At 36.9% G+C, this 241257-nt stretch overlaps 2 protein-coding genes across 11 annotated transcripts; one reads left to right on the plus strand and one right to left on the minus strand.

Annotated features, from left to right (window-relative positions):
* Window positions 1–249: 249 nt before the first annotated feature.
* Window positions 250–9466, plus strand: CBR4 (carbonyl reductase 4). Of its 3 annotated transcripts, XM_032686443.1 has the most exons (7): window positions 255–400; window positions 1213–1231; window positions 3104–3250; window positions 3797–3917; window positions 4403–4539; window positions 5253–5387; window positions 6723–7288. In XM_032686443.1, exons 3-7 carry the CDS (start codon window positions 3109–3111, stop codon window positions 6899–6901), a joined length of 714 nt encoding a protein of 237 aa, XP_032542334.1. In that variant the 5' UTR covers window positions 255–400; window positions 1213–1231; window positions 3104–3108; the 3' UTR covers window positions 6902–7288. The 3 variants fall into 3 exon arrangements, with proteins under 3 accessions (XP_032542335.1, XP_032542334.1, XP_032542333.1); XM_032686444.1 differs by lacking the exon at window positions 1213–1231 and having other exon boundaries at window positions 250–400; window positions 3109–3250; window positions 3800–3917; XM_032686442.1 differs by lacking the exon at window positions 1213–1231 and having other exon boundaries at window positions 258–400; window positions 3109–3250; window positions 6723–9466.
* Window positions 9467–17084: 7618 nt separating this feature from the next.
* On the minus strand, window positions 17085–219339 carry PALLD (palladin, cytoskeletal associated protein). Of its 8 annotated transcripts, none has more exons than XM_032685472.1 (22): window positions 219212–219339; window positions 211748–212785; window positions 148483–148661; window positions 146113–146179; window positions 145448–145553; window positions 144457–144531; window positions 141681–141822; window positions 140062–140085; window positions 132221–132340; window positions 131110–131443; window positions 54404–55099; window positions 41988–42123; window positions 39703–39804; window positions 39078–39128; window positions 37437–37658; window positions 32220–32369; window positions 28188–28282; window positions 23133–23265; window positions 21959–22166; window positions 21078–21243; window positions 20214–20347; window positions 17085–19233 (listed from the first exon to the last, which is right to left on the minus strand). In XM_032685472.1, the coding sequence occupies exons 2-22, from the start codon at window positions 212740–212742 to the stop codon at window positions 19061–19063; spliced, it is 4308 nt and encodes a 1435-aa protein (XP_032541363.1). In that variant the 5' UTR covers window positions 212743–212785; window positions 219212–219339; the 3' UTR covers window positions 17085–19060. The 8 variants fall into 8 exon arrangements, with proteins under 8 accessions (XP_032541363.1, XP_032541364.1, XP_032541366.1 ...); XM_032685473.1 differs by lacking the exon at window positions 219212–219339 and adding an exon at window positions 217155–217290; XM_032685475.1 differs by lacking the exon at window positions 132221–132340.
* Between the last annotated feature and the right edge of the window lie 21918 nt (window positions 219340–241257).

The raw sequence follows: 241257 nt of genomic DNA on the forward strand, positions 1-241257 counted from the left end.
ATATCCACATGTAAAATGGAGTTTAAAACCGGCAAGTGTAAGATGAAAGCAAAAGGGCTTATCCGTGTGCGAGCGCAGGGGAGAAAGGAGGTGCGTGCAGGGCTGACACCAACCCTGCAGCTGCGGGGGCGGCCCCGCCGGGGCGAGTGTCCCTCCCGCCGCAGAGCCGGGGGACCTGCGGCGCTCCCGAGGGCACGGCCCCGGCCCCCTCGGCCCCCTCGGCCCCCTCGGCGGCCTCTGCTCCCGCCAGGACCGGCGGCGGCGGCCAAAGTCAGCTCTGGGTGACGTCAGGCCGCCATCCCGTGACGCCTGCGCTCGGCTCGGAGCTGGACCGGCCTCCTTGGAGAGGAAAGGACCCTCCCTAAGGGAAGCGAGCCACCACCTGCCCAGCAGCCGGGAGGTAACTGAAGCACACACGGAACACGCTCCCGTCCCTCTCCTGTGGCCGCTCGGGGCGGGCGACACGGAGCGGCCGCGCTGCCAGCGTGGCACCCCCGCCGCGCGTCCCGACGGCCCCCGCGGGATCCCAGCGCCGCTTCCCGCTGCCCGTGCCGCGGGCTCCACCTGCAGCCCGACGGCCGGGCTGGGAGCAGGAGCCGAGCTCGAACGCGCCGCCGGCACGGAGGGAGGGAAGGAAGGAAGGAGGAAGAGAGGGAGGGCGACGCCGGGGCGAGCGCGGGGCTGGGCTGGGCTGGGCTGGGCTGGGCTGGGTTGGGTTGGGCTTAGCTGAACTGAGCTGGGCTGTCTGCGGGCACTCGCCCTCTTTTAAAGGTGCCTCCCGTGCGCTCGGCAGCCGTGGGGCGGTGGCGCCATCGGAGTTCTGGGGTCACGCGATAAAGAGTTGGTTGTGAAAGAAGGGCAGGGCCGTAGAGGGCAAAGGCGCTGCAGGCGCCCGTGTGTGCCTGGTGCTCCTGGTTTTCCCTTCTGTTACCTGTCCGGGGAACAGTGGGTAATTACTCCCGCAGCAGCTTTTTTTTCCCAAGTCACTACTCCAAGGAAACTGTATGGCTTTAGTGTGCTAAAACACAAGTTGTACATTAGTGGGTTGGAGGTAGGCTTTATGCCCCCTATATGAATGCCTGCTAATGCACAAGGTGCTTTCCCTGTTCTCAGAACAGTAGAGTTGTTGACAGAATCAGTAACAATTTTTCTGTTCTCAAAGAGGCCAAGAAGGGCAGAGCGATACATTTTTTAAAAATTCTCTTCCCACAGGCGGATCTTTTGGGTCCTGCGTAGCTAAGCATTTTCAGAATTATTTGGAAAATACATGTAGGTCTGAAAGCATTTATAAACAGTGTAAGATGATTCACCTACAACGCTTAGAGGTGGAGGAGTTTCACAGGATGACTTCCTGAGAGCTCTCCTCATCCATATCGTTCCACATTTCAAATAAAAATAGATCAGATATGCTCAGTACGAGTAAGAACAAAATGTAAAGGAGGAAATCCTAGCACAATGTTGCTGCAACAAGTAGGCAAGAACTTCCAAGAGTCATTCCGGTAATTCTGTAAAAGAAGAGATCAGTCATGCTGGAAAAGGCAGACGGAGACTTTGTTTCTAACCAGAAAAATCTGTCAACACAATATGGGGTGGTTGGTTGTGCCCTTAGTCTGCTAAGAGAGTGAGAGCTGTAGTTACTGGGGTGTAAGACCTCTTGATTCATAGCTTGCTGTTTAGCTACCTAATGAAGACTGCCCAAAACAACAGTCATTCTGGCAAGGCAGTGGTGCCCATTTTTGTCAGGAAGGAATTGTCTTCATGGAGGGCACTGTTTGTACATGTTCTGTCAAACGGGCCACTACCTGAGATGCAAGTATTTAAGCCTCTTCCTGCTCCATGTAGCTGATTTCAACTTGCCATTGAAAAGTGATGCATGGGTTGGTTTCAAGCACTTGTGCATACTTTGTACCTGTGTGTCCTTTGAAAAGGATGGACCATCTGCTCTTTCAGGTACTGTCACAGAAGACCAAAATCATCATGCCATTGTCTGAGTTGATGGTAGCCTTGTGTGCTTAGTTCTGTGTGCTGTTCTGGTTATCACACATCCAAAAGAGTTCAATAGACCTCAGTAAACCAAGGTCTAAGAGCTTGAATAGTCTTTAGTAAGCTACCAAATGGCTTCCATATGTTTAAGAGAAACCAAACAGACCTGAAGGAGGATACAGGTGGCAGGTGAAACAGTAAAGGGAAGATATGAGGAGAAGTGCATGGTATTATCTAATCAGAAAGCAAATTAAGAACAAAAGGAAGTACTTTCCCATAAATAATGAAACTCATTGCCTCAGGATGTTATGGAGACAAAGTATAATTGGGTTCAAAAAGGATTTATTCAAATGTATGGAAAAAAAGATTCATTACTTGGATTTTGCCTCTGGCTCCTTAGGAAATCCCAAAACAGCTGATTGGTTTCTAGAGCTTGCAGAATAAAAGATAATTCTACAGAAGTAGTTTCTTCTTATACTCCTTCCTAAATATCAAAGCTAGCTACTTCAGAATCACTTCACATTTTAAAACCTTTTTTTCCTTTCAAAAGCAGAAAGGAAAAAACCCAAGGATATTGATAAAATGTAGTGTTATGTAGTGTGACAGTATTAAACTGGTGTAAATACATTAGTTTCAAATCATGCTCAGTAATGTTTGCACTGGCGCTGTCCAACACAGACACTTTGGATGGAGTGAGACCGTGAGGCTAAATGACTTTAGCACAAAAACAGTGATTACAAGAACAATATAATTACAACTAGTACATCAGCTTCAAATAAGCAGACGAACAATACTTATCATCTTTAGATACATAAATCACATCTTTCACTGGTTGAATAGAAGTTATCATAACTCTAGTATTGGAATGCTAGATTACATGCATAACTTTTTTACTAGTTCAGAAATAATTAAGAATTAACTCATTTTTAGAAGTGGTGCCTAATTTAGTTCAAATGTTTATTTTTTGGTGAATAAAAAATAACAAATCACTAATTCTATAACCTACTATTACAAAATGCTACAAACTGGTAAAGGCTGTGATGTTGACAAGAACAGTGGATATTCTCTTGCCATATTGGACATGAAGTTCATGGTTTATTTGCAGTTTGTGAATTATTTTTGAAGATGGGCAAGGTTTGCGCCATTTTTGGAGGATCCCGAGGAATAGGCAAAGCTGTTGCAGAACTCCTGGCACAGAAGGGCTGCCGCCTGGCGATCATTGCTAGAAATCTGGAAGTAGCCCAAACCACTGCACGTGATCTTGGTGGTATGTATGCTGCTTGCAGTTATCTCTTCACTGTCTTGTGCTTAGGTAACTTGTAGAAGTAGTAAGTCCATAAAGAAACCTCATTGTTTAACCAGACGAAAATGAAAATAAAGGCTGAGAAATTTAAAAGAAATGCTATGTCGGTACAATTTTGTTTTTACAATATTTGCTGAGAAAGTAAGTATGTTACCTATTCTGTCCACAAAATACAAATTTTAAGATGAAAGGAATTGTTTGGGCCACAACAGAGAGGTCGTATGAATTGAGTCGTCTTGGCTCCTGAACAAGCCAGAACCGAGATGTGTCTGCTCATGCCGAGCTTCTGATTTTAAAAGGCAAAAAATATAAACCAAGGAATTGTCACATGACTAATCAATACAATACTTGAAAATTGTCTTTATTTAATTCTCTGGAGATTAAATGGGTTCCTTAAATTATAACTAGTTCAACATCTGTTTTGAGATTGAGTTGATAAATTCTGAAGAAGGTTTATGAATGATATACCAGCTTTTACTGTTATTACAGTGTGCCTTTATTTCAATACAGCAGGACATCTGGCGCTTAGCTGTGATGTATCCAGCGAACAAGAAGTCCAAAAGACTTTTGAGGAGATGCAGAGGAATTTAGGTCCTATTAACTACTTGGTTAATGCAGCTGGGATCAACAGGTTAGTTATTCGTTATGAGATGATATGTAATTCTAGATAAAGGCATCTCACTGTAAGGTGCTGTGAGCCCTTGCATTCAGTAAGAGTGTTGTTAATGAGTACATCTGAAAATAATATTAAGTGCTCAGCAGTATTTTGTTCCTGATGGCACTAAAATGCTAACAGATCACAGAATCACAGAATCTTCTGAGTTGGGACAGCTTTCACTGTAGTTTCTGCATTCTGAGTTTGAGTACCCTCTCTTCTTTCTTCCACTTCCCCCCCAAAATGCTCCAAAACCATGCTGCAAAAGAGGCCTTGTTGCCAGAAGCATGGCCAAATTTTTTTCTTGCGATGTGTTGTGCTTGCAGTGTCTTCCCTTTGAATGCTAGAATGTAGAGAACCATATCCAGCCCCATTAACATTCTGTTCACCAGTCATGTTTTAATATGAATAAGCGTGACCAATGGGGTTGTTCAGTGAGTTCTTTTGGGTTTGTTTGTCAGGGATGGTTTGTTACTGAGAACTAAGACTGAAGATATGATAGCCCAGATTCACACTAACCTTTTGGGAACAATGTTGACGTGCAAAGCTGCTGTAAAAGTCATGATTCAACAACAGGGAGGTGCTATTGTCAATATAGGTAAGTTGTTTGTGTAAGCCAATGGAATTCTGTTTACTAGTCTTCTGGAAAGGTTTAGCAGGAGTAACATGTTACATTACTTGTTACAATTTACTTATTTTTGTTTTCTTTGTGTTTAGACATTAATATTTAGCATTTCTTTATGAAAACTCATTCTTTTTTGTAGTCTCAGCAACCTCTAAATATAAAACCAGCTTGTTTCAGTAATAAACACCTCAGAGTTTAGATTTTGTTGAAAAAAGAATTTCGCTGTTCTTTATCAGTTCTTTCACTATCTAGATCTACCAGATGATAGTTATTAACTAAGGATTGATAGATACAGTCAGTTTCTTTTCCTTATCTCTCCTCTCTCCTCCCCTCCCCTCTTCCCTCACCTTCCCCTTACTCTTCTATTTCTCTTTCTTTTCATTCTTTTCTCTTTCTTATTAATCAGTGAATTAAATCTGTGTAAGGATAGTGTTTTTACAAAACCCTACATTTTACTCTCCTGGTGCCATCTGGTCAACATAGATATATGAATTGCACAAAAATCACAGATAATTTGGGGATTTGCTTATGCCAGCAGTAGGCTGTAAAGTGCATACAGTAATATATATTTGACTCCTTTTCTTGTAATCTCATTTTTCATTCCAAATTTAAAACTAAAATGGTAAAGTTAGTACAAGGTTTCAAGTTATCCATTTAAGCTTCTCTTTGATGTTTCTTTATTTTAGGAAGTATTGTAGGACTTAAAGGCAACTCTGGTCAAAGTGTGTATAGTGCTACCAAAGCAGGATTAGTTGGATTTTCATGCTCTCTTGCTAAAGAAGTAGCAAAAAAGCAAATTCGAGTCAACGTTGTTGCTCCAGGTGAGTTTTTAAGAAATTCCTACATTCTTGACTGCCACAATTCATCAACACTGTGGGTTGATCAACACTCTGAAAGTAACTTAAGACAAATTGTTATTACTTTCTTCAATTTTGTAAGTTAAGTGTTTTTAATATCTTCTTTTTTTCTTTGGTTTAAAGTGTAATACGTTCTTTTAGAAAACCTTCAGTCTTTTTAATGGAACACTGAGAAATTTGGAAGAGTGAATCTACCTGTTCATCTCTCCATTGTTACATAATAAATGTCTTTCCTTTGTTCCTCCTTCAAAACTTGCTGTCCTTGCAGATGTAAGGTTTAGAGCTAATTATAAACAGACAGCTACCCCTATCTCCTGCTAGAGGATGCTTATTTGTTGTTAGAGAAACATGACAGACCAAGAGAAGCTGTCATAAAAGCATCCCTGTCTCCCTGTAGTAAAAGGAGGGAGTCTGAGAAGTCTGTTCTGTGAGGACAAGGCTGTGGTTTCCTAAGATGATCCAGCTCAAGCAAACCACCACCCTTAAGGAAAAATCCCTTCTGTATTTTCTGACTTCTTCCACTCATAACTATGTACATTGCTGCTCACTTTGTGGTGCCTCTGATGCTTTTCAGACTTCTACATGAGCCATTTCAGATTGTGAACTAGGCAGGAAAAATTCTTCAGTGAGTTGAGCAGCTCATTGAAGGGTCCGAAGCCATCATAAGGGGCAGAGTTTTACAGTAGAAAGCAAAAGGGAGACTTTCCCTGCTTGGTGGCAGCTAGAAAGCAGGTAAGATCAGCTCTTTTGGAAGCTGCAGCTTATATGACGAGTTGTGCAGCAGTGGGAAAACCGAATCTCAGATAACGGAAAATTGAAAAAAAAGATGTCAAGAAACAGTCTTCAAATGAGTGGTATGATAGAAATTATGCAAGTGCTGTCATAAGTTCTAAAATATAATGAAAACACTTGCAAGCTGAGAGGGTTTCTTGCCAGAGATTTTGTGCTTGTTTTAATGGAGAACATTTTGGTGAAAAGAGTGTGGTTTGTCTTTCAGAAAAGCGATACTAAATATGGTTTTAGGACCCAAATTTAGTTACCTTTTTTTTTTTATGGATTTCTGTAGATCTCTGCATTTGGATTATTGCGTCAGTGCTTCCAAAACTGGAAGATATTTTATTGGTTAGATAAAAAATTGATCTTGGCCATAAAATGGTGTGGACTGCTTTTGGAGACTTTGAAGAATGGTAGCTGGTGATGAATTCTGGTAATAGATTTCACTTTGTAGGATTCAATGGAAAATATACTAGATAAATATAGTCAAAAGTGAGGTAACTCTTCAAATATCTTCTCTCTTAGGCTTTATTCACACAGAGATGACTGCTCATTTGGAAGAAGATCAGTTAAAGAAAGCAATTCTCCTTGGAAGATTTGGAGAGCCTCATGAAGTTGCACAAGCTGTTGTCTTTCTTCTAGAATCCCCATATGTTACAGGGAGTGTTCTAGTTGTAGATGGAGGCTTGCAGCTTATGACTTAAGTACTACTTTGAATAAATGCCTACTTTAATGTCGTGATGGTAATATATAAATATATACCAATTAAAGGGAGAGGGTTGGAAATTGTTTGAAGATTGATGTATGTAATTGACTTCATCTTATCTAGTCAGAGGAGAAATTCAGCAGGAGAGAAGTGCAATGTGTACATTTAGCTACCTGGAAGAGTCCATTTGGTATTATGAAGTCTGTGTATGAAACAATTTGAAAAAGATCTGCTTTTGATATGGTGATAACTTTAATAACATACTGATATGTTTTTAAAGTCTTTTTTTATAAAGTCTTGTTATCTAATTTGGGATAGAGTGGAGCTTTTATTGGAATTATCATGTTACACAGAGGTTAATAAAGTGCAGAAGTATGTTTATTGGATGGCAGGTATGATTACATCAAGTTTTTCATGTAGGGCAAAGATTGCAAACTGCATAGTCTTGCATTCTTATCAGTTAGTCCCTACAAAGTAGCGAGGGGTTTCCTTCAGGCTTTGTTTGTTTGTAGCTAACACTACAAAGCTGGGAGCCTCTAGGTCTTCAGCATACCTGAATTGCCTTTAGGAGATTTAATTATATGCAGTGTGTTTTTGTGAAGACGAAACCTACTCAGTTCCATTCTTGGATGTATGTGCAGCATTCATTTAATACAGTAGCACTTGTGTGTACACATTGAAGGACTGTTGATTGGTCATTGGAGTTGCTAATCCTGTGATACTCTGAGTTTGAGCTGCACAGACCTTTTTGCATAAAAGACTTTTCAATGACTCAGTAGGTGTTTAGGAAACACGATCACTTCCAGAGCATGAAGTCAGTACTTTGCTCTGTATCTTGAACACTCAGTTCAGCTGTTAAGTCAATGCTCCTTAATATGTATATATAGTCAATAAAATCACCATTTATTTTATTCAAAACAACTTCTGAAGCAGAGTAATTATTCAGCTTTAAATGATCCTGAGTGTTCCTGTCTTGCTGAAAACTTACCAGATGTTTGACCTTGGGCTTTTCTGTTGAGATCAAGTAATTTTTGATAATGGATGTTTTTATTATCTCTGAAGAAAACTATGACTGTGGTTTAGGACCTTCACTTCTTAGCTCCAGTGTTCATTGCATCATGATCCAGATGTAGATTCAACTTTTGAAATTACTTCCCTTCTTGGCAAAAACTAAAGTACAGAAAAAAGAGATCTCGTTGATGATAACTTTGAGTCTTTAAAGTTGGAGATTTTCTTCATTTGTGCAGCTGAGAAATTTTGTTTTTGTGCCAGAAAACAGTGCATGTTCAAGCTTCTTGCAGGTAGGTATTGAGAAATAAAACAAGAGATGGTTGTGTGTTCAGGAAGTTTTACAGTTAGTTGTTGTGAGGATAGAATACGCTTTCTGCCCAGAATATTTTATTACGAGGAGACAGTTTTCACTTAAGAAGGCTTTCTGCCTAAAAGGTAACTCTCAAAGGCAGCTTCAATGCTTTCCCCCCTGCCACCCCTCATAGTGAGAGAAGTTCTCAACCGCTCTCTCTGATATGTGAGAGGAGAGAGAGAGCCCTAACAGACATGCACAGAGGCCTTTGGAAGGCAGGGGAGAGACAGAGAGGATAAAGAGGTCCTGAGAGGGCCTTTGTTAAAAAGTGGCCCTTGCATCTAAAATAAACGGTTTTTTAATCCTTCCACTGCCTTGGCATTTTTGGAAAGAATACCTACTTATGCTTTACCTTACAGTTGTGTGCTCACTCTGGAATATATAACATCACTAAAAGTAATCCTTTCAGGAGTCCTTCCTGTTATCCCTTTGTAGAGGTGGTGTTATCTGCTGTGAAAAGTTATGTGTTGTATGTGTCTTTGCCCCAACAATATAATTGCTAATCAGGTTTCTCTTTGATAGAAGGAATTGGCCAGAGAATTTTTTCCAAGGGCACTGAAGGTGAGGAAGGACAGCTGTTCCTTTTTTACTAGTCAAGTAGTAATATGTCAGTGACTTGGCTGCTGCCCATACCTGTTCTTGGTATTTTATAGATGAAGCCTGTGTGACATATCTTGACCAAAAGCCAAACTTAAGAGACTAGAAATAATTCCCTATTAGTGAGTTCTGACCCTTTTTTCTGCTGGGTAAGATAGCTGTTAAATAAGTTATTAGCAATGACATTTTTAGTTTACATTAGTGATTAAAACCTGGAATAACACTGTCAGAAGAATCTCAGCATGTCACTAAGTAATTTTTTTTAAATGTAGCTGTGCATACTATGTTTTTATTATTGTGGTTGCCATAGGACCAGACTGAAGTGTTGGTAGCCTTAGATCATATTTTTGAAAGATTTTTTTTCCCTTTTCTTCTAACTGATAAATTAGAACTGAAAACAGTAATCCTGGTTCTGTTTAGCCTGATGTGATGTCTCAGATGGTGGAAGTAGGGAATGTGTAGGGTAGGTAGTAGGTCGGGTGTATGTCTCCTTAGAAGACTCTTGTACCACCAGCAATTTGTGATTGATTTGTTTGAACTGACCATTTGGTAGCTCTGGTTGAGGCCTGCAGACATTAAAACAACCCTCTTGTGCACTCTCTATGTTGCTTTTGAATTTGTGGACTTCTGTCTTATCCTGCCTGCCTCAGTTGTTTCTATTTCATACTGAAGAGTCATATTTCTTTTAATTGCTTGTTGCTGGTAAGCTCTTTTGTACCTTACTGTCTTTTTTGAGCTTTGCTTTACTTTTTCAGTTTCTCAGGGGGGGAGCAACAGGTAGAACTGCCCGCAGTATTCACTGTGGATTTTTTCTTAAAAAAAAGTGTTTCATGTTTTGTTTTATCTTGCTTCCAAAAATAATGCCTAATTGTTTTACTTTTTTCTGACCTTTGCACTTATGTTTTCAGAACAATAACTCAATCCTGAATAATTAATGAACAACTTGGGAGTCCATTTCCATATGTGTGTATATATATGTATGTGTCTGATTTTTTGTATTTTTCCCAGCATGAATTGTTCTCAGATATTCACGAGTTTAGTCTGTTGGTTTTAACACCTATTTCCTCAATGAAATGGTTCTGCACTTTTTTGATTCCTTAATCCCTTTGTTACTTTGTTAGTGGAATACACTGTGGGCTTCAGAAACAGCTGTCTCAGAACCCTTAGGAATAGGTTGTACTTTGCCTGCCCCGACTGTGTACTTGTGGTGTTCTTTTGGCAGTCTGTGTCCTTAGGAAAGAACAACTGCTGATTCATACCCTTTCTTTTCTATCTATAAACAATGTACTGATATGACAACTTCTTTAATAGTTTTTGGCAAGGGCATGTGTCAGATGCCTTTTAGAATTTCAAACATGCAGTATTATTAGATCTCCATACTCTCATCTAAGTCTTTAGGAGAACTCTAAAATGTTTATCAAACATGGCTTTCCTTTGCAAACGCAACTATGGGGGTTTTTTTTTGGTTTTTGATTTTTTTTCATTTAAGAATAAAGTAATTTACAGATTCCCACTACTCCACATTTCTGCAGATTCTCTTCCTACAAGTGTTTTTTCAGGCATGCATTGAAACTTTACCATCTAACTTTGGGAGCATTTTAAAGAAGGCTGCAGTCCAGGTCTGGTCTTTAACTTCCAGACTATGTTTTATTCCAGACTTTTTCTCCTGTCCCATCCCATATCACTGGTCCCTACGTGACCTTTCACCCCCTTCATGAATTTCTTGAGAGACCATCAAGGCATGGTACTTTTGAGGGTGGATACTTTTACAGCTCTCATTTACTTCATCATGCGGTCCTGTTATACAGCAACCCCCTTTCTGACTCACCCATAGTTGTTGCTTTGGGTTTTTAACTCAGGTGGGTTCCTGCTTCAGAGAGGATATCCTTGCTAAAAGAAGGTTGTGTATTGCATTATTTACTAATTTATGTGACCTGCCTTGTCACTGCCAAGTTAGGAAACCAAACCTGTTCTGTTGCCTTGGTGTTCAATTCAGTTTAAATATTACAGGTAGTGTGATTTGCATGTTCTAGTATTTAGTTGAAGCGCATCGTAGACCTAGAAAGTTAATTGTTTTGTATGTCTTCTCTGCATTTTTCCAATGTTTGGGAAGATGATGGACTACTTTTGTCCATCTTTTCTCCTAGGTAGGTCACTGGAGCCTTACTTTTGCTTATCTCTAAAGAGATGTGTTTGTAACTTATAACTTGTTGTAGGGAACTCACTGTCTAACACAATCTTTTCTTGCCCTTGAGGCACGTGTCACAATTGATGGGCTTGATGGGGCTCTGAGCAACCTGATCTGGTGGGAGGTGTCCCTGCCCATTGCAGGTGGATTGGAACTAGGTGATCTTTAGGATTCCTTCCAACCCAAAACATCTGTGATTCTATATGATTGTTCTCAGTAAAAGTTTCTAGCAGGACACAAAAAATGTTCAGGAGTGGGTTGGGATTTTTTTTGGTTTTGGTTTTTGTTTGGTTTGGTTTTGGTTTTTTTTTTTGGTTTGTTTTTGGTTTTTGTTTATTTGTTTGTTTTTGTTTTTTAAATACTGCAGCTGTAAGGAAGATCTGTTGGGGGGAACAGCTTTTTCAGACTTTATGGTAACAGAAGTATGTTGGCTGTGTTAGTGTGCACTAAGTTAGTGTTGTATCCCATGAAGAGATTTCATCGTGGCCTCCTGAGGGCACTCTATCCTAAGGCATTACGGTATTGGTAATGACTTGGTAGGTAAATCTGTATGAATATAGGGAAATGTGGTTGCCTGTGTAAATGCAAACTGGATGGCTGGCATTGCTGTTACTAGTTTTGTAAAATCCAGTTCCCTATACCCTGAGCTGTTTGGGGATTTAAGGCATTATTTTTAAAGATGGAAATGATTTCAATATTGAGATCAGAGAAATCTGGATAGAAAGTGGATACCTAAATACCAGCATTCAAAATCTCTTTGTTACATTATTATCCATGGTTAAAACATACATTGCAATTATTATTTATTGCTGTGAGACAAATTTTCCTACTTTGATGTGTTGCATAGTATGAGAGGTTGCACTGCATGGCACTGGAATGTATGTTTTCTGTTGCAATTATGTAACCTTTTTTTTCCTGGAAGCATAATGTAGTTCATTTAAGTAAAGCTAATGAAAACTACTCTTCAAGACCAGGTGCACCCACCTAATTCAGTTAATCAGTGTTTGAAAAGACGGGACAAATGTAGTGGTGGAGAGAAGTCATCGCGTGTGCTTAATGCCTGAAGAAGTAAGAACTCTGCTGAAGCCCCAAATTACATTTGATTTTCATGCACATGTTCAATTTCAAATCACGTGCTGAAGGCTCTTTTGCTGTCGATATGTCTGTTAAGTTAGTAACAAATACTACCTGTACCTTGACAGACATCTTTAGATCAGCATGACTAGTATTTTATGTTTTCATTTTTCATATTAATCTCTGTTAAGATCTGGGATTTTTTTTTTTTTTTTTGTTATATTGTATATAACCAAATTGCCAATTTGGTTATAATGATGTCAAACACCTCGAGGCACTGTCGAAGCAAAAGCCACCAATGGTATCATTACACACACATTGGGGCAGTGTCAGTGGGAATGTGGGGGCAGATGTCACTGAGCAAATGGAGTTGTGTGGATGTTACCATTCCCCAGGCTGTTGGCTGATGGTACTGAAGTGCCCTTGCATGCGTAGCGTGCTGATAGGTTTGAAATTGCTGCGTGATTTTGAACAGTTTGTTTAGGAATAACTGCAAGCTGATTATATGGTATTGCTAAAATGTGTTACTGAAGCAGTTTGATGTTTTGTGAATTCTAATTTGCAGATCTCCCATCTCTGTATTTCTAGTGCTAAATGCACTAGAAGTACATGTTGCAGCTATGTGTTGGAGGCTGCACTGTAAACAGATTCTCACCTGTATGTTGATGACTTTTTAAAAGCTCTAAGTTGCAATGTTTTGATTCTGCTGCTCTCAATCTGCTCTCTTATCCTATTTTTTCAGATGGCTGGCAGATTTCTAGTGAAAACTTCCTGCAACTTCAGAGAAAAGAAGCAATATAGTAGTGTTATGTGTTTTGTATAGATGCCATTTAGTGTGCATGTATGATTTTTGATGGTGAGATGTGTCTGCCAGCAGTCGACTGGAACTGCATCCATTCTCTGCAGGCTCTTATATCTCTGTTGTTGGAAGTCTTATATAGAACTGACAGCACCTGTAATTTTATAGTTCACCATAATTTTCAGGGCTCCAGCACGGAGATGATGCTGAGCTTTCTGCTGTGCATTGAATCCGTATTCAATCAAGCTGTCAGTATTAGATGTGGGACGTTAATTTACTATGTTTTACTAAGTTTTCTGTACAATCTTTATTTCTATTAGCACCATGGTGTCTTTCTTCCTAATGCTGTATTATCTGGCTTCTAGTAAAGCTTACCATGTGCCTGTATCTTTCATTGATTTATTAAGGTGGTTTCTTTCCACTTTGGGGAGAACCAAACATACTAATTAATATGCAAGGTGGGTTTTGTTTATAGGAAATTATTTATTCTGACGTGTTCAGCTGAAGCTGTTCATGAAGAGCTGCTTGCATTGCCAAAGTAATAAACTTAGTTTTGCCTCTAAAAAAGGACAGCTTATTTTAGCTCCCCTTACTGTGTTATCCTTTGTAATTAGGAACTGTATTTCTGCTGTAGTAACTGCTGATTAATGCTCTGCTATGTCAACTTCCTGACTTCCACATTCAGCTTCCTGATGGTTCAATCCCGAATTCTGGCTTCACTGTGCCAGAAGCAGTCAGAACAAATCTGAACATGGAAGTGAGGGCAGTGCAGACACACTCATCATCAGCTTCCCCCCCCACCCCCACCCCCAGCTTCAGGTGTTGTGTTCTTTTTGCCTCACCTTAGGCTTTGATGCCAGTTGTCCTCAGCAGAGACAAAACACTAATGTCTTAATCCTCGAAACTGGTGATTGTAAACACTGTGATGCTCCATCTCTTCTTTTAGGTTATATAGAGTGACCTGAAATGAATTTTTTTTAAAAATGAAAGTTACTAACAGTAACTGTTCCTTTTTATGTAACCCTTTTTACATGTTGCAAGAAAGCACTAATTACAAATGAAAACTTGTTCTGCTTTTATTAAGTTGGCTGTTTAATGGATTTGCTGCTCAGAAAAAGCTTTAAATTAATTTAAAATTTTGCTCATTCTTCTGTTGAGATTTTAAACTGTACTATGCTTTTCCTATACAGGACTGTGAGGGAAACACCTAACAGTCTATTTTAGGTTTTGAAATCTACGTTGTGTGATTGCACTTTGTGTCCTAGTGGAAAGTGGATCTGGAACTTTACAAACTGAAATTGTTGCAAGTTGCTGCTGTTCCATACTTGAAATGGCATCATTTACATATAGTTCAAGATCTTTGGATTTACTAATAGTTGTGCTGATAGAAGAATTATGTTTGATTTTTGTTTTCATTTACTGTACATTACTAAACACAAATTAGTAAATTACCTGAGACTGTACAGACTGTACAGTTGAAGTTAATACACAATTTAAGAAAACTAAGACTTTTATTGGAGATGAACAGTATAAAATGTTTAGTAAATCTGATTCCAACATATTGTTCTTTGAGACAGGCCCTTTCCTACAAGTGGCTCAGGCAGTTTGTAAGACAAGTGCTGCAGGTAAAAGCCATCTCCAAAATCCACTAGTCTTTAATATGCAATAGACTACAGGTGTGCTGCCTGTTGTATGGGAAATCTTATGAGGTATTTTCAGTACTTTTTGTGGTAGCTCAGAAAGGTCCTGTGCTTGGCAGTGTGGTTTTGTACAGACAGCCAAGAGTTGTCCAAAACAAAAAAGCTTGACAATATGATTCCCTGAAATTGTGTTGTTAAACACGTAGGGAAGAGTCCTACCATAGTGCATTCAGCATGATGAGATTTGTAGAACTCCTTCTGTAAATGATGTCAGCATTCTGTGTAGTGGCCATGTGGTGTTATTTTTTTCTGCTTTCTTGTTCTTCAGCTCTTTCTGGACCATTTATGCTGCTACACAACTAGAAAGTTACATAATTTGGCCCTTCCCCAAGGCTACCTGTTGCACTTCAATTGTTTTATAAAGCAAAAAATTTCTCCTTCATGGTGGTGTTGAACTGAAGTTCATTCATCTCCATTCCCTGTACAGCTGCTGAAATCACTGCTGTACAGGTACTGCTGCTTCTAGCCTGGCTTTTTTGCTCTAAGCCTGAGTTGATTATGTTCCAAACACATTTTTATTAGAGATGCAATGCAGTACAAGATTATTTTATGTCTTATTTACACTTCTGTAAAAGGATGCAAACTGTGGCTTAATTCTGAATTAGAGTTGCAAGCTTTAAGGCAAGTCAAAGAATTCTGTTTGCTGTCTGGAATACATTGTAAATTCCTTGGGGCAGGAGCTTTGTTTCTGTCTGCCTGATGTGTCTTACGTGCTCATAGTTCTGTTCAAAGAGAATATCTGTGCAGAGGGAAGGCTGTTTCTTTTAGTCAGTTCAGGAGAATTAGATAAATATCAGCAAATTCTAGCCCTTGCATGTACATCTGCATTGTGAGGCAGAGAATTAGCCAATGTGCATAATCCAAGCAGGCATTTGTAGTCCATGGATTATTTAATCTATACTACACGGTGTGGGTTTGGCAGCTGGGTCGTCCAGCCAGAGCATGCAGCTGATCCCCTCAGTATCATGGCATGTGAGCTCATGAAAGTACTTACATATGAAATCTGTTTGGGCTACTTGCAGAGGTAAGGATGTAGTTGACCATATGTGGGAAATCAAGGCATTTATTAGCACACAACCTAAGTGAATTAAAATAGACTTTGAAAGTGGTGATATAGAAAGAAAGAATTATTTATAAGCTGGGGTTTCAAGTTGGACTGGTTTTGATCCCCAACTGCCAGTTGGCTGTGGTGAAAAAAAACTGTGTACGTTAACTAATTGTTGCTGTTGCCCTAAAGCTGCAGCATAAAGACACTGTGTGTTAAGGTACACCACCCAGCTGGAAAAACCTTCACACGTGGAATTTTGCATCTCACTGTTGCTACTCTTGATAGAGGTTTCTGTCATCACCCTGAAGATTGTGGCATTGAGTCTTTGACTGCTATGAATATGCTTGAACTGATCAGCTTCCTAAGTAATGTGAAGTCTGCCCATAACTAAACTGGAAGTCAAGGCTCTTTTTTTTTTAGTCCTATAAAATGACAAAAGTACACTCTCAGGTCATCCTATCTATCTTTGGAATATGTGGAAGAAGATTAAACTTCTGAAAGTCACTTTGATGCTTCCAAGAATTTTAGCTTTTTGGCTTGAAAAGTATTTCGTTTGCTTGTGCCACACTTCTATCTCTGAATTTGTAAAGCCAAACAGTCCCAGTAACTAAGTAACAGCACAGCTGAATGTTTTCATAAAAACAACGTTGCTGCTTAGAGATGTGATTTACTACTTAAGTGTCTGTCTGTACATATATACAGAGGCAAAAAGTGATGATGACCTCATCTTATACAAGCTCACAAAAGCAGTCTTAGTTTTATAGTCTCCCAGCCAAAGACAATGTACTGTAAGCAGACAGAACTCCACTGACTTCAGTTGCAGCATCATCATTAATATCAGTACTCACTTAATTGCTGACATAATCCTGTTTGTAATGATCAGTGCTTGAAATGTAAATCTAAAAGAAAAAAATGGATTATCTTGCATCTTTCCTGATATCTTAACAGAGAGGAAAGAAGGAGAAACTAGTTAATAGTCAGGATTTTACAAGTAAATATGTTTTTTTTTTTTTTAATTTTGATATTGCCTTGTTAGCAGGCTGTTCTTAAATGGATTTAATGGCATTCAGACCATGCCCTTTACTTAAATCAGTTGCAAGTGATGATATATTGCAATTACTACACATACAAAACAGACCTGCATATTTTCTAGCCTATTAAAAAAAAGCATCTTCCAGTACTTCTCTCTGGCAAAAGTTTCTAGAATGTATGAGTCATGTTCCTCTGTTCTGTTCAAACAAGATTCCAGGTCACAAGCATAATAATCTGATAAATTCTAGTAATTTTTAGATGCTGCATGAGCTCTCATTTCGCCTCATACATTTCATGTATTCATAATATTTAAAATCTACAAATCTTACACTTGCATGCTCATACTGAAACAGTTATTAGTCTTTACCAGAAGGAAAAAATTCTATTTGTGTAATATTTATTGATGTTAAACCCACATTATATCAGCACAACAATCCAAAGTAATGATTATACATTTTTTTATAAATACAAATAAAAGGTGGCAAAATAATGCTAGTGAAGCTAAACAAAAAAGTAAATTAGCATGTCACAGTTGAGGAAAATTTGGCAAAAGATATGACATACTTCTAGAATAGAATCAAATTATTCTCAGCTGACAAACTATGACGTTAATCTAGATTAACGATCCCCATTACTGGTCATATCCTGCACCAAAATAGTACTACCTTGTGTTTATTAGTCACTAAAAAACAAAACAAACTTTGTGTGCTTACAAAGCAATACACGTATAGCAGTAATGCAATATATGGTGTACACAATTACAAAATTAAAAAAAAAAAAAAAAAACAACAAACCAAACAAATCCCTAAGGACTTCTGAATAAATGAACTGAGATAGAAGATTTCAATACTTTTATTATAAATAATGAAAGATACCATATATGTGCTTCATATAAGGAATACAGTGTTTTCCTTTCCTAGCAAAGTATTGTAGCTCGTACCATCAAAACACTCATTTTTCTTGTCAGGCCTAGTAATTCTTCCATCCCTCCCTCTCCTTCAACTGAGATTCATTCTAATTTAAAACTACCTAGTCAGGTGTGACTTAAATGGGGCTCCACACTGATGTGGATTTGCCTTGCATTCTGAAAGTAGCCTTCAGACTTTTCACCTATGGTGTACAGACTCTACCCCTTAAAAGAGCTGTCATTTGCCTGCAGTCAAGAGAAGGAAAAAATAAAATCTACCAGAGATACATGCTATGTTCAGAAGAAAAAACAAAAAGGAGCACATTTCATGTAGTTTTTGTCTATCTTCATTTTCTACTTCCTCAGATCTGCAAGCCTATCACCTCTGATGTATACGTCACTTAAATTTGTATTGCAGTTTCAACCCATTTTTCACTTACTGTACATTTCTAAAATCCTCATACATAGTACACAAGATTTAAACAGTTGAACATCCCATACATACACTCCCTAGTTTTCAGCTCACCTTAGAATTCAGATTCTTGAATGGGAGTATTAGGAGGTTACAGACTACCTTCAGGAAATCCACAGTTTCAACCTCTTGCCCAGTGCCCCTCCCACCCCTTGCAGTAACCCACTGCAGTGGTTCCTACAGTCAGCATTTTTTTTCCCATCTAGTTACCAATATGTGTAATCTGAAGTAGACTGTTAGTACATGTCAGCTCTTCTTTGTTATTGTGCAGAAGTTAAATTACTTCTGCTTAGACTGCCTTTGCTGTACGTTTGTAAGTAAGCCCCCTCCTAGATAGCAAAAAGGAAAAACACAAACAAATTGTAAATTAGGATGTTGATGTCCATACTAACAGCATTGAAGGCAAGATATTTTTTTCACTGTTGAATAGAAAGCAGTTTGCAGAGATACAGCATTTGCTTACATTTCTCTTCCTTGTCCCTTCCTGTTTTATTCTTGTAATATTGCACTTGTTCATTATACCTGTCAGAACATGTTGCCATTTTAGAACTGTCAATAATCAGACATTCTGATTTTCTTTGTGATCTAACGGCCTTGAAGAAAACATCTTTCACCATTAAGATTGTGGTAGCATCTACTTACTGCTTATGAAGCATGTAATGAAAAATAGTGTTCTCTTCTGAAAAATCTGTCTCTCTGATGTATTTTGGCATCTATGAAAAGGGTTATGAAGCAATGTTGGTTAAGGAACCGGTGAATGTGATTTGTTGTGCAATGTGTACATTCCTATTAATAATCTATCTATTCTTCTAATTTGGTATAATGAATAAGGAATATATGGTTATTGTGTTTGTTGTTTATCTTTTGTACTTGAAGGTGTCTGCCCTTGCATAAAGTGACATAGGAGTATCATTGGTCATGGCAATGGCTTTCAGTGTTTCTGCTTTGAAAGAAAATGATGGAAGTGGCAGTTGAATCTACAGATCATCACTCTCTACGAGGCCAGGTTGCATTGTCAGGTGTACTGGATTTGCTTCCGGCTGGAAAGCTGCTTTGATGTCTAGTCCTTGGTCACAAAGTGCAGCGTATCGGCTGGCTGAGGGCCGCACCTTCTTTGGCTTGGTTGTCTGAGGTGGTTGTTGCCACTGAGCTGTAGATTAAAAGGAAAGACAAAATGTTAGCTCTCTTGAGCTGTGCATCAAAGCATGCCAGATGCTCAATTAACCCTTTGTAAAGGGTTACTAACTTTGTAAAGAAGTTACTAACTTCTGAGCAGCAGAAAACCATTATATCAAAGGTAAGTTTGTTTAATTTTTTGGCATTGGTTTTTTTTTTCCCAGCATCTAGTTTCACCTTCAAATGTGGTAAGCAAAAAACAACGGAGTCTGTGTTTGTTACTTTTTGGCATTGTTTTGTACCTTTCCTAGTGCCACTGAGAAGGGTGACAGCAAGGAGGTTGTTTCCGGGCACTCATATTACAGTAACAGGCTTGTTCTAAGGTTATTTGTTGTATTTAAAAGGAAATGATCTGGCTGCCCTTGCCAACCCTTGTATACTGAAGAACACTGAGCCAAGTCTGTATTTCACCACCCCAGAAATCATCCTTTATCATTCCAGTGTCCCCCCTTCCGTCTTCCCTACCCCGCCTTAATTCTTGTTATGAGAAGACTGGTAAGAGATACTGCTTTAAGAAAACATTCACTATGTGAGGGAACAAACTGAGTAATTAAGCAGAAAGCTGTAAAAACGTCTACTACACTTCTGGTAGCTGTCACAGGTATATTACAGACTAATGTACAAAAGAATACAAAAGGTTAGGGAGGTGCTAGCAGAGCAGTAGTAATAATGATCCACAGAAATAATGTAATCATGCCGTTATCTGTTGTTAATTAACTATATTTAATGTACTAAGCAAAACCAGAAAGCATGCACTTGTTTTAGGTATCTGAAAGATGGTGAAATGTACTTTGACAGAGCATTTGTTGTCTTGAAGTGGATGTTTACTATTGAGGAGAAACTATAAACAAAAGAAAGAGAGACCAATGTAAACCATTCTGTGAACAAACTAAAACTTATAGAACTGTTGCTTTTCGGGGGATTTATATGATCATGAAAATTGAAGTCACTTACTATAAACATCCAGCCTGGCAGTGCAAGACACAATCCCAGCCTCATTCTTAGCTGAAACAGTGTACCAGCCAGCATCCTCCTTTGTAGCTCCCTGAATAAGCAGGCAAATGTAGCCGTAGTTATCTTGGTGCATGCTAATCAAAACAAAAGTAGAAAATTACTATTTAAATTGCCAGACAGTGTAGACTATTTTAAAATGTCATTATAAACTGATCCAATCTTAGTTACAGATTAATTATAGTCCACTTTTAATTAGTATGGAAATTAGCATGTAGAAAATAAAACCTTGAGTATGCTTAACAATTTGGCAGTTTAATATTCTGAATTGAAAACAGAGAAGAAAAAAATGCATGAAGTAACTTCTCTTTTACAATTACAGATTAAGACATCTGGAGTAGCAGGGACACCAGATCTTACCCGAATTTTTTGAGGAAATGATAAAGGAACTTGAGGAACATCTTAGAATTTAAAATACTGAATCTTAGTTTCTTAACTATACAGCAGAGTTATGAATCAAAGTTTCTGCTGAAAAGCAGATAGCATTCCTTAAGAGCCTTGATTTTTCACTAGCAAATTTCTGTTAAGTCTTGGTTCTGGAAGAGAAAAACTAGCTCGCCACTTGCTTGAAGTGCAAAGGTAGTTGTATGTCTAATGATGGAAAACAAGTAACATTTTACTTCTGGTTCAGCTGCCACGTTGGCTGCAAGTTTGAGTAAATGTTATAAATTATTACAATCACTAGTTAATACTTATGAGATACTGTTCATAGGAAGCATTCTTCTGACCTTTTCAGTTTTTATTTGTGTTACAGGATATATCATCATTGAAATTACACAGGGGGAGATTATTCTAAGACAGTCTAACCTCACTCGGTCAGTGTTGTATGTGAGTGATTCGTTCTCTTTCTTCCAAAATATCTGAGGAGATGGCTCCCCCGAGATTCGGCACTCCAGTCGCACCGGGAATCCCTCAGTCACACCTGTGTTTTGTAGCTTTTCTATAAACACAGGTGCTTTTTGTACTTCCTTAGCTGTGAAAATAAAGATTGCAGTTATGTTGACACTAGTCTGTGAAAACATAGCCCTTCTTTCAGCAGCATGCTTGAAACAATAATGAAAGACCTCAGTGGCAGGAAACATAAGTGTTGTCTTCATTAACCACAAAGTTCAGTTGTAGTTCCTCTGAAGAAAACAGTCACATCCATATTTTAGTAGGGGAAAAGTGCGTGCTAAAAGAGCTGATTCTTCCCCAGAAAAATTGAAATGTAGAGCATGAAGACTAGATAAACTGGCTGCGCTATGCTTGGTAAAAAGTGCTCCTTGATATTCCATAAAAGTGTGGACTTCTAATTGTAGAAGGAACTGTTCTACCAGAAGTCTAGAGTGGCATTAGTCTGATATGTTGTGAAATGCACAGGTCATATCCTGCTGGCTGCTCAGCAGTAAGCGCACGTCTAGATTGTCATTAAGAAAAATATTCATGGAAATCGTCTGGTTTGTGGCCTCAGCTGTGCCTCAGGCCAGCAGCCCTTCTTTCTTAACTATGTGCACAGATATTACATGCCAGTCAACTTATGCCACAACATAGCAAATATCTCACCTACAAATATACCATAGTTCTGTTACTGCCAGGTTTCCTTTTCTTACCCCCTACCACTCAATCACATCCTTTGATGTCACTTATGTTTTCTTTATTGATGTCATCCTGGCAGTGCTCAGCCTGAAAGCTTAGCATGAAGATGTTACCTGCAACAATGAGCTCCAGGCTGAATGTATTTTCACCAGCTCGATTGCTGGCAATGCATGTGTAGATTCCAGCATCTCTGGATGTGACTGGTTCTATGATCAAGGAGTGCACACCATTCTCACGCACTAACATTTTGTGAGAACTATCAGGGCGAATTGGTCGTCCATTAAGTTGCCAGCTTAAGTCTGGAGTCGGTAATCCACTAACCTTGAGTATAAAGAAAATAATGGGAAATCATTTTAGCCACATGAAACACTGGAGGAGACCTGACTTGTTACTTCAGAGAAGTTTGGTGGTGTTTGCTACCACAGGTGTACCAAAAGTTTTAGAGATCTAGTTCTGTCCTGATTTACATGTTGAGTCAATTGTATTCATTTACTTACTTTCTGGCCAACTCCCTGAATTCCATGATGTCTTATGGGCATGACTGAGAAAAGATCAGTGTTTAGATAGGCTAGAAGCTAAATAATAATACACTGCAAAACAAAAGGCAAGGTGACACCTTTTGTCTTTTTTTATTGTTTGCTCTTCAGGTGGAATGAGAAGATACTCCTTTCTAGATTAACTTCTTGTTGGAAAACTTGCAGACAAAAAGATGTTAGCTGACTAATTACTGAACTCTTAAGTTCCATTCCACTTAGGTGTAACCTAGTGACAGCACTGCTTGCACTAGTTAATACTAGTCCGTGTCAACAAGTCTTGTACTTTTGAAAGCTGTGCCACTTGCTGTGGGGACTGTTCAAGAACAAATAGCTTCTCCCAAATAGGTCAGCATAAAGTAAACAGAAGTCACCCAAGCCTGCATTATTTTTGTCCAGCAAAGTCATTAATCAGGATTATATTGTTTGAAACTTTAACAGGGTTTCAAAACTCAAGGAGTAAAAGGACTTAAAATGGAGAGGCACACTGTCTTTGTAGCATGTGGTGCTTCCCTCCACACCCCAGCATAGCTGAATTCTATAAATCAGTTTACTGTGTGCCAGAAGCACTGTCATTGGAGGGGAGGCAAACTTTTATTGCCCACTTAATCACTCAAAAGCAGGGAGATTAATTAACCTACTGACAGGCACTGAAACTGGCAATAGGCAAAATAGCTTCAAAAAGAAACCAATGTGGTTTTTGAGTCAGCTAATGTTATCAGAAGGTTGCTGCTACCCTTTGTGTGACACTTGCCTTGCAGTCCATCCTGCATAGTTTTCCTTCTTGAACAGTCAGGTCTCCAGGAGCCTGCAGAAAATGAGGCCGGAAGAATCGTTCCTGAATTGGTTCATTTTCATCACCACTGTCCCTTGATCGAGATCGTGGTCTTAAAATAACATGAAACAAAGTTAAATTATTTTTTTGTTTGCTAAATCAGAAAAACCATAGTCACTTATAAGACTGCTTTGAATTTTAAACTATTTCTTTGACCTATACCGTAATCACTCCGTATCTACACACATGCACTGGTAGCATTTGCTCCAGACTGAATTAATTATGACACTGTACTTATTAATTACTTTCATTTAATTCACATGTTGTGGCAAAATATGACCTATAAAATAATCTTGTACAGAATAATTTCTTGTAATATTAATTAATTTTATACATGAGAGTATTTTTGTTTACAGTTAGTCTTTAAATCACTGACATACAAATAAAATAAGTTGGCAGGTCTTGGCATGTAGCTTCAGTTCCACATTTCTAATGTCCTGTGTATTTAGTCCCCTCACTGTTGCTGATTAGACCAGAAAGTACATATACTGTTCATTAATTGTGGTTCCCTTTCAGAAAATAACAGCAGCTAAAAGCTAACTCATCGCAGTTGAGAAAAGACTTTTCACATCAGACTTCTCTTGTTCTGCACTAGTGAAGACTTTACAGAAAATTGTGTGTATTGAATTGCTGTGGATATTTATTCCTCATTTAACACTTTTTTTGAGATACTCGAACATTTTCCAAGCCACCAAATATTGGTATCAAAACAATGAGGATTTCAGTTGTGAGCAATAGGAAGAAAAACTTTGGTTTTTCCACGATATCATTTAATCCATTTTCAGCATTGGCTATTCTTGTCTGTTAATTTAATCTACCAAATCTTTTTCTAATTGGTTCCTCACTTAACTGCATTTTTTTTCCATTGAAATTAGCATTATTGCATTTTGTGTGATTTTGTAATCAAAGAAACTTGAAACAAAATTTTAGATCCCTTTTTGTCCTTGCTGATCAGCTCCATTGAGTTCCATTCTGGAGCCAGCTGCTGCTTACAGTAACATCCCGTGTCAGTGAAGGGGAACTATTCAAATGTCCTCCAAGATCACTCTTAGCAATGGCATATTACAGTAAAATTCTCTTTTCTGAATCCCATGTTCTGTTAATTTTTGCCAGTGTTTCTCTTTTGGCTGATGTCTGCAGTGTACATGCTTCAGTATAGGTGCCTATACTGCATATTCTACTGCCCGGGGGCATTTCTTTAGGTTAAAATAATTCACAACAAAAAAAACCTTAAAACCTTCAATGGTCACATTTGGATATGACCTACTGTACTACTGTATAGAAGATAAACATTCCAGCTGCACACTGTGCTCCACTGAGGTTGTGGTTAATTATGGTTGCTTGAATTTGATTTATTTTGTTCTGCTCTGTTGTTGCACTTTTCTCTGCTTTTGCTCTGTTTGAATTGTGGCCAGTCATCACCTTTGCTACAGTATTATTTGTCATTAATAGATAAATGTTGATTTCTTAATCATTCCAGTTTTCCCACAGCTATAAGTAAAGGCAAACAAAGGGCCAGGGTAGTTGTGTAGATACCTAGTCCGTAATGCTTAATCATGTAGGACTGGATACTGAAATGGGAAACACAGACTGACATCTCTGCACACACTAAAATAAAAGCTTATATAGCTCTTCAGATGCCTAAATCCAGGTCTGAAGCACCTCATAGTTTTTGCCACTTGAACATGTCTAAAGCTACTTCAGTAGCTCCAGCATTGCAGCTCATAAGCAACATGAGCTTTAGTTGGTGAGTTCCTAACCAATTTTGCAGACATACATGCCTAATGTGCATGTAGAGGGGATGGAAGGTGGAGGGTTCTGCAAGACCAACTACAAATGATGGTATCTAGTCAAGTGAGTGCTGCACAGTGCAAGCAACTTGTGCAAAATCTGCTTCCACAGTAATCACATGCAGCCTGTTTAGAGACTGTTGGTAAGATGCCAGCGAAGTACAAGTAACTAGTGCTTTGTGAGTTCTTGTGAGGCTGAGCCAAACAGGTTAACTGGCACCTCTGGAGTGTGAGAGCCACCATCTTATTGCTGCAGCTGCATGAAAAGGCAGCAGTGGTCAAAACTGGGGGAAGAAGAGGAGGGGCAGAAATTTATGCCAAATAAAATGGAAAACAAAAATGTTAAGAATTTGTGACCATAGATGTTGCATTTCTTTTAACCTCTTTGTAAGTTTACCCCAAAATGGACTACTTTTTGAGCCTTTACCTTGAGAGGTGAAACTAATATTATTTTAATTCTAAAACATTTTGTAGTTTTAAAGAAATAATGAGTAGAGCCAAGTGCTTCAGATGTCTAGGAATGACAAATGGCAATAGACTGGAATACCCTTGGATTCATTGCGGGCTCTTTAGAGTTGTGATGAGGGCATCACATTTCATGGATTAGTTTCAGGAGAACTGACATGATGTACTGAGTGTGTGCAGGGGAGATTCCATGGGTTGGTATGGCACAGTGCACTAGGAATTTCAGTGAGCAAGAAGCTGGAGAAGACTTCATGACTGACCATACAGTAATGATCACTACTTTGGAAAGAAAGAAGATTAAGTAACAATTAATCCCCTAACTGAGAGCAGGGAGATAGGAATGTTTAGTTTTAAAATCTTCCTTAAATCTCATGCATTTTAAGATTTGCAATTTGCAATTCTGATTTATTTGCAATTCTGATTGCCATGCTTAGGTGACACAAAGTTGAGCACCATGTCATCTAAGGGATTGAGTCCAAGCTTTGTACACGTCAGAAGATTCAAAAGTGCCCTCCCCGACACTCCAAGTAATACTTAGAAGGTGATGTTTGTCAGCTAAGCAAATTTTAGAAAAACACATTAAGAGTGAAAAAAACCCTCAGAGTTCTGCCAGAACACATTCTGTAAGAGATTAAATATACTCCAGGAAAAAGACTGTCAATAGTGTAACAGGTCATAAAGTTCATTAAGCTAATAATTACGCTTATAATAAAAAAAAAAAAAGTTTTGTTGCTCTGAAGCAGAAAAGCAAATATAAATAATACTGTAATGCTACAGGAATGTTACTTATCAAAAGGCTATGGCAATAGATGTGACAAATATCACAGTGTATGGGGGAGCACAGTATTTTGGTATATCACATTAGAAAAGCCAGTGATGGGAGTCTGTCTTAGGAAGGTTTTACATGCTCCCATTTCATCAGTCTCTGATGAACTGGGTGGTGGGAGTAGTGAGAACTGTCATTAAACAGAAATAGTGTTGTGCTGAATGCTTACAGAAACAGCTCTTCAGAGCAAAGATAAGGGGATGAGCCCTTCACATATGCTAATTTTACAGGAAATAAGAATCCTCGGTAATTGCCCTAATTTTAATTAAACTGCTGTATGGAAATCCCTTATTTATAATTTATTACTCTACTGGACACCCAAACACCCAACCCAAAGCCATAGTGGTTTGTTGAGTGCTTGTCTCCATTAGAAAATAAAATACCAACCATAAGCAGCCTCGGACTTTGATTGCATTTGAAGAGATTGAAAAGAAGCTCTTCCGTTATTACCTGAGGTTTTTGTCCATCACAGAGAGAGACACATAAACACATTTTGTCCTTCAGGAAGCTGCAGGAGTGGCAGCTGCTTGCTACTCTTGCACCTACCTAGATTCCTGTCACCCATCCCTGTTTTTAAAGATCTTTCCCCTTTCTCGCCCTGTGTGCGCTAAATTGAAACTTAGTTGAAACCTGATTCTTCACAGCAGCTTTTCCCTTCAGAGATTAACAGAGATTTTTCATTTTTACCCATTATTTGCAGGTGCCAAGTGCCTTAGTGACTATCTGGCTATGCCACATGGACCCAGCCTTTTCTGCACTCTTCTTACAATGCAGAGATATGCCCCTTCAGGAGCACTCTGAACTTTGGACTTAATAGACCTAAAGGTGACACATTGGAGAGGGAGTTGGTAGGCTGGCTCAGTGAAATGCTGGGAAATGCTTTCAGGGCTGCAGGAAGCCCAGTTTGTTCCATGCAGGAATAAGATAGACCAGATCTTTTAAACAACTAACCTCACTTTCTAATACTTTCTAGTTGTCAGAGGGAGGAAGAGAGCCTGTTTCGCATACAGCAGTTCTACAGTACATACTAGTACCACTAGTAACAGTTAAAGAAATCCTTTCCTTGTTGACTGAGTAATTACATGTACTCTGTATATTACAGTTGGGCAATATTGAGATTCTATGGCTGCTGTGACCATTAAGCAAAGCACATGCCTCATTACAGCAGAACGAGAACCAGAGCCCTTATACTCCCTTGAAAGCAGTTCTGTTTGGGTAACCAAAATGAATCTTTTTGTATCGTCTAAAGCTGTCTAAGCTGTGCTAAAGAGCCTCATAAATGCTTTGGAAATGAAAAAAAAAAATATTTGAAGGGAAAATTCCCTTATATGGTCCAAAAACATAAACCAAAGCTTCATATGAGAATAATTGTAAACTCACCAAAGATAAGTTTAATACTTTATTTCTGACTCATAATTCCTTATAAGAACCTGAACTGAAATATTAAAGAAGGAAATACTGAAATATTTCTAATGTAAATCTGATAAACCTCTTTGGCATGCAATTATTTCTGCTGTTCCTTTAAATGAATACTTATTAGAAGTTGCAGAAGGATGCAGGTTCCTGGTAGAATCCTAACCAGGTGAAAAGTTTTTCAAAAGCCTGAGTGACAAGGTCCTTCCCTTACTGATAGTGTAATTTGGAATATGGAGCAACTAGTCAACACCACAAAGAAAGGAGGAGAAGACAGGTAAAATTAAAGATACTTAAAAGTCATGTCTTTTCAGAGGTTGCTTATACTTCTGAGTGTGCAAGCTCTGCAGCAATTTTCAGACAGCAGTGGTCACATTTCTGAATGCCCTACTTTAATTTACCTGCTTACTTCACATTCTTTATCTTACCACAGTTATTTTACAAACCCCATATTATTAAAAGAAAAAAAAAATCAAATACCTTCTTATATGAGGCTGACCTGAAGGTGACCAAGGACTGCGGCCTCTTTGATTTACAGCTTGAACCATCAGCCTGCCCGTACAACTTACTCTGCCCTGTTATGATGATGGAGAGAAGAAATGTTAAAAGACTTGAAACATGTAATATAAATGTTCAGCCTGATCTGTTTTTTTTTTTTCTCCACTTGTTTTATCAGTTTCCATTCTAACACAGAGCAGACTGGAATGATTGTGACTATAATACAGTCATAGTTAAAAAGTTCTACCTGGAACTTTTTCTTTAAAAAAAGATTGTTAGTGCCACTGTCAATTAAGTTTTTAAAACAGTATACTGACTAAGTTATTGATGTGGGTGAGAGGTTTCTCTGTGTATGGCAAATGGATGGAATGACAAGACAACTAGTTCAAGATCTTGAAAATGGCACATGGTGGGTGTTGGCAATTAACAACAGAGCTGCTACCTCCATAGTGGATTGCTCTGGTGGGCCCACAGCTAAAAAAAACCCCATTAATGTAAAAGGCAAAAGAATTTGGCAAGTACTTAACAGGTCCTCTCTGAAGAGCCCTGATTTGGGGAATCCAAGGAAGAAGCATACAGTTTTGCTGATGGACGTTTGCCATAGTTCAGTTGCCTAAGGGTATTTTCAGTGAATGATAAATAAAACATGGGCTCTAGTGTATTTGGTCCTCTTTTTTCTTTTTATTTTACAAGACAGGTTGTCCACCACAAGCACTAGTCATAACAGATTTCGGATAGGCCTGCTTGAAGCCAGAACTGCCAACATTCAGGGCTCTCTGGAATTCACCCTGTAATGGATAAAAGCCTCTGACTGTCCCAGTAAATAACAGCTCTGCCCCCTGGGCTGGTAGCAGTAAGGCAACATCCACATCAGCTTTGCAGTGTATTTCAGGTCTAAGCTGCGAGCTCCACACTCAAGTCCGTCGGCATAAAAGTGACAAATATTTTTATCACAGTAATTGAGGGTTGCAAATAGCTGTTCTTTAACAACTGACCAAAGCCTATAAAAAGCCAATATTGTTGGGCTCACAAGCAGCTTTCAATTAGCAATGACTTTTGTGTTACTTCTGGACTGTTAGAAATTAAGTCTGTGTCCCGTTTCTATTCCCATGACCCACTTAGTCTGCAAGAAAAATCCTTGCATTAAAATAAACCATTGTGCATGACCCACAGCAATTCCTTAAATAAAAGCTTCCCCCCCCCCCCCCTTGTGTTACAAGACCATTAAAGACATCTGGAACAAATGCATTTTTATTTTGGGCACCACTGCATATTAATATTTTTTCTGGCGGGTGATGAATACACATATTTTGGGATAATTTCTGCATATCTCAATACATGATGGCATCACAAAGGAAACACAAAGGGCAGTAAGGAATTTGAATGGGAAAGATTAAGCAGGAAGCCAAAGATTTGGAAAAGTCATGGGATGAAAGAGAGGGAAGCAATGAGTGGGAAGTAATCAATGAGAAGATGTCCTAGAAACTACAGGAACTCCAGCCTGAGGACTGTGGATGCATAGTGCAAAGAAGAGGAGAGAGTGAGACAAAAAGAAGGAAGGTGAAAATAAGGACTTCACTTGAACCCATACAGCTCACAGAAAGAGCTCAGTTAAGGGACGTGAGCCATAAATAAAGACCTAAATCAGACAATGTTTTGTGTTTGTCTAGGCCCAGGGTCCATTTGCTCTGGATTAAGTTCTATGGCAAATTTTACACCAAACCCCAGTGGTGTGTCAGAACCTTAATTCCAGGTCCCTGTGTTTTACATTGTGGGCAGCAGGGCCTGCCCTGTTAACTACCACAGGCCACTGCCAGGGTCTGTCAGCAAGTCATTTTACATACGTAAATCCTGTTATATCAGTCCAGTCATGAGATGGCACAAACTGGCAGAGCTTTAATGAACTGAATCCTTTGCTTTAATAAAACCAGTTTCTATAAGCTTTTTCCTTTGTAGTTTGGTGATTCCAATAACAAGGACCAAAACACAGCAACAGCCTAGCAAATATCTACCAGTCCATCAGAGTCATGGTGTGGGCTCCCTTATATTTATGTATTTCACTTTCTCAAGGAAAAGTTGCCAAATTTGCCTAAGTTTGTGATAGCTTTGAGATGTGGACAACTTTCCATTATAATTGAGAACACTATGCCAAAATTATTTCCACTCAGGATGACTTAAAAGAATTGGAATTCAGATCTTTGAGTGTGAAAGGCTAGTACATTAACTCACAGCCCTTCCTTGCCTCCATTGTACTGTTAAATGCATAGTAAAAGCAAGCAAATAGTAGGAGAGATAAGTATGTTTGCTTAGGAATTACACTGTAAAAAAAAAAAAAAAGAATAGAATGGGCTTGGTGAAACACAGATGTTTTGTTTAGGGGAGCCAGAGGAGGATGCTTCTGGTTCTTCTCCAAAGAGGGGAAAAAAGCACAAGCATAGAATTTTACTGTGTTACAAAACTGCTTTTTCAATCCCCAAGCTAGGACCCACACAAATCCACCTCATTGTAGTACATCTAAAAACCCACTAAGAAAGTAGTGCCATCAATGACCAGAACTGGAAACCTAAGTCAGTTGTGTCATTTAATGAGCATTATCCAGAATAACAAATGCTCAAAAGTAGGCTGTAAATATTCAGGGACAGAGTACAGTGCCCAAACACAAAGGCAGTTTGTTCACCAAGTTCTCCAAGACTTTGGATCACACAGTAAACAGGGAAACTTTATGCCTGCACTAACACAACACTTACAGGAAGGTGAACAGGAATCACTTCTCACCTTGAGCATATATACATTTTTAAACCTGCTGTGAATTTCCACAATTTAAATAGTGCCAAGTATTGTAACAATGGTCATCCAGGTGTAAAAGCTCCCAGTTTGAACAATTTCATGGCCTTATGCGATTTCATTATTTTTTCCTTTACTTATATATGTAGAAATAATATTTAAACTACCTAAATTTAAGCACTGCAGTTAGTAGAAAGAATCTAGCCAAAAACTGCTATTTGTGTGTTGTCTCTATGTACAACCCCATACATTCATAAGCCCACTGCAGTATGAGCAGGACTGACAAGCTGAAGAGCGAGGCAAAAATGGCAACATCATGCTAAGTAACCTAGCAACACACATAACAGAGCACAACACTCCTGCTTAGATTAAACTCTGTCTCAGTGCTCCAGTTTGTTATTCTACAGTGTGATTCTGCTTGCAGGCCTAGTCTTGGCAAGATATTTGGCACTACAGAAGAAAATAATTCGTTACATCCCAAAAGTTTTGTTACTGCTTTGGTTTCTCACATGCAAATCTTTCCCCTCAATTTGCTGTGGTGCAGGAAAAGTGAATTGAAAAAGTTATTTCAATAGGATGTGTGACCTGTAAGTTTAACTATATCCAATGCACTAGCGGGTTTTTGCTATATACGTCCACTCTTGTACTGGGTCTAGGAAGAACAAATGACATTGTAAACCCAGTAACAGTCTGTGTTTCAGAAAAACAATATTTAAGATCAACACAGCTACGTAACAGTGCTAGATTTTTTTGCCTTACAGAATTTCAATCTGCTTAATGTAAACATGTTGAAATGTGATATACTTGCACTCATTTCAGAAAGTTGGCCTCAGTCAGTGAGTTGGGTCACAAAAGAAAAATTAAACTGCAGGATTGTGTTACATCTGCTAGTAAAGTGGATTTTTTTTTCCCCTTTATGTATATGTGCTATCCATGCTCAGTTAGGATACTGAGATGTTATCAGCTGAAACAACTAGTGGAAGAGTAATTAAAAAACAACACTCCTCCCCCCTGAAACCTCAAACCATAGGAAAAAAACTGCTGCTGAGTTGCTAATCTCTTGGAGATAGAAAGGTCCCACCCTACTGATGCAAGATGAAAACAGAAATCTAACTTGCATACTTACAGTGACTTCACCATTTAATTAAATCATGCATATGTAAGATGAGCTAGTTTTCTGAAGATTTATGTCCAGAAGGATATTTGCTCTGGAGCCAAACCTTCATTTACCTGTGGGTTAGCAGCCATAATAGTGTAATTCCCATCATCATCCAGGGTGGAGGCTGCAGTATGCAGTGAGCAAGTTCCATCAGGTTCTCTTTGAATTCGGTAGTGATCACTTCGTTTAGAAATTTGCTTCCCATCTTTAAACCAATAAATCTGCAGGAAAAAACAAGGCACAGCTGGTAAGAGGTGGGGTGCTCATTGTCATCATTTCTCAATTAATAGCACTAACGAATCTTAACTGCTGAAAAACTCTCTGGTAAGTATTAAAAGAAAACCATTTTGAGCAACTAGTAAAAGTGCAGAGCCACACTCCATCAGCCACTTTCACTAACAATTACAGATTAGCAATTTTTCAAAGAGAAAGAAGGCAGGGTGAACATTTACTGATGAAATTTACGGGTGCATAAGGGGTGTACCCGTCCCAAGGGCAGAACAGCAGCTGAATACTTCAAGAACTGAAAATAAATGTCATTACAAAGAAAAGTTCTATTTCAGAGAAGATTGGTAATTTTAAACTTATTTCACTTAAATCTGAAGAAGTTGCAGAAAGAACTTAAGAATGCTATTTCTCTCTTTTCAGAAAATAAAAACATAGACCAAGGTAATTATAGGCTTAATTAATTCAATGGTAAATAAAATAGAAGCAATGATCTCACTGTTGAAGCACCCGTTTTGTCTCATACCCGTTACGCTGACTGGACTGGACCAAAATGCCAGAGAGGATTCAGCCGCTCACGCCTGCAGCGAGCAGCTCAGTGTGGGAATGGGCCAGCTCAGTATAATGACATGATTGAAACAGTGTCACCCCGATGTGACAGGCATCTACAGAGATGGACAGCTTTGCAAAGTAATAGGAAATACTTCAAAGCAAGTGAGCACATAAATAGCCTTTAATCACTGTACGCCAACACCAGCATAGTTCCAAGCTGTACAGAACAGTTACATTATCTATCAAACAGAGGTATTTTCCATTACTTTTGATACATAATTTTATTCTCTGGCTGACCCAAGGTCTACTTTCAGTGAGCCAAAAAAATGATGTATGCAGAATAACACAGTAATCCATGAATTACACAAAAAAAATGTTTTAATGCCTCAAACTTGAAGCAAAAAATAAAATATTTTGACCTAGCTTTCAGAATTTTTCTTTTGCTGTATTATAAAAATAATGCAAAATCACAAACTGAAATCTGCTGGAGTCCAAAGTAAAATGTTGTGTATGCATGAACACACACAAAGGAATATCTGAAAAATCTTATACTAGGCAGGCTGTAGTCAGCTGCCCAAACCCATATTTAAGTAGAACATTATTCACTTGTCTTTTCTGAAATGTGTACTATGCCATAACATCAGCTGGTGTTCAGCATTTTGGACACTTGTGCAGATACCTGCACCATTTTTACAAGGTCAGCTCATATAAAGTACAACAACTGTCCTGGTCCTGTGACTGCTGGGACTATTTAGCAGTAGGAAAACACACACATTTCCTCAGTCGCATTCTTGAAGTAGGAATTTAGGTCTTAAGAGTGAGGAAAGGGTGCTGACTTTCTAGTAAAAACAAAGTGACAAAGCAAAGCACGATTCCATTCCTGATAGAGTTTAATATGCTGGGTTCTTTTTTTTTTTTATATGTGCCAATATTTCAAAGCTTGAAATTCACTCACTTGGGGGGAAAGTTAAGGATATACTCTTAAATTTCACAAAGAGACAATGGAGGATTTTTTGGAGGAAATGAGTTGAAATTTCCCTTACAATTTATTACTGTGTATGATTTTTATATTAACAAGCATTATGTGTAACTCAAAATTATTTCATTTCCTCAATAGCTGGTTATACTTGTTTCCCATTTTGTCTGTCAGCAGCCTTGCAGAGACTCTGTGGTACTAACAAAAGATTTAGTCATGTCTTCTCATCTGCTGACAGAGCACTTACTGGAGATGCAAAAGATATTTGATCACTTATATACACATGCTAATGGGTGCTAAAGCAATATAGCTGCAAAAAATGAGTTTTAACTTGCATGCTTTATGTGTGTCATAATGTTGCTTGGAAATGTACTGCATTAAGCAGTAATTATTTAATAACAATGCACTTAGCAGAAATATCAGGAGGCATGCCAGAAATTATTACATGGAAATACATGCAAATATTAGCTGAACCAGTTATCCAAACATCCAACATGTATATATTGCCCAATACCTATTTCAACTAAGTTTAAAAGCATTGGCATCCCTTATGAGCAGTAAATTCTTAATATTACCTTTATCTGACATGAAGTTAATAAATAAAACACTACCACTGCAGGAGACAGTGGCCCTTGCAGTGAAGTATTTTCTTTCTAGGATACCTTTTCATAAATGTACCATTAAACTATTGAAGCACTGAACACTGCATCTGGATTGCTTTTAGTCGCACCAGATTTTCAGAAACCAATGTGTAATGACTAGAAATACAATGGAATACACAGCACAAGAAGGGTTTTGATCCTAGGCAGCACAGGCATTTTTAATCACCAAGAATTATATTCAGCCACGTGAAGAGCGAGCAGTATGAGATTTATGTAACAGATTAGCTCAGTTGGTCAGAGCATGGTGCAAATAATGCCAAAGTTGTGGGTTCGATCCCCATATGGGCCATTCACCTAAGAGCTGGACTCAATGATCCTTGTGGGTCCCTTCCAACTCCACAGAATATTCTGTGATATAACACATTCTGTGATAACCTCTTGTATGGCATTGTCCTAATTCTGAAGAGAAATATTCCTTAAAAAGAAGTATTCCACAGTCTCTCCTGTAGCACCACAGGTTTCTCATTTTAATGAAAAAATAGTTTTACATTACACCAAAGGTTATAACCAAAAGTAGACTCAGATTTAAAAAGTCATATTTATGAAGACAGAATTTGCACATCAGTGTTCAATTTACATGGCATGTTCAGGGGAAAAAATAATCAAGCCAATAACCCTGCTTAGAAAAATCCCTTGTAATGAATGCCAGATTTTAGAAACACTACAGTTCTTCCCAAAGCCATTCCTTGGCAGACCTGACAGAATACTTAAAAGGGAGGAGCTTCAAGTTAGTAAATTATTTCCAGCTTTTCATTTGCCAAAGTAAAGAATTTATTCAGGGGCAACACTTCCAGCTTCAACAAATGACAGCAGAAGGGCAGCCCTCAGCCATCGAGCATTTCAAAATTGCTGTCTTGGCATACTGCAGCAGATGAGGGGAAGATACAGCTTTGACATTTGCAAAGCCCAGCTAACAAGTAGCCATGCAACAGGACTGAAATTGGTTCCATCCCAAGCAACTTAACAAATTGCACAAAGCATCTGCAAGTGACTGGAATAAAGGACCATAGTTCCAGGTGCAAGAGCAATCACTTCTTAATGTACATGCTTTGACGCTGAAGGAAAACAGAATGTTGTATCTGAATCACGGTGCATTCGCATCAGATGCTCCTCTATAATGCCGTGCTTTAGGGGAAGCACTAAGAATGTGGTTTCTTGGCTGTGCAATCCCTATTGCCCAAGTGAGGGAAAGGAGACATCCTCTTTCATCTGTCTTAAATCAGACAGAGAAACTACACCTTAATTGGAAACTGTGAAAATTAGGGAATGGCAAAGTTGACTAAGGATGACTCATAATAGGTCATCTAGCAACTTAGTCATAAGCCTCAGGCAAAAAGAGTACCTCTGCACACACTGCACCTCTATCATCAACAGACCCATTTGTCTTCCACCCTTGTTCAGCACAACAGATTCTCAGCTATGGTCAGCTCAGAAGTAATGCTGGACATCAAGAGTTTGGTTTCAGTCAGACTGGGCTAATCTTCCCAGTGTGTGTCTTCAGTTTGAAGTAGGAGTGCTTTTTTGATATAAGTATAGTGATCAATCCCACTTACTTTGCAGTGGTTCACATCATATTGTGGTCTTGGAGCACAGAACTGGATTCCTTTCAGATGACACTGAGCCAGAAAATGCGCTCCAAGAACACATCTAATGTGCTGCATCTGCTTCAGTCTGTGGGATGAGATTAGAGCCTGAAGTAAAACCTCCTGAAATGTGTTCAAGGATGAATATATCATTCTTCAGATTTGCTTCTTCTGGTCTGCAGTACTTGTTAATGTAGATGTAGCCCTAGTTCTCTGTTGTTCTTTCTCTGCTACCTGATAATGTCCTTTTTTTTTTTTTTAACACTTTGTACAGTATCATACATGTATATCATTGGGCATGTAAAGTCATTTGCATTTATTTCTGTTCAAAATCCTACATACCCATAAAACTTATACTAGATGAGAGATTTAGATGTGGCTTCTGCTGTGAGGATCTTGCGTAATAGATAAGAGATCTTTGATCTTGTCTAGGAAAGATAAGAGCTCCTATCCACACGAGGTCACTGTAAGAGCTGCAAGGACCTCACGGGGAAGGCACTGTCTTTGGCAAGGAAGTTGAAGAAGCTGCTGTTGTTTGCCTGTTGCATGAGTCAGTTGATTGCCAAGCAATTGTTAAAATGGTTATATGCAACCTACACAAGAAAGGCATTCTTCCAGACTACTGACATCATGGTACTTTTACATTTGCTACAAAGAACTGCTTCCCAAGCCCAACCCTCCCTCAGAAGCTGATCACTAAAACCTCACCATCATGTCTCATCTTGCTGTTGGGATATATGAGAACTTGTGGTATTTTATTATGCCTTCCTCTAAATTCCAATAAAATTTAGTCCTGTTAGCGTGTGTAGATGCAGAAGAATGCAGAGATACCATGCTGGCTCCTAACTAGAACCAACATATTTTTGCATTAACATGTTACCGTGCCTGAGCTAATTACATATGCGAGCGAGATGAATGCTTTTGGGACTACCATGCCAGCTCACAGGAGGCTTTCTAGCATTGCACTGAATTTTTTGATACAGATGTATCCTGGAGGTAACTCTGAAAATGACAGGAGAATTGCTTCCAGGTAAAATAATTGCGAGGAAGCCTCAGGAGGGAGTAACTGAGAGCAGAAGCCTCACAGTAGGATTTTTGACTAGTGTAAATCTAAATAACTCCAGTGATGCCAAAAGAGATGTGCCAGTTTATGCCAGATAGACTTTCTTGTCAAGTGTGAATGTCTCCTGTTTCTATAAGATACAACCCATAAGGTCCAGAGCCTGATGGTAAAGTACCAACAGAGAACTCTCCAGAGCATTTCTAGAAATGTTTACCCTCTTTTCTTACCTTCGGCTTTGGATTTCCTGCCACTTTGCACATAAATGTTACTGGCATTCCCTCAAAAATTTTGTAGTGCTTCAGCTTTATCTCAAAATATGGTGACATACTGTTATCGATAGGTTCATCTCCATGTTGCACTTCATCATCTGATTCTTCCACAGGAGATCTCTCCAGCCTATATTCAATTTCACTGATCAATCTTTGCTCAAAGCTGGAGACTTTATACTCCTGTCAAACAAGAAAGGTAGATATTAGTGCCCAGCTTCAACACAATGCTCAGCAAGATGTGTTCCTAATGTTTGGGGGTTTTATTTTACTGGTCTTTAACAATCCATTAAGTTTCTACATATAAAAGGAAACTGTAACTTGTTGAAGAAAAATACTATAATCCATGCCTCCAATAACTTCCCTATGAAACAATCAAGACATCTGGTATGAGGCAAAAACTGTATTTCATGTTGTCTTAAGGTCTAATTTATAAGGGGAAGGAAAGTCATTGGTTGCTTTTTTTCCATTTTTAAAAAAATCCTATAAGAATAAAAGTATTCTGAAGCAGTTCATAAAGACAAAAGAAACAAACTAATATTTCCTTGAGGGTACAGACAGATTTAGGGTGGGTTTTGTTTCCAGATGGTCAGAAGACCATATGGTTCACATCTGCTATTTGCATAGAACTGTACTGAAGTCTGAACCAGAAGGCTAAAATTACATTGTTTACAATTGCCTGTAAAAATGAGGAAAAAAATAAGAGAAAATGGCAAAACTGGCAGTCCATGATAGTTGCCTCCCTTTACTCCTTTTGCCATGGTCCTGTTGGCCAAAAATATCACTTCTTACTTAAAACCAAAATCTCCCATAGAAGTATCGAAGATATAGAAAGAAGAGCAGAAAGTTTCATCCGGTGTAAAACACTACCACTGGTTTGAATTTGCTATTCAGATATCAGGGAAAGTTACTGTGATATACACTGTTATTTACTTTCTTGAACTGTCTACTTTGCAATACTGAAGTTCTGCTTGGAATCTTAATGATAACAGTGATAATGCCAGAATATAAAAAAGCTCAGAAGCAGGGAAAAACCCCAAATTACTAGTCAATGCTCCTCTCAGTCAGCAGAAATTTAGACACTTTCAAATCACCTTTGGCCTTATTGTATTTAAGACAGAATACACATCTCATGCAATGTTCTTTCACATACCCATCCTCTGTTGCTGCCTCTGGTCTGAGAATGAATGATGTGTAGTATTTCTACTGATCAGTTCCAAAACTAATCATAACCCTCAATAATGGTAAAAAACAGAAGAACAGAGAAATACCTTTTTAAACCAAGGGTATTTTAAAAATTTCTTTGTTCCCTGAAAGTGTACCATAAAAGTAAACCATGAAGTACATACCACAGTTAGTATCAGTGTATGTTAATGTAACAGCAGAAAGATACCAGAGCACATGATGATTGTTGTTAAACTGCCTGCACTCACACAGTTAGGCTTCTAGAACAACTTGAACATCCTGAAGGGAGTGCAGCCCAAATCACCACAATTATTCATGTTGGGTGACCTCTTGTTATTAACCAAGAAGAGTAGAAGGGAAAGGGCAAAGACAACAGAGAGAAATAAAATCAATAGACAAAAAGACAGAAATGTTAACCTTTTGAATATCCACAGGACTCACTACAGATGCACCAACAGAGCGAGCTTCCTGCAAGGGTAGAAAAAAAGATCAAGAGGCAGAAAGAAGACCGAGAGATAACCATGAGAGTTTCTCAGAGTTTTTATCAGGAGAATGTACTTTATGTGGCACTGTAAGCAAATGAATGCTACACAGTTCTGAATAGCAACTCTGGCATCTGAACAATGGAGAACGTGTACCTGGCCTTTCAAGCAGACTTTCTGTTGTGGTTTTGGTCTGCATCCAAAAAGTGCATATTACACAAATAAAGAGAAGATGGTTTCAAGATAGTAGATGTATTTTTGTCTTGAGAGATTTAAAGGTCAGGATAGAATAGGATAAACGGAAGGGTTTAAAGGAGAAAGCAGACATTTGAGAAGTCTCAACCTTATGGAAAAACTGAGCAATAGACATGTGATCCTCCAGTTTACTTCACTAATATATAACTTCTCTATATATGACTTCTCTAATCAATAACCATCCTATCTTGTGTATATTTACTGTCTTATTAAAGTTGGACTTTATTTTAGTGACAATCATAGCCTGTAAAAAAGAAAAATTGAAAGGAATTTTTTTTCTATGAAATTGTAGAGTTGTGTGGCACCTGTATAGCAGGATCTTCTTCTGGTTCCTGTATATTGAAGACAGTTGCAGCACTGTCTGCTCCCAGCAATCGACGAGCCATTTTTTCCTCATATGTTAATCTCTGAACAAAAAAATAAAAAGGAGACGAGGGGGAGGGAAAAGAAGAAAGAAAAGATAAGAACTACAAAGCAGTACACAGTAATGTTACTTAAAGTAATGTTAATAAAAGAGAGCAGCAATGTTTCTAACAGAAATTTTCTACCACAGTTTGCAATGCATTTTTTTTGCATTACAAGAGGCTCTTTTGGCTTAAATGATTCTTGCCCTGACTCTGCCATTTGTTTCCATCCTTGTGCCAGGAACTTGGGCAGGAATGAACAATAGGAGCTGCTTAAATCAGCAGGGTCATCAAAAGAAAGCATGTCAAATCATCCCAAATCTTACTCCTAGTCGTTCTGCTTGGTTTTTACATTAGAACCACAAGGCAGAAAACTCTGCCAAAAATGATAAGGAGATTCTACTCAAATATTTTGTCAAAAATATAACAGCTTTAGAGAAAAATGTATTCTTTAAGGTTTTTTTAATTTCTATTTCTTCTTATTCTTTTATAACTTATAAAGACAATTTACACTCAGAAGGTAAAGTGAGTTAAAAGAAAACCTTAATATATAATTCAATTATTTCTTTATTAGCTTTCTTTCTACATTAAATACCACATTTCAGACACTTAGACACTTTCTTACAAACAACATTGCAAAAAATGCCAGTTTATGAAAGAGAAACTCATTTCATGGTGAAACACCTCATTTAAAGAGAAAAATGAATGAAGAATGGAAATTGTAAAATATTACATCTGCTTAATGTTTGCAATTTTTAAAAAGCTCATTTAATTTAATTTTTTTAATATGTCATATTGTAGCTAAACCAGCAGGCTGAAACTCATGAAAACTAGGTAGCAATGTTGGCTTGTTTACAAGTGTCTAAGAAAATCATGAACTTTTCTTTACTTAAATTTCTTCTGCAATCACTCTGAGTGCCCACAGCCATGATTACGCCTACAGAATTCACCCAAGACAGGAATCTGCGAGGCAAAAGCCTCAAGGCCAGCACAAAACCAGTTTACTTAGTTCAAGATCCCACATCATCTGATCAGAGTTGGTCTATTTTTTTTTTACCTTGGGCCATGTGGGCATTCTCAGGACATTCCATTCATTTACCCAGGCCAAACATCTCTCTCACTTTCCAAAACAGGCATTTGGCATTTGGCAGTCATACTCGGCCCACCTCCTTTGAAAAAACAGGAACTAATACACTATGACAGTGATTCTGCTTAACTGCTACAGAAAACTGCCAAACCCCATGCAATCAATGGAGAAAGGTAAGTACAGAAGCACAAGTCACCTATGAACATTCCCCCTGCTTCACTCCATTGACCTTATTAAGAACTGGAATCCAGCAATTGCTGACTAGATAGTCTGACTAGATAGGCTGTCTTGAACTACACCACCATAGTTCACATCTCAGAGTTGGTAGCAAACTTAGCAAACTACTGTGCATGGTCCTAAGAAACTTAAAGCACACTTCCTTTCAGTGGCACAAAGGCATCCCAAGGCATTCAGATGCTTTTGAAAACATTTCATTGATAAAAGAGGGGTGATAGTCTACATTTTTAATATTACTTTCCTCTTAAAAGAAATTCCCGCTTCAAAGACCATGTCTTAATAGCTGTAAAAAATTCTTAGGAAAGTTGCTTCTCATCAACTCTGAGTAGTAAGTTATTTCTTACTCTATTGGTCAAAAGAAGCCCTGCAACTGCAGAATCTAATGATACCTGATTTCTGCTGGGTTGTTTTTCATGATGAACTGCCTTGTTCTCCTCTGATGTCCAGTTACCACCTATTCCTTCCACTCATTGTCTAATGGCTGGGCACAAGGTATAATGAGCCTGGACTGAACACGAGCTATGCATGTTCATCTGCTCAGTGATGAACAGCCAAAAGCAAATGGCCTTTGAGGCTCAAAAAGTCCTTGAGATACATACTGTGCAGGCTTCTCATGCAAATTCACCATTTTTGAGACCTCTGTTGCTTTGTTAAGACCAGACAAAGTTGTCAAACAGGAGAAGGAATGATAGACCAAAATGTACACTATCATTCCTTATGGAAATGCAGTTTTGGAAATTCAATTAAAAATAATAAATACATAAAAATAAATCTACAACTATTATATTATATGCAGCATATCTGAGAAACTACTCATGATGCCCACTCCCATTCCCCAGGGTATTTTTTGGGGTTTTTTTACCGGCTGTCCGTTGTTCAAAAGGTCTTCTTTGAATCGAAGTTTTCTCTCCAGATCCTGAATGACAGCATCTTTTGACCCTTGAATCTCTTCATCTGATGCTATCCTAGCAGTTCTGCCTGTTTTCTTGGGAAATCCCCTGCAAAACAGTACAAAAAAATTCATGAGCTTTCCTGAAATCATTGGTATTTCATAATTTATCTGAAAACACTGCTATTAGTGAAAAAGCAACATTGTGTCTTTGAAATTAGAGCTCTGACATCTTTCTTACTATGCTGTCCCTACTAAATCTCGTCACTGATTAAATGGTTAGTTTACAAAGTTAAAACTATGCTTTATTTGTGCCTTGGTTAAAATATGGCTCAGGATTGCTTGGCTGTGGCTGTAAACACCATACACACAGATGATACTCATGAGCAGTGGAGCTAAAATGAAGTGAGAGGATGGACACATGAAAGAGAAAGCATGACTAGATAAGTGGGGCTGGAAGATAAACTAGGTTCCTATGAAGTACCAGATGAATAAAGATCAGAAAGATATTAGACAAGGTATTTAATTATTAATTTCTTATATTATTTACTAATTCCTTGTTACAACTTTGCAATACACCATGCATGACTTCATGTTTATTCTCCGTATCTCTGTGAACAAATACTTGTAAGGCAGCATGTAAATGTTGTTTCTGAAAGAAGAGCCTTTCACAGAGTGTAGGTTATGCTGGAAAAAGAAAAATCATCCCTGTAAAGCAGTTTGCAGCAGTAAGGTTTCCCAATGGAATAGCAACCATTTAGCAGTTTGCATACACAGGGCTAAGCACTCCCCTTACCAGCCTACAAGTTATGATTACACTTTCGGGAACTGTCACTCCCATTTTCTGAAATGGTACAGGAAATTTTATTTTTCAAGACTGCGCTAATATTTAACACTTCTCAGTAATGTCATGAGGGCTTTATTGCTGGAAATGCCCAACAAGGGTGGTTTCTACTGAAGACCAGTTCTTAACACAGTTGTGAAGAAATCAACATTGCTATTGTATTTGAAACTTGTAGCACATCCCATTTCTCCAGTGAAGCCACACATCGTTTAAAACACTGATCCTGGTTCAATATTAGTTTATGGGGGGTTTTTTACCTTCATTGAGTAAACAGGGCTCAGCCCATTACATGGGAATGCCTTATGTAAAATATGGAATGGTGTCAAATAAATTGACAAACACACAAAAGCCAGAGATGGAAAAAATCAGACTAGCATGTAGTTGGTAAATTTATTTCCAGTACACATCTTAATAATTTAATTGCTGGTATCAAAATGTTAAAGAATCATATAGAGATAAATTTTCTTGAGTATTGTTCAGTACTATATTTCTATAACACAGTTACAGAAACTTCATTCTTCAGCAAGTGCTTTCAATGGTAATTTTTATCATTAGCAAAAATGAAACAATACACATATGCTGTTAAAAGCCAAAAAGGAATTAAGTGGATAGATGAGAAGACAATAATTGGAAACGTTTCTGTCTAAATTCCTAAAACATTCATACTCTGTTACTGTAAGTAAAATGTGAAAACGGTGAAGTTCTGTAAAAAGAACTGCATTTTCACATAAAATGACAGCAGAAGAGCAGACATTTGCCTAATATCACAGAGACAGAACAACATCGCTCACCCTAGAAATACTGATCTGCTAGCTGGAGATCACCAAGTAAAACAATTTGCTCAGCTTTTGGCTGGGGATCTTCTCAGTCACAAATAACAAAGAAAGCCTCCTCCACTCTGTTTTGGGGAAGAGATCAGGAAAACTATCCCATCTACAGGGAGACAAGAGAGTGCTAAGAGGAAGGCAAAAAAATCTCTTCAAGAAATTTGGAACAGTAAATGTAAAAGAAGATAAGGAAGAAAAATGGATAGGAGAAGGTGGGAAGAGGGGATCAGAAGCTAATAACCTTCAAGAAGACTGGACCATCTGCTAGAAGGCTAGTAGGCTAGTGGAAAGGTGGCATCTGTTTCTTCCCTTGCAGTCTTTCCCTTCACCTTCCAGCCTTTAACCCACCTAGCCAGCACTGCCATGGAACCAAATTACATTACTTTTCAGAAAAGGAACACACCAAAACCCAAACACCAACAAGAACAACACCACCACCACCACCAAAAACAAACTTCAAGGCAGCAAATTTCAAATTTGGCTTCACCCTTGGCTTTACCCTATGCCAGCTTTTAATGGAGGCATTCATCCTTCCTTGAAAATTCCAAGTGATATATTAAGAAATATCTTTCGTTTCACATTCTCAAAAATTTCATATTTGAATGATAAAGAGTTTTAGCAGAAGAGGATCTGCTTATGCTTGGGACTCAATACAGTGCAAAGGTGAAATGTAGAGTTTACCCAAATAAGTCACAACAGTGTATAAAAAGAGGGACGAGCTAAGTGCTTTGGAGTGGATTTTAAGTAACAAGTGAAAGCATTTTCTAAAGCATTATTGTTTATCTCTGAAAACAAAAACCCCTAAGCAAATACACCCATTTTTTAAAGGGGAAGGAGCACCAAGAGAATTGCAAGTTAGTAAGTTCAGCATTCACACTAAATGCAAGAAAACAATATTACAGTCCATTCCTAAACAATGTAGGATAATAAGGAAATGAAAATTTAATCATATCAAACCTCATGTTTATCTCTTTGTCAGGCTGAAGGGCATGCAGATAAGCAAAAAGAAGTAGCTTTGATACACTACAGTTTATGGCTACTGAGTTAGCCTTCAGGAGCTGCAGTAAATTCCCTAGTGAATCAAGGAAACAGAGTCCAGATGAAGTTTCTATTAAATAGCTGTATAACTGTCTGAAAAAGCTATTCTGAGAGAACAATGATTTATTTTTCTATCAAACTGGAAGAATATAGTCCAATGAGGTCTTTCAAAGGTCTCTGTATACTAAGTTCATTACTTAGGGTTTCAACCTTAACAATGGAAAAGTGAAATAGAAAAACGTGTTTCTTAAATTCGCTGATGACACTGAACTTGCGTGGTTGCAATTCATTTGTAGGTAACAACTGTCATTTACAATAATCTTCATAATTTGTCTAAAGGTTTCATCTACTGATGAAACTCAGGAAAATGCTCAAAGCATGATAGTAATGCAAATGGAAAATTAATACGAACATATTAAGCATCTCTTGAGAATCTATAAGATTAAAACTTGGAAAATTATTTCAAAAGGGAAATAAATATAATTCCAGGACATGTCAGCATAAGACATGAAATTTATCTCTTTTCCTTTATTCCTTGCTGTTAGACACTGAATCCAGTATTACCACTGCGCTTCGAGAAAAAATACAGCAAACTGGAAAACTTTAGAACAAAAAAAACATCTAAAAGCATAGCTTTCGTGACAAGCTATGTCACACACACACAAACATTCTTGTTTGTTTAGTTGGGAAATTAGGAAAATGAAGATAGGCAAATCAAACATAAAACATCAGAAATCAGACAATAGCTGACATCAGAAAATAGCTGGTATTTAATGATTCTCCATGTCCATTGAGGATACTAATTGACAATAACTTGAACAAGCTTAGACAAAACTATGTAGAACTCTCCTTTCTCTACCATACAACAGTGACAGTTAAACCCTGAAACATATCATGTAGGGAAGCTAAGGAATTTTGTTTAAGAACAAGGTATGCAAATATGTCAGCAATGGCCTGTGGATCCCTGGTAACTTTGAACAGGAGAGGCAGACTCCCTAACAACTTTCCAGTTCTCTAGTTAAGTGTCAGAACATCCTGAGCTTTTCACAGTCAGTATGGAAGAGTCATCCAAAACCTGGTCAAGGTAACTTGCCTTAAAAATAGATTATCTCCTCTTTATTTACATTTACAAATAAGTATCTTAACAAGGAAGTAGCTGCTTTAAAAATTTAACTATAAAAATGAACACCAATCAAAATTTCTTCAAATGCCTTTAGAAAGCTTCTCTCTTTCCCTTTTGGCACTATTTAAACTGGAACAAAAAAAACCCCAAGAGGTGCATAAGGAAATGTGGATCTTCCTGCAGACCCTTTATTTCAACCCCGTTTTCAGAATCTCTTTCTCTAAATATATACACTTCAAAAATTGTACATATATATATACATATATACATACCCCCACAGCAAGTTAGCTCTTAAGACATATGTTCTTGGGATGAATTCCAAAATGAATAGAAGGCAATGGCAACAAATAGAAGGACTTTGGTAAATCTGTGCTCCAAATCACAGATCCTTTTAGCCTGAGAGATGGTTTGCATGTCAAGAAAGCCTGGCAGCAAACTTTCTTCAGCTGCTTTTGCAAATATTTTTCACCATCCTTACATGCCCTTATCTGGATGCATTTAGCTCCTAAGATTTGTGTCCTTAGTGATGCACGAGCTTTCTTTCTGTCTTCTCCAAGGGATAACATCAAGCAAGAAAATCTGCCAATTGATTTATGTTATCTGTATATTCATTCTTTGCCCAGTGCAATTTGCAGATATATTGTGAATATTAAGCTAGCAGGAGATAGGTAGAGAAGGCATATTTCAGAATGTTGACAGTATTAGTCTGAAGCACACAACCACCACCACAAATGTGCAGAGAAACTAACAGCCTTGAGAATTAGGCTGCAATTCACATGGATTTTAAGCACCTCTGAAATATCCGTCACTTAAGGCAGTGAGGGGGCCTGAATACAGGCGTAGACAAAAGCACAAATGTCTGAACTCTTTTGGTTTGAAAGGGTGCAATGAAATTGCCAAAACTGTCATCTTAATTCACACAGAGATTTTTGACAGCAAGGTTTTTTGCAACCTCGGTTTGGCTCTCTTTAGTTTTGAATACTTGCCCTGACATTTGTTTAGAAGGAAGGCCAAACCAGCAGTACTTTTCATGTTTTAATTACACACAGCACATGCTGGATGCGATTCCCTCTTTTCCTATGTACCTTTTACAGTGTAAACAAGGGCAACAGGCTGGTTGTTGTTATCCTTCCAAGAGCAAATTCCTGTTTGCAGCCAATGTGGCTCAGTTTCACAGAAATCCAAATCAATTCTCTGGTACTGAGGTAATGAACACTAACTTGATTTTTCCTTTAAAAATAAAGTCTTCCAAAAATACAGCTAATTCCTGCCCATTTCACACATTTTTTTTACTTACTGTAAGAGCAAAGTTACTACAAGCACTGTAACAGGTCACAAACCTTAAAGCTGCAGCTGTACAGTAAAATCATTTAGTCTGATCTTGTCACAGCAAGACCATGAAGACCAGGAGCTTCAGCTTTGTCCAGTAAAGTGACGTTAAATGTATCTGAATTAGGGGGAATGTCTGAGGCACAGACCTGACTAAGGATGACTTGCAGTAAATGGAACAAATGTACAAAAGTTCAGTTATTTCCGCCAGCCAAGGTTCTGAAACTGTAGTTGAAAGAAATAAACAAATCATGCTTCAGTATTGGATGGGGTCAAGGTTGACATGAATAATATATATATTTCTGAACAAGTTTGATCCTGTTTAATGATTAGATAACAAAGATTACTACTCTCCTACAAACTGCATGACTACCACTAAGGTTTTTTTTTCCTCTAAAGCTTATGTTTAAAAACACATTTTTACTCATTAAAATAAGAATTACCACTTCTTCATTCCCTGTTCAGTTCCTTTCCCCAGGCAAGTTTTCCCTCTGCTGCAGGCTGCACTGGTTACCATAGATATATAAACGCCATTTGCTTTTCAAAAGATGTACATGTACTTTGATATCAAGTTAAAGAAATAATACTTATTTTATAACCCATAATCTTATCTGAAATTCTGGTTGTTACCAGCAGTATGCTAGAACTGATGGTTAAGAAGAAATTACTAAAGCACTGGCTGCTCCTGAGTGTAGAAAAGGCTGGCACAGTCCTCATAGTCCTGAAATCTAGAGAAGAACTTCCAGAAATATGTGAAGAAAAAGCTACATATTGGGATCCAGTTTTTGAGAAAATGTGTTTTAGGATTTTTGTTATGTTATTATACTGTGTTATTGTATTATTCCCTTTCATTGTACCCCCATTTTCCCTTATTTTCCCTAAGCTTTCAAACCCTGCATTTCTATTGGCCAGTTAGCGCTGCATTGCAGTACCAACCTTATATGGCCATTTCTTCCTTATATAGATATACTCCTCCTCTTGTTCTCCCTATATGGTCCTAGTTTGCATACTCCACCCTTGCTGTCCTCAGTTACTCCCCTTGTTCCAGCAAGTTCTGCTCCTGCTCTATAAAAGGCAGGAGCCGTGTCAATAAAGTGTTCCACTTTGCACCTAACATTGAAGTGTCGGAACCCTCATTCCTATCGGACCATCGAGGACACTGAGAGCCTGTTTCCTGCAGCTACACTGGACTGAGAAAAGATAATACATTCAAAGTATTAACCTTTTCTCCAGTTGATGTAATGCAACTGATTAAAGTCTCCGCATCTATCAAGAACTGTACCTGGCTTTCATATTCATAGATGTTTTTGTGGCATTTAGGTCTGTTTAAAATAAAGAAGTCTTGAAATTGAGTCCTCTGAAAAGAGAAATCTGCAGACCAAAACAAAGCAGCAAAGCAATGCTGTAAACACCCTCTCTTTTCAACAGGGAAGTATGTGTACTAATTCTCTTATTAAAGTTCACTGTCATCTTACAATATTCTTAGTATCTGCAAATACAATTTAGAAAAAAGGAACTGGATAAAAACATCTTGAAAATTAAGACTTACAGATGCAATGATTGTCAGGATACTGTTATTTTGGCTAATGTCTGTGTGTCTGCATGTTACATCCTTGATCTCTAGTTTTGCGCAACTTCAGCTCATTAGGTCTGGGGCACAACCTGGATTTCAAAGTTCAAATGGAATAAACATGCATTCATCACATTTCAGAAAAGTTGACATGGGTATGTATTTTATGGTAATCAGGTGCATACATCTAATAAAAAGGTGTTATACTGTACAAAACCAAAGCCCCCAATATGAGCTGTTTCTTAGCACAATCAACAAGAATTGGTCTAATATCACAGATAAACCCCTCAGGTGTTGGTGTAACAGCCCGTAGTATCCAAGCCATGGGAAAAGAAAATTTTCAAGAAAATTTAAACAAAAATGGTTTAACGGACAGGAGCAATAGCTTAAGAAAACTGGGGGTTAAGAATGAATGCAAACCCTATTATTCTCTGGAATTTTTCCAGTTACAGCAATACTTGTCTTCAGATATGTTTTCCGGAGATCCAGGAATAACTCCAGATATGACTGAATAGATAGCAAAGAGAGTTGAAGTGAACTCCTCAGAAGCAAGGAAACACCATGACCTTTCGCCTCAGTTGGATGTCAGTATTCTTAATCAAGGTACTTCCTCCTACGTATCACTATTTTCACATCAATAATGCTGCAGATAACCTCAATTTTTACAGCCATTACAGGCAACTGGAAAAGTCCAGTCTACACAGGACAGCAATACAGTTTACTCTAAAATAAAAGCTGGCATTTGTGCTGGAAGAATGTTGAAAGCTGTAAGATAAAAAGATGGAAAGTGTATTTTTTCCTCAGAGTGGTCACCATCATTGCTACTTGACTAAAGGAATATAATGGTTACTAGTATTTTTTCAATTCCATTTGAGACAGAATGCAATGGACAAGTCACAGTACATAGCTGCAAGAACAGACCAGTAGCTCTGATTCAAAGTGGAAAAAAGGGCAAATCTCTTTCTGATGTTGCTGTTCTCATGATTCCCACAGGATCTCCTTTAAGATTTGGATTTAAGGTTCTAAAGATCATTGAGACAGCAGTTAAATTTATTGTGTAGAATGATAAAAGCATCTTATTTACTTACATTTTACAAGATACTTTAGAAATCTTGTGTTCAAACAATGCTTTCTTTTCCATTTTCCATTCCTTTTCCAGAAAGTAGTAAATCTATATTCACGTTCTTTCACCAATTCTGCACAGTCAGATTTTTTTTCCTGTTTGTAACTAAGGCAATATTACTGAAGATATCTACTTTAAGAAAAGGGCTGCTTTAAGAAAAAGTGTCTACTTTAAGGAACATCCTTAATTTTTAATGTTGTTTTCAAAAGGATATATGTATAGCTGGCAATACATGTTTTTTATACTTAGAAAGAGATTCCATTTCTCTAGATTAGATAACTCTACACATTTTTGTAGCAGGTTTTATACTTTTATTATTTAAATATTCACTAAATAGAATCATAGAATCAGCTGGGTTGGAAAGGACCTCTGAGATCATCAAGTCCAACCCCTGATCCAACACCACCATTGTTACTAGACCATGGCACTAAGTGCCACATCCAGTCTCATCTTAAAAACCTCCAGGGATGGAGAACCCACCATCTCCCTGGGCAGCCCATTCCAATGCCTGATTACCCTTTCTGTAAAGAATTTCTTCTTAATATCTAACCTAAAGCTCCCCTGGCACAGCTTAAGATCATGCCCTCTTGTCCTACTGCTGGTTGCCCGGGAGAAGAGACCAACCCCCACCTGGCTACAACCTCCTTTTAGGGAGTTGTAGAGACTGATGAGGTCTCCCCTGAGCCTTCTCTTCTCCAGCTCCCTCAACCTCTCCTTATAGGACTTGTGCTCCAGTCCCTTCACCAGCCTTGTTGCTCTTCTCTGGACCTGCTCCAGCACCTCAATATCCTTCCTGAACTGAGGGGCCCAGAACTGGACGCAGTACTCGAGGTGTGACCTCACCAGTGCTGGGTACAGGGGAATAGTCACCAATCCTTCTCATGGGATTATTTTTGCTCTCAAAAATGCTCACGTAAACCTACAGTGTATGTGCTTACCTAGAATTTTTAAGTATGCTTATTTCTATTCTTTCACATGTAATTTGTTGGGGTTTTTTCTATGAACAGTAAAGACCAGATTCTAGCTTCTACAGACTTAACTGTAAATGAAACCCCCTCAATCCCATGTTTCTGTCACATTAACTCTACTCCCTAAAAGTCTTTTTTAACCAAAAACTAACCTGAGTCAGTTTTCTTTAGTCAAAGGAAAGAACTGAGATTTTTAAGAACAGTATCCAACAAACTTACTTCAGACAAGTTTTACCTCAGAAATAACTGACAAGTGCTCATAATTCCCTTAAGTTCTTAATTAGCTATGCAGTTCTACCAGTACTTTTCTTTTGTTTAATAATACTATGCTCTGACTAGATACAGAATCTACCAACTTTACTCCATTAATGAAAAAAAGGTTATTCCCAAAGCAAGCTTGTTCAGCTAAGACCACCATAGTCACAGCTTGAAAATGCCAGTCACTACAAAGTGTCTAGAACTTACTGGAAAATAGAGATATAATTTATTCAATGGAAACATTCACTATAAAATTGTTTCAAATAAATGCTTAAAATATTTAAAGGCGAATTAGTAGGTACTAATGACAGAGAGCTGCTTTGTATTGTTTCAGATGTCCAATAAAATGTAGTAAATTCACAAGCAGTTATTCTAATAACACAAACAAGGCTGTAAGACCATGTGCTGTTGAAAAAAACACATAAAAACCCCATCCCAAACAAATAAATAAGCCCCAGTGCAATGTTTCCAAATCTATCCAAATCTAACAGGAAAGAATATTTATTCATTGGGTCAAATTGTTTTAGCAAATGCTGTCACTTCCACAGAGTTTCAGGGTCCAAACCCAAGGAAAATGTCAACACTCAGCTGAACTATTAGCATGGTGTTTACTGTTTGTGGGTTCACAGACAGAGTACAGATATTGAAGAGAGAGTTAGAAATGTTTTCTTAGAATCATAGAATGTCCTGAGTTGGAAGGAATCTACTAGGATTGATGCCTACCAAGTACTCATTCTGAGGAGCAGCTCTGTAGCTGTACCAAGATTTAGTAATGAAAAAAGTGTAGTATAGTAGTATAGTATGGCCAGTCTTCGTGAACGAAGATTTGGGAAAGGTCTTTACCCTTCGAGCCTGCGAAATGGATTTTTTAGGTGAGACACAGTGTGCGCTGTGCTGAGCCCACCCTGTAATCCTAAGGTTCATCTGCTGGGGCCGAGCGAGCTTGGACAGTGGCAGTGAGGTCCTCAGGATGTAGGTCTGTTTAGAGTGACCTTCTCTTAGATGGATGGCCTTACAGGGCTGAACAAGCTCCATCTGCCCGGGGGAGTTTCCCTGACCGGGAAAAAAAGCATTGAAGTTAAATGACGTGAGTAGGATTTCAGATGCTGAGAAAAACTTTGAATACTCCGATATATTCCTTGCACCCAGTCTGTACAGCACACTGTCAGGAAACACTATCACCATCTCAATCAACAGATCTTGGAGATCATGGTATGCTTGTTGAGACAGCAGGCTGAAGTTATAGAATACTGCGAGAGGCTCAGAAACTACATCTGAGAAAGATAAACATGCTAAAGAGGATTTGTAAGGATGGAGCAAAAGACAAGGGAAAAGAAACAAAAAGTGACACTGGCCGAAAAAAGAACTGAGACTATAGCACAAAGCAGAAGAGACCTAAAGCTGTGGGGGAAATGGATTTCTCAGAAGTGGTATGAGAATGATGGGAAACAATGATTTACTCAGCAAGACACACCAGACATTAGTAACCTGCAGAGTAACATGAAAAAGCAGAAGCCAGGGAAAAATTGGCATCAAAGATACACAACAATAGATTATGGCTTCTTTTGCATCACACAGTACATCTTTTACCATGTTTTAGTGTTATAATTCAGATGTCAAATGCCCACTATGTGTATATATATACACATATGTATATATACATATACATGAATTATACACACATACATACAGTATAGTTAACACGATCCAGCTCCCATCTGGACTATATTTCCTGAGGGAATGCAAACCAAACAGCCAACTACCTCATCCTCAGCTCAGATCCTGAGGCTGCTGCCTTGTCGGGGTGGGGGAGGGGGGAATGTGGATAGACACACCATCATGTGCACACTCAGACTGGCTGCTGTGCCTGGGGAAGTGACGGGCATGAGAAAGGGGGAAGCATCCTTACAGGGTTGTCTCTCTGAACAATAGAGCTAATGTTTCAAGTGAGAACATGTATGCATAAGTGCAGCATAACAGGGAAAGAGGGACACAGCAGAGGCTCAAGCTACTACTGTCAACCTCACAGAACATAGAAGGGAACTCAAAACAGAATCCAGTCCTTGTCACAACTGTATAGCTAGACTAGAGCCTTTCCTGGAAAATCGGGCAGGCTTTTGTGGGCTGTGCTTACTGATCAAGCTGCCAGTAAATAAATCGTGCAACTTTTAGTGGTCAGTATCAAAAGAGAAACTCAGCCAGAGCAAAGGACACAAAAAGACAGAAAATCGCAACTATTATGAGTGCACGGGCAAACTGTACTATTTATTAATTTTTCTCCTAAATCTGTTTTATGGCCAGACTCCATAATGAGCTGTAGAACTCAAGAACTCAAGATAAAGAAATGCTTTTTAAAGCATATACATAATTTATTAATTTGATATCTCTCTGCTTTCTTCCTTCTCTTCCTTTTAATATCTTGGACTGAAATAACAGAAGTTCCCACTGCAACAGTATGTAGCTGAGCAGGTCACCTAGATACCGTAGATATGTTTAGACAAACTTCTAGACAAAGTTATAAATAAGCCTTGGATACAGCTATTCTCATTTTTGTTCTTCAGCATGTCTCTTTGTTCTCTAAGGATGGAATGAGAGTCTAGTGCCAGAGGAAAGACAAACTGATCTATGATGGGAGCTGACATGCTCCAAAATACTATTTTGGCCTTTAGAGAAGACAAAAGGGGAAAATAAGTATGCAGAGCTGTTAGGGGAAGGGATTCTGTTTGTTTTTATGCACTGCTTTTCTAAATCCCCTCCTAAACATTTTCCCAAACTTCCTCAGAACAAAATCCCTAGCCAAAAGCTAAACAAAGCTATGACCACTTTGTTATCAGTTTTATACTTTAATACCTTATACTTTCAGTATCACAAAACTATTGGGACTTCTGAAAGATACTCTCTTTACTTGATATTTCTGTACCTGCAGATGAAATAGGAACATAAACTGCAAATAGCATTGCATATGTGAAGAACTGGGTCATGAGAAGGCTTTTCTAGGATCTCCTTCCACTGCCCTGGACATGCAGAGCCTTTTGCCGCTGCTTTCATATTTTCTACAACTCCAATTTAAAGTTTTAGTTTCTCATCTTCTGTGTTCCTACTGTAGGGCTCTTTCAGAATCTCATTTCTGTAAGGGTTAAAAATCTACTTCACATCTCTAGCACAGAGGCATTTTTAATTTGTTCACTCATCTCTCCCTCTCAGATAGCAGCTAACAGCCAAGGACCCTAGAAAAATATAAATTAAGCAAGCGCAATAATCTTCATTACAATCTCAGTAAAGTCAAAGAGCTCATCAGTTGATACTTACGGAGGCGTCACTCCTTTTGGGAGGCCTAATGCGTTGACAGAAATGGGTGGCGGCTGGGATGGCAGCATGGAGCTGAGAAAAGCTGCTGGAGACTGGCCGGAATTAGGAAATCTAGGAGTTGGAGACAGGCTGTGGGAAGGTGAAGAAAGTGAAGGAAGAGGAGGGGGTGGAGGAGGTGGAAGTGGAAAGGAATCACACACCGGATATGTTGCGGTTGGACTAAAGACAGGTGGAGGGGGGGGTGGGGGGGATGGAGAAGAAGGAGACCAGGGATACTCCCCTTCTGGAGCAAACTGCTGAGAGAAGGGAGGAACAGGCACTCTGCCAAACTGTTTCTGAGAAGCAGTTGGAGACATAGGAGAAGGAAGACTGGATGTAGATGATCCTGAAGATGGAGTCACATAACCCGAAGCAGGGCTGATGTTCTGAGCAGCAATAAACTGCTTAGGCCGAGCATAGTTAAAAGAGCCAGAAGACTGCATGGTAGGGGAAGTATGAGAGTTAAGAATACTCATTGGCACAGGAGAGGTGACAAACTGGCTGAGCTCAAGCTCCTGGAAGGAGGGGGGAGGAGGAAAGGAAGGAGAAGAGGGAGAGTGCTGATGATGATCAGGTTGCTGTTGGTGACGATACCACTGGCCACTTTCTTGCTCCAGACGAATTTGGTTCTGTAGCTGCTGTATTTTTTGGGGGCCCCTGTGGGAAGGAAAAATAGACAAAAAGATGATCAGACATGTGTGCTGGTTGGGGAGGAGATAGAAGATCCGCTGATCCATGGTCAGGGAAAATCAAAAGAGTGAAAGTTCAAAGTGTTTACATATGTTGAATAGCCCTATTTCTTCAGAGCTAAAATATTGCTACAAAAGTCCATTTTTTATCCTCAAGATGGAGGAAAAAGTGTGTGAATAATAGTATTTAACAGAACCTTCAATTCTTCAAAAAGGTAAATTATACGACAATTTGAAGACACTTATGATATTTTAAAGAATCAATCCAGATTATAGAATTAAAGGTAAAAATACTGAAATTCTTAACAAGGTTTCTTTTTGTTTCTTGAATATTTCATTCAATGGCCCTGTTTCAATAACAAGACTGAAATATTTCCCCAGTGACAACTTCAGCCATGATTTCTGCTGTAACCTCTGTGAGCCGATCAGACAGACCTAATTAGGGGCATACTTTTAATGAAGTACTTGGAGACAAGAGGCCAGCTTCTGTGTTAGAACTATCTATGTATCTGTAAATGAGCAAAAACTTCTGAGAAAGACCTGTGACCTAAGGAAGTGATAAACTGAGTGTCTCCATGTCTTTAGTCCTACTTTTTTCCCAGGCTTTATTTTCAGCTGTAGGTCCTGAGATGTATCTTAGTAGATACTCAACACAGTTCTGATGAATTGCTAATTGCAGTACTATCAGCTCAAATGGAAATAAGAATTTCATTAAGAAATGCACATATTTACTAGAAGAAGAATAGAGATTAAAAAAACTAATATGCTGGAGCACTTAAAACTGTCAAGTAAAAATAAAAAAGAAAAAGAAAAAAGCAAAATGTTGAGCAGTGAAGCAAACCAGATCATGCACTGCTTTTTTGTTGTTTTGTTTTGTTGTTGGTTTTTTTTGTCCATGATACAGTTGTTTGAATGACATTAAGCTCAAAATTAACTGTGTGGTCTATCATCTGAAAATACATCAGATGGACTTGCTTAAAAATTGTCATCTTCTAGCTGGAAATCATGACTTTATCTCAATACTCCACATGTCTACAAAATTTCAGCATATGCACATATAACTTTTCTGTGTATTTAATATATAAATATTTTATTATATACAAGTGTGTCATTGTTTTTGTATAATTTAGGTCATTTAAGCAGAAATTTTAGAAGCAGTCTTAATGCAAGGCATATGAATGTATGACTGGCACAACAATATACTTTTGTTGGTAGCAACAAAATTAGAAATGGTAATAACATCATATTTTCCACTTGAAGATTAATTTTGATATTCCAACCATCTACATTTCCCAGTAAATGTTTTCTGACAATAATTCTGCTTATGATCTCATGCCAAGGGAGTTTGCTTAGATAAGAAAAAGGGGAGAAAGATTGTTTAGGGTAGAAAACTGAAAAATCAGTTATTTACATTTAACAGTTGCCTTTTTTGTTGTTGTAAAGATGGCTCAATTCTAGCAACACCTCACCAACAATATATATTTCAGCAGTTAAAAGGAGATGACATTTTTCTTTTTGATTAGATCAGGAACAAGAACATCTACATATTGTGGTTCACTTGTAGATCTTATAGTTCATTTTTTAATGCTGATAATAGAGACCCTAAATCCTTATCAGTTCACCTTTTCACTCCACAGGACACAGGCTAAAACTTCTTCTTTTTTTTGCTAAATTACATAAAAGTCTCCTTTCTCTAAATAGGTTAAAACAACATAATTTTAGTTTCCATCATTATTCAAATTTCATTGTTGATGACAGAAGCACTTCAGGTCAAAACTCTGCCTGGACAGAGAAAGTCCTGTAAGATTACTACTTTTATCTTCTACTTAAGATATTTTCTGTATCTTTAGTCTAAATATCTGAAAACCTACTGTCTAATACCTCTAAAATTACTTACAAATAATACTTATCTTATTTTCCATCATAATCACTCTCAATTTTTTTCTTATTTATTACAGAGAGACTAAGGTAAAAAAAAAAGAAAAAAGGGGGGATTTAGCATTGTAAATGGTGTGTTGAATATAGAAGAAACTTAGCTGTCTCCAGCACTCCTGTGTTTATCCAACATGTGCTGAAAGCAAGTCAGAGTGTCATGTCTTGAGACCTTTTTATTTTCATTTGCCAAATCACATGGCGATGCACCCGGCCAACAGCATAACGCAAATGCCCATCTATGGCCCTGTCAATGGTACTACTACAGCCCTGCCACTGCACTGCTGCTGCACCCAGCCAGGCAGCAGTAGAGACCAGAGTCAGGGTGTGTCTATGAAAGGTTGGCAGGCAAACGTGAGGTTGCTCTGCTCTCACACTAAGCTTGACTTGAGACCACAGGAGTATACATGCCTGTAAATCAGGGTTTATTAGCCCAGTACAGTAGTAATTCCAGTTGAATAGCTTTTGATCAGCTTAGGGTCCAGACAAAGCAAGGGCACCTCTTCTTGAAAAATAACATGGAAGCATAATCATTATCACATCAGTTCATGTGGCAAAAACCCACAAAGACCTTCTTAGAGCAAAGTTTCATGCCAGTTGTAAAAGTGCACAGTCCTTGTCTGCAAAGGAATGTTCTCTACCTCAGAGCTATTCTTTTAACATCAGACACTGCCCTATACTTAGCATTTTCTTGAGCAGATGTATCCTATGGATGTGCCATTACGAAGAAGAAAAAAGTAGGAAAGAATATCAATTCACAAGTGAATTGGAATGACAATGACAGCAGTGGAAGCTCTACACAAGTAGGTCGCTGAAAGATAACCTGCTGCAACAAAGATATTGAGAGCCCAGCAGGCAAAATTATGCAGGGGAATCAGCTCGCTATGTTGCTCTCATCAGTAGAGGACAAAGAAGAGAATTAAAAAGAGTTCAGTTTTTTTATGAGATTACAAGAAAAACTAGTTTGATTGTAATTACATCCTCTTTCCAATTAGCTGAAATATGTTTTGTAATCCCAGTATTTTAAAGAGCACACATGTTCCAGGGAAGACATTAAGATTTTTTAAACAATAGAGAATAAACTTTTTTCTCATGTGGAGTTTTTTGTTTTGCCAAATAATTAATCATAACAATATAAGAATGAACGTTTAAAAGTAATTTTTTAGAAAATGTAATTAATAAATGGTAAAGGTAATTTAAAAAAAAAATCATAACTAGGGTAAAGTGAATATTGAGAAATTTCAGGAGCCAAAGAACACTTCAAATAGTACATAAATATTTTCAAAAGTTCTGCTTCAATATTTGATTTTTTTTTTCCAATACCAGATATTCTTAACCAAGATATTTATATACATTTTCAGATGTTCTAATAGGTATGCTAAAGTAGTTAAAAAATGCAAACAGTAAAGCAGTAATATTTTAATGAAAGCAGACATTAGTTACTACAGAAGTGAGGTTTCTGGCACACAGTGAGGTTTCTGGCCTGTGAGAACAGCTTCAGGCACAGGTTTGGTTCTGGGTACTCGGAACCTGCTCAGTAAGGTGGTGACTTTCAGAGCTAAATGCTAGCAAGAAACATTTGAAAACAGATGTTGAAAGGGAAGACTAGAGGCATGAGACATTTGGTTACATAGTGGACAACTATGTGTGCCAATACATACAGCATAGTTTAATTGTTACTCAAGAATTCATATACTAAGGTACGCACTTGGTTTAAATTATAACAGGCCGTTTTATCTTTTTATCCCATTTTCATAATGCTTTTTCATCCTGATACCTTCTTTGTATCACATTGTTTTGAAAAATGATAGAGCAGTCTGTGACTTCAAAGAGTAAATTGGTAACAATCACCATCAAGAACTGTAACTCCAAGTGCCTGGACACAGTGGAATGGAGGAGGGCACATAGGTAGATGGTTGTACATCTCACAAAGTCTCAATAGGAAATGGCTACTGGGTTGCAGGGGACAGTACAGCAGATGGCGATTTGGGGGATGCAATTAATCCTTCATATTTAAGTTCTCTTCTAGGCTCACTCACATGGTCCCAGTATTAGGATATGTACCAGCTTTACTTCTATCTTACATCTCTGGGTTTGTGAAGAGCGTAAAAAATTATTTAGAGGAACAATGTCCCTCTTCTGGAAAGCACCCTACTACTTGCAGTTTAATCATCAACTTTGTGTACCTTTTAAACACCAAAGTCCATATACAAGTCCTTCTATCCTGGCTACCTCTCTTGAGATGGAAAGTTCTCCAAAGGTAGGGAAATGCTATTCAAACCTTGAAAGAATCTTGGTACAGAGAATGAACCCTATTGAGATAGTGTCTACCACAAAGTATGTAAGTACATTGAAATTTAGTTAGTGTTTTACAACACAATGTACAAAGTAAATTGAAATAAACAACTCCAAGTAAAGAACCAAGATTAAGTGGTTTTTTCTGTGTTATAACTTTTGGAAATTCCTGATTTTGTCCCTCATGATCTTAAAAAAAGAAAAGGAGCAAATGGAAAGCAGTCAAAGAAAAGTAATTTTTGTCTGAAAGACTCATATTTATCTCAGCTATGGAAGAATAATGAGCTCACTTCTGTCTCAAGTTATTCCTGGGCAAAAGCAGACTGGTCTCTTCACAATACCAGTGACCTGTCCTTTGAGAAACAGATGGTGCAGTTTTACAGCAGTATACAAAATATAGCTCTGAAATGAAAATAGGGGAATATTTTAAATAAAAAATAATCAGAATTAAGCAGAACTTTAAAAGCTTGAGCTAGTTTTCTAAATTGAGATTGTATTTTTATTTTGGGGTAACAACTACTTGTCTCCACGAAATCTACCTTCCTATAAAGATCTAGCTTCTAACTCAGTGCTACTGCTTTGAGTAGCTACTGCAGAATCATGCCAGAGCTCTACCAAAAAGGAAATAGTCACCATCACGCGGTATTAAAAGGCAAGGGCTGTTCTCACTGACTTTCATGTCAGCAAGTATCTATGTAGAGATGTATTTTTTTGTATGTGTACATTTAGGTATATTTATACCTATACTTAATCTTATAGTATACTTATAATCTAAGTATAGATATATTTACACCTATACTTAGATTTATATGATAAAATCAAGGATGAAATTTTTTCAAAATTTATTAATTTATTAAAATTTGAATGTATCACATATATCTCTTTAGCTGCTTGGCAGCCCAACTGGGTAGATGGTAGGTAGAGAAGGAATGGAGAACCAGAAGTGGTGGGAGCTTCGGAGCTGCTGAACTTTCATCACTGGATAAGATTCACAGTGCTTCTGCATCTGTGGCTCCTAGGCAGCTGGCACGGCAGACTTACCAGGTAGCTGTTAAGGTAGCTCTTAAAGACACTATTTAATTTGCTTTCTACAACCAAAAGATTTTTATTTTACTGATGTACATGGTACTGTTGAAAATTAGTAATTTTCTAAAGTACTTCTGACAGTTACTATTTATGAAATTAAATGTACGTGCCAACTTATCGAAAATCTGACAGTAATCACCAGTACCTGGAATTCTACTCTTGACAAAATTCCTAATATAATGTAGGGTTTTCCACCAGGCTTAGCAATGACTGAGAGTTGTTAAAATGAAAAAAACCCCAACCCTAACTTTATCTAACAGTGAATTAATTAGCAGCTGTACAGAAAATAAATACTCAGAATACAAAAGTAATTCCAACTAAACTGTCCACTGAAGGAACACTTGTATATTTTTAGAAATATTGAAAATCTACAAATATGTCAAGGCAAGAAGGTGAAGTAGAGCGAGAACAGTTGCCTTTTTAACAAAAACTGCAAAGTATTCAACACACAGACAGCCTTCAGGCTGTATCTATACAAATACGTTTACTTAAGCATTAGATTTCCTGTTGCTGAACAATCCCTTATATTGTGAGGGAAAAAATGTGTTTTAAATGCTGTAAGGGTTCAGATTTATGTAAGACTGGAATTATCAGTTAAAATAAAAACGGGGGGGAAGGGAGATATGGAGGGGACAGAATGGAGGGAATGACAACGACAACACACAAAACCCAGCATCAGTTGGGGTTCTACCCCAAAAATATTCATAGGTATATTTTGTCTATACTAACAGATTACAGGGGGGATGTAGATTGTCGCTACAATTTAAACCTCATGCTGAATAAGTGGAGAGCTATAACTAAGAACAATCTCCACCAGCTGCAACATTTTAACATTTTTATTACTTTCCCTTCGAAGCGTAACAATTTGAAAATGCAGATTCACAAGAAATAACATTTCCCATATTTCAGGTTAACAAACAGGAGCATTTATAATCGGTTTCACTGTAACCTAATGCACTCTCAGGAAAAGCAGTATGGTGCAAGAGCTAAGACAGGGACTGTGTTATGAGCACACTGTGAAACTAAGCTTAACTTTTCATCTGAGAAACTTCATACACACTGCATGCAAAACCATCTGCATTGTTTGTGAACTCTCTTATAAGGAAGTCCTGCTGTAATTTGGCTGTTAAAAACTTTTCTATCTATCCTAAAAAGTGGCACTTGTAGCTGTGCCCATTTTCCACTATGGTTTGACTATCTGTCAAAGGCATCAAGGTAATTTCTGCACTAAGGAAACAAACAGTAGAGATAGTGCCAGTATTCAGCAAACACAAGCAGTTCTTTTGAAGACAGGAACCATTTTTCACCCCTCAATACCACTGCAGGGACATTTTTCAAAACATGTACCAGTGAGATAACACATTTAGCACACATTTAGCTTGGGTACAGAAAGAGAGGAAATTGTGCTGTTATGCACATTCATTGTTCCCAAAAGTCATAAAGATACAACACAGCTTTAGTAAAAAGGCCAAACTTCATATCTCTGGTAGGGTTAGATCATAAGAATTAGTCTGGTAGTCAAAAATCTGTCTGGGTTGGTAATTCAATAGTGTTGCATAACTAGTGCACAGTGATAGATATAACAGTTAAAAAATTACACAGGTAACAAGTCTTGCTGATACAAGAAGCAAAAAACACTATGTTATTAAGAAGTAAACTGTAACAAGGCATTAATAACAACACAGCTTTCAATTTGCAGCTGAATTGGCCCGAAGTGTAGGAAACCATTACTCAGAACGCAGGAATGAACTAGCCTGCAAAGGGAAAAATAGGTCTTCTGCCTCTGCTCATGCTATACCATGTGGAAGATTATGTTCTGTGCTGATTGGTATATATTCAAAGAAAATATGGAAAGAAAAAAATATATATCAAAGCATGAAAAACTGTACTGGCCTAAAACCAGAAGTGAAGAAAAAATTGTAGTATAATACAGTTTCTCAGGTCTGCCACTGGAACAACACATGCACAGTTGTCTTTTTTATTTACATATGTGCTTTAAATTTAATGTATTTGATTAATACAATGTTCACATTTCATCTACCACTGACCAACAAAGTTAGGAGATTTGCTTACTTTTATGCCTACTCATCAACTACTACAGTGGACCTTCGTGCTTTCAATATTAACATTCCAGTATCTGTCAGGTGTCTGTTCTTTGGGTTACACATAAAGATGACTGCTTTGTACTATTGAGATAGATACTTTTGTAAGGAAGAATGGACATCATATTAAAAAAAAAATAGAGTAGCTACTGGATGCCCTGACATTAAAGGGAGTAGATAATTGCTCTCAATGTGTTTTTAGAAAAATTAAAATTTCAACTATGTTTTAAAAATATTCTAAGAAATGAAGGTAGCTTTAGAGACTAAATTCTATATCCTTTTACCAGTTATTCTGTATTCACAAATACTTCTGACAATTGACCAGGTCACTGGCCCATGTAATTCTGGGATATTACCAGTTGACACATCAGTAGTCTGTTACTGAAACTCCCTGGAGGTATTCTATTCTTAAACTACCATATGAAAAGGAACCACAGAAAAGTAAATAAATACATAATTTTCATAGGAAATACCTATATACTTCTGAGATTCTCCTACTACAACAATATGACAGATTTATTTTAGTTGTCAGCCTCATCCGAATACCATAAAGGTTTAGTGTTATACCATTCTTGCTGAAGTCCTTCTGTACACACAAAAATAACCCCCCCAACAACATACACTAACTTTTACGGAAGAAGGAGAAGCACCAGGAGGCAAGAGCAACTGTTAAAGACAGTAATAATATTTCAGCCAGGTTCTCAGGAGCTGAAAATAACATTTCAGCATTGCTCACTACTTTTGTGACATTTATTCAACCAAGGTAATCCTAACACAATTATATCTTAGGCTTGATCTAGCGCAGGATGATATATTCCTGTCATGCAGTCCAGGTTGGTAATCATAATGAAAGTTATGGCAGTGTGGCAGATGTACCTTATGTCAGCTATTGCATTTAGAAGACCTAAAAGAACTTTTTATAGACTTGGCTGTAACAGGAGACATAACTTTATCTGTGTATGTAGACTGATAATATCTTTTTTTAAAATTGTATTTTTTTCTTATCAGCAACTCACATGAATTTCAGTGATAGCTCCCTAATGAATACTTTTGTGACATATTTTGTATCAAGATGGAGATCTCTATTCATCTTGCTGGGCGAATTCTGAAAATAAAATAATTTATAGGGCAGACATAGTTCAGAAGTGTGAGTTTGGGGGTTAGATTTGTTTGTTTGTTTGTTTGTTTGTTTGTTTTTAAAGGGCTTCTTCCCCAAAATATAAGAGTCAAGAAAAATGATGGCACTCAAAATGTTGCTAAAGCATCCTCAGATATGAAGAGCTACTGCTTATTACAAGGGCATGATAAACATAAATATAATGAAGATGACTTAGGCAAACCCTATTGACCAAGTAGACCTGCAGCCTTACTCCATGACTATATTCTGCACTGCACTGTAATTTCCCCATTGCTTGGTTAAAACAAGAAAAAATTAAAACCTATCAGCAGAATTACTAAGCAAACACAAAATCTATCAGATTTTGTGTTCTACTCAGATGTCACTGCAGTCAAAACACCTTTTTAAATAGTCAGAGTATATTATGCTCCTAAACAGATTGAACAGACCTCACCAGAACAAATGACATTCCCTGTCATCACAAAGAGAAACACTATATACTGAAATTACACAAGTTTGCATGCAGACATAGAACCTGAATTAGCTTCTTGTGATGGCAACACATAGTTTTAAATAGAATTCCCTTGGTAAATAGATGTAGTGATTTAACAAGAAGAATTTAATTATTTTTAAAACTGTTAGCTAAATGTACAGTACATTGTTCTGGAAAGCTTATATGGAACACCTTATGTATAAATGGCAGAGCAAATAATTTCTTTCGTACTTTTGAGTGAAAATACACTCTATAAAGATGATTCACTTCAGGTAATATTTGTTTTACTATATCAAGCAACCCTGAGTATGGAAGACTTATATAACAAGGACTTCTTCCCTGATAAAAGATGAACCTTAAGTGATATATAATCACATAAAAAAGAAGGAATCATACAGTGTAATGAGCAAATGCTGTACCAGTGAGTCTGAATAGTTCATCCTTTCTGTAAAACTCTTTTGAATCTTGCTTAGCTCTCAATGAAAGTGGTAAGCCTTCTTTCCCAGAGAAAACAAGAGGAAGGACCATATTTCATTTTTCCCAAATAAAATAGTGACCAACATGGTGACTGGACAAAAAAAGGAACCTCAGAGATTGGCACTTCTTCTAAGAGACAGTAAGGACAAAACAGTGTTTGGGCTTTAGCTTGGATCAGAAACGTACTTTTGAAGCAAATTTCCAACTGTTTCCCACTTGCTTGTTCTCCAGTTTGCATCCATGACAAGCCTCTCAAGAACATGAACTGTCAGGTGAAATGAACTAACAAACTTGAGCGACCAAGGGCCTTCAACCCATGGGAACAGACTAGAGCAAGTCCAAAGTGAAAAATCAAAACATCAAAGTCAGTGACCCCGAAATGTATAGTGTACATCATGTTTTTTCACTCTACTGAGCCGCCCTTGTTTTTCTGTACCACTTGCTAATGTAGGCAATACACACAGAGTAGATGTATAAACTACCATGAGGGGTCTAGCTAAATCATACAATCTAGAGGCTTTTAAAAAGAAGTGTGCATACCACAGGAGGTTCTGGTTTTATATTTTGTGGGTCAACTTCTGGTAAGTCAAACACATCTCTTTCTAAACAAATATGCTGGAAATTAATTTTTTTGATTTATAGGATTTTCTTTATAGGATTTCTTCACACTTTCAAAGTAAAATATACAGATGTGTAATATATATTAAAAATAGGGTATGTTGTGTATTATTCAACATTTACATATTTAGAGACAATGTATTTACCTATCTATGTCAACAATTGTACTATTTCTATGTTGTAGTACAGTTTTTACTATTTGACTGCTTGCAGCTGACCTCCAGAAATCAGTTAATCCCACTCCACCCATCTGCCCAGCAGTAAAAACCTCCCAGACAAAACAAACGTGTCTTTTTTGCCTTCAGTTTGATCACGGAGTTGTTTGTGAAAAGCTAGTTACAAAGGAAAATGTATGTCTCAAGATTTAAACCCATTTTTTCTGACAATTGTGAAGGAAGATTCTCTTTTTATGGACTCATTATTTTGATGATTCATGCACCTTCTCAGCCCAGAGCTGACTCTTGGAGAAAGAATATTAGAAACAGCACTTGTCTGACTTAAGGGTCCCAAGTTATATTTTCCCATATTTATTAAGATTAGATTTATGTTAAAATGAACATTCCAGAATGGATGTCAAGAAGACTGGTTTACCTATTCCTAGAGTAAAGTCAATTTTGTTTATCTTGACCAACAGCAGTTTGTTTTGTTCTTATTGTTCCTATTAAAAAAGGTTTTTACATTGAATTGTTAGTAGTGTACACTTTATCCCTGCCTGCATTCCCTGCCCATGGCAGGATGGCTGGAACTGGATGTTCTTAAGGGCCCTTCCAATCCAAACTGTTATGTAATTCTATATATAATTTCTTTTCTTAACATAACTAGAGTACTTAGATTACATCTGGAAACTACTGGTAAATCACTGTTAGTAAATTGCAATTGAAAAAAAAAATAATCCATACTTTGTTTCCATTATTGGAAGTGCTACTAAGACGAAAAATAGCAATACACATCTTTCACACTGAAACCAACAGTAACTGTTTATAAAACCTTCTCTTCAAGCATCACAACAGCTTGGACTGCAAGGTATCCTCTACCTCACAAATAGCTGGGATAGAAAAAAGAAAATTCAGGCTGTACTTTAATAAACAAGCAATAGTTCCATATCAAAAACGTAATTTTTGACTTGTAGATTACTTCAAAGACAGAGGGATATTGACATTACCAAAATTGGTAGCACTAGAGTCAGCATCAGTGCCTATCATACAGTTCTTCCTGCATGAACCATGAATTTCCACATGATCCTATGCACTGTTCCTCTCAGCAATACTATAATGCTAGTATGTCTTTAATTTTTCTTCTCACTGACCTCCCTCTTTTTAACTACTTTCTCCTCATCTCCCCCTTCCCTTGGGCTATCACCAGCTCTTTAGCACTCCTTGTGTGCTTCAGAAGACCTACCTAGGGTGTATGGATACCAAAATTCATTACTTTATTTTCTACCTCATTTAATATGCTAGCTTCTCTAGAAAAGCTTACTTAGTTCTCTGGAAAACACTAGCCTAAAATACCCTCCTCTACTACAGTTTTCTACAGTGAACACAAGCATAATTATTCTAGGTGTTAGAACCTGCATGACCCTTGTGTCTCTGGATCAGGTTACTTAAACTACTCTGTAGTCACAGTTAAAATTTACACAGTACATTGATCCTTTTTCTTATCTGAAAGATCCTCCTATTCCTATTCTGCTTTAGGGAGAAATATCAAACACAGCACTGAGCAAAAGTTTGCACAATAACAAAAGCATTTGGATGATTTGAGATCAGCTAATTTATTAGACTATTCATACAAAATATGATAATAATTTACTGCAGAAAAATGAATAATTAAATGAAAGTTAAAAAGTTAGAGACACCAGAGAGCTTTTAAAAAATTTTGTCATAAGGGTACAAAATAAGGCAAAGACATTTAGGTTCTCCAGCTGGTTGTGCCATACATCAGGGAAAGTGAGAACCCAGATTTGCAGAAAGACTTTGCTGCTTAGTATTTTTGTTTGGAGGAAGATAAATTCATTTCCCTACAGTCATTCTCTTTCTCATGCCAAGACTCTAAAGAGCCCATGCACTTAGACTTACCACATTAATTACATTCTCATACCCTAAAGGCAATGTTGTCTGAAGCTGTCCATTTTTCAGTCATTTCATAAACCTTCAGAGACTGCAGTTTTCCAAATGAATTTCAAGACTTCAATATTAAAGTTACTTAAATAATCAGTTTAAAAAATGGGGAAACAAATTTTGCTAAGCAAGAATTGATAGTGCAGAATTCTTGTTGTACCCTGTCCAGGCAATACTTCACAGATTAGTTATGTCTGATCTTCTACACTAGGGAGAACATTTGCCCTTAAGAGCCTAATACTAGAAATGGCATCTCATGATCCAAGGCTCTTTGGGTTCTTTTTAAATTCATCTAATGTTTTAAACCTGATATTTGACATTATGAGGAATCTGTAAGGCAAAAGGCCCAGCTTCACATACTTCATAATTGCAGGAAATGTTTTGTGACCCTTAGTTGACTCAAAATTTTTTCTCATGATTTTTCTCAGCATGATCTACTTCCCTAATGAATCACTCATAATGAATGAGAAAAGATCTGCAGACTTGGAAATAGCAACAGAATCTCGCAAGCATTTTCAAATCTTCTATAATACATAAACATAGCTTTATATTTCCAAAAGAAGCTCCAGATGTATAAAACAGTAATACTTAATTTGTGATAGGACTAAAAGATCATTTGCCTTTTTCTTCTGGCCTTACAGCACTTCAGTTTGATGTCATGTTGCTCTAATTCTTCTAGCCAAAAGGAGATACATAGGAAAATACTCTCATCATCTCCTCTTTGGCATCTCACTTACATTACTAGTAGTACAGCCCCCTAGAGAGCCAGTGAAACCTCCAGAGTGCAGTTCAGAATGTGTAAATTAGATGCTAAATGTCAGAAAGTATGAAGACTCTCTTAAAGAAGTGTCTTTAGAAGTCATCCAAATAAACCACAGGCTTCAAAATGAAGACAGGCTACTCAGATTTGAGCAGAAAATATATAAAATGTTCAACGCATCCTCAGTAATGCAGATAAAAATGACACTACCCAAAATTCTTTCCCCCACCCACAACTTGGTAGCTCATGAGACAACTGAAGAACTCATAATACATCACATGGTTTCACAGTCATGCTAGAGTTAGCATTTAATTTATTAATTTTAAAATACCAGGTTTTTTTCTCATATGCATTATGCAGCTGGCTAGTATGACAGCTCTTATTTATCAGCAGTTAACAAATGTACTCAGCTACTCCTGATGCGGAATATTCTTTTAGGTGGAATTAGTATCAGGGAGGATCCATAGTTCCAATACTACCACACCCAGCTAGTGTCACTATGTAGGAGTAGAATTAATAGAAAAGGTCAAATTGTTTAACAGCATTATGAAGTAACATTGTTAGAGTCAGGAAGAAATCTTGTGATTATTTATCAACACCATCAGCTGTAGAACAAAGAGTTGAACATAAGCCAGGCAAAAAAATTCTACTCATTGAAAAGGAGACTCATTTACTCTTTTAAAAAGTAGTCCTAAAAAATTCAGAGAAGGCAATCAAAAAAGATATGCCAGAGTGATTTTAAACATCACCAAAAAAAAGCACACAGTATCCCACTGTATTATGTATGAAGATGAATGTAAATATTTCAGACCAGAAGATCAAACCAGAGCAGGTATGGCAAGATTGGCTTTAGTCACATGTTATATGTGAGGACATCTGCACTGCTTAGACTGAAAAGACTCAGACTAATGTAATTAACTTCCTTGTACTTTATGTTCCTTACACAATCAGAAAAATAGTTCAATTAAAATGTTAAACAATGCTTTTCAGCACAGAAATACATATCTTGCAAGTATAAATGTTAAAAGATACCCTAGAGTCTTTCTATGCACCAGAAACAAATCTAGCATTTACTTTTCCTAAGTTCAACCTGTTTTATTTCAATAAGATGTACCTAAATCTTCTTATAATTATTTCCATTGCATATAAACATAATATCCTGGTATTAGTAAATTAACTTGGCTAAATATAGCAAGGAGCACTTGTGTTTTATGGGGCATTTTCTTTGGTATGCAGCTAATATAAATAAAATGAGCAGAGAGAAGTTGGCAGTGTTCCACTGACATTACATCACTTTTCCTTAATAGGAAACCTCTCTGCAACTTAACATCTTGCTTTAAACACTCAGAAGTGTCCACAAAGTCTTCAGTGAGGATCATCATATAAGGCCAGCAGTTAGCTGCAAAGAACTGGATCTCCCAGTACAACACTGAAAAGAGAACCTCTAGTGAAAACCACCTTTAAAATTGTCATCAACTACAGAACGAGGGAGTTGCATAGTCTCTGAGAAAAGATATGTGTAAAATGTACATGATTCTAGTAAAAAGGAGAGGATAAAGTTTTAATTCCTGTAATGTTAGTTCTGTAGACTTGGGAGTTCCTCTAGAAACCCTAGAAAGCAACAAATTAGGAGAGGTCTAATCCAGCATATATAAACAGGAGAGAGACACAAGCATTTACCAGTTTCATTTACTGCTTACTCTTTGTGTTCCTGAAAAAGACAAAGCCTCTATTTTGTAGTACCATCATTATGGTCCCTTGTGTTGAGCATGACATTATTTTGAAGAAATTAGTTAATTATTGTAAAATATTATATGCTATTCATTTACTAAGAGACAGATGTTGCCACCATATCAGTTGAGCTTTTCACAAAAAATGCTAGGACTCCTTGACTGTACACGATAAAAGTAAATTATATGTGCAGCAAAACCCAGTGGACCTACAAGGTTTGTCTGAGAAAAAAACAGTCCTTGCACTCAGTTTTTCACATCTATTACTGAGATTGCTAGCCTTTATTGTGTTGTATATTGAGAGACAAAAAGCAATCACATAGTACATGAAGAATAAAAGAATCCAGAGAAATTTATGTTCATCCTGTAATTAATGTAAACATAAATTCTAGTTATTGTATTTCTAGTGCACAATTGCTAAGCAATAATCCAATTCCTGCTTCAAGTTTGCATGCCGTATTTGCTGGCATGGAATTTTATTGAGAACATAATTTATTTAGGCACCGTCACACAGACACACACAAACACAAAAATGTATTTACCACAGTACAAAAAGTCAGGGTAGGTCATTTTGTCCTCTGCTTTTTCCAGAAAAGTTTGAGAGAAGTTCACTGAATGGTTCCTACTGCTTTTAGTTGCAGCTGTGCAGCATACGCTCTTTAAAAATTTACAGTAAATGTTGCCATGTTTACATTAGTGACTCCCAGTAAAGAAAATGTTAATCAAGTAAAGGTATGCAGAAAATAAATGTAATCTGGAGTACACTGAATGTCACTATGAATGCTCTCATTTAGGAACCATGTGGTCTTATGATACCATGGATACTCTGTCCCCCTTACTCACTAAGACAATCCTAAATACTTCTGTGTGCCCTACTCTGTTCTTTCACATCCAGTTGTGATGACACAACAGGTTAGGACTCTTACGGCAGAAAGGGTAAGTGAATTAAAAGTTGAAAATAACACTAAAACTGGGTGGATTTGTGGTTTTGTTTGTTAGTTGGGGGTTTTGTGGCTTTGTTTTAGGGGTTGGGGTTCTTTGTTTGTTTGGCTTTTTAAAATCTTCAATCTGTTCACTGCTTCAGATTAAAGAGCAGCCAACCAAAGGGTTCTGCTGGTGCAAAAGAAGGGTGGTGCTTGTCCAGAAACAAGCATCTGAAAGCTGGACCTCCTCTAGCTCACACTGATGGTGAAGAAATCCCTTCCAAGGCAGGATTTGTGAAGCCATGTCTTTAGTTGGTAACTGTGAAGGATAACTTCACTGTTGTATGTCCACTTTACTTTGGCAGTGACCAGATAAGATCTTCAAGTTTCAATTCACATACACATTTTCAATTCAACCACCCTAAAGTTAATGAAGTCTTTATTGGAAATATTTGTTCTACATCAACACAGTCTTACCAAGTATACAATACAGGCCTAAAAACGAAGACTTGTAGCTTAAGACTTGATTGCCTGGATGACAAAAGTATAAATAACAATATTCACTTGACCAGTTTCAACCTTGTGTATTTTTGTTGAGGCATGAATTGGCTACTTACTCCATAATTAGGTTTGCTTTTTCCTATAACAATATGAAGTTGTTAGCATCAGCCAGTGCTCATTTTCTAAAATATCATTTTAATAGTTGTTTCAATTAATGCCTAGTTTTCAAAAAATGTCAGGGAAAGCAGAGGAATGAAGTTAAACTCAAACCACAATCCAAAATAATATGGCAGCCATATTTATCTAACATTAATTGAATCTTATTACAATAAAACTTCACCAAAACCTGCTAACTGATTTTGGTGAAGTTTTATTGTAATAAGCACAGTTCCTTCTAAATAAGTTATTATAACTCTTTTAAGTTTCAACTACTGTACGCTGTTGCTCTGTCATTTTGGAATCAGAGAAAACATCTGCTGTAATAGAAAAAATTCAACTGCAGGTCTCTCACTCATCTATCCTACCACTCTTATTATGCAAGTTAGCCTACTATATATAGCAGCCACAAGCAGAACTGATATGCTAGCTGGGCATGTACATGTTGAATCTATCATCTTTTTGTTTTATCATGGAAAAAAAGAAGCTGCAACAGCTTTCCCAATTTCCCAACTGTGTAAATGAAAGCAGGAATTCAAATCAGCAGCTTGTGTGCTCAGGCACACAGACATACCATTAAAATCAGTAGGAGCAACAGTAATTAGTAGCTCTGAAAATCAGGCAACTTTCATATGAATTTAACTTCATTCAAACAAATTTGAAATTTTTTACTTAAAAATTCATTAATGTGTTGAAATACTCAGTTTAAAAAATTTTAGTTTGTGCTTTGGGAGTAATTTTCTTTAAGGTGAATTAAGTATCTCCGTAATTTGCCACTTAAATGGAACAGAAATGCTTGGAGATGCAAAGGTTTCATACCCAGGTCCCAAGTTAAGTCCAATCAGTAGTAACAGAAATGGAAAGCACTGATCAGCATTTAGTAGTGTGATTGAAGTGAGTCAATCTTCCTGTTCTTCCCAGAAAACTTGTTACAAAGTCTAAATATGCTACCTTTCATGACAACCTTTAATAGAAGATTCAAGCAGTAAAAATGCAGAAATCTTTCTTTTGTGCCTGGAAGATGTCCCTATATATAAAGGACCATGGGAATTTTTTGTGGATATTAACTCAGTGTCCCCTGGTGTCACACTGCAGTCTTTTCCAAGTTTTAATTAAATACTCAGGTCACAGGGAAGGTTTATCATGGCATAAAAATCCAAGAATTTTAAACAACAGTGATGAATGAAATAATCTGCTTCAAAAAATTGAAATAGAAAAACCTTCCTGTTAAGTGTTATGACAGAGTTTCTCAGGAGTTCAGGGTAACCTTTTTGTTGAATGATCATGGTAAAGACCATATGTAACTTCTACAGGTTGTAAATCATTGGAAGATGCTGCCTAAAGAAGTGGTGAAGTCACCATGCCTGGAAGTGTTCAAAACATGTGTGAATATGGCACCTTAGTCCATGGTGAACACGGGGGTGACGTTGGGTTAATGGGTTGGACTCGATGATCTTAAACGTCTTTTCCAGCCTGAATGATTCTGTGGTTCTCTGTAATCTTGAGAAAGCTCATACAATGAAGTCTCAGAAAAAACTCTGCCACCATCAGTTGAATAACAGTTTAAAATATCTAAAAATATATAAATTAGAAGGTATCTCCTTCAATACTGGCTAAGTATTACTTAGTTAACTTTGGCTTAACAAACAATTATACTAATTTTCTGCAGTACAGTTTAGAAATGTTGCTTTTCCCTCTGTTTTGGGCTAGGAAACTGAAACTAGAGCTGAAGGAAACAGTTGAGCTGGTGGAAGTATACCAGAAAAGACACTCCTACTGTAGTAGGTACTCCAGATTACTTAGATGCACACACTTATTATGGAACAGAAAGAGTAAAGTTTAATGAAGTACAACTAATTAAACTCGACGCTTCCTAAAGGCTTTTATAACTTTGTGTATTCCCAGCCATAGCCTGACTTGGCATAGCCTGAATATGATGCGCAACAATATTATTTCTGATTGCTTACTTATCCTTCAGTTTTTAGGCCAGTGTGTAAATTCATAAACAATAGTAAATGTAATCCTGATTTTACTGGGCAACAAAAAATCTAAACATGCCTCAGATAAATCTCAAGAATTAGCATCTCAATGAGAATTTAATTAGAAAGACAATTACTCAAAAGCACTGGACAATATCTACTATTACAATGGCAGAACTATTAATATTTTCTGGAAAAAGGCACTGAAATGGTTCCATTAAACCAAAAGCATGATAGTTTAGTTTAAACATATGTCCTTGTCCGCAAAACATGGCAATCTGCACTTCAATGTACACTGCAATGAAAGACCTGATAACAGATAGCAAGAAAATTAGGCACAGACAGCAGTTGTCACAGGACAAACAGTTAATTAAGACCTGAATGGATACACCCAAGAGCATCCAAGGAAAACTCTGAAATATTAAACTGCTTCTCAATTAGGGAAATACATTTTTCATATGTCTCCCATCTTCCAAAAAACTATTTCACCACCTCTTTTCTGTCCTTCATGCAACATGTTGCCATTACTTAAATTTTTCTACAGACTTCAACTGTGGTCAGTGATTTTAGCAAACTCTAAAATTTCCAAAATGAAGGACAATTAATTGAGAAACTAATCATATTAGTAACTTCCTTCCTTTTTAAGTGACTCTTGACAAAGACATTTTCAATTTCATGCAAAACGGAACAATCTATAACAGAACTTTTGAGGAATCTGAAGCAATTAAGTAGAGGAAGCATTTGAGAATAATCTCAACAACCAACCACAGAGATTAACATCAGTAACTTGGGAAGTTTGACAGCAAATTTCTGTGATTCTGTCTCTATCACAAAGACCATCAATGATGACAGAGACAATTTGTCTAACTCAGAAGCACATTATGTATTATTTAATTATAAATTTGTGAAGATTTTAAGCTCTCAGACAAGCAGTTTCTGTCCTGTATCGGAAGGCGCTGGCACTTCCATTAATTAAAAAGGTACTATTCACATGATTTAAAAATCTCCCCCAAACATCCCAGTTTCCCTCTCACTAGTCAATCCTCTATTACTCTGCATAACCAACTTTGCTCTATCAGTACTGGAGATTCTGGCAGGCATAATAAACCTTTTTGGAAAAGAGAGAGATTATTTAGTAAAAATATTAGGCATCTCAGAGCTCTGTATATTCATACAAATTCACTCAACTCCCACAGCTTTCATCTACTACAGATCAGCTTCCTGCTTAAAAGCATTCCAATTCTATTCTGCTCCACTCTTTATCAATGAGCATGTTCCTTCAAATATTAGCATTGCAAACAGTTGCACTAATTCAGTACTCTTACAAGAATTCACTCGGTAAACAGGGCCTGTCTCTTGCATTTGCAGACAGTAATGCTTAAAGAACAAACATCTATCTTCTTAATCCAAAAAAGGACATAATGTGAGTGCTGTGTTTTAGCTGCAAACCGACAATGAGTCTCAATGGTCAGTGGAGCGCTTTTGTAATTCCTTATAATTAACTGTCCCTAGGTCACTCCTCTTTTCTGGTTACACTGTACCACAAAAAAAGTCCAAAGTGTATACCCAGCCAGAATGTTAACTTTACGAAGTTACAAAACAGTTTCAAAAACTGTTCAAAGTGAGGATGCAATACCCTTGTCGGGCAGCTTGAAGGAGGAGCAAACTGCAGCCAGAAGAGGATAAAACCAAAAGTATTTTATTGCCTTTTAATAAAACAACATGCTAAATTTAGCATTAAAGATGTCAATACATTTTCTGAAGCAAACATTTCACCACACAAAGAGCCTTGCCCACAGATAATAATCAGATCCTTGTAAGAAGTGCAGGAATGGCTTACTTAATCTCAAGACCTGTATGGCAAAAGAACCTGAAACTAACTTTTAACATTTGTGCTCACATGTTAATACCCTGATTTATTACTGCAGTCTGTAACAAACAGAACATCCACAACTTCTGTGTGTGTTTCTGAGGTCTAAATTTCTTGATACTTCTTGCAGAACCTGCAGAATCCCTGTGAAGAAAACTTCCAGTGAGAAATCACAGACCAGTTGGATACACTGAAGCTTAGACAGACAATCACAAAATGCCTGCTCCTTTTAAATGTCAGCTTGTGATCCAGAAAGCGCTGCTTCTTTCTTTAAGAGATTCCTCAGAATTGAAACCAAGTCCTCGATCTTGGGCTAACTGTGATGTATGTGGTCAGTGCTGAGCTTCACCATTTCTGGGAAGGGTTCCACCATGCACTGGTCCTACCACGTGACATGCATCTGACATCAAGACTAGATTGGTGCAAGGGCTGCAGAGAAGGCTGATGTGTTGCTTGCAGCTGGTTCATAATGGCAGCCATATAATTGGTAGGAGAACAAGGGAAACATGGCAGAGATCCTGATTTCTGAGCCTTCTGCTCCTTCTTCTGGGTATTTCATGTGATTCAGATAAATGTCATTATTTATATTAATTGTCTCTTTATACCTAACCATCAAAAAGACCACTAAATTAAGGGGTGGGGGACATGGGAACCTAGAGTTTTAGAATCAGTGCATAATTTTTATTTCTAGAATCTCAGAAACACTTAAAGTTGCTGTGGTTTGTTGGCCAGAGAAATAGATGAGCACAAATGTTCCTGAAATAAAACTGATAGTAAATTTTTTTCTTTTCTTCTAAAACAAACAAACAAAAACCCCCAACCAGACAAAAAGGCTGAGGTATTTTAATGCAAAGCAGAAAATTGAATCAATAATTTTCCAGAAATTCCAGATGAACCACTTAAGAAAATGTTAAACATTTAATAACTAAAAATCTCTAGCAGAAACTCCAAAAATCACTGAAGATAAAAGAATGGAAACCACATGTAACATCCTGGAGACTCATAAGACAATGTAATACACTTTCAATGTAGTTTGAACTTCCGTAGTCTCACCTTATAAATTGGATTTCATATGCTTGCAGAAACTGATAGACGAGGTGTCTCTATTTTTTAGTTACATAGAGTTCTCTAGATTTCTATATAGATAGGAAAACTATGAAGACGTGTGGGAAACCAAGACTATTTCCTAGAGCATAGCCAAGAAATATGGCAATCTATTTACTGACTGAAAAAATAGCCTACGAATGTTATATGTAAAAAAATAAACATACAATTCAGCAAGGACATTGAACCTGTGCACGTGAGAATTATCATGAATATATGAAAATTATCAGGTAGCTTTAGAAACAGAAAAAGAAAAGAATTTGGCCATGTTAGACCAGGAAGTATGTCTGTTGTGGAAAAGTCTCTGATCACTGACAATAATCTATAGTTTATAGAGAAAAAATACAAAGTCTGGTGGTTTGTCATCTGAGCAATACTGATGAACACTTCTGAAGCCCACACAGTCTTTTCACGAAAATGTCTGAAAGACATTTGTAGATATGCACCAACCTCTCTGTATGTATGGATATCAATAACCCCTTTAAATATTCTTTATGTAATTCTGGTTTAGGCACCTCAGATTTGCACAGAAATAAATGGCATCATCTAGCAACAGACTTACCATCAGTAATGCAATACCAAGTAACTCATGCCTTCATTTAATTCCCTAGAAGCTTTGAAAGGAAACACAGATCACACACAGACTGCATGAAAGTACCCCATCCATAAAATATTATGACCACCTCTGGGATTTTCATATCCTCACTTGTACTAAAAATTTCACTAGATCTTTGGTCAAAACAAAATACAATCATAAATCAAGTTGCCCTCTTGAAGCCTTCAAACACTGAAAAGAAAGGCTTTATATTTCAGAGCCAAAATAAGTATAGTGAGGTGGGCTGGAAGAAATGCAGCACCACTGGGTTTCTGCGCAAGGAAACTCTCCTTTCATTTGTGCAAAACTTTTTATGTTGCCTTGGTGAATCTCCTTGCTAGCCAAAGTTGGCTATTGGAAGGGTTTTGCACTCGAATAGCTGCTTTAAACAAATGATCCTCATGTGTCAGATACAGATTTTTACTTTATGCTGTGTAAGGACACACACACATGTATATTCACACACGATTAGATTCATATGCACACAGAAACATACTTGCATTATCTCCTCTCATAAAAAATTGTGATTCAGCCTATTCAGAAGAATTCAGATTCAGCCATAGAGTAAAAAAATTTAAAATACTTCAAAATCCAGCTACAGAAAGGACATAATGATGCTTTGTTAAGGAGAAGTCTTCCAAGTTGTGATTAAGGTGCAAAAATGGGTAGGAGCAAGACCAGCTCAAAGATTGGCCTAAAACCAGCAGGTTGGCTCTCCTGAGAAAAGTTGCTGTAGCATATGTGAGTCTTGATTTAAACCAGATTTCTGTATTCAGTGTGTCTGGAGAACTAGGATCATACTTTTGAAATGAACCTGTAGCAGAAAAAGTACAAAAAATCTAAATATTCCATACTCTTTTTCTATCGACTAGAATCCAGACAGGACCTCCTAATGAAGTTTCTCCAGCCCATTAGATACCGCATGCATGCATTTCTTGCTCTCTGAAGTGTATTTGTCACAGGAGAGAAATTAATTTTAAATTGCAATTTAAAAATTAAATCCAGCTGACTGAATCTTCGTCTAAATTCCATGCTTTTATAGAATCATAGAATCATCAATATTGGAAGAAACCCCTAAGAACATCAAGTCCAACCATCAATGCAGCACTACCACTGTAACCCCTAAACCACTAAACCATATCACCCAGCACCAGATCCAAATGCCTCCAGGGATGGGGACTCCATCACTTCCCTGGGCAACCTATTCCAATGCCTGACCACCCTAACGGTGAAAAATGTTTTCTAATATCTAACCTGAATCTCTCCTGTCTCAGCTTATGGCCATTTCCTCTTGTCCTCTCACTGCAGGCACAGTAGAAGAGACCTGCTTCCACCTCACAACAACCTCCTTTCAAGTAGTTGCAGAGAGAGATGAGGTCCCCCTGAGCCTCCCCTTCTCAAGACTAAACAAACTCAGCTCTCTCAGCCATTCCCCAGAAGACATGTTCTCTAGGCCTTTATGAGCCTCATTGCCCTCGGTTGGACACGGTCCAGCACCTCCATGCCCTTTTTAAAGTGAGTGACCGAAAACTGAACGCAGTACTCAAGGTGTGACCTCACCAGTGCCGAGCACAGGGGAATGATCACTTCCCTGGTCCTGTTGCTACACCATTCTTGATAAGGCCAAGATGCCATTGGCCTTCTTGGCCACCCGTTTTAGAACAAAATTTAGTCATTTTCTTGTAGATGCAAAGATTGTAACAAACTCACTTGAGATCGTAAAAGCAAAGAGGTAAATACTAATATTGTAAATGTAATACCCTCTGTTTTCCTGTTATTTACACACACACCTCAGGTACTGTGTTGTTTTAATGGATACAGCAACACACAAGATGAGTATCAGTGAATTTGATGAGGTTATTTGATTGTTATAAAAGTTAACATCACTAAACCAGTTTTTTTGTGTGTTACTCTATTTTTACATTTTAGTCTGGAAAAAAATGTAATCATATTGCCAATGAAAACCAAAAAAATCTTTTCCTGTACATTTCTGCTGGCTGACACATTGTGTCTGCAAATAATAGTCTTTTTCTAAAGAGCCTTTACTTTACACAACACCTAAAGGACAAATAAGATGTGCCATCTTAGGAACATTTACCAAAACTTGGATACTTCGGCAATGCAGTATTGCAGCTCCTGATGCACAGACTCAACTTTTCAACTAAATAACTCTTCCATATTTTTAAGGCTGAGGTATGAACTCAACGCCATATTGCCACTTTCTGCTTGAAATATACTATAGTGAACTGTGATAAAAGATTTATTTCTCAAAGAGAATAATTAGAAGAATTTATTTTTTTCTTATCCTACATTATAGACCAGCACATATAATGTACACCATCTTCTGAAATTGGTAACAAAATCCTGAGCGCATTTCAAGGAGGAATTTCAAGGAGAACACATTTTGGTGATGTGAACGAATACAATTTCCCAGGCTCAGAAGAATGTCCTGGGAAGGACTTCCAGGAATTCTGAATGACTGTTACTAAAGGACGGTATAAGATAATCTAAGGTAATCAAAGATTTCTTACTCAAATTATTACTGGAGAGATTTGCACACTATGAAAACTAGTGCAAGCAGATTCAGTTTTTTCTTGGCTCACCTCATGCAAGTGTATAAGCCAGAAAAAGTCCATTGAGAAATTGAGCCCACTGCATTTCTTTATTTATATAAAATCTGTTTATCTTAAACTCCTTCCCTTTGTGGAAGGGGGAAGCACTGGGGAGTGCCACAGACAATACACTAACTACAATCACTTTCTGCTTCAATAAAGGAAATACAAACTTCCCGCCTTGGCAAGGGCTAGAATGTCTCAAGCAGGTGGGAAAAGGATCACATTAAGTGTCTAGACAACAGTGCGGAGGAAAAATATTTCTTAATTTTCTATTTATGTGCTAATCCAGAAAGTAGACTTCACATGTAAAAAGAACTGCCTGAATTTATGATTCTTATTCTATGATAATTATATTTTTAATTATATGAATACCCAAATGTTAAATGCTCTTTAATGCTCCGGGAAGTTCCGACACTTGTGGTCACAAGACTCTTCTTCAATTTCTGCAGAGTAAGAGGTTAAAATGTGTCTTCTGGGCATACTATAACTTGGTTAGTAATTGCTCTGTATGTGTTCTTCCTAATTCTTCCAAATGAATGTATTATCACTATGAAATCATTGCTCAGTATTGCTATTACTGAGTGGGAGCTTCACTCTAAAGGGAACTTTATTACTTAAGCTAGCACTGAAATGCTATCTGTTAAGAAAGCGGGAATATTTACAAGATGGAAGACGATTCATGAATAAAAAAGTTCCGTAGGCATATTTTAATTAAATAATATTCCTGGGATGAAAAATTTCTAGCCAATTATTATGTTCTCAAGAATATATGGGACTATAATCAATTAATATATTCTATATAACCCAGACATTTTTATCAGGAAAACAAAATCTTAGGGCCACCAACTCTTCACAGGTCAGTAAGGGTCCGATATGTCCCCAAATACTCGAAGTCTCCTTTCTTGGAGAGTAAACAGCAAATGAAGAGACACATGACAATAGCAGAATATATTTCATATGGAAATCATGCAACTCAATGGTACATATGCTTATTTTCTTCTTTCAGACAGTTTCTTCGCACTGCACCCTATGCACTTCCCTTATCTACACATTTTCATCCTAGAAACTCAACTTTTTAAAACCCAAGGTCTTTATCTTCATATTTTTCACATTTAGTGTCTATAAATATTCATAATCTACAAGGAAATTATGCTATACAGACAGAGGAAATCTGCATACATGACATCTCACTGACTGACGGTCTACTCTGTTCCCAGGATCCACATTAATGCTGGCATGAGTAAAATTGCAAAGCAGCTAATTTAAGCAGAACTGGATGAGAAATTAAGTTGCTGTTTGAGGAATACAATAATTTCCCATCAAACACACAATTGTACAAGTAAGATCAGTTTACTCTGCCCAGTTGAGAACAAGGTAAGCTCAATAAGGTAAGTCTCTCATGGATCATTCTGAAACAGAGTAGTAGAAAGAAATTCTGTAGAGGAGAGAAAGAAGAAATTCCTCGTGTAAGTGGGCTGACCAACATTCCCATAGATCAATTCCACCCAGACCACTCCCTTGATCTTACAATGCCTAAAGCCCAACAGCTGAACATTACTCATCAGATTTACCACTGTGTCCTTACAAAAAAGGAGGCATGCTGTTCTAACACAGCTTACACAGCTATTAGAAATGGCTGCTGCAGTCACACAGACCACAAAGTGGATGACAAAATGCAATCACGCTCTTGTTTGTGGAGCAGACTATTGTGCCCTTCACGCCATCATATAAGCTCAAAAAATTCTTCAGTGCCAAGCAGAGAAAAGCGAGTTGCTTTCTGCTACCTGGAACCATAGTTCTCAATAGTTACTTTGCAATAATTGTAATTACACAAATAAGTAATTACTTTAGAATAATACTTTGCAAAGTTTTATATGCTGCAATCATCACACATCACAAAGAGAAAACAGTTGACTCAGGCCAGTAAAAAATAATAGGCCCACAATAATAGGTGCATGAGTGTCCAGCAAGGTGAACTTGGCCAGGACAATATGTGAATAACTGTTCTGCTCTTACAAAAAAAAAAAAAAAAGAAGGGAGAGAAATTTAAGAACATTTTAAAGATAATAGAGAATTTTCTAGGATTTCATTAAATATAAGAACATAATAACATGTATTTTACAGCAATGCTCTTTAATTGTTAGTTAAAACACACTTCAATTTTCAGAACAGTTTTTGACTGACAAAAAAAATGTGTTGACTCTCATAAAGCTACAAGAAAAGTTATGTGTCATATATCTGCCAACTGCTAACAAACCTTTACCACATATACACCATTCCACTTTTAGGAAAACTTCTCTGTCAGATTGCAATATATGATAACTTGGTAAATTCTGACTTTGTGATTATCAGGTTTCTACTATCTCAAAGATGAAAGAAATGTTTTTATTCAAATGAGACACTCCTAATTCCAATAAAATCCTATCTGCATATTCCTAAGTGTTTTAAAAGTTGCTAGAACATCTGTATACCTCCTACCCCATCTTTCCAGTTTTTTTATTCCAACTCTTATCCCTTTGCCCTTACCTTTTCCCACAGGTTTTCTCCTCCTGGTCAGGAAAATTAGTACCAGAATATTATTTCACAGGCAGTTCTTTCAGTTTTGTTCCCCAAAGGATGAATCTCTCTCAGAATCCTGTTCTCACAAGTATTTGCACCTTTTTCATAGTGAAGTGGTTTAGATACAATCAAATAACGTGTTGAGAGCCATTTAACTTTTTCTGGGTTTTGGTTTGGTTTGGTTTGTTTCGTTTTTTTTTTTTTTTCCATCCTCTTGTTATCGATTCTGTATCTTAATCCTTCTATGTCTGGTATGTATTGTGAATCACAGACTAGCCCTGGATGTCTGGAAACTGTTGGACTGCCTTAAAGAACATCATCATAACTTTTCCCACCCCAGACCTCCAATGAATTTCTGTGCACCCAGACTTGTGAGCGAACATAAAAGTTTCTGCACAATATGTAATATATCTTACAAAGTTAATTTCAGAAATATAAGGTTTGTTCCCAGGAATCATGATTTCAGTTCAATACAGCCACAGAGTACCATGGAAAAACAGTCTTTTGACCTCAAAGCCTAATGAAACATTGACTGTGTCCACTCCTATTTTTAGATGTATGCTCTGCAGTGCCATATTCCTTAATATAAAGCTGACCCAAATGTTCCAACAGCAGACGTTGGTTTCTCTTTGATAGCCAATGCATATCTTGGCTTTCCAAGTTTCTGTAAACACATCATTATAAGGAAGGCCACTCTTACTTTTCCCAGCCTTCTTTCCAATTATGTGCCTGCTGCCAGGAAACTTTCCTTTTTTTTTTTTTTTTTTCTTCAGTACTAAAATTTAAACAAATATTTCCTGAAGACTTGGAAACGAAAAAAAAAAAAATCCAAAACTGTTACTGTTATAAGTTACAAAGTTACTAACACCAAATTCCTTTCAACACTCAGTGATAAACTTTAGACAAAAAGAAGTGTATCTAGAGGAGTACATCAGTGCTAGATCACCAAATATGTCTTCCTTATAGACATGCAGAAAAGAAAACCCCAAACCACAGTAAAACCTCCCAAAACTCCCAAACAAACAATATTTTGTTTGGTTTTGGTTTAATTTTGCTAAGTAGTTTTAGAAAAGTTCAAGTCTCCTGCCCAATACCAACTCTCTTCATCCAGGACTATCACTGGGCTCCTACAGAAGTCTCCTACAAAGAAGGCTGCGAAAGCACTAATATTTAACTGCTCTGTTGTATTTACAAAGGACTGATTTAGCAAGTCTTGAGCTACAGAGATGCACAGAGCCGCTGGCGCCACAACAGCATCCTTTCGGCAAATAAAGTGCATCAGCCAAACTCGAATGCGACTACAGACGATGTGGCAAACTAAAAGGGCAAGAAAGTCGTGCAAAAAAGAAATACTCGAAAGAAAGGCGGTCTGCCCGGTCCGATTACAGCATGATTTAATTTTTCCTGACTTCTTGCCTCCCATCACCGCTTTTGCCGTGCGTTCACCTCATCTGAAGAAGACGCGTCACGTACGAACTCGTGAAAGTCTCCTGCCATCTTACCTCGGCAAGGCTGAGCGGGCAGTTATCACATACCCGAGCGCAAGTTTCCAGGGAGCGGGCAGCGGCGGCGGGCTTGGGGCGGAGCGGAGCGGCGCCCGCAGGTACCCGGCGCTATATAGGGCGGGCCCGGCGGCGCGGCCACCGCGCCGTGACTCATTGAGGAGCCGCCGCCGGCGCGTCCCACTCGGCAGCTTCACGTTAAGAGTCCCGCGCCGCCCCGGGCTCCCCGATGTGTGCGGGAGGCGTTACCAGGCTGCCGGGAACGGCAGCGAGACGTGTGTTTCCCGCTGCGAGTCGCCATCGGGATCATTTCGCACCATTGCCGCAGCTTCAGACTTATTTACTCTCCCCTCGGAGTTGCAAGAACTGGGACTTTGTGATACGGTTTTTTGCCAAAAAAGTCTCGGGTCCCAGGCTGGAAGTTCACTTTTTTCCCCCTCCAGGAACCCGACACCCGTAGCGCGCAGAAAAGCTTGAGAAATTTTTACTAGAGCAGAAGCAGGCACTGCAGCTGCCTAGAGCGTAGAGAAAACATCCTAGGCTCTTCCATATTGCCATAGAGCTACACAAAAGTGTTGCCACGAGAATTTACATCACCTTATCTGGGCAGGAAAAGTTTCCATGATTTCCACATGATTTTTGCCTGTACGACAGAGCGGGTGGGATTGCTACACGTTTAACGTAGAACTGCAGAAGTGATGTCTCAAGTTATCCTTTTAAGCCTTTTAATGCTTTTCAGCATTTTAAAATAACACTTGTGCCACTAGTCATCACTACCAAGTCCTCAGGTTTTCAGATTAAACTGAATTTAAAACTCTTTTCAGAACAAAGCGTATTGTGCAATTGCACTGTAGTCATCTGTTTTAAAAATAGTCTCCTGCATCTTCTTCACTTGCCAAAGAATAACATCAGAGATCAGAAAACACTTTCTATATGATACAAAACTCTTGCTGCTTTGTGGTCTAATTATGCAAAACTTTTCAGAGTGTCAAACACTTACTCTAAATACATTAATTACTACTACATATTGCATTAAAGGCATCAGTTTTTTTAGCCCCCCCAAGGAGAGAAAGAGTGCTCGATTTCTGTTGCTGGTTCATACCCTTCCTACTATAATCCACTTGGTCTGGGTCCAGTGCTTTTTTACAGATTACATGCCAACATCAGTTTTATAAGTAACATCTACTTAAACATCTGCTCAAAACAAGATGGATAATCACAAAAGATACATCTATAACATACCTATTCACAATTCCATGCTTAGGCCCCAGAAGTGATCAGTGGTATCATTTGTGTTTTCTACATCATGAACAGCAAATAAGTGTAAGAACATGCTGCCTTTTATCTCACCGTCCAACATCCTGGACAATGATTAAAAGATTTAGGGCAGACAAAAGCAAGGGTGGTCCTCTTTCTTCTTTGACCTCCAGTTTCCAATCAGTGTGTATTACAGTTCAGCTCTGGATGCCTGGAATCTGCTGGGTTTACATAGGAACATCACCATACCTATATTCTTCCAGCTGGTATGAACCTCCAAGATGAGCAAGACTTGTACCTGAGAAAATTCATTCTATGGTGGATGATGGAGAACAAGGTGTCACTGAAAATTTTTCTGCTTACTCAATCCCCTTCACCCCTTTTCACCATGCAGTCCTCTTTAGTATTCAGAACTTGACCCACATCACTCAGTCACTCCAGAATGCAACAGGGAGAACAGAGGAATGCTGCCAACTAGAGAGGGGAAAATAAAGCATCTCCCCATTGCAAGAACAGAGAGTGACATGCCAGATCCTGGCAGCTAGAAGACTAGCACTACACCAGCACTCTGTTTCCAAATGTGGTATGTGACTATGGGGAAGAAGCATGGTAGCTCATACACAGTATTAAGACAGTATAAAGATAAAAAGAGTATCACTCGTGGGTGATCAGGTCTCTCTATGATTTTGGGTAGGTTATGCCTATGGTTTTGGGTAGGTATGCTTGTCGAGAACAGTATTTTATCTAATAAGCAGAACACAGTTCAGCCAGCAGTAGCTGCAGATAATGTAACACACAAGAAAGAGCAGACTGATGTACAGTAGGAAAAGTCAAAGATAGAAAAACAGTACCTGGAATTCACATCTCTTGGCTGTACCTTCTCCTTTGTATTTGATTACACCAGATTGAGATAATACCACATTAAAGACATGCATTGAGGAGTTCTCTGACATTTTCCTCTGTCACAGCTCTTACATATTTTGCACATAGCATTTTATGTCTATGCATGTATGTGTGTTCAGTTCATGGGGATGGAAGATGAAAGCACAGACAGCTTGTGCACATCATCTTAGTTAAGACGCTTCCCTGTGACTCTACAAGCATAATTGTGCATGGAAAGTGAAAATGAAGATGAGCTTACTGGGAACCAAACACTGAGGCACAATGTGAGATAAAGACCCAAAGAGAAAAGAAAAAAACCCACATACTTAACTTAGAACCTAATATGATCTATAATTCTTATTGTAAACAATTTTGCCTATCATTCCAGCCCCAGGAACATTTGTTTCTGGTTTAAGGAGTTTCCAACTATGTGTACAGCATGACTGGCAAACAGAAATGAGTGAAACTAATTGACACATAAAAAGACAATTGCATACAATTCCAATTAAGTCCAAATATGTAAATGAAATATTTAAAAGGTAATTATAATTATAACAAACAGCTTTTGGAAAAATGCAGTAAAAGACCCCAACAAATCATTTCTGTGGACCAGTGGAGATAATGGTAAATGTCATCAGTAGAGCAGACAACCACCAAAGTGCTGGAATTTTTTTTTGCTAGCATTCATTCTAACTTTGAGAATCTTCACAAATTAAGATTTACTTTCCATACCACCCTGCAAATAAAATTAAATTAGTATTGTTTAAAGTACAAACCCAGATGCCTTCAGGAAAGAAAAGCTGAAAATACAGAGAGAAAACCTTACACAAAGTAATTATTTGCTCAGCAATCTGAGTGAGAACAAATGAAGATAAAACAACTCAATGGACTTTATGAGAGAGCCTGTCCAGTTCTTAAACTACTAGAGAATAATTTGTATCATTTAAGTGCAATCTTTTTTCCTGCATTGTATCTTCAGTGAAGAAAGTACATTTTAATAACTTGTACATACGTTGTCATTCACAACAACTAATTTCCAGGTGGTACTATACTACAAATAACTACATACTTCTATTTCCTTCCTTCTAGTTGCCTTCTTGTGTTTTCTTCATTAGGATATTCAAAAATTTAATATCCTAGCTGGTGACTTAACAAGGACATTTAAAGCTACACTGGAGTGTGCAATTCTGATCATACTAGTTAAGACGAGATCTTTCAAATTTTTTTAAAATCAAACGAGGACATTTTTAAAAAGAAAAAAAAACAACAATGACCAAAATCTAAAAAATTCTGAGGTCTAGAAAGAAGTTACGATTGAGATCCAAATGGTGTTTCCTACTTGGGGAGACGCATAACATGAGATTCTTTTGGTTTTAAAAACTGGACATTAATTCAAGGATATAGGCATGCCTTTAAAGCAACCAAATAGTATTCAGCTAGCCACAATGGAGCTGTGCATAATATTACAGTAGAAAAATCATTAAGCTCAGATGGAAATGTCAGTAACATAGACCCTGAAGAACTGATTAGAAGAGGGAATTGAAAGAGCTTACAAACTTCCAAACTGATTCATACGCAGCTGACTGAATTCAGTGATTTATGGAGCCCAATTCAGCAATTTCCCTCTTTTTCTTACATAAGGGAAATGCATCTTGTTTATACTAGCTGTTCAAAATAAGCTTTGACATGGCAACCATTGTGGATTTTCAAATTACATGCCCTCCCATACTGTACTTTACAACAATTAAAGCTTCAAATGGGGATTACTAAGCCAGAAACAGGACACTGATTTTCTTGGAATGCATGAGAGTTTAAGATTTCTTTAGAAGACCAGAATGGATTTCCTAAAAGCAAAAGTGTCTAACTATACCTCTGAAATGGCAATTGCCAAATATGTACCAGTCCAATGCATCGAGTACTATTTCAAAACTCTATTGAATCTGGTATTACAAGTATCCTGTTCTACCTAACTTGGCTGGTGTTGGCAAACACTGAGGTCGTAACAGTAAACTGCTTTGTTTGGTATTATTTTCTGCTGGTGAAATTCACAATGTCTGAACTGGAAGTACCAAGCTGTTTGTAGCTTTTGTTTTTCTTAGCAGTTCTGGAAAATAAAAGATCACGTTTGTTGCAAGAAAGACTATTTGAGCAAACATTTCCCATCACTTTCAATTCTGTCAATGCATACCATTAAAGTTATGTGTTTCACAAAAAGGAAAAAACAGCTAGAGCCAATACTTGACAGCAAATCATACTGCAAAGTCTCTGATCTATGAAAACGTGATTTAACAACAACAAAGGGTCTTTTTCCAAACTTCTAGTAATACCTAGATGAAAACAAAAATTAGAAGTTTCTATTGCCGAGAAATTTTGATGACAGCAATTACCATTTTAATGGAAATACATGTATATGTGCATCTGTTTGTGTATATACATGGTGATGAAGCAACTCATGCTTAAGTCTTCTTTGTTATACCACTATTTCACCTTTTGAACTAAAATAGCAAAGGTCTTCAGGGTAAAAAAAATCTCTTAAATGATATTGATTAGACTTACTGTGTAACCCCTATGACAGCATGCAGAAAAACCATCAGTCTTCAATGTAGGCACTTTCTAACAAGGAACTGGCACAGTGACAGTTGAACAACAAACATATAGAGAAGTCAGGTATCCCAATCACTTCCCAAAGTACCCAGATACTTCATACCCACATACTTGGGCTGTTCTGCCTCTAAGTAATCCGTGAAATTTCCTGGCCTGCACAACTACTGGTACAGCAATGTGTAAGAGCTCTGGAAATTAAATATAACAAAATATAACCTGGAAAACGATTCACTCCTTAGTAAAACTGACATAGCACTCTTCAGCTGTGATACTGAAAATGACATTTACAAGCATTACTATGGATTTATGACAGGTCTACGTACAAATTTGGATACTAAAATTGGTAGAAGGCTTATATAAAGTCACAGATGGTTATGTCACAGAATGTCACCCGTAAGTCCTTCCCAGTTCTGAACTCAAATCTCAACACTACATTCTCTTCTTTAATACTCCTGATATGGTAATAGTGAATGTGTTGTATCTTTCAATTAGCTACACTTCAGTAACTTACAGCTGCTATAATTGTGAGGCCTGTCAGGAGAGATAAAGAAGCTTTTTCTTCTGAGTCAGGCTTCCCTGCAATATTTTAAGTGTTTTTCAGTAGCTGTTCATGACCTGCTCTTGTCACAATTTCAAGATCAAGGCATAACTTACTTCTTTTCATTACGATGCCAAGCTCATAGTGCATGTAATTGTTTGCTATAAAGACTGAATTTAGGAGACGTTCTGTTGCTTAAGTTTTGAAACCAGAGCAAATCAGGCCAGTATGTTAAAAGTTACTGCTGAAATTTGTGCCCTCAACTATTTAGTTTTCTCCTAGCTTTCACACAGTCAGTAGAGATCATAGCTGCTCCTTTATCTTCTGAATGTTTCTCTTGTGTTGACTCTTTCTGCTCCAAGTGAGTCTGAAGTGAAAAACTGAATGATGTTCTCTGTCTTTTCCCACCAGGAATAAGACCTTTTAACTTCAGTCAGTATAAGTAAAAAAACAAAGTCCCAAGACACTGTGGATTGCGATCACAGGGTATGAATTCTACATCTATGTTTAAAACAGTATCTTATTTGTATTTCTAATATCCCATAATGTTTATCCATATTTCATATTTTTATGAAATGCTTTTTTATCTGAATTGTCAGCATACTTTGGGGTTTTTTTTAGAACTTATTTTCTTTCTTTTCTCTTTTTCTCTACTACTGCTCTCAACTGCACACACACTTCTGCCACTCAGGGATGCATGTGTACCCTTTCTAGATGAATTTCTAAGTTTTCATTAGAACACTACAGTAGACAAAAACTCATAATGTCTTTTTGTAATGCCTGAAATTATCTGCAATGGGATTCTTTCCCCCTGGCAGAGGATGACTCATTTATCTTCAGTCTGCTAGCCAAGGGGCCTGCCAAAGACCCCTCCTTTATAAACAAAAAACTATAGAGAGCTTTCAGAAATATGAGAAAATATGACAAACACAGCTTGAGTTCTTCAGCTTTGCTGGCAGAAGATCACAGAAGGATATGGAGAAGTCCGCGAGCCTCTATCCCCTGAATTTGCCACTCCGCTGGTAACAGCAGAGAGCAGCTCCCTGCACACACAGACCTCTTCCCCGGCTTCCCCGTCATCTACCCCCCTGCTCCTATTCTGAAATTCTCCAGCTCCAATTTCCTTATTTGGTCGCCGGGACTGTTCTTTGTCTGGCTGAGCCCCCCGGGCCGCGCCGCCCCCGGCTCAGCCCGGCCCGGCCCGGCTCCAGCGGCCACCCCGCCCGGGCCCCGGGCGAGCAGCGCCAGCCGCGGCCATGCCCATGTAAGGAGCAGCTTCCCCGGGCTCCGCCAGCCGGGCGGGGCAGGCAGGGCTCTCCCGCCCTCGGGCAGCCGCGCTGTCTCCGGGGCAGCAGCGGGGTCCCGCCCAGGACCGCCAACACAGCGCTCCGGCCGCTCCGCCGCCCCGCGGCAGCAGCAGCAGCCTCGCCGCCCGCCGCACGGCCTCGCCGGGCAACCCGGGCAGCACCGCTGCTCGAGCCGCCGGGGCAGCGTGTGCGAACCACTGGCAGCAAGACAAAGGGAAACGAAGCTATGAAGTTCCAGTGTAAAAACTCACAGATTCCTGTCATATTTTCTATTGTTCTTTAGGACATGCCACAGCGCGTCCTTTGGGAATTTCACTGGTGCTTTCCGCAGAGAAAAAGGAATCCCTCAAGAGTGCTACCTGCTTTTTAAAAAGTGACTGTTCTGTTATTCTATATGATGAAAGCAAGCGAGACTAGTTCTACTCCCAAAATATCCTGAAACTTTTTAAAGTAGCATTTATAAAGAGCAGCTTACCTGGCGGAAGTCAATGAAAGTTGCTACTCTTGCTATGTTACTACTGTTGCCTGACAGTTAGTTTTAGTAGCACATTAGGTACTTATTGAGAAAGAACTTACACTCTTACTGTACACGTATAAGTAAGAATCACAGCAAGGAAAACCCCTTAGAAAGAAATCCAAAAAGCCAAACCAGCCCTGCTGGTCACTGTATTTTTTTGTTCACATCTTTTAGTCTTTTTGGAGTGGATTCACATAATAGACATTTTTTAAAACAAATACCAAGGAATCCTGCAGGAAGTGACTTTTTTGTTTAAATTTAAATGAGAAAACGTCAATTCGGGAGAATATACACTGAATATGTCCACAGTGACAGCTGAAACTAAATTATACATGGAGATGTCTCTATCTGACTAAGGAGTTTATTGATCTGTAACTCCTTGAAAGGAATACTGCTAATGAATTAATGATTTTAAATTAGTAAATGTATTGTGAGATAGTCCTTTTTTACACAGCATGGCAAGGAACAGAATTTTGAAAAAATTAAAGAAGAAGGTATAGCTAAACTTCAAATTTTCTAATTCTGTTTGGGAGTCTGGAAGCATTCCTGTATTTCTCAGTATGGTTCCTTAGTATTACGTTATGAAAACAAGTCTTTAAGTAATGTTAAAAGTCCTTCCATTATTGCAAGCTCCCATGGATGTTTGGGTGAAACAGAAAACAAGAAGTAGTTTAGAACAAAGAGAGCAATGCTTTAAGTCACTGATGTACAGGGCAATAGTGATGGCTCTAGGGCACAGGTGCATGAAAAAAAATTAGGGAGAGTACAAAGATGCATTTATAACCACCTTCCGATAAGACTCCTTCAGCTGCACCCAAGCCAGTTGTGTTTTCAGCTCAATAGAAAATGGCTGGTATTTTTATATTTCATTCTTATGCTCAACAGAGGCTTGAGCAAATTTGTTTACTTGTGAGAAACTTTCAAACTAGAAAAAATTAAGGAAACAGCTTAATGAAATAGCAGGAGAATAATTATGTTGACCACATCACATTTACATTACATATATATCCAGCATGCTAAAATTTACTTCAGAAAAAAACAAACAAACCAAACAACTTAAGCAAAATAAGAAGCATATAGGAACAATATAGTAGCATTTATGTTCAGAAAGATCTCCTGGTTTCAAGTTACCTTTTTCAAGATTAATATAATCATAACCGACAAAGAAAATGCTAAAATTGAAATCCAAAAATACAGAAATGCATTAAGAATAAATTAAACGAAGATCACAAGGACATACAATTGTCAAATTGTCATTTAAAACAAAAAGCGCTATCTCATAGAGCTCATCCTCTCTACTGCTAAGGGCCACAGCAGTATCAGTTTATTTCAGAACTACTCCATCATCTCCAGCAGGTGTTCAGGCTACTGACAAATAACTCACTGCTGATTCTGCAAGCCATTTACTGTCTAGGCCCTGTCACCTGACATCACTTCATCCGAATGGAACAAATGACACCATGAGAGAGATGTTCAGAATAGGAGGACATATCCTTCGACCTTTGAGGTGTTGTTCTACATTTACTCTTCTGCTGTTGTGCCATTATTGCCCTTCGGCAAATAAGAGCATGTCTCTGCTGCATGAGGAACTGGTGTTGCTCTCAAGAAAGCTACCTAAAAACTTAGATAAATGAATACAAAAGCTTAGGTTTCTACCTTTGCCGAAAGGGTGATCTCCCAGAGATCTGGAAGTTACTACTCAACTGATTTTCAATGATAGTTCCAGTCCTCTGTCTGTCTGGTCAAACAGGTTTCAAAGTCCAGGTTTTCTCTCTCTAAATACTCCAGATAGCGAAATTGTTGCCATTGACCCCAGCGGCAAAGTTTCATCAGGAAGAGCATACCTGTTTCCCATGCCATCTTCTCATTTCCGTACCTGCCAATTTGCGCTTCCTTTGCCTCCCCTAGTGAACACACTCAATCCAGCTCAACCTGATAAAACATATCTGTTGCACATAAAGACCCTGAATGCCTTTTTTACTTTTTCCTTGTTTGGAGGCAGGGGTTTTTAGCTTGGTTTGGTTTTTGAAACATAAGTGATCTGGAACTAAAGGAATGCAACATGAACAGTGCCAGACTCAGCACAGTTCTGTGTGGAATTCAACTCTATCTTCTACTCCTTTGAAAACTGGTAATTTACTTCTCTTTCTGGTTACTTTCTTTTAAACATTTACTTTTATTTGGGCAAGAAGACATATTTTGTCCAGCCTTTAAGCCTTGATTACTTAGTTTCTTCAGAAGCCCGTCAAAATGGACTTTGTTAGAAACCTTTGGAAATCCATTGGACTGTATCAACTGGACTTCACTCATCCACATGGTTCTTGTCACTTCTTTTAAATAGTTTGAGTAAATTTGTGAGATGCTACTTTCATTTATGTTTGTTCCTTCAAAATGTCACATTTATGTTCATTATGTTATTATTCTAATTTCTTTAGTCTAGATAATACTATGGTTTCTATATCATCTAGTAATTTTTCAGATAGTAGGCTCACCAGTCAAAAGTCCCCTGAAATTCCCTAAAAACTAATAAGTGCTATAGTTGCTGCCTTCAGTTTATTAGCTAAATATACTATTTCAAAGTACTCTGACAAACTGATTTGGCCAATATATAATCATACAGTCATAGAACCATGGAATGGTTTGGGTTGAAAGGGACCTTAAAGATCATCTAGTTCCAAATACCCTGCCAGGGGCATGGAAAATCAGTAGATTTAATATATTTTTATTTTTCTAAATATTTTAGATACTCTTGAAAGACACACATGTCCACATTGAAACCAAGACATTACTGCTTGTTGCAAATTTCTCCCAGAACTCTCATGGGAAGATATGGAATGTATACATGATACTTATACATCCAAATGTATAGGTATCCATAGGCAAAGACACAGACAAAGGGAAAGAATGTTATTTCCCAGGTTAAAATTAATCTGAGCAGTTAAACTGGCCATTAAAAATACATTTTACAAAATCACAGTATATGCTGAGTTGGAAGGGACCCACAATGATCATTGAGTTCAACTCCTGGCCCTGCACAGGACCATCCCCAAGAGTCACACCATGTGCCTGAGTGTGTCATCCAAATGCTTCTTGAACTCTGTCAGGCTTGATGCTGTGACCACTTCCCTGGGAAGCCTGTTTCAGCATCCAACCACCCTCTGGGTGAAGAATCTCTTTCTAATATCCAGCCTAAACCTCCCCTGACAAAACTGCAGGCCATTCCCTTGGGATCTGTCTCATGGTCACCACAGAGAAGAGATCAGTGCCTGCCCCTCCTTCCCCTCAGGAGGAAGTTTCATACTGTGATGAGGTCTCCCCTTAGTCTCCTCTTCTCCAGGCTGAACAGACCAAGTAACCTCAGTCGCTCCTTATATGGCTTCCCCTCAAGACCCTTCACCATCTTCGTTGCCCTCCTTTGGACACTCTCTAATGGCTTAATATCTGTCTTATACTGCAGTGCCCAAAACTGCACACAATATTTAAGGTGAGGCCACACCAGTGCAGAGCAGAGCGGAAGAATCACCTCCCTCATTCGGCTGGTGATGCTTTGCCTGACGCTCCCTAGGACACAGTTGGCCCTCCTGGCTACCAGGGCACTACTGACTCATATTCAATTTGCCATCAACTAGGACCCCCAGGTCCCTTTCTGTGGCACTGCTTTCCAGCATCTCATTCCCCAGTCCGTACATTTGTGGTTGCCCCATCCCAGGTGCAGAATCCAGCACTTTCCTCTGTTGAACTTCATATGGTTGGTGATTGCCCAGCCCTCTAATTTGTTGAGGTCTCTCTGCAGGGCCTCTCTGCCTTTGAGGGACTCAACAGCTCCTCCCAATTTTGTGTCATCTGCAAACTTGCTTCGTATCCCTTCCGATTCTGTGTCCAAGTAATTTATAAAGATGTTGAAGAGCACAGGGCCCAAGATGGAGCCCTGTGGAACCCCACTAGTGACAGGTCACCAGTCTGATGTCACCCCATTCACTATTACCCTCTGTGCTCAACCCGTGAGCCAATTGCTCACCCACCGCATGATGTGTTTATCCAGCTGTGTGCTGGACAGTTTGTCCAGAAGAATCCCGTGAGAGACAGTATCAAAAGCTTTACTGAAATCCAATCACAGGAAAGACAGAGACAAGAAATTTCTATATTGGCATTTTCACCATAAGAAAAACAGACAGCTGATACAAAAAAGAACTGCATTGTATGCTACATACCTAAATTTGCAGTGTAGCATTTAATATTTAAACAGAAATAGAATAGCTTTTGATAACTCTGTAACTACCACATCTAAAAAAAAAACATTTTTCCAAATATCAGAGATTTTTCAACTAAAGAAATGGAGGATTCTGAAAGAAGTGTCATCTTTTATTGAAGCAAAACCAGTTTGCTTACTATCAGGAGTCTGTTCAACAATAATTAATTACTACACGTGAATTTATAGTTTAAATTGAAATATCACATAATCTTAATGCATGTTTTTCTGATTACAGACTAATGTGAACAACATTAATAGTATCTATAAATACAAATAAATAAATAATAATTAAATGTATATATATATATATATATATATATATGAAACTCGTGTGCATTCATATTAAAATAGCATTGCCAGAACTTTCAGTGCGGAAGTATTGAAAGTTATCCTGGGAGAAACCTGGACGAAAGCTGTATTGAAATGTAATGCAGTTATGATTGTTAAAAAGTCATACATTTACTTATATCTACAGCAACGGTCAAGGACAGTCCACATGTCTGAGAGAGTTGGGCACAAACTCATGGGATTAGGAAGCACTGTTCTCCATATGCATGGCTGGCATGCCATGCTGCACCTAGATTTGGAAAATATTCGCCAACATGTTATCATCTAAATGGTGAACATACAGGGAGTGGTAGCAGAAATCACTATCAACTGCAAGTAGACGACTATTTTCCAGTCTGGTTTTAGAAAGAAATGCATGATGCATGACTAGTGATACCTGCAAGTGGTAAATAAATAATAAATAAACACAGAGTGCTGTGAGGAGTGGCAGAATGAAATTAAGAAATGGTAAATTGAAGCTGACTGTAAATGGAAAACTTCACAGTATTATTCCACAGTTTGACTCATTTCAGTCTGCTGGGCAAATAAAAGATCCACAGATCAAACAATCCTAAACAGAGAATAAAGTAGCACTATAATGAAATTAACTCATCAATACAAAATAATTTTTATATTAGCTCTCTTGGTGTACTGTACTAGTGAAGTCTTCTTCCTTTGTAGAGTCATGTTTGTTGGATGCTCAGGAGCTGAACAGAACTTTTGAGCAACCAAAATCCATAACAAAAAGACATGCATCTTGAAGACTGTGACTGTGAAAGCACAACATGTTAAAGACCTCATTCTGTCCAGACTTAATTTTAGAAACCAAGTTCTGTTTCCTAGACAGTAAAACACATTATTAAAAAAAAAAAAGAAAAAACTTCAATAGTAATTTGCAATAACTGAGTTTATGGGTAATGCACTCCTAGTAGAAGTTCAGAACTACTTTCTGTGAAGATTTGTAGACAAAATTTTTATGCTCTGTTTACATTTTCTGGGAGCTTAAGAGAAAACAGTCAGAAATAAGCTGCAGCTAACATGCTACAGGAAATGAAAGAAAAGAACCAGACTTCTCAAGAAAGATTTACATTTGTATAATGGTGATGGCAATGTTTTGGCTTAGAAAAAGGAATGCAATTGTTCTAAATACACAGAAACTGTTGACTAGTGTTTCTCCTTACTTAGTGGATCATGAACCACTACAACCCTGTAAACTGCATCAAAATGCTTTTTAAGAGAGCTCTTCCACCATTGTATGATAATTTGTTTACAGACCAAAACTTCTTGCGTCAGTGATTCTTCTGTGTATGGCAACCAGAGACACTAAAACCACCACAACCCTCATTTATGCCCAGCGTGTTGGTGTGAAACCCATCAGGGCATTTTCCATGGTTTCCATGGGGAAAGCATTCAGACAGTCTGTTGGTAAGTGGTAATATGCTCCTCAAAGTATAGCATAATCTTTTATGAAAGATGTCCACAGCACAATGCTAGAAGAACCTGCATTCAGCTTCTCACCACTTTGCAAAATTTCTTTTTGTGGGAATCAGGTGCCTTTGAAATTAAAGTTTAGGATTGAAATTAATTACAGTGGAATGTGCTTATTACATCTTAAGAACAATCTAGTATTTGAGGACTTCTGTAGAGAATTAATTTATTTGGCAGATGATCTTACTAGTGCCAGAAATAAGACTTTTTCTCTGCATTAAACTGTGTCTATATTTGGCTAGATCATGGCTCTTTTATTTAAAAATAAACAAGCAAACCCCCTTCCTACCAAAAACTCAGCTTTGCACATGTTCAGTGTGACATCATAATTTCAGCCAGATTTTTTTCCAGTGTGTCAGAAATCCATGGATCATACACGTAGAATGGCCTATGCTAGATTTCTGGACTGGTACTGGCTTAGCAGGACTGTCCTAGAGATCATGTTCTGAATCACAGATACAAGTCTTGAATACTGAAAGCGAGGCATTTATCTCGCCTTCATTCCCAATGTTTGTTCAAGATGATGACAGGGCAACTTGATGAGATTCTGTACGGTGAGAGAGCAGGGATTAAAGGAAATCATAGGAGACTGTAAAAGTAACTGACTTTATAAACTCCTTTTCATGCAATTTTTTGACATAAGTATGGGTAGAAATAAATAAACAAACAAACTTGTCCAAATTAGTTTTAACTTTGGTTTTGGCCTAGTCTTATATGCTCGACTTCCACTGAAATCCTTTGAGAGAGTTTGCACCATACATCTCTTTCTGGGCTTCTTACCAGTGTATTTGGGAAGAATTAACTTTTGCATACATCAGCTATTCCACTGAGATGAAAGTAAACTGCAAAGGGACATAGTATCATAAAGCTTCAATTTGAGAAAGAAAGTACGGTTCAGACAAATTTGTTTACCTTGCTGTAAGCCTGAATATTAAAATGCTACATTTCATTCAGCCAGGATTATTGAAACAGTTTTGTACAATCTGTGAAGTGTGATATAAGCCAGCAGGTTTTGATGTCTCCCTAACATGTAAATGACCTCTGACTCTAAATTACTTCACAGTCATCACTGCTTTTTTTGCTATTTAATTTCCACTCAATGCTGGCTTTTTTTAATTCTTTTTTTCATTACCATGACCAGAACCGGTAAAAAGATTGTGCCATACATTTAAAGAAGACCTCTGCTGTTTCATCTTGAATTTTGATTAAAACTTTAACTCTCTCCCTATGCAGTGCTATTTAAAAAAAGTGGGTTTCACTTTAAACTCAGTTAAAACATGCAATAAAATGTCCCCACTTCTGCTGTAAGATAGAAATATCAATCTGCAGATATCCAGAAGAGTCTGAAGCATTCTACGTTTTTGTCTTCTCTAAAAGAGTATTTTTGATTGTTAAAAGTGAAAATTAAATAAAAACCAAACTGGAAGTATCTTAAAAATGAATTTGAACAGCCATCATGGGGTGGCTTATGATAAAATACTCTGAAAACTCAATGAAGAAGTATATATATATAGACTTCCTTAAAAACATTGAAATTCTATTTATCTATATAGATTTTCATTAGGTACAATAACTTTGCAAGTATGCAGTTCCCATGGCTTAAAGAGATCATTCTCTGCCAAAAAAAAAAAAAAAATCACAAGTTTGGTGGGGTTTTTTTTGTCTTATATGAGTTCTTTTGAGTGACACTTTGCTTTCACATGGTTTTACTAGTTTTTAACATCCTATCTGAATTTGTAACTAGCCTTTAAAATTATAGTGGACTAAAATAATGTGGATGGAGTAGACAGATAACATCTGTTAACTGGTGACACATAGGTGCTAACAACCTTTGATATTTTCCTTTTTGCTGTTTTAGTCAGGCCGTGGGAAAGGCCTCTCTTTGGCAAAGCTAAACAACACACAACAGCTGTATTTCAGAGGCATGACAAAGACTGTGATGTGAGGTTTGATTGAGGAGTGCTCCATGGTTAGGGATCCTGTATCTCAACCAAAACTTTTAAAGGTAAAAGTTCCTTTGAGGAGATATGCCAAGGGAGCAGTACTGCAGGCCAAAGTCTGGGAATGCCAAAAGCTTCATGGATTTCTATAAGTATGCATTGTGAGAGCAAGTGCAACTGCAGCAAAGTTGTTCTTAGGCAGGAAGTTTAATTAATGGTATCACAGCTGCACTGGTGAATAATCATTTACATATTCACATTCTACTGATATCAAAAGTATGGAAGTTGTCTGACTAGGAATGATAACTGGAGAGTCTTTTTAATTTCTTGAAGCAAATTTATCTTCTAACTCAATGACCGCATTTATCCAGGGGAATTATTTTAAAAGCAGTTCAATGCCATTTATTACATATAGCATGATCAAAATATTAAAAAAACCCACAGCAAATCACTATCAAACAAACAAAAAATAGCCCCCAAACCCATAGAAAATGGGAATTATTCTATATAACAAAAACTGTATATTTTGCATTGCAGACAGTTCCTATCAATAAACCGAGAGTTACTCACTGACCAAAACTAGACTTCTAAGAGCAAGGTTGGCTTACTTTTTCCCCAGCAATGGGTAGGTGCCAATAGAGAGTGACTGACAATTATATATTTTTCCTCAAAATTCTACTATTCTAATTAAACTGAAAACATAATATACTTGCAGCAAGGCTTTTGTTACAACACTATATAACATGTATAGTTCATATTTGGAGATGCATAACACCTTTTGTTAAAACACAGCCTTATGATTAATGTACACTACACTAACATATGTGGCTTACAACATTTTATTATCATTATCTTGAACTTGCAGAACTAGCAGAATCTCTTTTGGAAAAAAAACCACATAAAAATCCCCCCAAACACTAGGATTCAATGAGCGGTAGAGTGAGGCAGAATGAGGCAGTTCCCCAATGTTCTCATTGCCAAATATATTCTTGGATTATTTCTTTGCCTTATCCAAAGCAAACATTTTTCTGGGTCTGGCATGATGAGAACTCCCGATAGGTATCTTGTATAATGGAACACTTTATTTTGCTGTAAGGTCTTCAGTTTATGAGGAGACTGTTCTGAAAGAACTACTGTGTTCCTTTTACAGCTTTATACTCTGCCGTTCTGTAAAATCTATTCTTCCTTCACCTTCTTTGGAGAAAAGGAGGGGGTACTTAATTCTCTCCAAGATGTTCCACTGCGTTAGTAGAAACTGTTTAGCATTTTGAATTTTGTCGTAGGATGTTTACGCTAGAAGACTTTGGGAAAATAAGTTGTCTTAAATACTGAAATCAGCATTTACAGAAAATACTTTATCGCATGATCGATATACTGTCAGGACCACTATCAGAGTGTCTGGGCTGAGGAAAATACCACTGTCTCTAAACTGGATCAATCTTTCTTGTACAGAAATTTCTAAACTAAACTAAACCTATTTGAAGTAACAAACTTAACTATAAATATCTCTCACTGAATATTTTATAGACCTATAAAAAGGCATTCCAACTAACAGTTGTCTATAGCTGCAATAAGTCTTTTTGTATGACCTCTCTCTCACTAGACTTACTGCAATTCCTATAAATAATAATAAATGAATAAATATAAATCTCAATTTTTATTGTAGAAATAGTTTACAAATGTTTTGTACTTTAAAAAATAAAATAAACAAAATTCCTTGCTCAATTATCCAGTGACTGTAAAATAACCACTCTCTGCAGAATTCATTTACGTAAGTTACACTGTGGGGGGTGAGAATGGAAAGAGAGTGATCATGGAAAAAGGTTTAGCCATATTCATTTAGAAGTAGCTGAGTAAATACTTTGAAGGACGTCTTTATCTCTTCATGACAGGCACACAGTACTCTTCTAGCCTCCCAGGAGAAGAGCTCCAAGCTAATGTGTGGTTGCTATGCCTCCTTTCTGATACAATAAAATAGATGACCAGGCCAGAAGATTCAAAAGAAAACCTGTGGTGACAGCAGGTTTTACTTCAGCAGTCCTTGCCTAGCAAGGAACCACATGGAACTGCTGCTGTGAAGAAAAATAGGAAAAAGCTTGTATTTCAATCCCAGGAATAGTACAAGACACCCTAGGGAGAAAGACTCAATATTCAGGTTTGCCTCAAAAGGCTTCAAGATTTCAAGCAGCAAATTAAACATCCGATTAAGATGCTTCAATTCAAGCACCCAATTAAGAATCTAATCTATGTGTAAGGAGAAAGCGAGTGCATAAGAACTACAAAATCAGAAGGGAAAGGTTACCTGAGAAAGTACTGAAGATAAAAGTGCTATCAATCATGCAAACCATGTAGGAAATTTGTTTTGATTGGGAAAATATTGTAGGATTAAACTATGGTATTAAAAGGGATAAGATTTTTTTTTTTAATATTTTGTTATAAGCCAAGAACCATATTTTAGATCTTCACTGAGTATATGTAATGTTTGTTACTGGGTAATTAGCAGGGAGTGCTGATGTAAAGTAACTGAACAGCAATCCAGATGTAACACAACTAAAAGTTTGGGGACATATGAGGCTAAATTCCCTCAATTAATTTTTGCAGAAGCAGTTTTAAGCAGCAGTTAAATATCTCCAAAAATGGGACAACTAGAATCAATCTAGGACAAGCCACAGATAAACATGAACAAATTTCTGTCAAAAGATATCCCAGTCATGGTCGCTTTACTATCTGTACCAATGTCTTTTCTCAGGATCCCATAAGGTGTATTGCAAAGGGAGGAACTCTGAAGGCTTTTAGCTCTTAGAAAGGTTGTAGAATTGGAATGGGAAATTCCCCAGTTTGATTATTCTCATTCTGCTACTCAGATTATAACAGGCATGTCCTGTGACTAATTCAGAACTTTGTCGCAATATACATTTTTTTCTTCAAAACAAAGTGTGATTTAAGTCACAGTACTTAAAGGCTATTGTACTTGAAAGCAACAACAACAAAACATGTTTAAACAACTCCAGAAACAGAAACCACACCAACGTAAGTCTTGTCTTTTCAATGACTAAAGGAGGAAACCTGAGCATGGTTACGGGCCTCTGAACTTTTTGCTGCACACAACCGCCCTTTATTGCTGACAGGCCTTTTTCACTGGTACACAAGGAAGTCAGAATCTCATTAATATCATACATTACTTTCTCTTCCTTGAATCTTCTGTCCCCCTCAGCCCACTCTACGAAAAATATGCAATTCTTTTTTTGGATAGAGTCAGCTAGGTAACTACACTAGCTCATGCCTTATTAGGACCTTCAAGAAGCTGTGCCTGTTTGACTGATTTATTTGCATCGCTATTTCCTGGCTTGTTCTTCTAAGAAATACTGTATAGCTTCCCTTACTTAAGTACACATTCCAAAGAATACAAGCCAGAGTGAAGTGAGGAAAAAGATCCTTGTGTATGTAAAAGGTATTACAGTATTTTTATTTCTTATTTAATTTTCCTATAAGCTATGAGAAAAAAGTGTCCTAAGTAATACTGCCAGCAGAATGATGGTATCAATAGTATGGTTTGATACATGGTCTGGGATGTGATTCTCAAAAAATGAAATAAGTCTGTTAAGTCTGATCACTAAATATATTTTCTTTTCATACTTTAATCATATATTGCCTGGACAGCATCCCATACATTCTGCAATAAACCAACATATAAGTGAAGGCTTTTGAAACAAGGAGCTGCAATTCTTGTCACTGGTCTAGGAAAATAAAAGCCACCAAAACCCAACATCACAATAGCCACTAAATAAAAGATGAATCATTTCAGAGAAAAAAAGAAAAAAACCCCAAACCCAAACAGAAGAACAAAAAACAGTCTTCATTTCAACAAAGCCTGTGGGAATCAGTTGGCTTGAGACCAAAAAATGCTAATGAAACATATATTATTTGAGAAGAAGTGAAATAAGTTTCCAAGAATCATAGAGGTTGTTTAAGACAAATATTCATTATACAGGGAAAAAAAAAAAGACAATTCTGCCAAACCATTTTCCAAATGCCCGATCTTACATTCCTTGCACATCTTAATTCCCCTTGAAGCTATAAATTTAGGCTGTGTCCTGGGATTATATAATATGTCTGAAAAGACAAGTGCAAAATAGTACAAAGCAAAATTATACATAAACCCAGGATTAGAAAAAAAAAAAATCCATAGCTAGACAAAACCCTAGAAATTCAGAAAAAAATTACAAGGAAAATAGCTAAAGGTCCCTTTCTCTAGAACTGGAAAATGTTGAGGAGAAGGAAATTCAGAGTAAAGTGGGTAAAACTGTGAAAGTTAAACAGGCTTGTCAAATAAGAGAAACATTTGAGTTACATTTCCTAAACTACTTTAAAAGGGAGTAAACTAACCAAATGCCATCTGAAATTGGCTGTATGCCTGCCACTTTGGTTGACTTTAGGGTCAGTAAGGCAGAGGACAAATATAAGCTAGCATAGCTGAAAAATCAATACAAATATAGCTAAAACACAGATGGAATTTATTACATAGCAGCTGGAAATGCAAAGAAAGAATTCTGTGGATCTATACTAATGGTGTAACTTTGAAAAATATTCTCTGAGTATGAAAGTGCTATATAAACAAACAACTTTAAGAAGTGGCATTAGACATAGTCACACTACAGAAAACAGTGTTCTACTCTGAAGCTCTGGTGCAATGTTTCTAATCAGTTTAATAATGTTACCTTTCAAATCAGTCCAAAAAGACTTGCTAATGAAGATCAATAAACCCTTCACATCATAATGTAATATGTGCACAACAAAATCCAGGAATTGGACAGAAAAAAACCTGAACAGAATAACATGGGAAATTCTAAGCTGTTTCATTACCCCTTACTTTTCTTCTAATGGATATTCTGGTTAAATTTTCAGGTATTGTGCAGTTTTAAAGAATTCCTGGAAAACATCCAAGACATTCATCAATGTCAAGATCTTTATTCTGCAGGGAGTCATGTCAGAATCAACACAATAAATGTTACTGTGAAGTATTGCTAGTGAGCTATTCTTCAAGAAAGCTTCCTTATATACCACTGCACAGGACAGTCAGGTTTGTATTATAAACCTTATACAGGTTTATATTTCAACAATCCCTTTTCTAAAATACTCTGCACCAAGAGTGACATTTAAAAGATTCTTATTAAAGATATATTGAAGCCATCTTCCCCACTAAAGCTGCAGTTTCACTATTAGTTTAAGTTGATATATTTTAGGCCAATACTGAAAGGGTAGTGATCTGGCTGAAAGAGCAAACTTTTTTTTGCTTACTTTTCAACCATATCAGCTGCTTAATTTGTCTAGTGATGTGGCTGCATGATTGCTGGTGCCTTTGCAGGGGAGAGAAGTCATAAGGTAGGGTTGGGAAATACAGGTTTACGTTTATTTGTGGTAAAGTATGGCCCTTGGTGCAGCATAAGTCAGACAACAAACTACATACTGAAAACAACATGAAGACAGTAAATTCTGCCATGTGTCTCCTTAAGGCATGTGTGATACCTGAGATTGCAGATGAAGAGAATAAAAAACCCATAAACCTTCATACTTAAAAAGATTGTACAAACAGTGCATAATAGAATATATAAAATACTTGAAAGAAACTATGAAACTCAAAGGATAGAAAGCTGACTGAGTAGCACGTTACAGGTATTTCACTGGAAGGAACTCCACTACTTGAGAACACCAGGTCATTTCTGAATAAGAGTATGCTTTTATTACCTTTTTTTCTCTGTATCGATACAAACTCCATCTGATCCTACTTTGCAAAGTTAAAAAAACCTGACAGCTTAACTCTAGAGGTTACTAATCATACATTCAATTCACAGATCGAAACTGGAGAGGTAGATCATATGTTTTGGATGCTTACATGAATGTTGATGCTGGTGAGAATTCAGAAGAACTTGTGGAAGCAATGGAGCACATCAAGATTACAACAGCACACATATAACACTTACTTGAGTAAACTTTCCTCACTGGGAGTGCACTGCTGATTGTACTGTCAGAGATAAACCTCCCAGCATACCTGCTTGCCGTTCTACCCACCCAGCATCACCAGCTCTGTCCTTCTACAGTCCTGTTGAAAGGTCAGCTGCATAAGGCAACAGGAAGTTCCATCTAGAAGGAGTCACTAGCGAGCATCTGGTGTCTATAATTCATCTTTACTGAATACACTAACAAATTAAAACACACAATTGTGTTTGAAAGTGTTCATCTCAACTCAAAAAATATTACTCAGTCACAAAACTAAACTCCTTTGTGTGCAATTGTCTTTAATCTAAACCACAGTTACCTCAGCTTCAAGTCACTGTACCGAGATCTATCTGTGAGGCAGTCTGGCTAAATTTCCACGAGACAGGTTATGTCTCACTGCAAGGGAAGGGGGGAAGGGAAGCTCTTTGAAAGGCTTTCAAGAGCTTCCCTAAGCCTTTCCAACTACTTGGCAACAAACCCTTCAGGATATACTGAGACTAAACTAAGATACTAGGCCAGTTCACGAGAGTAAGTCTAACCACAAATTTCAGGGATATTGCTTCATACTTGGTCCAGAACATAGATTGATGTGATGTCAGTCTTGATATTCTGCAGGACATTGTCAAACATGTCTCATTAGATTCTTCCTTTGGGAGCTTCAACTCTTAACTTTCATTTGTCTGTCTGATATAAGCTGAAGCTCTCCTCCCTTTCCACCTTGTGGTTGAGGTACATAATTCAAAAATGTTTGTTGGCTTTTATTTTTTAAACAATGAAAAAGACCTGAAGGAGATTTAGTAATTATTATATTTGGCTGAAAATGGGCCTGGATTCATAATTTTCAGTCAGAAACTGGGATAGAGAACAAGTTTGGGAAACAAGTAAAAGGAAAGTACATGAAAATAAGTCAAATGCTACACAGGTTATGTTAGACTTCTGTGGTCCCAAAAATGAACATCCAAAGCATAGAGCAGGAAATCACCATGGCATGTTATGTTTACAACTGCCATTTGTAACAAAAATCTACAGGTTCTGTGTAATGATGATTGATTCATAAAGTGTTAATAAATCAAAATATGGAGGTCATTAAAAATGTGTTATTCCCTAGTTTCCTGTTTACCCAATTTCACCAGTCAGTAGTTTGGCATTGTTCCGTATTAAAAACTTCTACCAGATTTTATAATATAGTAGATAGTGTGTGAAAGTGAATGATTCTTTTTTTCTATTACTGCTTTCACTGAAAAGAGATTGGTCAGATCCTCCCCAAGACTTTCAAACTCCTGCCAATATAGTTTGATAGCCACAGAAAGCCATAGAAAACCATAGAAAGCTATAGAAAACCATAGAAAGCTATAGAAAACCATAGAAAGCTATAGAAAACCATAGAAAGCTATAGAAAACCATAGAAAGCAAACAGCCTTGCTTTCATTCTTTGTGTTTTGAAGATATAAGTAGACACTCACAATAAATCAAGATAGGCACCATCTTCACCTAGAATGTGAAAATTATGCCAGATTAACTAGAAAGTAAGAATAAATAAGCAAAAATAGTGAAACTGTCATTCTAGTTGCGTAATACATTTTTCACATAATAGAAAGAGAGCTTTAAATCAAGAGAGTATATTCCTAAATCCTGAGTATACTCTTGAAAGAGCATATAGCACAACATTTTCCTCATCATGGAAAATATGGGTAACATATTCATTATTTTCAGCAATATTTTGGGCTTTTGACATGAAGGAGATGCGTAAGCTACGCTAAAGTTATCTGTATTCATATTTTGGTTTTCAATTCAGAGTTCTAATAGTGGAGCTATAAGCAACCTAGCCTAGAAATTAGCAAAGGACCAATATCATTGACTTGTAAGGACATAAAAAGAAAACCAAGAAAATCAGTCTTCTCTGAAGTGAAAATAAAATCTGAGTAGAGGCAATAGTGAACACTGAGTCTTTCCATGAGATAAAATCACAATATAGTTTGATGGGGCACCTGGACACTGGAGTGCTCCTGGCTCTGCAGACCAATAATCTGAAATGATTACTGTAAGAGCTTTCCCCCCTTACTATAACCACACAGGAGATGATGTGTGGCCAGACTCCCAATATAGCTTGCTCTGTGTGCATTGTGCAGTGTGAAAAACCCGTACTTCTTCGGAAACAACATCTTACACAGTGACTAGTAAGCATTTGCTTTATGTCAACTGCTGGAACAGTTTTCGCTGGACAAAGGGCCTGTCACAAAGGAAAAGAATTCCAGCAGTTTGTCAATAGCTGTAATTGCTCTGTGTGCTTGCTAGCTAGACCTGTACTCTGTGAAGTACCAAAGTTAATATCAGACCTAGCCTGATTTTGAGGTCATGAGGTCATAACTTTAACAAGCCAGTAAGTTCTTTCATGAGAAGTTGGCTACTAAAATATTAAATGCAGTAAATGACCTATTATTTTGAAAACTTTTAATTCTGGAAGCATTTGAACTTGTTGCTAAAGTTCTAGCAACTGGATTAAGTCTTAAGTGCTTCAGGGGTGGCCATGAGCAAAAATAAAGAAATAAAATAGCCTGACAGTCAAGAAACTACAAGCAAGCATGGGTTTCCTGAATTACCTCCCTTAGGGAGCTTAGACTAGAAGACAGGGAATTACAGTATGCTTCACTGTTAAACCAGAGCTTGGAATCATCTAAAGGAAAGATGAACTAATAACTTGCACTGTGTGAAAATCAGTGGGAAGAAGTACCTTTAGAGCTCTTTCTAGTTTACTGTAAGTGGTCACAATCTTCCCTAGGATGCCTTTTTTTCCTTAATACAGTAAAAAAATGTTCCATTCAGATTCTTCTCTAAAAGGCAATGCATGATTATTTCTCATTCTGTTTCCAAGCAGACTGATAAATATATGCAAACAAATACATGCCCATAGGGGGAAGAGTCTGGTTCAGCAAGTTAGTGTAATTCATTCTGAAATGCTCGATTGTTCTGTCTGGAGCACCCACTGTTTTTAATCTGCCCAGAAAAATCCTTTTTTACACTGCCACTTTGGCAAAAGAATGCCATTATAGAAGCATATTTAAAATTTAACTTTTTTTTTGCTTTGTGTAAAATAACAGTTTTAGAGTCATATCTTTAAGATGAGAAAAAACAGCTGCAGTATACAGTTTGTATCAGTGCACATGGGTCTGTACTGCAGCCACCTATAAATATCCAAACACAGATACTCTACAACCATTTTTATGAATGTTTAGACTCAGTGCTAATATAAACACTACATACAATTATACATAATTTTTTTTTAAATTTGTTACTTTGTTTTCAAAAACAGAGGTATGATCAGAAGAACACAGATATAGACCCATTTGCAACACTGGCCTCAAAAGCTCAGAATATTGCATACTGGTGCCTGACCTTAAAACCAAAAAATCCCTTGGTGATGGAGTTTTGACAGCTAACAAAAAAAAAAAGACCCAAACTTTTGCACGTGCACCAGGCTTTAGATCAAGAGCTGGCATGACTGTGTCCTTATTTTATCTCATCTAGTTTACTTTTCTCCAATTCTGAGAAAAACATTCTACTACATATATAAGTTATAGAAAAAGAACTGTAACAGTAGGAGTAAATTATAAATATAAAATACAAATTATCAACTTGTGGGGAGGCTAACATTTGACATGTTTTTTGACTACTTCAACTCTTTTACCTCAGTTTGTACTGTTAGATGTAATTTTTGCCTTACAGTCTGATGCCTTATAATCAGATAATTTTATGAAGTGTCTCTATGGCTCCAAAATCATCACAATACTATAGAAATTATTATGATGGTTATAGAAGATAATGTTTTCATTACATTGTAAAGAGGTTTCTGTGTCTCAGAAACACACAGTTGGTCTCGGCACAACCTGATGGAGATGAACACGTGGCTGAGGACAAAGAACGGAAACTTTAAATAAGTGGAACAGAAATATTTTCCATCAGTAATTTTAGGAATTTGACTTTTCCCCTCTTATTCAGTCACTTCATTGTCCCTCTAGGCATTATTGCTACAGTTTCTCACCTCTCTGCTAATACAATTGTTTGTGCAATTTGACCATCATATAACATGAATAATATTTCTATTAAATGACAATGATTTATTTCTGTCACCTCAGAGAGACAAAAATTTATTTTTATTCTTCTCTCCTAGATCAGTTACTAGCTGACCTATGAAGGAAAATTCACAGTAAATTACAGAAATTTTGAAATCAATAACTGGTATTAAAAGTACATTATAAGACATTCCCAGTAGCTCTATCACTGTACAACAGAAGGAAAGATAAGCTTACTCAGAAGAGGACCTGCATTTGCTAATTTTCATAGTTAGGGAGCCTGTCTGGCTTTGAGTAAACAGTGGAAAAATGGAAGGAATGTGGGGAGAGGCTACTGTGTTCGAAGAGACAAGAATTGAGGGAGGTGGGACGGGACAGGGGATGGGCAGGAAAAGGAGCACAGGACAACAAAATGAGTGGAAAGGAACAGTGCTATTACACTACTCTGTCCTTATGGAAGTTTCTACAACTCTCCATCTTTCCAAATGAGCAAGCATTCCCTCATACTTTTCTGAAGGTGAAATTCACTAACAGAGTAGAAATCAATTGCAGGTGTTTCTTTGGAGCCTGATTTTCTAGTATACTCCTTGCAGCAGCTTTGTCTTTTCAGTTACTAAACCTCAAGGGACTGTAAATCCACAATGAGAAATAAACCCCTGCAACATAAGGAGTAGATGAACTCATGGATAAAGATCTTGGGCTAAAAGTCCTTACTGTTAAACTAAATTTATACTTATATACACTTTATACTGCACTGTTGTGAAATAAAAAATAAAAACAACAAATCAGAAAAACCCCAAAGCAACAAAAATATTTCTTCCAGTAGAGTTATTGAGCAGGAGACCATCATTACTGGAAGACCAGGAATTTTGAAGCCACAGCTTCACATAGAGATGTTTTAAGTTGTCATTATTGCCATTCAGAACGCACTGCTCACTGCCCCCACCCCAGTGCCAGCACAAGCATTTATGCAGGCATCTGCTGCATTTACTACTTTTCACCTGGCATGGTATCCTGGGCAGATTCTTTGTCTGCTCCATGGGAAGAAGCTCCATGGAGCTAGCCTGGCTGAGTGGAAGCCAGAACAGGGTGACAGCAGCTTTGACTCATGCTTGTTGAAAGTGCATACATGAGTCTACAGCCTAAACTAATCCTCACGTTTCAGTACTGGCATGTTGAAAGTGGGCCAAAGCAGAAGAGGCCTCCTGGAGTGCGTATCACTAATATTATCTATTACTCAAAATCCATAAAAAAACCCCTATTAACAAAAGGCAAGATAAGCTACAGAAGACTGGAAATATTTCAGACTCCCATCCATCTAAGAAAAGCAGGTTTGCTACAGCTAGTTTAAAAGCACCTTCTTCACTTGCTGTGACTATGACTTGCTCTGAAATGATTCTTAGCATTAAAAATCCTAAGAAAGAACGAAGGTATAGTGTACAGTAAAAACATTCTTCAGATGGAATACTTTTCTAAGGTTTCCATGGAATGCTTGTGGGTCACTGGGTTATTACAACCACCCACAAAAATAGTAACTGACAGTGTGTAATTAATTGATCAAGAAATAACTACTGTCTTTCCTCCTTCCCGGAGCATGTTTAAGTGATTTGGAATAACCTGCCTTGTTTTGGCAGGTGGTCTCTGACTGAGGTGAACAAACCAGTTTTAAAGAGTCAGCTTTGCTCTACCTGAAACACCTCCTGGCAGTTTGTTAAAACAAGATTGTATCAAATGTAGTTTGCACTTAGAGCAATAGATTTTTTGTTTTGTTTAAGAAGACTCACATAAAAACATGACCTTGCAACTATGCACTGCCAAGAAACTCAACTTAATGTAGGTTCACTGCAAAAATGGCTAATACACTATCACAGTTTTACATTTTCTGTGCTGCTTTGGCAGCCTTATTTTGTCATAAATAATGTTTGTTTATATATATATATATTAAAAAAAAAGTTGACTCCAGTCCCAGCAAGCTTAGATTAGATGCTTAAAACCTGACTTCTAACAGACTGTGTGAACTGAGTTCTGTGTGAAGACTGACCTCTAAACGACTGTGTGAAACCAGCCTCATCAGTAAGACTCACACTCAAGACATACTGAAGATAAACAAATGACAATGCTTAATTGATCAAGCAAAGTGAGCTGTGAAAACCTCTTGCAAAATGCCAAAAGAAGTGTCAAGCTTCTGAGTGATGCTCAAGTTTCCTCCCACATACAGGATAAAACTAACCCATGCAGTTAATCTGGCAACTGGCAGCCTCTCAGTCTGGAATCAGTGTTTTCCTGTACTGGAGCAAAGGAGGAAGAATATAGCCATTTTTGATACTTTGATGGAAAAAGGCTGGTTGGCTGGTCTCTTGATCCATCATCTATATAGCCAATTTGACACTGTGTCTACTCCAGTGGAGACATAGTGGACTCTTCCAGTTTGCTCCCCAAAGACAATGATGTTGAGAAAGTAGTTGTAGACATAGTTATTGGCATTGAAAACCAAGAGAGAAAGGTCAAGTGTGAGTAAGTTTGAATCTGTGAAGAGTTAGAAGCACATAACATCCTAACACATTTTAAGTAGCAATATGCTATATCTATTCCATCAATAAACATGGAACGAGCTTGAGGGATGCCTATTTAGCAAAACTGTCAAATAAGGAAAAAACAAGAGCAACAACCAAAAACCCTTAACAAACCAATATGACAGCAAAAGTATTTCCCAGGTGAATACCACAAAATTAAAAGTGAACTCACATTTAGCATATCATATGCCTAGTGCAGAGACTATCATACACAGTTTCTGAACTGGCAAGATTGAGGATTCCTCTTGAGTATGGGAAAATATTTTTAAGTAAAGGAATCATTAAAAATGATTATCATAAGAATCCATACACACATACATGTACACTCCTACCCACTATCATAACCATAGACCTAATCAAATTACATTTTAGATAATTTTTGTTCATAAAAGAAAGGACCTGATAACCCTATTATTTCAACATTCTAGAAGGTATGTGTAATATCATTGCTCTGATAGCTGGTAAGGAGTATAACTGGATTCTACTCCAACCAGTACAAGACTAAAGTATCTTTTGGGAATTTACAGGCAGATGATTACTATGGTTTGCAAACATTCAGAAGAGATGAAACTACTAGTATCTGAAAAACCCCTCCTTACTTTCATGTTAATACGTATAGCTCATTTCAGCAGATTTATAAAAGTCCAACAAAAAAAAATTTATTGGTATCAAACAGGAACAAAATCCATTTGAATATCTGGCTAAAACAAGCTACAATATTAATGGGTTTTAAAATATGTTTCCAAGAATCTATGCATAGGATATTAAGTAGATATTCCAGTAAAGACAAAGAAAATCAGAGTCAAGTAATTGCAAATGAAAATAGGGATCTGAAAGTTTATGGTTTTGTTATTTATAAAGTTTTACATTGATTACTAAAACAAGACTTACAAAAATACCTTAGTGTTCTCAGAATTGTTTTGGCGTTTATATCACAGGTAGAATACCCAATATTTTATGTTTATAATACTTCTTTCTCATTTTAGAGAGAATATTTTTCTCTCATTCACTCTTCCTGTAGTTTAAATGAATAACCTTCCTTCTAACCACAAATTAAAGCTGCAAAATACTAAGGCTGAAAACCAACTGTTTTCTGACAGCTTATGAGAAGTCCTTTGACCATATCTAGAAATAGATTCTAGTTTATGGAGGATACCGGATGGTATAAAAAGCAATAACGAGAACTGGTTACAATGTTTAAAAGTATATGGATTCCCATACAAATAAGAACAAATGGGTACGGACAACTCACAGAATTTGTGTGTATTTTCAACAAGGTCAACAACAAACAGCCAACATCAAGGACTGATAAAGTTAATGTCTGAAAAAAAATGTTATTCTGTCCTTAAATAACGCTGTACTGCATTTTCTGTTGGCAAAAAGCTGATATAGTTTCCCAATGTTTTTTCTGAAACATTCCATGGATGAGTAAACATGAAATATACAAGTGGTATGCAACAATTTGAGTATAAACAGCTATTTCCTATTCTTAATATTTCCTTTAATAAGTTACATTTATGTTGTCCAAATCCCCAGTCATTGATTTCACAAGACACTAAGATCATACCAGTACTCATCTATTATTACATATTAACCTCTATCTGAAAGCTTTACGGAATATCCACAATGCTGATTCAAAATGTTTCAGTCCAAATATTGTCTGATCAGGTTTGGCAATCCAGAGTTTGCTCATTCTTTGTTTGAGTATAAAATGGGATTTAGATGTGACTTCAGTGGGGGTTCTTACCACGTGTATGCCTTTTTAGAAGAATTAGATTTTGTCTTTCAAAGCTGTTCTTTTGTCTTTTTATTTGTCATAAAGGACATACTATACAAATATTTATTACAAAGAGTTTTATTTTCTAAGTTTTATTTTTTATACCATTACTGATACCAGTATTAATTGTATGGTTGTAGTAAAAGAATATAAAGAAACAGTTATCTACCTCACATTTTACCAGTAAATTTGGTTTTTCTTCAGCCATAAAATTTCATGACTTGCTGAATGATTATTTTCAATATTTATTCAGAAAAGCTAAAGGACGTTTTGTGAAATTACCGTTTGTTCTAGTGACTTGAAAGTTTGTTAGTTTGTTCTGAATTGTTCTTATCTCATTTTGGAAACAATGGTATCATTTATTTAATGGTCTAAATCCATGTCTGTTGTTAGAAGTGTCATTCTAGTGAGCTACAATATCTTTCTTTCTCTGAAGTTACATAACATTACATTTTTCTTAAATAAGGGTTAACCTTGCCTTGTTTTAGTAAGGCTGGTTCTCTGGAAGAAATCAGAGAGGCTTATTCAGAAAAGGATTTGACATGCCTGCTCTGTCCCTCTCAGAACTAGCAGAACAAACCTCATATAAAAAACCAGCTACATCAAAGCCTAGGAAGCTCATCCACTCATACATTTAGCTTACTTTAAAAACCAAACCAAACCAAAACCCTTTTCTTTGTTCTTTGGCTACTTTTGATGAACTATACTTTATGTCCCATAACATTTCTTGCAGACTGTGCCGTCAGTTATCAAGCAAAACACCTATGTGTCTGTATTTTTGTTAAATTTCCACAATCATATTCAAAGACGTCTTAAATCCAAAATTTCAAACCTTCTGAGTTTCCATTTGACAAATTTATAGAAAGCAGCTAGAGACCCTAAACAAAGATGATTTAATTCTGTCTTTCACAATTTTGTGTCAGTTACTTGCTATTATTATTAGTTACTTGCTTTCCATTCTGGCATTAGAACAACACACAGCAAGGCTATTTAGAGACTCCTTCAATGTCTTCTTTCTAATACTAACAGAGAGTTGGATGGTATATTTTAAATATCTCTTTGCCAATCAGCACACAGTATTACCCTGTGTAGGGTAACTTCTATCCCTGACTCGGGTTAAACTGAAATGCTTTCCTGAAATTCACAGACTATTTTTTTCTCTTGAAATAATCCTGCCATTTATATATTGATAATTTGTTAGAAATCAGAGTGCATGGATAAAACGATTGTCCCGTAATGGTCCTACATTTCTTCACAACTGTCTTTTCTCCATACCTTACACCAGAGAGTTTTACATGAGGTGTTAATAGCCCCACTGTAAGAGGATTCTGAGAAAAAATGTCTGCTGCCAGACACTGCCTACAACAAATGTGATAGTAAACAATGTCTGAACTAGAAAATGCTTGTTTATAAATGCCATGAGAGATAGACATGCAATATTCTGAGTCAAAGTAAAATCTGGGCTATTCATTGTTTTATAGGTTTTTCCTTAATGAAACACAGAATCATTAGGATTTAAATATTTATCTTAGCCATGAAAATACTGTGGAATAAGTTAATTAGCTGATGGTAGTGGATCAAGGGTTGAACTCGATGATCTTGGAGGTCCCTTCTAACCCAGCTGATTCTATGATTCTATAATTCAGCAGCATCTCTAATAAGCTGTTTTATCTGTTTCAACACTTACCAAGAATGGAGGATTTTTTCTCTCCAATTTTCCTCAGTCTGGGAATATTGTGAGAAGAGTATTTAGCACTTTATGATGAATATGAAATTTTAAAGTATGTTTGGATAGTATAAAATTCAAAAACTCATATCTGTAGCTTTCTTCAATAAAAAACACATTACTTCAACTACAGTCAATTATGAAGCCATGTGAACTAGTGACAGAAAAAGCCAAATTCTCTTGTGTCTCTTATCTTTCTGCTGCAAGGGACAAGAATTCACATAGGAAAAGTAAACTGGACAGAGCAAAAAGTACACACATCAGCATCAGGATTCCAGAGTCCATCTCAGTGACTTACACATCTGTCAAGCCTGCTGTCTTTAATTAAAGTTAGCAATTCTTATTCTCTCATTTACACAAACACATGGAAGGAAAAAAAAGAACACAATACTTGCCTGTATTACAGCAAAACTCAGGCTAGACATTTGTAATTCTGGATATTTATAAGGCTGGTGTTTTTTTGCCCCCACCCGCCGAATATTTTGTTTTGAGTCAGGTGTTTGTGTGTAGAACATACAGAACCTCTGCTGTGGCACATCATCAGATTCTTCTGTGACTTTGATAAAGCCAGGAGGAAGTTCATTACATGATCCCAATGGCTATGGATGCTGAAATTCATGTGCTTATGTACACTGAGCATCTTTGTATGTTTCTATGGTGTTTGCTGATAGCCAGCATCATGTTGATGTGTTTTAGTGGAAGCCGAAGGCACACGGCTATGCCTTCAGGGGCTGACTCAGCAGCTTCAGACAAGAATTTACGAGATAAGAAAGTCTGGAAATATCACTACAGTCCATTTTAGACTGTGTTGAGAGTTAAGTAAACATGATGAGTAAGGGGGCCAAAAGGGTAGTTGTGAATATCTGTTTTGAGAGTTAAGTAAACATGATGAGTAAGGGGGCCAAAAGGGTAGTTGTGAATTTCTGTTTCTGAGAGAAAACACTGTTTATCCTATATTACTTTACAGAAGAAGAGTTTTGTTCCAAGTGAGCATTATAAAAGTAAACAAAAGTTGAAGTATATCCAAACCTCAAAATTCTAAGCAATTTCAGCAAGTGAATAACATCTAAGTCAATATGACAACTATTTCCCCAAGTATTTAAAATACCACAGAAACAACAATAACAACAAAATAGATAAAATGAAGCATTTCAGAGGACTTCAAACTTCTGTATAATCTCCAATGGCAATTTTATCCTATAAGCAGTTACAAAAATTTATGAATTTCAAAGATGTAATTAATGTGCATGTTTGAAGTAATTAGTAGTCAGAAAATAAAATCATACTTTTCCAGTAACGTTTCCCATTTTATAGGTTTTGAACATTTAATAATAAAATAAAAAGCTTTTTTCTTAAAAGTGCCACGACAGAAAATGTTGCTAGTGAATTCAGAAAGCTGGAAAACAAAGATACCTCCATCCTTTAAGTAAGACCGGAAGTGAACTACTGCAATAAAGCCGTTTTCACTCAAGACTGGTTGAGCTTTTTCTCTGAGAGTATTAATAGGTCATTTTCTCAAAGGAAGTGTGCTACCTAATAGACGTTTAAACTTTCCCTAAACTACGATAGCAACAATCCATGACATTCCTTTTGGAACTGCATGTGCTGTTGATGCTTTAATTTTTTCGGCTATCAGGGAGAAATACACTGTTACTGAACCACAACATTGTTTTCTTTGACAGGATCACCACTTGCATACTTATTGCTATTCTGGAAATCTGAAAAGATTCTGCAGAGATACAGGATTTGCTTACCCAATTCGTATTATAGAAGCTGAACTAGGAAGAGGTGTTCAAGTACTCTTAATTCAGGTTCTCATTAGGATTCTATAGGCTTTAAGCTTAGTACAATTTGTTACTTCCCTCATTCTCTTCCAAATGAAAAAGAAATAATATCATTGCCCTGTATTTGCTGGCATAAATAAAAACCAAATAAATCCTTAGTATAAGAAATCAGCTACAGGTGGAAATTCAAACGGAAACAGGTACAGATAGGAAAGGTGAAAAAATACCAAAGGACTTTCACAATGCATTTACTGGCAAAGTACTTTATGAAAGTCCATGAGATAAACTCAGATAAATTGCCATAAGATCACTACCTGTTAGTGTCTGGCATGTATATTGCATACATGCAACACTATAGAAGAGTATTTATTTCTAGGTTCCATGTCAATCTTTAACACCAGTAGAATAAGCAGAAAATTATATAATGAAAAAGTATCTTTCTGCAATCAGTGAGAAATTTTAAATATTATCTCACATTCCATTTGCAGGTTTAGATATGTTTCTAATATTTTTACACTTTATCTAGATATATTTAAAACTATAACCAACGTTTGGCATGTTAAACTCACACCTGCCACATTCACAAATTATTATCAACTTACCACTTGCATGGCAGGTCCTTGGGTGAAAGAGCTGGTTTATCAACAAGAGAATATCTCACTTATTAATCAATGAAATAGGAAATGTGGATATACTTGGGTGTATGTACATTGAGATCATATCCATTTCTGCATGCAGAGGAAGTTCTGCATTTACCAAAATCTTAATCACTACATGTCAGTTCCAAGAAGGCAGTAGAGTTTATAGGTGCTATATGATGTTTTTATACTAGGAAATTGTAACAGATTCTAAGCAATTCCAAAGCTGCAAGTACAGATTATTTTTAGATGGTAAATACATTAACTGTTTCACAGTCATATATTAAAAATGTAGTATTAAGATATAACAAAATTCTAAGCAATCGCACAGACTGAGAACGTCAGAACAACAAATCAGAATGTGATTGTGGAGGAACCTATAGGTGAAACATATTGGATTTTTCACTCAAATAGGCAAGAAAATAACAATTATTCGAACTCTAAGCATGCTGTTAACACAGTCGTTTCTAGAAAACTCTGAATGCGGGGCCTTGTAATGTCAGTATCGTTAAAGCAAACCAGTATAACCATTTAATATTACGAGGAAGAACTTATCCATTCTCTAGAAACATTTTCCATAGTGTACTTAATGAAACTTCTTTAATAAGAATTTTCACATTAAAAATTTAGACTTCTATCCTGCCTCCTTCACCCACTGAGAACTTAAGTAATTTGATCTGCATTTTATACATCTGTCAGGATCATCCAAATATTTAATTCCTCCAAGCAGGAAATGAACACAAAAGCTACATTATAAACTAAAACTCACAGGCAAGAAAAGGAATATCTACAGTAACTCTTATATTATTGTATTTCAAATGAAAAATATGCTATGAGTTTTTCCTCTGACTCTGCTAAGAATCCTTTGAGGCCTTGTGAAAACATGACAATGCAATAAATGCAAAACAGTCCTTATCCTGTATTGGTGAACCTTATACTAATAGTGGTTCATCTGTTGGATTTTTGAAGACTTTCAATTGTGGAGACTTTCCATCATAATGAACGAAGCAGGGAGAGAGGGAGGGAGAGGGAGAGAGAGAGAGAAGAGGCAGAGGAGAGAGCACAAGCGTGTATGAGCGAAAGAATGCAGGAGAACAAGTGAGAAAAAGGGAATGAAGGAAAAGCTACTTCAAGCTCTAGTTACTTCACTTTTTTCCCCATTACTATTATTTTAACAAAACTTTTGGAAAAAAAAAGGAATTTTAAGAAACTCTTTCCTTTAATTGCACTTTTCAAAGTCTTGAGCTAAAGATTTTTGGTGCAAGCAAGAATGAAAATTTTTTCCTCTGAATTGTTATTAGTGTGTCCCATCTCCATTTTTTCACAGCAGAAATATATCAACAACTGTAACAGGATTTGAGTAAACTCCCACTGGTACTAAATTAACATTAATGAAATGAATGACAACTGTGAACATTATCAAACAATTTTAACTGAGTAAGTTTCTTCATTCAGTCTAAAATACTTCTGGTTGTTTTTTTTTAATATAGTTTACATCCTTCAATTATCTTTTGGTTTTGGAAAAGCCTGTAATATAGGCATAAGACAGAAGTAACAAAAAATGCTAAACAGGTTTTAATGGCATTCCTCCCATTTTCCTAAATACATGTTTCAGCTACCACCATAATTCTCTGGATGTCAAATTAACGTACCTATAGTGGATTGATATTTATAAATTGTATAAAATAGGCAAAAAATACAGATACCCAGAGAGAACTGGGGAGTAAAGAGTCAACACATCAAAAGTTATTTTGATTGTACTTCAATCTGCAAACAATGGAAGTTTTTCCTCATCTGACTTCTTTCATTTTCCTTATTGCATTTCATATAATTGCATTTAATATTATTTCCTAGGTTGTAATCTTATAGGCAATTTTCAAATTTCTGACATGTAATTGCATTTGCCAGATGTTTTACAGAAAACTCATTTTGTCCAAAACTCACTGTTTAATTAAATTAAATTCACATTTAATTCACAGTTATCTGTCTCTAATTGCAATTAAAAAAAAGGTTTTATAAAATAATCTAATTGAATAGTCCTACTTCTGTTACTTGCATGATTTACCACAGAAAGTAGAGGTGAGACAGGGGGATGGTGAGCAAAATCTTGATTGACAAAGTCTTGCAGTTAAGTAAAACATTAAAAACACAGTCCATGTATGTTTCTTAAAAAGTTTACAGAAAGAAAAAGAAACTGTAAGCAGAAACACTACAGTAGTCAAAATGGTTAAGGAGAGGGAGAAGGAAAGGGACAAGGAGGGATAAAACTCAAAATTTTCAATCCTGTCTTTCAAATACATGCAGGACATGAGAAGTGTTTTCAAGCATAATTCCATAAAATACACATGGATTCCAGAATCAAGATAATGGAGACAAGAGAAACACATTTCAAAGAACATGCAAGAAACTAATAATTTGCCTATGTAAAGGTATGTGTAGTATGCGACACACTGAGGAGTACAGTGATGCTATGCATTCTTGAAAATGAAAGATATTTCATACGGTGCAAATTACCCAACATCATGCAGGCCTGCTTTAATAAGTCTGTAATGAGCAATAACAATTAGTCAAAAGAAGCAAAAATGCAGTGCCTTTCGAGAGGTTATGAGAGTGTTGCCAAAATCTCATCCTGGAAGCAAAGTTTTCAGTGTTTACTACCTGTCCAATTCTATCAGCTTCATATACGCTAATTATTTTTCTGCCTAAATACACTGCAGAGTTTGCCAAGGATAACTAAAGGCCTGACACAAAGTAACAGGCAGGAATTTTAGAACATTCCAGATATCAACCGTGGTAGGTTCTCATGAGTATTTTTTCTAAGACAAACATTACATATATAGTATGTATTATCAAGTCTACCAAAAGGTAAGAAGGTGATTATATTTCTAGTAAATAACTGTTCTACTTGATACAAAAGCCAACCCTTCATTATCCCCTGGAAACATTTTCCATATTAATCCTTGAACTGTTATGTGTAAACACTGCTATCATCCTGGCCTAAGCTTTGGGGTCTTTTCTGACTTCACTACTACTAGTTTCAAACAAAATACCCTAATCAACTTCTCCTCTGTAGCCAAATTCTAGACTTCCCACTTGTTATTCTTTCTAGAACATCTCAAAGTGGTCCAGCTCCTGCCTCTTAATATATGCTTTCGTCAGTATTCTAGAAAGTATCAAGGCGTTTCCTTGACAGACATCTGCTCAAGGAACATAGCTCCCTCCACTGGATGAGCGTTTTATGCTCTTACCTCCATAAAATCTCTGTGAGAGCAGTAAGGCTTCTTGGGATAAGAGATATTCAACAGCACTAATACAAGGCTGATAGAGAAGGATCTGCAGCACTTGCTCAGTTCTTAGGTCTTCTCTGATATATTTTGTTACCTCTATTGATTCTGTTTATGACAAATAATTAACACATGGATATTCTGTAACTAAAGTTTCATAGCATGCACATTGAACAAGACAGAAATGAATGCCACTGAGTTCCAAACTCTTGATTTTGTCACCAGAAAACCTTTCTTAACTTGGGGCAGAAAATGAAAACACAGATGATATAAATAAATGCAAAAGATAATGGCAGATATACCTGAGAACAAGGAAGAAAACTTGAAATTACCTACGAGAAAAACTTGGTACTATAATTACAGTTGGAAGAAGCATGGAAATCATTAGACAATTTCATCACTTCAATACAAAAATGATTAAACTTCATGAGCTAGCACCTCATCCAGCAAGTCTCCTTTCAGAAGTGTGAGTTCATACTTCTGCAGAGCACTTTTTAAAACATGGGCATGACCAACTGCAGGTAGGTGGGTAGGACTAATTGCAGGTGGTTTCTGTGATAAGTTAAGTTCCAGCAATAAATTTATCAATGGGTAGGCACTGGGAGTCTGAGGGTAGCCAGCACTTGAACTTGTAATCACTTTAGCTACTTTTTTGGCTATATATTACACATAAAACCATGAAGCTATTCAGAAGTTATCCTTGTTAAGTAAATCCTCAAATTACCTTCTTCTTTTTTTTTATTATTTCTTGAAGGAAAGAATGATAAAACAATTACTACTCAGTCCTCATATTGTTGCAGATTTCAAGCCAAAGACATGTAGCTTTGAAATCCTATTCAAACATAATAACTGTTTACCCCAACTACCATTCACATAATTATGCTTACGCTTGTTAAGAAGAACTGTAGTGTCTATAGTACTTGAAAGTTCATATTATCAAAAGGAACTTCATAACTTTATATTTATCTATCTAGATTTACAAAACAGATTTTTCAAAGAAAAGGAGTATGTATTGACAGAAGTAGCTTTAGCCAGTACCTCTCTGTCTTGTACAATCATACTCATTGATCTTTTATTTCAATTTCTTGATTAATTTTTTTATTCAGTAGATAAGACGATAAAAAGTACTGTCAAAACCTGTACAAAAGGGACAAGCAGACTTTCTAAATATTTTAATTTTTTTATTTAAATTTTTAATTTTTTTTTTTATTTTTTAAATATTAATCAATTTCCATGCCATGTCTGAGTTGAGTAAGGATTTCCAGTCTCTCATTTTGGATTAGAACATTAAGTGTTGTATGCAGAAGGTTTTTTAAATTTCTCAACAGACCTGAGTGCCAAAGGAAGTGGCAGTGCAATCTTCTGTCCTATTAGTTAAAAGTTCTTAACCTGAATAAGATGGGACCTTTCTCTAGGAAGTCACTTAGAAGGCAAAGATGGCAGATACATTATTATTGGAACTTTAAAATTCAGTATTCCTCTTTTCCTCTTTCCTGCAAACCAAACACAAAACTATGAACACCATCTGTCTCAGTTTTGCAGCGTCATCTTCTACCTGATACAGTTAAAGTGAACAATCCTGGCAAATGGATTTGTCTGCATTGAGACAGAGTAAAGAAAAGTAGTTTTAAACAAAAACTATATCCCTTCTCATCTGCCTTCCTCCTTCCAAACAGCAAAAGATGATATTTTTACAGTTTAAAAATCATGCGTAGATTGGATATTTATGTGGTAAGGGATGCAAATATAGTTGCATGCCATATTCAAAGCCATGTAAATATAGAATAAGCACAAATGATGATTAAGCTGTAAGGATTAGCATTCAGGGATGCATTTAATCTGTTTGTTTGAGGGCTCTATCCTGTTATATCAAGAGAATCCTTGAATATTTCTACAGGAACTTCCTGCCCAAAATCACACTGAGAACCTCTCAGAAAATTCTTGGAAGAACTGAACACTTGGATTTGCTTTGCTTGATCATTTTCAAGAATTAAATAAATAGTTATTTAAGCGAGAAGGAAAGGAACAGAAAAAATCAACAGAAATGTTTCAAAAATCAAAACATTTCATTCCAATACTTTTAGTTCATGATTACCAAAAAACTACCATAAGCTGTTTACAGATGGATGATGCAACACTCCCTCTTACATTTTCTGGTTCAAAGCTATATCATACACTGTTGGCATAGTGTTCTACTCGATCTCATTACAGAAAAAACCCCCTGCCTTAAATGCATGATCCACCCCCCACCTTTGCTATCTTTTTCTTAGAAAAAAGCCTACTTTTGGTACCTTGAGGAACTGGAGGTGACAGCTGGTAACAAAGATATGAGAGAGGCAACAGAGCTATGAAGCAAAAGCCAGGCAGAAGAGAGAGGGACAGCACTCAAAAGCTTAAAGAATGTCTTTAACTAAAAACTTAAAATGCACAGACTCAAACAAGTGGCTGAACCTGTGCACTTGTACCCCAGAAGGCCAGCCATATCCTAGGCAGCATCTAAGGAAGCATGACCCCCTCCTACTTCACTCTTGTGAGACCCCACCTAGAGTACTGTGTCCAGCTCTGGGGGCCCCGACACAAGGACATGGACATGTTTGAACAAGTCCAAAGGAGGACCACTAAGATTCAGAGAGCTGGAGCACCTCTCCTACAGGGGCAGGCTGAGGAAGTTGAGGTTGTTCAGCCCAGAGACGAGAAGGCTCTGGAGAGATCTTAGAGCCACCTATCAGTACCTAAAGGGGGCTATAAGAGAACTGGAGAGGCCAGGACACATAGTGATAGGACAAAGGGGAATGGCTTTAGACTGAAACAGTGTAGGTTTAGATTAGATGTTAGGAGGAAATTCTTTATTGTGAGGGCAGTTTGGCACTGGAACAATTTGCCCAGAAAAGTTGTGGATGCCCTATCCCTGGAAGCATTCAAGGCCAGGCTGGATGGGGCTTGGGGCAACCCGGGCTATCAAAAGGTATTCCTGACCACATCAAGGAGGTGGGAACTAGATGATCTTTAAGGGCCCTTTCAACCCAAATAATTCTATGATTCCAGTAATTTTCCCTCATGTCCTTGTTTGTCCTCTAACCTGGATTACTTTCAGTAATTTTAAAATAAAAATCTGAAAAAACACAGAAGTTCTGTGTGTGTATCATGATGGTGGTGCACACACAGTACGCATATTTTATGGCTGTTTCAAGGATATTTGACTTTTCCTGTTAAAATACTGATTAGATTTTTATGTAGACAGGATGTACAGTTAGATGTCTCCACTTACTAAAGGTCAGAAAACATCAGTGCCAAAAGGAGAAAAAGCCTAAAAAATAAACATATCACCTTTAACCTCTCTTGTTGTTGATATCTATTGTTACAAAGAGATTCAGACTTCTATTGCTGCAGATTTTAAAAGGTTTAAAGTTCATTTGTGATTACCCTTTGATACTATGTTAACAAAGACATCAGTAAAGAGGAAATTTCTCAGCAATAACTGCCGCTGGTTTTGGATCATGCTACTCCTTGGTCTGAAATAAGCAATTTCAGGTCACTGAAAGTAGAATATGCATAGAAAACAACAAATTATTTTTATTTACAATTTCAATTTAGTATCTGTTCTTAGGTTTTTATTAAAGTCGCCTTAGGAACTGGAAAAAAAACAAAACATCCTGCTGCCTGAGCAAGCTGCCTTCTAACAGCAGACTGACTAGTACATAGTTTCAATATTCAAGGTGTTTGTGACTGTATTGAGGAATATGAAAAAAACTGACATATTTTCATGTGACTCTAAGCGTCTAAACAAGGAATTATGGAAGTCTCTAGGATTACAACTGTCTCATAAAACTGAATTTAGGATAATATATAGACAAATAATTTGCAGTATCAGATCCAGCAAAATTTTGAGGGGGAACTGGAATAGTCCTATATCTCTTCAAGCTCATGCAATTTCATTTGAGCTGCTAAACTTGACACGCTCAGTTATGGAATTTTCACTCAAGCATTATGTGTTTATGTTTTTTAACATACCAAGTACAGACAATCTAGTTTTCTCAGCAAAATTTTGTCTTCTTTCTCATAAGAAAAACAGTGTTAAATTGTTTCCAGTTTTCTAGGAAAGAACCATAGTTTTACAAGTGTTCTTTTAGTCATAAGGATATAAAGATAGAACAGCATAAAGATTTGTAGGATTTAGCATCATTATAACTTGAAGAAAAGAGAACAATATTTTTTATTCTAGTCCTCTCACTGGGTGTCCTTGCATATGTTTTTTAATAAGTAGCTGTCTCTCAGAGCCATTTTTCATCTCTCCTACCTGTAGTCATCACTCTAATATACCACAAAACATTCAGAAACTTTGTTACACTGATCTATACTTTTTTTGGCAAAAACAAACCCACATAAATGAGCATGATAAATAAATGTGACTTTCAATCTATATTTAATAACACTTCCTATTTCCACTCTTCCGTCTTCCAGTGCTCTCAGTGTTTTACACAGTGATCAAAGATCACTAAGGAAATCAACTAATATCCTGTTTTAAACCAATCTAATCTACTGCATTCAGTCCACAGGTGTGCCATGAGGCATTATAACTTTTTATTCCTTCTCAGAATTTGCAACTTTTGTGTACGAAAATAGTCTGAGAAAATGCAGAAAAACTTCTATTTGTTTAGTATATTTTCTCATAGTTTCCTCTATTTTCATATGTTATTCGTTATCAGCAAATTATAAACCCTAGTCCAAGTGCTTGTTGATCACTGAAATGGCAATGTTTCACAAAAACTTATTCTTAGTTTAACTCCAATCCCATTAAAAAAATATTTGTATAAAATGAGAGAAACAAAAGTGTTACAAATGAACCACTAATATAATAGTTGTGAAAATGGTTGTAGAAAATAGTCAGGACTTGTACTATAATCAACTTTATGTGCAGTTATTCTTCTTTATATTGTGATAGATTTAGTTAGCATTAGTTATTTCTACTACAGTAGAAAATATGGTTAGATCAAAGTTTTATTGTGGGTTGACTTTGTCAGCAAGATAAGGATCCAAAGGTCCTTATCAATCTTGAAAGAACACAGTAGATGAAACAAAAGAAATGGATCTGGATGGACTTTTGCTCATGAATGCAAAGTCACATGTTTACTGTGAGCATTAACTCGTAAACAAAATAAGGTTGTCACAATTTTCTTACACAGATGGAGATTGTCTTGTTCGTTTCCAAGTAAAACTACAATTTAAAAAAAAATTACAAATTTGAATTCTGCTCAGCCTTATGGAATATGGGAACCTCAATGATACATTATGCCTTTTTTCTATCATAAACTATTACAAGGGATGCTAAGTAATGTCTTATTCTCTATAGGAGTACATATTTGTAATGTGATTTTTCAGACTCCATTGTTTTTTGATTCAAATTCTTGTTTGCATAAGTTCACATTTTTGTAAGAGTTATGTTTTCTTTTTACCTTTGCATTTCTGTGATAACAAAGCTTTCAATATCTGCATTTTTTGCTGTATCAAATGAATCTTGAGTATATACTGTACATATGTCTGACTGACAGTTCTAATTCAAAATTAATAATATCTGCTTTTATTTTTAAGTTAACTTTTGAAGAAGTATGGAAAACTCACTAGGACATAATTCATTGTTGAATCACATGTAAGTGGTGGGGACTATTTTTCTGTTAGTTGGGAAGGTCTGTTACTTTTTGTTTCATACAAATAACGGCAGCAGACCTCTGTTTTGTGCATCATTCAAACTATGAAAAAATGGTTTTCTCTTCAGGTTTTTATTAGAAGATGCAATAACTTTGAACAAAAACTGAAATAATTCAGTTGATTAATAGTCAAAGCTAAGCATTTCTGTGCTCAATCCTTCCTAATTTAAACTGTTACAACAAATCACATTCATATATACATTGCTAGAACTGGATGGAAAACAGTTTTCCTACATGACATGTCTTCTCACCATTTCTAGAGTGTTGCTGCTCTGCATAAGAACAAATGTGAAGCATTCAAAGCTCCCGGTGCAAGCATCTGTCTGTGGGCTTCAGGAATCTGGGTAGACTAAGGACTTATACCTGACTTTTGTATATTCCAAAGCATTAATCACTGAACTCTTGCCTATTCTCACATGTTCTTTTTCTATTCAGCTCTTCCCAACATAGTCTAAACATTGCCTTACTGCTTGCAGATATCAAACACAATTATTAAGGCAATAATAATTTCTTGCAGTATCTTTAATACACAAGGCCTGTCAGGACATAAGAACTTACAAGGAAGCTCAATATTAAGCAAAATGCTAGCAGAAAGATCAAGTTAATTTCAGTAGTGAGTGGAAATAGTAAAATAAACATTTTAATAAAGAGCATAAGAGACATTCTAGAAATGATCGAACCAGCATCTTGGCAAAAACATCTGTGGCATTGATTACAAAACACAAGAAACCATGAAAGAAAACTCATTTGCTGAGGAATGGAGACCGAAGTGACAAATGAATCAGCTCAAGAAATAGTGTCACTTCACAATCAGAATGAACACAAGTGCTTTTAGTTGAGGAAGTTCTATCATCTCACACAGCAGTGACTTTGATGTATATCAACCAGATTAACTCCTTATCTTTAGGAAATAATTTTAATTATAATCTCACCTTTTCCTTCCTGATGTTACTGCTTGATAATCCTTTAATTATGTTCATGGTTAATTCCTTCTGTATATTGTTACAAAACCAAAAACTTTTAAATACATTATACTCCCCCCCCCAAAAATTTCAGAACAAACAGGAAACAATATAGCCACATGCGTAAAAGAAAATACTGATGATCAACAGATTCATAAAAGGTGAGAGATTATAACTTACTGCTTGTCACTTTTAAAAGATATTCCTTTTACAAAATCAATACCTGTCTTTTATTTTCACTGCAAAAAAGCATTGTGAAAGAGAACTGTGTGAGATGGAATTCAGGAATTCTGACAATTCACCTTCACAGCATGTGGGATGCACACCCATGCAGAATACTACTTGTCACAATAACATAATGAATAAAATTTTGATCATTCTACAGGGATAGGTATTGCTGTTCTAGTTTTAAAGCTGTCAAACATGACACTTCCTGCTGGCTCCTTTTGAGTTTATTTTAGTGAATTAACTATAGAAAGAAGGCTATCACTACCTGCAGTTGATCTCTGCATCTGCAAGAAAGAAGCATGAAAAAGAATAACTCCCATTAAGCTTACACTCTCCTGGAATAACCCTCCAACACAAAGAGGGTAAAACAGGAGACATCTGAAGAGAAGCTCTCCTCTCAGGAAACTCTGGCACTACACTGTAGTTACACTGAGTCTATGAATAAAATGACAGCTTGTCACAAAGCCAACAAACATCACACAGGTACATCCAATAACCATAAGAACATCTTCTTTTCTGTTACTGCTTTAACAGACACATGGAAAAACAATAGTAATACTAAGCCACTTGAAGTTCTTCACTTGAAACCATGAACAGGTTATATACAGCTCTACAGGACAGTGTTGTGTCTTTTTTGGAGACATTCACACTGAGGATTATGAGGGGTTTAAGGCAGCACTTTCGCACACACAGGTTACACACTGAAATTAACATTAACACCATTTGCCTAATTTTGAGAGATGCAAAGTATATGAAGATAACATATGTTAATGGGGATCTTTTGAAAGGTCATCCAAGAATTACACCAATATTGACTGGAAAAGTCCAAGGCACAGTAATAGCTCAACCTTCTCAAATAGGCCACAGCAGCAGAGATTAGAATTGCAGAAATCAGTTTTTTTTTTGGTCTCAGTTCAAAAGTTTTTCCTCTATTCTCTACAGAAACTCATGTTGCAAACAAGGTAACACAAAATGTTGTGCCTTTTAACCATGTTTAGCATTATTGTGTTCTAAATGTCACTTTAGAAAAATATCTGGCATTGACTGCTTTCCCAGCTTATTCTATACATACTTTTCCCAGAAAATTCTTTATATTATCGCATTAAACTCTTTCAAAAATTCTCAGTACCAGAGTCAGGGGATAACTAATAATGGCTTAAGGGTTAGTAAAGTGTCTGTAACCACAGACTGAACATTTTCTAGGACTTTACAAACACTTTCAAGCCTGGAAACAACTGCAGGAACTCTCTCTAGCATGTCGGCTCTTGCATTAGATTGAATTGTTGTAAATCGTTATTTATAGGTGTTGATTACTGCTACATTGCCAAGATGCAAATATATTTCATACTTCAAGAAGGTACTCAATCTCTCCTTCTTGTAAAACTAAAAATAACAACAACAATAATAATAATAACAATAAACCATCAAACCAAAACCAGCCCATTATTCCCAAACTCCTTGCAAGTACTTTCAGTGTTGGCTGAATAAACTATTTTCAGAGAGTTCACAGCTAAACCTGCTAAGTAATTTATGATTTAAGATAAACTTGAAAACAAAAGATTCTTTGGGAAACTTAAAATCAATGTCAGCCTTCATGAAAAATAAAACTTGTTAATGGTATTCAGAAGCTTCAAGCTTTCTACATAGCTAAGACTAATTTAAAGGTCTAAATATTTTTTAAAAAGGCTATAATAAATGTGTTTGCTATTATGTCATTGCTAGTATATGCTGGTTCTATCATCTAATACTCTACGGACAGATGCAATTCCATAGATGAGTTCTTTTCAAGAGGGGTCATTCTCATGGCTGAGATAGCTACTTTACTACTCAGCTAATTTTAATGTCATTATTTTGTTCGCTTTGATTAGGGATGCAGTTTTCCAAATGTCAAAAGCTCATTTCCAGTCTCTACAGTCAGAAACTTCTTTTTCTCCTCTTATTGGCACCCTTTCCTTTCATTATGCTATCATTGTGCTTGGGAGCAAACAGTTGGCTGAGGGGAAAGCAAGATTTCAATTTCTGACGGCAGCATAGAGTTACACTGGTTTTCGCCAAGAAAAACATGTATCTTGACTGCAATCAAGATCAGCCTCTTGTGCATCAAGTGTTGTTAATGGCAAAATATAGGACTCAGGTGCAATTACACTAGGGTTTCCAAGGTCATCAGTTTGGACACCAGTGACTGAAAGGATTTTTCTAAGAGCATCCCTCCCACATCACTCTGTAAAACGTTCACTTCTGTTTATATGTTGACTCTATGTTTAAAAACAAAACAAATTTTGCACACATAACGATGAACATTATACAATGGCAAGTCTTTTACACCACCTTTTTTCCTTTATCTCAGGCAACCTCACTTCTGGGAAAGAAAGCTCTGGGGTGAAATTTGCTTTTTACTGCTCTGCCGGAGCTGCTATCTCCTTTCTTCACAAGTGAGTCTTGCAACAGATATGCTGGGTACAGGACCACCCAGCTTATCATATATCATCTGCAAGTTGCCATTCTCAGCAACCTCCCTCACGTACATGCAACCACCACCATATATACTGCTATTTCATCACTGTCTTTCTAGTTCTTCCACTCCTCCTTTTCTTCTACAGTTGTCAGAGACTACTTAGAATGACAAAGAGCAATAGAAAGAAAAAGTGATGAGATTAGATAGGGAATACTGTTGTCTTGCTGCCTCAAGCACGTGTTTCTGTGTGTTTAAATTCAGCATGAGTGCTAAAAGAACAGCATTTTTATATCTCCAAGTTATCTTGTGAAAGCGTGTAATAAAGCAAATGACCTCACTAAGTTTGAAGCCCATGTTTCATGTTTCCTCTTAAACATATTTTTATAATTAATAATCCCTTCTGACTATTGATGCAAATGAAACAAAGTAACATTTTAGTTTCATCACATTCCAAAAATTATTGAGAGAGATGGAAAAGAGGACTCTGCACAATGCTAAAATCAAACTATAAGTTAAGATTCAGTATAAGATCGCTCATGCATAAGTGAGGTATCATCACTAACATAAGGTAAAAATGTTACTATAACTTTTTTCCACTTATTACTTTCTCTTTTTCTAGAGCTGTGCCTTTTAAAATTTTTGGTTATAAGAGAGCTATTGCAATCTGGCTGACAGTATAATGAGATACAGGTTATATATAAATATAATATAATAAATAATAAAAACATTACACACCTGAATATCCACTGAATACACAAACCCAAGAACATTTAGAATAAGAATTGCTAGCCATTATTGGAACAGAAATAACATTCAAAAATCTCAGGCCACTATGATCTTTAGGTACCAGGGATAAAAAGGCCCAGAGCAACAGCCACTACCACTATTTCTCTTTGTGACTTTATCTTAAACCTTTCTAAAGACTTTGGTATAAATAACGTACCTTCCTTTGAGGTAGCACTATGTAAAGAATACAACTCTCTCTCTTTGGAACATAAATCACAGCAGCAAGAAGATTGTTCAAAGGACAGGCACAGTCATTGTCCATTGGTCTAATACTAGATTGCTTCAGAAAAAAATTTGCTGTCAACAAATATTAAGTTCATAGGAAACAAAAAAATGCAAACAAAAATACTCACAGCTTTGGTTTGGCAAGCACAGGTGGTGGTTCCTTTGTGGGTGAAAGCAATACAGCTGGAGGTGGGATGCATTTATCACCATTTGGCTTGCTGTTAATCATTCCATTTACTCCATGAACAGGATGGATCCCATTTGTTTTTTCCTCAGATGAATTGAGCTGTTGTTGAAGATCTGTCACACTAGATTTTAACTCAGTGTTGTTTGCTTGGTGGGCCTCTGTATGTTTCTTAGGAGGAAGCTCAAGACAGCTAATTTCAACTGGAGGAAGTGATGGGAAATGATGGAAATCATCATCTCTTATCAGTGATTCATGAGTAGAGCTTTCCAAGTTGGCTAAAAGAAATCAAAAAGAAAGCCTTTTCAACAAATCACAAAGTACATAGCACATATATGCTCTATTTTCAGTTTTTTAAAGGTGAAACATCTTTGGTTTTGTGTAGATATTTTTCTAGTCCTCCTATTGATAATTTATGCTGAATTAGATACATGACTGGCTATTCACTTTCTGAGTTTACCCCATGCAAAAGGCACAACTAGGAACCTTACAGATCTCTAAATCTATTCAGGAATCCAGCCACTAAATGGGATGGGTAAGTACGGACAGCAACAGCTGAAACAGCACTTCCTCTTCATGGAGTTTCAGGATAATTTCAGAACAAATAATTAAAAAAAGTGACGAATATATGTATACATGGCAAGTTTGCAATGGCAGCTGGGTTAGTGCATCCCACGAAAATACGTATGGGAACGTATAAAAAACCTAAACATGCTACATCACAATGTTTTATTTTACAAAAGGCATATGCCACCTTTGGTAGCATAATTTCATCTGCTTTCATTTTGCCTCTGCTGCCATCTAGTCTCAGAACCCTAACGCTTAAAAATATGCCAGGCTAGTAGCAAATACTTAAAAAATATATTTCACGTTAATAAAAATATTAAACAAGGAAATGAGCCAAATAAAAGATTCAGTTTGCTTTATACGAATGCTCAGAGGTTGACAAATTCCCCTTATAGCAGTCATTTTCCACATGCAGATTGATAATTTCATAAGTAAATTAATTATGTACAATTTATGATTAAAAACTCCTCTTTCGCTTTATCACATACCTGAGCAAACTACTAGTTGTGCACTGCTTGTTACTGAACCATGTTCATTTGTTGCTGTGCATGTGAAAATTCCCGAATCTTCAGGAAAAGTTTCTGCTATTACAAGGGTACATATCTCTTCTGGAAATAAAGAGAAGAATAAAGTGCATCATAAACTATTTAAAATTCCATGTAATATTTTCCATTGTATGTTAAAAGGACATCAGAAAGTGCTCCTTTTACAAAGAAATGCTGGGAGAACTGCAGGAGAGCTTCCAATATAAATGGCTTTAAGGAAAATCACTTTGAGTCTGAAACAAGTAAATTAATCAAGCTAAGTTTTTAAAACTGTTTTGAATAGTAATTTTGCAGTCACGAGTCTGTGCAGTAATTTTACACACTTAATATCTTCATTTTTATGTATGACAGTACCAATTAATACAAATCAATTTAGTGGTTTCCATAAAGAATTAATCCTTGCAAGCTCTTTTTATGTCTCTAAATAACATCACCAGTACAAATGTCACACAATTTTTCTTTCTCTTAATTTTTTTTGTTTAATGCAAATTTTCAGATGAAAGTCCAGTCTCAGTAAAACCAGAAAGTATTTTATCAACACTTCAATTAAATCTTCTGTATAGACTAATCAGAATTAAAAACTCCAGATGCATAAATATTCCTCTTAATTCAGAGTTTGGGAAAATAATTTCTGTCTCTGTCTGCACAGAAGTGAGAATGGATAAATTGAAAACACAGTACAAAACAGCATCCCTAGAAGCTCTTCAAAATGCTGTGACACAAACACGTTCTGTAGCTGTCTGAAATCTGTTATTTCTACTTTGATAAGCCATAGTATATGCTTTGATTATACCAGGGCCTCTGTCAGGAAAGTTGCATGAAGGATATTAGATTGGGTCTCACAGTAATTTTTTCTAAATCAATTCCATCCATTTATAATGGACATAATTAATTATTTGGGCATATTTTTTCCTGTGTCTTCAAAGAAGTCACTTTATTTTATCTCTACTTGTAATGGTAGTCTAATTTTTTAAAAATTTTACGATATAGCTAATCAACAATCCTACTATTAACACAACATACCAAGAGAATTTTATACCTGTACAATGCTACATTGTGTGTTTCTTTAATTAATTAGGAGTTTCTTTTGCTTATGCTGATTTTCTAGTCTCAAAACCAAAGCAGGGAAGTTTTATAGCATTCAGTTTAAAGAAAAAGGCATTTTGCAATTTGAATATTTGCACACACAATCCCACGTATTATCACAAAATTAGTTAACAAAAGCAAACTGTAAAGTGAGGAAAAGTATTTTAGAAGCTAATAACTTCCACATGAAAATTATTCTGTAGAGGAGGTTCAGTAAAGTCAACTTACTTCTTATAGTTCAAATAAGGAAAACATTTTCAAATAGTGCCTTTTTGTGTGTGTGTGGGGGGGAATGATGAACTGTCTCATTCAGACAGTTTAAAAAAATTATGAAATTTTTCCAATTATAAAAGACAATATATCAAAAAACTTCCTGTACTGCAAGTGGGCTAAAAATGAATGACTGACTAAATATTTGGCACAGAGTTGTTTCTCAGAACATGCCTTTTTTTTTGGCAACGCAGACCAGTATTTTCTGTGTAGCTGCAAGAGGCATGCCTGGTAATACTGTAACACGTTGGATCTTATCTGACCCAGATGAAGATTAATGACTCATGAAAGGTCTTATCAGGAAAGTAATGGGTAACACAAGCTAGTTTTCGAACTACTGAGATCAGCTTTTTTTAGTCTTGGCGTGTCATAAGCAGTTGAAGCCGTATTGTTAACCACACGTGTTTGCTCCTGGACTGAACTGACTCTGGGGATGCAATCTGATACACACAGCATACTAGTTTCCTGTTCATTTAATAGCATAATTCTGAAAGCATGGTACTTCAGGACTGCAGAAGAAGATTACCCCACCAGGCTGAGAAATGCTCTTTGAATGAGGGCAAAGGCACTATAAAACATAGCAACCAGCAAACTCCTATTTTCCAAACAGCAGAGCTAATTAATGTATAACACTCTTCCAGTTTTTTGAGTATGTAAAATGATCACATGAGAAGAGCTAATCTTCCCTCTTCAGTGATAAAAGAATTCTAATGGATTCTACAATGATGTGCTTTGTTTGAACAGGTATGTTTTAAAATTTTATATAGTAAATTGCAGCTATCTTTGTTAAAAAATTGAAAGTAAATTAATGATGGAAATCATCAGATTTTAAAATCCATTCTTTTCAGCCAGATGAGCAAACTGCAGCAGATTTGTTATCAATCATAAGAAGACTGTCTAAACTGAAAACATAAAAAACATAAGAACAAATCAAAAGGCAGCTTGGGCAAAAAGCTTATTGCAATCTTCTTTATCAATTTTCCTCCTCCTAACCAAGAATCAAGGACTTCCAGGTCCTTGCTAAATGGCTTACTACTATGGAAACCATAGAAATAAAATACCAACTTGGCAAAAGAAAAGTACTTTAAAGATTTCCTTAACACACTCTGGATGCACAGTGCTCTGAGTATTTTTCTAGCTTTACATCCTGACTAATGTAATTACTTTTCTTTCTGTTACTATGCTAAGTAGGATCTGACGATTTGAAGTAAATAATGTCTGTTCTACTTCCTGGCAATCATCAGCTGACAAATAATTTCATCACAGAAATGTGTTCCAGAAAGCAGCTCTGAAACGCTGTTCTCAGGGCCTTAAAACATATTTAACACTTGACTAAATGAATACAAAAGCATTTTGTTCATTGAAACATGTAAAATGCTTAGGCATGCAAGTACTTGACTGTTTTGTCAGTTATTTAGAAAGAAAGATTGCATTTTACAGAGCAATTCTTTCCCTTTATGGTTCATGAGCCCATTAGGAAGAATAAACTTTGGTAAGAGAGAAAACTGTTGCATTTTAACAAATTTCATCACTGGCAATGTGTTTACTTCAGAATGTTTCTTTGTATTACATTAGAGGTACAGTAGTTCTTATATCTGCAACTTCATTTCCAAATGTGACCATTAGCTTCCTCTACTGTAATGCACATTCTCTTTGGGAAAATAAGTACGGTCTTTTGTCAGTAGTTGTTCATTACTACACAATGAATAGAGCTATTTTCACAGATGTAGGTTAAAAGCCCTAACTTTTCTGATATACAGAGACAGTGGGTAGTCACAGTGGTGGTTTCCTGGTAAAAAGCCAACAAAACACATCTCTGCCAACTTGTTGACAACTTGTCTCTTATTCTCTCCCAAACCCTTAAGTCCAGTTTAATGGCAAACCAATATGCCCATCAGGTAACTCCTCATCTAGGTATCTGTTCATCTTTTATATAAAGAGAATGGGAAAATGAAAGTAGAGAAGAACTGAATATGCAAGTAGCATAATAAATAATAGTATAGAGGATCTGTAGAAGCCTTAACTTGCAATAACATATTGAAAAAATGTATTCAATGCACCTGTTTCTGATGATCACTACTGCATATACCTTTACTCAGTTAGGCAGCAGTTCTGGTTTATTTAATAGGCTTTATGTCACTCAAGGAATGAAGAATAAAGTTTTTAGAAGATGCACAAAACTGACTATATTTGAAGATATCTTAAACAGCATTTTAAAAATACTGAGAAGAAAACGGAGCAACAGCAAATGTGATTGTGAGCAATAAATAGGGTATAGAGCCTGGGTTACAATATATGTAATGAATAACCAAGATGTCAGCTATCTAGCCAGTTTGGTTACAATAAATAGGAATACTGTTGTGACAACACAGACTTTAGCTCCTAAAGCAGTGTTCAGGTTTGAGGAGAAATTAAGTAATTTATCAGTGTCAAGGAAATGTTCATGTTAAAGCTTACGCTAAGGCACTTATGATGCTGTAGGTGCCTGAGCTAGCTAGTCAGATGTATATATCAAAGCTGAAATCAAAGTATTCAGCAACATAACTGTGATGATTAATGTACTCCAATAAGCTTTAAATGTTTACAATTGGAGAGGAATAACTATTTATTTTTTTAAATCACATAGTACAAAAAGATCAGATATTTGCTTTGAATTTGGAAGCATTAACAAGCAAGGACAGTCATAGCAGTCAGACTTAAGATGAGATCACTGACAGGACTAGAATTCTAGAGGTAACTTGGGAGTGCAGAGTACAATTGAAAATGTAACTGACAGGCAATAGCATAGAAGTTGACAAAAAAAACCCCTTTAGTGAAGGAGAATTTTAGCCTATTTTCAGTTTTTATCTTCATTTGGTATCTTGAGATACGGCTCATTGGAGATCCTTCTCTCCAAGCACTTTGCTGCTCAGCAGTGAAAGAAGGAGACAGACTCTTGGTCATAATTCTTTTGTTTTCACTAAAAAATGCAAGGATGCAAATGCACGTTAACCTACCAAAGTTGCTGTGTTTTGAATTTCATCTGCTACCAGAAAGATTATTTGGTGAACATACACAGTATTCTGTTTAAGGAAAAAAAGCATGTATATGTGACAATTCCCTGGCAATTTAAGCAAAATTACTTCATATAGTTTTCTTCTTACATGCCATTAGACAATCGTTCTAATGTAATTCAATATGGTTTGTGGCTGTCTCCAGACAGCTGAGTAATGGTCAAAATATCAACAGCTGGCAAGTGATTCCATGGGATTTTTCATTCTTAGGCAGCCTGTTCTTTGAAGGATTCAATCAGTATAAAGTCAAAATGTCCAAGAAAGAAGTACAGAGCATGTACTTTGACAAACTGTGATGTTGGCTTTGAGTAGTCTGACTAGCTATTAATTCACAAAGCAGTCTGGAGAGCTTTGTGATGCAAACTGATTTCTGTCTAGACAGAAAAAGGAGTGCAAAACACATTAGAGTAGATAGAATGTACCAAAAAAAAAAGGTAGTCAAAAAACCCTGCTTCTTAATTTCTTACCTGTATGAGTTCATGGAACATTTTTTCTTTTAAATCATTAGTACTGACCTATCAAAGGATAACTGATGTTATTGAGTGCTATAAAGTGTTTATTGATGTTGGACTTTGGTTAACAACCCACTATTAAAGTCACAGTACAAGTTGTTACAATTTATGTAAAATTCTGTGGATGCTGTACATGGATATGTTGGAAAAACTTTTAGAAGAATGTCTGTCTTTCAAAATTTTGAATACTTATTTAGCATACACACTTTTCCCTAACAATCTTGCACATGTATTCACCATCTGCAGTTGTGTGTTTGCTTATGAACAATTTCCTCTGCATGCGTTGTTCAGTCTGGCTTCTGAGAGTATGAATTACATCACAAACCAGTGCTGTACCTATTACGTTTTTGATACCCACACCCAGCTTCTTGCTGTAGAAATTTTAAGATTCTTCATGACATCCTAAAAACCAGTGCTACTTCTTACCAGTATTACTACTAATATACAAAATATTTATGCCAAAAGGAAATATTTATATTTTGCCCCAACTTTATTTACATTTCCTTTTCATGCACAGTGTCAATTCCTACAAAAATAATCTGGTAAGTGTACTGTCATTAATTTTGGTAGTGAGTAAGAGATCTCTTAAGGGATAGTACTTAGCTCAATGCGTCCAGGGAGAACAAAATATCAAACTGAAACTCTTTCATACATTTTAGGTAGAAGGAAGGTGCTCGTAAATATATATGGTAACATAATTACAAGCATGATAAAAAGAAAAAATCCAGCAACAAACCAGTCAGACTGCTGTCAGGCATTCACTACTGTTATGTCTATTAAACTGCAACAACACAGATACGAAAATAGTGTTTTGAGGTGACTTCCTATTCTTGCCTTGACACCTACTTTAATAATGGTTTGAGATACTTTGATATTAAATAACTTTTCTGTACTTGGGAAAACTCAAGAAATGTACCTTTCATGTAAGAATCCATTCCCTAGTACTCTCTAAAAGGCTTCAGGTATCTTCTCCCAGGGTCTGCAAGCTAACCAGAAATGGGAAGGAGAATATTCAGCACTATGAACTTGAATAGTGCAGGTATGTGAGAGGGCTGGCAAAGTGATGATGTTCTGGGATTCAGAATCTCACTCTCTATTTCCCATTGCAGGTAGTAGTTATGAAAGGAAGTTGATAGTTTTCTGAACTAACATGAATATTCTTACTTCTTCCACAGCAGCATCTGTCATATAAGCTATGCAAACCTTGCAACTAACAGTATGAAAATTACTTAGTTGCCCATGAAAAAAAATCATCTAGCAAGAAGCATAATATATGTACTCAACTATTCACACAAAGGAATTTGAACCTTTTGTTTCCAGAAAAAAAGTGCTTCTCCTTTCTACTAGATAACACTGCATTCCGACTCTAAAATATTTAGTACACCTAGCATTATACAACTTATATTGACTAAAGAGGGTGAAGAGGTAAAAAAAAAAAATTACCAAAACTAAGCAAACAGTATTGATGAGTTTTGACAGAACAGCTTTAAATTGGATATTAAAAAGAAAAACCCTAAGATATGCTAGTAATTTATACTTAGAAATTTTTGTGTAAATTTTCAGTCCTTTCAGATGTTATCTGTCATGTTAAAGGATGAAGTGAATGCAGTTCAAGTGATTTTGTAGAAAAGAAACTCTTAGTGAGTTAGATGTACTAGTGTTTTCCAACACTCTTCTTTCCTTCATGTGGCTCATATTTCAAACCTCCATAAATGAAATCATTCAGTCACATGAACTCAGGGCACCAGGTATTACTTGAGCTGATGATGTTGTACACCATGACTAACAGTATTAACAGTTAGGATAGAGCATGCATGTGTGTATCGTATATGTATTAACATATATGAAGTAAAATAGGTATATAACAATTTTGTGAAGCAAGAAAATGAGTGAATAACTGACAAAGAAACTTTTCCCCTCTTTCCCTCATCTTGTTTCCATGAAAACTAAAGGAAAGCTGCATTTTCCCTAGATTTAACCCTTCACTACTTTTTCCCAGTCTATATACTCAGTCACAGTGCTACTTTACAAACATAATTCAGCTGCTAAGTCTGTCCTGCCTGCGGCTATGACTCTTCAGAGTTTAGAACATCTCCCCATTGCTAAAATCCTTCTGTTCAGAGACACTCTTTGGAAATATCCAGATCCTAGATAGAAAACTTTTCTGTTTTTTTCAGCTTCATAGTTAAAACTCTCTCCAAATTCAAGAGTATTCAAGCACAACTGGTCACCCTCTTAAAGCAAGGTTCAGATCATATCACTATCTTCTCTTCTACATGTTGTTTGGCTTAGAAACATTACAGAAAAAACATTGTCAGTCTTTTAGCATTCACTTACTACTCAAGAAATTACCACAGCATATAATGACATCTAATGGGAAAATGAAGCAGAGAACACCTGTATCTGGAAGTATAATTTTTACTTGCTTTAGGGCTTTTATCATGTGAAGAGGCTAGAAAAATTCAGTGTTGAGTTGTTTTTTTTTTTAGGATCAGATTTTACTTGCATTTAAGACACTTCACATCTGTCATTAAATTCTTATGAGTATAATTGGGGTAATGGAATTTTGTGGGACTTGTTCTTTCCTCAGTGCATGCAAAATGCTTATTTTCTAAGAAAGAAATTTGCTTCAAAATTTAAGCTGCGAGACTCTCCTTACTGGTCTAAATGGAATTTACTGTTTAACTAATAAAGGAATTGATGTAAAGGACAGAGTACAGTATGGAAGGTGTGATAAAGTAGCACTGTCTTCAAGGGGGTTTCATTTTACCAATGTTCAGCAAAAACACTTTTCTATTTATGGCTGCAGTACAAACTCAAAGAGCTAGTGAATAAAGACATTATTTTTTCATATGATTCTTACCAGGTTCAGTTGCGGATCGTGGCTCTGTATATCCCATCATAGGGAGGGGAAACAAACAAGATTAGAGATTACATCAATAAACATCAGTATATTAGAGATTACATCAATAAACATCAGTATACTGAACATATTATACCAAAATACTGTAAATAAGTACATAACTGTGCTGACTTGTTATGAAATCAAGAAGATTTAAATTGTCTGTCAATACAGTAGTTCAATTATTACCTGTAGCCATTAGCACCGAAACAGGAAGAAGAAAGGACTCTATCCAAAACCAAAAACTGAAAGACTAATTATCTTTCTCCACCTTGTATCAAAGATAGCCACTTCCAATTATTGGCTGGTTTTGGCTGAGTTCAGCCATGCCAGATGTGCTAGAACTTCAGTATGAACTGGAGACAAAGGCAGACAAGTGGTATGTCAAAATTGGTATTACTAATGTGTTTTTCTCAATCCCTTTGGCAGCAGAGTGCAGGCCAAATTGCTTTCACTTGGAGGGGTGTCCAGTACACCTGGAATTGAGTGCCCAGGGGTGAAAACAGTCAGAACCTCTTGTTGCTAGCCAGGCTAGAAATAAGGGGAGGAGTTAATTGCAGTGTTAAGCCCAGTGGTCTGGTCCAATGGGACCAAGGGTGAAGACTGTAATGGAAATACCTTTAAATTGTTGTAACCTATGGTTTGAGATGCATGGTATAGGAATTACTATACCAGGAACCACATGAACCAAGAGAGTAGAATCCCTCACAAGAAGCAGTGCAAGGGCAGCAGTGACCTGACTTGGGCTGGCTTTGGTGCCTGTTGACCCCATGCAAACACCACCTGTCCTGTTCTGAGGGATCACTATGACAGATGGAGCCCAAAGCCATGGACTAAATGAACTCAATGTACATTTTGTGAAATTTTACAGGGGTGATACACAGCCTATGGGAATGCTATCTGTGTATTACATCAAAGAATGGGAAGTGGGGTGGTGATTAATGAGGATCTACGGGGTAGTGTGGGATCTGGCCATGATGCAAATGGTATGGAATAAGGGGTGAAGAATGTGCTGGTTTCAACTGGGATAGAGTTAATTTTCTTCACAGTAGTTGGTGTGGGGCCATATTTTGGATCTGTGCTTAAAATAGCATTGTTGATAGAGAGATGTTTTTGTTATAAAGGCCTTTTCTGCTACTTGTACCTCCCCAGTAGTGAGGAGGCTGGGGATGAACAAGAAGTTTGGAGGGGTCAGAACCAGGACAAAGACCTGCACTGATGAAAGGTATATTCCATATCATATGGCATCGTGCTCATCATATAGAACTGAGTGAAGAAGTTGGAAGGGGAAACACTTGTAGTTAGGGCATTTGTCTTCCCAAGTAACTGTTACACATGATGGAACCTTTCTTTCCTGACGATGACTGAACACCTGTCTGCCCGTGGGAAGGGGTGAACAGATTTCTTGTTTTGCTTTGCTTGTGCAGCTTTTGCTTTCCCCATTAAACTCTCTATCTCAACTTCTGCATTTTTTCACTTTTACTTTTCCAGCTCACTTCCCCAAGGCACCAGGGGAGAGTGAATGAGGATCTGTGTGGTGCTCAGATGCTCACTGAAGTTAAAAAATGACATCGCCTTACTTTTTTGGAGAATTCTGAAGTCTGGAGAATCTTGAATTTCAACACCCTGTCGAAACCACTTAACATGAATGGGAGGGAGTCCTCTGACTCTGCATTCCAATACTACAACTCGTCCCTCAGTTGCCGTGGAGTTTTGTAGCTCCTGGAATATAACAATCACAATTGAAATGAACTAGGAGCATTTCATATTATTAAAACCAGTCTTCTATTACCTTTGTAATTCAGCTTTATTTTATTGTGTCATTACATTTTTGCAATAAACATTTTCTTTCATTCTGATTAAATTTAATATATCATCTATATAGTTAAAATTATTGAATAGGTTATTTTGAAATACATTTTTAATAAGACCAAAAATGGAACAGGTGTAGAAGTATTTAATTCCTCAAATTATCACAAGCAGATCATTGCAGTTTGAGATTTCAATTTTTATTCTTCTTCCAAAAAGCGAAATAAAAATTCTGGAACTAACTACACATTGACTGACTTGATCCTGAGAGAGTAGCTGTGCTGCTTTCAGGTGCCATTCTAGGAGGTGGAGTTGCTTTTCCTCCAAACCATAAATAACAAACCAAGCAAAATTAGATGACAGAAATATGATTAGGATATATAAACTAGTGTATGAATAGTTCTGAGACAGTATTCTGACTGTAATAAATTCTTACACACATCTGAAAAATTTCAGGAGAAATCTAAATCTTTAAAGAAGAACTGCAGTGAGAGAGGAGAAACACAATATTTTAAGTAACAGAATTGACAGGTGATAGCCACTGTTTTTACCTTTGTTCTTTATCTTAAGATTATAAATCAAAGGGTCTTTTTTACCCTAGTGGGTTTCTCATTTTCTTTCCAATTAATTAACAAAGTTTTAGACCTTGATGGAGCAAAGCACTTCGACTTTGGTGTATGTTCAGAGTTATCCATAATTACTATTCGTAGATCTCTGGTTAATCAAATACATAAGAATTTTGTTACAGGGAAACCTAAAAATCTTGGGCTGTTCCCTGAAGTTTGTATAGAAGGAAATTTACATCAAGAGGCTGGATTAAGTATACATTTTGTTGTTCATATCTGGTTCATTTCTTCTGGCAATAAAGTTGTTTTGGTTTGGTATGTCTCTGTTGGCTTAAGTCAGTTAATAACGGGTTTCAGGGTAAGAGATATGAGGATTAGGAAGAAAGAGCAGAATTTTGATTGCTTTGGTAGTTTCTGGATGAGGGATAGATTTCTCCTGTTTCCCTTACTTGGAAGTTGCCTCCTGACCTTGTAGTAACACATTCTCTAATGTCTTGCACCTCCACTATTCACTTTCCTGTGATACTGCAGTATGGGTGGAGAATTAAAAGGGACAGAATCAGACCTTTCTTGACATGAGAAAGGAATATGATAGAGCCAAACTAGACAGTTTTGGAGAGCTGGGCTTACTCTTGCTTGTTCTTACTCTTATCACTAGGAAAAACTATTTGCTATTCCATATTACTTTTTAAAAAAATGTTTTCCTGAAGTAATAACCAGAAACACTTCCTATTTTTCATTTTGACTTCAACAAATAGTGATTAAATAATAAGTATTACTATTGAAATGGTGGTTTGAGGCACAATGAAATAATGTTTTCAATTGAAGTTGTACTTGATAGATTAGGGAAAAATATGCCATCCTTCTTTTTGCTGGTACTTAATTCCCAGTTCCTAAGTTTCATGTGTGAAGATAAATATTGACTTAAATAATTATCTAAGAAATACTGAATAAAAATTTTCCTTCTAAAAAGTCCACGTATCAGAAACAGTGGGACGAGCAGAACTAAGAAAACAATTGACCCCTTTATTCAGCACCGGTGAAGCTGCACCTTGAATCCTGTGTTCAGTTTTGGGCCTCTCACTGCAAGAAAAACATTGGTATGATGGATTGTGTCCAAGGAAGAGCAATGAAGCTGGTGAAGGCTTCAGAGCACAAATCCTATGAGGAGCAGCTGAGGGAGCCGGGGTTGTTTAGCCAGGAGAAAAGGAGACTTGAGGGGACCTTACTGAGGTGGAGGTCGGCCTCTTCTCCCAAGTAACAAACAATAGGGCAAGAGGAAATATCCTGAAGCTGTGCCAGGGGAGGTTTAGATTGGATATTGGGAAAGAAAAGGCTGCCAAGCTCTGGATCAGGCTGCCCAGGGAAGTGGTTGAGTTGCCACCCCTGGAGGTATTTAGAAGACTGTAGATATGGCACTTAGTGAGATGGTTTAGTGGTGGGATTGGCAGTGCTAGGTTAATGGTTGGACTTGGTGATCTTAAAGGTATTTTTCAACCTAAGCGATTCTATGATTCTTACCTTACATTTTACAAGTCACCCCAGTGAAGTACTGCTTTTTTTTCTAACATACCTGCATGGATTTTTTTCCTAAAACAAAGTTAAAAAGCCTGTTTTATTTGTTCTTGTCTGTAGATAAATTATTGTGAATGAGCCTTTATCATGACTATGATATGTAATTGGTGCCTACCTTGCTATATTTTACAAAGATTTGTCAATGGAGAACAGTCATGGGCATAAGACAAACACACACAGAATATTCACGTAATTCCACCAGTGATTTTAACAGGGTAGAATGCATAAGAACTTCATTGTTGCAGTGGAGAAGTATTTTCTTAGGAAGCCATTAATACTGGAAAGGATAATGAAAACTGTAAAATTTTTAACATTATCAAATCTTCCTACATTAGGATATATAATGTCGATATTTCCTTCTGGCCTACAGAAATATGATACAAAAATCATGATGGATAAAACGTACCTTTGTAAAGATAGGTGCAGAATAGATAGGCTTGGGTCCATCCAGATGGTGCAGGTATGACGTAGGGCTTTGAACCTGCAAAGCAATGCAATAATGCTATAAAATGGAAAGAATACTAGTTTCAGTGATATGGCCTGCATATATCTATGCAATAATGCAAACTCTCACATGGGCATTCTTACTATGGTGCTCTCTTTCTACCACAATACTTGAGTGACATCACTATTTCACATCTGTTATATTTCTTAAATAAAAATGCAAGCTTTGAAGGTTTCTATACTTCTTTGCCCAGAAGTATTTTGAGAATTTGACTTCTATTAATATAATGAAAGTATGTCCTCTGCACTGATGCATTTTTGCCTCTCCTGTTACTACACACCTTGACTGATGTTGTGATAAATAAATCCAGGTACCCAAAAGCTTATCAAGGTCAGTCTAAGGAAGGGAAAAGAACTTACCATATAAAGATTGACAGAGATTTTGATTTTATTTGTATTTTATGATTTATATAAAAACTCTTAAGTCAGCCAGAGTGTCATTAAAGACTTAGTACAAATGAATGAACACTGGTTTTCTACATTTAGCTTCTAGATAGTAAAATTTATTTTTCTCCAGAAGGCCCAGAGAAATGACAGCAATATTAAATTTAAAACTTTTGCTAAAAAGTGTTGTAGGCATTAGCTGGTATTACATTCTTTTGGGACTGGAACTATTAAGTGATAAACTCTGTAATATTCATCATCACCATATCTGTCTGATAGTCATATGCTGTGTTGATACACGCTGTATAAGAATCCATGCGTATATTTAGTTTCATGTCTCATTCTCTGGGTATATACTTAATTTTTTAAAATTACCATTCTTAATATAGTAATGTAGGCTTATAGTTCAACAATATAATTCCTCAAAATGATGGTTTTTCAGGAGTTACATATTTTGAAAGAAAATTTGAAATACTTTTATTAATTTAAAAATTTGTGTTGAAAAATACCTGCTGACTAGGCATAGAGATAGGCTGAATTACAGCTGTGGTCACTCCAGATTTTGGTGTAGAAGATCCTATTGTTAAGGAAACAGAGGTGGTTTTCTTTTGGGCCCTGAAAAATAGAGAACAGCAACCACTTTACAAGATATGAAATGAGAATGTGTTAGTTTGTGACCCATAAGCCACCTTATTTTTTCTACATATTTAAATATGTCAGTATCAACTGAAAAGATTAATATTGGAGGAAGCTTGAGTAGAACACAATCTTTGGCTAATTTACACTTTCACACGCAATAAAAAGTACTGATTTAAGATACTAACTAAAATGTATTTTATTTCTTTAATTGTAGTCCTCTACATATTTCTTTGGAGGCACTGGATTGAATAATTACTAATGAAGACTTGATTAACTTCAAGGTACTTCTGAATATGAAAAGTTGCTATCAACAAAATTGTTGTCAGAGTAAGGCCAAACTTCTCTGACAGGACAAACACATTAATACAATCTACAGTTAAAATGTTACACTTTTAAATCACATGAGGAAAGTAGAAAAGACAAGACATAAACAAATGTCCCCCAAATGTTTATTCAGATCTTGAACTACCAAAGATTTTGCAGTGTCCCTTATTAAGACCATTTGCACAATATTGGTACTACTTTGCAAACTTACTGTGGCATAGCTCCAGATTTTGATTTGAAAATTAAACTTTCACCCTCTGAATCTGTAGAACTGGCGCCTGGAAAAGAAAGTGTTTTCAATAATCTCATATCCTTCAACTGATTTATTTAATTTTCAAATTCCAAAGAAAAAACTTTGACACCTTTGCATTTCCTTCAAGAATTGAGAACTCTCTGTAACAAACTATTGCAAGTTTTTTTTATCTGATAAAAATTGTAACTATGCACTTTAGACTGTTACAGAAATTATAACCATGCCAATTTAATTGCAAATTGCTTTCCCTAGACTCCTAGCCATATTCCTTCACATTGAAGCAAATAAGGGCAAAGAAGAAAAGAAAATACTGACTACTACTGCTCTACTGGAAATGTATAATTTTATTTACTTAAATTTTAAAACTTGAAGCTTAAGTAAACATATGGCTTTTACACAGATAACAAATCTTAAACCTTAAGTAAGAGCAACTCAGTATACCAAGACATTTTCAGACTAAACTTGCTGCCCATGATCTCCACATTCCAGACTATTTATATTAACCTACACACAGCATTTATGCACTGCTATTTCTTGCCAGCGGAAGTCTTGATATAATATATGTGTTTGGCAGTGTCCTGAACTCACTTAAAGAAAAAAAATATGAAAGCATTTATTCCCTTTGTCTTAATTTTTCCTAACAACAGACACTTCGCACAGTTATTCTAGACATTTGTACATATTATTCCTCAAAGAATTTGTACGTATTTGTGGATAGCTGTATTTGTAATACAAATCATAAGCAATTCATAGTCAATATGCATAGTATAGCATAGACTGATTCCAATGAAAAAAAACTTGGACTGAGATTCTCAAGTACCCTATTTATTTACAACATTTATACTACAAAAAAAATCGAAGCAACAAGTTGCACAGAAAACGTAAGAAGAGAGAACCAAATGTCAAGTCATCAAAGTGGATCTACATGAGGGTATTTCTTAAGAACAGAGAATAACCAGGTCTTATGTGGCTGGGCCTGTTACACAAAAGAAAGTGTGATGCATCAGTGTCATTGAGACTATTAATGTACAAAGCAATACCTGTGTGGCAATCTATTTTCCTTAAAGATCATAGGGGAGGAGCCTAACAACTTGTACAATTCTCTCTAAGTAACATGATGTAAAACTTCAGCATAGGACTTCCATATAGCAAGACTGTCAGATGTCAAAAATCTAATAGTTTTATTCACAGTATCTCTCTACCTAGATGTTTTGGTTTTTACCGTTGCTTCTGTCATTATAACTTCACATAGCATTATATGTTTGTACTACACCCACGGATTTCTGAAATCATGCTTACTTCTGTAAAGAAAACTCTTCCTAGAATCTGTAAGATTCAAAATGCTTGGGGATTTTGCTATTGTATCCCAATGTGCCATAGTAATGTTCTGAGAATAAAAAGCATGACGAAAGAAATCCTATAAAGGCATATATATAATGATTTAGCTAATTTATGTGAAAATTTTATTGTTTTGTTAATCAAAAGCTTTTTAATAATTTGGCATGGCATTATTCAGATTTGTTATATTTTTTATGTTAGTTTGTTTTACGCTTTCAATTAACCATTTAAATTAATTTTAATGAATCACAAAACTGGTAAAAGAATACATAATACCAAAATGTTTGAAAGATGTATGAATTAAAATAAAAATTGGTATTCAATTGATATAATCTTGCCTAAAATACAGTTCTTTACTAAAAAAAAAATAATAAATTTACTCATGGTCATCATTAATTTTTCTCAAAAAAAATAATATTTGAATTATGTATTATTTTGCAGTCAAGAAATATTTTGATGATAACTAGTAGTTGTTTCAGGACAAAACTAGTCTGACTGACTTTAACCTGACTTAAAATCATTATACCAAAGATAAAGGATCACAGTACATTTATACATGAACTGAAGAAGACTCATTTGAAGCAGTCAAATTTATTTGCACTGTGAGGCAGTTCAGAACTGACATAGGGATTACTGCTATCATGAAAATCATTATGGAATCGCTAGTCAAATCTTTGACTAGTGATTTACAGAGAGTACTGCTTAAAAGCTAACCATATGCCAAAGACTGTTAGTTCCTTCTTTTCCATTCTTTATTTCATTTCTACCCTAAATAAATAGCAATCTATCCATTGATTACTGAGACATTCCTTGAAATACCTGAATTAATATGAAGTGCTGTTCAAAACATGTTGTGTTAAAGGAAAGCAGAGGAGTACCATAAAACTACCACCATAGCTAATGTCATCTTAACATATAGAACCAAAAGTAAACTTCAGCTTAGTTATCTTTTCCTGTATGCATCAAGTATCTTATTATTTTACCTCTTACCTTCAATGAATATTTCAGCTGATGTACTATCTGAACCAAAGGAATTTGAAGCCAGACAAGTATAGCGACCAGTGTCGTCTTCAAAGGCTTCTGCTATAAGTAGGGAATGGAGTCCTCCACTTTCGGAACGGATCTGAATGTCAGGGGAATTCTGGAGTTCCTTTCCTTCACAGAACCATCTGCAGCCCACACACATTTAGAAAGACAAAGAAAAAAAGAATATAAAGGATTGGTTCAGGCTCATCGCACACAAGCAGACATTACACTCTGCTGCAAAAATCTAAATTGCTACTGAAATCAGCACGTGGTGCTCTGAAGTGTTTAAAGGCATTCACAAAGAAATAACTTGTTGGAATAAACTTTATTTAAAAGGTAGTGAAACATTTCTGGATGCTAAGAAAATTGTATACACCTACATTTAAAAATTATTCTCTGTCCTGGTTTTGGTAGAATTAAGGTTTACTGTATATCTCATGTATTGGCTTACTTTGACCACAATCTTATCCATTTCAGTATAACTTGTCACTTCCACCTAAGTAATACTCACTGATTCTCTACACAGAATATTTGAATTTGTAATCAGTGACACAGGGTCTAGTTGGAGGTCTGTCACTAGGGGTGTTCCCCAAGGGTTGATATTGGGCCCAGTATTGTTTAACTTATTAATCAATGACTTGGATGAAGGGGAAGATGTCTCCTCAGCACTATTGACACAAAGCTGGGAATAGCTGATACCCCAGAGGGCTGTGCAGCCCCTCAGAGGGACTTTGCCAGGTTGGAGAGATGGGCAGACAACTGTCTGAAATTCAACAAAGGCAAATGCAGGGCCCTGCACCTGGGAAGAAGTAATCCCAGGCACCAGTACAGGCTGAGGGCTGATCTGGAGGGCGGCGCTGTGGAGACGAACCTTGGGGTCCTGGTGGACAACAAGCTGTCCATGAGGCAGCAGTGTGCCCTTGTGGCCAAGAAGGGCAATGGTATCCTGGGTTGCATTACCAACTGGAGGTGATCCTGCCCCTCTACTTAGCCCTGATGAGGTCATATCTGGAGTGCTTTGTCCAGTTCTGGGCTCCTCAGTACAAGAGAGACATGGAGCTCTGGAGCAGGTCCAGTAGAGGGAGACAAAGATGATTAAGGGACCAGAGCATCTCTCTTATGAGGAAAGGCTGAGGGAGCTGGGCCTGTTCAGCCTTGAGAAGAGACAACTGAGAGGGGACCTCATCAATGTCCATCAGTATCTGAAGGGAGGATGCCAAGAGGACCAGGCTCTTCTTGGTGTGCCAAGTAATAGGACAAGATGCAATGTGCAGAAACTGATATACAGGGAGTTCCACCTGAACCTGAGGAAGAACTTCTTTACCGTGCAGTGACTGGGCACTGGAGCAGATTGCCGAGAGAGGCTGTGGAAATTCGGTCACTGGAAATATTCAAGAACCATCTGAACACAATCCTGCGCAATGTGCTCTAGGATGACCCTGCTTGAAGGAGGTTGGACCAGATGACCCACTGTGGTCCCTTCCAACCTTAGCCATTCTGTGATTCTGTGATTTTTGTCTATCATGTCCAGTCAACCTAATATAATCCCATGGTACAGATTCCATATTGGTAAACTTGCAATAAGTTTACTCTTGAGTTAGATCAGGAACATAAACTGGTTTTCTAGCTCTGGATTTTTATGTATGTAATACATCTTCCACTACAAAAAAGTATGCCCCCACAAAAGCACTGGGTTTAGGTACAGGCAAAACAGTCACTTATCTGAGGTGACTTATTACTAGGTCAAAGCATGGCATAAATTTGTTTACATCAGGTCAATCAAGCATTTCCCAGTGTAGGCTGTCTAAAGAGCTAGTCTATGCTCTCAGCCTACATTGCTGCCATAAAAGTACCAATTCCCACCTTTTTTCTATTTGATTCCCTCATATCAGTTAGTCCTATTACCACAAGCTACACCCTGATTTATCTGTATCTCTGACAGCCCAGCAAGTAGGAGAAGTGGATAATTCTTGGTTTACAGGGTCTGCCATACACTTTTGCAAGGGGAGGTATACTGGGAAATCTAAAGGAAAGTCATTAGTGAGCAATCTTCCTTCTGTTTTCAAGTTGTCCCTATGTCCTGAAAATAAATTTTGCCAAGTCTTGCCAAGCCTGTTATTCCTGCTCCAGTCCTGCAAACCCACTCTGATCTGTACCACTCTTTCTTCCCTTCTTCTTATCCCATAATCCTAATCTGTTCTTTTCCATGTCCTCCCTTGCTCTCCTTTCTCTCTTCTTCCTCTGCCACCCCAGTATTCAAATCTTGTTCTGGTGAGGATAAAGACAAAATAATAATTCTTGACAGTAAGCTTCAAAAATGGTCTTTTATTCTCTTCCTCCCGTACATTTTTAGTTTTCTACTATAGTGTGTGTTTTTTAAAAATCAATAAATATAACCTCAGAAATTTATGGGGAGTTGGTTCTAAGTAGAAGATGACAGATTTTTTAAAAATAATTTTTAAAGACATAACATTTGCCACTAAATTCTGGTATTTTTCTTTTAATTTGTACTAGTTTATGAGAGAAATTTTGCAGTCACATCCCAGTAATATTTCAGAATCAAATTTTTTTTCCTCCCTATCACACAGCTTTACCCCAAGAAAACAAAATAACCCCAAGGAGTTAGAGGACCCTCCCTGTATTTAGGGAAAGCATGCAATACTACAGGATGACAGATGCTGCAAAACAACAATCAGTGAGGAGTCTTTAGAAAACTGCCTCACTTGTATTGCTCTTTTTTAAAATTACTAAATTTCATGTAATTAACACAAATAAAAATATGTTTTAAAACCTTCTTCTGAAAATACTGGATTGTAAAACGTGAAATGTCATACTTATTTCAGAATGCAGAGTTAATAAATCTAACAGGTTTACACATAACACAATGCTCGTTAATGGCATAATTGCAGGCAAGCTCTCTGTGCTTATGAACAATAGATCTTTTGTTCTTGAAGGTAAAAAAAAAAGTTGATAGTGGCATTAAAACCATATGTAATTGTCTTCTGTAATTAAAAGACTAACAAGTTCTTTTTCTGTCTTCTGTTGCCTACACAGTGCACACAGATAGTATCATTTTTGGAAAGAATTAACAAACTTCCATTTGTTTACTCAGTAGACCCCTTTGGCCTACTTTTACAACTATTTGCCTTGGAGACAAATCTATTCTGTCAGCTCTACTGCCAAAATTAACATTTCTCTTTCCCCTCTTCCCCTCCTTTCCTCTCTTGTCACAAATCGTCCCTTCTCCCAGTGTGAGGACCTCTGCTACTATTTCTGATTATTAGACCTTCAGAGTCCTAACCTCTGTGCAGCCTTTCCTAAGTTACATTTTAAACAATATGCACAAGAGAGAGGTTAATTCAATTTCTAGACAATCACAGACAAGACTCTGTAATATGAGGCCCTACATAACCATTAGTTCTATTTTTCTTTCCTTTCCAGAAACATCCTGCAAAGGAAAACCTCTCCTCCAAGCCTAATTATTTTCTCAGACAGATCCCGTTATAGCTTAATGCAAATTGTATGGCTTCTACTGTCTCCCAAATTCCACGTTCACAAAATATTTAAGAAACTGTCATAAGTGTAAGAACCTAAAATAAAAAATCCATTTATACTTTTTTGTCAGATAACATTTAATAAGCAAACTGTTTTCTTAGGAGGACAATTTCTACATTGTCCCCTGGTTCATGCATATACAAAGCTAGTCTCAAGTAGTGGGAGCTATTCCTCAGCACTGGTTGGGAGGAAGACTTGTTGCATTACATCAATGACATACCACTGAAAACGAGTCCTGACCTGCTACATCAGACACTGTGTGTCACAGACAAAAGCACATAGGTTAGCAATTCAATACCAAATTACCTCAGCTATCATTAAGGTGATGTTTGATGCATGGGAAACACACCTGGTGTGGGACTGCACTGTTTACTGTGGAAAGAAGAATTCATCTTCACAATTGGCAAGAACACAGTTATTTGAAATGACAAACACTAGAATAGAAATATATTCTTTTTCCTATTCTAACTCTATTTTTTTTTCTATCTACATGTTGATAAAAGAGGAGGATTACTTCTCATGAATTTCTTTTGGTGATTACATGAAAATTAACTGAAAAAGAAAACACTCAGTTGAAATACTTATCTGGCAATAACTTGCCATTTGCCAGTTCAGTTCAAGAGAGTTGTGAATTTAAAAAGGGGTCAGTGAATAAAAATAAGTGAAGTATTTTTTTCCCCAAACACAGACTGAATTTTAGTTTTTCATCTTTTTTATATACATATACATTTTTGCTCTCTATCATAGAGCACAAAGCTATCTATAAGATCTGATCAGCCTTGTGGCCATTACACTTGGAATAATCATGGTAAGAGAATTTTCTGCTCCCAAGGACTGAAAAAGATTCAAAGATAAATCTTTGAAGTATTCCCCCTCTCTGTGGAGGGATCACTAAAGCAAGAAACACATCACTATCAAAGGGAAACTGAGCCAAAGAAACCGGGAGAACTCATGACTAGACACAGAAAAATAGCCACAAAGCAAGTCTTGCAAGAAAATTCCAGTTTTATGCTGACTAGGGCAACATTAACTTATGTCCAGGCTATTCTAGCCTACTGATCCTCTTGGGAATAAGAAGATTATTTCCTAGCTGTGAGATGGCAACAATGCTTCTGGAGAGTTAAAATACCCCAAATGAAACCAGACCCAACCCAAATCAACCCAAAAGACACTGAAAGTAACACAGAGGAAGGGATACACTGCAGACAATTTGAGAAAAACAAAATTCCTTGAATAGAGAATATTGTTTTAAAAACAATTTAAAAATTTCACAAGTTCTGGATACCAAGAACAAAAAATTACCAGTTCATTTCACTATCCCTTTGTTGTAGGTTCTCAGTATTGTATAAGGTGTGCAAATAAGAGCAAAACAGGATGAGACATCAACAATAGGGTTTGCATATGTGTGTACATATGCAAAAAGACTTCCAGCTTGCACCTTAGGTCCATTCCTGCAGGCCATGCTAGCTTTCATGCAAATTTGTAGAGAACCGTCCCCTTGAAAGAGAACAGAAACTGTGAGATGACAGATAATGACTGACCAAAAAAACCCCTCCAAAATCTAATAAAAGGAGCATAGATTTTATGTAACTGGAATTAATTTTATCAGTCATTATGTATTTTGCCAAATTTCAAATTGCACTTAATTTTTCTGCTCTTTCCTACTGTCTTCTTCATTATCTTTCCACCATTTTTGCTCTTGCCTGTGTTCCCACTGTACCACTATTTGCCTTGCTTTTTCTACACCTGTGCTTAGTTTTCACCTACATTGCATCTCCCATATGTTAAAATGATAGCAACTAGATATTTAATGCAGACACTGAAACACAATCACTAGACTGGAAAGTCAATAGTAAAGAGTCAAATCAGAGATATTTTGGTAGCAGGGGAACAATGATTAAGATACCAATTTTTCACTCTTCAAACCTTCTTTGCTTTTCCACTGGCTACATGATGGCAAAGCTAGAACAGATTTATTAACAGAAAAGGACAGTCAGATGCCAGGTGAGCAGCAGTTCATGCACAGTGGCATCAAGTAGCAATTCACACAATATACCTTTCTTTTTCACTCTTCTTTTCTTTTCCACTCTTCTTTTCTTTATGCCCTCACAATCCTCCATGCATGGAAGTACATAGAAGCACATGTGTCTGGGATTTTAATGACTCTGAACAAAATATAAACAGAGTTGAACAGTACACTGACTAAGTAAGCACCAGGGTCTTAAGAAAAACAGTTTGAGGTTCTCTCTAACTCATAATCCTGCTGGAACTTCTGTTTTTTGAGAGTCACTAAGGAATAGAGAGCTTTTCCTCTCCGCACACTCTTAAAAGTTAATTTAAAATGGCAGCTGAAGTGAAACTTTAAGATATAGCCTTAGGGAGAAATTATAATAGGGAACTCTGACCACCACAAAAAGTGCAGAGAGATAAGCTGTAAATTAAAAAGTAATTTTATCCTTAGTGGTATTAAGTACGTCCAGCAAGAAAAGTCAAAATGAAATACTCTGACATTCTTATGCTGGCAGAGTCAGCATTTCCATCACAATACTGTGTAACTTCCATTTTGTTTTCTCTCCTAAGTAGTCCAACACTTCCAGACTGAAAAAAAAATTACTACTTAAAGAACTTGATTTTTAAAAGGAATCAGCTTCGTCATATGAGATTTAGAGTACACTGCAATAATCAGATTATTCAGATGCTTATGCTCCTTATACATTGCTCAGTTTTTGTGCAGTATACAATTTCATTAGTTGTATAGGTAACTCATAATGAGGTTACCAATAACATACATACTTCAAATATTTATATTTTGTTATCTTAAAAAAAAGAAAAAGAATATCTGAATACAGATGTTGGTGCTTTGCCTAAACTGTCAGTTAAGCAATTAATAAAAGGCTCTATACACTGAAAACCACAGAAGTCAATTTTGTAATTAAAAGTGTGTTATATTATAAACAGTGTATACTATATATTCAGAATTTAATTGATTCTTCAGATGTCACACAGTCTTCTGCTAGCTCTCACAAATTTCAATGAGGATCTCACAACCAGCTGGCTAAATTGCATGATCATGTGCTTGGAAATCAAAACTGCTCTCTTAAATTGCAAAAAAAAGGCAAGAGAATACCAAAATGGCTGTATTTTCAAGACATATATCAACACTTCAGCCTGCCATTTCCTACAAGTTAACTCTGCTTCTTCTGAAGTGAAGCTTTCCATCATGTTTTGTGCAAGGATGTGAAGTAGAGGGGGTACAGAAGTAACAGATGTGACCAGCTTCCATGAACAGTGAGCAATAGCCTCTGTCACTGCAAGATGCAGTAAGTCCAAAGATGGGGTTTTTTAGCTTATTCCTGTAATTTAGAAAAATGTCTTGCCTACATTTTTGAGTAGGTTTTCCAAGTATCTTTCTGTTCACTTTACCTGCAGAACAAGGATTCCACTCTGTTTCAGCATTTCAGCTGGGGAAATAAACTGAAAGTTAGCTTGACATTTTGATAGCTCCAGACAAGACGCTGAGTTACAGCCTGTACCTCATGTCATTCTCTCTGGGTATTCTCTCTGCAGTGCTCCACGGATTTACATAGATGTGTACAGTTAATTACAAAAGAAAAACAGCATTGTCAGATTTGATTAAAACTAATTGTTCTGTCTTAGAATCACAGGATTAGCTTAGAAGGTCTTAACTTTTTTTTAAAGATTGTATCTTGTCCTTGACTTTGCAACTGTTGGCCTCACTTTATAATTTTAAGAGTAGAAGCTTTAAAAAATATTTTTGATGGAGGCTTTTAATTACCTGAATGATAAAGATATTAACACAAGAAAACATGAAATCAATGCTAGAAAGTATGAAAACTGAACACAACACTGAGCAAAGCAAAGATTCATAGTTGCACAACTTGAAATATACCAAACTTTTTAGAGAATATTTCTTTTACTTCTTTAGATTAAGAGAATTTTAAATAATTTTCTCAACAGTTACAATTAGGGGGCAGTGGTATAACACGTGTCACTGATTTCAACTCTGTTATTGCTAAATTGTTCTTAGGTACAATAAGAATTTTTGGTACAAAATGTATTTTTCTGAAGTTACTGAAAGTACTGAAATTTACTCCTACAAATTTACTACTGAGGCAACCACCTCTTGTTTCCTAAGATCCTTCTGCTTTACCTCAGCTTCTTGTTATAAGTTATTTTTAGAGGAGCATCATTGTCAAAACTATTGTGAGCACTGTAATATGAACTAATAGTGACTATATCTCTTGGTAATTCTCCATGGAATTAAATGTTCTTCTGAAACACAAATTGTTGGGTTTTTCTTAATTATTTTTTTTAATTAGTTGGCAGCTATGGTTAGATTTATACTTTTTTTTGAGAGAGAGTCTATCTTGGCGTAGGAGAAACATAATCAGAAATTTAAATAATTAAACTGATCTGTTTATTACATTTATCATAATTTGAATGTGTACTATGAAAAATTAAAGAAAATTAGTTTATAAAGCAAACACATTCAAATTTAGTAAAATTTCATTGTTATAAATTTCATGTCTCTGTGATAATCTCATATTCTGATAAAAGTCTGGAAGGTATGCATGATATGATGCAGTAATGAGATATCTGGATACAAAGGAAAAAATGGTGATATTTAATGAATAAAACTGAATTACATTCCATGCCTATAATGAAGAAGGATTAGCTTTATATGTTAATCTTTTCTGCATATAAACCAGAGAAAATATATCATATAGAAAAAAGACACCTACTGTATGACTTATTTGGATATGCTATCCAAAGCTACTGATTTGTGATAAATAAACATTTCTGTCATAACAAGCTGTGTAGGATGCTAATGTTCACTATTGTCTATTCACTTCTTGCAGGTGAAGAAAGACCAGTTTTATAAAACTGGTTTTTTAGAACACTGATTATAAGGAAAATACCTAAATATTTAACAGAAAAGCAATGAAAACCATCTAGCAGCTTTTTTGTTGATCTGCCTTCAAAATCTCATAGGTACATTTATGCCATACAGCAAAGGAACTAGGGAAGTGACTCTTGTTGTTGACAATACTGTGGGGTGGGTGCAAATGATATTTCACAAATGCATCCCGTAGTATCCAAATGAGACACCACATTTCAGGTAATTCTGTTTCATCATGCAGATCAAAGACATCTGTAAAGATGTATTTATTCAGAAAGAAGAAGAAGGAGATCATATTTCATCAGCTGACCAAAAAGCGTTCAGTCATTTAAATTCAGGTTTAAATGATTAACGGGTATAGCCAACAATTTCCCACACTTTCAGAGTTTTATACTTTCAAAGGATTGTCACAGGACTATGAAACACACTATACAGAAGAATTCAGCTCTGAACACAAGAGAAAAAAACCAGCACCTGAAACACTCACTTTTTTTGCATTTAACTAGCTACTACACAGGAGCCGCTATAGTTTTAGGCATGAAATGCCAGACACTGGGCAATAATTTCTTTCATTCTGACAGGTAATTAAATCCACTGGTTTTGTACAACTTTCTTCTTGGGCCTGGAACATCTTACCATGAATTCAAAGTGTGGTAGACATTGTCTGCATTTCAGATTGTTCCTCTAATTCATATGTCAGTAAGACAGACTGACTCCTTCTACTTATGTCTGTAGTTGTGCCAGCAAAAAAATTGATTTATCTGCTGTTTTGTTTCATGCAAAGATTATCATCTTTACACCAAAAAATCAGAACGTTACATTTCCAAAGTAGAGATGCTGCTCCCTCTTTTTCACTCTGCAGCTAAAGGTACACATGGAAATACATACATACAAATTTTCTCTCCAAAATGAACTTGCAAGTTAATTCTGCAATAGGAAGTTCTGCCTATGTTCTATAAACATAAACATTTGAGGAGCATCCTCAAATATTTTTTCAAACAAAGCTTTAGAAAGATATCCCACACACATTAGATAGTAGTCCTCAAATGCAACCAGCCCTGTACTAAGAGTACACCAGTGGTACATAAAGAACATTGAGAACAGAATCGCAGTTCAGTGCTTCAGAAAAACCACACACACAGTATTAGAGATAACATTCCTGGTTTCATACATATTGTTCGCAGCTTCAGAGCATGCTGGAAGAGCCAACTAGAGCAGCATACTATGCCTCACTCAATTTATTCCACCATTCCCTCCCCCCTACATTTTCCCTGTTCTGTTAGGTTAAGAATACTCTTATGCATATTTTCAGTAGGAGCATTCACCACAATTTTCCACAGTGTCTAGCACATGGCACATCTTACTGAATACAAGCATTGGACCACCTGGTAGCAATGGTCTAGGCAGGATCTAATGGTTTAGAGCAACAGTTCTACTTATCTACACAGAATGTCGGCAACTGCACAATGAATGTTCTTGTGTCTGAGGTAGCTGAATAAAAATGTTTCTCTAAAGAAAGGCTCAATGAATAGGACTTTGAGCACTGAAACAGTACTTGAACATGAGATAGTTAGGTATGTTTTATTACTGAGGAACAGGGTAAGCACTTTGTCCACTGTTACCCAGGAAAGGTAAGAGCCAGCTCAAAACTCAGCTTCCACTGCCTTAACTCTAAGGCCACCTTCCATATGCTGACCGGGTCTCTAGAATAAGAGCAGATTCTGACCCTGCATTGCCAGATGTACTCTTAGCCACAAAATTATTTCTCAATATTTTTGAAAGCTAGTAGATTGGAGTGAAGATACTGATGTAAGTTATTATACAGCAGTGCACAGAAACAAAGTACTGGAGTTTCATTCTTGGGAGTCTGTTTGCCTGTTGCAGAAGGATTTTATGTGGTCATCTTTCATTAAGTGTGAAGACAGTCATGCACCTAATGCAATAAATAACTGTAAATTTGTTCACTTAAATTGAAGATACTGTTGCTTGGTTTATGCAGACTTATGCTTACATCAAATTACCACTTCCAATATTTGATAGGAAATTAATAAGATCATGGAAGGACAGGAAAAAAAAGAAAATTTAAAGGAGTGACGATGGCTACAGTAGCTTAAAAAAAATTAAGTATTTAATAATCACATGTGAAATGCTGAACATTTTTCAGACCCAAAGAACTGTTGAGGCTTGTAGGATTAACACGATTTCTTGTCTGGCTGAAATGGAATTCATAGTGGCTATAAGTGAAATGCTGCTCTTAGCTATCCCTTATACATATACCCTCCTTTGACCAGAAACAGATTTTCAAATAGCATTCTGTTGTTATTTTGCCTACATGAGGAGGGGAACCCAAAATTGCCAGACATAATCTTCCAGTGAAATAATATCTTGAACTTAGAAGAAAGGAGAGTAAAGAATTAAAAGGAAAGCAAAAGATGCAAATTTATAAGGATAAAATTGCATTTATGCAATTTGAATTTTACATATAAGGTGAACTGAATTTAAGGTGATGGTGGTGAGTTAGTGGCAAGCTCATGGCTGACAACACACCTTTCAGATGAATCCATTATACTTCTCAAAACTGTAATACTTAAAAAAAGTAAGAAGATTAAAAGTATTTGAGACCAAGCACTCTAGTTTACAGAAAACAACATTCAATTATGAAACCCTAATAACTTGCAAATCAACAAAAAGTAAAAAGAAACCTCCATCCAGGATGTAAAGTCTTGTTCATACTGAAAACAGGGAGGTGGCAACTGTGGAACTTGGAGGTTTACCTTCAAAACTGGCAGACATCTTGCTGGAGTTATGAAAGTTAAAAGGTTATTATATCCACTGTGACATACGTTGCAATCAACGCACTTTTTATATGCATGATTACATGATGGCTATAGATGACAGTTATCTATGTTATAGTAGCTGAATAGATAAACCTTAGCATCTGCAATGTTAGATAAACTAGACCAGATTAAATGCAAAATGAAACCCTATATAACCAATACAAAACTATTTCATTCTTATATGGATACTATTCTCTTATCATCTCTCCCTTTTCCTTACTTCCCGTTTACTTCCAAGCTAGAGTCAGTAAATATAAACTTGTTGACCAGAAGATAAAATGCCTGATTCATTCAGGTCATGTCAGCAACTTAGTAACTGACACCAAGCAAGAAAGCTGTCAGCAGTTTTGTCAGTGCCTTGCATTATGTGTGACAGCAGTGAAATTTATTCAGTGACACTCAGCCTGCAGAGATTGGTATCATTCTGCAGAGTGCCATAGGATGCAGAGAACAAGCACCTCGGTAGTGCACTGACTATGGTTTTCAATACTAGTGGCAGGTCTTGAAAGGTATTTACAGATAGCAAAATCAACATTTATAACATGTTAGCTTCTCAGACTACTGGCCTGGACTGAAACTGGAAGCTTTCTGAATTAATTTCCCACATTAACTAGCAAAACAATACTGATTATACCTTCTGATTCTTAATGTAATATTATAAACAACATTTTTCACAGTTGCTGCTGAAAAGGCTTGATCTCTATGTAACAGCTGTCATATTTACAAGTAACTGTACTTTTCTGCAGCATGCTATGTCCTTATATCCTACCTCAGTGGTAAGTACAATAACAGATATAGCAGAAAGCTACCCATTAAAAGAGGAAAAATAAGATTTCATACTTTGGACTCCCAGATAACATCTGTGGTATCGTAGGACAGATTTAGAGTGTACTGTGTGAAAGGGTCTAGTTGAAACAGCAGATAAGAGGAAGGAAAGGGTGGGGAAGGAAAACTGCCTGTCTTTGGAGCCTCAGTTTTCCCAAAACCTATGCCACCATTTCCTCAGCATCCTTTACACAGCACTCCTTTACTGAAATTTCATACTATAGGCAAAATCTGTCTGATTTACTTGGTTCATGCAATTAGATACCTGTCATTAGAGTTAACTGATGCATTACTGTGCATTTTATAATCTACAAGCAATCTTCCTTACAGAAGGATTACATTAACTTCCTAAGCCAGACCTGAGGACTAGTCATCACCTTTCCCTAGATAATAATGACTATCTTGTGCTATCTGTTCAGATACCAGTTAAAGTGCCTCTACACACCATCACTAGCTGCCAGACACAGCACAGCTCTCACTTCAGTCTTTAGTTTCAGCCTTAGCAGCCCAGTTTATATCCATGTTTGATGGTTGTCAATATGGTACGATCCAGGAGCACACATATACCTCTGCTTTGTGCTTTGGTGACTATCTGCATAGTTATGACTTGTGCCTGATCCATGATGTCAAGATTCTTTTCAAACTTTCAAGATTCTTCCCCCTACCAACACACACTGGCCTACCAGCCATGCCTCAAAGCATACCATGTGTATTTTTCACAACCATTATGAAAACTGAAATATGAAATGGTTCCAAGAACAGTTTGAAGTGGAAAATCAAAAATTCCATAGGAATCCAGCAGGTTGAGGATTAACGATCAAGACTGCTTTAAGGTCTACTCCTTTTTGCAATGTTCACATATGCTTGTTGTGGCTCCTGTAAGTCCTGTAATTCATTGATCCTTATTTCCAGCCCTTTTCCATCATGACTCTTCCTGTTTGAAAAACTGGCTAAGGAGAGGCCATCTATTTTACATATGAGCAGTGTAATGCAGATTACACCAGCATTACAGTCAGAAAAAACGGGTAACCCGTCACTATGTTTGAGAAGAATGACAAATAACTGTATACTTTCAGAAACTCTATCAAAGCTGGCCTAAAGATATCTCAAAGAACAGAATATTCTGGTATTTATATGAAGACACAGAGATATTCCCACCTCTGCTTCACTTGATCTGTAAAGCACTGAGGGGCTCTGGAATTTATAAAAGACTTTAGGTATAAAATTAGTCTTTTAAGACTGGGCACCATAAAGGCCATGCTTTCTTTTATTTTTGTAGAAAAACTGTACTGCTTTATTCACGGTACAATTAGGATTGTCTAGTATAAAACCAATTCAGGTAGTTTCTAAATATTTCATAAACATTAACATGGTAAAACTGAACATTGACACAACACATTAACATACCAGAGGCAGGAATGTCAAGGTGCTGTAGTATACATTTTGACCTCTGATTAATTCTCACAGCAGTTATCCAGAAATAATAATAACTTTCCCACGTGCCTTGTGCACTTCAAAGTTACAAAAATCTGCAAATAATTTTTAAACATTTACATTGCAGTTCATTTGAGGCAGAAACTAACTAACAGTCATTCATAAACTCTGGTTAATGTTTGGGCATCTTTTTTTAGTGTTTCGCTTTTTTTTTTTAAAGTTAAGAACAAAGTTCACTTGTGGTCTGTAAATAAGAGAGAGATGTAATGTTAAGTAAGAAACTAGTTCGAATGGGTGCACAGAGCTACATAACTGGTTATTCTCTTTTTTTCCAGTTTCCCTTAGTTAAATTTATTATCCTAATACTTAAAGATAGCAAAAAGCTCATAACTATTGTTTATAGGGTAATAGAATTCCACTTATGTATTGTTTCTAGATAAATTACAGTGTATGCAGAATTATTGTAGGAATTGTCTTTCATTACTACTTCATCTTCCAACCAGGGGCAAGAATAAAGAGTGGTTTTTGCTGCTGTAACTTTTGATCTGTATTCTCTGTTTGAAACACCATGGACTTGTTTACCCATTTCAGAAGTATCCATATAAAATAACATTCATCATCTAATACTTTCATTTGAGGGAGATTTGGATGGAAGTTATATATCACATGTTATGCATCAGTTTATGGGAGAAATGTTATAATTGAGAAGAAATAACTGAGAGCACTGAGGGAAAAAACAAGATTTTATTAAGAGTATTTCAGAATAAAAAACGTGTAAAAAGAAAATGGATTATTACAATCTCATCTTTCAGATTAGGGATATACTGTATGGAGATAGTCACAATAGTTTAAGAAAGGGTTTAGTAACATAAATTTTTCAATCCCCTTAAGAGCAATCCAAAACGCTAATTGAGAGCAAGCAATTAAACTGTATTCAATAAAAAGAGGTCATAGTCCTTCCTTTTTACTTTGGATATTTTCCGTGAAGTTTTTGGAGTGAAACATGTTTATGGTGATTTATGACAGGGAGATCTTCCCTTATCTTCTCACTCTCTCTCAAATCAGGTCACCAACTACCCTGTAATGTCCAAAAGAATTCCTGAGATGTATTTGCTCTCATTTAAGAGAGGCATGTTTGTATCCTATGAAAAATATTCAAAGAAGCCATTTCTCCTTTTATTCAAAGGAGCACTAAAAACTATTTGCTTTAACCCTGACCTTATCATTAAATGCTATGACCCCAACTCTTTGCCTCTAGGCAATTAAAAAAATAAATTGTTTGAGTACATCCAGCCAATAATTTCCATGTTAAAAAAAAAATCTAAGCTGAAGCCATGTGGTCTCAATCAGGCAGTAAAAACTCTCAGTATTTTCTTAAATGCACAACTGCAGTATGCCCATAACCTCTCTTTTAAATCATCTTAACCAGATCTGAATCACTCTCACCACAAATGATTCGGTGGCCCTGGAATGTGCTGGGGTAGACAGAGTTGCTCTGCAATGAACATTGAGACATTCCCCACTTCCCCAGTGTTAAGAGAATAGTCTGCAGGAAAAAAAAAAGTTTTCTAAAACGTTAAAGCCAAGACAAAAAGTGACATCATAGTTCAATCATTCAAGAAAAAGAGAACAAAAATGCATCTACTGCCTAATAAATCACTGTTGTGTGCCACAAACCACAGTGAGCCAACACAGCCAAAGAACAGCTTTTCTTGCTGAAGCAGAGATACCACAAGCAGCTGGCAAATGCCTGTGTAATTGTACTCACAGAGAGCCACTAAATCCATTAAGCTAGCCAGAGTAGAAGAAGTCAATCAATTAAAAAAGCTGAATATACATGATTTCAGTACCAATCTGTGCATCCTCTTACATTGCATTACAGTATTTCTTACTATGGCCTATCACGATTTTTTGCACAGTTTAATATGTATATGGTACTTTGTTAAAAGCTTATAGGCAGATCGCTTAGAATCAAAAAATTTTTTTGAGGTGCCTGCATTACCTGAATATATGCTGCTAGCTACTCCCCTCATCCACTTGAGCAAGTAGAAACGACAGACTCAAAAACACCTTCACTTTCTCAGCACATCTCAGAAGGAGTTCCAAAATATTACTTATATATAAAGTTATAACAGAGGAAAGGGAATGTAGGTCCTTGGAGGCTCCTAAAAGTCAAGTTTAAGCAGCAAATGAGCAAGCTTTGCTTAAATAACTGTAAGATTCTTAAATGCCACTTCCCCTTTAAAAGTCTGTCTGGAGCCTGAAAGATTTCTTTCAGTCTTAATCACCTCAAAAAACAATTTAAACATGTGGCCAAAGTGATGTGCATTTGAAACAGGAATAGACCAGAGCCAAGACATTTGGATCCAGTTATTAACCTTCTTATACTTCATGGATGTTGGAATCCAGGGATTTTGGTACAGACCCATCTCTGAACTCAACACTCATTGCCAAACCTCACAGTCAATAGAAAATACGCTTTAACATATCAAAGTAGGAAAAACAGCATAAAGATGTCAGATTTTTCCACCACATCAATGAGAAAAAATGTCATTATAGCACCCATGTAAATTGTGAAACTGAAAGCAGCTGCTGAGGCAACCTGACATGGTGTCATTGGCAGAGGGGGGTCCAACTCAGAAAAACATGATTCCATTTTTAGCTCTGAAAAAGAATCTTTGCTACTTCTAGTGTGTGATTCCTGTTCAGTGAATAACTTGCCATAAATAGAGCGAGTAACTGCTGTAGAAAGAAATGCCTTAGTACATGGTAAGAAAAATGTGTACTAAACATCCCCAGCATCCTAACTTATTACACACTATGCTGCTGAGTACTGTTTCTTAGTCATTCCATAGCAAGGTAAATTAGCGGAACATTTTTAACAACTACCACACCAAGTAGAGTATTCTTCCAAATGAAGGGTGAAAGTCAGAATGAGAGAGCTTTGGTTTTGAGTTTCTGAATTAGGAAAAACAAACATACAGACCTCAAACAAACAGTTAATTGACTGTGGCTGCTATACTTTGCACAATCACCCATTTGCTCATTCAGCGTATTTTTCACGTGACTAGGTTCACCTTCACAAGTCCCTAATCACTAGCAGTTAGTAAGTGGGTAGGAGGAAGGGACCATTCACCTTGTCAAAATAAAAAAAAATGAATAACTACTTGAAGTAAATGATGGAGGTAGGAAATTTTTTCCTTTTCAGATCTATTGTCCCAGTAGGGTTTGCTTGTGTGCTTGTTTTTGTTTTTTAAAGTACATAAGTACATTCAATCAGCTGGTCTTTCCCCCTTTGTCAAATTTATTATGCAGTTGAACTTTTAGATTTCAAGGGTTTCTTATTTATTACTTTATTAAGATAACCTACCTAGCAAGACATAATAGCATGCTGATAGCAAGGCTTATCAGTAGCTTTGAAATAAATGGGTCCCTGTAGTGAACTTCCTTTGACAGCTAGATGGCATTTCTGAAAGCAAGTTATTTGGATTAACCTACCTCCCTTCTGATCATTATAAAACTTTTCCTAAAGACAATACAGGGAGATGAAAAAAAAGGTCTTTGTAACAGCAATACATTTTCCTAATAAACTTAAAAGGCAGCAGTCTTAACACTTTCAGAAAGCAAGAACAGCTAAATAATTTTGCTTATTGAAAGAAAACCAAGTTTCTTTTTGTAATTCCTGTTGTCTCTCAGAGTCATTTATCCAAGCCTACACTCTTTTACACTAGCTACATTAGCTTTCGATTGCGCGCCCTAAAACAGTAGACTCTCAAAGCTTTTTCTTTTTAAAAAGAGATTCACTTTGCTCCTAACACAGGGGGAGGAAGGGGGAGGGGGATGTGCTCTGAATGAATGCCAATCATTTAAAACAAGTTTATTTTGAGTGTCTATAAACGAACTGATCTTAGGAAGCATCTCATCCCTTTTCACTCCACCATTCTCCTGAACTTTAGTTCTACTCATATCCTTTGTGATGGAAAATCTTTACTTCCCAGGTTCAAAAACGAGTTACTCTGCTAGTTAAAGTTACTCTATACTATACATGATTCAAAACAAAACAGGTTTGCAGAAAACCCAATAATAAAGCCATTTGGAAAGCTTTCCAAAATTGTACAGATGCATAGGAATTTTGCTAAAATAGATACATTCTGATAGAGCTTTTTGGAAAGGGAGAAATGAGGAACATTTTACTGCTAGGCTCTGTTCCAAGACCACTATAATAGCACACACTGTATGATTCACTCATGTACTTTTTTCCCCTCCTCTATTGTAGTAAGCTAAAGTACCTTATAGTTTCTTGCATCTTTATACATATTTAACGCTGGCACTTACCGTTGTGGAACAGAGGGACCCCCACCCCCCGCAAACAGGCTGATAGCTGATGGTCTCTGGGTCTTTTATTTCTTGTCCAGCCCCAGCTCTTAGCTTTGCTGCTCTAAATTCAGTCTAGTTCGCAGAGGAGCACAGAAAAATTTAATAGACAGCTGAACTGCCAAATTCCAACCACCACGATCGGCAATGAAGACGTTCTCCCTAGTTCTGACTGATTCCAAAGAACAAAGCCTGCTGGCAACGAGGAAGCGGAGTTTAAGTCCTCTGGCTTCAGTCCAACTGTTGCTCTTGCTTTTGCTGCAGAGTACGTGAGAGTGTTTGCATGAGCTTGTAATGCATGTAAGAGATGGGGGCTGGGAAAAAAGAGGGTGTGTGTAAGAGGAGGAATGCTAGTCATATCCAAAAATAACATGAAGGAAGTCATGTAGTAAGCCGTCTCCCCTCATTCTCTCTCCTCTTATCGCATGTACTGAGAGTGTCTCTGCCCTAAGATTTTGATCTCAAGAGTAGGTAGGGGAAAAATTCCATTGTGACTTGCAGCTCATATGATCGCGCTATTAAATTGTAACTGGGGAGCTCTACACTTACAAGAACACGTCACGAAACACATGATTTAGTAGCGATCTACTTCATAATACTGCAGCCAGCATGCATTTCACACTGTGTGCATTTGTTTGCAAACTGGAGAGAAAAAACAGAAACTACTAATGAAGTTTACTACATGCCACAATAAAGTGTCACATTTGCCTGTCCAGAAGTTCCTAAATTTCAGTCCTAAGTATTTCCAGATACTGCTTAGTGTTGATTTTCAAAATAGCAAATGTTGCAAGTTTACAGTATAATCCAGAAATGGGGATATAAAAATCTTTATATAGTTTAACTGTGCCATGATTCTTCAAAAATTTTTAAAAAGAGATTCCACATACAGAACACTATTCTCTGTCAAAATGAAAATCAACACCTACAAACACAGCACAAAGAAGAAAACCCCACATAAAAAAATAAAAGAAATTAAATTCCTTCCTGGATAATAAGAAAGGTATAATGTAAAAATTGTGAGTTTTCTTTTGAAAGCCTTAGAATATTGATTTCAATAATTATGAGCTTTTAAAAAATCTTTAAAATTGTCATTAATAAATGAACAACAAATTTAAGGAAAATAATAATTCAATAATGATAGCCCAAATATTTTTTTTTAGTACTTGTATTTAATCAAGTCTCCATCAAATCAATTTGAGGACCTCTAAAACCACTTATAAGCCCAGAAACAGTCTCTATGATTAACTAACATTATGGAGAATCTACTTTTTCTAGTAGGGCTTCAGTCTCAAGGAACTGCCTTCAAAACATTACAAGATAACACAATACAAGTTATGCTTTTATCATGCTGCTCTCTGCGAAGAGTTTAATTAAGTTTTAATTCAAACATAACAATATAAAGAAAGGTCAAAGCAATTTTGGATTCCATTTAATCTCATGCAGAATAGCTTAGCCCATGATTTTGAGGTATGTGATATGGTGTTGGGTATTTTAGAACAAAACTGGTCAACTTCCACTATGAATGGTTTTGAAATACAAATCTTCACAGTAGAAATAAAAGTGGGAAAGAAGGAAGAAACTAGTTAGAAAATAGACTCCAGTGTGCAGGTTTCAGCAATGACAGCATGAACCAGCCTCCTGTTTACACAAGACTTTGTTCCTCGAAAAGGGAGACAGTATAGTTCAGGTCTATGATTTCCATATCCAGCATCTGGACTTCTGGATCTACCCTTTTTTTCTCCTTTAGTAAAAATAATGAAGCTTTGGATAGGAGCTTAAGTTCAATAGAACAGATATAATATATTTTCCTTCATTCCTATTACATTAAAGAAATTACAGTGTTTTTCCAAAACTAGTAGGAAAATAATTTTATGATAAATTTTAAAACTACAAATACACTCTATGTTGAAGGTAAATCTCAGAAGCCCGTAGAAACCATCTGGAATGTAAGGAAGTTATGATGATTTAAGTTTGCCTTCCTGCATATTCACTAGAGACTGAATTTCAATATATTATAAGGCTATAAAAGTTACAGTAAATCCAGGTTCTTTATCAGGACGTTCACTGAGTCCTACTGCAATGTACTCTTCTGTGGGTACTTGGTAGCATTACAAAGTTTGGCTTCCATTGCTGTCTTGAAGTCTGTCAGCCAACATTTAACCTGGCAAATTTCGCATGCAAGGAAAGTCCAAGAACAGATAAGATTACCTGAGAGCCTTTAGTCCACACCTTATCCTATCTTGCACATCAGCTGCATTAAATTTGCTGACTTGGCTAACTATAGTTCTAACCTGAAAAACAAACACTTTGAATGGATAACAATAAGCCCACATCTACTTCCCTATGCAATTGAGTCTCCAGACGAGACAAGTTAGTCCAAAACCCAGTTTAGTTTAGACATTTGAATTTGTTTTGCTGTTATGGAAAAGCAGAGACCTGAAGGAATATGAATTCAGTAAAGTTATAAAACATAAAGACGAAAAAAGGAAGCAAACAAAAAAGTAATGGGGAGCTGTCATCTCTTTTCCTGTCTGAGCATTGTTGTCATAACCAGACCCAAAACTGCAATGCTGTTTTCAGGAGAATTTGAAATCCAGACAACCAAAAATTCCAATCTTATATGATAAATTAATGTTGAGTGTTTCAGAAGATGATACTCCACAATATTAATCCATCAAATGAATCATTACTAGCATAGACACTACATTCTTGTTATTTTCTGTTGTCTACATAGATGGAACACACGCAACACAAAGAAAAAAAATACACAAACCCCCTGGAATTACTTGTTATTGTATAATTAGTGAACTAAAAGATTGAATTTTTCAGGGGCCTCTTGCACAAACAATTACTACACTAATAGTGTTGTCATTTGCCTCAAATATAAAGAAAATCTACAGCATTTAGGAAACTCACAATTGTATATTTGCTAATTTGCAGCTGATCTGCTCCAAGTAATATGTCTTATTTTCTGCCTGTGAACAGTTCAGTTGCAAGTTTGAAATGAACATCAATCAAAATTCAGCTTGTTTTCCAACCATTCTCATTTCTAAATTAGGAAGGAAGAAAAAGAAAATATATACATTACAATATATACATAATTATAAAGAAAATATAAAGAAAATATATATATTACAAAATCTTTGATTGAAATATCATCCTTACTACATACAGAAATTACACAGTTTGTGTTCATAATGCTTTGACTGTTAAGATATAGCCATCATAAACTGATTGATGGATATAGTAATTTCTGAAGCATTAGATAATACATCAGACATTATAATCAGCAAAAAATAACACAGATTTAAAAGAGTCCTTAAGGGTGATCACAGTGTTCTAAACAATGTCAGAGCTACTGCTAGTAGCTTCTAAAAGTCAAGATTTTCTCATATTACTATATCGTAAGGCCCATTCAGAGTGATTATGGTGGACCCTCCTGGACTACTTGCATCAAAAAGCCATTATATTTCATTTTTTTGGTCTCCTAAGAATAATAGCATAATACAATAATAATCACGTATTAAGAGGAAAAAACCAAATTTTACTCTCTTCTTTTGAGTCCTTACTGGACAGAAGCTCTGGTAAATTGGCCCATTTAACAATTTCAGTGTCTTGTATTTTGTACACAGTAATGTGTTTCCGATATAGCCAAAGTAAATTTGGCATTCAGCAATAAAGGTCACAGTGTTTGGATGTAGGGAATACTTGCAAGACAAGGGCTATAATCTAATAAAAGAAACAAAACTGGTGAAAAATGCAAAAAGGTAGAAGACTGAGGTCAGACAGTCTGTATTTTCCTAATATAAGTATTTTCCTTTTGGTATCTAAATACCTAAATCGTTTAAATGATGACTCATGCCAAATTTATCTTTGATTATGAAACATTTAAAGGTTTTGCTTTTTCTATCCATACAGCCTTTCCATGGTTTCTGCGACTACTGACCCAAAGCACGATTGTTCTCCATCTCCTTTGCTCTCTCCTAAAGATCTGTGTTCTTTTAAAAAGTGAAAGTATTTCTGTGGCATAGGGTTAGAGAGGAACTTTCACTCTGTAAAGATAATGTGTGAAGTATTTGCATGTTCTGAAATTATTTAATATTGAAATTTCATTCTCTGAAGGGCCTAAAGAGCATTTAGACATTTTTTGAAAGCAAGATTTACTGTATAATTTCAAATCCTTTTTTTTTTGTCTCAGAGGTATAGTGTAAGTCAATATTTATTTAAGAGAAATAGAACTACCCTCCTTCCCCACATTTTTTGAATAAACTTTTACAGAAAATATTATCTAAATAAGAGGAAAATAAAGTTTTCATAATGCTTTCTTTACATAAAAACTTTCTTATTTTAAAGACAAGAGAATATACATAATTCTATCTTTGGGTTCTCCAGTATTTCTATTTACAAACATTGTTAATTTGCATATATATATCTGCAGTAGAGATGCAGAAGAACAAGGTATTAGAAACAACTGCATAAGCTGTGTATAAAAGGGGATGTATTCAGATATCTCAGAATAAGTTAATTAATGATATTTCTTCTAGACAATTCAAGGTCAGAATTAATATCATGCCTAAACTGAAGTTTCAAAGAAATCACAAGCTTTTTAAAGTCAATAACTGGTAAAATGAATAGTACCTACAAGCTACAGCCCCCAACAAAATGCTATCAAGATTAGTATCTATATCATAGACAGTATACATACAGACGAGTTTGGTTTTCCAAATGTTTTATAGTTGAATCATAACAAACTGATAGAAATACATATTTGTTACAATTATACAAATAAAAATCCTACTCGTCTCTACTTAGGCCTGAAAGTCAGTCAGAGCAAGAGAAGAATGTAGGAACCTTGTAGAGTATACATCTGTCATTCAAATAGCAACAGGAATTCCCCAGAGACCAAAAAGCCCAAGAACAGTCTTATTAACCATTACTTGCCAAATCAGCTACATCTGATTTCAATGGAATTTTTTTTACATTGAGGGGAAACACATGCAGGCATCCCAAGCCCAAACAAGTCAAACGGCTGAAGTATTTATTCAGAAACTTAAAGAATCAGCTACTTCTTTTGTTTATTTATTGAATCCATTGTAATCTCAGGTTAAGTATATAATAATCAGTGCTGAAATAGATTCCATTTTAATTACTGAGTGATTAAATGTAAAAGCACCTTAAAAGGGTGCATGAACTGTGATAATTGTAGGGTGGAGATGAAGGAACCAAACCTTTCTAAAACTCAGCTCATCTACTTATTTAATACATGCATTGTCCATGTGATTCATACACTGAGGATATTCTGCCTGAGGTTATAGCTCGTGGGAATTATTCTTCTAATTGCTATTGAATATGAGAATCTTATGCTTTCTCTGATGCATCTATTTATCTGCAGTTTTAGTTCACCTTCATTCTCATATTGAGAGAAAACACAAACCTAGAGTGTAGAAATGGGTAACGGTTCTCCATTATATTCTGTCAGAAAGTAAAAATCCAAGTACATCTTTCTTGATAAGGCATATATACTCATTCAGAATTGAAGATCTTCAGAAATAAGTGAATACTTTAAAAGATATTAGAGAAAATTACACTCCTCTCATAAAAAATTATAAATCCAATATAGAGTTAGAAAAAGATATCAGCTTTGGTTGCAAATAATGAGCTACACCTAAAAATTGTTTCAACTCTTGTAATATAATTTTCAGTGTGAATGTTCACAAGTTCTGCTTCTATTCTGTCCCTTTTTTTCCCCATGATTTTATTTCCTGCCATCATCTCATACTATTTACTACAGAAAATCTATGAAGGACATCAGAAAAAAATTATTGCTTGAACACAATACAAAACATCCATGGTCACATTACTAAAGGAACTGGAACCACAGGCATTTAGCAGTCTGTCTTTCCAAGGTGACAAGGCAAGAGGTTGGGACACCAGACCAGATTCCAATACCAACACAACTTTTGTGTTCTATAAAAGCCAAGCAGCTGTTATTAGTTCTTAAAACAACGCTTCCAGCATTACCAGTACATCCTTCTCTATGCCAACTGATGTTAGCAGATGATGCTGCTGCCACTGGACCACCAAATCTATTTTATCAGAGAAACAAAAAGTCAAAGTCAGAAGAAGATCATAAAATTTTTCTTTGAGTTTAAACTTAGAGAAGGTGGTTTCCTTGATTTAAAAAAAAAAATAAAAATCACTAAATCCTCTACAAATACTCCTTCTTGTTTTCCTTACTTCTGTTGCAGTTCTAAAAATCTGTGAAGAACAAAGACTGTGAAGGAGAATTATTTATATTAGTCCTTAACTTAGTTCATGTTTTTTTCTTTTTTTTCTTTTTTTTTTTTTTTAATATAAGCAATGCCAAAATCCTTGTGTTATGATCTAGTAACTATCAGGAGTTTAATAATAAAATGTAGCAATGTAGCAAGAGGTCTGTGGGGTCCAAACCCTTCCACCCACCACATCTCATATTCCAAAGGTGGGGTGATTTTTTTGTTGTTTTAGTTTTAAAACCATGGTTCTTTCCAAAAGTATAGTAATAATTTTATCCCATTCTAGCTGAGACTTCAAAGAATACATTTCTGCACCCTCTATTAGTGAAAGGAGTATTAAATGAAGTAATCCAGAAACTGCTGCATTTCCGTTTAAATAGAAGTATATTTAACATTGACACAAAAAGCATGTTGTAAAAAATAGAACTAAATAAAGTGTAGCTAAAGCAGGGAAGGAAACCCCCTATTTTTTCTCATGTCCTAAAGGTTCAGTTCTTGAACTGTGACGAACTGTTTTAACTGACAGCAAGGCAACCCTGAAATTCATATAACAGCTATTAAAAAGTAAGTTGCATTATTTACAGCAAACCCATGCAAAACTATAACCATTCTGCCCTTCTTACTATACAATAAATTATTCTATTCTCAGTAAACAGCACACTGAGAACCAACAACCACAAAGCTTTTAAATGGGAAGAACAACCTCCTTCTAACGAAACAGTGATTAGTTTAAGCAAGTGAAAAATGCTTCATTTTTTTCAAGATGTGTTTACTAAGCAGTAGAAGCATGCAAAAGAGTTGATGGTTAGCCAGCACTTATAAATTCTCATAAAGAAAGCAGATAAATTGAAGAAACAAACCCTTCTATTGGGTTCTGATGTCAAATTAATCAGTACACAAGAAGTTCTTTCAGTCATAATACCAAGACTTTGCTTTCAAAAGCCCCTTATGATTCTTTGGTTTACTATTAACAGAACATGAAAATTGTTTGTAAAAATGCTTTATGTTAAACAAGAATAGAATCTAAATAAGTCAAAAAACATGCCCAATTGCTAAGAGAAAAACAATATGTATGTCTATTTACGTAAAAAGAGAATTTCTACCACTATTGGTGTTTCCTTTTAAAAGCAAGTTACAAAGGTGGTCAAACTTCTTCCTTCTCAAATTTTTGTAACATTAAATTTTGAGAGATACTATATATTATAAGGTTAAAATATTTTCCATATCAAAGAAACAAGACCCAGAAATGACATTTAGATTTAGTGAATAAGGACTAGAAATAACTTAGGAATTAACATTTGTCATAAAGCCAGTATTGTTATCAGCAGAAAAAGAAATGAAAGCAAATTTAAATAATTGCCAGAAGTATACCTTATTCTTGAAATTTTTTAAAAATAAAATCTCATTCTTTGCATATTCACTTTAGAGTCAACACACACATTTTTTTTAAAACAAACTATGCAATTTCTTGAAGGATGATTTCCAGAAAAGATATTTTGGCACAAACACTGAGGATTGAGTCAGGTGGGGAAAAACCTCCCAATAGATCACCTAGCAGAGACTGCTGACGGGACCATAAGGAGATCCCAGTTTATGCATTGCCTGGAACAGGCCTCACTTGAACATCAATCAATTCTTTTTATATAGAATCAAGTTTGCTTTGGCTGTTTGGATATCTATGGAGTGAAGGTTGAGTTTTACCAGGCTGCCTGCTTCACCTACTTCTGGTACAAATCCCCTTTCATGATTTGAAAAAAATCTTAAAAATGCTATTCAGACGGATTAACCATGCAGCAGTAATTCTTCAAAAGTAACTTGAGGTAAACCACATATTTCTGTTCTTGAGTTCAGAGGAAAATGAGTTCAGGAAATGAAATCACAGATAAATTAAACAATAAAAATAAAATAAAAAAAAAAAAACCAGAAAAATCATACTTGACATACGATGCTACATGGATTTTATAGTAGCCAGTAGTAACCAAAGCTGTACCCAAGATTTTTTTTTGTGGTCTTTAATGGTATCTTTAAGTTTCTTTCTATAGCCCCTCAGATGTTTTATGTTACCAATCAATACCCAGCAGGTTCTGTTTATTAAAACCTTATTTTTGAAATATTTAAAATATTAATCTGTTTTAGAAAACCAGACTATTTATTAAATCATTCTGGTTAGAGATTTCTTTTTTTTCAGACCCCTCAAAGATGAAGTTTATGTCCCTTTGCAATAGGCAACATTTCCAGTTAGTTTGGGCCAATTCAAGACGTGATTTCTTACCTCTATCCAATGAACCTAATGCATACAACTTTTTAATTTTACAAGCAATAAAATCCTGGCTATTCTTCAGGGATGATTTCTTACAGATATGCACAATTCATATTTTCACCATCATAATACGTTACAATGCTGTGTCACACAAATCACTTTCTCCTCTTCACAAGAGCATCAGTGTCAACCCTCAAACCTTGCAACACCTTCTATGTCCCTTTGTTACCAAAAATTCTGTGCTGTGTTGACATTGATACTTGTACGCCACTATGTACAAGGTAACTCAACAGGCAGCTGGGCAAACAAAATAATAATTTTCCATAATGATTTGCACCAACAAGGAAGCCTTTCTGGTTTCTTATTTTAGCAAAAACCTTTGTTAAATGTTTCTTTCAACAATGCGTTCTTTTAACAAGAACAACAAACAAAATTAGTAAAAAAAGGAACACTGCCACAAACAAAATCAATCAAAGAGGAACAGTCTTTGTTACAGTTTTTATATTTTTGAGAGATAAGCTTTCCTAACTTCATTCCATGTAAAGTATTGCTATGAAAAAGCTGAATTTACAAAGTTTTGCAGAGAAGGAAGTTTCAGGATACCTGGAAAAGATTAGGTGAAATTGTAATGTACATGTGTTTGGACAATTAATGTACACAGTCCATCAGAAGTGCTTTTGAACAGAAGCATTTAAATGTGGACATTATTCGCAAAAGGTGACTTCTTATAGATAAGTCTTAGCTATAGAAATGGCTGAGCAAGAGATCATTAGACAGGAAAAGCTGAGATGCTTTTCCTCTAGTGCACTATGCCCGAAGCACATATTTTACCTCCACTCTTCCCCCTGAGCCCTCTTCCTAAAAGAGGGTATAGCCCTTTAAAACAGAGCCCAGAGATCTTCTTGCCTGTCTAAATCAACTCTCCAGCAAAGTTCTTTCTCACTTGAGTAGGCTTAAATGAATCATAGGTAATGCTGTCGACCTAAAGATTGCTCCACAGCCCTGATAGATAGACGGAGCAAGTTACAGCACTACTGGCAGCCAGAGCAAGAAGCCTACCCTACAGGAGGCCACAGTCTGCTTTTCAAGTGTCTGTCCTACAGACTTAACATCCCTTCAGCTTGCATTTGGAGATGAAATGCTATCAATATGTTGTTGTCCTTCAGACCAATATTACTTAACAAGGTAGTTGCACTCTGTTCATATACAAAAATATCTCAGTATGGTATGAACACCAGCAGCAAGTATACAGAAGTAAAAGCAAAAAGACTGTGTGTTTCGTGGTAAAACCTGATCACTTTCTACATCATTTTGCTACGCAAGCTCTGAGCTAATTGCATGACAAATAGGATTTATGGTGAAAAATGGATACTCCATGCATACACAATCACAAATTTCTTAACCAGATATCCTGCTGCTCTCCAGTGCAGTATTTGTGATCTTTGCATACCTTCAACAACAGCCTCACAAACTGGAGGGCAAACTGCCCAAGCAGATCTGGAAACACATTCTTAGAGTTTCACTCTTGCAGCATAGCCAGTTGCTCTATAGCAGCTGATGAACAAATGCAGAAAGCATCCACAAAGCATTCAAACTCTCCTTGCTCTCTCACAGCTTCACTGTGCACAAAAGGGTTAAGCTAAGCTAAGAGAACTAATGAGTAATGCAGCTGGCAAGAAGTTCTCTTTCCCCTCTCACTGAAAAGCTGGCTTTTGTTTCTGCCTTCAGTGAATGAACTCATGCAATACCTGTTGGCAAATCAAGGCTTGTTGTATTGTTAAGATATAGATAATGCTGCCAAGTTCTTGATGTCTTCACAGATCTTTGCTACACAGATTGTATGCCAGGGACTCAGCAGAGGATCAAGCCCACTCAGTGCCAGAAGTAACATCCCATTGCCACATGCCAGTCAGAGCTCCCAGGACACAGGCAGAGCATCTCTGTTTGCCAAAGTTTATTCACAGCCTTCCCTTTGGATACCACTGAGAGTGACAATTTCTCGTGTAAAGTGGAAGACATTTTATTTTATGTATGTTGTAAATTCATGCGAAACATATAATTCTTTTTCCTTCTCTTTGCCCTTTACTACTCCTGTCATAGATATTAATGTTGATTTCTCACTAGTTGTTGCAGTGATCCATGAATGTGGGGAATAGAAATAAATTTACACTTACTTGCTTATATATTTAAGCAATTACAAACATTGGGGCCCTTGACTTGGTAGAGGCAGAAAGATACTGCTATGCTCTAGCCTTACAAAGAAATCAAAGCTTGATAGGTAATACTACTTCATTTTCTATAAGCAGTTTACCCACTTTGAAAGTAACCAAAAAACCATGTAAGTTGAGTTAGGTCTGTCTTTGCCACCAGCTTTACATCAACAGCTTTTCAGTTCCAAAAGGCAGCTGTCTGTAGAAGATCTTGCATAGTAACTTTCAAGAGAAGTGTCTTTGGAAGGAAACCTGGGCATTTCTAAATCTAAGTTAAGCATGTATCTTGCTGAACTGCACTTACCCTTCTAGTCTGGGAAGAGGGGGTGAGCCCGGCCAGACCTAGATCGTTCATAAACAACCACTTTGTATTCCCTCTTATTTTACTGCTCTTTGGAAGAGTAACAAGCTGCTGAATGAGAAGGAGATTCAACTCAGTGATGCTGAGTTACTGGGGATGTGAAATAATATTTTAATTTAAGGGGCAAGCAGGTCAATACACACAAGCATGAACAATATTTTAGTTAAAATTTCTAGTATGTATATAAAAACATATTTTTATTAAAATGTATGCATTTCAACATATGACATTGAATAAAAATTATGAGAGTTGCTACTTGTACAACTGAAGTACTGATTTTAAACTACTACTTTATAAAGACTTTAAACTACTTGGAGCTCATAATATGATTCGTGTAAAGCACCTCAAATTGCACAGTCTCAATTTCACAAGTATTACATTGTCTGTGTACTAAGATATTGCAAACCTTCCATGTAAATATGCATTCAAAACCAAGGATACTTTTCTGGGTTCCTCTCCGTATTCATCAAATCAGAGAAGAATAAAAAAACAAGAACAGATGCCAACCAATGGGTAAGATAAATAGTTCACATCCATTATTAAACTCATATCATGAAGTCAGAGGTTCAAGACCTTGCTTCTTTATACTGCTTTTTGCTACCTGGAAAAAAATAATTAGTTAGAACACAGAAATTTATGTTCTGAGGTGTTCACTAGAGAAAAAAAATAGGTTTAATTTGGATTTAGTTTACTTTTTTAACAGCTATTTGTATTCTAGACAGACTTCGATTACATACAAAGGAGGCTGCATGATTGACACAGACTCTGGGCACACATAAAGCTATCTCCTTCAGAAGTTACTTTTCTTTAGATTTTGCACCCTTTTTGTGATATGGATTCTCATGCAAATGTTCTGGATATCTCAGCTCAGTGTCACTGCAAAGCATACCGTAGCATAGTTGGCTTCATTCCCTAGTCAAAGAAGTGCAAAAATAAGCTGCCCAAATGTCAGATCCTTTTAAGCACCTAAGTACAGGCAACATTAGCTCAAAGCTAGGCAGGTAAATATTGAACTCTTCTTCCAGGTGACTAATTTTGAATAACTTCATTAGATTCCTGAAAGCATCAGCACACAACTGAAAGCAAGCAGTTTGAATTTCCATTTATTGCCATGAGTAAAGTCACTAAAACCTCCTTTCAAGGTACAGCAACCCTCAGAGGAGGAAGCAAAACACAGAATGTTACATTTTGCTTTAATGTTTGCCATTTTGTATCAAAAACCAAGAGGGGATGGAAAGACTATAGGCATCCAAAAGTCATCAGAATTTTGGAAGGACTGTCTATTAGTGGGGAAGTATCCAGATGATATACACTAGAGTGCAGTAGAGAGGCGCCTGAGGTAGTGCCTTGCCCTGCTGCTTGACAACGACAGTGTGGTATGAAGATGTTACACCTTAAGTACTTCAAACTGGCAAAATGTTATCAACGAGACTCTGAAAGTCCACTGAAATTTAAAAAAGGGATTAGGTATAAACGGCAGTATGTCTACAGATACAGTAAGCAGAATACAAAATCCAGGCTGTAAGGAGCTTAGAAAATTACAAAGGGCTGAGAATCTTTCTGCTGAAGACATTCTTTTATAAGTATCCTACAAGGGACTAGAAGAATAAATTGGCATTTTTAATTTTTTTTAAGTAAAAATTTTCTCACCAAGTTTAGTCATGAATACAAACTAACACACACAGGAGGATGAAATTAAAAATTGAACTACAGTCAGTACCCCTGCTTGTAGCTTTCCTTCCTAAGAGATGCCACCTAATATGTGTACTTCACATAACATTACCTAATGGCAAAGATAATTTTAGAGATTGGATTGTCAGTTTTCAGCCTTCTCCAGAGAGAAGGCAGGCTGATACCACATCAGCTAGAAGGATAATATCATTAAATGTGACATCACATAATTACTTTTTTTCCTGATACAAGCTGATGGAATCTATGTGTATTAATTAGTATATTGTAAAAGTTTCAGTTTAACAAGCGGACTAAACATGAAGTCCTTGAAGTACTTTTTAAAATGGTTGTTCTAATGTTTAAGGAGGAGCAGCAATCTGAGGCTTGCTGGTATTAATATATAGTGAGCCAAAGATGTGACCACTGAAAAAGACTTGGATAACAAATTATTTAGCACTAAATAAGAATGCTACATGCATTATCTGCTGTTCTTACACCACAAATGTATCTCCACAGTGAGGTGATTTTTCCCTGACGTAAACTGTCTTTGTAAAATGAGACTCTTAGATACCATCTCCAAGTACAAAGAATACCTGAAAGAAAGAAAAAAAGACAAATCTAAACTCTGAGGAAATAGGCAGAGGATGAAGGACTGGCACCTTCTCCAGCTGTAAGCTACTTCCACAGGAGAGAAGGGACATATGTCTTCAGCTCCCACAAAGGGACCACCTGCACAGATTCATTTTGCTTGAATGATGGGCACACATGATTCTGGCTAGGAAGATGCTGAGAAGTGGTTACAGAATTGTAACCTCAACAGTTAGGCTTAACTCTATGATATTCACAATACACAACTTCACAGTAATTAAACAATTATTACAGTATAATCAAATTGCATTTCATTTCTGGTGGCATCACTTCGGATAGATGCTATTGTTTATCATAAGAACAAAATCAAATGCGTACGAAGATGCAATAAGCACCCTATATTTTACCTTAATTATTTAACAGCGGTTGTTAAAACAAAAGGTTGGTTTTCCTCTGTTAGCAAACTAGTTGGAGAATTCAAAGGTTATTCACAAATGTGTATTTGCTTGATAAGCTTTGGTCTATAAATTATTTCAAAATTTAACCGCAAATATTCAAAACATATAATTCCCTTAATCAAGGAAGGAATAGAAAGAATATTCCTAAATTTACTAGAGTAGAATGTTACCTTAAATTATTAAACTTAAAACATTCCCATGTAAAAGAAAATTTGTCTTAAAACAAAAGTTTGTGAGGGATTTAGAAATACCTTTAAATACTCCTGTAAGAAGTTTCAGAAGTGAAAATCAAGAAAACAATCAAATATAACACAAACCAGTATTTCAAATGCATTTTGCCTGGCCTGGACAGGTCAGCTACATTAATGTAGCTTTTTCCAAGTCTGCCCAGTTGACATTGGTTTTCCTTCCTATTCTTCACCAGTATTTACGTTTATCAGTAAGACATGTTCTTCACTAATTCACAGGATATGCAAATCAGTTTATTACTGCACAGACTTGCTGTAGCCTGTGAGATACTTCAGTGAAATAGCAGATACATTGCCATAACAGAAAAGCTGGGGAAAGGTAAAGTCATATATCCTGTTCTATGATCACAACATTTGCTTAGTTAAGATTTGCAGTATGAGTTGTATTTATTAACATATTCAATCTCAACAGTTTGGAAAAGTGACTGTTCTAAAAACTGTATAGTATTTGCCCTCCCTGGCCACAGGGATTTAGGTATGCAATGTGGAGTTGGTGGTACGGTTAGGTGTTTGGTTTTATTTCTTAACTGTAAGAACATGCCTGCAGAAGGAAGTGAATCAAATTAACACTTTTTTAAGCTTTCTATTTTTCTTGAGATGAAATTTCAGTACATTTTTCTCAGCTGTATGTACCTAAAATTAAATACTTCCCTCATAATTTTTAGGCAGATATGCGGAAGGTTGGTATAACAAATCTCAGTGCAAAATCTTATGGAACATGAAATAACATTTGTGGTGTCTCCAGGTAATTTGATTTTACCTACACAATCATTCCCTCATACATTTCATCCACTCATGATTTTAACACAGACTCACCCACATATTTACAAGAAGCAAAACATGTGTTTAGTGGTCTGCCAGGATCACACTGTGGAAAATGTGGAAAACAAGGGATGGAAAACAATGCGGAAAATTATGTGGAAAACAAGGGATGCTGGCTATCAAGCCTTTGTGTTTTCTTGAAGTTTCTTCTTGATTAGCAACATTTTTTTTTTTTTTGTTGTAGCAAGTCTTTTGTTATAGCCTTTTGGGCTAGCAGAAAAAGCATATATCATAACCTTGTTCTCACGCTTCAGTTGTCAGAATGCACAGTCTTTCACTAACAAAATGCTGTAGACCTACCGAAGTGCAGTCCTTTTGAGTCTGATAGAAGTAACACAGTATTTAATTTGATCAGCCGGGAGTTATGTTCTTTGCTATCATTTCAGGCCATTCTTTTAACATTTAAAGTGTTGTTTCTTTTTGTGCTTACATACAAATTTCTATTCATGCTTTTTTCATAGCAATCTTAAAATTTGATATGAGTCTCTACAAAAGTTATTTCCATAGCTGGATAATGCCATGTTCCTACCACCTCTTACCCCTTGAGAAGATCCCAGTCCTATATTGCATAGACCTTTGCTTAGTAGGATTGGTAAAAAACGAAAACAAAACCTGCTTTCAAAATCCTATAGGTATGATTACTGCTGACTGATAAGTTTCCCAACCAGTCTGTGCAGTGTGTTTTGAAAACACTTCTAGCCTAACAAGGGCAGGACCAGGAATACAACAGATATTCAGTCTGACAATTTATTGTACTATAAAAGTACTCACCAGACCAAGCTACACATATATCCATACAAAGGACCATCCAGTTCACTATTAATACAGAACGCCAAAGTAAGTAACTCCTGCCCAATACTTGCTTATCAAATCAACACTATGCCTGACTCCCTGTACTCCCACAGAACCTGATACAGCCTTTCCTCCTTGATGGTTTTCTGAGTGCAAAGCTTCAAGCAGTCCCTCAGGCCCAGAGACTTGCTGTGGAACTTCCAATATCCTCTGGAAAAAAAGAGGGATGTATTTATGGGGTGCAAATTGCTACTTTGAAAAAGCTAAATAGGAAATAGATAATATTCAATAGAGGCAACAGGTGGTGGTCTTAAAAATATAGAAATCTTGGGTCATGGACTTCATCCTATAGAGTGGACACTAGAATCTCTGTTGCCGTCCCTTCAAAAGAAAAAATATATTAAAAGTTGGTTCCTAATTCCAATTGGGAATAAAAATGAATTTATAGTAAAAATTTTCCCAACATGCAGTGCCTATTCCATATAATATCTAGTAGTCAGCTGGATTTCAGATTATTTTATAAGTTTACTTGTACTTCTCCCCACTGGAAGGCTTTTCATAGAGTCGTAGTTGGAAGGGACCTTTTAAAGACCACATAGTTCCAACCACCCTGCCATGGGCAAGGGAACCTTCTACTAGACGAGACTGCTAGATGCCCTGTCCAACCCGGACTTCAGCAGTTCCACATCTTTTCTGTGGCATCCACAGCTTCTCTGGGCAACCTGCTCCTGTGCCTCACCATGCTCACAGTAAAGAATTTTTTCCTAATACCCAATCTAAACCTACTCTCAGTTTAAAGCCATTCTTGTTTGCTTGTTTCTAACTTTGAGGCAAGAAATACCTATACAATCACAATATTAAACATCAGTATTTGACTGCTTCTGGTCAAAAAAATCACAGAGACTGTTCCATCTCTCCCAATGAATGTAGGCCCTTCTAGGAATCAGATCATTGGAGCTCGCTAGCACCTGCTCCTACTCCTAAAGGGAATATCCAGGACTAATAACAGCTATCTGCCAACTTTCTTTCAAGGTCAAACACTGCTTGCCCTGCATTTTCAAATATGGCAGTGAGACCTATGCTCAAATCATCAAAATGCCCACAGTTCCAAAAGGCAAGTTTAATTCAAGTATGCTGAGCTTATTCACTGCAATTAGTTTGGCTGCATAAGTTTACAAAATTATAAACATTTAATCTGAGATGATATTGCATACAATACAAATAGTTGCAATCAGAAAGTGAAAAACAACATTAAAAAGCCAAAGAACTAATTGTCCACTATGGACTTTTAATTTCATTCATCTTTTCCAAGACTGAAGTTGTTAGTAGCTTCTACTGAGCCTAATTTATAATAGATAACTACCATTTAAAAGCTGAATCAACTCTCAGTTTTAATGATGCAGTCCTTCAAGCCCTATTTATAGCTTTGGAGCTTATTTGAAAAAAAAAAAAGGAGAAGTCTTCAGCTGAAATATTTAAATATGTAATGACACTTGCCTTTTTGAGTTTAAATAGCACTGGAGATTTCTGTAGCTATGAAACTAAAACAATTCACAACAAGTTAATAATCTAAGTTCTTAATACATCCAAATACAGAAGTAAACAATTAATAACTTAAAAGAAATACCATGGAAGTTTGTTATTAAGATCCTTAATCTAGGAACATTCCATGATCAAATTCCTTTCTTCTTTTGTAACATCCAGGCTTAATAAAAACAGAAGTTTGTCTACCTTTTAATCTCATTTTATCACTCTGCTGGTATGCTAATCTGTCATCAAGATGTGGAAATCAGAGACTATAAATGTTAATTAAAATAACACAATTCATTTTGGATCCAAAGGAAGCCATAAAGTTTAGGGCTTGAATTACTGAAAGTGTTCTATGGAAAGGTCAAGATCAAACATGTATAAATGCAATATATAATGATAACATTTTTGTGTAGCCATAGTAAAGAGGTGGAGAATTACTACTGTAAGATGACACATATTTCATATGAAAGGAAGCTCTTATTATCTTGCTACCACACAGACTAAATCTGTTTTGTCACTTAACATGAGATATTTCAAACATCTGTCTTACAGGGACCATACTTATGCAATTCTGGTACAAACAACCTTCAGCATAATGATCCTCACAGGGTTACTCCAGGCAAGAATATGAAAGAACAAAATGCTTTGTGACCAGTGCTTTTACTCTACCTACAAGGAAGATCATTGACTCATTTTCTATATATTCTTAATTTTCCTGGTCTTTAAAGACTCATTTCATTAATTTGTATCCTCAAAGTCAATATCAACATGGGGAAACTTATGATAGAGAACTGATGTCTAATGACTGAATTGCCATAAATACTAAGCACAAATGTTAGAACTTAAACACCCTAAATTTTATGCCAGTTTTGTGTTCTCTAAAATCATCCAAAAATGCTTCAATCTATACAACTTCTGTTACTTAGAGCACATAATAATGCTGGTAAACACCTTAAACAAAAGGACTTCTGGATAGGGAAACATAAATTCACCTTAAATTCAGGAGTAGAACCAACAGAGGCAAAAAACTACAGAGCAAATAAAGGTAAAACTTACAGGAAGTATTTATTTGAGTCAAGTAAAATATTTATTTGAGTCAAGTAAAATTTGCATGTATATGGCCATGCTTAAAAACATTTAAGTTTTACTGAAAAGTCTGTTTAATATTCTTTGCCAGCAGGACAACATAGACATTGGAGTTTTAGATCTCATCCAAATTTAAATTTAACTTTGCAGCTCACCTTTAAGGACCATGAGCAGAAACCATTATATCACTGAGCTTTCTGGTCTTCAAATGAAATTGAGAGATCCTTTTATGTGACGTACTGAAATCATTATGAAATCTGCATGATCAGCAGGAATCAGAACAAGAACATACTCTGTATATAATGCATCGGTTTATGGAATAAGAAATTATTTTTTATCAACAACTATTTGTATAAAAATTTGTATAAAGAATAATTTTTCTATGAACACTGCACATTCAAACAGTTCTTTTTGACTTCAACATACAAGATCTGGTAAAATATACCTCTGCAGTATTGATTGAAAGTGATCTACAGCATACAACTTTTGAAAAAATGATCCAACTGGTTTTAACCTATGTATGAAAAGTGGCATCTTTTGTTTCATGAATTTAAAGTCAGACAGCTACACTGAATGCTAAAAAAAATTAAACTTTAGGTTGCTCTTTAGATTCAAAATACCTCTGCTTAAAATTTGTAGGAATTTGTTTAGATGTAGGAAGAAACACTACTTTCATACATTCGATATTTTTGGACATTTGGTACTACTATTGGCACATATACTCTAATCTCACCTCTCTCCTCAAGTCAGAAGCACTATCTTTAAAGCATAAGATAATCCTATTCTTAAAAGCAAAATTAAAATAAAAATAAAGGTAGCATTTTCTCTATTAGCCTCAAAGCCCTCTCTCTTTTTTTTAACATTACTGTAGAAACATTTTCTGTTTAATCAATCTTTTATAATTAATGAGGAGTTAACACCTAGGTTCCTTAACACATATGCAAAAATTATGAGATACTATTCTTTATCTTATTCACTGGTGGATAGTTTTTACAAGTTTTACTCAAAATACTGGGTTTAAACTGAAATGAAAGGAAAATTTCTATAGTAGAAATTATATTTACATATTTTAACAACAAAATGAAGAATTAAAAGAGGTGGCAGATGTTAAAAGCTTATAAACAAAGGTAGTGAAGAGCTTTTTTTCCTGGTCACTGCTTATTTATGAACAATAAAAGGCTGCAGTTCCACTAAGAGGTCTTAAAGACAATTACTTTAAATAAAACACTAAATACTACATGCACAAATTCTTACTGAAATTAAAAATAAATTAGCATAATTATGCTTTTTGTTAAATATTTTTAAGTCATTAATAACAGAAAGTTAAATTTGCTTCTTACATAAATTCTCCATGAAGAATCAGCACTTTGCAATACTTTCCTGCCATAAAAGTGCCAAGCATTTACAATTTTTAGATGAGATCATGCTCTTAAAACATCAATGAAGTGGGGAGGGGGCTGTCAGGAGGAGGAATTGCAGTGCAGTGTTATTGGCATGAGTAAAGCTGCCCCAATGTGTCCTGCCTGTCACTGGCTACTCCGGAGCCCCGGAACAATATTTGCTGGTTGCTATGTAGAAGTCACTGCCAATTCATCCCATTAACAAGACTGAACCTAGTTCTGGTTGATAAGAATGGGAATTGTTTGAATAAAATGTGTTGATAAAATACTCCCCACAGGTAAAACTGGTCATTCTTGTGTGCTTGAAGAATGTCAAACTCCTGTCTTGCAACCACTCATTTAACAGAAACTCTTATTTGCATATAATCTTTATTGGCCTTTATTTTCAGCAGATTTGGAGGAATGATTCCTCATGTTTTTTCAAAGGGTACAAAGAATTTTTTGAGTATTTTAATCTTTTCAACCCACAGGCTAAATAATAATTCTCAAGTAGATTTACAATTTGTGATTTTTTTTTAAAGTCATCTGGAGCAGCTGTCAGACAGACATACATACATGTCTGACTACCTGACTTGGTTAATCTCACGAATAATGACTGAGGGTTCTGAGTTTTCAATATCATATTTGGAAGGGAAAGACCTTGCATACAAGCTCAATATATTAAGTGCTTACAAAGAAGTTAAGCTCTCAGATGTTAGGAAATACCAAAAAGTGAACACATACTCTGGAGAGAATTTACTGAGCAGATAATGGTGTTTAGGAGAAGAAAGGATGTGACTGTAACCATGTTTCTCCAACATTTGCTAATGGTACAGGAAGGGCAAGCATAAAGATCTGAGAGACTGAAAGGAACCTATTCTCCCTCCATTTGTCCTTAACTTTATTTATCCATGCCCATTCCTGTTCCATCTCTTTCATAACTTTGGCTTTATCAAACAATATTTGGACTTCTTCACTATAAAATACCTACCTACTTTTAAGACAATTATTTATTTGTGGTCTTTTTATTTCTTTCTACATAAATACTTCATAAGCAACAGCTCTTCAGAATTAACAATGAGATAAAAGGTGTTATCACTGCTTTGGAAATAGGATTGAAAAATACAATTTGAAATATTTATGAGTTGGGTTTTTCTCAGAGAATATATAATACTGTGTTTATTTAGAGCAGAATTTCTATTACTTTCAGTTGCAGCTGAAAATACTGACTTTGAATAACATGCTTAATTTTCAGTATTCATTCAATACCTGTTTTCCAGCTCCAGAAAAAAAGAGAAAGCAGAGAATCCTATAAAATTCTTTTCTTGATTGTAACCGTCTAATGTGTCTGATGAGTAATATCAGGGGGAAGGGGGAAATGTGATTACATGTTTACATACTATAGTGTACTGTTTGAGTGAAGCTTTGTTTTCTACATTTTGAGTCCTTGACTTTATAACTTTAATAACTATTTATAATTGAAAGCATTTTTGTATTTCATAAAACAAGCCAACAAGGTAAGTTCTATTATACAGCATCACAAAAAAGCATGGAATCACATCAGAAAGTTTTAGTCTACCATGAGAAATTCTGATTTACTAAATATCAAGTGAGACAGCTGAATGCTGTTGTCCACACTCATCCTGGTCCCATTCCTTCTATATCAATAACTTTTTGTCTAGGCAGCCCTAAACCACGTACTTCACCTTTCTTATCACAGGCTCAATGTTACTGCGACCTCTCATTTAGTTTTCTTTGTTTTTCATCTCCTTCTATCTATCCTTATTGGATCATAATTCCAGCCTTCTTAACCACGCACTCTCTCCTTCCCTCTTTTCCTGGTTTTCAAGAGCTTTTGTCTGGTCAGCTCCCATCTTGCTCACAGCTCCTGATAGTGGCCTCTTATGTCATTCAGTGCTGATCCCAAGCACACCCTACACTCCTGGCCGAAGCTTCTCTTCAAACTGTGCTGGTCTCTGTAGCCTAATGAAGAGCATAGCAATTCACCATCCTGTAAAGGCTTTAAGCTGCTTGGTTTGTGTTCTGAGATGAACATAGCCAGTACAAAACATAATCTTTGCTTTAGGGCAAAATTCCTCAATCATGGAACCACATATAAATCCAGAAAGAACTGCAGGTTACAACTTGGCCAGCTCTGGATGGATTTTCATAGGAGTGGCAAAAGGCACATCTCTAGCACAAAGGTTGCCCTGTATCAAATTTCAAAATATGCCCTAAGGAACTGGCAGATAATATATACATTACTGGGCAGCATTTTTTTTCTTTTTAATTCAGTCAAACAAAACACCTAATTTTCTGCTCATTTCTCTCTTAAAAAGAAAAAACCTAAAAATCCCACACCCTTAGCTGCCACAAAATCCTTCCCAGAACCTTTTAATTGGTCGGAACTTTTGAAGTTAAGGGATAATGCAGCTGTAACCAGCAGGTCTTCAAAGGATAGAAACAATTAAGGGAGGTGTGGATGCCCCCAAAGAAATAGTTTATGATGTGATGTCAGTACAGTATCTGGCATCGTGAACCAGATGCACACAGCATTAACATGACTGATGATGACTCTTCAATGCTATCCATGGTAGAATTCCTGCATGGGACTGACAAAAAAGAAGGAATCTCACATTTTGTCCAAGACACTTTCTGTTGCAACATCCATCCTACTCAAGCAAGAGATGGGATTAGGCTGCCTTGATAGAAGCGAGTGTGTCTGAATCTGACTCCTCGCTCCACATTGGATCCTACTCATGCCTTTTTAAGTTATTGTGAGTGTTCAGTTGTTCACTGAGACAAAAAGTAATCACTATCAAAATTTCAAAAGCATTATTAATTGAAGTGCACTTTCTGAAACAGAAGTTACTTAGTGTATAATAACATATTGTGATAGCTTTGCCCCCACAGGTAGAATAGTGGTCAACAATTTGCAGTTGTCTCGAGCAAAATCATATTTCACTATTTTGGTATCATATTTCACAAATTTTTGAATAGTGAGATATTTTTGAAAATCCCTTTTTCTGTACAAGAAATAACAGTTCTTTGAAAGGTCCATCGGTAACCAAAATTGTTTCAAGGCTGATTTGAAATCCCTCCAACAATCTACAGACTTCCCCTTCCCTCCCACTCCCTCCACTGCCTTGGTTCTATATAGATTCATACAATGGTCTCACCAAAAAGACTTTAAAAAAAGTGAACCAGCTCACTTGGTACAACAAACAGGGGAAGCATAATATAATTGCAGGACCCATCACTACATTTTTCAGGATTTATTGCTGACACTGACTGTGCCGAGGGCCAGCTTTTTTATGTAAAATACTGCAAATATGCTATTTCAGTGCTTATGGTGACACATAAAGGCATCAGTACTAGAGTAATGAATAGTACATGCTGTACTCTAGTATATTTCCCAGTATACTGCTGTTTAATAGTAATAAAGGTCCTTACTAAAACAATGGTATTCTGTAGTTTTCCTCTCTCTTCCCATCCAATTAAAGCATATTTTAAATAAATACAGAAAAAGAGGTAGACTGCAGTCCACTTTTCAAACAAGAATTCTGTTCTCTAAGGTGACAATCTGATCCTAGAAAGCAGTGTGAAATGAAGCTAGTGTCTCTAAAAATATATTACTTTTCAAGTTACTTGATACCTTCACTCTCCCAGAGAAAATTTCCTGTCCTGGCTGATGGCCAAAGAGATTATATAGTGAGAGGCATATCCTTTTGCTTTTCATTATTTAGGCAATATTTCATACTATTACAGTGTAATCAAAATACTTCCTTTCTAGCCGATATTTGGCTCTAACACAGATCAACATTTTTTCCATTGGTATTTTTAAGTAGCTACTCTGAAGAATAACATCATTGAATCTCAGCATTTCTTTGTTTTGCCTTCCTGCTGTGATAAATATGAAAAATATTCCGATAGATCTATGATGACTACTCTCAAAGGGTTCTCAGGCTATAAGGTTTCATGAAACACAAAATTAGAAAAGTAAAAGGGATTCAAATATTAACCGAAAGAATAGGTTTATTTCTCTCAACCCAAAATAGACATACCAGAAGAGGTACTTATGGAAATAATATAACCACATGTAAATAAGAAAAAACGTTGAGATCCATTTAAAAAACTTGCAGCAATTATTTGCCAATTGTTTTTCTCATTGCAAGTTCCTCTCCTGATTTCTGTGCAAAAGTAACAAAAAAAAGAAGAGTTTTATTTTCAAAGCAAGGCAGGAGAACCTCTCCAGAACTTGCTGCGCTTACTGAAGTTACCCAGTGTGTCTCCAATTTGCCTCACTGAAAGAAAGGGGGATTTTCATCATCACATAGCCAATAGAGAGGTTTGCATGAGAGACACAGTGTATTGTGACAGCATAGTAAACTATCATCTTTGATTCTGAAATCAATGTCTGCTTGTATGCATGGAACAGATTTCAGCAGGTATATGCAGATTGGCTAACAAGGAGCAGAATAAAGGCACCAGGAGTTCTGGACTCTCATGGTAGCTCTGGAATGGGCCATGATGCTCTGGTTACAACCACCACAGCAAAGTACAGCCTTCTCATAGTCATTTCCTGCAACAGAGTAACTTCATGGAAGTCTATACCACAGAGGTGGCTATAGTTGGGGTGCAGTAGAGCTACAAAAGTGCAGTAAAATTTAAATCTCATGAAAACTGCAACAACTCTACATTAGCATTAGGGGAAAAGTAGTAATAATAATAATAATAATCATAATCATATTTGTTGCACACACTGAGCTTCATCCACTAAACTATGTCTTATGCTTACATCCCTTGCCTTTCTTGCATCTTGGGATATCTTTGTGCTCTATGTGAAGAATGAGTAGCCAAGGAATCTCATGAGGTCTGTTGTGCTACGAATTTCTTTAGTTTTGTAACCTGGTTACATCAGAGAGAAGGTAAAGTTCTTTTCTGTTCACTAGCTTGTCCTGCCTTTCAGTTATCTCTCACTGATGCCCATGTTTAATTACAAGAGTTTAGGACTTGAGAAATAAGTGGAAAGTACATTAATCTGTCAGACTCTTGAAATCAGTCTTCTACTATCCTTTTCAGTGCACTGCCTTTATGATAAAGGATATTTTGAAATTGGAACTGATTTTGGAACATGGTTGCTTTTTTCAAGCTTAAAAGTAAGAGCAGACTGTTAGAATACTGGAATAACAAGGCCAGAAGCCTTCCGGCATCTGGCTTGCTCCCATTAAACACTGATGGGCTACAAAATCAACTTAACACGCAACTTCCTCTTGCTTTACTTAAGTAACAAATGAGAACTGGACACTTGCAAGCCATTTCAAAATAGGACTGCAGACTTATTGTCTAAACAAGTCCCTTTGTAACTGAGTCCTTTTCTACATATTGTACCTTTCTATTTATTCAAGACCTCGGGTTTAAGTGAACTCTTTGGTACAAGTGCTTGCATTACAGGTAGTACTAAAATAGTGATCTTTCCTCTTCTCCCCGCTAACCTCCGAATAACTAGCAATCTCAAGAATAAAACATTCCTAGAGCTATTATGCAGAAGCACTGCATCTGTCAGAAAATTTATCTCCCTCCAGCCTAAGTGATCAACCTGAAAGATTTTGTCATTTCATTCTTCACCTAAATAAAGCTAAACCTTTATTCTACAGGATTCACTAAATAAACCTAACAGAAGAACTAATGTAATTGATCTTATAGCTGAAGCTATCCTGCTTCAGCTTATGCAAGAAAGCTTAATTTTAGAACACCATCAGATGCCTGCAATATTTTAGAAGCCTCAGATATTCTCCTCCTCCCTTTTCCTTTAGCCCACAACGCAAGGTTTTTTTGGGAGTCAAGATGAAATATGCCAGATTGAATATTTGATACTGTGTGTTAAATAGTTTTTTTTTAAAAAAACATGGTAGTTCTTTAAACTGCCTCACAGGACTTCAAAGATGACAATCTAGCTTGCAGTTAGTCATACATTTTGTTTTGCAGACATAATGCTTCAAATAATACTGGTTATATGCTAATCACAATATGAAACTACAGTCACTGCAATAAATGTGAAAAATGACTACTTAAAGACTACAGAAACATCTAGTCTTAAAACTGAATAGTTTCTTCTCAAAATTTATCAGAAATATGCCCAAGATTGTCAAACACTATTACTTTATCTTAATTTCCAGCATGTTTGTTTCAGCAATCTTCAATATGCCACGCAATTTTCTCCATTTTTGAATGCTGTGTTTTTCTCCATTTTTGAATGCTGTGTTTTCATCTTAGGGATGCACTTAGTACACATGGAATGGGTGACAGAACGGTGTTTAAAAAACCCCAGCAGCTCCCACACTCCAGTATCTTTGAGATTTGATTTGACATATTCAAAGTTTTTGATGCTTCCATTCTTAATGTCCACTTGAATCTTTTAATCTTTACTGATTTTTAACTCTGCCATGGATTTAGTCACTGGGTTTTTTTAATGACCAATGAGGAAAAAACCTTTCTGTTCAAAGAATCTATTATTAGATACCTCCTATATGATCAACTATTTTAAGGGAGATTACATAACTAGCTAGATGGCTTCAGTTTTGAGTACAGGGAAAGGTACTAAGAAATAGTTTTTGTGCTGTTCACTAAATGTAAATGAGCAAACAAGAAAATAGAACAAATATAATATGGAAGACAAAATTTAAATTGTATGGAATTATTCCCTGCGCACTACTCATCCAACAGTAGTCCAGAAAGGATTCAAAGGTCGATAATTTACTTAGCAATTAAAAGAAACAGTTATTCTAAAGAAAAACTTAACTGCAATTTAATGAAGACTTAACAGATTTCACCTTTTAAGAACTTCAGATTGAGGGCAGATCTGTTCTATTTGTGAGAAGAGAAGAAAAATCAGCATCACTGTGGAAGTGGAGGACATCCTAATTTAGATGCAACTAAATGTAGTAGCTCAGCTGAGGTGGTTAAAAAGGAAAAAAAAAAGTCAGCAAGAGGCTAAAGTAGATGTACAACTGGTCAAAACTCCTAATTATATTCTAGTGGGCATATACGTATATAGGTAAAATACCTTGCAACACATAGAGGAGCTTCCTTGTCCTAACTGACACACCTGCAGCTGAGTTTCCATGGCCTGCTTTGATTTCCAAATTATATCTGAAAACCTGACCTAATCTGGGGAAAAAAAAATCACTAGGTTTAGACTCTGGGTCATATGCATGAGTGGAACCATCTTATGCTGTGAAAGAGAAAACTTTCTGAATAAATAAAGGAAAAAGTAGGAAAAGGTGAAGACTCTTCATTGGTGGACAGATGTAAGGGGTTATGAAATCACTTTATTTCTCAGAGATACTTGTCCTGAGAAAAAGAAGTGTCACTAAAACCAACTTACAGAACAGTGTTTTTTGCCTTTGGCTTGTTTTTCAAAACTCTTGCTGACTGGAAAAGCAATCTTAATAGAACACCATGTAAACTGGGTGTAAACTTTAACTTAAGTGAGGACTTCTGTTTCTAGACTAGTATGCTTTTGTTTGCCCCATGCTTCTTGTAGGTGTATAAACACTATTATAACTGCTGGTTTCATTGCTGGTGCAGGATAAGGGGAATTGACAAGGCACTGTACAAACCAGAGTCAAGAATAGATTTGCCCAGCAATGTGTTTCAGTTGGAAAACAGGCACGCTCAAGTTCATGGGAGATTCATAACATGTACTATAAAAATTAACTGAATGTGGGCCTCTCCTGAAAAACAGACTTGAATTTTATTTTCACAAAAATTGGTACAAATTCTCTTACTCTAACTTGAAAATGGAGAACCAATAATCTAGATTGAATAACTTACTATGGGAGAAAAATTCTCATTTTAGATCAAAAACAACTTCAGTTCTGCTACTAAGATATTCAAGGCAAAGAAGGGAATTAAGAATACAAAAAAGATTTTTGGCAAGCGTGCTTTTTGTAGATTTCCTATTTCTTAGGGTGTGATCCCCTGTCATTTTAGATATTCATTCTATAACTTAAATATTAATCCACTCTTAGGTAATGTTCATTTTACAATAACGATATAAAAATACATGACTAAAAATAATATCCCACTTCAACCCAACTGTCACATCTCTTTTCCACAAAAATGTGAGGAACTGATATTTTTCCAAAAGTTACCTGAAATACCAAATTAGAGCTTTTTTTTTTTGCTATTAAGTAAAGGCAGGAGGAACTAAAAGACTGAAAAACCAATATTTTCCTGGTTATTCTCTTTGCTCTACCATGTGTAGTGTTGTCTTAACAACGCATTTGTACAACAAAACCAGATAGACAACTGGACCTGAGTAGTAAATTTTCATGCTCCTGAAGAACTCCATTAGCTGCAATAAAAATTTTCATTTGCACCCTAAACCCCATAGAATTGCTCTGAGTTCTGAATTAAGCATGAAGAAATCCATCCAAATTCTTTCTAAACTGAGAGAATATTAGAACACACAGTGATGCATTTTCCAAATGGTCTAAAGTTTAAATTTGCATATAATACATTACAATGCTCTTTCTGGAAGCAGAAAAATTACGGATAGCATTACATGCATCCAATCTAGAGATGATTTTTGGGGCAGCAATATTCACTTTCATGTCAACATTTAACTTCTTCCCTGTTCCCTATTTAGAAATCATATTACAGGTGACCAAGTTAAACTTGGAGAGTGCCAGAACAAGAGGAAAAGTGAGTAGCTGTCATATCACAAATAAATAATAGTACAGCAAATCAGACTCATCCTTGCGATCATCACTGCCATAGATGCACATGCTGTGTATTTGTTGCAGTTTGAAATATCTAGACACTACTTCATGTAGAAACCTTAAAATATATAATATCAAGCAAATTATCCACACTTGTGATAGGGGCTGCATACAGAAACTTGTAGTCAGTCAAACTGCTCTACACAAAATCAGCAGAGCAGACTACATAATTAATTCAAGCAATAATCAATTAATTCAATCTGTGTTTGAAGTGCAATATATTAAAGTGCAGTCAAACTTTGTACTGAAGGTTGATGCAGTAGAGACACCTTTCAAATAGTCAGGAGGCAGAATTGCTTTGAATTGTGATGACTACATTCAGCTAAAGACTATCTATCAAAAATATTAATCTAGGAAAATTTTAATATTGCATCTTGCTTTTCAATTCAAAGCATCTAGTTTCTATCCCCTTGTAATACAACTAAAAAAACAGTACTTCTGAGGACAAAAGCTGTGAAGGAACATAATATATAAGGACTGCTATAACTATTAAACTAGGAAGGCCTTAATTGAACGCTGGTTTCTGCATCAGTTTACATAGGAATTTCCTGTGGATTTTATGCCAGTCCTGGGCTCTGGTCTGACTTTGGCTGTAATATCTCTCTACATGCATCTAATTTTCAGCTTGCCACTTTTCTGTATTACAGCAACAATGGTGTTTCCTCCATCCAACAAGATTAAGTTAATCTCATTTAGGTTGTGGTTTAGGTTAGGGGGGATCGTTTTGTTGGTTGGTTGGTTGCTTCTAAGAGAGGGGAGCTGTAGTCAGTGGTGTAAAAATCCTCTGAGAACAGAGATTCTAGACTGAAATTCTGAATCACCAGCCCCTGAATTCGCAGTCAGTAGCATGTTCTAGAATTGCAATGCCTGGCATCTGTAACAATTCCCCAGTTAATTGAAGTCACCATCTCCACCTACTTTCTTTATAGGTAAAGTCCCCCAAAATTACCTTTCATGAGTTTTGTGGAAAACAGGCTTTTATAGATTCCTTCTGGCCATATGGCAAGCCTGAGGAAGCTCAGAGAGAATCAAGTCTTCCTTTGTCCAAACTTTCCCTAATTAAACTTGAAAGCTCTTACCAGCGGCAATGCTGTTTTGGAAAAAAGGCAAAAAATATAATGTCACATTTTCCTCTGTAAGGCTACAAGTGTTTTTCCTTATTCTTCACTGTACAAGAGACACACTGTACCAACATCTCAAGAAAATCATAAAATGAGAATTAAGTTGTCCATCTCTATTGTCCTAAGGGACAAAGGATTGAAGACTTTAGATCTATTCAATATCAATATTAATTGGCAATAAAGACTGTAACAAACAAATGCTGTCTGCACTGTATGGGAGATACACATTATGAAAATTAGGTTCAGCATTCTAGTTTGGATTATATTATACTGCTTCTTAACTATAGTCCAAGCTCTCTTTAAATTAACATCTGAGGAAGAATTCCTTCTAGAAGCAGGGATTCATAAGCATTCTTGATGAAACCGTAATACAAAGAAAACAAGGATTTTCCTGCCTGAATTTTTTTCTTTCCAAATTTGCTTTATTGATGACTGGTTAAGTATAATCATGGTTTTGGAGACATAAAAATCCATATTTATTTAAGAAAGATATTAAAGTACAGTAACAGAAACTGATATAATTTCCTATTTTTTTAAAAAAATCCATTTGGAATATCATACCAATCTGTAATATAAGAACAGTTACATTACACATAGTATCAAAAATCAGATGTCTGTTTTGTGCATGAGTTGGTTAGGGCATGGTGCTAATAACAGCAAGGTCATGGGTTTGATCCCTGTATGGGGCATTCACTTAAGAGTTGGACTTGATGATCCTTGTAGGTCCCTTCTAACTCAGAATATTCTGTGATTCTGCTCTGACATGGGCTTATCCAGAAACACAGACACTTTGGGGTGTCCTGCTCTCACATTGGCTCATCCTATCAGGTCACAGTCCTTTCAACCCTTGTTCACACCTGAGTTCCAGTACAGCAGCCCAGAAACAACAGTTAAACCCTGGCCATCTGCCAGCCCAGGCTGGCATGGCATCACCATGGCTATTAAAATGTTCCCAGCTATTTCATGGCTATTAAAATGCTACAGCAGAGTAAGCTGATCAGCAGTGTAGCACTACTACAGTAAGCAGTAATAATAAGCAGTAAGTTTATTATTAGTAAGCTTACTAATTAATAGTAAGCAGTGGCCACTGATGAGCAAGAGACACTGATATATAGTCAGGCAAGTAAGCCCCATGGCAAGCACAGAGGCCTGTTCAAAACAGCAATTGGCATAAAATAAACACAAATCCAATCTAGTGCATTCTAATCCAATCTCACATTCTCTTGAACCCTTCAAATCCCACACTGGGCACCAGAAAGGACTGTCATGGTTTAACACCAGCTGGTAACTAAGCACCATGCAGTTACTCGCTCACTTCCCCTACCACTGGGATGGGGGAGAGAATCGGAAGAATAGAAGTGAGAAAACTCACTTAGATAAAGACAATTTAACAGAGAAAGCAAAAGCCACACGCACAAGAGAAACAAAACAAGGAATTAATTCACTTCCTATGGACAGGTAGGTGTTCAGCTATCCCCAGGAAAGCAGGGCTTGGTTACTTGGGAAGACAAATGTCATCACTCCAAATGTCCTCCTTCATTCTTACTCCAGCTTCATATACTGAACATGATGCCACATGGGACGGAATATCTCTTTTGCCAGTGAGGATCAGCTGTTCCAACTGTGTCCCCTCCCAGCTTCTTGTGCAACCCCAGCTTCCTCACTGGAGGGATGGTGTGAGGAGCAGAAAAGGCCTTGACTCTGTGTAAGCACTGCTCAGCAATAACTAAAACATCCTTATGTTACCAACACTGTTTCCAACCCAAATCCCAAACATAGCCCCATACTAGAAAAATGCTTTAGCTGAAAATAAGCATGTCAATTCACTTACACATTTCCTTTGTTTAAATAAATTGGGTTTTCTTTAAGGAATAAGGTGAAAACTAAGTCAGTTCACACTCAAGTTTTAACTATGGATAATTGTCATCAAGATTTCCATGTTTCTACTTGATCTCTGGGCTGAAGTATGATGTTACAAAGAATGTGTTCACTCATGGCCTTCACAGTCCAACGTAGGCATGTAGAAAATCTAGCTGTAGTAATGAGTTATTTTTCTACCTTAAAAAAATCAAACAAATAAAAAACAAACCCCCACCATTTTCTTCCTTCTATACACCACACGATCACTTGCCTTAGACACTGAAGGCATTTACTGATAATTGATTGAGGACACAGTATCTATTTTTGCAATATTCTCTGGCTTGACGATGAATAGGAATACATGGCTAAATGCGAAAGAATAAGGTTTTTGTTTATTGGTTTTGCAGATATTTGAGAGAATGCCATTGCCTTGTAACTGGCCCTGCTTTGGTGAAATGAATATACCTGTTAAATTAATTAACAGAGAATTTATAGGTTTTTTGAATTGTGTTGCAATTTTCTGTCTTGTTCCCAGGATGAAACTGTATGACTATTGCACTCAGTACCCTTGGAAAAGTTTATTTCAATACATCTTGTTTTCCTGTTTGAAGAACTGTGCTTTGACTTCTAGGTTTTTAGAGTGGTGTTTCGTGGTTTGGTTTTTTTTTTCCTCTTAAAAGCAAAGCTGTCGTAACACAGAGGGACACATTTGATCAAAGAAAGCCACCTTCCCCTTCAGAACAGGCTGTTTGAAAAGCATATACCAAGTAGAACAGATTCTGACAGCATCTGGTGCTGTACTTGGCCCCTAATTATCAGTGCATTAATATTTTATCCATTTTACCAATCGGTCACAGGAAAAAAGGTAGTGGAAAAGCGAACTGCTGAGGGTGCTAGATTGTGGCCAAATGTTAAACAGCCTTCTATGAAGCTTGTTATCAATTTTCAATTGTCAAGATCAGTTTACAGGAGTAGGAGGCCCTCAGTTCATGTTTGTCCAGTTAAATATGCGTCTCAGATACTCATAGGGCAAAAATTTAAGTGGGATTTTCCTATAAGCAGTGATTTACTCTTGGGCAGTGTGTTATCTCAGTGGTCACATTTTCTGTGATATTGAAAGAGTTCATAGTTAGCTATAGCTACCTGTCAGCTGCACCATAAATAAGAGATGGATTCTATTTTTCTAATCTTTTTCCTTGGCCACCTTAAAAGCACAACCTTAACAAATAAGAGGAGATAGACAAAAGTTGTTCACATATTATATAAACTGTTTATAAGGCACTGAATTGCTCACATGAAAGGCACTACATAACTGCAAAGTGTTAACTATTTTTATAACATTAATGCATGCATGCCCTGCAAGTACACAATATTAACATGATGAAAGTATGAACCCCCACGCACAGCAAAATCCTTTACTTTCCTGCTTTCTTTACATCTTTGTAAAGATTATCATTTTTACATCTCAGGTAAGGAAATACAGGTACTAGGAGAAGGACTTGGATGATCCTTATAGGTCCCTTCCACCTCAGGATAGTCTATGATTCTATGACTTATTCTTTTATTTTCCTATTACAAGAAGTAGGTGGGCAAGGGAATTTCTTTTTCTCCTTCCTTTACTTTGCATGGGCTAGAAGGGCAAGCTTACAGCCTATTAAGTGAACCACAGTCCATTTAACAGAGTCCTATCAAACTGTAATGCTTGTTAGAAAGAACACACTTTCCAGATGAGTCTCAGAACCAATAAAACAAGCTCATTATTCACTGCTGTTTAATGATGTTTCTTCTATGTTTGGTCTGTTATAAGCTTTTAGTCTATAGCTTTCTCTACATCCCTCAAAGTCCTGTCAGCTCTGATAGTATGAACTGAAGTTTAACATTTTCAGTCATCAGCTATGAATGTTTGCAGAGAAGTTCTATTTGTTCAATTTCATCATCCATATCTTTAAAGATAGCTTTTATGTTGCCAAGAATGCATTTACAGAGTGTATTTCAGACATGACAAAGTTTTTTATTAGGAAAGAATTTTTAAAGCATCAAGTTTCAAATTGATAATTTTATTTATTTAATTTATATTTATAAAGCAATATATTATGTCTTAAAAAGATATGTGCTGCTTAAGTTGCATTATCAAACTTCTATAATTGCCCTTAGGAAACTTAAAACAATCCAAGATACGGTATTGCCTCCAGGAAAATGAGCAAACATCAAAGAGGATAAGATGATATTAAATAGGATTTGGAATAGCACTTTATACCTGTTGAACCCTGATAAGTAATGATGCCAGAATTACTGACTCTAAAGGCTTCTTTCTATGAAAAACCTCACTACCATTCTCTTTTTCAGTACAAATAAGAGAGTCCTAAATCATGTGGTTTCATTCCCACCTCTGCTTAGCCTCTACATTTAGTTTTAATTTTCACAGATAAGTACTTTCAATTAGTCTATGACAAGCAGATTGTTGATGTATTTCCTCATTGTCAGACTTTTTGGCTTTTGATCCTTTGCACAATACTGGAAAATCCGAGAGACAGCATATAAGATCTATACAAATAAATTCTGAAACATGAAGTAAAAGCAGCCTCTTGGAATACTGCCTCTGGCACTGATTCAGCACCACTTTTGTGGGAAACCTGTATTTTAAAACTACTTCAACTAAATTCTGTTTTTGAACTAGAAGTGTTTAACATGGACAAAGCTAGTGTAGTGAAACAGCTTTCTGAAGACATATGGTTCCACATTATTTGGAAGTTCATCCAAGTCTCCTCCAATCCATATGTAAATATAAGGCAAAAGTTCTTTATGTTTATTTCATTTTGCAGATAGCAGCATAGTTTTTATTAATTTACTTTTAAGCTTTTCATGTCAGCCATCAAGAATAGAATCAGTTAAAAATGTATTTTGATAGCATTTTCATCTAATCTTAGAATCTTTTTACAAACACTAGTCAATATGTTATTTATTTATAGAGCATTAGCAAGGAACTTTAGATCTGCATTCTTTTACTGATAGGCAAAAAAAAAAAAAAAGAAAGAATAAAGAATTGAACTGAGATGCTTTAAACTTACAGTAATGAATCAGAAAAACCAACCAAACCAACCAAAGACACTGGCATTCACAAATAGACAGAGAAAAATAAGTAACTGAGCTGGAATTCCTTTCCTATTTCTAATTTGAAAAAGCAATTCTAGTTTCAACAACCATCCCTTTGTTTTTACAACTGCCTCTTACAGCATCCATCTTCATGCACCTAACAGGCTTTATTCTTCCTATTTTCAGGATGGAAAAAAAAAAATCACCAAAAACCAAAAAGGAAATATGAAACTTTCAAAAACAGAAATGTACAAGAGGTATTTCCACAATCATTAAAAATGTTAAACTAACTGTTCTAAAGAATGAGACCCTGGTGATGCACAGAGTCTGTATAACAGAGATAAGGAAATGCATATATCATGTAGTCAAAACTATTTTACAGAGAAAATAAATAAATGAAATGTAAGAAAAACCCTGGTGTCCAGAATCTATAGATCCTCTTTAGGGTTTTATAAAAAAACAGACAAGTTTGTGTCCCCACTGGCCACCCTCCTCCCAGCCACACCCACACATTCTTTATTTTAGATCCTTAGATATCCATTTTGTAACATCAATGAATTGCTCTGCCTAAGTTTTATAGCAATCTGTTTATTTTATAAGACTTTCATAAATTATCCTGTTATCACAATCGCAACTTCGTAAAGATCATTTCACAGAGCCTGGCTCTCCAGATACCTGTTTTAAATACTGTACTCTATGGTTTTAGAGAGACAAGGAAGGAAAAACCCACCCATTCAAGCAGAGCACTTGGTTATCATATATTACAACACTCTCTTAAACACTGTTCTTAAGTGGCATGATGACAAATCTTCTTTCCAAGTGGTTCTAAGGTAAACGAAGTTTCAAGTTAAGAAAACTGATGCACTACTAGCATTGCTCAGATATGCCACATTGCTTTTTAAAGCAGGTGGGCACATGATCTACACAGGCCTCCACTCCACTGAATGTTTTCCTTCAGATACAGAAAATCCTGACAGTGTGGACTCTCATTGCCACAAAATGAATGGAGAATGAAAGAGGAAATATTCAAAAGATGCATGTTATCTACCTGAAACCTGCAGGCCATAAATTACTACAGGTAGCCACTGCAATAGCTTATTCATTTGTGTTAAAATATAACCCCTCACTTCCCCACTAAAACCCACTAGTCCAGAGCACTGTTCTATGGGAAACAGAATTAAGGAAAAGTTTCACAAGTCACTGAGATGACTTTCATCATCACAATTCCAGATCTGCTCCAAAAGAAAGTTGAAACTCCAGGGATGCCTGGAGGTGGGCAGGCCTTATCTCAAAATCAGCAAAAGTAAACAAACAAAAGACATAAGAATAGCATGGTCCAATAAACAGAGAGTATAAAAGGAAACAAATGAGAAAGGAAGAACGACTAAAAGAATAATGACATCAACTGCAAAGAGCTACTATTTTGACTTGTAAATGAGGAAAAAACCCAACAAAAGTAAAGAAGATATTATTGATGAAGAGAAAAAAAATACTATTGTGACAGAAAAATATTGAGGATGCTGACATATGACTTTCATATCTATAGATATTTCATCTTAATTTGAAAGTATATAAAATACTGACAACATATTCAGTATTGAGTATCAATATTGAGTATCAGATGAGCAGATTTCTGAAATGAATCTGATACCAGGTTAAAAGGGCTAACAACATTTTTCTGTTTAATCTCAGCAATATAATACATGCTGTTTATACTTTCAGATGATCATCAATGCTCCCTCCATACACAGAAAAGCATCCAGATCTACAAGCAGAACATTTTTGACCTAAGGAACTCCTTAGGTATGAGAATATTCTTCCATTCTGAACAAGCACCCTCTCTTTGCAGAAGACTCGTAAGAAGACAGATCAGTGGGACTCTAAAAAGATTAGTAGAGGACTAGTGCAGATTTCCATATAAAAGTATGTTTATTGGGAAAATATTTCAGTAGAGAAAACCAGTCAGACTATGGGGAAAATATAAGAAAAATCTTTATATTTGTGAGCAATGTAACAACTAACTCCATAAATCATCACCATTAGGAAATAGACACAAGATATTCTCAAAATACTTACAGGTTACATAATAAGAAAAAAACCACTATTTCCTGTTTTACTGTTCTAAACATTAATAAATAAATATAATAACACTGAAATAATAGAACAGAGACTATTGTATAAGTTATGGAAGTATTTTAGATCAATTCTTACTGTAAAATATTACATTTTGGTAATCAAGAATCACCTCAAAACTCAATACAAGATTTGATTTTTACTGTATAATACCTGTGAATGCTTTTCAAGTCACAAGAGCCCTCTCCTGCCACACAGAGAACATACTAATCTTTTTTACCTTTCATGAATAATTTCTACAATCACTGTAGCTAACATAATGCTTATAGTCTAGTAAAGTCTGTTGTTAAGATAAACTATCTCATTGTTTGGAAGCAAATTTTGATCTTGGGGTCTTAGGCAAGCAAGCAAGAATGGAATTAACAAATACTTTAAACAACTTCATCATAAAAGAACTTCACTAAAGTTTCCATCTTGAATAACGTAAGTATGAATATAAGCTTATGAAAATATTTGAAAAGCAGGACCTGCACCACCTGGTCCTAAACTCTAACTTAAATAGTTAAAACTTTACAAATAGAAAAGTAACACAACAATTTTGTAGATGACTAAAAGTGAAGATGATTTGTATAAACTAAGAGTTTATACAAGAAAGCAAGGAACACACTTGAGATCAGGTTTTTTTGAACTAAAGACACCTAGAATTGTCAAATATGTTCCATTACCACACATACATAAATAAATACTAATATTTTATAAAAATAAGTATTATGAAAGCCTTGCCACTATAGGACTAGTAGAACATCTCTATCTCCCACCAAGGCACTGGTGTTTCATTACAACTACAAAATTTACTCCATAAAAGACTTCAAGAAACAACACTAAATATTATCTCTAAACCAAAGATTTTTCCTACCTCAAATTATGCCTAGTAAAGAAGCAGAAACTACATCTGTGACACCTCTTCCATTCCCAAGACATAAAAATCTACCAGCTGCTGTTTAGGTAGTTCAGTCACTGTTGTTCTGTACACCTGGAGTTTTACTCAGCTGTGTAGATTTGTGTCAAGCATTACTTAATCTGATGCTGAATTTTCTTTGCAACTGTGCCTTGTTGGGAGACTATGGTGGTGACATAATTTATTGCTTGTTTTTAGACTTCAAAGCCTTTAAAGATTGTAAAATCAGGTAAATTTTTTGAAGCTGTAGAAGTCAAGATAATCTGGTTTTGTTATAAATTTAAGTACTGTAATTTGCATTTGTTTCTAGATTTTCAAAGAATAGTTCTGGATTACATGTTTCTAGGTGGGGATTTTGGGTATCTGTTACAGTGAAATCTAGATAAACAACACTTATAAGAAGAAAAGGGTTTTAATGAGAGCAAATAGATTCCTTAAAGCAAAGAAGCCCTGTTCTTACCATGTAGTATGTGAAAAGTGCCTTATTTTTAATTTTTTTTTTTTTGTGTCAATTTGCTGTTGATGAAGGAAGAGAATGTATTTTGCACAAAACATTTCAATACCTCTTGTGCTACAGAATCTGGGTGGATATCTGTAAATACTTTAATCATAGCTTACAGCTTAGGGCAGACCTCAGAAGCAATTAAACCTTCAGGTGGTGAGGCAAATGTTGAAGAGGTCTAAGTCATTCCCAGCTGGATTTGCTTTAGCTAGCTCAATGCTAATGTAGGTATTTTAAGTTCTGTACTGCTGATGCACTTTGAAGAACAGTTACTGACTGACAGAATGCTTTTCAGGGTAACAGAATATTTCTGTTTCAACTGATATTTTATATGTTTTAGACCTTTAGAAGACAGATATCCTAGAACTTTTCAAACCACTCAGTACTTTTCTAGCTCTTACACTGTAATCTGGGCTGCTCAGAAATGTAAAAATTGTTCTGACCAGTGACAAAATATTCACTGTAAGATACCTAATTTTCTGCTAGTAGAACTAGTAAGCCAGATGCTGAATTCTGAAAAACTGTAGTTGTTCTTGAAATTTAACTAATTGTTTTCTTTTGGATTTAAACCCTAGCATTCTAATTGGAAGTTCTTCTATCAAAGTTTACTTATTTTCCACTTGTAGTATAAAGCTGCTTTGGTCAAGTTTAGTCATGTAAACCATAACACTTACTGTTTTACTTTCAGCTGTGTACAGCTATGAACATCCAAGGAACTTTACATTTAAGAGGCTTTCCTAGTCAAATAACCTTCAAATAGACACTTTGCCCTTACACTACTTCTTTGTTTATAATAAGGTTCTGCAACTTTGTAATCTTTAGCTTCCTAAGAAGGGTATCAGCATAAGGGAGGCTTCTAGCTCAATCTTGTATAGGCTGAGGACTTTGCAAAGTTTAGCTCCAAAAAAAGCTATGAAAAGGGAAGAAAGACAGTTATTGAAGATTATTTGGATCAAGGATAAAATGTGAGGCATAGAAAAACAATAACATGCTAAAAGGTCAGAAATACCTAAACAGTTTCTTTTGAAGGCCTTTTGTTCTGGTGTAGACCAATTGGATGATCTCATGGCCACCACTGTTTGATGCTGCCTAAATATCAGCTGTGCTTATTACTGGGCTGAACAACTTTTTGAGTGCTGGGCAAAATAACAACTTAGTGCTTTTCTTGTCACCATTAAACTACTGTTATTCCATCATGACTTTATGACTTCTGGTTATTTTCTTCCCAGCTGAGAAAAAAAAAATCCCAATTGCTCTCTACTTTTATCACACTTACCACACAGTATTCCAAAAATAGTATTTGCAGTAGCTTGTTATTGAAACTGTCTTTTCTGGGAAAAATCAGAACAACTGAAGCCTGGTTTCTGCAGATTTTATTGCTATATGCAAATGTACAGGCTATGGCAGCCCTAGCTCATGATCTTTTCTTCATGTCTTGTTCAGCAAGTTTTGCAAGTGCCAAATGGCTCACTCTTACACCTCACAGACCAGGTAGCTGTTCAGCTTGTTCTATAGCCCTTCTTTTGGCAATACAAATAATATCCATTTCTACTTTCTACCTATTCAGAAACCTCTACAAAAAGTTTAATATCTTTTACTTATTTTTTTCCTGTGGCCAGTTTCTTCAGAAGAAAGTAAATATTCCAAACACACTCCAACAATTTTTTTCCCACAGGTATTACAAACCAGAAATCCAGCCTAAACAAACAGTTGTCTAAGTAAAGTCCTTTAGAAAACTGGATTATTTTCACCATCAAAATACAAGACAATGGCCTACTAGTATTGTATCATTGGTGTTTTGCTTTTAACCATATAAAACTCCCATTTACAGAAAATGTTTCTCAAAGTGGCACAAACAGAAGGCATTCTTCACTTGCTCTGCAATATGTCAGTGGCTTTCAACAGGCTTGTCTTTTTCCACTGCATCACATTAACTTTTTAAAGGATATATTTAGGATATGCCACAAAACTCCCTTTCAGCTCCAGAAAGAAGGAAAGTGATGTGCCCAGGTGATACTGTGAAACTGTTCAGAAGTTCCTAGTAGTGTTATCATACATCAAATCCACTACAGATTTTTCTGCGTGCTTTCTTATCTTTCAAAGGAAAGAACCCCCTCCTCTCCCCAAGATTCAAAGACTTTGGAGTCTCACCCAAACAGCACTCAAGTGTTTGCCGTCTCTTAAGCACTGGACGAGCCTTAATTTGTGCCCCCTTGGCCCCGCAGCAGCGCTCACCGAAAGGCTCTGTGCCCGCCCCGCACGGCCCGGCCCGCAGAGGAATCGCCGCCCGTGCTGTGTGCGAGTGACCTCTTGAGCCAAGGCAGCGTCACTACAGACAGGACAAGCGGCAGGTTTGCATCGGCTTCCACAATGAGTAGTTTTTGAGGCACAGATGCCACATTTTTCCTCTCTTGAAGATCCAAAATGAAATGGAGACTAAAGGGTAAATTTGTTTTCAGTGGAAACTTTGGGAAAATAATTTTTTATTATTCACTAATATGTCTTCTTTGAGTTGCCAGATGGAGAATAATTGTTAAGTAAAACCAGTTCAAGGGTGGACCATGAAAGTGTATTAAAAAATTGTCAGGGAGCTTTGCAAGAGACTGAGAAGTTGGCACGAAGCCTATTTGCTGAAATTCACCAGTGGTTGTATCCACAGCCATAGCACTGCACCCACAGACAAAGCAGTTATGGGTTTCAAGAGGGAAATAAGATAAAAGTTACAAATTAATTTATACTGATGTGATTACTTAAAAATATACTTGATTTTAAAATAGTCTACTATTTCGTCAGCAATGTTTCTCATGATTCACTTTGCTCAGTGATTAAGATTTGCATTCTTATTTTATGATTCTGCAAGAATAAAGATTCAGAAAAGTAGAGTTTACATTAAAAATCTGAGATTTCTTGTAAACAAAGCAGTCTCAGAAATTAATAAAACAATGATGTAAAAGACCTAAGCAAAAAAAGCTCCATAGCTTTTACACAGTTTCCTAGTTCAGTTGGTATTTAGGTACATTTCTGGAGTCATATCACTGAAGTGAAGACTGATATTCTACCAGATAAAATAAGAGCAATAAGATACTGAAGCATTACAACAGCATACCTTTGCTATTTAAACACTGTAACCTCACTGATGCTGTCAAACTCACCTTAACTGTCTATGCTGCATTTCATAAATCAAATACACAACTTCTAATCCATTCTGAACAGAACTTTACTTGTACCAATGCCAGGAAACACAGAGTACATGAGCCTGATAGCACCAATGAGGGTTTTTTGCTGTGTTATGAAAGTAAATTCCTGTTGACCCTAGGTTCTATGCAGTGTATGTTTAGTAATTCTTTATGGGTTTTGAGTTCCTCTATGCTTATTGTTGCCTATTCTAGGATCATTTTAACCCTAAAAAATGCATTTTGTAACTCAGTAGGACTGAAATATATATTCAAGCATAATAGACTCATGGTGGCAAAAACATTCAAGCCAACAGAGCATTTCATTCTCATAAAGTAGTATTGGTTACAGATTGCCTCTCAGTACCTTAATAGTCTTATTAGTTACTTGATGAGTAGTACCCTATAAAAAACCCTGTATGTCTCTTGCTTTCTTAGTAAGAAACTTTGTAAGAAAGATTGCTGTTCAAGTTGTGGAAGTATGGATATCAAAAAATGTTTAAATACTAGGAAAACTAAGTTCTTTGAGGAAATATGTATCATGGTAAACTCTCACCTGTAAGAAAGACTGTTTAGGTTTCTTTCTTTCTAGTTACATTATCTGTGAATGTGAGTTGGCAGAGCAGTTCTTTCTCCCTGTGCCATCTATTGGCATAGAGATGGGGGAATGGGTGTGATTCACCTCACCTTTTATAAAAAACTGATAATGAGGTTTTAATCTGAAGACTAAAAGTTCTTATCAATGTAACAAACAGCTAAGTGACTTTTGGTAGATGTGCTTTTCTCTAGTGAGTGCTGATGGAGTCTAGGGTGACATGTTAAATATCTAATCTACAGATGGGTTAAGGTGAAAAGTTCTTTAGTATTAATTAATAGTGATTACTTTTTTTTCCTTAAGAGTGGTCCCTCTGACTGTTCCTAGTACTCTATTTTACAACTCAAAAATATTAGTAACAGTATGTCAGCTGTCATATCATGGAGTTGGTAAGGTTGGAAAACACCTCTAATATCAGTAAGTCCAACCATTAACCCAGCATCACTGTGTTTACCACTAAACCATATCCCCAAGTGCCACATCCACATGCCTTTTGAACACCTCCAGGAACAGTGATTCCATCACTTCCCTGGGAAATCTGTTGCAATGCCTGAGCACTATTTCAGTGAAGAAATGTTTCCTAATATCCAGTCTAAATCCAGTCCCTGATGATCTTGAGGCCATTTCCTCTCATCCTCTCATTTGTTACCTGGAAGAAGAGACTAACAGCCACCTCACTAAAACATCCTTTCTGGTAGTTCTAGAGAGCAATAAGGTGCTCCCTGAGCCTACTTTTCTCCAGGCTAAACAACACCACCTCCCTCAGCCACTCCTCATAAGATTTGTTCTCTAGTCCTTTCACCAGCTTTGTTGCCCTTCTCTGGACACAGTCCAGCATCTCATTGTCTTTCCAGTAGTGAGGGGCCCAAAACTGAATATAGAATTCAAGGTGTGGCCTCACCAATGCTGAGTACAGAGAGATGATCACTACTTATCCTGGATACCATTGGCCTTCTAGGCCACCTGGGTACACTGCTGGCTCATGTTCAACAGCTGTCGACCAGCAAGCACCCACAGCTCATTTTCTGCCAGGCAGCTTTCCAGCCGCTCTGCCCCAAGCCTGTAGCACTGCAGGGGGTTGTTGAGCAGGACCCAACATTTGGTCTTATTAAACCTGATACAATTGGCCTCAGGCCATTGATCCAGGCTGTCCAGATCCCTTTTTAGAGCTTTCCTACCCACAAGCTGATCAACACTCCCACCCAACTTGATGTTGTTTGCCAAGTGGCTGAGGTTGCATATGATCCCTTGGTCCAGATCATTGACAAAGGTGTTCAACGGGACTGGTCCCAATACTGAGCCCTGGGGAGCATTTCTCATGACCAGCTGTGAGAAGGATGAAACTCCATTCCCTACCACTCTCTGCACCCTGCCATCCAGCCTGTTTTTACCCAGCAAAGTGCACACCTGCTCAACCACCCCATAGACTCACTCATGTCTAGGCGGCACAGCAGATTGCTGACTGTGTCCTCCTGGATTATGGGTGTTTCATTTTGCTCCCTGTCCCTGTTTTCCAGTTTAGGGAGCTGAGTACCCAGAGAAAAAACGATCTTGCTGTGAAAGACTGATGGCATTACATACATCAGCCTTTTCCTCATCCTTTGACACTATGTTTCCCTCTGCATCCAATAAAGGTTGAAGATCAAAGGATAGATATTGCCTAACCTCACAACAACAACCACAAAAGAAAAACTAGAAGTTAAGAGCTTTTACTGCCCTAATGTCCAAATCAGTTACACTGGTGGCTGCAACATCTTAGTGTGAAGGAAGGAAGACTCCAAGAGAAGAAACAGAGAGAGACGGAGGAGTCTGTCTGTCATAATTGTGTGACTTCTACAATTCCCCTTTCCTGCTTCATGAAAGTCTGAAGAAGAACAAACAACTGGAATTCTTTTGCACCCATGACTGTGATTCTTGTCCTTTTCTTTTCCCCAGCAAATATTAAAAAACTCTAAAAAATAGACATTACATGTCTCTCGTATTGCTTGATAGACATTAGAATTTAGGCATTACAATTATATTTTTTGGGTAAGCTTCCTGACCTATTGGCAAGATTTGTGGTGTAAGTCCCTTGTTTAGCATACTTATATCTACAGCTTGTCTTGGTTTAGAAGATCACTTGGCTTCATTTTGTAGGACAATCTACATAACCAATGTACTCAAGTGCTGAGGTACAACTTTTTCCACTTTTTATACAAGAACAATTGAATAGACTTGATACCTCTATAAATGATCTTTTGACCCTGTAAAAATTTCAATGTCTCAATATTCAGCTTCTCTTGAATACACTGAAGACTCAGATAAGGATAAAGACAATGCTGTTGTCTTCAACAATCACAAACAAGAGTCTCTGGAGATATTTTCTACAAAGTAATTTCACATTGAAATGAAAGTATATATATAAGCACATTTAGCTATAACATGACATTTCAAAGCTGTACTTTTTTAATCTTGTTGACTTCACAGCAAAAGATACGAACGAAGTGCACAAGTGTTACAAGAAAGTGCTTCCTACATTCTTTTAAGGAAATGTTGAGAACTTTTAAAGAGTTATATTGTCTTCAGATGTAGCTAAAGAACCTTACAGCAAGTTCTGAATGTAGGACTACAAATTCTGTCCTGTCCAAATATGAATTTTTGGACAAAATATTCCTTAGAAAATATTAAGTATTACTTTAAACCAAAATAGCTTGTGAGGTACTATATAAACTAGAAGTATAATGTACCTCTGTGTGTGATAAGCCATAATATTAGCATTAAGGCTCAGACCTGTGAGGTGCCAAACACTATCTATGCACTGCTTAATTTTAGAAGGAAAGGAACACAGTGGAAAGCACTGTGAGTTATTCATAATAAAAACAAAACAAATAAAACAGACAAACTTATGCAGCAGTTAGTTGTAGCTTTTGTCATTGAACAAAAGCAAATGCGCATAAATTTCACGATAAAGTGTTAGAAGAGGTTTTGAATAGTGGATCATCTTAATGTCTTGGAAATGACTTACACAATAGGATACTTGGCTAGATTCAGAAAATTTTAGGTTATAGTATAGACCCCAAATCCCATTGCTATGGGTTTTGGAGACATTCTAATTAATTGGCAGTAAAAAGTGTATCAGCTGCCTGAGATATGCTCTTCAGAGGCAAGTTGTGAATTCTTTTACCTAGATTAATGAGGTAACAATCACACAGAATGCTGCTAGAGCCAATTATTTTTATAATTTTTCCATGTGGCTCTTGAATCAAGCAGAAATTAATTTCTCAAACAGATAATAATGAAACACTCCAGAGAAGAAAAGCCGTCAGAATCTGTTATTCATGTGCTTTGTAAAACTGCATGATTGTCTGTTCTTGCATGACTACCTCTAAGCAGGTTCACTGTGATACCTGACCTTAGGTATCTTCCACAATCAGGTGATGATATCTGGTGACTTACCACTTACCTGACATCAGGGACTGGGTTGCCAGCAACTCTGCACTCCAGCAATACTTTGTTTCCTTCAGCAACTTCCTGGCTCCGGAGCTTCTGAGTGAATTGAGGTGGTGAAAATTCATTCTCTTCCATGTTGATGAAGGGACGGCAAAGGGTCATTTTGCTCTCAGTGATGCTGCCCCTTTCAGAAAAGTGTTCTCCATTCAGATGAACTTCACGTAATTTTGCCTCAGGGTCAACCTCTTCATGTTGTTTGTCAAACTCATGGTTCACCAACGTACTTAGAGCTGGTTGTTTCTTGTTAGGAGACAGGTATCCACTGTCTGGAGAAGAAGAGTCCCCATCAGGACTTCGGCCTCTTGTCTGTGCTGCCTGTCTAAATATAGATGACAATTCTTCTATAAATGTGGCGGCTTTGTCACACATCTTGTTCCTGAAAGGAACTTCTTCCTGGGATGTTGATTCAGACTTTGGGCTTGTCTTAGGCATACATGGACCATCTTTCTCTGAATGTTTCAGTCTTCTGATGAAGCTGGGACTAGCAGTTAGAAAAGGTGTTTGCCTCCTAGAAACTGTGACAAAACTATCTGCTGTCTGAGATGTGGTGGATTGCTCTTTCTGATTCCTTGGGAGAATGTGACTTGCAGCAGATGAAGTCAGACTACTTGCTTGAGGCGTCTGTAAAGCATCTTGCTCATGCAGTTTGCTGTCCCTGAAAGACGGTATTTCTGAAGGGCTAGAAAGAGAAGTGTTGAGATAATGAGTAAAGTCTGGTGCTGCATTCTGATCCTCTTTCATGGAACTGGCAATGGCTTCTCGAGCTATGTCAAGGCTCTTACATATCTCCTCCTGCGTAAGGAAGGCAGAAAGTTCATTTGAAAATTCACCATTCTGTATGTCTGACAAGGAATCATAGAAAAAGTCATGATAAGATGAAGCTTCTGACATATTTTCAGGATATTCCTTATTGGTGCCTCTCTCTGCACAGTAAACCTCCTTCGGCATTTAAGAAAGAGGCAAGGCCTGGCCACAGCTTCTGTCTTGCATCCTGGAAGACACAAGTACAGTTCCTTAATGAAAAAACTTCTCAATTAAAAAAAGCCCAGTTATATCCTTGCTCCCATAAGCCAGACACAAAATTGAGAGATGAGCAGAACCCAGTGGTGCATGAAATACTTACCATAAATCTTGGTTTCTATCAGGATGGGTTGAGGCTCCAAGTTGTCTAGGTGGAAATGAGAACACTTAAGAGTCATTTTTCTCATGCATTTTCCCTCAGAAGTATGAAGACATCCTTTGTCTGTGCATTGTGTAGCACAAACTCAATTCCACTGGACCAATATGTATAGAATCATAGAATCAAGCAGGTTGGAAAAGACCTCTGAAATCAGCAAGTCCAACCCTTGATCCAACACTGCTGTGGTTACTAGACCATGACACTAAGTGCCACATACAGTCTCATCTTAAAAATGTCCAGGGGAGGGAGAATCCACTACCTTCCTGGGCAGCCCATTTCAATGTCTGATTACTCTCTTGGTAAAAAATTTCTTCCTAATATCCAACCTAAACCTCCCATGGCACAGTTTAAGACTGTGCCCTCTTGTCCTACTGCTGGTTGCCTGGGAGAATAGACCAACCTCCATGTGGCTACAACCTCCTTTCAGGTAATAGTAGAGAGTGATGAGGTCTCTTCTGAGCCTTCTCTTCTCCAGGATGAACAGCCCCAGCTCCCTCAGCCTCTCCTCATAGGACTTGTGCTCGAGTCCCTTCACCAGTCTCGTTGCTCTTCCCTGGACCTGCTCCAGCACCTCAATATCCTTCCTGAACTGAGGGGCCCAGAACTGGACACAGTACTCAAGGTGTGGCCTCACCAACATTGAGTAGAGGGGAATACTCACTTCCCTGATCCTGCTGGACGCACTATTTCTGATACAGGCCAGGATGCCATTGGTCTTCTTGACCACCTGGGCACACTGCTGGCTCATGTTCGGCTTCCTGTCAATCCAAAGTCTCAGGTCCCTTCCTGCCTGGCTGCTCTCCAGTCACTCTGTCCCCAGCCTGTAGTACTGCATGGGGTTGTTGAGGTCAAAGTGGAGGCCCCAGCACTTGGCCTTGTTGAACCTCATCCTGTTGGAATCAGACCATCTCTCCAGCTTGTCCAGGTCCCTCTGAAGAGCCCTCCCCAGCAGATCAACACTCCCCCCCAGCTTGGTGTCATCTGCAAATTTGCTAATGGGACACTCAATCCCCTCATCCAGATCATCAATAAAGATATTAAACGGAGCTGGGCCCAACACTGATCCCTGGGGGACACCACTAGTGACTGACCGCCAACTGGATGTAGCCCCATTCACCACCACTCTCTGGGCCTGGTCATCAACCAGATCCTAAGCCAGCACAGAGTGCCCCTGTCCAAGCCGTGGCCTGCCAGCTTTTCCAGGAGTATGTTATGGGAGACGGTGTCAAAGGCTTTGCTGAAGTCCAGATAGACACATCCACTGCCTTCCCCTCCTCTACCAGGCGTGTCACCTGATCATAAAAGGAGACCAGGTTGGTCAGACAGGACCTGCCCTTCCTAAACCTGTGCTGGCTGGGTCTGATCCATTGTCCATCCTGTAGGTGTTGTGTGATTTCACTTAGGATGATCTGCTCCATAACCTTGCCAAGTAGTTTCCTGGTTCCTCCTTGCAGCCCTTTTTGTGGATTGGCGTGACATTCGCCAACTGTTGTTATTATGTTGTTATTTCACGTCAGTGCTATTACACTTAATTTTTTTCTGGTTTTAGCCTTATGAAAATTTGAGGAATATATTTACTTTTCTCTTTTCCATAGCACTGCCTTACTGACACTAAAACCTCAAATTCTGAGAGAAAAAGTGTTCTAGTTGAAACCATTATGAGGATCTACACAAGGATATTTGGATTAGAAATTCCAAGTAATCCTTTCTGATTAATGTTGATAATGCGTTTCATCATCATGGCTAGGCTTCACAAACGAAGATTTAGGAAGGCTCTATTCACATTTGTTACAGAAAGTAGCACTTTCCTCAACTCTTACAAACGGAATATCAAGATACCTTATGCTAAAAGTAAAACACTGAAGAAATAGATTTCACAACCCATATATCATCCTGCACAGTGTAAGTGTATAATGTGTATTTTCTACCAGTTTCACAAACTACAGAAATATCTATACATCTCCAGTTTCCCAACATGATTTTAGAATCAGGATGGAGATTCTCTGCCTCTTTAAAGTCAGTAAGAAACAAAACATCAGGAAAACCGTTCTTTTCCCAAGGGAAGGCTCTGCCTGAAAATCTCTTTGTAGAAATTTGATTGTCTAGCTGGTCACTAAGTTGTGGCTGATCTGATCTTAAATGTAATCATTGTTTGTGCAAAGCATTTAATTAAGTTTAACATCGGTGGTTTCAATAAACCTTGAAAATTCTCTTATTGTTATGATAATTTCTATGAGGTCAATTTTGCATAAGATTTTTTTAAAAAGTATGTTTTCTCTTAATTGTCCAAAATATTTCTCCATTGATAGATAGGTGGCTTGACAGTCATGCGGTGCACTCGGATATATTTTACATCAGCTTGTGCAAACTCCAATTACCTTTAGTCACTTCACCAGGGCTTACCCAGCATGTAGTCATTAACTGACTGATAGATTATTGCAATTCTTGGCCTGGCACATGCATCTCTTGATATGCCTGTTTGTCTTGCCAACAAATTACAGCCTAACACATAAAAGAGAAGTATAAGAAAACCAAAGCATTTTAGGATTTGATATATGTTTTTATAGAATACAGTGATAAGCTTATTATTTGTGGGATTGCATCTTTCTTTCCTTTTACCTGTGTTTACAGAGCAACAAATTTAGCAACCATATCAATCTCTTGTCAACAAAATCTAAAAAAGTATATACAGTATAACTGACTACCACATAGCAGCTTTAAAGAATGAATCTGAGAAGCGCAGCAAACAGTTGGTCAAGAGGCTCAGCTGTTAAGGTATAAACTGGATGAATGCCAGGGAACCAAGTGTTAAACATGGATAGTTTCTGTCTCCTTAATCTTAGTTGTTTTTTAAAACTTGAACAAAACTTTGTTCATTCAAATAAACAAAGGTGCTAGTTTACTATTTGGACAACTTGTAAATATCTGTGCTTCAAATTATATCTTTATTTAAATCTCATACATACCAGATTCTAGCTTGTTCACATGCCAATGTGACACATTACATACTCAGATAAACTTCTTCAACTTCCAACACCAAGCTGCTCTGCTGTTTCAATGGGCTATGGGTAGGAGGACAATTTTACTTATTGTTAGTCACACGACACGATGATTAAAATTAACGTATTATAAATTAACATATCTCTTCCTAATACTCAATTTTATAATTAGAAAAATATAGTGGCTACATATGTTATAATTTTCAAAGCCCACTGTCTAAATTTAGGTAAATCAATCTGCACCTGGATATTTAGATAAAGTCAATGAATTTAAATTTGTGCTGGTTATAGGCAATTTCTAATGCTGATCAGCCTTCTCAGGGAAAAACATCGGGTGCCTAAAAATGTTTTAATATATCTAGCTTTAGGCAGCTGAATGGAAACTTCCAGTATAAAGACATTTTTCAGCCACACTGTAATACATGAAACCACTATTCTTTTAGTGTAACTTGTAAGCACAGTGAACTTGAGGTGAAGTATTACTAACCCTATCAAGTAGCATATAAGATCATAATTAGAAATTTCAAATGCTATTTCTAGCTTCTCCGAGTTACACTACAATGTATTTATAACAGTTTTCATCATCATTACTCCTTAGGTAACCTGAAAAGCCATATACTGTATCATTTAAAGACACAAACATAAAATACAATGTTGCATGCAGATCAGTGTTTACCTGTATTTCCCACATTTTTACATACAGACTATTTATAGAGTCCTATTTGTATATATTTAAAAATTACTCCAAAGCAAAACCACATTTTTATATCATGCAGTTTAAATATTTTTTCAAAAACCAATATAGATGCTCTAAGGAATAATATGGTAAATAGTAAATTCAAAAGGTACTGAATTACAATTTTCAGGAAAAAATTGAATAATTAATCAAATCAAGGTTTTGAAGGGATGTATAATAAAATATGGAAAACCATAGAAAATCAAAGAACTCATTTCAAGAAAAGTATAAGAATCCTGAACTTGTAGAACCTGTCCCATGAGAAATTATTACTTAATATGACCCAAAGCCTATCTGTTCAAAAGAATAAAACGAAAGAAGCGATGTATTTAGTAAGATTTTTTAAAACAAAAAAAGGCACATATTTTTTCTCTGAATTTTGAAATCCTACAAAATTACTCCCCAAAGTACAATAATTACGTTTAGCAGAAAATATAAAACAGACCTTATAATGAGCAAGCCAATATGCAGAGTCTTAGGTATATTTAATAGCAGGTAAAGTTGTTTTTCTCCTTTGCTATCTAAGTAGGCTTAAAGTTCCTCCAGCTATTCACTAAAGATTGCTTGGTCCTCAGTAAGCATCGAGAAGACTGTGGCCTGTGCGTTACATCTGTCCTCGGTGACTATGCGTTTCATACCCCACTCATCTATATTTGGTAACTGAACTCATGTTACAGCAGACTGCCGCTATCTGGAATTCCAGCAGAAGCAATGTTAAGCCTGGAAGTGGCACAAAGATCTGTGCACTTACTACTCATAAATTCAGAGAACTTAGCCATTTTCTTTCTACGTAATTTTATCCTAATAGGTTTTTAATTTTTAATTAAAAAAAAATTAGGTATTTTCATGACAATAAATAAAATAATTATCTTTTTCTACTAAAAATAGTTTAAAATTAATAGCTTTCTTGTGTGCCTTAAAATCTTCTAGGAAAGAAAAAAATAGAATCATAGAATCATTTAGGTTGAAAAGACCCTTGACATTTTTAGAGTTATTAGTAGAAATAGTACATCTTTTTGTGATGATTGATAGTTATTAATCTGTAACCATGTACTACTCTGTATAAATAAATTAACCTACTGAATTTTCACATCTCAAATGTGAAATTCTATTATCAGAGAAGAAGTATCTCCCTCAGAAATGAAACACAAAATCCCTGGAAAACATGTATTCTTTGAAAAGGCCCCACAACTCTGACACATTTATTAACCTCAAAACAATGAAAATGCTTTTTTGGTTTCTATATTACTGTGTTGTAATGAGATTACCTAAAAGGATTTTATTTCATATCATTATACAGTGATTTCAATGTGTCAAATAAGATCAGAATAGTCATTCTGAAAATTTCAGTCTAAAAACTGAAAAAAAATTAACAGATAAACACGAAAGTTAATCTGTATATCTAAGAGCTAATCATTGTACATCTCATTTTCAAACCATCACCTCACAGGGTAAATAAGGGTCCTTTGTCAGGCACTCAGTGTTTCTACTAAATGCACAAGACTTAGCCATTTTGGAATGAGAGTCAAAAATAGCCTGCATATAAACGGTAACAAGCTGCCTTGGGCTATCCTCAGCATTTTCTACAGGGAGTGGGTAGATGACATCCTGGTTCTTGGAATTATATGTTTAAATTGTCACTTCTGGGAAGAAAATATATCTGCCTGGAGACACCTGTAGAGATCATTTTTAAAGAAATTCAAAGCGATTTAGCTTTTATGGATACTATTACACTGTTGTTTTGTGTAAATCAGGTATGCCCGTTACTTTTTGTACAGCATGATAGAAACACTTGCCTAGAAATTGAAAGACCTTGTTCAGTTTATTCCTATTGGCTTCAAGTGCTAATGAAATATTCTTTGTAACTTGAAAACTTATTAGGGCAAGGTTTTATACAGCTCTATTAAGTTGTGAACAAATTTTCCCAACATCATTCTACTAAGATTTGGGGAATGTTTATAACCTTTGACCTGTACTGAATCTTTTGGAAACTTAATTTTTAAACAAGACTTTCAATTTTTTTTCCAAAATAAACTGTATTCTCCTTTACAAAAATGGTAAAGGCAGTAAATCGCTACAAACAAATGCCAAAGGAACTGAAACTTTGGAACAATTACACATTTTGAAAGATAAATGTGCAATAATGTGCAATAATATTCAATGATGTAATATTTTAGCAATTACATGTAAAATTTTAAATTAATAATAACATCAAACAGGATAAGGAATATTATGGCTAATATACCCACTCCATTTTCACTACCGATAGATTTGATGGAGCATAACTAGACTATTCTCCTGAAATATTAATAATAGTTTCTAATACTAGTCATTCTGAGTCATTCAAAATCTCATGTCATGAACCATAAAGCTATTCTGGTTGTACAAGTTTTCTAATCCATCTGATGAAAATGTTACACAATGCAAAAGATTTTTATTGTTAATTGGGCTAAACCCAAAATCATAAGTATGTCTCCTTATCCTAGTAATTCACGTACTTACCTGAGAAAGCTGAACACCCTTGTTATGGTTCCTTTTATTCTATATCTTACTCTAGATAGCAGCAGGATAAAATACAAGGAGACAGGCAATCTTCTTTCCAAGACCTGAAGTCAAACACCAGTATGCAAACTTCACATAGGAATCTGTAAGAACTGCTTCTACTTTAAGCATCAGAGACAGATAAAACGCCCTTTACCAGTTGCCACAGAAACATCTAGCTATTTTGAGTTACTTAGAGACATTTTTTTCCACCTCCGAAAGAGCAAAAAAAATAATATGCTCAAACATACTGGGTCAATGTCTTGCTGTATTTTAATGCCATACATAGCTTTAGGGGTTTTTTTGTTTTCCCTTGGTATGCAAAAATGTTTAATTTTGCTTGTAAATATATTGTAAGTAGATTTTTTTCATAGCTAGAGCTAATTTATGTTTTTATACAGTGCTTTGGAAGTACCTACCTGCCATGTATGCATGAAAGTGTCAGAGTGAAGTAGTCAAGCAGTATCAATGGTACTCAAATACCATTTTCCCAAGTTTCTAGAAGAGTTTCCCTGAGGATTTTCATAGGAGTGTAATGGCAAAACACATACACCTTCAGTTTTTGCTAGCAGTTGTACCAGTACTTGGTCTAGAAGAAATACAGCAGTCATTAAAATGAAACTGTTGAAAGAACAGTAATGATAACTTCCACCTTTCTTTTACAGAATGCATCATCAACAAAGAGATCGAGGGGCTGCAAGTAACAGCAGTTCAATAAACTTGAAAATACCACAACTTTCCAGAATTACCACAGTGGAGAGTACGAAAGGAAACCATAAAACAGGAAGGAAAGCTAATAAGCAACTCACAAAGAACTAATACCATTTCTTAAACTGGGGAAGAGATAAAGACTTCTGAGACCAAGATCCATGGTATCTAAGGTCTTGCTGAAGTCTCCCTCAGACTGAGAAACTTGTAAATTCCCTTATCTCAAGACTACTAGAACACTCGTAATACTATTCTCTCTCAAATTGCCATCTTTAATTTTTACCAGTCAGACTGGTAAAAACTGAACACATGGACAAAGAGCTTCTTGACTGCTGAGTGCCCTCAACATTCCTTAAAATCTCAAAGGAATTTTTTTACAAATTTGTACTCCTGTGCACTGTGATTAATACACTTTTACACCTGGGGCTGTGGAGTGTGGAGTATTTGCAGGACAATGGACACTTCGTGAACAATCCATACGACCAGCTCTGAGGAGCGGTAGGCCTCACTTGACACAGCTTTGGAGGTTATTAAAAGAATAGTTTATAGTTGCAAACTGTGTGAAACTGTGTGTTTATAGTTGTAAGTTGTGTGAAACCGTATGTTTATAGTTGTAAGTTACGGGAAAACTGTGTGTATGTGACCGATAAAAAGACAGCGGGAAAGTCAGGCGGATGGGTAGGAGGGACTTTGGGCAGTGCGAATGATGTCAGGATGTGTGAACGAGGCATTGGGACCAATGAACTAAAGGCACAAAATGCGTGCACGGACTGAGCTATCCAATCACTTCGTTGTAATCACGTACCCAGAAGGAGCTGACTGTAAAAAAGCTAAGCCGTTTAAATAATAAATTGAACATCGTTGTTTCTGAACTCCTGCCGCCACAGTGGAGCACACTGTGCTCTCACAAGATTTAGCACAAAGGTGAAGAAACATAGAGCAAAGCTATTTGATCCTTGTCAATAAACACTGTGCCCAGAGTACAGATGTCCCTACCCAAGTTTCCTCAGTGTGGGCAGTGGCCTGGTCTGGGTGGTGCTGGCAGCCATCTGTCTGAGCCTGCTTTTTGCCAGGCTTGGTATTCATCAGACTCCCTCCAGGGTCATGTCACCATGACACACACTAGTTTCTAGTGAGACTTTCCACTCATAGACCCACTCCTGCTTGGTGGCCCAACTTGAGGTACTGAGGGAGAATGACGGAGTGGGGTCAGTGGCTGGACAAGTGAGATGGGCACTGGCTGCCGGCCGAATGGCAACGGTGCTGCAGGTGAAAAGGTCCTGGTCAGGCCCGGCGAGAGTGGCTGCCTCAGAAGGGAAAGGGAGCCCAGCAGCCCCTCCGGGTGAGGGGGAAGGCGCTACAGGGAGAGGGTAGGGAATGACCACTGGAGCCTGAAGCCCTGTGTGGCTGCGGTGGCCAGGAGGGTGCTGTGGCACAGCAGATGCACTGGGGACAAGCTCAGCTGCGAAGATATGTTGCTGTGGAGTGTGCCGTGGAACTGTGGTAGGGCTCTGCATGTACATCAGCCCCTGAACTGTGGCACATTTCTCATTGAAACTCTTCCTCAGAACAGAGATTGTGCAGAGACAATCTCATTTACTGGTACTGATATTTTTGTAATGAAAGTCCTTAAAAGCTCTCAAAGGCTCAGCTCACATCTGTGGGATGGCCTAGAGAACGCCTTTTCACAGTCCGATTCCATTAAAATATTTAAGGCCTCTTATATAATGGTATTAAAGGACAAGAAATGAGGTGTCAACAAACTATGAATTGACAGTCTTCTGAGGTTTAAATAGAAAGGTCACATTTTAGCATTTGGAAATATACAAATAAGAATTTAAGCAAGCCTGTATTACAGTTGATGCTCTTAAAGTACAAAAACTAAAGAAGTCAATTTCATGTTGAAGTAAGAAGCAAGGGGGAAAGGAGTGAAAGTTACAGAAGGCAGGACCAATGCAAACTCACAGGGGTAGAGAAAGCAAGGATAAAATTTGGCAGTTTAGCACATGGCAATATAATTAAGATTGTTTAGTCTGGCATGTAAAGATTCAGATTATATGATTAATTTTAGAAATCTAAGTACCCTTTTTAATGTATCAGCTCAGTGTAATCTTACATAATTTTCTAAGGAAAGAAGTGAAATAAAATGTAATTGAAACACTCTACTGGAAAAATCTGTGTCAAGAAAGTAACATTCTAGCTTAACCAGACTGTTTGAAGAAAGAAATGCAAACCATTAATGTTAAATAATTACTTTAAGTGTCCCAACTGTGCAAAGCAGAATTTAATCTAGTTTTTAAAATTAAGAGTTTTCATTTAAGAAGTCCCTATTCAAGATCTTAGCTGCAATTTTCTCTAATTTCATTTAACTGAAGTGTCTCAACTGTTACTCTTCTCTAAGTTGTTTTATCCTGTATTCTGTACTTTAGTCATGTTCATATGGCTTTACCATTTCTTTTATTTTGTAAAGTAATTACGTTTGTTATCACCACTTGTACCATATATGAAAAGTTATTAATCCCTCTATGCCCTGTGTAGTATGGAACTGCTTAATTTAAAGTATGTGCTTCAATCCTATTCACATCAGCTATTACCTGTATACTTCTGTGAAGAATATATTTCAAAGATCTGATTTTTTTGTTTTATATAAAGAGTACTTATGCCTATCATAAAACACCCGTAGTTGTGTAGTGAGAAAAATACTTTATAGCATCATGTGCCATCTTTCTACTTTGTGTGTACTAAGATTTAGACGCTCCTCTTCGTAACAAAAAGGATCTCTATTAGATCAATTTTAGCTGCAAGTCCATAGTGCATATTTTACATGTTTAGATTCACAGCCAGCCATGTACTCAGATTCCTTCTTAGCATGTGAAATGTGTTTGATCTGAGCAGGCACAGACAGTGCTGAAGTTCAATACCAGATAAAAGTCCTTTTCTTTACAAGGGGATTAACTTTGAAAAAAGGAATGTGTCTCTCTCAACAAATGGGGAGATGCTGATCTCTAGGAAAATAAATATTTACTTTTCTTTCTGCTTTTATCATAATACAGCTTTACATTACTTTACCTTTTTAACAGCTACTGCACAGTGTCTTTTGATTATGCCAAATGTGTTCCTGTAGCCTGTAGAAAGACTCAGCCTGCCACCTAAAAACGTGTCTGATGCAAGACAGGGGTAGACAGCTGTGTATTACTGCCAGAAGTCACAGTGCTAACAAAGACAAATGTCCAAGAAGGTGACATCCATACTTCTGGAAAGAGGAATGAATGCTGAAGGAGGAACACTGAACAGCTGATTACTTCCACTGTTAACTTCAGTAGAACTAAATTTAAAAAAAAAAAGTTAAAACACAGCTGGCTATTTAGAATGAACTGCTGAGAGATTTGTCAGTCACTAGCTCCTATTAAGGAGACACTTAGCTTGGGGGTATTTTTGGAAAGAGTTTCCATGGAGTTGGAGAGACTTCAGGCCTTTTGCTTTTTTCTGATTGGCCAACAGACAGGTGCTGAAAAAGGTGGTGGCAGAAATATTCCAGACATGGTGAATATCACACGGGCAAGCAACAGCAACTTACTTTTTGTTTTATGATAGGCTGTATCATGTAAAAATATAATGGATTTTTCCCTTTCTCTGCTTCTTATGTGAAATGAAAAGATATCAGACCAAGCGCTGGTTAATGTCGGCTAAAATTACAACCTCCTGTGTTCACAGTTTGGGAGTGGTGTATTGTTCCATAGCATATGTTTAATGCCTTAAAACTGAAAACATGTATTTTTTAGTCCAGGATATAACGTTCTACATGCCTCTTATTTACAAATATATGGGTTATGTTTAAAGACTCTATGTCCTTCAAACATAAATGTACTATTCCATTATAAATGAACCATTTACTTTCAGAGGTATGCCACATAGCAAACTGTTTTTCAAAATAGATACTTTCAGGAACGACAGAAAGTAGGCCTCAGAACTTGTAAAAGAGCAGGCCCTTTCAGCGACCTTACATGACAGCACTGAGAATGCTTGTATTTTTTAATTTTGGAGTCAATTTATAGAGCTTGGACTTCCAAAATAAATCCACTGGTTCTGTCAAAAGCAAAAGTTAGAATTGTGACAGAGTAGTGATTTTGTAATTAAAAGCACATCTCTCTCTTTAGGCATTACAGCTTCAGAGCCAATGACTAAGCATTGTGTGGGTACAGTTCTGATACTTTAGCACTGATGGACTGGAAAAATTGGCGTTCAAAATTTTTTAAGTTAAACAAGCTGTTAAACATGATCTCCGTTTAGACAGGATCAAGCTTTTTCCTTTTCCTAGAGTGATCATTTCTGGGGGAAAAAAAATATTGCAGAGGCAAATTTAGTACATTTAGAAGGCAGAGATGAAAAACTGTCTAAAAATATATTCCAGACATAACACAATAGGTTCTACTCACCATCAAACATCAAAAATGCATGATAAGATGTGCTCACCTCCTGTCCGTACTGTTTGATACCTTGGTTAGAACCAAAATAAAGAGGCAAAGTGTGCAGTTTTTGGTGGTTATGTTGTTCCATGCTTTAAATTCTACAGCATCAGAGGTGCACCTTGTATTGGATACTCCGTATCAAAGAAGGAACAATTAGTTCTAAATTAATGTATTTCATATTTGTTCAATGAGATGCCCTTTGAGTATCAGTGATACTTTATATGGCAATTTTCTAGTCCTTATATGAGCCTGGTGGTATTAGTCTAGAGAAAGGAGTCAGATTGATTGATCAGTGAACTAATAAATTCTCTTGAAAAGATGAAATGTCTCAGATAATCGTGCAAAATATTCAACCTGTCAGAGGAAGAATGCAGGCCTAGGAGGAAGCAGCCTTAAGAGACAAGACAATGATGATGCAAGTATGCATTTGAGAGTTAAAAGCGTGAGACAGCAGAGAGAGACAGTGAAAGAATGATTTATCTAAGTGGATTACTGGAAATATCGCTTTCAGACTATTTGGAATACAATTTCTGGCTTTGCCATCAAAATCCAACTAAATCCAAAGGACCCATCAGATGAAAGACAGGAAGTTTTAGTAACTATCACAGAAGGTTCTAAGATGCCATATGAACAGTCTAATATATATTATTTGCTTTGAAATTTGGGCAAGGGTAAAACCTGGCTATAACCCACAGAATTTAGGTAATAAATCTGTTATTGAAAAACTTTTTGCAACAGCATTAACTGTACTGTTGCACATGTGGTACAGACAGAAATAGAGGCATATCCAATGTGCAAGATTAGGATCCAACAGAATCAATCAATCCAGATTTTTCTTTACATAGCGAGTGAGAAGGAAGGTGGTCTAACCAAACCAAACCAAACCAAACAACAAGCTGCTTAATTCACTTTGCTGCCACTATCAGATTCTGAAGTAATCCAAACAATCTGCAGAGTTAGAAAGCTTATGTTGATACAAACAATTTTAAGGGAAAAGTTAGATATTTTTTATATGGAATTGGGATAATAATTAATATCTAATTAATGCATTACATGTATAATTATTATTAATATGTATAATATATATTTGAAAAACTACCTACACATATGCAATTAAAATATGTAAATGCACAATACTGAGGAATTCTTAAACATAAAACTTTTGTTATTTTTATACAATTATAATTACCTATATTTATGTATTTCATACGTGTATGTATGAGAATATATTACACAGTTTCGTGATCAGTTGATCTATAATTTCTATGTAAACAAGCTATTACAGCTTTCATATCTGTATTTTCATAACATTATCTTGGAATATGCATTTTAAATCCTGAATTTAAACATCTTGTGAGCGAGTCTTAGGAATCCTAATTTAAAACCTCACCTTGGCACATGTTGTCTGCAAGTTTTTAGACACAGAGTCAACTACCTCAAAAGCCCATAGAAGTTACCACCTCTCCTTTGCAGACATTTAGGTCTGTTTGACTAAGAACTCTCTTCTTACCTTTGTAGTGCAAACTGAGTGGATGGTGTAATATTCCAGCAAGCAGTGAAGCCTAGAGGGTTTCCTGAATAGGCAATTTTAATGTTCTTCATTTTTCTGGACAGTCGTACTGGTATGAGTGGAAGTGAGTTTGCAGTTTTTGGAACTGCACATAAGGGATGCTAGAGACTATGCTTAGGGTTGTTGGAGTCTATTGACTTCAAATCCTGATGAAGTAAATTAGTAAACATAATTGACCAAAATTTTAACAATAGTTAGCTTTCATCTTTCAAAGTTCCATTGACTTAATTTATACAGTTATTTAACTAATAAAGCTTATAAGAATTTTTTCTTTAAAAATACCTAGAAGATGTAATATGTGGAGATAAAAACACCCCTTCCAATAATCATATATAAACTGAAAGGTGGCAGTTGTTGTCTCTACAGTGTGTTTTCAAAATGGAAATGATAATGACAATCTCACAGCTAAAAGCTGTGAAGAGAATTATGATCTTTTGTGGATCAAAGCAAAATTAAAAGTGTAGAAAATTTTCTAATACATTTTCTTGGAGAGAGAAAATAGAGCAGTTGCTGACAGTTAATGAGTTTTGAAAAAAAAATTTCAGAAATCCAGGTAGGAAATTAATTCTCTTTTGTTTTTATTAAACTTTTATATGGTTTAAGGAAGGTATTTTTTTAACTCACCATTCATTTGCTTCTTTTTCAGCAAGAGATTCTTGATATTCTAGAGAACAAGTCTGCAGGGTTTTTTGCCTGTACTTACCAGGGAAAATCTATGCATCATACTACTGCATCGAAAAAATCCTGAAGGAAATAATGACAGCGTAGTTATGTATGTTGGTCCCACAAAGGACTTAGCATTGAGTGATGATTTCAGATGGATTTTTGGGTCCCTCAAAGGGCTTAGCATTGAGTGATGATTTCAGATGGATTTTTGCCATGATGCTCCCAACTGTCAGGTATGCTATATTATTTCAACTATTTAAAAAAAAATATGATTTTTCAAAATGTTGGCTATATCAGTACTAAAAAGTTTTAAATTGTGAACTTCTGAAGTAAGAACATGCAAAAAGTAATACTGTAGTACAAGTGCTGACATTGTAGAACAGATTGCAGTTGTCTCAAGAAGGAATGCATAGGTACACTGATTTAGTAATTACTGGAACTATTTTATTGAAGTGCCAGCCAGAACATGTAGAATTCTAGCCCGGAATTTAGAGATATAAGTTATTGGGCACTGTCTCATATGGAGTTCATTATCGAGAGCCTTTCTGCAAGCAATTTCCTTCCTCTTCTATTACATCCATACACTTCTGCACCCAAACATACATATACGAACAAATAACTACACATACACGCATATTAGAAAAATAATAAACCCATATAATTGGCTGCAATATAGGTTTGCTTACTTTCTAATTGGCTTATTTGTAGTTTCCACTGACTTCTTCCAGAAGGAACTTTTAAACAGAATTTGCCTATTATAATAAAATTGAAGAGGGGAGGAGGGAATCATAGAATCAACCAGGTTGGAAAAGACCTCCGAGATCATCAAGTCCAACTCCTGATCCAACACTGCTGTGGTTACTAGACCATGGCACTAAGTGCCACATACAGTCTCATCTTAAAAACGTCCAGGGGTGGTGAATCCACCACCTCCCTGGGCAGCCCATTCCAATGTCTGATCATCTCTCAGTAAAGAATTTCTTCCTAATATCCAACCTAAACCTCCCCTGGCACAGTTAAAGACCGTTGCCCTCTTGTCTTACTGCTGGTTGCCTGGGAGAAGAGACCAACCCCCACCTGGCTACAACCTCCTTTCAGGTAGTTGTAGAGGGTGATGAGGTCTCCCCTGAGCCTCCTCTTCTCCAGGCTAAACAACCCCAGCTCCCTCAATCACTCCTCATAGGGCCTGTGCTCCAGTTCCTTCACCAGTCTGGTTGGCCTTCTTTGGACACCCTCCAGTATCTCAGTGTCCTTCCTGAACTGAGGAGCCCAGAACTGGACACAGTACTCAAGGTGTGGCCTCACCAACATTGAGTAGAGGGGAAGAATCACTTCCCTGGTCCTGCTGGACACACTATTCCTGATCCAGACCAGGATGCCATTGGCCTTCTTGGCCACCTGGGCACACTGCTGGCTCATGTTCAGCTTCCTGTCAATCCAAACTCCCAGGTCCCTTTCTGCCTGGCTGCTCTCCAGCCACTCTGTCCCCAGCCTGTAGCGCTGCATGGAGTTGTTGAGGTCATATTTCTTTGCATCCTCAGTACCTACAGCTACCATTGTTATAAATGAGAAGTAAGCATATTTGCAAAGATGGAGATTTACGAAGAGTAGCATCAGAGGTCCTGAGCCAAGCCATTCTGACAGTTTGCTAGGGTAAAAAAATGTCACCTTAGTTTTGCTTCTTGCCTTCTCCATTTTCTGTTCTCTCATCTGTCCCAGCTGTGTGAACTACCCCAGTCTCATGATGGCTCTGGTACTTGTCAGGCTCCCCAGTGAGTGAATTTATAAAGACAATGCAGGAGAGAACAAACCCAAGAAAGATGTGAATAGTTTTCTACCATCTTAGTGAGTGGAATCAGCAAATGAGTGACAGAAATAAAACTAGAAAAGGATGATGCTGTGAAAGTGTGGAAAGGGAGCAAAAGAAAAGAGCTGAAGTAGAAGTGTTATGAAAAGGAAATATTCCAAGCAGCTGCGATGAACTGTCATCAGCTCACATGTCACACTAACTTGTACTTCACTATGAAATACATTGTGTGCAATAATATAGACTGTGGCTCTTCCTCCCTCTGCTGCTCATTACCTGCAAGTGTAACTATACTTGTACTGATGCTTGTATCAGTACAAGACTCTGGGAATGGAACACTGATATGATCCAGGCTGAAAATAATCCTATCCTTTTGGCTGCTTATATTTAACTTTGTATTGTTCAGTCATACATGTCAGAGCAAAGCCCAAGAAGTGCATTCTAGGCATCACTGTGAAGATGATAATATGTAGCTTTAAGCACACCTGTATTCAAATGCTGGCTTTTAATATTCTAATATCTTTTAAAATGTGTCCACACTGCACTATGTAGAGAAATATCATGATTTAGCGCAAACTATGGATGTTTCTTGTAGAACGGTAATTTTGTTATCCATCGCTACCATCCATGTGCTGCCTTTAGCTATGAAGCATGTAAGTTATATAGCAAAGTAAACAGAATTAAAATGCAAAGAAAGATTAAAAAAATTATTTTTAAGCAATTTCATGACCAAAATAGGTTTCCTGCTTAGCTTATCAGATGCAGGAATGTTATATAAACAAGTAATTGAGATTCTCAATGATGAACATTTCTATATCATTTGGAGTAGAGCTCAAAATCAGAATATTTTGATGGGCATAAGTACTAAATAGAATTTTTCTCTCTTTACTAATTTAAAATACTTGCTGAATTGCAAGTATCAAAGCCAAAGGTATATATATCAGAGTAGAAAAAAATTAAGGCATAAGAGTGAAAAAAATTGCAAGAACAGAAAATATCTCTGTTCCTTGTTTTAGTTGTTTTTCTTTGGAACGGTGCATTGAAAATATCACTTTCCTTCAGACCTTGCTTTATCACCACAAGAAACTCTTTTATTATATGATAGAATGGTAAAACTCAGGAAAAATTGTCCAAGGACCCATGTAAGTACTGCTACAGCTGTCAATTCCTGTAAGAATCTTCTTCAGGTTAAACTAGAGTCATATTTAATACAAAAATTATTAAATAAAATAATAAAAAATAACAAGAAATAAAAATAATAAAAAGTCAGATTTAATGCAAAATCATTAAGTCTTCTTATCCTAGCAAGAAAGTTCATTCACAAAATTTTTTCCCCAAAATAATTTCTCTTCCCTACTAATTTTAAGGTTTCATACCTTGATGACAATCTTTCTTAAGTGCCCAGAATTGTACAGAATGTACATGCTCTGTTTGTGAATAATGACAAAATTGCCAATATTTTTTTTAGATGGTACACAATATTGAGGTTTTAAATTGATACAAGCATCATCATAAAAAGAGAGATCAGGAAATATATCGTAATAGGAAACTGCAATCTTTTTATATAGATGAAGCTAGCTGTACTTTTAGCAATATTAAGGAGAATGATTTTACTTTATGATGAGTTCTGTAGGATTATTGGTTGCTACAATACATTATTTGCATTTCTGAATCCTGAAACACTTGGATTTATTGTGCATCTCCTGTTATCTGAAGTTCTTCTCTTTTGAATGTTTTTTAAACGAATTTCAAAATCTCTTCCTTATAAGGATGTAAAGAACTCATTTTCCTTTCCAGTCTTAAGACAAGAATATATTAGAAGAGGTTTTGTTTTATATAAAGGAGCATGTGGAATCCTTGAAAAGTACATGAAGTAGATTCTCCATTGTTGTCTTTAACTGTTCTAGGTTACAAGAGTGCTAGACTTGCTATAACCTTGTGTGAATGCATATTAAAAAAAATGAAAGTCAATTTTCCACTCTTTATTGAAAAGCTGTGGAAATAAATAAATAGTTTGTATTATTTTTTATGTAAGTTTTTCAGTTAGTAGCTTTCTTAGGTAAGGGTTCAAGCTCATAGCCATATTGACTTTGTATAGTGTCATGAAAAGGATATTCAACAAAGCTGAAAAAGTTATAATTTGTGAAGCAGGACAGCAACACATGCAGCAAACAGCTGAGAATTACTAGAATTCTTTTTTATTGCACATATGGAAACTGCCAAGCTGCCAATACAGAGGTAAGAAAAAAATTGCGATTATGGATTCTTTCTTTTTGTATTACATGAAGAATTTGAAAAAAAAAATTATTTCACATGTATTTTCTGTTGTTCTTACTGCCACAATACCTCTTGTGAGGCGCTGGCACTGTTATTAGGTATAGAACTGATATCCCTCACATGCAATAATAATCTTTCTCTCTTCTCTGGACTCTAAGTGTCCAGAGTAGTATTCCAGCTTTGTAGTTTTTTTTACTATGTCTATACTTTGCTATGTGGTTCTCCTCTCTACAGTAGGACAGAAGAAATCCTAATGACTTCTAAGTAAAACTGAAGGATTTATAACATTCCTGAGTGTGTTTGACTCCCTGGGAAACTTCTGTTTTCCATCCATGCTGATACGCTGTAAAGTACCACAGTATGTTATAAGCCATGGTCCCTAAGGTCATTAAAAAATCGTTTTGTTATTTTGGCAACAAACTTGAAAATGTTGCATGGAAAAAGACCACTTATTTTAATTATTATTTATCTTAACTCTGCAGAAATTGTTTGACTGAACACAGACAATGCAAAAAACCCAAAACACTTAACAACACTTGTGTGGAGGGGTATTGAATATCATGATGCTGCTATTGACCACAAAGGAAGACAGTATGGATGGTGTTCAGAAAAAGATTTATACAGGTCTTTTCAAAGATTTTATGCAATTGAAAACAATTGTGATAAACTATCTTATATTTTTTTTTTCCTAAGTGCTAATTGAAAAGGGTTTATTAGATGCCATAAAGAAGTTATTATTGATCAGTGAGGTAGTCCCACAACCTTTAATAATATGGAACAAGTACACTCCAGTTTCAAAAAAAACTTTAACGAATGTTGAAAAGGGAACAGTGCTAACTCTTTTACTCGAAGCTAGAGAGTGATTGCTCTGTTGTCCTCCAACTGAATATGTACAAATATTTATTGTGCCAAGGTAGCTGATAAGGCTGATTGTGCTATTAGAAAGGGCAGTACAAGGAGTAGATGAAGATAAGAATATGCATTTATACATTGCTTAACAGTCTGTTTTGTTCAGTGTTCCAATAGTATTTCAGTCAACTGATTTGCTCATTCTCCTGTGATGTCAGAACTGACTTGCCCATGAATACCCTTTGACCTTACAACTCACCTGACTATGATGCTAAAATTGCCTATTACCCTTCCCCTAGATAAACCTATGGATGTGCACATAACATCTAAATACATAAAATGTGTAAATAAAAAGTACAGACACTATGACAATGTAAACCTTACTGAATTGGTATCTCTGCATAATTTCACAAATTGACACCATTTCAGAATGCCAACTATTCTTACATAAATTCACCCCTACTCCATTTCACCATCATTTTTCCATATGACAGGGATTTGCATGCAAATCCAAGGTTACTAGCCTACACCCACCTCCTTATTTCTCCCAAGAATCAAAAACTCTATAATTTCATGATTGCCTGTGCTCAAGATGGCCCTCCAACCTCTTTTTGTGATTTAACCCCAGCCAGCAAAAACAAATACCATACACCCACTCGCTTGCTCCCCCACCATCAGGATGATGGAGAAGAGAACTGGAGAAATTGGGAGAAAACTCATGGTTAGAGATAGTTTAATAAGGCAGCAAAAGCTGTGCACATGAGCAAAGCAAAACAAAGTATATTCATTCACCCCTTCTCTGGGTTCAGCCATCTCTAGGAGACCAGGATTCCATCCTGACATAACCGTGACTTAGGAAGACAAACACCATCACTCAAATGTCACCCACTTCCTGCTTCTTCCCCCACCTATATACTGAGCATGATGTCATATGATATGGAACATCCCTTTGGTCAGTTTGGGTCACCTGTCCTGGCTGTGTCTCCTCCCAACTTCCCATGTGCCTCCAGCCTCCTCACCAGTGTGGTAGTACAGAAAGCAGAAAAGGCCTTGGCTCTGAGTGAGCACTGCTCAGAAATAACAAAACACTCTCTATATTATCAACCCTGTGTTCAGCACAATCCAAAACATCACCCACCAATCCTTCTCTGTTCACGAACAACCAGGTGGTGGCTTCTTCACTAGCCATGTCAGAAAGTCATCTTCCACACACCCCAGATATCTCCTAGACTGTTTCCTTTCTGCTGTGTTGGATTTCCAGCAGGACATCTGGCAAGTTGGACTTCCCCACCAGCACAAGGGCCAGTGATATGAGACTACATCCCTTCTGCTTATATTTCATCTAGTCTCCATCCTGGTTGGGTGGTCTGTAAAGATTTGGCACCAGGATACCTACCCTGTTGGCCTGGCCCTGATTCTTAACCATAAACACTCAACCTTATCATCACTATCATCAAGCCTAGACCACCAAAACACTCCCTAACACAAGGGCCTATCTGACTGCCCCCTCCTCCTTCCTTGCCTGCTCATTCTGAAGGGTCTTATACCATTCACTGCAACACTCCCATTGTGTGAGTCACGCCAACATCTGTCCATGACGGAAATTACATCACAGTTTTCCTGCTGCACAGCGGCTTCCGGCTCCTCCTGTTGGTTGCCCATGCTGTGTGCGTTGGTGTAGATGCCCTTCAGGACTATTGATCCTGCCCCTTTTTGGGGCGAGAAGCCCTAATCTCATACATGAACATTCTCAGGCATATTTCATGGTTTCTAACACACCAATAGTCCTTGGTCTTTGCTGCTTTATGTATCTCCATCCCCTACCTCCACTGAGATAGTAGAACAAAGGACTTCATCTAGCACATCCGTCCCTCAACATTGGTGTGCTGCCCAGGCCTATCTCTACCCAAGTCTGAGTTTATCCCATTTACTCCTCAAATCTATTTTAAAGCTCTTCCAATGAGCCCTGATAACTCCTGTTTCAAAGATCCTTTTCTGCTTTTGAGGACAGGGGACCCTGACAGTCACCAGCAGGCTTGGTGTTGTATAAACTAATGCATGATTGGTAGTGGTCAACGGTTCAGAGTCTCGATGGAGATCTGTGACAAGTGATGTCCCTTAGGGTTCCACATTGGGACCAGCATTATTTAATATCTTCACTAGTGACATAGATGAAGGGATCAAGTGCACCCTCAGCAAATTTGCAGAAAACACCAAGCTGAGTGGTGCAGCTGACATGCCTGAAGGATGGGATGCTATCCAGGGGGACCTGGACAAGCTCAAGAAGTGGGCCAGTAAGAATCTCATGAGGTTTAACAAGACCAAGTGCAAGGTACTGCATCTGGTTTGGGGCAACCCCTGGTATCAATACAGGCTGGGGGACGAACATTTGAGAGCAGCCCTACTGAGAAGGACTTGGGGGTGCTGGTGGATAAGAAGGCTTTGGGGTGACCTAATTGATGCCTTCCAGTACCTGAAGGGAGTCTACAAAAAAGATGGAGAGAGACTATTAAAAGAGCATGCAGTGACAGGACAAGGGGAAATGGCTTCAAACTGTAAGAGGGTAGGGTTAGATTAGCTATTAGAAAGAATTTGTTTACTATGAGGGTGGTGAGGCACTGGAACAGGCTGCTCAGAGAAGATGTGGATGACTCATCCTTGAGAGTGTTCAAGGCCGGGTTGGATGGGGCTCTGAGCAACATGGTTAAGTGGAAGGTGTCCCTGCCCACAGCAAAGGGTTTGGAACTAGGTGATCTTTAAGGTTCCTTCCAACTCAGGCCATTCTACACTTCTGTGATCAAAAACCTCAAAATTCTGCTGATGACACCAGGCTCAGAGCCAGGTATTGATTTGCTGGCTCTTACTATTTCTTTCTTCATCATTCTCTGCACCTGGGAGGATAGAGGAGAACACTACTTGTGCTCCTGATTCCATAACCAGTTGTTCCAAGGCCCCGAAGTCTCTCTCAGTTGTCCTTGGACTTCTTGTAACTTCATTGCTTCATACCTGAAAAATCAATAATGGATAATAACCTAGGGGCCAGGTTAGGGTTAGGAAGGGGTTTAGAAGCTTTCTCTTTTCATCTTAACCTGTGTCCCAGGGAGACAGCAGACTTCCCTAAGAGGTGATCTGGGCTGCATATTGGACCTTCTGTTCTCTTTTTAAGGAAATCTCCTATGACGACCAATCTTTTTGTCTTTATGGAAGCATTTTTTACACAGGACATAGGGCAACCTAAACTCGGATATGCTTCCCAGCTAGATGAACCATCACCCTCATTATTGTTCGGTTCCACTTGCAGAGCCCTGTACTGATTATGCCAGGGCACTTGGGAAGGCGGGGTAGTCACAGAGGACATGTGCCTCCTGTGCCAGGCAGGTACTTGCCAGTTTCTGAAATTAGGAGTAAGACCTTTGCTATGCAATCAGTAAGAAACATGTAGCACAGAAGACATTCACATTTTCTAAAATACTTTGTTGCTAGATTTGCAAGCTCAGCAAGGTATCAAACCACATCTTCAACAGTAAGCTCCAGAAACAGCTACAAATAAATTACAAATTACCTGCAAAATCCTGAGGCTGATGAGTGGCTTTGCTTTGAAATTCTGTGCTTCAAAACTGCAATACATGGGTCTTAGCTTTTTGACAGCTTTGATTCTTGGAAGTTAATGCACAAATAGTGAAACTTGCTTGAAACTAACTTGGCCTAAACTCAGTTACTCTCAGGGACCTGAGTGTACTGATCAGGTTAAATGCCCTGATCAATCTCTCCTGGAGCTTTGCCCATGATCCCCCTGACAGTGGGGCTTCATTTAAGCTTCATCCAGTTGCAGCTGACTTGTCTTAGCCCTGTTCCTGAGTTACTGCGCGGGGTTTCTGGATTGACCTTGGCTTATTATTTTGCTTGATGATGACCGGGCTATCACTGCCCTACCCCGCTTGCTTACCTACCCTACACTGCCAGCATGACCACCAGCTGGGAGTGGCCCTGTTCCTCCTGCTTCCCAGGAGCTGCACTGATAGATTGCTGTGACTGTATCATAATGAACTGCAATTACAGTGTTTGATTTGATTATAAAGTTTCATATTTTCTTCTAGCTGTTAGAAACATAAACGTAAATCGTGCTTTTCTTTAGGTGCTTCATAATGATCTCTCAGAAGCTTTTGCTGCTGCATTAAACAACTACAACAGCAAAACGGAGAACTTTGACTAATTGTTATTGACTGATTCTAGAATGACAGACATGAAACAAGAATACTGACTTTCCCTTCTAGAATTTGGTAGGTAAATATGCTATGTTTATAAGCAGATATACAGTGTAGTTTCAACAAACTGTTGTTTGGATTTGTAAGGTGCTAGACAACAATGACAGTCCTGAGCAAGAAAGGCCCCAGCACCTGGAGAGGGGCATTCCCAGAAACCCATTGTAAGGTGATAAGGCTACACCAAAAGGGATAATGAAGCTCCTGATGTCTTCCCCAAAGACCCTAGCACCTGGGTGAGACTTCCCAGCAACAGACTGATAGGATCAATGAAGGATGGAATGGTATGGAGATAGCATGGCCTTTCTTCGCAACATCCTACCTAATGGGAACTCAGGAAGCCGATCCTTAGGCCTATGTCATCTGTCTAGCACCCCAAAAAAAAGTTTATTGACTACAGTCTCTCAAACTGTTTAAGAAAGAAAGATATAAAAAGAGATCAGACATGAGCAAAAATTGGGGAGAAGTTCCATCATTTCTGCGGGGGTAACTGATGAGCTGCCTTTGCTCCTTCCACTCCTCAGGACACTGTGGAGTGAGCAACCAGTTTTATATTAACTTTGCTTTCACCTTTACTAATGTACTCTGCTCTTAATATTTTACCTTTGTTTTCCCCTTACCCTTACTTTGATATTTTGCTTTGCTTTATATATTTGACCTTTACCTTATAGATACTAATTTTACCTTGCCCTATACTTTATAGACTACTATGTATATATTTACCTTATTTTCTTTTATATTGTACTTATTGCCTTAGATCGCGTGCTCTGACTCGTTGTATCTGGCTTGCCTATTTCTTGGTCTTAGTGAGTTAAAGTGTGTGTAAGTGAGAAGCAGCAATATTCTTTCCTTTTTGCTTTGTGTTAGCGAGTGTGTTTAAATTTTTCCTAGTCTTTCCTTCTTTGTCGTGGGGGGAGGTTGCTTGTGTTTCGTATTAAGGTGTTACAGTGATCTGTCACTTCTTAGGCAGTTGTGTTGTTTTTAGAGAGCACGCTTCTAGTTTTAGGTTTTATTAGTTAAGTGGGATTTCGTAGTTAAACATTATCACTGATGATGCGAACCCTATAAGTTGTCACAGATTTGTATTAATAAAGTTATTTTAATAAATAACTTAAAAGTTATTTCGTGAGCTGCTAAGAGTTAGTCCATTTCTTTGGGGTTTTTTTTCAGTGCTGGTAGGCTCGTTGGCAGTGTAATAACTTGTAGGAGAAACTTACTGAGAAGGTTCTCCATTGCTATTAAGTACAGTCCCCATAAATAGGGTATCAAAAGTCCTGTTCATCTCAGTGAATCTGTCAAGTGAAAGGTCTCCCCTTAAGGAGACGCTGACTGACTGTTTTCAGACTTTAAAGGCTTTGAACTCCCAGGAGGGGTATGCTAATAGACAAAAAATATATTAATACAGGTGGGACAGAAAATCCTTCATTTCTGCTCCTTTTCACATGACAGGATTGCAGGAAGATTCAGAGGACTATCTGTGTTTGTGTGTGTGAAAACATAATCTCACATAATATCAGCCTTGCTGTGTCCCCATTCTCTTACCATGGTTGTTCTCTCTCTTATCAAAACCTATATGCTTATTGGGTCCCTGCCCAGTGCACCAATAAGCATTTTGTTGCTCTTGCTGTGTTTGCATCCTTATGACAATTTTCACAGAGTGATAATTATGAGACTGAAAGAAAAAGAAATGCATGTTCAGTGTGGTTAGTCTATGCATTTAATGCATATATAGTATAGGAGTAATCAGAGATTTCAGTAGGCTGCTGCAAATAATCTGTACTGAATTTTACTGAATCTGTCCATTTTACCTATGGACAGAATATAGCCCAGACCTTGGTGAACTTTCGTTAGGACCAAAAATACATAGGTCTAACACAAAAATTAATTACATTTTTTCTGCCCTCTATACTCTATTCCATAAATTTTGCATCTGGCTATGCCACCAGGGAAAGCAACTAGGACACAAAGTATAGAATTATAAGGGTAAATATTTATTCATGCACCTGAGGTATCCCAGTCACTGGGGCACACAGAGTTCTTACACTCTTCAAGTATTTGGATACAATACAATTTGACTAATCACTAATTAACACATACACTACTGACTACTAATCATAGTAAAACTTTTGCCCTAAGTGGAGGACCATGACTACGAGAATGATAAACTCCCAGTCAACCCCAAAACTGCGCAGGATCTGCTGCTCCATCTGGATCCCTGCAAACCTATGGGGCCTGATGAGATTCATCTCCAAATTCTCAAAGAGCTTGCTGACTTCCCCACAAAACCTCTCTCAATGATTTTTGAGCAGTCTTGAGAATCCAGAGAGGTCCCAGCTGACTGGAAGCTGGTGAACATTGTCCCGATTTTCAAGAAGGGTTCAGAAGGACCCCAGAAACTACAGGCCTGTCAGTCTCACTGCAGTGCCTGGTTAGTTATGGAGAAGATTATACTGGGAAGTATTGAAAAGCACCTGAAAGACAATTCAGTCATCAGTTGGAGCCAGTACAGCTTCATGAGAGGAAAGTCCTGCTTATTAAATCTGATTTCCTTCTATGACAAGGTAACCCACCTAGCTGATCAAGGGAAGCCAATTGATGTAACCTTTTTGGATTTCGGTAAAGCTTTTGATACAGTCTCTCACAGGATTCTTCTGGACAAAATACCCAGCACACAGCTTGATAAACTCATCATGTGGTGGGTGAGCAATTGGCTCACGGGTCAAGCACAGAGGGTAATAGTGAATGGGGTGACATCAGAGTGAAGATCTGTCACTAGTGGGGTTCCACAGGAATCCATCTTAGGCCTGTGCTCTTCAATATCTTCATAAATGACTTGGATGCAGGACTGGAAGGGATACTAAGCAAGTTTGCAGATGACACAAAACTGGGAGGAGCTGTCAACTCCCTCAAAGGCAGGAAGGCCCTGCAGAGGGACCGCAACAAATTAGAGGACTGGGCAATCACCAACCATATGAAGTGCAACAAGGGGAAGGGCCAAATTCTGCACCTGGGACAGGACAGCCCTGGATGTTCATACAGGCTGGGGAATGAGATGCTGGAAAGCAGTGCTATGGAAAGGGACCTGGGCATCCTGGTTGATGGCAAGTTGAATATGAGTCAGCAGTGCCCTGGCAGCCAGGAAGGCCAACCGTGTCCTGGGGGGCATCAGGCAAAGCATCACCAGTCGATCAAAGCAGATGATTGTCCCACTCTGCTCTGCACTGGTGTGGCTTCACCTTGAATATTGTGGCAGTTTTGGGCACCACAATATAAAAAAGATATTAAGCCACTAGAGATATTAAGCCATTTGATTTTGGGGACTGTGTCCAAAGGAGGGTAATGAAGATGGTGAAGGGCCTTGAGGGGAAGCCGTATGAGGAATGGCTGAGGTCACTTGTTCTGTTCAGCCTGGAGAAGAAGAGACTGAGGGGAGACCTCATCACAGTCTACAACTTCCTTGTGAGGGGAAGTGGAGGGACAGGCACTGATCTCTTCCCTGTCATGACCAGTAACAGGACCGGAGGGAATGGCCTGAAGTTTTGTCAGGGCAAGTTCAGTTGGATATTAGAAAAAGGTTCTTCATCCAGAGGGTGGTTGGGCACTGGAACAGGCTCCCCAGGGAAATGGACACAGCACCAAGCCTGACAGAGTTCAAGAAGCATTTGGATGATACTCTCAGGCACATGGTGTAACTCTTGAGGATGGTCCTGTGCAGGGCTAAGGGTTGAACTTGATGATCCTTGCGGGTCCCTTCCAACTCAGCATATACTGTGATTCTTTGACTTTAGGGACTGTGAAACAATAACCCAACACGCCAGCTCTGCTGCCAGGCAGAGGCACAGCAGTGACTTGGCCTCATCAGAAACTCCCCTGCTATACCAGACATTACACTGTCACTGTGGTTTGCAGACTTGACATACCTCTCCCCTTTCAGATGCCACCACCATCTCTCCTCCAACTTCTTTGAGAATACCGAGCAGAAAGGGAGCTGCATGTGGAAAGTCTTCTGTCTGATGCTTGGTGTTCTGTGGGACTGTAGTGATGCTTTGTTTTTCCAAATGCAGATATAGAAAGCAAAAGCATATGCAATTAAGTATTTTCTTAGAAGTAAACAACAGCTGAAGCCAAACCCAATAGAAACTCTACTTCTGTTTTCAGTCCTCTAGTGCCCTGTCTGCAGTTTTCACCTGACCTTATGGAGCAAACTACGTCCCAGGAGGCAGTGGCCAAAGGTAGACCATAGGACAAGTGGGGCTGAAAGCTCAACACTCAACTCCTAGCCCCACCAGAAATTACTCTGAGGTTTCTGGTGCCCCAAGCCCAGCCTGTGACAACCCTCAGTCCTTCCTCTTAGCTCTGGATTTGTGTTTGGGGTCTGGTGGCTCCTCTGCTGCTGGGCCAGAAAGGTCAATTGTCTCCTCACCAAAGAGTTCTCTGCAGTTCTCTACCAGAAACTCCACCAGTACCTTCACCTGCACACATAAAAGTCTTACTTTCAACATATCTCCCTGAAAAGACACCAAGCAGTCTTTCTCACTGCTCCTGAGCCTTGCTTCTGCGCAGAAGGCAACTGTGGCTATGAGGCTGCTCTTCCAGGCAGCCACTCAATCTACATTTGCTCAAAGGACAAGGCATACAGAGACCTCTGATCAGCCAAGGCTGAAGATAGCTGCTTAATCCAGCATGGTCTCCAGCAGGAACAGACCCTCACTGGCTGGGCTCATCAGGTTTGACCTCAGGTAGATGGTCAGATTGCTGCGACTCATTCTGCTGGTGAAGGTGTTGTGGTCGATATACTGGAGCGGGGGCAGAAGCTGCTTCAGCAGTAGGACATTGGCCACAGGCAACTTCTCAGACACCCTGAGGGAACAGCAACCCAAAGTTAGAAAGCAGATGTTGCCTACAGCCATTGGCCAGAATTGCTCGAGGCAGATGGGAGCCAGCATCTTTGTTGCACAACTTTGCAGGTGCTCTCAGCCCAGTCAGGGCTCATTTTCAACAGGCAGTCTGGAGAAAGGGGCTGACAGGAACCTCCTGCAGTTCAATGAGGAAAAGAATGCAGTCATGCACTTATTGAGGAACAAGCCCTTGCGCTGGTAGATGCTTCTGGACAGCCAGCTGTAAAGCAGCTGTGCAGACACCTAGGGTCATGGTGGACACCAAGTTGACCAATTTAGAGACAGCAAAGGGCCCTTGAGGCAAAGAAGGCTGACTGCATCCTGGGCTGCAGTTAGGCAAAGCATTGGCAGCAGACAGAGGGAAGTGGTACCTCCCATGAGCTATGTCCTAATCTTGGTTTTCCAGTACGAGACAGACATGGACATATTGCAGAGAAGTCCTGACCCAGTACCCTGTCCAGTGTCTGTTGGGCTCCGAGGGTTGGTCAGTGGAGCCAACAT

The sequence above is a fragment of the Chiroxiphia lanceolata genome, chromosome 4 (assembly GCF_009829145.1).
Source record: "Chiroxiphia lanceolata isolate bChiLan1 chromosome 4, bChiLan1.pri, whole genome shotgun sequence".
NCBI lineage: Eukaryota > Metazoa > Chordata > Aves > Passeriformes > Pipridae > Chiroxiphia > Chiroxiphia lanceolata.

Excerpts from the sequence above, each read along its gene's own strand:
- CBR4 (XM_032686443.1), top strand. The coding sequence starts at position 3,109 with ATGGGCAAGGTTTGCGCCATTTTTGGAGGATCCCGAGGAATAGGCAAA. Across the intron at positions 3,918-4,402 it reads AATGCAGCTGGGATCAACAG|GGATGGTTTGTTACTGAGAA; the intron begins GTTAGTTATTCG and ends TTTGTTTGTCAG. Across the intron at positions 4,540-5,252 it reads AGGTGCTATTGTCAATATAG|GAAGTATTGTAGGACTTAAA; the intron begins GTAAGTTGTTTG and ends TCTTTATTTTAG.
- PALLD (XM_032685472.1), bottom strand. The coding sequence starts at position 212,742 with ATGCCGAAGGAGGTTTACTGTGCAGAGAGAGGCACCAATAAGGAATAT. Across the intron at positions 140,086-141,680 it reads CTTCAGAATTCTCCAAAAAA|AGCCACGATCCGCAACTGAA; the intron begins GTAAGGCGATGT and ends TGGGATATACAG. Across the intron at positions 55,100-131,109 it reads GTGCTTGCCAAACCAAAGCT|GGGCCCCCAAAAAATACAGC; the intron begins GTGAGTATTTTT and ends TCCTTCCCACAG.